At 38.1% G+C, this 288,358-nt stretch overlaps 1 protein-coding gene across 1 annotated transcript; it reads right to left on the bottom strand.

The window, feature by feature from the left end:
- Positions 1-64,609: 64,609 nt before the first annotated feature.
- TRHDE (thyrotropin releasing hormone degrading enzyme) lies at positions 64,610-267,233 on the bottom strand. The gene is made up of 19 exons (XM_054271588.1): positions 266,040-267,233; positions 260,326-260,599; positions 228,009-228,135; positions 187,384-187,538; positions 181,478-181,591; positions 170,100-170,237; positions 153,872-153,937; positions 136,351-136,416; positions 133,856-134,043; positions 114,761-114,849; positions 105,270-105,403; positions 105,116-105,171; positions 89,351-89,498; positions 87,141-87,238; positions 86,541-86,648; positions 75,205-75,372; positions 74,545-74,685; positions 68,095-68,176; positions 64,610-66,228 (listed from the first exon to the last, which is right to left on the bottom strand). Exons 1-19 carry the CDS (start codon positions 266,855-266,857, stop codon positions 66,085-66,087), a joined length of 3,114 nt encoding a protein of 1,037 aa, XP_054127563.1. The 5' UTR covers positions 266,858-267,233; the 3' UTR covers positions 64,610-66,084.
- Between the last annotated feature and the right edge of the window lie 21,125 nt (positions 267,234-288,358).

The following is a 288,358-nucleotide window of genomic DNA, read 5'->3' as shown; positions in this document are numbered from 1 at the left end:
GAAGAGAGGAAAATGTTTTAGAAAAATTCTTATTGCTTTAAACTTAATTAATTCATTTTTATCATCAGAAGCATGCTTGAATTTTAAGATGTGGCATTTCCTTTCAGTATGTTTTATTTTAGTATTTTTTGCCTCATTTCAGGATGTAGCACTGCTTTTAAAAGTCAGGTTCTGTTCTGATTTCTTTGTATTTTAGAGCTGACAGCTAACTCCAAGTAATGAGTAATCCAAAACTTGATTCTGATCACACTTAGACTGAAGACCTATGCAGAAGGAGTCAGTCAGCATTATGGCACTTTTCTGGCATTACAAGACAGATATCCAGAACCTAAGGACTTGTTTTCTGGGATGAGGATGGACCTGAGTGTTTATAGGTGAAATATTTATCAGTACAGTAAAAAACTAACTTTCTTCATGAAAGTGGAACGTGCTCTTGATCAGGATGGAGTTCATGGTTTTCATTGTACATGACAGATTCAAAAGTCAAGCAGGTTTACTGTGGCCAGTCTGAGCTTGCCAATACAGGTAGTACAGCTTATACTCTGACTATCTTTGAAGACGTGGTGTACTGCCATGAAATATTATAAATACAAGAGCACATGTCTGGCAGCTGGGGACACAGGTTAGACACCATCATCTTGAGAAGATGTGAACTAATGTCTGTAGCTGCCTGAAAAGCAGGCACTGGACCAGGATTATTTCTGGGTCAGTCATTACCAAGCCACAGATTTCTCTCTACCGTTTCCTGTTCTTTTCCCTACTTCCCAGCTGACTGTTCCTTGGACAACGCACATTCTTCAGTCTCCTGCATGCTTAACACACATTTTAAGCCATTGTGAAGCCATTTCAACCCCTGTAATTGTGTGTTCTGTTAATGTTAAACTGAACAGGAGGAAAATGGAATTTTCCTTCCCCTGGGCTCAGTCTCTAGGGAGGAGCCCTGGTGGGAGTGTCAGTTGGCACCATCATGATTGAATTTTCAGTAATCGTACCATTATGTGCATGTCCACAGTATCTGGTATTCTGCAAATTAATTAGAAACACATCAGGCTTCAACAAAAGGAGCAAAACCCTCCTCTACTTGCCTCATCATAACCTCTTTCTTAAACAGATTAAATTCCTTCTTAAATAGATCAAATCAAGATAATAACTTTCTGGGAGAGCATTGCCTAGAATAATCAGATTTCTCAGGGGAAAATATTTATAATTAAATATATCAGGGCTGGACCTCTATCTGACATTCACAGTTCTGTAGCTGAAATCCATTGGAATCAGGATAATTCAGCATGTTTCTCAGCTATAGGAATCTTGTTCTAGTAATATTTCATTTGTCTAGACCTTTGGTGGAAGGTTGGTGGGTTTTTTTTGCATTGTCTGCTTGTTTCAAAGATAAGATATACCTTGTTGACAAGAAAAAGTTGACAGCTCTAAACTAATTTCTTAATTACATATTAGACATTGCCTGGTATTTGAGAGCTGAGAAAACATGTAGTGCTGATGTGAATGAGGAAATGATAGTGCTCAGAGCCCACCTGGGACTGTCAAAAAAATATCAGTGCTGCTGCAATAAGGCTAGTCATATAATTTAACATTTGGTCCAAAAATGTTTGGAGGAGCCGCTAAGATCAGACATGAGGCTTTTCCTGGATTTTTCTCGCCTTGGAGCTGGCTACAGCTCACTTCTTGATACCTGTATCTCTAACAACAGGGTAACGCCTTATCTGGTACACATTTAAAATTGCCTTTCATACAGTTCTTAAATGTGGATTATTGATTTGAGAGACTATAATAACCACCCTCGCTGTCTTGTCAATGCATATGTATGGGCTCTGAAGAGAATTATTGATCCTTTAAACTCCAATAGATCTTGCATGCTTATGAACTAGTTCAAACATATCTATTGACCTCTACATCTGCACTTTGTATATTTGAATTATTCTTAGGAAACCTTTAAAACATTAATTCTTGACAACTAAATACATCACTGTAGGACCTCTGGAGATCTCAGCCGCTACTGTCAGAACAATTGCCGTGAATGCAGTGAGAGACTCTCTTTTAGGTCTCATGTATCAATTTTTCAGCAGAAATCTCAAGAATAGGACAACTCCTGCCTACTCAAGATTTGTGGTCTGTCAATGATTTAATGCCCTGTCACATACAAGGGTTTGGTGCAGCTCAGAGCACTAAAAATAACTCAGACATGATCACAGAGAATCACACACTAAGCGTTTAATAACAGTACAAAATTATGTGGCAGTTATCTACACATGGGGGTTAAGAGCAAGCATTTACACCTTTGGCCATGTTCACCCTGCAGGGAGGTTTTGGTAGGGCTTTTGCCCTTAGGGCCCCATGTGCACTGCATTGGTTGCTCTACAGCTGCCTCAGCTGGGACAGTAGCTGCAAAGCCATTCACTCTTCGTATTTTGGGGCAGAAGATTAAAAAAAGCAGACTTCTCTGGAAAGTGTTCTAAGAAAAGAACTGTTATTCTACAGATTGGCAACATTACTTCTTTTTGTTTCTGGTGCTTTCAAGACTTCTTTGGTCCAAATTTTCTTTGTGTGAATGTTACTGGAGTCATGCAATTTCAGCAAGAGCATGCAAAACAGTTCTTTACAACTTATTTCTTATGCATCCAAGTTCAATTCCAGTTTCAAAAAGACCCAGATTTTCATATAAAATTCTGAGCACTAAGTTCTATTTGAACTCCCATGTCAATACAGATTTTCAGTGGGTAAAAAACTGCACAATCTTTCCTGAAATTCACATTTTAAGAAAAGATCAACTCTGAAAACTTTTTATTTAAAGAAAAATCAAATTAAAACCTTTTGATAATGTCCACATTTGTTTAACATAGTGTTTTCACCTTTTGTTTAAAAATTACTTTTGGGAAATCAAGCTGGTTTTATGGAAAAGAACATTAAAAATACAAAAGTACTCCATGATTTAGTTTCTGAATGAAACTCTTTCAACATTTCTGAAGCACATTGTGTGAAACCAAAGCTTTTTGCAATCTTATTTCATGGGAAAAGTCAATTTTGTTTTGTTCAGTTTTTTGACATTTTCCCTCTCTAAAGAAACATAAATGTTAATTATTGCTAATACTTTTGTTAGCACAACAAAAATCTTTTAACCAGTATGCAAAACTGTTCATCCAATGAAGTTCAATACCAGAGGAACAGACTGTATTTTTTCTGTCTCACATTCTCAAAAGGGTGCAACCACCGTGTATATGGCTATTCCTTAAGTTTTGCACATATGATCCACAATTTAGACTCCTTCTGAATATGACCTCCTATATCCAGATTCATGAATGTGCAGAGTCACCTGAGAACTGTGTCCATGAAGATAGCAGGCTGAACAGCATTTTGAGAATGACCAAATCCCTAAAACACAAAACATTCCTCCAGTGCATTGAGGACATGTACTTTTCTCAGGTACACCCAGGGGCAACTTACAGAGCTAATACAGACTCTTCTGACCTCTTGAGACTGAAAGATAAAGCTCTTCCTTTCAAAAAAATGAAGATTGTGAAAAACACAGAGCAGAAGAAAGCAAATCTCACTTTGTGTTAAGCAGTTGACAGTGCCCCCACTCAGAATATAATAGCCTTGTGCTTCGTTGTTCACTTTACTGCCTGAAGAATTTCAAAATCTCTGAGGAGAACATCTTAAGCACTGTGCCAACCCCATTCCAGTGCTTCCTGCTCATTTGAATTCCCCAGCAGCACTTGCACCTTGTGCTGACCTCAGAGATTCACTGTTTCAGATGTGTTAAGCAGCATCCTTTGGGAAGACTTGAGCCTCAACTTTATCTAAGGATAATTTGTTTTAAACTGTGTATAATATTCTGGGCTAGGAACAGAGGTTAGGTCTCCCAGCTCCTATATAAAAGTCCCATTGCTTAGGGTACATCAGAAGCTTTGTCTTCTGGTTCAGTGTCCTTGACAACCCCTAACTCCTGAAAAGTGAACAGATTAGGAAAAAAGTGGGCATCGCTAAACAGTCAATAGCATCCAAGATACAGGTTAGTCCCTCCCGGGAGAAAGCTATGGCCCATTAGGAGAAGGACTAGCCCTATCTCTTCTCTCTTTGATGCCAAGAAACCCATTTAATATTGTAAAAATACAATTATTCTGTATAAAAAGGCCTTGTTTTGAAAGGTGCATTCCATGTAAACTCTAAATCCATGGGGTGCTTGTGGAAAGCAAACATAAACAGAGTCTTCTGTGTGATCTACACAGGAGACCTTAATGTCCTGCCAGATACAGGTAAAAGTCCATTCAAACTTTCATGTTAAAAACTAAAGCACCAAAGTGTCTTCATAAAGCAACACTCAAGGAGAAGACTTTGGATTGCAGTTTTAGAGGTATCCAAATTTTCTATATTCTTGTTCAAACAGATCTGTGTCCTTGCTCTCAGAGAAAAAATATACATTACAGACAAGTGTTATAACTTATTCAGTCCAGATTGAGTCTTTTCATTGAGAATTTGAATCACAACTTAGTTGTATTCATTCACTTGAGATTGGTAGGTCCTGCAGTTTGTGACAGTAATTTAGGTGTTCTCCCCTTCTGACTTTTAAATACATTTAACTGGAAAAAAAATCTTATCTCTTTCATCTCTTATTAAATGTGAGAAATCTGAGATGTTTTTGATCTTCCCAGTAAATATAACTTGGCTTTGGTCAAATGCCAAAACAGTATTGTTTACATGTTTGTTATGACACCTTATGCAGCCTTGGGATTCAGCACCTTCTTTTCACCAGGTGATAAAAAGACCCACTGTAAGACCCCAAACCACAAGCTTTGTTTAGGGGAAAATATTATGGAGTTTGGGTGAGAACAGTCAGAATCTGCTCCTACTATGCCAGTCCCCATCACACAGGACTTGCTCTGCCCATAGCTCCCTTCTGTCCTTTATCACTTATCATATCACTTTGTTCTGTGGCTTCAGAGCAAATTTCTGCGCAAGACAGTGTCTCAAGAGACAGAGAAGCCAGTCTGCATTAGAGGTCTTCATTTACAATTTGCAGATGGAAAAACATAGGGCCAAAGCTTTCATGGAGGGAAATTATTATTCCCATGTAAAGAAAAAAACCTCTGTGAAAGAGACATCCTAGCACCAAAGAGTGCAGCTGGTGTGGAGGTGCTGGCAATGCAGCTGTACCTGCGGCTGCACCGTGAGTCTGGGCCGGTATCAGCAATGGGCAACTTGTGGGTACATCTTGTCCAGCGCTCAGAGAACTGGCTGAGTCCTGGGGAGAAAGGCAAATGACATCTGGAAAGTTATGTGTTTGTGCAGCAAAGGGGGAAAAAAGCAGAAAATGAAGGGAGCTTGTGGTAGGCTGCTGCAGCATGTTCACAAAGCACTGGGCAGAGAGTTACATCCCTTTGCACGTGGGGACCCAAGTCACGGGTACAGCTAACTTAGATTTTAACTCTTACCTCCTTTCCTGTTGCTTTCCAGCAGACAGCAGTGTACTGTAAATCCCTAATTGTGTATGTAAGTAATAAAAATCTATCTGTAGGGTATTTCCTGAGGATTAATGGCCAGCTGGAATGAAACTGATGGCCTGAGGTGAAACCAGAGGCTATTAAAAACACTTGATCATTTAACCACTTGAACGCTGTTTAGCATAGTGTGTCCAAGTGTAGGACACATTATCAGATGCTTTGCTGTGTGCCAGACAAAAGAGAGTTGGGTCTGATACTATAAAGAAATGCTACTGCATCTCCCACAGCAGCCCTGAAACTGTGACAGAGTAGAATAAAGATCCACTGAAAATGCCCTGCGCTATAGTCATTATTGCTGTAATAAAACTCAAGCGCTGGGTAGGGGAATACCTACAGTGGGGCACAGTTACACCGCAGTAAATAGGGTATAACACTGTTAAGATAACACAGTTTCACCACTCTGAGATCAGATTCACCCATTATTGATTTGCTTGGGGATGTCATATTTTCATAATTTGCATTATCTGTGCCTAGATGTCGCAGTCACGGGTCCTGTTGTCCTGGGACATGAACATAGAACAAAAGCCTGGTTCTTGGCCCAGAGGACTTACAGTATAGTTTTAACAATCCTCTGCTGAACATCTCCAAATAATTAATTCACTATAATCTACATTAGCTATTTCAGTTTACCTGAATTATCTTACAGCACTCTGCCTAGCTGATACTCATCATTACCTTTTAGAGTAAAGTGCAACCAGCAGTAACTTTGCTTCATGGAGCTTTGAATAGCTGGAATGTTAAAGACCTTATTAAAAACAAATTGCCAACAGAAAATTATATTCCACACTATCACTTCTGTTAGAAAAAACCCACTATGAAATAGCAATGCATAAAAAAGGAAGATTTACTTTCCTAACGCCTGAGTTTAAGTGGGAAAAAAGGCCATATAATTAAAATTTCAATGCTTCTGGTGGAATATTTAGATCTGAAGTTAGCACAGGAGACAACAAGCTAAATTCTGATCCTAGCTGGTGCTATTTCAAATTCTGAGCATCACCACTGAACTCAGTGTAATCACTCTGGATTTGCACAGGTGATAATTGGGTCATAATCTGGTCCCTATATACACGAGTTGCCTACGTGACATTTCAGAAAACTTTAGAAAGCTTTTTTTAGACTAAGATTAAAGTCCCTGGGGTATCTCTATTTCACATGTCAAAGCTAAATTCTTTCTAGGCTCAGAAGTTATCTGGCATAAATTCAGCCTCAGAGCTAGTGTCTACAGCCATGTTATGAAACTTTGTAAATGATGGGGATGTTAAGGGTGGATAGTGGTTTTCCCATTACAAGAAAAGAGAAGGGAAACCACAAGGTTTGCTACAGAATGATTTTAATCATTTTTCAAAAGGACCCTGCTTTAAACTCATTACTTTGTAAATTCCACTGAATTTTGGCACCTTAATACCAAAGGCATTCTTGCAAACAGAAAATAATAGTCATGTTTAACTTTGCTATTTTGGAACATTTGTAGAATTATTATCAATTTTAGGATCAGCTCTGCCATAACAACTTAATGTCATGTTTATACAGCCATAAGTAGAGTTCCTGCTGTTTACTGTGGTGTACCTATGTGTCTTAGCTCCTTGGATTTCAGCTAATGAAGCTCATCATTGTAAGGACATCACAGTGCCTGTATGTTTGCAGCCATCTACAGCCCAGGCCTAAAGCTGTATGAAAAAGCCAAATGAAAGACAAGACATTTACAATTCCTCCATGCTTTTCCTGTGAAGGGTCCTATTGGGTCACTCTATCCACATCCACACACAGGACTTGTCCCCTAGTACATGACAAAACTGAGATCATCTCATTGCCTTCTCAAAATGAACGGTGCTCTCTGCCCCAGAGATTTTCAAGGTGCTTTCATTCCCCAAACCTCTTCAAAGTTTCTGCTTAGGTCAGGACCCTCTGTGGCCAAGCAGGCTCTCTGTGCTTTGTCCTCATTATAAGCTGTGCCTGATCTGTCACCAGCAAGCTTTCCATTTCCTCAGTGTGGGAACTGTGAATATCCCTGCAACTGTTCTTTCTTTCAGGGATTTTTACCTCTTTGGGGACACATGAAAAAGTAAGGGAAATATTCAGTTTATTTTATTTCAAGAATATCCTTATCATCTCCTCAGAATAGCATTATAATTTGAGGTGCAGCTCTCTGTAGCTGAGACCTACATTTTGGCTTTCTGACCTGATGTATATATACTGGAGAAACTGCTACACATTATATAGCTCCAGTCTCTCCTTGTGATTTTATCCTACAATACTTCACAGTTAGTGTTAAAACTTACAAAATGCATTGAATTGCACTGCAACAGAATTGAAAGACTTAGCAGACTTGAAAATGAAGGGTAGCTATCACCCAAAAACAACATAAATATTGTGAGGCTTCATTTTGCCTTTTTTTTCTGTTTGAGGGGTCTTTTTGTTTCAAATTTCCCTAATGAACCTGCACCAGCTGTCTGAATACTACAGAAACTGAAAGAAAGTAGCCATTTCGCCAGTGTATATGGTGACCTGATACTGTGTTTTAAATCTAGTCAGCATAAGAAATGGTAATTGAAACCACTATAAATTATTTGTTCTGGTTTTAGGCAATACAGTGGAAAATTGTTCTTGGACATAACAGAATAAAGAACAAGTCTCAAAAAAAGGTACAGGTATGTGTACTAAGTCATTTCTCTCTCTTTTCAGGAGAATTATTCATTACCAAGGAAATTTACATTTTTAATCAGTTCTCAGTTCTATATTGTGCTCCACCAGCCATCATAGACAAGCCACAGATATTTACACATATACTTAGTCACAGAGTAGTCTCAAATAGCTTCAGTGGGACCATTCCAGGAAAAACTTTTTCTGCAGAAAAGTACACAGGAGCTTGTCAGAGCTTGCCAGATTGGACCCTCATTTATGGTTAAAGCTTTGGATTCTCTAAAGCAGAGCAGAAATGTTCAACCTACCTCTCCTTGTCTAGAAAAGTCCTGATCACAAAAGACAGATTCTTATACAGGGAAATGATATGGTGTTTCCATTGTTGTCCTCCATAAGACACAACACCACAAACCCCTCAAAATTCTCAAGAAAAAGCTCTTGGAGAGTAAAGTTTTTAATGTTCTGACCCATCACACAAAGTTTGGGCTCTGTGCCTGCCATCTGCAGCCACATCCCCCTCTGCCCCATCCCCACCTGGAAGAAGGCTGAGGCTGTTCACCATCTTCTGCCTAGCAGATACTGAGACTCCAGTCTCACAAAACTGTCCGGTGATTTCCTTCAATAAAAACCAGGGAAAATGCAAGATAAATCCAAACATAAAAGTAAGCTACATGTGTAAATTACTTTGATTCATCAAAATAAGGCTGACAGAGAGCTGCTAAAATTGACCTTCTCAAACCAGCAATTAAAGTTTTATTTTGTGTGCAAACACACTTATTAAAGTATTATGCAAACTACACACATTTTACTGATTATCATGATAGATTACATTACAAATTGTTAGGCTAAAATATCCAACATAGACTCAAAGAGTGGATTAGTTAATCATATTGCTTAAATTTTAGAGATTAATCTCCTGCTATGGTTTTATTTGGAAGTGTAAGGCTAAATTTCCATATCAAAACTTTAGATTTCCGAAGTAAAATAATTATCTCCAAAATAAGGAGGACAATTACATCCCTTCCTTCTTCTTTACTCTTTGTGTCTGAACAAAAAAACAAACAAAAGAAGTTAAATATTTCAGTTCTCTAGGAGAAATGTGTACATTTTCATGAGAAATACATAGCATGTAGAGACAAAGAACAGGTTAAGACAAAAGCTTTAATCAGATGAGATTTGAAATAGTACATTCCAGGTCAATGGGAAATGTTTTACATATGTATGGCTGAATGAATTTTAATAATAGAGAAAAGGGAATAATTTAAATAAGTGAAAATAAAATCATTATTTTACCCATTTACCCATTACTTGACATTATAAAATAATCCTACTGTCTCCTATCCAGGGTGGATGGACCCAGACTCATTTTTGATGCTGGCTTCCTTTTCTGGGATGGTACAGATTGGTCCTCCAGATGAGGAGGATCATGGAGGAGCCTGGAATTATCACTGATTTCCTGTCACTCTCACAAACTATCCCCAAAACTTGATGTGTATTGGTGCTACATGGATGTGCATCTGCTACTTGGGCAGGACATTTAAAGAACATTCTTGCTTTAGGGCATCCTCAGCTGTTTTTCCAGTGTTGCACCATTTGGGATGCACAGGAGGAAGCAGGTCCAGGTGAGCAGCTCTTACTCAAGGCAGCCAGAGGGACACACGCCTTTCTTGGGGCTCTCTCCATGCAAGATGAGACCTCAAATTTGTAAAGGCTAAATTAAAATTGACCTCGTATTCAATTTCATGATCTCGAAACAAAAGTAGGGAGGATCTGAATAGATCACACATTTGCATTTGGCTGGGTAGCATCCACAGGGGTCCTGGATCTGGCAGAGAACAGTGAATGGTATTTTCCTGGCTTGCGGCAATCGCTCTGCCTAATGTTTTGTGATATTTCCTCTGAAATGCTAACAATTAATACCCAGTATCTTTTTATTTTTCCTAGCACTCCTGAATCTGTGAAATAAATGAAACATGAGCCATGAATGCAGTGAAAAGAGAGACACATGCTGTTTGTGGGTTTTGCCAGCACTCTCATCACTTACTACAATTTAACACAGCTGATGGTCTCAGGTTTTGTTTCTTAAGACAGCAACTATTACACTGCAGACTGCACCTTCCTTCTTTCCTTAAAACAGACACCTCAAATGCAATGCGGAAGGCTTTTTGTGTCCATTCCTTCAGTCGAAACTGTCTCCTTTATTAAATATCCCCTTTCCTTTTTCTTTCCTTTTACAACCACTATGTTCAAGAATAGTAGTGTTTTTAAAACCTGAGGAGTTTGTTTGTGATTTTTTAAGCTAATTCTATTAGATCATATTTGCTTTTCTGCATTGAAATTAAAGGTAAGGAGATTGAGAGACATAATTCTGCAGCTCGGTGGTAGAAATCAGTAATTAAAGCACATTAGTTTTAAAACAGGGTAAATTATATGAGAAGCAAGTGCACAAAATGCAGGAGAAGACTTTTTTTCTTAGAAAGAGTCACCAAATAGAGCAGTAGACTTGAAGAAAACATGCTTGATCAAGCTTTCTTCTGAGGACAAAAATATGGTACAGATTTTTAGAGCTGCTTTTAGAATTTTTTCTGCTAATGCCATTGTATTTCATTTCCTGCTAATTAAAAATTGTATCATATATTGAATTTATACTAGTGGCACATGGAACAATAATAAAATGTAACTCAATTCCATCAAGGAAATAAATGAGAACTTGTAGTCTGGATCATATCACGACCTCCAAATTTGCTTTGTATAGATTAAGGGAGTCATTGTTGTTGGCTTGGGTTTTAGAACAGGTGGAATGTTTTGACTTTTTTCTTTTCTGAAAGGCTGATTTTGCATTTGAATGGAAACCAAGCATTTCAGTGCAACCAAACTACCAAGCACTTCAGTACAAACTGCATTGCCTTCTGAAAAGCATTTTATGCCTTATATTTTGAAATACTCTATTTGAGAGGGCTACTCCCAGCTACTGCTCCTAAAGCCAGAAAGCAACTGAGGTGGACACAAAAGGGATGGTTTCCTGAGAGGAAGCCCATTCATAGCCTGGCTGCCTGTTTAATTTGCTCACCTGCAGCTAAACTTGTTCTAAACTCACCCTAACCAGGGTGAGTTTAAGTCAGGTCTATCCTAAATGCCAAACACCCACTTTAGCAGAGTTCTCTGCTCAAACTAATGTGCTCTGTCATGGATTTATGGCCTCAGCAGAAAATGACAGCAAGGTCTGTGGGCTTCTTGTGGTAGATGAATGATGCTACTGAAATTCAGTAATCTATTAGAAAAATGATATAGCAATAGTTCATATTGGTATTCAACCCTCAGCCCTTCATCAATTTGGTATTTTAGTTTTAAAAAAGTCTAATGAAGGAAAAGATTAGGGAAACAGTGAATCATTACCCCTGCTCAGCTGGGTAGGGCCTTAGAAAAAGAAAGTATCCTTGGCTGTACCTTCCTAAAGCAAGGGCAAAACAACTTCCAATCTTTCCAAAGCTATTTAAAATACATTTGGGTTTGTACTTATATGATATTTATTATTTAGATTTAGCACTGCAGTAGCACATGATGATATTAAAGTTCAGAATACCAAAGTGCTCTGCATTGTAACAAATACACCATAGGAGACAGTCCTTTTCTCGAATGGCAGTCCAGGTAGTGTCACAAAAAAAAAAAAAAAAAGAAAAAACAAGGAAAAAAAAAAAGAAAAACATAAGAGGTAAACAGATAAACAGATGTTGGAGAGACTTATCCATGCCCACAGAAGTCAGAAAGTCTGTGGCAGAACCAAAAGACTCTTCAGCTCAGCTGTTGATCCTGTACCTTTTTGAAATTCTTGAAACATTTTTTTGTGCGTTCTTTTTAAGGTTCTACATTTCTTGAGAGTTTAAAGAAAAGGCCTTGCCTGTAGGAGGGTTAAAGACAACAGTCGTACTGTACACACGGCTCCTACTGTTTCCATGGACACACTAGTTAACATTTGACATTTTTTGACAGTGTCTTATTACAAGGTTATTTCAAAGAAAACTGGAAGGGTGACAGGAGAGGAAAGTTGGTACTAGAGAAATACAGGTTCTGTGAAACCCAGAGGAGGTTACTGATTTATATGGGGTATTTACACACCCAAGGAAAAGATAAAATTGCTTTTATATGTTCTAAATATTTTCAGAATTTACCGTTCATCTTTATTGTATTCTGCCAAAGTATTTGATATGAGTGTTCGAGCTCTCAATTAGCTGTGTAAAATGAGATATTATCTTGTCGTCTCATTTTTGATCTCTTTTGATTCTGTAATTTGCAAAGGAAAAGGAATTAGTACCTGAAGTAAGCTCCTGGCAGTGGCTGCAGCCTTTTATGGCCCATGTTCACAGCTATACCCAGCCTCTGATTTCTTCACTGTCATCATTTGCAGCATCAAAGGAACAGTTAGCTCAATTCTGCTCTGTTCAAAAAATCCAAGCAAATTCATTAAATTATATATACGTGTACCTGACAGCGTGTTTCAGATGTCTTACTTTAAAACCCAGTGGAAAGTATCTTGCTTTGATATAAATAGCGCTTAACATGCTCCAAAAAACTAAATGGATATATTTTTATAAAATTGTTTTTTGCATCTCAGAATGAAGTGTGCTGTCATTCCCAAAATGGGCAAAAAATGAACCTTTCACATAACTTTTAAAAATAAATAAAACCTCGCTCACACCGATTTTGTTCCTATAGAGGAAGAGATGATTTATGAGACCTTCAGACACGAGCCTGCTAGGGAGAGCTCAGAGCAGCCTTTCAGTGCCTGCAGGGGACCTACAGAAGAGCTGCAGAGGGACTTTTTTGCAACGACATGTAGTGACAAGACAAGGGGGAATGGCTTTAAAATGAAATATTAGGGTTGGATATAGGAAAAAATTCTTTCCCGTGAAGGAAATGAGATACTGGAACAGGCTGCCCAGGGAAGTTGTGGGTGCCCCATCCCTGGCAGGGTTCAGGGACAGGTTGGATGAGACACTGAGCAACCTGGTCTGGTGGAAGGTATCACTGCTCAGGACAGGAGGATTGAAACTAGACGATCTTTATGGTCCCTTCCAGCCCAAACCATTCTGATTCGATGGTATGGTTCTAAGGCACATAACTCATTGCTCTAATCTGAACAGCCACTGGGAGTAAAAGAAAAGTGAAAGTAAATAAAGTGTCTCCATGGTCACAGATAAATGGAGATCATCTGCTGGAAACAGAACACCAGGAGCTGCTCCTGAGCCATTAATATGAACACACACAAAGTAAAAATCTCAGTCTTAGTGATTGCGTCAAGTCTCATGTGGCTATGGGCTTTAAAATAAAAACTTGACTTGAAATGTAAACATCAAATATGGAGATTTTTCACAAACTACCACTATGGATTTGGGAATCTCTTCTTACTCTTACATCTTAATTCTACTTAGTTCTACTTAGATACATCTACTCTGATGATGTATCTTTTCATTATATCATAGATTTTTCTGGCTGCTATAAGCATCCATATCTGATTTAAACTTTTGGGGGAAAAAGTTAGCAATTTTTCATTAAACAATATAACAGAAATATTTCAGAGCTATTGCCTCACTTCTGCAAAGAAATAGTTAATGTCTACTTCTTATACTGGCATTGTAAAACTCTATATTTGGCTACCTAGATTCAAATAAAAAATGACACATCAAAATGATTAATCTCTTAGGTAAAAATAGTTTTCTTCAAGAAAAGTTTTTACGTAGGGGTCAGTACCTAAAATAATTGTATTTATAAGATCAAAGATTGACATTTTAGGTATCTTTACAGGGCAACAATATCACAACAATGACAGATGGATAATTTTACTTTTTATAATTATTTTTGTCAAGAGTTTTTTCCTTCCTTCAGCCACCTACGCTCCGTATTCCTATTTCTTGCCTGTGATATTCTCTTTTCGTGGCTGCCTGAGGAAATCCTGTCAGCTATCCAGCCTAACCAAGGCCTGGTTTAGGAGTTTGTAGAAAAAGAGAAAACAAAACGACAGTGGTTATGATTTGAAAAAATATCTAAGAACCAGGACATTTCAAAAATATAACAAGACTATGATTTCTTTGTTGGAGTTACACCCCATTCAGGAGCAAAAGTAAAATGTAGAAACCCATTGATGTATGAAGAAAAGGCCCTAGGAAGAAACGACAAGGGCTTTTTATGTTACAAAGACAGATTGCAGGGGTGCAGGAGTACAGTTGGTACTACCTGATTGTTTGACAACTGCTTTTCTAAGTACTTGAAAATTTACATTATAGTTTGCATTATTTTCAGAAATGCTGTGATTTGTAAGACTCCAAGAGGCTTAGTGGTCTAAGCTACAGGTCTTAAGTAGTTTATTTCCAAGGCAGAATACAAAAAACTTTTCCTATTCCCTACCTCCAAACAGTAATGTGTATCTCATAGGTTTATTGCTCTGCTCCTTCATCCTTCTAATTGCTCCTCCCCCATTCTGGCCACATCAAGATCTGTTCCAGCTCAGCTGGTCAGAGCATGGTGCCAATAACACAGAGGGATTGATTCCCATATGGGCCATTTGCTCAAGAGCTGGACTTGATGATCCATGTGGGTGCCTTCCAGCTCAGAATATTCTGTGATGCTTCTGTGCTTCTAGTGAGCCAACTGGCCAGGACACAGCCCCAGTTATTGCCCTGCAAATGCCAGTATAATTTTTCTGTTAAATGCCCCTCTTGACACAGCTTCCACGAGTCTTTCCTGAAACCAGTGCTTTCCCAGACAAGAGACATTAGTAGCCCCAAACTGTTCCCAGTAAGCAGTTTGGCTGAGATGCTCCTGCTTTAGGAAAAATGAATTAGCAGCATGGTACTGGTTATGTCACTTTCACTCTGCACACAGGAGAATGTCCTGGACCAATTTTCTCAGTCACCATCTGAAAAGCCTGAGAAAAAATAGAAGCTGTTGACGTTGAACAATGAGATAAGGGAGTCCCAAACAGCTTTCACTGGCTCTACTCTTTCCCCCCAGGACACCTTCTCTCTGATCATATTTCTGCAAAAATAAGAAAGGGTGACAATATGGAAACTTCATTTCACGTGTTAAAATAATCGGTGCTTTATACTATTTATGTAAAATAGACATTTTTAAATGTCTATTTAAACAGTGAATATAATTTTTTAATACTCCAACAACATAGCAATGCACCCCTCTACTTAAAAATTCAGAAAATATAGAGCAATGGTGCAGCCCTGTACCATAGGTGACCCCATATCCAGGAATTGTTTCATGCCATCCCTTTGAATGAAAATATCAAGCAGCATTTGAAGAACTGTGAGACCATGTCCTCCTCAAGCAGCACAGAGCAGTGGGTGACACCTCACTTGTACGCTGCTGCAGCCACCTTGGCCAAATGCAGCATAAGCAGAAACCATGTCTCTTCTCCATGGCTTCCTTTGGGATAGCTCATTTTGTCACTGCTCATTTTGTCACTGCCCTGCCACCCCTCAGCTGCTTCTCCACAGGTGAAGTGAGCTGCTTGCTCCTCTCCTCGAACACTTCAGGATGGAAACTTGTTTCTCTGTTGTTTTGTGAACAGTGGTGGATTGTCACAAGCAATTTTGTCACGAACCAGGGGAACAGAGAAATGTAAAAGGTATTTCCAAGACTGTCACCCAACTGCATGTGCTGGTGTATGTTCAGAGACTTGCCCCAGGTCTCTGAATTCCTGAAATGGCACCCAAAGCACTGAGCTGTGTACCTTCTCCTCAGCCTTACCTCTGATTCCACACAGTTACAGAGCAATGAAGTTCCCAGCCATTTAGGGATATAGGAGTGATGATCTGGAGCAGTGAGCATCCCTTGCCAAGCATCCAGTGGCAAGTAACTGCAGGTCTCAGCTTTGTCAGGAATCTCAGCTATTGAGAAATGAAACACACAGAGGCAATGAAGATGAACAAAGTCACACCAGGTCAGTCAGAGCTTCAGCCCCCTCCTTCCCCACAAACACTCAAGGTTTGGACATCTGTATAGCTCTCTAGTTAAAATGACAGTGGTTTATTGGGATAGAGTTTACAGGAAACTGAAATATGCCTTAATAGGCTGGTTATGTGTGCTCTACAGACTTGGATAATTAAGAATTCCTAAGAAAGCAAGGCAGAAGGATAATTGCATGACTCTTAATGGAAGATTTGCCAAGAAGAATTGACCTTGCATTTTTTCTGGAAATTTTCAGTTCAGTTTGAAAGTGAAACCAAGTCTATGTATGTTGACTATGAATATTTGTCAACACTGATTTTGGAATGGATAAAATGCTGTGCTTCTTCTCTTACAAATCTCAAACATAGAAGATGAAAAATTAAAATCTGAAACAAGAAACAGTCTGAACAAAGTAATAGGTTTTAATTTTAGTAAATAAGATAGTTTATGGATTTCTATTCTTAACTTTTTTCTTATTGGAACCCATTAGTAGTAAGAATATTGTAACTTAACACTGTTGTTTTACAATAACACTAAAAACTGTTCTTCAAAAAAGACCTTTTTTTTCTGTTGTACCACTGCCTACAACTGAATTCATAGCTATTGCATATGATTAATATTGACCAGTTAAGCAAAAGATTTACTGCATGATAAATTAACATCCTTACCACAGTATTTTATAAAGAGTATTTTGCCTATGTCCAAGATACCTGAATTAATTCCTGTCCTTTGAGAAACAACATGTTTTAAATTTATTGTACTTGTTGCTTACAGATCAATAAACTTTTCAGGAATTTATATGATTGCTGATTGTGACAGATACAATTTTAACCACTGTGATAAATATGAAAAATAGTCACCATAAGAAAAGTGAAAATGTAATGAAAGGCAGACAGACTTGTAATAAAGGAAGAATAGTAAATACCAAAAGATATTCTTATTAGATGCAAAAATAGTGTCACATAAAACTGACTAAGTTAAATGCTTGACCATTACTGTAATTTCAATTCAGAAAATCAAATAAAATTGATAACAGCATCTACTGCTGGAAGGTATAAGATAGCTAATTAATTTAAGCTAGGTAACAGTAATCTTTGAAGTTTACCTGGGGTCCAGTCTTAGTCCCACTGAAGTGACAGCAAGATCAAGCTTTAACAAGGTTCCAAATATCAGTATCCTAATACATTTGCTCAGTTCTAAGAAAGTAAATTTTGAAAGTGATTGGAATTATAACCTTCTCCAAAGCCTGTGTTCATATCTAACCTGAACATGCAGGTACTATCTGCATTACTGCATTGCTAATTACAAGTATGTAAAAAAACATTTCCATCAAAACTATATTTATTATAAACACTATTTTTGGCTAATTGTTTTTAATAAAATGGGTTTGTTTCCTTGGAAATGCATTACTTTAAAAAAAAAAAAAAATTCTAAAAGCAGAAAAGCTCCCTCAGACATCCCTGTGTGTCCCATTTCTCCAAAAGCCACACAATATCCATCAGACTGAATGCAGTTCACCCACAAAAGACTGTGATGCTCATGGGGAGCAGAGGCCAGAGCCCAGCCTGAGGGGCTGGGCCACTGCACCAGTAATTCCCAGGAGACAGTATGGTTAGTTTCACAGACAATTTTCTAGATCTCAGGCGTTGGTGTGGTTGCCATAAAATATATTTAAAGATGAGATCTAAAACAAAAAAAGGATAGTCCTCGTAACAGGAAATGTTGTTCAAGGGCCATATACCCAGCAGACATGAGCTAGACCACATTCTCTTTTATCTCTGCCTCAGCTGCCTCACACTCACAGAAAAGAGATCCACTTCCAACCCAGTAGAAATGTGATGTCCATATTCATAGCAGAGAGGCATTCATTTTCCTGAAGGTAGTTCCACAGAAATGCATTAATCAGCATTCCTACAGAGTGTCCCATCACCAAAACCAAGCAATGATATGTATACAAATCAGGAAAAGATTTAGCAATACTTTATTCTTCTTTGCAGAAATGGTTCCTCTGTCAAAAAATTGTTTTAGTACTGAATATTAGTACTGCAGTAGATCACTGAGGATATGAAATATCTTAGGCTGGTAGTTTTTTGTGGGTTTGGGGCAAAGTATTTTGCATTTCTGAAAGTTAATTAATTCATTATAGAGAAGAAGTTTGGAAGCAAAAGTTTAAGTGAGTGTTTAGCTAGTTACAGAAATTTTCATAAAGGAAGAAGGAAGCTTCTTTTGAAATTTCTCCCAAAAAACATAGGTCAGTGTTATTTCCAAAACCTTGAGGTCTCATTGATTTGTGATAGTTCCACTTTGGTCATACTTTAAAAGGGCAGATAAACATTTAAGAAAAAATGCTTCAGATGCACTTCACACAGTGCTGCTTCTTGAGCAAAATTTTAAAAAAATAAAATTATTTTAAAAAATATGTCACAACAACCAAAACTCAAGGAGTTCACCACCCTCCCTGGCATCTTTGGAGAGACAGAAGAACCACAATGAATGCTGCAAAGACTTTTGCCCATGCTAGAATTAAGTACAGGAATGCACTTTGGGCACCTGAGCTTCCATCCTTTCCCCTTTAAGACCACAAACAGTTACTTTGAATGCTTTTATTGCTCAAGCTGTCAAGTCAGAAGTCAAGTCCTAGGCCATTTAGTACTTCACTAGTCAAAAACACTGTGATCAGGAGAATGTCCAGCTTTGAATACTGACATTATCATAAAATGGGTTAAGGTCAAGGATATTGAATTTTTAGTGTTACTGAAAAATTACTAAGCTACATAAAGCAAATGTAAATGGAAAGTTTTATGTATGTACACATACAGTGCAATAAGCCAGTGATGACACTGATTTCACAATTTTCACATTATATACCTCGTAAACTTCTGTTAATTCTCTTCAAATCTTGCCACATCTTTACATGCCACTGAATTTAAAATAACTATCAGAAGATTTTGCAATAAATCTTAAAGGATTATGAAAATAATGCACTTGATAACCAGGAAATAAGTGTTTCACTATGGTAGAAATTATCAACTTCCTACAAGCTGCAGAAGATTTGTTAGAGTATTTTACTGAAGTATACCTCAATAAAGAGACACACTTGCAATAGAAATTCTAATCAAGAGTGCCCATTAAACAGAACTGAGCATATCCAAAATGCTGAGAACCAAAAATAATGTCTGATTTTATAAATTCACGTATCACCAATTCTGATCAAGCATCTCCCAGGGAAGTAGCCAGTCATTCCAAAAGCTGTATAAAATCGCAGTAGTCAGAAGAAAAAAATGAACAAGCTTATGAAATGACAAGCAGGGTGTCACTAGCCAGAATTTTCTAGTTCACAGCATGTACATCACAAGAGTACAGCACTCGTGTAAAAGCACAGAAGGACCTATATTTCAAACTAATTTACAAATTTATATTAACAATTTACCAAATGTAGTCTACACAAATCTTTTTTACAAAGCAGTGCTACCTGGATTTTTTGACAAGGTTTCTATCTTCATCAATATTTGGAAGTGGTTAACTTCCCTTTAAAAACTGGAAGTTGTTCTCACCTTCCACCAGGAAGTAAATCAGACTGATTCCTCAAACCAGGATAGAAATACTTCATAAAATTGTCCCTCTTGAAGTCTTGGCAGTGGATGCTATAGCACTGAGAGAGCTAATAAGGGAGTTCCCACCAGAAGCCCTTTACTTATTTTTGGAAACCTCTCACAAATTATTGTGCTAATCCTGTGACTGGAACTTGCATTCCCCGAATCAGATTTAAAGTTCTCAACTGGACTTTTTAAAAGCAAAACAACTGTAGATAAATATAAGTAAGTCATGCTGCCCACTGCAGAAAAACCTGGTTAACACAGAAAATACTTTTTGTGTACATATCGAGATTGTGCATGGACACATTTTACTTCTTGATAAAATATTAAAATAATATTCAGGTGAAAAAACTATGTTGTAATTCATATAACATCCACATTTTTGGGCAAGACTCTCATGTCATCTGAGATTCAACTTCTCAAATACACCATTTCCTTCCTTCTCCATATAAAGCAGAGATGCATGAAATGAGGCTCTGACTTAGATTTATTTTTTTTCTTTGCTTGTTTATTATGTCCAGACAGAAGTATTTCACTGGGTCACATGACTTCTACAAACTATTTTGCAGTTTGTTTGGGTTTCTTTTTGGCAGCAGAAATGCAGGAAACAGTTCCAAAAATCACGAACAGAAAAGACTAGATAAAGCACTGATTTCTTCTGTTGCTGATGGACTGTTTCAAATATGAAAGAAACTATTATACAAAAATCAAATGAGAAGGAAATGAGAAAAGATAAAGAGTGAAGTTTGATGAAAATACAGATACTGTAGTAAAAGGGTTGAAAGAAAGTATGATTTTGCAATTACATGCGATTACCTGTGCCTATATACATTAAATTAAAAAGTTACTATTTTCTTACTGTTATAAATCAGACAGGACTTATTTATTAGGAATTTCAATTATGCCTTTACACACCTTTAGTCACACATAGATTGTATATTTCTGCTGTACGGCTTTTTGTAATAGACTTTCCATATGAAATAGTCTATTGGTCATGAACTTAATGGAAAATAAAATATCAATGCCTTGTGAATGTATTCATTCTGCCTTGTAATTGGTATTTACAAGCTAGTGATCATTCTCTTACAGACAAAAAAAATATAATGGCAAACATTAGATGTGTCACAGTTTCTATGCACCTCTCTTTACCACTGTATTCTTCTCTAGTTCAGAATTCAGCAGTCTGAGTAGGGCACTAGATGTTTCAAGTTGTTTTGCATTATATTTTTTTCATGGCCTTTTATTCTTCAGTCACAAATGACTTTTTAAACTTTTTTGCCATGCTTAAGCAAATATTAACTTGTCAGCTTGTACCTGAATTTCACCAAGATTTTGCTACTGCGCTTGATTGTAAAGCACTTTCATGATTAAAACGTGTGTCCCCTGGAAATGAATATTACAAGTACAGAGTAATGTATTCTGACAGTGAATAATGAATAGCTAATAAATGCTATTAAACCAGAAGGATGTCAAAAAGACAGTTTAGCTGTCATTAAAAGATCACACTCTCTTTCCTTCCTCTGCTATGTACAGCATCCTGTAGCCAACAGCACGATTTGGTAACATCATCTTTAAATGTAAAAAGATGCTTCTATTAGATTCATCTCTTTGAGAAAATATTGAAATCCTAGTGAATGCTAAATGTTTCTTTGTGTGGTACAGTAATAATCAAGTGCATTTGTGACAAAAATTATTATTCTCTGCATGGAGAAAGTACATTACTCTGATTATTAAATGACCATTTATTTTCTATCCACATATTTCTATATTCTGGGTACCTAAAAATGTTTAAGACTGTGAAACTAAGAAATGGTCCCTAGAAACTCAGGCCTGAGAGGCTGTAACTACATAGCCTTCACCTGTCTGGGATGAACACCATTTCTGAAAAAAAAGTCAGAATCTTTGGATCTCTTCTATTGGGGTGGTTCTGCCCACTGATATTTGCCCACAGAATTACAACATTTGGCACAGTAAAAATTTCTGATTTCTGTGCTTTACAGAAGAGTACCTTTAATAACACAGGGAAGGGCACAAATCAAAAAGCAGTTTTAGGCTACACAAAGGGTTTTTCACCTTTTTAGAAACTGCATTGTATTCACTTCATGATTCTAGCACTATGTATTCATCTCTACCAATATATCTTAAAAGATATCTTTCAAGTTACTGATAATCAAAATAATTTTTATAAAGAAATCAGCAATTAACAGATGGTATACTGATGTTTACTGGCAGCAAGAAAGAGCATTTAGATCATCCACTGCAATACAGGGGAATCTGGGCTGAGGTCCCTTCATAGCCTGATGGGAGATAAATCTATACCCTCAAAAGATTTCATAATTGGTAGAATATCAGTTATTCTGGGTGAGGTACCCCCAGAGATGATCCTTTCAATATGGTGAACAAAAAGATTTATTCAGTCAGAGGCACACAGGAAGAGAATTTAGAGATGTCCCAAAAACTTCATCCATTTTACCACACTGGGCCGGATCACTCTCAGGAAGAGATGGCTGAGAGGAGACCTCATCAATGTCTATCAGTATCTGAAGGCAGGGTGTCAAGAGGAGGTTTCCAGGCCCTTCTCAGTGGTGCCCAGCCATGGGAGAAGAGGCAATGGGCAGAAACTGATGCACAGGAAGTTCCATCTGAATATGAGGAAGAACATCTTTGCTGTGTGAGTGACTGAGCACTGGAAGAGATTGCCCAGAGAGATTGTGGATTCTCCCTCACTGGAAAGATTCAAGAATAGTCTGGACTCATTCCTGTCCAATGTCATCCAGGTTGACCCTGCTTAAGTAGAGAGGTCGGACCATGTGTCCCACTATGGTCCCTTTGAACCTCATCCATATTGTGATTCTGTGATTCCTGTGGGTTGTTTTTAGACCTCTTTCCCTGCCCTTTTCTAGGCATTTTCCTAGAAACTGCTTGGCAAACTTTGTTTTGAAAGACTCAGCAGCACCTGCTGCTCTCTCCTGCTCTCATGTCTCTCCATGAGACATCCTTTCCCCAGACATCCATTCTGGGGAAAGGATGTCTCAGGGACCATGTCTGTGTGCCTTTTCACAGGCACATCCCTCTCACATCCTGGACTAATCTGCCCCAAATCTGTTCTGGGTGGAACTGCCCTACCCTGGGACAAGCTCTATCTGGAAAGGTCCCGCTCATCCTGGTACAATGACATAGCTCAGGACTTTATCACTTGATATTTTAAATCAAACATATCACCAGAAATATTACTGAAAGTAACAATTACATCTATCAACTTGTCTTGTATTTTCAGGTATTATCTTCCAAAAAATCTTATTAATAATTAATACCACTGACAAAATAACAGAAATAATATTTATACATATTTATAGTTAATAGCTTTGAATCATTTCAGATACACATATTATCATAGCAAAGCTGTGGAATGCTAAAAAAATCTAGTTAAAATGGAAGAGAAAGAATAGTCTATAGAAGTTCAGACTGAGGTTATATTTTTTCATCTCATCTCTCCACAGATGTCACCAGTAACCAGAGTGCATTTCAGTAGGTGTACCAAAATGAATTGGGTTTGGACAAAGCATCTGTTTGTGAAGCACTGTAATTTAGCAACGCTGCTCAAAACAGGCAGCTGAAAGATGATGTTACCTCCATCTCCAGCCGCAGTGCAAAAGACTGATACAAAATAGTTTTGCTAATTAAAGACCACTTATATAACAGCAACACTGCACTCTCCAGACAGCAGTGAAGGTCAACTTCACTGCTGAAGATCAAATCCTGGTAGAAATCTAGAGGCAATAGTTTGGTAGGTGAACAGAAACTAAAACCTGAGGAACATACAGTGAAAGTACAGAGGCAATGATCCAATTGCCACGGTGTTCCATGATGATCCATGGTGATCTCCATCCTGCGAGGGAAAGACAGGTTTAATCTAATAACAATGTCACCAGGGTAGAAGACCTTTAAACAGTGGTCTGAGCATAGGTCTGAGCACAAGTCTGTGTGTGAAGTTGGAGCAGATCTCTGCTATGGTTGTATTTCAGTTTCTTTCCCCTGAGCATAGCAGTATGCACATCTCCCTTTATATTTCCCGAAATAATTGACTTAAACTGGGCCATGTGAAGAAGATGCAAAACCTGGGAAACTTCTCTCTATGAAGCTAATATATTTTAAAAAATCATCTAGGAATTCTACTTTTGTATGAGTGGAAACCTTGAAAACTATCTCAGAGACAAATGCCACTGCAGCCTGTTGCGTGCCATGTAATCTCAAACACTAGAAAAATCCCACTATTGCTACATCCCCTGACATCTGACAGCCTGTCCATTTAGTCTCAGACAGCTTTTCTGTGGTTTCTTACACTCACTTCTGACCCATCCGGATTTCTGAAGGATCAAGTAAAAACTCCTGACCAATTCTGACAGTGTTTTCAGACCTCAAGGAAGCATTTCTCTGTCTGAAGTCTCCTTCAAGTCACTGTAGAGTTTCCTCAGTCCACCATTCTTTCTCACTTGCCAATTCTCAAAAGGCCATAACCTAGGGAAGAAAACAGGAAACTTCTGAAGTTCATCAGCAATTGCCATACAAAAATAGAAATTGTCCAGACTAATAAGTTCCAAAAACTTTTCATTGATCTTGCAAGGTTTGAGCATGTATGAAGACTTTGGTGTTTGAAACTTGAAAGTTTTCAGAGTGATATGTCTCAAGAAATATTAGTTGGGTATATGAATAATTTAAGTCTGAACTTCAAAGCTTCTGTATCTGCAGAAACTACTTCAGGAGAGAAGTACTTATGAGACATTTAAATTATTCCTATAGTACAAATGGACAAAATGAAAACAAGAGAAAAATGTAAAGTAGAGGAAAAAGAGAACAGGATGGATAATAGAAGAAATTAATTATAACATTATTATGGAAGGGACATTATTATTTCTGATTATTATATAACTTCTTATATATAAATATAAATATATAAATATCTGTATTGCTACATTAACATACCACTGTGATAACCTCACCTCCTGAATATACTTATGTACCATGTTTTACTCTGACCTTGTTGCCATTACGTAATTCCCCAAAACACCACTCTAGATGCCTGTGGTAACTTGACATGATTCTGGTCTTCACCAAGTCTGAAGGAAGGATTGCACCCATTCCCTTAGTGTGTTAGACCTATAAAGAGCATCACTAGTGCAAAGTACAACAAAAAATGTGCAGGAACTTCCATTTGATTAAATAGAGTAGAGATGTGCTTATATGGTTCTGTGCAATATGGAGTTGCAAATACTCAGTTTCTTCGGATAGAATCTGATCTGTTTCACAAAGGTGGCTAACAAAGTAAAAAGAAGAGCTGCAAGTTAACAGCATGCAAAAAAAAAGGTTAAAATAGTGGGGTTTTCTACTCTCTGACTAGAATTGTAGCAAGGAGCAGAAACTAGAGCTGAGCATACAGTGTAGAAAATACATGGGGTTTTTTCATCTTGTTTCAACCTAGCTCACACTAAACATTTTGGATAAGACAAAATCTCTTCTGTCAAAAAAGATCATAAAAAGAACAAAAAACAGAGTGGTATGAAAGTCACATAATGACGGGAGATGGTGTAAAAGGAAACACATTTTCCCTCCTAGGACCACTGTAACATAGACATCTGGTAACCAATAATTACCTGGGAAGAACTGATGGGTTGAATATGTGTCCTGAATATGCAAGATAGTGAATCAGTCAGTTAGAAAGAATAAAGAATAATATAAAAAGAATACTGGGGTTTTTTTTTTCCAAAGGTGATGTAGGCTGCTCAGACCTGTGATTAAAACTATATTTTCTCTATGTTTCACTTACAACAATTTCTTCAGGCAATAGCCTTTTTTTTTTTTTTTGCACAGTATCACGGATTCCTTTTTCTCTTCTAGATTTCATTGCATGACACTATTTCACAGAATCACAGAATAAGCTGAGTTGGTAGGATCCCACAAATCCAACTCCAGGCCCTGCATAGCACCATTCCCCAGAATCACAGCACGTGCCCAAGAACATTGTCCTAGCACTTCATCTCTGTCAGGCTGGTGCTGTGAGCACTGCCCCGGGGAGCCTGGTCCAGTGCCCAGCCACTCTCTGGGTGAAGAACCTTTTCCTGATGTCCAGCCTAAACCTCCCCTGACACAACTTCAGGCCATTCCCTGAGTCCCTGTCACTGGTCACCACAGAGAAGAGATCAGTGCCTGCCTCTCCTTTTCCCCTCAAAAGGAAGTTGCCAATGGCAGCAAGGTCTCCCCTCAGTCTCCTCTTCTCCAGGCTGAACAGACCAGATGACCTCAGCCTCTCCTCACATGGCTTCCCCTGAAGACCCTTCACCATCTTTGTTGCCCTCCTTTGGATGCTCTCTAATAGTTTGTCTTTCTTATATTGCAGTGACCAAAACTGCACACAATCAATTTCTTTAGTCCAAAGAGAAAAGATTTCAAGAACCTTTCTTCATCTTTTGCTGCACCATGGGACATAAGCATTCCCAAGCCCAGCTCTGTAGGAGTTGCACGACCATGAGAGATAAGAGAGATCTCTGCCTCACAGCTTTACTCTCAAAGGCTATTGGAGATAGTGAAATGCTCCCCTGTTCATTTTCACACCATTTATGTAGAGAGAAGCATGCAGAAGAAATATTAGCAATCAGTAGAATTGATTGGAAAGTGTACCTTCCCAGAGCAGAGATCTTTTTATTATTTCGGTAGTTTTAAGCTTTACATCATAATTTACGTGTCCATTGCCACAAAACAATGAGATTTATGACCCTCAGAACACCTGAAACAGCATATTCATTTAGGGTGGGAAAAAGTCTAAGCTGAGACACTGAGTTATACTGTCCAGAATAGGAATATAAACCTTGCTTTCATGCATCACAGTTGATAGCTGTTGCCATCAGCCCATGCAAAAAAAAACCGGGGGGCTGCTTAGCATGAAAGTCTCAGCCACAGAAAAGAATTTTTTTCTGACTAAAGTGTCAGTCCATGCTGCTGGGAGCTTAGGTTTCTATGGGCACTGTATTTGATCCTCAGTCAGCTCTAGTGCACCTATATCCATTCTGTTCTGGTACAATAACTTGCAGAGGATTATTAAAGCACTGAGCCAGTCCTTTATACAGTTGTGTTTGAAAGGAAAAAAAAAGTTATTGCCAGTATAGTTTATTTTATCGGGGAAAAATATATAAATTACAGCACAACACCTCCCTTTCCTGGCACAGGCTGTCTACACAGAAAAAGCATTTGCCACTAGAACTGCATCAGCTTAGCGACATCAACAAACCTGTTGTAATATATAAAATGCCTGAGACAGACATAATCACTCTGAAAGCCATTTCTGGTGCAAAGGTGGCCTTCATGTCCTCAACCTCAAAAATATCCCTAATTTAATTACAATTCAGTAGCTATGAAGTAATATATGGCACCACCACAACAGGCAAAATATGTTGAAAAAAAAATCAGTAGTGGTTACCAAAAAACCTAGCATATAAAGTCAAGAACAGGTGAACAAAATGAACAGTCAAGAAGAAATGCATCATTTTTTTTACTGTCTATACCTGTTATTGCATTGCTGGCCTTTGCACATGATTTGGCCTTCGGAGTCTTTCAGTAAGAAAGCAGGTGGAAATAAAAGAAAAAAACAAAAACTAGGAAAAGTAGCTGTGAATGGAACTGAGAAGACAACTGTAGTGTTTTGTACTCTACAGTGTGAGAAAGTGTCTCTCCAAGTTCTGTGTCTGAGCCGTTCAAAGTAAGGAAACTATAAATAAAATTAATGCTTAGTAATTATGTATGAATAAATAAATTATATGTTGGAAAATAAATCTTTTCGATAGTAATTTAGTAGCGCTTTTTTTAATTACATGAGTTCTAGCCAAGAATCAAATTTAAGAATTGTTAATGAAAGTGCTGCATTAAATCTGAACCATAAAAATCAATGTCAGTAGAAATAATTGTGAGGAGAGACATGACACTACACAAAAGTCCAGCTCTGGTATCAGAGTTTTTACAGTAATTAGAGTGCATCATTTCCCTCCATAAAAAGTCATGATTCACAGCTACATGAGCATGCTTTTCAGAGAAAAGGAAGAGTGGTCTCCTCAGTTTGTCAGTCTGTCTGAGTATAAATCAAAAGCAACAAGAACAGCTGCTGCTGCAGCCACAAGAACAACACAAATCTAAATTGATTGGTAATGAAATATTTATTTTGTTTTGTAAAGAAAAAACAGAGTAACCAAATGTTGATATTTTCAGTGTTTTAAAGACGTAGCTTCTTATGCAAGAAATAAACAATTTCTTTTTAAAAGGTTTTTTTTCTCCCTACTTTGAATGAAAGTCAGAGCTTGTCTTCAAGAAGGCTGAGAATGTTGGTCTTCATAATTTTTCCCTCCACCTTAAGTTTACTTGAAAGCCTCAACAGAGAAAACCACGAGCTTACACTGATGTATCTTTGTGCACTGCATTTTTAGAATAGGGAGATTCCTTCCTTCTTTTACCTCATGAAACTACATCTGGTCTTTCTACAGAAGGTCACATAAATACCAAAATGACAACTGAGATCTGAAATCAAAAAAGAAGTAACCTTCTGCTACCCCTTGTTTTTCTGTCAGAAATTTAACAGTTGACAGAAAAACTTATAAAACATTTTCTAATAAATTGTTTTCCAGGGTGTTCCAGGGTGTTGGTTTTGTTTTCATCTAAAAATAATCACAGATTTGAATTTACATTGGGAGGTCAGCTGGTGTTGACAGTTGCTCAAAGGGCCAGCTTTGATTAGGCCAACATCCCATAGCAGTCAATCGACAAGAGGAAAAAAGACAAAATAAGTTTGAAATATGATATGTTACAATTAAAAAACCCCTACAAGAACTAATGAGGAAAACTGCAGAGTTAGTCTCCAGAAGAAAATAAAGAGATTATAAACAGCTATAAAATACATATATTAACAAGATATGAACTATATTTGAATGAGGAAGTTCTACTGAAGCATAATGAAAGACATGTCCAAAGATGCGGTGCAGTATTTCTAAGACTTAAAAGGGTCTTTGTGCAGAAAAACGTAGTATACAACAGGGTCATCCTTCAGCAGCTGGTGGGCAGGCACTGGCACACCACAGTCACATAATAAGCTTGCAACATGTTGTTGCACCTCTAAAGCTCGGGTTTGTAATCTCATTTAAGATAATAGGCGGGTTGGGTTGTTGTCTTGTAAAGGAGGGAGCAGAGCACTTATTACATTCTTCTAAATACAATCTTTTTTTTTTACTGTCCATTAAGTTATTACATTTTGTTCATTTTAAACAATCCACAACAAACAGTGCTCTATGAGGCATCAGGCAATTGAAACCTCCAGTGGCTGGTAAAACCAGCAATTGTAACAAATGTATCAGAGCTATGGCTATGCTAGAAATTTTAAAAATCTTGCAAAATCTACTAAATATTCAGATCCCTTTTTCTTTTTTTTTTTTCCTAAGAGGTTTCATTCATGATCAAAGCAGAATATAAACTTGCAAAACAAGGGAAGGCTGATATTAGAATAGCGTATATGTGTCTGGTAAGTGCTTTTGGTGGAAGATACTAAAAGATGTGGAAAAAGATGTGAAAAAATGCTTAGAACTACGAGGTTGATCTCAGGTCTGGAATGAAAAAAAACCTTGCACTGACAGATTTAGACCATACAATTTGTTGAGTCTGTCAAAAGAAACAGGATCTGGAATTTGATTATAGCATGGAACTGCTTTGAGAGGAAGAAAATAAGTACAAATACCTTTATAATCTGCAGAAAAAGTACATCAAGAAACAGAATTTGGGACTGAAGCTAAACAAATAAACATCTAAATATCCAACATGTATTTTTTCATTTGCCTTCCAAAAGAAAGGAATTGTATTGTGTCTGTCTTGTCTCGCTCTCTCTCTACCTCTTTGTGCTTGAGTCTCTTGATAAATTGCCACCACATTTGGAACATAAGAAGATTCATTATATCAGAAGAACTGCCTTAAAAATTACTACGTCTCTGCAAGATGCAGGAAAATAGGCAACAAGAAGAGGAAGACTGTGTGGATTGTCTCCAAGATGAGAAAGACATGCACTCAGTTCCCTTCAGACTTTAATGAATCTCCACTGGAAGAGCTGCTATCCATGCCCTAAATTTAAGGAAAATTTTCCATTACAGCTAATATGCTACTAACACCCTAAAATCTCAATTAGAGACATAAATCCACAGGAACACAAGATTATTCTACTACTTGCAGAGCTAAACCAGCCAAAAATTAGGAGGGTTAAACTCTAGAGAAAAATAAGAAGGGAAGAAATGCACCCCTTTAATTTATTGCTATTTCCTGTAGGATGTTTATGCACACATGGTAAGAGCTTTTCTCCTGGGCAGTCTCACATCCACACTGACTGGAATATCAAGGGATAGAGGAATGGGGGGGAAAAAGGCATCACAACTGTAGAGTCTATACCATTAGGAAAGGCAGTAGCTGTGCTTCTCTGAAAGGGGTTGGGAAAAACCCAGGACAATGACTATTGCCCAAATCAGTGAGATGTTCTGTGATGCACACCCCAAGACTGTGGCTGAGCTATGGCTCAGGTACTGCCCTCAGTTCTTCAGCATCATCCTAGTCCTAGATTTTATAGATGTCCCTTATGTGTTGTTTTTAGAATGAACTGTGGGGTGAAGTGATCTTAAATATCAAAAGTAGCCAACAGACTTCGTTACAAACACTCACGTGCAGCAATAGCAATGAGGTTTCATTCCTGCTGACCTGGAAGCCCAATATTTTCTTTACAGCACACTTTATCTTTCAATGTGTTTCGCTTACAGTTTCATGGGTCACACGCTGTCAAATAACAAGGAAACATTACTTTTGGAGAACTGTACAATATTAGTAGTAAAAAATCTGAACTGCTATGGGGAAAAAAAATGGACTTTTTAAAGCCTAAAGTGTTTCCTGATTTGAAGTATTGGCTGTCCAGCATTAGTGTGTGGTCATTTGTCTTTGCCAAAGTCCTATGTCAACCAGCTTCTCTCACAAAACCAGTAGAGTACCAAATACTAGTTCTAAGTTTTCCGCACACCCTGATATATATGAAGTAAAGAGAACAAACAGAATATTCATTTGATGCATCATAGAGCTTGAAAGGGAGCACTGCAGAGAAAAACCAAAGAAACACGAAGGCTACAGATGTGAATTCCTGTACATTGCTGGTCCAGGACACTAATAGTGCCATCAAACTAAATGGATTCCATCCAATGGCAGAGTTGCTGGAACACATGGTGTAGAGTTCTCAGTCAGCTGGTTAAGCAGTTTTAGCAATGGTGATTGTTGAATGATAGAGATTGCCATTACAATTGTAAATTGTAAAACTATACAGAGAAGAAAGAAAATTAAAAGTTCTAGTTAGCCACTTCTTTTTTTCCCCAAGTGTCACCTTTTCCCAGATGTTAGCCCAAATTAACCCACTTGGTCCACTGCAATGAACTTTTCAAAAGGCTTACCTGATTTCAAAATGTCAACACAGAGAGGACTCTGCTCCTAAGGATGTCCAACAAAAACTACTGCTGGGATTTCCAGTCACTAAAAACAGCCAGAAGATACTTGGCAAAGCTTTAAATTATTGACTGAAAAGAGATCAGAAACCATTGTGCAGGACTCAGACGGGGCTGGTTAGAAGTATCTGATGAGAATTAGTAAGGGTTAGATCAGGTCCAGTTTGCCTTCGTAGTGTAATCAAAGTCCTACATCAAAGTCTTGTCACAGCTCTTATATGAATGACAGCAACAATCTATTTCCACACAGATTTCTGGCAACGTTGCAGCTGAAATACCAGAGTATTTGGGGCTTGCTTCCTTCTCTGATTGGGAGGCAGCAGTTTTCTTCACAGACTGCTGATTTCTCTGCAACAGTAGCTCCATTAATACCTGTCTCTGGTTAAAAGCTTGCACCCACCCCAGCCAAGAATAAAATCAAACAGAAAAGGGAATAACACTGACGATCCTTCCATATGAATATTCGTCTATGTATTTTTTTTCCTTTACATTAACAATGAAAGAGAACAGCCGAAGCAATTTTTTACTTGCTATCAGTTTGCCCTAATACAAACCAAGTGGTAATGGAAGAAATATAGTATTAGCTATCCAAGCATGCAATCACCTAGTATGGTCACTTGTGTCCTGAAAAATCACAGTGCACAAATGCTCAAATAGCTGCTTGAGAGCTGACAGTATCTCATGTGCACAGATGGGGTGTAACGTGAAGAAAAGCATGCTCAGAAATTCATTCAATATTCTTCTTGTCCCCATTCTCTTGAACACTGGGTTCACAGATGTTTATGAACCTCTCAAAGCAATGCACACAAATACTCACAGCAGAAGCTTTGGTTGCAAGATTTTCAAAGAAATGAGAGTCCTAATATATGGCAGTGTGAATCAGGCCTTACAGCTTTCTGAGGCTTACAGCTTTCTGAGGTTTAAATGTAAGGCACAGTTACAGAAAATGAAAAAGAGAAAGAAAACATTCAGGTAGGGAAGTTAAGATACTCTGAGTCTTATTTTTCTGAATAGAAATACATTCTCTAAATTCACTTTCTTAATTTTTTTCATTGTATAGTATCTCCAGTAACAAAAATTAAGTAAGACTAAATTTATGCCAGAAGGCACATGGCTTTAAGATTGAATTAGAAGGCAATGGAGAATTTTTTTTTATATGTTTTCATGGGAGCATTTTCTCAGGAGGCACTTATGAATTGATATTGAAATCTATTGGTGGATTTGGGAATCACTCAGTGAGGTGACAGAAAGAGCTCTCTGCTATTTCCTATTCTTGGTGTACAGTAATAAGGTAAAACTATTATTGACAAAAGATGCTTAATGTCTGTGATCCCTTCAAAGCATCTTCTCTCTTTCACACAGAAATTGCCAGCTGTCTTTTTGGCTGTTCCTCTCCAGAGTTCTTCAAAATGCAGAGCCAAAGTAGTTAGAGAAAGGACAGGTCTGAACCCTACAAAGCTGCTACCACCTGGTTTCCATGGAACTTTTCCAGGGGTGGAATTTATTGTGCTGTCCATTCCAGATATGACTAAAAGCAAAGACCTTGGAGACCTTGATTCTGCAAGTGGCCTGAAAGTTCTTGGAGACCAGGCTGGTCACACAGAACAGCCCCAGACTGATCCCCTCTTCTTGTGGGATTATGTAAACAGCAATAAAAATGCTTGGCTGACACTATGTGAAAATCCCATAATTTCATTATAGAAATTTACACTGTCTTTACAGGAAATGGAAAAGTGTCCAAGACAATGAAGAATCAGGGTTATTACATTTGGTAATGTTGATTTAGACATTACCAAGATTTATGATGTATAGGGCTTGGTTTGTGCTAGGTTTCTGCTTTTCTTTTTCAGTGTGATGACATTCATCATCACCATTGACGTATAATTTTACTAGAGTTTTATAAATTTTTCAAAATAACATTTCTTTTACTGCTACTTATTTTTAAAGTTTTCACAGAAAGAGATGGGGTTTTGCAAAAATCTTTTCCATTATCCCTATATGTGAAAACATTTTCAGACATTATCCTTTTAATAATTTTCTATTAACCTATGTAGTCACATTAGAATGCTTTTGGTTAGTTATATTGCAGCAAACTGTCTTACCTATGTGATTAAAAAATAAATATTAAGCCGTCTTAGTCCCAAGATATCTTACTATATTATTAATGGTTCTTGTTTGCCTGACCTTATAAAAGATACTTGATTTTGTTGTTCCAAATAAGTATAAATAATTAAAGAAGGTGCTTTTATAAGCAGGTTATTACCTATAAGGATGTAGCTTTTAAGACAGCCTTTAGTATAAAATATGTATAACTGCCACATATATTATTAACAGGTACCCAAAACTGTTAGCACACTACCTTATTACCAGAAAAACAAATAAGAATTCTGGTATGAAATACTGCATCAGAGGAGATGGGTGAAAGTAGACAGGTTTTTTTCTTAAATGCATCTGCTTCCCATTCATGGGAAATGAAACAAACATCACTGTGAGGGCTTCGCGCTGTTTTGTCTCATTGTTATAAGTTTAGAGATAGTAGGAGAAAATAAGAACTTGTCTCACAGAAAAAGGAACACAAAATCATGTCTCAGTGGCAGGGAAAATAAGCATACTTGCCATCGAGAGGACAATCTGCTATTTGACTCCTTCGATGCAGTTCATATTACGATGGTCACAACGTCAGGATTAATTAGACCAGAGAGTGGTGTAAATGCCAAGAGAAGAAGTTGCCGTACATCTGTTCTAATTTATCTCATGGGTGTTCCTTCAGTGAGTAAGGGAGGAGTGTGGCTTGGGCCATCTGTGACCCAGTTAGGGAGAGCAGGATGGCCTGTTGCCTTGCGGGTGCCAGGACAGGAGTTGTGACAGAAAGGTCAAAGACCGGTCTGAGGAGTGCTGGGGAATTTCCACTCCTACACGAGCCTGTGACTGCAGAGAGGCAAGAGAGACTCTCAGATGACCCAAGTGACCTTGAATGGGAAAATAAATGCTGGACCTTCCCAGGCAATCATCTCTAGGTTAATCTTCAGCCTGCTAGCAAAGGAATAGACATAACAGTCCATTTATTGATGCAGAAACAGTGCCAGGAAGAAAGCCAGTCAGGAACCCCATGGGAAGAGACAGAAGTACCCTCTTGCAACATCTTTAACCAGGACTTAGGACACCAAATAGTAAAGAAGCAAAGATGGCAAATGACTATTTAAGTATTCAATAGAAGTTTTATATTAACCTGTACTTTCAGTATAAATTTATAAAAATGAGATGGAGATGCTTCACAACATGATAAAACAAACAATGAGCAAAAACTCTGTGTGTTTGATTGGCTGCCTGTGAATTTGAAAGAAAAGAGCAGAAAATGATTCAGCCAAGATTCCACATTTTGATTTCTACTGTTGGGTCATAGAGAAACAGGGGAATGATGTTAATTTTTTTTTAATCTGGTAAAGACTAATAAAAATCCTGAGAGTCAACACAGAAGAGGACTGGAAAAGAATGAGTTAAAAAATCCCAGACTATGTGAGAGCTGAAAAATTGCTATGTAAACATACAACTGGAGATGAGTTTGTAATAAGCAATAAAGGCCATCAAAAATTCAGTGCAATTTTCTGTTGAATAAGCTAAAGGATCACATCCTGGGGCTTTAGTTTTTCTCCAGGGGCTAGAAGAGAATTTAGAGAGGTGTAATTAAAAATCATGCTTCTACAGGGATTAGCTGAAGAGAAAAAAAGGGTACAAGGATGGAAACGAATTAACTAATAATGCTGTAATTCCAATAGGAGAAAACAAGGTACTCTGGTTTTTGTTTTTTTTTTTTTTAATTTAAAAAGGAAAAGGAAAGAGAAGGGGACAGTTTTTAATGAGGTATCTACATGAAAGAGTATAACTCCAAAGGAACAAGTTTTTAAAAACTCAGGGATGTGAATAAAAATTGAGAAGAGCGGAAGTTATATGAAGCAGCAGGAAATTTAGGGATGAGCATTGTGAGAAAGTGTCCCCCAACTGGAGCCCGTGAAAGTGAAAAACAGCCTCTTCAGGAGCTGCTGAACCGTATGTCTGTAAAAGGCTCCAAAGAAAGCATTAAAAAGACAGTCTGATAGAGCTAACAAGCTTTCATTACAGGTAGCTAAGCTAAATAATACATAACTAGAGGTCATTTCCACCACTACACTCTACTAATTTTCTATAGCACTTCACTTAATTGAACTAATGAAAAGTTGGAACTTTCATTCAAAAGCACATCGAAACAGATAGACTTAAAATTGTTCCAGGAAGTTTCTGCTTAGCTATTAATTTGCTTTGCTGGTTTTACTGAGCAAAAGGATTACCAAAAAAACCTACTCAAGGAGAAAAATGGGAATAATCTCTTGGATCTTGTCACAGACTCCGAGGTAGAAAATAGTCCCAACCTTTTTTCATTAAGGTCTGCAATTCCCTTGAACCCCAGCAGCTCTGAATAACTATGTCTGCTATGCATCAATAGCTATAATGAAGAGCAATTGATAGAAAGCAGAGATTTAGTAACAACTCAGCAATTAAATTGCACAGCTAGTCTTTCTTCTACTGTTCCCTGGTGCATACAGTTCTGTCCATTAATCTGCATGTTGATTATAGCCCCTCTGTGATATTGATCTGTGTTTCTCGGTCCTGTGTTTGCAAGAACATGTACCTGTGATGGGCAGCTGCAGCACTGCATACACATTGCAATATTGCTGAAACATTTAAAGCCAGAAAAAGAAATAAAAACTAGTTGCCCTTGAACTGATTCAAGCTCCTGTACATTTGCTATGACAATTTTCTTCTTCCCTCCAGTTGCTGTTACGAGAAAGAGAAATTAAACAAATTTGCACAAAAGAAGACAACGCAAATCAATCCCTTGAAAATCATTTGACTTGAGGGATCTCCAAAACAGTAGTCTGAAATTTTTCGACCAATTTTATGCCTTTACAACTTATTCCTCTAGATATGTTTGTGTGGACAAGCAAGAAGGCTAATATTTGCCATTTTATTCACTAGTGAAGGCATTTCTCTTCCTTTTGCATCCCAGTTCCACGTTCTGAATCTTCTGTATTTTTATTTGGATTTGCTCTAATGTAACAATATTTTAGTTTATTTTTTGTTTATTTAAAGAATACACACTCATAAAAAATAGTACATCTGTGGATTCATCCATGCTTGAACTGGGCAGTTCAAGCTACCAGATGCCTTCTCTAGACATCTACATCACCAGATACAGGACTAGAGGGGATAGCTCCTGGCTGGAGGAGGCCCTCACATGACACATGGAAGATGATCCAGAGAGTGATATCGAGGGACAAAGTGAAGGACAGGCACTTTAAAGTGATTAAAAATGTGATATAGAAGATTAGCAGGAAAGGGAAAGCCAAATCTTAACACCAAGGCTGCCTGGAGAAAAAAAAAAAAAAAAAAGCTGTACTGTAACAGCATATAATAGCAAAAGAAAAGCAGAACTGATAGTCAGTGTGTGCATCTCAGAAGCCCAATTCGGTCCCTTTGAGAGATGGCTCACTGTGTCAGTAAGTCTCCTCTGGTGAGGCAAAGGAAATACTCCTCGACCATTTTTCTTCCAGATTTCTCTAGTGATGAAAAGGGAATCATTGCAAAGAAGAAAGAAATGTTGCTGAAAGGAGAACAGAAGGAAGAAAAATGAGTGAAAAGAAGAAAACAACTGATGGGGGAAATAAGGAAAATGTGAAATAAATAGAAGCAAAGGACAAAAAACAAAGGAGGCAAAGTAACAACCAGAAGGAAAGGTTTTCTGCAATATGTGTCTGTAAGGATGAAGAGCAAACCAGATGCACTACGTAACCAGTTTGATTATCAATAGGATGTCTATCTAGAGTATGATACTAGCCCAGTCCTGAAACAGTCATGCATGCATTTATGCCAGGGGATTTTTCTGTCCCTTTAAACATTTTTTTTCCAGCCACGAATCAGAAAGAAACTAAGAAATCTTCTTTTATGTTAATTATTTTTTTCAAATTGCTAATAATACCGGTACAGTCAATAACTGCAGTTACAATGCAGGTGTGACAATTTAGCATTTGTCTTCTTGGTTTTAGTGACTTTGTGCAGAGATTTGTACAAGGCTGTTATATATTTATGTGAGTGCCCTATGAATATAGTTCACTTACTATGAGATATTTACACGAATCTCTTTCAGCAGAACTATTTGCAAAGATTATTCAATATCTTCTGTTGGTGCTATTCCATTCTTTATGGATTTAAATTATTTAAAGTATGCACTAGGTCAAGGACTATGTGAAAGCTCTCTCTCACTCGCAATGAAGCTAATAGCTGAGGCGGTTTAAGACCATCTTAATCACTGCTTAACTCGACATTTCACTGGAGATTACAAATCAGGCTTGATTAAACTGAACCCATACCTTGGCCACTGGAGTTCATAGCTTGATGTCTTAATACCAGCAGCCTTTCACAGAGAGACAGAACAGGCAGCTGTGGACAGCAGCTTCCTAAACTGCCAGAGCTGGATCCACCAGAAATTTTCTGACTGAGTATTAATTTTTGACCCAATAGTAATGGTACCCACCTGAGAAGGTCAATCTCAAATTGTATCACCTCCAGAGTTAAGCAGAACAGATATTTATCCCTTGTCTTGCTCAGAGAAGTGTCCTGTGTTTGACAATTTCCAGTTCTGGTTTTCACTAGAACTTCTTGGGGATTATTGAAAATTTTCCCAAAAAAACCCAGTTTGTTGAAATAGATCAAAATCCATGGTGTGTTTACACTTTGGTGAAGCAATGTGTCTTGTTTTCTGCTTTCTGCCCAGCTCCTGAAACACAGAGACACCTCGAGCACAACAACAGACAGCTCTAAATGAGCTGGAGATTCTCTCTGACAATATTTTTGTTATCAAATGTCTGGCTGTACTTATTTTTCATTCACTGACTGCTTGATTCATTGCCAGTGGTTCTCTGCCAGTGGAAACATCCACTCCAGTGGATTGCTAACAGCACTTTGGCTTTAAACTCCAGCCAGATTCCGCAGAGCTTAGCCAGCAGGAGCTGCCTGGATAACACACAGGGTCTAAGGCCAGCACATCCCCTGGGTTCAGCAAGGGTCGTGGCTGGTAGCGCCATAGAGCAGGACCATGCAGGGGTTAGCTGTTCCCAGGAGCTGCCAGGGCATCCCCTCATCAATAATGAGCTTTTTTAATTCAAACCTAGTTTTAGCTGCCACCTACTAATTGCATTTTTCTATTTTTCAAGGTATGATAAGGTATTTCCATGCCTGAGTTTTCTGATTCTATTCTGCCTTTGGTTTAGCCAGTTCCTTCCCTCCTGCTAATTTTCCTATGTCTTCACATCTTCAGGGCATTTTCTTCAGAGGTCATTTCTCTCTGATGTTTTCTATTCAGTCATTCTCATTTGTTGGCCTAATATTTGTTTTATGAGTCTCCATTTGATTTATGGTTTCTTTTCTATTGCCTCCATTTTTTTACTGTTATTGCCTTTTCCATCAGCCTGACCTTACTCTTTGTGCTGCTGCTCAGCCTCTAGAACAACACTTCCTCTTGACTTTCATCCTAAATTATCTCTTTCATGTGAAGCTCATTCAAATGCCGTTTGGAATTCAGATTTCCTGAGCTTGATATGGCAAGCCTTGGAGTAGTTTTTGAGAAAAGAAAGGCCACCTGAGTTTGATTAAAGCCAAAGGGGTTGGACAAGCATGCTACACGTTGTCTGTTCCTGCATGGATGGGCCTGGCTCCCCCAGCTTGGCAGAAGTGCCATGCCATTTTAGTGCTGCTGGGCAGCCTCTGATCCCACTTCCAGAGGCAAACCGCAGGGTAAGGCACTGCCAGTGCCAGGATGGCTGGCAGAGCTGGGCATGCTGTGCTCGGGAACATGCCATCTTCCACCTCGGCTGTCTCCTTGCTCCTGACAGATGCAGCTTCCACTTCCCCACACTTAATCTTAGCTGTGCTCTGTGGTCTGTACTTGCTCATACAGCCTCTCTACGAGGATGCACATCCTTTTATTTATTATTTTAAATCTTTTTCAAAAAGCCCAGCCAGCCTTAGGCCCGGAAGGTTGATTCACCATCTGTTCGAAGTGAAAAACATCAGGGTAAATAAAATTTGGATAAGGAGGCTCACAGTAAACAGACCAAATCTTTTTAAAATGTTGGAGGTAAGAATGCATCTTAGTCATCCAGTTTTCTTGTATCGAGCACAGCCATTTGCTTTGAAGTTTTTCACAGTCCTTAATTTTTGAACCCTTTCTTCCCTTTCAGCTTAGACTACAGCAGACATTAGTTAGACTGGGAGACATGAGGAGGGAGAAAGGAGAGTTAACAAGTTGAAGGAATGAGCTTTACATAAAAGCTAGTGTTACATATTTTTCCACATCAAAACACAAAGAATGGGCACTGAAATAACCTAAATATTTTTTTTACAAATAGGTGCCTTAGGGCTAGTGGATTTTAATCTTGGATGAGTGCTGCATATGGGTTGCCTTGTCTCAGAAAATCTGATGCTCTTAATGCTTGCACATCTGAAGGGCTAATTTTTATACATTTTTCTCGGGTACAGAACTGCCTGGAGTTTGGAAACTAGACCTTAATTTGCAGACTAAAAAAACCAAACCTCAATTTACCCAGAATAGCCTTTCACTTGTTTCCATTTTAAAGGGTTTCAGCCCAGAATTTAGAGGATTAAGTTCATCCCTTAATTATTGCAAGTGACCAGACATTTATCTTCCAGCCTCTAACATATTGAAAATTATGCAATTTACTTGAGAATTTTAAAAAAGAAATCAATGTGTTCCCAAGGTAAACATAGTGTCTCCTTTCTCAAACTGGGGAAGCCAGTCAAGGGAAGTTAATTGCCTAGACCCGTCAGTGCAGAGAACAGCATTAATAAAGGGGGTGTACTGGCTTGTATAAAGGACAGATGTGAGTTTTCTGCTCCACTGTACGATGAATTAATTCTCTCTCTTTTCTACTTTTTCTCAATTTATATATTGCAGTGACCACTGAAGAGCTGTGTTTACAGGCGTTTTGCCAAAGTGTTGCCAGACCTAAATCCTGGACACATCTTGCTTGTGCTGCCTCGCCCCATCCTTATTCTTCAGACCTCATTCCCAGGTCAGATCAGTCTCAAAAAATGCTCAAGCATGAGTTATAAGTGCCATTCAATCTGAAGATGGGAATAGCTGAGCTGTCTGTAATGTATAGACATATTCTCTGTCTCCCCTCTGTATTATTACTTCTTATCCCTGGGGACTAAAATTTCCAAATTATGTTGCCACCCCTATCAAAAATCTTGCTGCAGAGGAAAAGGTAGGATGCAGAAAACATCCAAATGAGGTTTGGCAAGTCAGCTGGTGCTTCAGGCAAGAGCAACTTGGCAAAGGGACTGCAGCACCGTCAGCTGTGCTCTCATCAAACACAGAGCCACTCAGGACTCCTGCCTTTCCACTTGGCTGAGGAAGGGCAAAACAGCACTCATGGCTCTCTGGCTCCCTGGCTTCTGCCCACCAGAGCTTGTGCAGCCACTTATGCAGTTGAAAGAGTCGGGCAATTGAGGTAGCCCAGGGGGAGGAGGGTGCAGGCATGCCTAACAGACTTCCAAGGCTACCACGGCTGGAAGAACAAGAGCTGGAACAGCAAGGCAAGGGATAGCCCCAGCTTCCTAACCCCCTTCAGACAGCTCTCATCCTTGTAGATACACTGCAGACCAATAAAGCTGCACAGAAATGGGAACAGGAAAGGTGTTAACTCAGAGCACTGGTTACTGGTGAAAATTTCCTACCTGGATTTTGTTAGCCAAAGGGGAATACAGAAGAGAGCAAACATCATCGATTGGACAGGGGAGCTTCTGAGCACCTACTGAAGAAGATGCTGTACCATGGCTCTACTGTGCAGTGCTTCTAGGCCCAAAGCCAAAGTGATTATCAGATCCATTACCATATTTTTTTTTTAGGGCCCAAACTTCTTCTTTTAGTAGTCTTTCATAATTTTAAGAGGCATGACTATGAAATATTACTCTCTCCGTGCTTGGGTCACTGATCTGTGCTTCATAGCTTCCACATCAAAGCAGTCAGACACTATTTCAAAATATGTTGTTATAGTAAAATATACTTTTATCAGAAAAAAAGAATTTGTCTAAAGTTATAGGGACCTTTCAATCTGATATGCAGAGGTTTTGTGGAGGCATGGGAGTTATGTAAGTACAAATCACATATCATTAGAGTCATACATATATATATATGCACAGAGTCCATAGTATTTTTAAAAACCCACTCTTTAAATATGTCCTTTTAAAGTTTCTGCTCACTCAGGACAACGTGTACTGTTCAGCTGATAATTTCACTTTGATTTATTTGTTATTCTGCTCCAATCCACTGCTCCTCAATTGCCATGGTATGCCTGTGTGATCCTGCTGTATATCTGCAGGTTAGATAAGTTGTACAGTATATATCTTAAGGCATTCATACCACAGCACTCCTCTAAGATCATACAGCATCTAATCTAAAGTCCAGCAAAATCAGTGGGACTTTTGGCAATTAATTCAGTGAGGTCTGGAACAGGGAATAAATACAAAGGCTCTTTGAAAGATATATTTACAAAGAAATTGCTGAAGACATCCATCATACTGTTTGAAGCCTAGGCAGTGAAAAGATGCAAAACCTGTATGTTTGATGACACAATTAAGAAAAAAAATTGCAAATAATAGAAAGAAACAGGGTATCTAGATTCCTTTAGATTCCTTTTAAGATGAAAACTTTTATTCAAGAGTGCAACTCTATCTAAAGCTATACTGAATCCATAAAATAGAAAACTGTAGTATGCATAATATTTTCATTAAAAATTAACATCTATGTCAAAGGCATTTGGAAAGCATTTAAAAATTACATTGGACTTTCCCGTCATGTCTGCCTTGTATAATGCAACATGTGTCATTTCATTAAAATTAAGCACATAGCCTTCCTCTCCCTGCTTTATCTCCTCCTCTTTGCTCCTACCAGTGTAGCACCACTCATGCTAAGATTTTCTGATCTAAGAGGACTCAAATTCAAACCTCCTTAGGGTATCAAATTAAAGAGCTGTGGTTGTAATTTCTCATTCTACAGGGGAAATAGGATCACTTCGCAAAGAGCATCCTTCTTAGCCTCTCATTAACACGCAAAGAAATACTTACTCACGCTAATACAATTACAAACACTGGCTAATCTGTATTATTGTCTTTCCCTTTCACATCTCCTTTGGGAAAGTCACTGTCTTATTCTATATATTTTTATATCCTGAGGGGTTTTTTTCTATTTAAGAGGAGATTGAGTTCATCTTCTGCACAAACACTTTATTTACAGTGTTTGCTCTCTTAGGAAATTATATTAAATTTAGGCCCTGTAGCTGATTATACACTGTAGAGTGTTGCTTGACGTACGCACATGCACACACTTATACACAAGGAGATCTTGGCTTTGCTACATATTGGTAGAAAAGAAGTAAATATTGACATTCTAGTAATTTCCCAAAGTGTCCAGTGAGGACTGGAAAACTGTTGTGGCTTTCACAGTACAGAAAATAAAATTTAATTGCATCATACAGAAGAAAAATAATAGAGTTATCCCCCATCCTTCGGCATCATATGTGCTGTAACTAAGCAAATACATCACTGGGCTTTTTCATGTTTAATGGTGGAATTGCATCCCATACTCCTAGAAAGCATACAATTATAATATTTTATTTAAAAATCCAAGACATAACAAACAAATGAACAAATAAACCCAACCCCCACAAATAACCAAAAAATTCAAACAAAAACAACAACAACAAAAAAAAACCCCAAACCAAAAGCACCCAAAAACTAGAAAGAACCTCTTTCCAAAACCTGCAGCATTTTTTCTGTATTATGTCAGCCTTTTCCAGTATAAATGCATGGAGTCTTCATAACATGATTTTGCATAATTATATTGCTGTATAAAAGACCATATCTTCTTGCTATGCCCTCCTGCTTTAAATCAAAGCAGAAATTCATCCCATGTACCTCACTTTGATGATATAATTTGTCATAACAGCTGTAACACTGTTGTCCTTCTAAGCATCCACTTCAATTGTTCTCATAATTATCAGCCTTTTTTGTGCATTTTTCTCCTTGCCAAAAGTTATAGAGCTGTCAGATAATTTACCTCCCCAGCTCCCACCCAGGCCCCCAGATCTTGCACAAACTGTATCTCTGTGCCTTAGGTCACTCTTTCCTCCAAGTGAAGTGACTCGGGAGCAGGAGCCAGGTTCATCAGCCTGCAGTTCATCAGCACGATCAGCCAGCTTTGGCTACCTCAGCCCTCAAATGAGGCTACCTGAGCTTTAGCTATCTCAGCTCAAAATGCCTTGCACCCCCTCAAACTCCTCCTGCATCTCCCTGCCATGCCCCAGGGCCCAAAATACACTAATGGGAGCCCGACAGAAAAGAAAATGAGAGTGGCCTGGCAGGCTGGAACAGAATACTCGCATTATTCCAGATGTTTTCCTTGAACAGAACCAAATGAACAAAGCAAGCAAGCAGTTATTTCCTGCAGCCGTAAGCATGCTACCCAGAGTCCAAAGGAGACATGAACCCAGTCTACAGAAAAATGAGAATGACTATAAAAGTAGGTGGGATCTGGCCTGGAAACTAGGCAGCATTCCCTGGTGCAAATGCTTTCACCAGTGTGGACACAGTGTAGACATAGAAGGTGGCTATACTCCATCATCCAAGATGTGAAGTTTTCTTGGAAATCAGGTTGAACTGCTGACTGAGTTATCTCCCACAAGGGCATTTTGAAACAACCTCAGAAGATGGCACATATGAAGAACTGTATGGATTTTCTGCAAGGCCCTCAAACACCAGCAGCTTCAGAAACCCTCAGAGGTAAAATCTTTGGAAAAATTAAGAGCAGTCATGGAAAAGTCACTATTGGCCTTGACATCATTTATTTCTTCCTGAATCCTTTATGAGAAAGCTCCAAAAGGGCTCAGGATCTCATCTCCTCTATGGCCTCCTCCAGGGAGGTATCAGTCATGGAGATTGTTCCTGGTGGTGAATTGAGAGCACCTTCTGACCCAGAGTGAATTGTGGAGGTAATTCCTGAGTGTGTGTGTATATTACGAGAAGATTCAGAACAATCTTATTCCTAATCATATAAAAATAAAGACAAACACTACTTTTGTTATTATTTGAGAGGACCAGCAGCTAAAAAAATAGTTGTTTACATTTTTGCACCTCTCCTTTCAAGTGCCTAACTGAGGGAAAATGGATCTTGGGGTTTATTTTGAAAACTGTGAATAATTAAACAATATTGCAGTAGTTTGAACATAAATGAAATTTTTCTGCCCTCTATAATATTTCCATACTGGTTTAATAACACCCAATGTCAAAAGATGTTGCATAAATAAATGGTGACATAGACGTAGAAATCAAAGGGCCCATTACATTTACACCAAGCAGTGCCTATGTAAAACATATTTATATTCATCAAGGTAAGATCCAATAATATTCTGAACACTTAGGATATTGTAATTGATATTCATCTCCCCTCATATATCTGTATTCATCTGTTCTGTACCTTCCTAATTATCTAGTCTTTTCACACAGGCAAAACATATAAACATATATGAGCACCTGACCTAATTTAGATATCCACATTACAATCAGATGAAAAACACTGAATTTTTCTCATTTAACAATGGAAAGGTTGGATGATTAATTCAATTTTTTTAATTGTCCTGTTTGCATAGTATTAAACTCTAAGTGTGCTAAGCAACTTCACAACACACAGTCACAACAAAAAATCAAAGTTTGATATTAAACTTTCTCTCTATATAAAATCAAAATAAGTTCTAAGACCTTTTTTATTATAAGTTTTAAGGGAGTTTATGTGATTACTTATCCTGTGTAGATTTAGATCCTTAAATTTAAAAATAACTTTTAATTTGTGTTGTTCTTGTTTTGGTAACTATGAAAGTGACAGAATTGTTTTGTGCTCTAATTATCTTGCTAATATGTTGTGCCTTTTATGGTTTTAATTTTTCAAAGCAGTTGCATATGCAAGCAGCCTATGATGAGAGCCCTTTCAAGAGAATTCCCCATCATTTGTCTAAACTTTATTGCTCTTTGATTCATATGAGGGATTCATGTGGGAAAGCTTTCCCTGAATTCCTTCTGGAGAAAACTGAACCAGAAGATGCACTTCAGCAGCTAACAGGTACTTATCCCATGGGAGCAGACCTGAGCTACTCAGAAACAAACTTCCTGCTGCATAGGTCCAATCTCTGTATAGAGCTGCTACTCCTGACACACACCCACACCCCCACACAACTTGTCAGCCTTAGCCAGTGACTCACCATGCCACATTTTAACACTCTATACCTCATGTGATGCAATTCTGGGCCAAATCATTGTTGTTCCTTGTATATGTCCCTGTGATGAACAACTCTTTGGCATTTTAACCTGACAAGAAAGAACTTCAGTTTTGCTTTACCATAAGTAATTTTCTACAATGTAGAATGGAAAAAATAAAAGGATAGCAATCCTTTTATGAGCCCAGAAGCCAGAAGTCAACCTTCATTTTTCTTTGGTTTTTTTTTTTACTCATTTTGTAACATGATGATAAATATTTGCAATGCATTCACACTTCTACCTAAACTTCTGAAACATTTTGCTTCTTCTTGCCCTGTTATCCTCCCAGTAGTGGAACATATTGCCACTGCTGCTGACTGCATTTTTATTCTCTCCTGTCAGGACTCAGATCACTCAAAATGTGGCACACTGCAGCACAAATTGTGTCTCCTTAAAGAAGTTGATCCCTGAAATCTAATTCTGCAAGCTGACACCCTTTTTTCCTATGTTATGCATTTTTAACATGATGGAAAAAATGTGCAGTGCTGTATTTTGACAATATGGAGGTACGTTTATCCCACAGGTGCCTTCCTTTGGCACTTCAGGTTGTAATTTATCTCATTTGATTTCTTCTGCTCCATGTGATGGAGAATGTGAAATTTGATTCTTGAGGTTTAGCATTTTTGTTGCAGACAAGCTTGACAAAGACTGTGTTATTACTTTTAGCTTAGACTACTAAAAGGATTCATGTACAGTACTTCAATCACTTACTATTTTGCCTCACTCTTTTCTTTGATTGATTAAATGTCTAGTATTCAAAAATGTTACATTTTAGGCCTACCACTTATTTTGACTACAATTCATTGTTTGGACTGATCATTTCATAAATATTGATTGAGCAAGATGCTCAGAATTCACAAGTTAGATGGTAGTAGTTTTGTATAACTCTTCTTCCAGAGAAAAAAGAGACATTTATAATTAATTTCATTGGGAAAGAAGTACAACAAGCTTCACAACTTCTTTTGAATATCATGATGGTTTTGGCCAACAAAAGGCAAATAAAGCACTCCCTTGGAAAACTGCTCTCTTAGAGTACCATTATATGGACAAAGAAGGAAGAGAGAATACATTGAGAATCCTGTGGAAAAAACTCTGCAGGATCTGCTCCTGGAGTCCCTGCAATTTATAATAAAAAATGTGTCCATAGGTTCTTGTTTAATTACACCAATAATAGGAAGTAAGATTATAATGCTAAGTGCTGCAAGGCTCAAGATTTCTTTTCATAAAAGTCCTTCTCCAGGGAAGAAGAATATAATTAAAACCTTAGTTTTTACAGAAAGTATGGAGATCTGAAAAACCATGGGAGTTGGAAGGAAAGTCATTATTCTTGATCAAAGTTATTTGATAGAAAATTACAGTCTTCCTTTGCTAAATATGCCTGCTTACGATGTGAGAAAAATGACTATATTAACTTTTACTACGCCATCTTGGCTTAAAAGACAATTGCTTTCTGTGTTGCTTATGATTAAATATTCTAAAATATTACTCCTGGAGGCAGATAATATTCTTTCGGTGAATTGGTTCTGTCTGGTAATGCCAATCACTGGGAACATTTTAATAACTGCAGACATAATATCATCCTCACCTGCAGAGGCAATAAGTCATCAGCTACAATGACATCTACTGACTTTGGGGAGTTTGGATTGCAACACACGGCCTTCACCAGGTGTTTGTTGATGTAGGCTATAAATATCCAATCGGCTCTCTTGGTTCTTTCAAAAAGAAAATGTGGCCTTGGGCTTTTCTGTACTTCACAAAAGGTGAATGAACTTCCTTGAAGACTAGCCCAAAAAACATACCTTTGAATTTACCCTGAAGCAGAAGTGGCATTAATTGAAATGACAATATTTGCATCTGAGTCCTCAAGGACAGTAATTTCTAGCCATGAGTCTTTCCCAGAGACTGGAAAAAAAAGGATTCAATTAAGAACTTGAAAACTACTATAGTATGAAGCTAGAATAGATTATTCTAGAAATATGAGCTAAAGATTGCAAACATCATGTGAGAATTGCCTGTGAGCAGTCTGAAGATCCTTGGTCCCGAGGCAGCAGGCAGAAAAGTATCCACTTATTTGTTCTGCTATGAAAGTGACATAGTTAGCTTAAAGCTATCTATAATAACACTTGTGTAGCTACAGTGTAAGCATACACTTTGATAGGAAGCCAGAAAGAGTTTTTAAATGAGGGAATTATCATAATTTTGATAGTGCTTTGAAGTGTTTCTCTGATCAGGCGGCACTGCTCTTCCCATGAGATCACTAACCACAGAAATTACTGCTGCTTTTTCAAGACACTCTGGCTTGAAAAAGAGAACCTCAACTCTGGAAGAGATGTTCTGCCATTGGATTTCTTTGTGTCTGTCTTTCCCAAGGAAAAATGTACACAGATTTTATAAGTATCTCCCAAAATTGTACTGGTTTCTCTTCTGCTGTAGGGACCAATTAACTCCAGGGAATCACCTGTGCCAAAAACTGCTGAGTAACAGATGAAAGTGTCAAAAAATTACTATTAGCTAAGGTGAACCAGAAAAAAATGTTAACTGCTGTTTCCACTGCAGAAATATACCTCTGCCACCTTTTTTATTGAATTATTTGGCAAATTGCAGAGGTGTCCAGCCCTAAGGCTGGGAAGCCAGTGTGCAGACAGAGAGCCACTAGCTAGCCCAACTCCCCACAGCACCCTGTGTCAATGAAAGACACCAGCTTGTCTGTGTGCACACGCTGCCAAAGGCTCACCTGTCACCAGCAGCAACTGATGGTGGGTACTGCTGGCAGGAGAGAGGAAGAGGAGCCTTGAGAAGGACGGTACCAAAGCAGCTGCTTTTTAATTCCATCTTCTCTCACGGCCTGGTTGGTGCCCTGTGCCTCTCTGAGGATACTGAGCATGAGCTCCCCCCCATCTGCAGCTAAAACTTCTTTTTTCAGGCCTCTTCCAGCAGATGGAAACTGCAGTGGCAGCACTTTTTCCCAGCTTTGACTCTTCCAGAGACATTGCTCAGTGTCCTTCCCATCTTCCTTGTAAGGCACAATGAAAATCCCTCACATTAGAAGGTATCTGGGAAGGTCAACCATCCAAGTCAATTAAACTGTGCCGCAGTCAGCACAGCCACACATAGATCTTGTATGTTCTTCTTTCTGCTAGAGTTACATTCTCCAAGGCTAATGCCTCTGCCAGTGATCAAGCATGTGAATTATTTTCATTTTCTTCAGTGATTTTTATTGCACGTTCTCAAAAAATATATTACCTTTGGTTCAAGCTCTGGATAGAGTGTCAAAGATCACAGACCTTTTACAACAATATTTTGAAACATTAATGCTAAATACTGAATTATTACAAAAAATAAATATGGAGAATATAATTACAAACACAGTCAGGATGTTATTGAGTTCACTCACCACACATCTGTCAACCCCAACTCCATCATGAGTGAGAAATCTCCAGGGCAGCAGCTATTCATCTATCCATCCATTTTCACACTTTCTTTTAGCTTTTGAGCTAGAAACAGCAGCATTAGCATCAGCTGATCAAGACATCATGATGGTGACGGATGGAGTTGCAGAAACTTACACTGGGAATTTGACTGATCTCAGACATTTACATAAATTAAATAAAGAGGCTGTATTCAGCCTGGTGGAGCCAATGTCTTGATTTCCCTTACCAAAAGACTCTCGCTGAACTATGCAGCCATTTATCAGATGATATGGTAATTGAAGTAGTGTCAGCAAGGCATCTTGGCAGTCTTCAATGAGTAGAGTTTGTAAATTTTTGCAGAAATCCTGTTACTGCAGCCAGGAATGCCCACAAAAAGGCTGTACAAACTGGTAGGCAAAAATATAATTTTTATTCAACCTACTGATGGATTTGGAGAAAGTGCCTAAGATTTCTGGCACAAAATCCCTTCTTTAGTTTTGAAAAAGAACAATTAGAGGTAAGTTTAAATTGCTGCTTAACTTAACTGTGCCAATCAGTGAGACTGGGGCAATAGAGCAGTTTGTACCTGTGGGGGAGAAAACAGTACCAGCCACTCAGTCCCTTTGAACAGTGCAGTCCTTAAGCTAACAAACCCATTATAGAGGAGTGGTAAAAAAACAAAACAGGCAGTCAGGCTGTGAGCTGGACTGGAGGGACCACAGTAGTGCACTGTGTCAACAAATGTGCCTCGGAGATCTGGGGATCCCACGAAATCCTTCAAGGACCAGTCATGTCCTGTTGCACTGAGTGCATCCTTTTGGAGAACATTTTGCATGGATATAAAGAGGTTGGGGAGGTGTCAACCTTCTGTTTCAAGGTATCAGTGACAGCTGGATAACAACTGCATCAGTGTCAGCCTTGCCAAGACACAAGGAAATCTCAGCAGAAATGAGCAGGAAATGGCTATTAAGAGTGGTACATAGCAAATCATCCTGCCCATCGCAGCATGTTAAAACAAGAAAATTTTGAATTTGCAAACCAACTTTTAACAAAGACTCTCTGAACTCTTTCCCACCTTTCAACACTCAGATCTCCCAATATCCCTTGGGGGTAAAGTATTATTATGCAAAGACTAAATGACTTGAATTCTGCTAGGGATTAATGATTTGCCTAAAGACAAAGAGCAAATCAGTGGCTTTGATTTATAGCTATGCTCTGCCCTGACTGCAAGGGAAGACTTTTCTGGATTTGCATAGTCTCACTGAAGACTCCAGCCCCAATGGAAAAGAACCAATGCAGGATCAGAATCCAGCAGAGTGTCAATACTCAATTTAGGAGGCAGTGGTCACCTTTTTTCTTGCCCAAAGTTCTGTTTGTGGAGTAAAGCCTGCAATGTATTTGCATTACGCATTTGACAGGAAAATTAAAAGAATATAATGAGAATACTAAGATGTGATAATGTATGTTTATATGCATTGCCACTCTTCTTAAAATTGTGTTTGAGCAATCTAGCTCTAATATTTCTTTTTTTCTATAGAACTCTTTGCTAGCTAATTTTGCAAGTGTGTCTGATCAGGCTCATTTAATTAATCATTTTTGTTTGACTCATTAATCTCTGCCTCTCCTCTGAAAGATAATCTGCATTTAATGACTATGTTATGTAATAGGCAGCAAGCCAGGAATATCTTGCACACTTTCAGAAGGCAATATTGTAGTGTGTCACCAGATTTATCTATGCATCTCGATCTCATTTTTAAGATGCTCAAAGTGCTAGCTACAATCCATTTCCAGTGGCAGATGTCAATCTACACTGCTTTTAGCTAGCAAGCGAATGTGGTTGATGTTTTTCAAACATCTTTTAGAGACACAAACTGACAGCAGATGGGGAAATTTAAAGCTGTGACTGGGCAATAAATCTGACCCACTATTGATTTTGATTTACCTTTTATAATGTTCTTTAGACTGGAGAGGCAATAGCAGGTAGACCACTCACCTGGGTCTGGTATTCGTTTTTTTACCTTTGTCCCATTATTCTTCCTGGAGGATTTGGCCCATCTATTATATTAAATTTTGGACAACTAAGCTATGGGCGCCTCTCCCTTGCCCTTCTTATTGCCCCTAAAGGCCCATGTTATCATAGCAGATGTAAGGATACAAATAGCAAACACACAAATGATCAATGTACTTCAAGATAACGCTGCAAATATTCTTCCTATAGGTATTAGGATTCTTCTTGTCTTCAGATACAGTCATAGAAACTTCCTCCACTTTACTGTACTCATATGCTGTTTTAGTGATTGGTCTTTCATTTAAAATTTTCTAAATTTTCCTATACCTACAGATAAATACATACACATTTTATTTTCATGATCTCTTTGCCAAAGACTGAATTTCATTAAGAAGTTGAGATATGTAATTGGAGGAATCAATTGCCATCCCTTTAAATCTTGTTTTATTTCTCATCCTGAATTCATTCCTATTTCTTAAATTCTTTCTGAGAATGAAAAATTATATCCGATTGTAGTCAAACTAAAATTAGTAGACAAAGATTCCTTGCTCAGTGAAATTATGCTTTACAGTGTGATCTCATAAGGTACTTGCTCATTTTGCTACTACAACTCATTGTACTTGCACTTTCTTTGCTCTGACAGTTCCTCTAGACTGTGTTGCTCTGATACTATTTAGGTTTCTCCATTCTACAGAATAACTAAGTAACTGAGCTTGTAAATGGCTTTTTCCAGGAGAATTAGCCCAAAATTACAGCTGAATCTTATTTCCTGTCCATTATAAAATTCATTACTTAGGGTCCCATAAATTTTCCCCATTCTCACAGTTGTCAACAAGTCCCTCACACTGCACATTTCATTAAAAGACTGGTTTTTTCCTTCCTTTCTGGAAAATCATTAACAAGATATTAAAATTTGAGCAAATCCTCTCCAAAATTTTGAGCATATCCTCTAGATATCACTCCCAAGTCTTACAGATTGACACTCCTCCTTTTCTTTTGTTAACAGTTTTTCAGACAATTTCACTCTGTGTGAACAAGTTCGTTTCCTGGTCAAATTGAATTAATTTGGAAAGCTGCTGTCTAATGCTCTATGAAAATCTAAATACCTGATAGCTATTGGTCTGAATTCATCCAATAATCTCGCATTTTATCCAAAAAAGAACAATCATTCAGTTTATCATGCAAGATCTGTACTTGGTAAATTCACTTAGTAAAAGCTACTTAATGTTCTTGCTTTCATTATCCACCCCAACTCCAGAAATGCCTTTTTCCCCAACACTTTTGATTTAACAACCTAATCATCAATATTAGAGTTATTAAAGGGCAACACTCTGGCTACCTAAGTATACATAATTGTTGTGTATTTCCCCCCACAATTTTCTGAAGCCCAGCAGTAGGTAATAATTGTTTCATTTCTATTCTTTCACTTGTCTACCTTGTTTCAATGGTTTGAAATATGTGTAGAGGCTGTGCAGCCTAAAGCTGCTTTTTCCTTGGACAAAGGCAATAATTTATCTCTATACATAATTTCCAGATTATTGACACTGTATTGTTCCACTTCCATACTTCTGTCTCAGTATCTTTCTTCACTAAGTAGTCAGCTGTCTGGTGCCCTTTTCCTGTATCAGATTACAGTTGCATGCTAATCCATTTAAGTCCAATGCCTTTATTCATCATGATGAGTATTTCTTTTATTTGTTTTATATTCCTACAATATTTTCTTTCTTTTTCTTTCTTTTTTCTTCTTTCTTTTTTGTCTACAGCTACCTTATTCATAACTTATTGCCAGGTGGCCGCACTACAACGAAATCATTGTTTGTGACCACAGAGTGCTTAAATACTACCTAGCTCTCTTTTTATAACACAAGACATTACGAACTGAAAAGACAACACAATATAAAGGATTTTCTGTATCAAATAACATCTTCCCTAGCATGACATCAAAGACGAATGAAAAAATTATATTATTCATGAATAAAGCAAACCAGAGCCTTGCTCAGTGACTGCATCTGCTCTCTGCCCTTGTAGCACTCCTGGAGTTACACTAGTCTGTTCTTGATATACATCATCAGTAAACAGGCAAATCCTAAATACACACTAATCAAGTGAAAAAAAGCAAGTATCTCACATAATAAAAAAGGTTTTAAAAAAATCTGGGTTTAAATCAGATTAAAAGAAAGAATCAATTTTTCTACTCTGCAGCAATTATCCACTCCAGAGGATTGTCATCTGTCAGAACAGACAGTGTCTGTCTTCAAACATATTTTGATTGGGATTTATTGCTTCCTATCTAACGAAGTGACAGAGCTCTATGAAAAAAATCCAAAACTCCTGCTGAGGCTCCCTTAGCTTGATGGTTCGCTTTTTTCATTGAGGTTCTGTCCAACCCCCTGAGCTGGGCTTCAATTATTAATTTAATTAACAGTAAATGCTGTGAAGTTTTTCCCGCAAGCTCATCTTTCACTTCAGGTTATGCCTTAACATTTCCTACGTGCATTATCCTACTACCAAAATTTATTATAGTCAGCATTTCTATCCACCTTACTGCACTAGTTGCATATTTTATGATGAGATTGGTTGGTTTTTTTACAATGTTGGCTAAGGGATCCTCAACAACCAGCTCAGATGCAGGCTGATCTATCTAGTAGACAACTAAGCAAGTCTGACGCACACTGCAGGAACCAGGCTCTTTGGAAGGAGTAGATTGCACTGCATTGTCTCAGCTGTTCAAATCTCTCCAGCTCTGCCAGCATAGGATTAGACAGTACATTAATTGAATCATTACTTTGAGGACACATGGTAGTCCCAGCTGTGCTGTGCTTTCAGACCACTGGATGCAAGTCTTCTGCCACCAACTCTGACACAAATCAGAAGTTACTAGCACAATGCAGAGGAAGTGAATGTACCGACTATTAGGAAGACAAACTCAATCTTGCCCAACTGAAAATGAGTGAGCTCTGTTTATTTGAGCTTATTGCCTTGTCTGTATATACCTGCACTTAGTTTGTTCAAGTTTGTAGAGCAAATTAACGCGATGCACTTCCTTTAATCCCTTTGTTTTAGCCAATCTCTTTGTTTACACCAATTTCTGAAATGTAGCTTCTATATCAGAAGATGCAAGTTCAACATATGTAGAGGGGAAGTAGTAGAATTCTGTCCTTTTGTAAGCCTAGACAAATTATTTAGACCCTTAAAATATTTAGCACCATTTTATACCCAATTACAAAGTACAATTGCTGAATGTAAGTGAAATGCTTTTAAAGTTGCAATTGCATTTGCACACGTAATTTTAAAAATATGACTTTCATTTTCCCACTTATTATGTGTGTAATTTTGATTACTTAGCCTCCATAGAAATTCCATGCAGCTATATCAACTAAATATTTACCCATGTTAATTTATTGTGCACACAAAAATAGTAAAATGCAACCCCCACCCATGCCTTTGAAGTTTTTATAGTAGACAAGGTCACAGAAGAATGAATTATGTACAGAGAGATGCAGAAAGAGCTTTTATGAACCATGATCCTGATATTTTGTCATTAGTTTTTTATTCATCTGACTATTTTTCCCAGGTTGAACTAGGAGTTACTGAAAAATGTGCTCTACAATAAGGAGATTGAAAAAGAACAAAAAAATTCCTGAGTCAACCGTTTATCTCCTACTGAATTGTGTGAACTAAACTTAGTTCAAGCAAGAGCTCTCCCTAAGCAGTTCATATATTTTAATATGGTACAAGCACTCTGGATACATGGCGCAGTTTATGGCTTAATTTGGTTTAAAACTAAAGGGAAAAATCCGCAGCTGTGGTGAAATCCGAACCAAGGCTTCTGGCTCACCAGCCTAAACCAGGCACAATAAGGCACTATGGAAGCCTTCACCTTTTACTGCTTCTCAAACCCTTCACATTTAGCTGTGACAGTCAACCAGCATTTCTCTTAAGCAGAAATAACATCTTACAGCTGATGGTAACTGCAGGAGGAATACTTTTGAAGTGCATGTTTCATTAATCTTGTCCAGTGAAAATCTTGTCCTCTCTCCTGTCATGGTGGAGATTATCATTAATTGGACCTGTTGATGTGAAATAACCCTCTGTAGATAACTTTTAGTCTTTCCATTCAGAATTTAGTTTTAAGTGCCTTCTCTGTAAGCTTTTCCCAGAGCCACAGTCCCCATTCTTGCTTTTTTTGTCTTGGCTTTTTGTTTCTCCTGACTTGTTTTTTTTTTGTCCTCATTTTTGATCGAGATCTTCCTCTGCTTGCCCTTTATAGCTACATAGGTCTTCAGAAATCAAGGAAGAACCCCTACTCAAACTGCCTGTGTTCTCCACGCTGACATGGTCTCCTTTGGAGGAATGCATCCAAAGGAGATGGGGTTGTCTTTGGGGTTACTTACCTGCTGGGTTTAATCTACTTTTGATATCAACCATCTAAAACCCTATAGGCATTTTAAATGGACATAACTGCTCTGATTTCCACTGACATACATATATGAAAATATATGCTGATTTTGTGGTAAGAATTACATAATTCTGTGATCTCCATGAAAATGTATTTGAAACATATCAATTAGCCAAGCAGATGAGTGGGATGAGAAAAAGAAAATCATAACATTTCTTAAAATCATTATTTCATCTTTTTAAGGGCCAGATTCACATTTGTGCTTATGCCTATTGCAACCTTTTGACAGTTTTATTGTTGAAAGACTCAAGGTACATCTCATAATTGTAGCAGGAACATGCATTTATCATTGGCAACAGCTCTGTGCCACATGAAATGAATTACTGTAATAGACATGTCATGTAATAGCATCTTATTATCCTCTCCCTCTTTCTCCTCACCTTCTGCAATGAGCAGGTCAAAAATGACTGTAAGTGGAATAGACAAAATGACTCCTGAAAAAGTTCAGTAAGCAAAATTATGCATGCTAAAAATAATGCTCCAGCAGTACAATGAGTAATTAATTCTAGGTCCAATACACTACATAATGAAAGCCCTAATGCTGCTGCTCAGCCCTAGCAGAGCAGCAGGGAGTGAGGCACTTTGGTGGATCAGGGAATGAAGGCCAGCACCATGGAAGACCAAGGCCCCTTAGATCCTTCTGCCCTGGCTTCCTCACTGCAGCCCTCTTATTACTGCTAAAAGGCAAGGTGATGCAAAGGCAAAACATTACAAAACTCACCTGGGCTCTCTCTGCTGTTCCTACAAGTTGCTGTGGCCTGAGAAGCAGAGCAACAGGACCATGCCAGACAGGCCAGGAGGTGACACATGGAACCTGTGCCACGAGGATCCATTGTCACCATGACCCTGCTGATGCAGTTCTCACTGAGCCTGGCACCATTAGTCTAGGTTCTAATGGGTTAACTTTGGACAAATCGACACAGAGAGGAGTATGGGCTAATTTGCTGCTTCAAACAATAGAGAGGAGTTTCTATAGTTTGGCATCAGCCCCATGAAGCAAACAGCCACTGGTAGGGTGCAGCATGTCTCCTTTTAACCTTTCAGGAAATTTTATTTTAATTCAATTTTGGCCACAGTAAATGGGGATGCTAACTCAAAGACTACATTTCAGCACAGTGAAGCTTTAATTTCCCAAGCATACCCTCATTACTTCACATAACTTACCTTTAATACAGTTTTCTTACAAATATCTTTGTGCTCATTTTCCCATCCCATCTGTTAGACAGCCTCAGTCATGTCACTCTCAATATTGTACCCCTACCATGAGGTTTATGTGCTCAATTCTCAGAAAAGATGGGACTGTCATCAGCTCACTGAATTTCTTCTTTCCATTTTCCTAGCAATATGCAGCAGAGTGCCTCTGATAGCACTGCAACTCTGAGTGGTGGCTTCCACGCTGAAGCTGCTGCTTAAAGGAACTAGATATATTTTTGCTACAAATAGGAGGAAGTAGCAAATCAGCCAGCAAAAGCTGATTTTCTGTTATTAAGATAGCAAATACTCCTAAGTCAATTTACAAGCCAAAGGCTCTAGGCTTCTTTTCCTCCTACACCCTGCAGCTCAGCTGAGGAGCTTTCAAAGAAAATGGGTCCCTTTAAAGTTCTGCTTTTACTGAAGACACTGAGCTGAGAGCAAATAAACAGCTCTTCATTTGGTCATGTATGAAAATGTTCAACTTGAAAGCAGCTCAGCCAGACTGAAGTGCTGCTGATTGCAGTGGCCACACTGGGGAAGAAACAAGCATGTTCTCTCTGATGTTTGATTAGATGTGCTGCCAGTGGGATTTCAGAGGGAAGTGCCATTTCTCTCTCCTCACATCCTTCCAGGGATGCCTCCAAGGTGGTCATGCCTTTTTTCTCAGCTTATTCAACAGTCACAGAGAGAGACATGTAGCAGAAAAGGGAGGGGCAAGGACCTTTCTTCAGGCAGTACATCCTAGCCTCTCATATTTCATCTTACATTCCACTATCTCCTCTCTGCTGGCCCCAAGCCAACTCCTTAGGCCCACTGAACTCCTGATCAAGACCTTAACACAGGGAAAAAAAAAGGGCATGAAAGTTACATTTACATACTCTGCTGAAATACTGGATGTTTGAAATTCTAGCCCCAGCATAATACAGTGAAGTGTTTAAAGGTAGGATACTATAAACACATTAATTTAGGCCAAAGCTCTGCTTACCTCAGTTCCAAGCAACAAAGCTGCCTATTGCGCTTTCTGAAATCAGTACCTTAAAAATTCCCTTCAGCTTTTCAGCAGACTGAGATGTGCAATACAGAAAAAAAACATCTTTATTGCTAAAGAAAAAAGGCATTCTTGCATTGAAAGCTGTATTTTGAAAAATACAGGGCTGGCTTTTACTCCCAGTGATGTCAATGTCAAAGCTCCAATTGACTCCAGTGGGAACATGATTGTATCCAATGGGTAAATAATTGCACATATTTCACATCTCATTGTTACTGAAAACTGTTCTTCAAGAAAGGAAAATAATAGCCTGGATTCAAGGACTCTATTAAAAAGTCATTTGAACTGCATTCTAGTTGAAATCACTTTTACCAATGAAAAGATCTTTTTGTTTATTCAAAATTTACATAATTAGAAAAGCACAAGAGACTTTTCTTTTTTCCCCAGTCAGTCCTGTCAGTCTTGAAGTGCTTAAGAGTATCTCCAAGCCCAGATTTTGCATCTTTCTTTGGTTCTCTGATTTCTACTAGTCCCAGAATTTTAATATGTTTTGAGAAATTCCTCATGTCAAGAAATACCTTCTCTTGCATGGTTTTCATTGTAAAACATCAGCATATCTACTCAGTCATTAAACTGTTACCTGAATGAAATGGGAACACAATCAAAAGGTTGGGCATTATTTATCACAGCTATGTCTCCACGTCAGAAAATTAAGACAGTGATGAATTACACATTACTATACAAAATTTTATTATCAGAGACAAAATTCAAATTTGTTTTGCTTAAAATACAGAAGGATCAAGTTTCTCTTAAAAAGAAATTCCATTTAGTCAGTCCTTAGAGAGGAATAAAAATTCTATGTTGAACACACAGCAGTCCCATATTTATGTAATCATTGTTAAAGGCATGTAACAAAAAACACTGTTCTCATAAATTCATATATTTTATTTGGCTAATGGTTTCCATTTCTGATCACTTCTATATTCACTAATTAGCATTGTAAGAATAATTCTGCTTTTATTCAAAATGCCTAAAAGGCTCCAAAAAAAATGAAAAACTTTGTTCAGTGTGGCATTTTAGATATACTGAAAATCAGTAAACATCTCTCTTCTATATGCAAAATATATCCTTTTCCGTGAAAAAAGAAAAAAGAGAGAGAGTAGTTGGCTCTATATAAAGCTGTGATTCTAAATTCAGCAAAAACATATCACCATATACTGCACCTGAAACCTGTGCAGAAACAGGTTTTAACCTCACATTCCAGAAACACTAGTTCAGTCATATGCAGGAGCGTATGTGAATATACATTAATTTGAAGTGCATGATTAATCCCACAGACATCAGTAGGACTGCCTACAGATTTATATATATATATATATATGGTGGAATCTTGGTCAACACAGACTCACATCATGCCTTACATCCAACTGTTTTGCTGAGTTGAAAATGTTTGGGTAAGATCCATAAATACAAATAACCAATGAATAATCTTTCAGAGCAAAATGTCCAGAACTAAAAGCTATACATGCATGTATACACATGGTATATAGAAAGAGAAATGTGATATTATGCAATCATCTGTATTTTCTCTATATGAAAATGGCATTCGGATCTGGCAAACAGACATTTATGTGAAAACACTGGTGAACTGTATCTAAACAAAGTCAGTTTACATGACACCTCTTACATAACAAAAACCTGAACTCCAAAGAGTACAGACTTGAGAACTGATGGAAAAATATGTTTTTCTAATTACACTATTCAGAATTAATCTAAGATTGAGAGAGAATTAACAGAGGGAGTCATCCATTATAACCAGCATTAACAGCTGCAGGATGACTTCTTTCTTCTGAAGGTGTCAAAAGATCTTACATGTGGAGTCTTTTGGAAAAATAATGAAATTTATCATCAGTCCTTGCTTTTCAATAATAGGATTCATTTATGTCATTGCGTGTGTAGTTAGTTTTTCAGATAACTAGTTTATATTTATCTTCTGCAAAAATACAGCAACACCTTTCAGTAAAACATCAGACAGGGAGATACAATCTGTTTTTATAAGGCTGTATGTTTCACCCACACCAAAGCCTACCGTCTCCCAAACATAACAATAACAGCAAAATTACATTTACACATATAATAAAGCTGTCTTTATACAGGATAGTTATACAGTAATTACAATGATTTTTCCATTAGGAATGGTCGGTTTGTTTTTGCTTCACTGAGTGTCTAAGTCCAGGAAAGTCCATCTCAGCTGAAATCTACTGTTCGCAGGAAAAGGAGGGTAGCAGCCACAGTCTTCCCAGTACAGTATTCTACAGTTCTCCAAAAATATTATAAAGCTTTATCATGTTGGAACTAATCACAAAGTATTATTCTAATGAAAAGACAAAGGAAAATGTAAAACATTTGTCATTCAATATGTGCTACTGAAACCTAGATACAAATACGTAGAATATCCTGTACAGCAGCCGAGGCGCCACCTCCGGGGCTGTCTTGGGGCAGTGGGGAAGATCCTCAGCTGGAATTCACATCAGTCACTTCAACAGATCTACCTCACTGTGCACCAAGAGAGGCTCTGTGGCCACACACGCTCCACCAGTCTGGCTGCAGAGTATTTTGAAATTACAGAAACCAACATATTAAGTGGAGTGAAACATATCACAAAGAACTGAGACTGCATCTTGGTTCCTGGCCTGGTCCATTGTACCATGGCTATCCTGATCAAGCAAATCCAAGTGACACTGTCCAGAAAACACTGGGACACTCTGGCAAGAGCCTCCTGGCACATGACTGCTTGCTGCAGTACAGCCCCTCTGCCCTCACAAAGCTGCTCACCTGTATTCTCTACCAGCTCTGCTGCAATGCTCTTAGGAAATGGTACACATGAAATAAGCAAAGCATTCTGAAATTCTGTTTGGCAAAGTCACACTTACTTCACTAGTTAAAAATCAGTCAAATATAAATGCCTTTTCTTCTGAGAAATTACATTTGGTCTGACTCACAGCACTTCTCATGTGGGTGATTCTCCTTAAACACATCTCAATGAAACTGGCTCCATATGTCTTTTAAATTCCAGCCTCAACTGTGTTACCATATTCCGAGATCAAGCTCAGAATCCCTCTCCACTGTCAGCATGGACACAAGACAGAGCTAAGTTTAACCAGATTCTTCAAAATATACTTGATTTTAAAATTCTGCCCAATGAGGGTATGTGGCCTTACTTAGGCGAAAAATCCTTACTTCTCTTCCTGCCCACTGAAAACAAAATTACTCATGTTAGCATGGACTATTTGCTCAAGTCAGAGTGGTTTCACTGAGTTTCAGAGCTGGTATTAAGACTGGCAGAACCTTGCAGAATTGTATGAGAAACAAAGTGACCAATTTTTTACATTTCGCTATGCAAAAGGGGTGCTGCACCATCAGTGGTGCCATACAGGTTTATGTAGGCATCTGATTGGTGGGGTTTTGGGTTTTTTGGGGGTTTTTTTTGTTTGTTTTTAGGGTTTTTAATGGTATGAGTACAGTTACTATAATAACGGGAACTATTACCACAAATAATTTGTAGTACATCCTTCCAGCCCACCTGTTAGAAAAAAACCCAAGAAATTCTTGTTACACTTTCAAATATTAACAAAAATATCATAAAGAAACAGAGTGTCTGTGTTCCTATTCATACTTGAAAACTAAATATTTGACTGTTTGAAAATACTTCTGAAGAAGGGACACTATAATATTCTAGACCTTTACAAACATTTTGGTCAGTGTTTTTCGGCTGGAGTGGCCAGAGCTCAGGGCTTATGTTTTTTCTGAGCAGTGCAGGTTCATTTAGCACAAGGCAATGGCATTCATCTCTGAAGATCACCCACAACCCATACTCAGACAAAGGACCTTCTGTCTGTTCCATACAGCTGAAAAAAAAGTTGGATGGAGCCCTTCTGCATTTCAGCAGTTCCCAGCTGCTTTCCTAACCCAAGTGGTCTGGCAGCAGTGGCAGGTGATACAGCCAGCAGTGGTCTGACTGCTCCATCCATAGCTGTGCAAACAGACTCTCTTCAGGCTGCTCCACAGCTGGATGGTCCTTTTACTCCTTCATATACAAACTGACACTGTGGCTATATATCCTGCTTAAGGCAGGCAGCCTGATATGGTGAGTACTCATAGCAAGAGGGAGTAAAAGCTGATTATATACATTAGCAGTTTTCAAACCAACATCCATTTTCCTCTAAGAGGAAGCTGCACATTTTCCTAAAAGTCTATTTTCACTATCACTTATGATCATGTGGAAAACCAAAACCTTATTATCCAAGTATCTAAATAAAGGCACCCTCTCCTGCAAATATTAGCTTTGCTTTAGTCTATCCGAATTAGATTTTTATGGGAAAAGTATCTCTATGGAGGATTTTACATACACACACAGAGACACACACACCCCCACACACACCACACACACACTTTTCATTTTTTATTACTTACTACTAAAGACTTAATTGTATGCCTCAGGATCTGTGCTGTGGAAGCGCCCTTTTGCATCAGGGCATGTTTCCTTTGGCACCCTAAAGATCAGTGGAATATCTACAACAGACCAAAATGACACAAAATTCACCTTCAGTTTCCAGTGTAATATCAGAATTTGTGCTATATTCACTGAAAAGATAATCGAAGGTCACAAATTTAGATGCACTTGAGAACACATGCAGTTTTTTTTTAACATAATTAATGTCCAAGTACTCCCAGTAATAGCAGAAATGACATGTCATTTCAGAAGAATGCTTTCACAGTGTTCTGCCCTTGTCACAATTAGTAGCTAGTACCATTTTAACAGCTATTAGCAGTGGATACATGAATAATTCTACCAGCTACAAAGTAATAGGCCAGATACTTGTAGTGGACAATTTTATAAAAAATAATAGCTGTTTCGTTATGCTGGCATAGAATCATGTCTATTCATATGTCTTCCTATATGATTTAGGAAACCAGATCAATTAATAACTACAAAGGATCCTGAGTCATACAAAGGCTGATTACAGATTCTACACTCATCAAATCTCTATAAAATGACACCCATGTCCATGCCCACACAGCATTCACATTTTGCACATTCTCCTCTTGCTAGAAAGGACAAAGTTAAACACTGGATTAGAAAATGCTGAAAAGTATGGAGTACTTGGCTTCCTAATCACAATCCAAATCATAAAAATGAGGACCATCTTTAGACATGGACAAGTAAAGAAAAGGACTGATAAAAGAGAAAGAAAATCAATATGATAAATAGATTTTTCTACTCAGGTTGTATTAGAACATTCCATAAGGAATCAACTATTCTTTAACACACAGCTGTGTGAAACTTCTTTAAAAAAGGTTTCTAAAGACATGTAATAAAACGCAGGATGTTTGAATATTGCAGAAAACAGTTATGGGATTTTTTAGATTTAATCCATTTAAATTTAATCCTGATTCCGTGTGAAACAGCAAAATACAAAACATAAAAAATAAAATAATAGAGAATTATAATGGAAAGGCCAGTTCAACCTTAGAGCAATAATACTAACATTATAAGAATACAACCATTATATAAGCAACACATCAACAGGTATGTATAATGTATACACTAAGGACTTGATATCTGTGGTAGACCAGTTGCTCAAGGCCACTAAAATATCAATTTACATCCAAAACCAGCTAAATGTGCAAGAACTTCAATCCAAATGAGCAAGAGCGGGAATTTCTGTGCACTGTGCAGAACACACAGGCCGTAATGAACTTTTGACTTTGGAATATACTGTTATCAGTGGGAAGACCAGAAACTTTTATGTGCAACTTGCAAGGTATGTGGTTCCATCTGTGGTTCTGGAAAAGAAAAGTCATCAAAGACAATACTGACTAAAATTGTAAAGGTAGAGACCATTTCACACGCTTCTGTTCTCTGAAATCTTCCAAGCAATTCATATTTGAGGGCTTGGCTTTCCGCACACTCTTTGGATATCACAATTTTGGCCTTCATTATAGGGTAGAGGTTATATTAAATAGTATTTGGCTTGCCTTTTTATTATTAAAAAAAAGTCTGCATGTGATTTTTCTCAGTAGAAATTAAAAATGTGACGCTACATACTGGCATTAAGGTTGAGTTTGGTCAACCACATAAAATAACACTTTTCACTTTTAAATGCCTTTCATAAGAAGATATTCAAGTGCTTTGCTAACATTAGTCAAGCCTCACAACAGCCCTGTGAGGTAGGTAAAATACAAAGGAGGAGGAGGATTTCATTCAGCTTTAACACGATAATGTCTCTGGGCAGCAGGTTCACTAGCACTGCAACATAGCACAAAGGTTTAGGGCTTACTGCTATAAGGCAAAGAGTTAACAGTACAAGAGCACAGGATTCCCTCCTCTTTTGGTTATACATGAGTCAAGCTAATGGGCTACACAGCACTGAACAGCTGAACAAATGCCCACACAAAGATTCCATGCACCTAATCCACAAACAACAGCCTCCAAAAGTAAAGGGTACACAATGACAGGTGGAAGATCGGTACAACAGCTCTGTTTTGGGATGGGTCTGCTAGTTTTTGAGGAGCAGAATACCTTGGGAATGAGAGCCCAGAAAACAATACTGTCTCCACATAACTCTGAAAACATCTGAAGATGGTTAGATTTGGTTCTTTTCACACTAACGTTTCAATTCACAACTTACTGGGGATAAGCAACTGCAAGTGTAAAGTATGTTAGTTAATTTCTATGCCTTGTGAGGGCAACAACAAGATAGAATGGCTGCTCTCTGCTTTGGTGGGCCATGTGTTCCCAATGTACACAGCCATGATGTGGTCAGATGGTTGGGATAGCTTGGGACAGGACAAAAAAGCACTGCCCCCATCTACATTATACCTCTGAAGCTGCTGCAATCTGACTCCTGAAAACTATTCTTGTGGCTTTTTCCTCCACAGTGTAGACATGAGAGAGTATTTGGCCCCCACCAGTTTTATGCTCAGCATTTAGCTTCAGAGTGCAGATAGTCATTGTACAATTCCACTGTGTCACTGATCTTTCTGATTAAGGATTGAGAAGAAGCAAGCTTGATTAAGAAAAATGTCATTCGTGAACAATAGTCTACGTGAAGTACAAGGGAACAGAAAGAAAACCATGTTCTTAGTATTAGTCAGTACAAATAAACACATGTACACCCCCCTCACTTTCTCCATATTTCACTTTTCAATGATGGCATAAATAGTACATTCTATATTTGCAAAAGTATTGCCCATATAGAGAATCTGACCTGTCTATCATAATAAATCACTACAAAGACTGGTCTACCACATGAAACACAGCCCTCTTAGGTAATTTTAAGTCTTTGCATGCAAGATATCTCCCTTTTTCCTAATTTTCATTTGAATCTTATGTTTATTTATAACACTTGTGCACTATGAGCTAAAAAACTTACTACTGCACAGGCTGGGTGACCTGGGTGATCCATTGTGAGTTTCAGTGCCTTGTAAAGTAGCTGAGAAGAGGTGGTTCATGGATTCTGTGATATCACTGCAAAGCTCCTGCCCCAGCAGGCGTTCACAGTTGAAACTACACTGTTTCATTGATCAGCAATGAACAAATGCAAATTATTATAAAAAATGTAATGATGATGTCCTTCTCATTTTCTCTCTCTAACCCTGCTCCTGGCCCTTTTCTATTTCTCCTCCCTCGCTATTCTTCTACGCTTATTTAAATAAAGGAATATGGAGACTGCAGATACAGCTGGTAACTTGAAAAATGAACTGGCATCTTTGTAATCATTAAGAGACAATCTGAGTGGTAGACAAACTGGCAGCAAGTGGGAAAGTTGATTTTACATCTCATACTACTGTCCCAAGCTGGAAGCCTTCTGCATTTCTTGTTCCTGGCTTTCCTTTTGTCCATTGAAACAGTGATTGTCGTAGAGTCTTTGTGCTTTGTATAATGCCCAACTTTGATGTAACCAGAACTCACATACAAAATGTGGCTGTTATACATAAGCATGCTAAAATACAGGCAGAGACAGTACAAGCATGCACAAAATAGTCTTTGAAGGATTTTTGTTTGGTTTTTTCCCAACATTTACATGCACCATTTAATATCATGTTTGGTTGTGTACATTGAGGACTGGGTTTCACAAGCATTCATGATCTTCTCTTCTGAAAATCTTCTTGACAATTTAACAAGATTTCAGTGTAAAAAACAAAATCCACAATGAAAAAAACAATAAACCAAAAAATCTTATCCCTGCAATCTGATCTTGTCTTCATGATTTTCATGTTTTAAAATGTCTCCTCTTCCTCTTGCAGTGAGTCATGTTAAATGATTGGCTAAAAAGACAGATTACTGTGTCAAGGATTTTCTTAGCCACTGGAACAGTTCTTCCTTATAAAGCCTTTGCCACCGCACATTGGCTTCCACTGTTTCGACAGCACGAGAGAAAGAGACAGCAGCTCCCCCTTCATAACTCTTTATAAAGTTCTTTAGCTGGAAATACAAGTTAACAGGTTAAATTTGCAGCAACTAAAGAAAGCAAGAATTTCCAGTGCATACAAATAAGTCAGCCATTTAGGACAAACTTCCACAATCAATGTAGAAGCAAATGCAGTATCAGGTAGGAAGATTTAATAGGAAATATATTAAGACAGCAAACTGTCAATTAGATGTGATGCAATTGCTTCACATTGCACTGGAAGATATTGATATGTCAGTGCTGGATCACATTAATATAATTACCTCCTTCCCTCTTGCAGCTCAACTGCTGCACTGCGTAGATGGCTGCTCTAAACTTTTATTTGTACCTAAGAAACCAAACTGGGAACACTGGAATTGCTTCTAATTAAGGTTTATATGCAAATATCAGTAGAAGGCAGTACTGATGCCCTCTGGTTTTATCAAGCTTCAAAACACATTAATTTTATTTTGATGTGCAGATCCCTTTTGGTTATATAATACAGGTCAGTTGCTAAAAAAAGGAAGGGATTTTCCTTTTTTGTGAGAAGAGAATGGCAAAATAGCAAGTAGACATGCGTTTGATAATCTTTGAATGCCTGAAACATACTCTTTTCCTTATATGAAAACTTTGACCTTTTTTTCTGCAGACTGAAAAGGCTCTTTTACTCTTCTCGTGTATACTCAAAGTACAGCACCGGCACTTGGATTATTATAACCAATGGTGCTGGCAGGTTTTCAATTACTGTTGTTCTTTTCAAGTGAAAATTGAAAGGCTGTTTTGCACAATAGTTTGCAGGTTATGTTGACTCATACAAAATTAGATGGCTTTAGCAACACTTACGAATAACTAGTTTATTTTTTTCTCCTGGTGACACCAAACTCATCTTGGTTCCTAAACTCTGACTTCCAGCAACATCTCTGTGCCTCGGCTCAAAACTGAAAAGGTTGATCCTGCAACTGTGTCATTCCCATCACAGTTAAAAGCATGAAAGGGACCTGGAAACTATCAAAATCAGACTTTACTTGATCTCTGTACATTTCATACCAAAATGTTTACAATACCAGTTTCTTTTAGGGAAGTATAACCAGGCAGCTTACCAATCCTGTCATGAAGGTGGAAACTAAGAGTACAGAACACTTCCTTGTGCAGGGCAGTAACTCAAATCTGACAAACAGTGTCATTCCCACCTGAAGGGAGGAAATCATCTGTGGCCGCTCCCTAAGCTACTGAGGCCACTAGACTTGAGTGCAGACAAATGGTTGGATGCAAAACATCAGAGCACAATCAGAGTTCACATATTAGTGGTTGGGCTGCTTAAGAATCACTGTATCCATTTGGAGCAGCATTGTGCTAAACAGGGTGCAGCACAACTGTACAACTACCTCAGCCAGAACCAGTGTTAAGTTAAAATGAGAAATCTTTCCCATCTAAATAAGAAGTACAAATTATTGTGGTGTCATTTGGCCAACATATTCAGTTGGCAGATTTTCTCACATGGAAAATACTCAGAGAAAAACAGAGAACACATGGGCAGCTTCTACTTTCAACACTGATGTTCTCGAGGACTGCCCTCTGCAGCATAAGCTAATGAAGATAGAAACATCTCATCTTCAGTTTCTCAACCAATAGTGAAGAGAAAAAGACAAACCTTCAAATCCAGCCAAGCACAAAAAACTGCCTGCACAGTACACCTCCTGTGACACCAACTCTACACACTTGTGCTTTTGTGATCTGCTCCTCATCCTTGTGCTGCCCAACAGGTTGGTGCTGCACAGGCAATTGAGCCTTCAACTGCAGCAGAGAGAACAGAGTTTCTGGACAACTGTATTATTGTTCCTGCCCTGCTCCCTGCTTGCAATGAACACAGCCTCACATGACAGAAGTAGTTTAAAAATTACCTCTCTTAGTTCTCCTTCAGTATTGAGGAATTCCGTGACCCCACTGACAAGCTTTGAATTCATAAATAATGCTTCTCCATACCTGCAAGGGCAAAAAGAAGATGCACAGAGAGTTACTGCAAGAGCCAGGTCAACTGAAAACTAGGAAGTAATCTTCTGTAATCAAGAGAGAAGGCATAGGACTGATTTTGGGGGATCAAGGGAATAGCACTGGAACAGGGTACTGGTATTTCAGGCTGAAAACCTAAACTGAGACCTTCTTCTAGGCTGACATGTTTGTAATTATTAAGTCAGATGCTATTAAGCAGAATGGCTATAACTACAGGCACAGATGAGTGCTCCAGAGGAGGAGAGGACCAAACCACCTCCTACAAAATGGAACAGAGGGAGGAATTCATGGCAGTCTACAACTTCCCTATGAGGGGAAGAGGAGCGACAGGCACTGATCTCTTCTCTGTGGTGTCCAGTGACAGGACCTGAGGGAATGGCCTGAAGTTGTGTCAGGGGAGGTTTAGGTTGGATATCAGGAAAAAGTTCTTCATCCAGAGAGTGGTTGGGCATCAGAACAGGCTCCCCAGGCAAGTGCTCAAAGCACCAAACCTGTCTGAGTTGAAGCAGTGCTTGGACAATGCTCTTGAGCACACATTGGGAATGGCCCAGTGCAGGACACGGGTTGGACTCAATGATCCTTGTGGATCCCTTCCAACTCAGCTTATTCTGTGATTCTGTTAAATAAAGCTCAAAATACAGGTGCCAATGAAGGGGCAGAGCAGCAACTATGGAGAATTATTCTGAGGAACCCTTCAAGCTGTACCATTAAATCAGACTTTTTGATGTGCTGCAGCCTTCTGTGTATTTTGTATTCATCCATCTCATCTACATTACAAATAGCCTCTCAAAAACTGAACTGCATCAAATTTTCTTGTTCCACTACCTGATAATTAAAATAAATAATGCTGATAGGAATAATACTACTAAAATAATCCCCTGGGCCACAACGCAGCATTTCAAAGAACCAGCCTGGAATGAAAATCTGAAAGCCTGGGCAAGGAATATTTAAAGGATATGCAGAAGCAATCAGGAATGACATTTGGCAGGCAGTTGCTTTGAAACTGGCTGTTCAAATCCTCCTATTCACTTGTTTTTCCACAAGTTTTTCAAACCTCCAAATGAAGCACTATAGCACCACTGACCTAGTGATCACTCCTTAAGTTTTACATTTTATGTTGGAAATAGTTTAGTTTGTGGAGTTTGTTGTTTTGGGGCTTGGGGTATAATTCCACTGGAAACCAGAAGTAAGTCAAGTTAGATGTCATTCAGCATAGTAAGAGGCACTTGACAAATAGTTACCCTTATCTTTATCTGCACGTATGTCCAAAGCAGTATCTAGCTAATCTAAACATGACTGGTTTTAAGATAGCAAATCCAGATCTCCTGTCAGACACGTGCAAGTATTACCAATAGACTTTACTGAAATTATGTTCATCTGGGGGAACAATTCAATTCATCGTCCACTTTTACAGACTGATTTATAGACAGAGTTCAAAATTCAAAGTGAAACGAACCAGCACAGTCACAGCTTTCTGTTCTGCTTCTGTTAATCCCAAATTGATTACCCTCAAATGCTTAGGTACTCTAAGCCACAGTTCTTTCAAAGGGGAGAAAGAAAGAGAAGGAAAATCAAAGCAATAGGTACAGAAAAATCAAGAGGGATCTCTCTGAGAAGATTCTGTTTTAGGGAATGCTCACACTATATTGCTTGTTATCTTGAGCTCTTGTGAGGAGAAACACTGTTAGAGGTATCAAAAATCCTACTCCCTGACCACTAATAAATGAATTAATAATGGCTACTTCAGCAAGTACATATCTTTTCCCAAAATTTCAGTCACACTGGCATATACAGACATCCAGAGGAAAACTATGGGAAGTAGGGATTTCACGGTACTTTAAGTACATTTAGGCTTTCTAACAAAGCCCTTTATTATTACAGTCTCAGACATAACTGACTGTTTGGAAAACAGGAAGCTCCTCTTGATGGGGTATTTTGACAAGGTTACCAATCCACTTTAGACAAGCAACTTCATAAAAACAGCTGCAGGAATTTTATTTTTCTTACAGTCTACTGTAGCCACCACAGTGCAAAAAAGAAGTAACAGAATTCCTTCCACTAAAAATGATACCTTCATGCACCCCTGTGCCGATTACTGCCCATTATGTATACTTGGTAAGAAGTCAGCCATTTACAGCAATTTCTACAGAAGCTCTGCTGATGAAAAAGCTAGAAAATTCACATTCCAAAACAGTATTTTGCAGGTGTGAAACATAAGAATAAATAGGAAAAGTGTTTGGTCTTACAAGCGTCAGTCTTCTCACCCTTCATAGGATAGACAACAGCACAAGAGAACCAGGGCCTCACATGCCTGAACTTCAGGGAAACATTCTGCAGACACAGACTCTCCAGTGCACCTTTCCTTCTGCAGATGTAAACCTTCCAGTGCCCCACGTTTGTACAGGCTTTGCACTTGTGCAATCTCTAGAGGCAGCACAGTCCATTTACTTTGGACAGATATAAATGCCTTCCCAAATACTGTCAAGTTCCCAAATGCTGACAAATGATTCAGCACTTGAGAATGAAGGAATTCTTATAGGCATCTGATGTATTAAATTTTCACACACTGACACGTGCTCACAGGATGAAAATGTTTTAGGAGACAAGGTAGTGCATGCTCAGGTAACATGAAGTCAAGCATAGTATTTTCAATTCTCTTTTTCAGAGTTGTAGCACAGATTAGTCCCACAGATTTCTTACTAAAAACTTGTTTAGCCACCTCAATTTTTAGGTCACCTGTGTAAATTATACGAGTGAATTTGAAGACATTATACATCATCAATATGCTCTGGAAAATGTGAATACAAGCATACTGGAAAATATGAAGGATTAAAAATATTTTGTGGCAATTCTAACTCCCTGACATGCTATGTTTAAAAGAGGAAATAGAGTTGTAATTTAATCCCCCTCAGCTATTTCACTTTACTATCTGAAACATCAACACTTTTTACACTAAATTAAATGGAAAATACCACTGAGATATCACCTTATTAAATTAATGTTTTATACAAAGTATTTTAAATGTGAATCAAATTAAATAATAAATTATAATCATAGAGAAAAGGATGTCTTGGGACAAAGTCTTCTTGAATCATAGAATCCTAGAATGGTTGGGGTTGCAAATAAAATCCAGCTCCAATCCCCTTGCTATGGGCAGGGACACCTTTCACTAGACCAGGTTGCCCAAAGTCCTATCCAACAAGACCTCACCACTCTCACAGTAAAAGAACTCTTCCTACTATCTGATTTAAACCTGCCCTCCTTCAGTTTGTAGCTTTTTCCCCTTGCCTTTTACATGCCCTTGTAAAAATCCCTCTTCAGCTTTCCTGTAAGGACCGTTTAGGTATTGGAAGGTGCTATAAGGTCTCTCCAGAGCCTTCTCTTCCTCAGTCTGTACATTCCCAACTCTCTCTCTCTTCATAGGTCAGATACATCAGGCATCATATCACCTTTGTGACTGTCCTTGGCCCTTGCTCCAAGAAGTGCATGTTCTTCTTGAACCATAATTCCACAATAAAGCTTGTATTTTTAAAATGCAAATGAGCTGTGGTGAGCTCATGTCAGAAACCTAATCACAGAATCACAGAACATTAAGGGATTAGAATGAACCCTAAAGATCATCCAGTTCCAACCCCCACCCTTCCATGTGCAGGGACACCTCCTGCTAGACCAGGCTCCTCAAGGCCTTATCCAATCTGGCTTTGAACCTTGCCAAGGGATGGTTGTCCAACCTCCCCGGACAACCAGTTCCAGTGTCTCATCACCCTCACAGTAAAAATTTCTCCCTAATATCTAACTTATTTCTTCTATTTGTACCCATTCCTCCCTGTCCTATCACTACAGTTCCTGATGAAGACTCCCCCTCTGGCTCCATGGTAGGCTCCCTTCAAATACTGGAAAGCTGCTATTAGGTCTCCAGACAGCCTTCTCTTCTCTGGACTGAACAACTCCAAGTTCCTCAGCCTGTCTTTGTAGGAGAGGTGCTCCAGTCCTCTTACCAACTTTATGGCCTTCTCTGAACTTGCTGCAACAGCTCCATCATACTCTGGAGAGGTGCTGCAGTCCTTCATACTCTGGGGACACTTGAACAGTACACAGCTCTCCAGGCAGGGTCTCATCAGAGCAGAGTAGAGGGGCAGAATCCCCTGCCTTGCCCTGCTTTGGGTGCAGCCCAGGGTTGGCTTTCTGGGCTGTGAATGGACATGGCCAGGTCATGTTGAGGTTTTTCCTCAACATCACCCTCAAGTCCTTCTCTTCAGGGCTGCTCTCAAATCACTTCTCTGCCCACCCAGGGTGTGGGTGTTCCTGGGATTGCCATGACCTTGCATGCTATCGTGTCACTGTTTCCCTGAACAGTTAAGGGGCAAGGTATTAACTAGACTCTACTCTCTCAAAGTCTCATCTAAAATGTTCTAATCTATGATTACAAACAACATTACTTTTAATATATAACATGTATGTACAGCTTGCATTAACTGTTTCATTTCACTGCACTGAATCTTTTGGTCATCAAAAGAAATTCAAGTGGATGTCATATTTAGAAAAAGCAACAGCTACAATCTTTTTGGTGGCTCTGACTTGTGTTTGGAAATCAAACTGAATGAAGGTAACACAAAGAGAGTGTCGAGCAATAAGACAAACTCTGTTATTTTCATTTAAAAAAGGACAGTAACAGGTCTTTTATTAGGTCTTACTGATTGTTATGAATCCAGATTACACAATGATGCATCCCAAACAAGCAAAATAAGTACAATTCAAATTCTAGGTGAAGTTAAGCTATTTTAAATTATAACCCAAAAGATTTGGCATGTGGCAGTTTGTTAAATATTTTCTATTTGTGTACATTGCTTAACATTGTCCATATCTAAAAACACAGGTGTTAGCCAGGTTGTCAGATAAATATACTTACTAAAGCAGGACACAACTACAGCATATGTGTTTGTAGCAATACAAATTGTGATGGCTTTATGCCTAAACTCTGGATAAATCCCTGGAGGAACCTGAAAAATTATTTGCTATCTGAACTGGCTTGTGTAATAGTAATACATCTGCCATCCAGTTTCTATCTAAAAGTACAGTTCCTGGAATAATCACACCAAAAGCAGAGAATTCTTAATTTTTAAACTCTTCAGCACTCTTAGAGCTTTTTTGGAAATGGCTTTCAAGAAGTATGCTTCTGCAATATGAATTTCCAAAACCAATTCCAGCTCAAACCTATTTTCCAAGATGAACTTCTAAAATCTCACTATACTACTAAGTATTATCCAAAACGGCATGAACAATATTCTGAATTTTTAGGAAAACTAAACTCAGTGTCTGAGTTTCTTTGACACTTACTTTGATGCTGGAAAACCTGTAGGAAGTTTGCACCTGTATTCATCAGGCACTGGGATTTAGTTGCTTAAATACACCACTTTAAATATACCATTTCAAATATTCTGTGGTACAATAGTTGGCTCCTCACAAGTCCAGAATGGAAAAGATCTGCAATGCCTTTCCTGCCAACACCAAAGGTGTGACCTGGCATGGGAGGCCTTAAAATCTTGGACACCTGCCTTTCAGAATCTGAATCTCATCCAAGCTGTGATCCTTTTTAACCTGTCAGTATCAGATGAGCTGCTGTGCAATCATTCAGGCCCTCAGGCTGTCCCTACAGAACTACAGAATTTTGTGATTCATTGAATTAATATCAAAATCTTCATCAAAAAGGATTTTAAAATGTTGACTGGGCTTCAGAGTAGGCGCATGTAGCACTTGTTCAAAGAGAAAGAGAAACAGGTGTAAGGAGCAATCTTGTCTCCTTTCTGTTCATCTATTTTTAATTCAAAATGTTGCTCCTTTATTACATGAAACTCACCTAAAACACAGAGTGGAAAGAAAGGGGAGGACACTATATTAACATCCTTTTGAAAATGGAAATGTTTCAAAATGTGTATTTTTTCCACAACTGAAATAATATTTTTGAAAAGAGTATTTTTTCTATCCGACTTTAAATCAGAAAAATTTCTTGGGAACTGCTGTTTTTTCTCCGTATAGAAATAGGACTGCAGCACTTGACATATAGATAAAATTCATTATCATAAGCACAGACACAATACACTAGTATACATACAGATGATTGCCAAGAGACAAATGTCTCTATGCATGTGTGTGATAATCCATGAATAAATGCATTTATGACTCATATGTAGCTATTTCATATTTAGAGACATCTCTATTCATGGATTAAAAGAGAATGGACTAGATCCAGGAACTTACAGAAATACACACCTACACACAATACTTACACATATTATATAAAGATAAGAAAATAAAAATAAATTAAGAATTTTTATCTATACCTAGCATTCAGTATTTTCCATTTCTCTCTGAAAAACTTCCAAGCAAGATCCCTTCCATGTGGATTTCGAGCTACATGGATTATCACATCAATTGCATCCTGATCCAGGACAACTTCGGAGTTGAGAGACAAATTCAAAAGTCTAGTGGGAGAAACAAGAACATTTAATTTCACAAACACATTGTCCAACGTCAGTGCATCAGAAAACTTTTGGAAAAAGAAGATCTCTGCTGAATTGTTTAAGTCTCCAAGTGAGTTCAGTGGATAATTTCTATGATTCCAAAGACTGGACACATTTAGGAATCAGAAAAATCTTGATGTAAAAAGATTTCAGGAAAAGCTGAGTGCAACTTTACATGTGCATTTTTACTGATCTGTAAGATCAGATTGGTCAAGACATGGTAAATAAAGGACACAGTAACAAAAAAATACCCACAATTATTACAGGATTTAAAACATTTCCAATGAAGAAAGGAAAATCTGGAACTGAAATATGTGTCAGTTTTCATATGCATTAATGCAAAAGTGTAAGATGGTTTAAACAGACAGTAAGCCTGTACTTGAAAAGCAAATTTCTGTCCTTTAGATGAAAGGTCAAATGATGATCTATAACTGTTGAAATTATTATTAGTAACAGATCCAAATATTGAATATTTTTTACCTGTTAAGCAAGTTTCTGTCATCACTGCAAGTTAAGGCTTCTAATAGTATTTTCTTCTCAGACACTGCTGTGGTAGAATGAAATTTCATCCAAATGAATTCCCATACATCTTCATCCATCAGTGAAACTCCTGTACAGTAGACAATGTCTCTCACATTGAGAGGGATTCTACAAGAGAAATCAGTATTAGCATTTTGGTAAACAAGCAGCCTCCTGATATTGGATACAAAGGAGGACCATTTCGGAGATTTCAAATTTACTGTCCAATAGTAATGGGCTTTTTAGAAAATTACATTTGCTTCTCTTTACTGCTGCCAACACTTTCCAGGCCATCCTAATGGGCTTTCTAAAGGGTAGCATTTTCTTCATAACACCATCACATTGTCAGAAGACTATAAAACATGGTCATGGAGTTCATCAACTTATAATGTGCCACATAACCTACAGGTAACATAAGCTCTCCAAATTAGTACGGAGATTATCACTGCTGCTGGGCTCTGTGCCAAATCTGCTCTTCCTGTCTTTTCGACTGTTTTACAACAGGACCTGAGCAGCCAGAAACTCCTTCTTGCTTGGGCTGGAAAGGGCTTCATCTTCATATAGTAACATACAAGTAAGAAAGGATGTGCTGTGACAATGATACTAAAACATGATATTGTCAGGAAGAAAGATTTGGGTGTTTTTTTTAGCATATAATACCAGTACAGAACAAACTGTGCCATAGAGAACTGTAATTACTGCTAAATTAGTGTCAACTTAAACTACAGTTAAATTACCAAATTCAGACCTAGTGTATATACAGTATGTGCATATGTACAGTGTTCTTCTAAAAAGGTCTCATCTGGGCTTTCAATTTCCTACCTTGCTTATGTTTCCTATACAAGCATAGAAGCTGAAACATTTGTACCATTGACCCATTAATTCAGGTAGGAACGGTGGGCTGGAAGGACTGTCACTCTGTGTTTGGCTAGTACAGACACAGCAGCAGATGTACCAGAAGTGGATGTCTAACCCCAGAATAGATAGCACTCCTCACTTTCAAAATTTACAGCAAAATGTATCAATTCAATGGGCTTTCCTAGCTAGCCATTTTTTACATTCTAAGGGTCAACACCAGCAATTTTAGCAGCGGTGTAGTCAGTAAGCACAGGATCATTGGCATCTCTGGAAAGGAACGAGACCTTAAGACAAGGGATGGAGCTGATCCCATGATCATAGCCTAGATGTCACCACTTTCCTTGCTAAGAAAACTCTATTGCCACCAAATCAGTAATATTATACTTGCAGTGCTGCAGCAGATCTAATCAAAATCATCCAACCAACTGCTCCAGGGAAAGTTTTAGGTCTGTACCTATAAGCTAAGTAATTAGAAAGATGTGAAAAAACTTAGCCCTTACAAACCAAGACATCGAACACAAATACTGCTTTTAAAAGGCTTACTTTCAGAAACTACAAAATGTACTGCTATGAAACACTACCAACTTCTCCTGTGAGAGGCTTGCAATCAGCACTGTAGACAGGGGGGTTCCTTTTGTGGAAATGAAAATTGCTTATGAAAGTGAAAATGTCCCCAAAGTAATTTCTCTTTAACTATTGCTCCTACAGAGAGTCCTCTAATTGAATTTTGTCCATTTGTGGGGATTTTTGCTTTCTCACTCGTCCAGTCATTTTGGGCATGCATTCTATCATTATCTACATATCTGAAATCTCTTCAGTCTACAGGTTTTTTAGTATTATAGATTCCTGGAAAATTGCAGTTCCAAGGCACTAGATCAGCATGTGGATGTTTGTCCCTTGTATTAACCGAATCAAGCGGATAAAATTACCATTATTTTGGTACTGCTTGGGTCGTAACACTGCAGAACACATCCTGTTGTTAGTGAAACCTCATCTGTGCATTCAAGGCTGCTCTTTTTTTTTAAAGAGCTAATATGATTGATGGATACTTCAGAAGAATAAAAATAAACGTTTAAGAGCATCACTTTAAATGGCTTTAATTGGAATACTGATCTAATTTATTAAACTTTCTTTTTCTTGCATTAGAGATATGATGGTGAGAATGAAATGTGTAGTTAGTCAAGCTCATTTAAAAATTAAACACTTTAGGAGAAAAAGTTAAAAATTAAACAGTTAGGAAAAAATGAACTAAAATCGTGCTATGCCTTTACAGGAATTTCTTTCTTTCAAGAATGAATTATAAAGCTCTACAATGAGCTAAGAATAATGTTCTAAGTCATAATTAGCTGGTACATATTTGCTCCTATTTAAAGTATGTTCTAACAATTGAAGATACACTTATAAATTTGGACCATAATTATTTATCTTCTGGGGAAATTGTGTTCTAATTTTTTAAATGTAAATGCACGCAGATTAGACAGTTCTTTGATTAAGTAACAAGTTTCAACATCATTTAGGGTTCTATTTGACAAAGAAAATTAATCAGGACCATTATTCTTATTTTTGCAACAATTTAACATTTAACTTAAGCCTATTTTTCTTGATGACTATATTTATAATCTTGTTTAATAGGTTACAAGGCTCAGATAAGAAACAAGAATGAAGTGTTAATACTTTGTTGGCAGATCTGTAATACAGATTCTATTATAAAAAAGAGCACCATACAGCTTATTTTTAAAAACTTCAATCCCAAATCTTGTACTCCCATTCTCTATTACAAACTCCAGGAGTCATGCTGCTGGCACCATTGTGCAGAAGGAGGAGGAGATGATCCTCTGCCATAGCACATACCCAGTCTATAGAGAGAGGGCAGAACTTTCCCTTGAAAACTGCGGTACAGAGCTGTGATGGGCTCGACAATCAGGCGCCTGTCCCACCTAGAATTCAGGGGACATTAACTGAGGATGTGGCTGCTCAAGGTGTCTGGGGCAAAGCTATGCACAGTCCCTGTCCTGCGCTCCCAAGTTTCAGGTATCACATGGGTCTGACAGAGGCAGGCAGAGAATACATCATCCCTCAAGGGATGGTTACTGCTACTGCTCCTTCCCATTCCTACTGCAGATCCCCCACAAGTGAACATGCAACCAGCATAGTCAAGCTCTTCAACACTGACTTTAATAACTGAGTGATGAGTTAAGTACTTCTTTCTGGCACCAGTCCCTAAGTAGATATGTCTTTGTCCATTCTGGACAGTTTTTGCAACAAAAATATGGTCGTTTCTGATCATAAAAAAAATAATGGTCATTTTCCAAAGTTGTGGAGACATCATCCCTGAATGAGAAAACTGGAAGCTAATCTATCGAAATTTTAAAGATTTCAAATTAATTACTGCTAATCCATAATCACTACATATAGGGTCATTTTACTGTGGTGACACACAGAAGTCAGAAGACAAAAAATACTGCCTGAATCAGCTGCCCCATAATGCCCTGCTTCACCTTTTACAAGGTGAAGTCCTCTTTCTATTTAGACCCAGATGGTCTTCCAGAGTGCTAAGCCCTTGATTAACTCATGCACTCAACAGTGGGTTTTTCCTCCTTAAGTTTTATTGACTTGAGTGCAAGATTCTACTCAAATGTTGTAACAACCTATTAATTACTAAATCACTTCAGCAACATTGGCTCACATTAGCTGGCAAAGCTCCAGAAACATTTCAAAATGCATGAATAGCTATGCCTGATTTTTTTTCAGTAATTAAAGCTTCTAGGGGTTGCAAACACAGAAGAAGGGATTCACTTCATTTTTTTACATTTATCAGACACTCATGTGTGAAAAACATTAAAATAACTCTCATTTTTTCATGTTTGCTGCTAACAACTTCCAAAAATAGCTGCTAGGCATCAATCCCTTGAAAGAACCCAGTGCCTCTTCCAAGAAAATAACAAAAGTAATTAACCTGTTGGCCATGTTCTCACAAATACTTATGTAGGCGGTTAAACTCAAGTATATTTCTAAGTTGTTGCAAGACAGTAGCACTACTATGTCCATGTGAAACACAGAAATAAAATTATCTATCACAAGTAATTACATAGAGAAATAAAGGAGAAAGAAAAGGAAAGAAAAAAACGGTTGTTTGGAAAAACTTTTGATTTTCTATCACCTAAGCCAGACTTCATTGAAATTACTTCAATTAATGACTGGTAATTTACTACTCCCTCAGATCTATGGGGAGTTTTGTTTATAGATATGCAACACACTCCTATACATGCCTGCAATTGCTTTTCTGGTGGCATTTCCACTGAGTTGTTAGAGGTGAAGGCAATTAAGCACACTGCCAGCTCAGGCAGGTGGATTGATATGAATCCATTATTCCTTGTAGAGGAAACACAAAATTTCCATGAACAAGTGTGGAGGTTCACAATGCCCAAATTTGGCTTACTGGTTATCACTGTCCTTCAAATTATGTGATGGAAGACATTTACTTCACTATTTACACCTTTCTTAAGATGATAAAGAATTAACCATCACAGCAGCATGACAGAAGTGAAATGGTGAACAGTAGGCACTGAAAAAGTCCATATCTACATTATTACACTTTAAAAGAAGAGATGAGGTTGTTTAGTATTAGTGTGCAGAGATGTAAGATCCTGTCTTCATTACTTAGTAACCAAAAGTGGTTCATTTGTAATTCAAACAACACACAGATGTGTTCTGACTTGAAACCCACAGACAGAACAGGAAAGTTCATCTCTTCTTCTCTTTTCAGGGATCTCTGGCCTGTAGCAGGGCACCTTGCCCCCCCACAAGAGCTTATCTGTTGCTTGTTAACCAGTCAGGTAACTGAAACAGGAATAGTTGTCTTGTAGTGAGTCCTTTTGGATCACAGGGTTAACACGGGTCCAGCAACTCACAACTGACACCTTAATGTTGATGTGAGATCCAGAAGATAAGTTAGATTTTCACTGACAGACACCTCACTTTACAAACTATATAAACTACACCAAACTCACAAGGCAGAAATCCTCTGCACATTTCATGGAAATGTATGGGGTTTTTCCCATGAGAAGGGATGCATGCTTCCCTATTACTCCCACTGAGACTGAGTGAAGGAATCTGTGTACATTATCATTATTTCAGTGGTAAGTTACATTTGACTCCTAATCAATACTGTATCTTTTGCTAGCTTTATTATAGGTACCTTGATGTCATGCACTGGCTTATATCATGCTGTAATCTACTAGTAGTTCCTTTTAGTTTTATACTGTGTAGTAACTCTGATTAAGATCATTTGTCTTTTATCTCCTGTCTGTTCAATAAATAATTAATTTTATTAAAATAGATCTGATCTGCCATCCTTAGTACTTGCGGGCCAGAATAATTTCTAAATTGAAACTGTTGCCAAAACCTGAGGCTAAAACAGGACCTGTCTGAAGCTCCCACTGGTCCTGTGACATGGCCCCCCCTCAGCACTCCAAGATTTCTCAGAACAGTCTGGATGATTAGACCAGAACAGTTTTAAAAGGTCTGCATTTGCATTCAGAATGGTCCATCAGTCTCTGCTTCTTCCTCATTCACAAAGACAGACAAATGCAAACTTCATTAACCCATGTGTTACTGAATGGATGCTGGCTTAGCCTAATTCAGTGCAACAGCTTGCACTCCTCACTGCAAACATCATCAGAACTGATCAGAGTGATTGTGACAGAAGATTAATTGTACAAATAGTGAAAAATGCATTAAAGCTAAAATTACCCCAAAATCATATGACATCAGCATCAGTGAAATGCACTTACCCTAAGTTTTCTAGGGGTATTAAGGCAATTAATTAAGGTACTTTGTTTCCATATAAATGACAGCAATAAATAGCAATGGTTATGTTTCTAAAGAAGTTAAAAATCAGAGCAAAGCAAAATGGCTATGACTAGCTGGGGCTTTCCAATAGGTCTGGTATCATCTCACAGAACATGTGCACATAACTGTGTCCCATGCAATACTATCATCTCCCACTGTTCAGTGCTGCATGTCAGCACAAGAACAGTGTCACCACAGCCCTACTAACAGAACCAGCACTCCTTTTTCTGCTGAAGGCAAAATCAGCTGTCTCAAATTGAAGCAGCGCTCTCATATATTCATGTTTACATCATCCTGTTTAACTTTGCCCCAAGCAAGCATACATCCACAGGCAAATTTGCCAGCAAAAATGTATATGTGGCAACCTGTAGCTGATGTATGGTAAGAGTAGCTGGGAGGTAACTGTGCCTGCACCCACAGAGATGTTTGTAAAAACAGCCTCATGTCTATGGGTAAGTTATGCTTCAAGCCATCGTGGTGTGTATTTGAGTATTAACCCCTGTTATCACCTGTCAGGACTTTATATATTGCAGCTCTCCATGCATTCTTTCCTGAACTTCAAAAATACATGTTTACTCAACCTATCCAAAGGAAGTAGTCTGAAAATGCTAATCCTCTTAGAAACATGTTTTTCTTTCAGAATAGATGCAGTGAAGGTTAAAGGGGTTAACAAGGCTGATTATTAAGCTCAGGCAGGCATTGAATGGTAATTTTGTTAATTTTTTAGGCTGAACCACAATGCTGCTATATCTAAGGAGTGTGAATAATGTATTTCTTCACACATGAAAGCTCCACAGGGATGAGCTCAGTTAAATGAAGGTAGAAGCAAACATCTTTATTTTCAGCCAACAGTAGCTTCTCTTGTACAACATTCTGCTCTTGACTGGATCTCAGTAACTTTACATTCTCAAACTACAAGGGAAATTTCAACATGGTTATATGGTTTCTACTCTGTATTCTTCTGAACATCAGCATGGAAGTTTCAAGGGTTTCCATTGTTCCAGTACAGGAGCAGCATATATCCCAATTTAAGAGAGTGAAAATGATTGTTTTAAGATCACCATCAAGTCAGAAGTAAATACACCCCTTCAAGCAATTTAATTTTAAAAAAAGAGTAAAACTACTTAAATTCATTGATTACAACACTGCAAGACCTACTTTGAGGTCTAACCCCAGATCTTCAGTAGAAAGAAATAATGACTATTTTTTAACAACTGCAAGGATTAAAACATACCAACTCCTAAACCAGCAAAACAAGATGTGTCCTTACAATCTCTTCTGCTTCTGATGCTATGTGTTTGCCTTGCTCCTTGTACAAACAAACTTCTTTCTCAGACTTCTTTTTTTTTCCATTGCATTTTGCCCTGAAAAAGTGACCATAAGCAATACCACCTAAAGTCCCTTGCACACTAAGTATTTCTGGTATTTCAGGTACTGAAGCTCCTTGTCCTTCAGATGAATGCTCTCTCATCTTTAGACTGGAGAGCTGTATCATTTCTCTTGCTAATGAAATAAATTCCAGAGGCTGAGCTGAAGCCACAAGAGGAAAGTGTGTTGCAGTATCTTAACACTGTCCCAAACACCTCGCAGAAAGGTCGTCAGGCTTGCTTTCTGCATTGGCAGGTGCAGGGCTGAGGTATAAACCAAAGCACAGCAAACTGCTGGAATCTCAGCACTACTGCTTGAAATGGTGTTGAAGAGCAGTTGTGCTGGAAAAGAAAAGGAGCAGTCCTTTTCCTGCTCTAGTGACAACATTGAAAGGCATCTTTTGCAAGGACCCCACACTCTACGATTGCCATTTATGTATTCATTTGATATAGGTATCCTTCCTACTACCTGTAGTGCTGGACCCTAAGAGGGCCCACTCACACTTCAGAATCTCATGTTAAGAGGCTCTTCACAGCACAGTGGCTGCTGCCAGCTGCACTTCAGAGGCCCCTAAATCCCCCTGTAGGAAGCATAACTCTGAGCATCTGATTCTGCTCTATGAGCCAAGCATCCAAAAATGAATACCTAAGTCACTTTAAAAATTCCAGTCTTCACAGCCTCTCAGCTGACTTCCACCTTCATTCATAGAGGCTAATGTTGTAGATCACACATAAATTGGGATTTTTCACTATTTCCAGAAGAAAATCTGCAGCACTATACTTGGAAATCTAAGTACTATTTTTCAAACAGTACTGAAAATACAAGAAGACCTCTGCTCTTGCACCAAGAATGACCATTATTTTATTTGGTGAACAGTGGCAAATTATTTGCACAGTAAAGAATATATAATTACAAAATGCTAACAGTATCTGACATCACGATTACTTCACTTTCTTATTGTGAAGAGTAGATGGTAATTCATTTCTGGACCTACCAGATTGAATGTAATTACTAAAAATCACAGCAATTGTAAGCATATGCCAGTAAAACACACATGTTACTGTACTACCTGACACTTCATCCAAAACCAAATATTACAAGTAAAACATTTCAAAAGGACATCTAAAAAGTCATAGATTATTAATGTGGCTAAAAAAGTTATGAATGTTAGGATTTCTTCAGTATTATTAATAGCACATTCTCTGTTATAGTTATTTCAGCTTTAATTGCAGTAACTGCCAGGGAATCAAAAACCTCCCTTATATGATTTACTGATTGTGCATTTATGTGGTATTTAATATCATATTTTAATTTGATACTCACTTAATTTTCACTTGATTAAAATCTTGAGACACAAACCTAATTTCACTGTCTCTACTGCTTTGAAAAATTTCTGTCATCTTCCAGAATAAAGTTTCTGGGCGGGAGGACGGGTGGTAATGTTGCAAATTAAGCTTTATTTTTACTGTCACAGTGACACTCAAATTGTTTCTATATATAAAATATCTCTGAGCTCTCTGGAACTCTGTTTTTGCACTCTGGCTATTCAAACCCACCAAAACCAGGCTTTCTGTAACCATCAATTACATGGTCTTGTTTTAGAAAAGGGAATGGCAAACCCAACATTATCTGCTGACAAGGAATCAAATAGGCAAGGATACACAGAGTTTCTGTATCTGTCACCAACTTTTCTCACCAGTTGTCAGAAAAGTCTGGAGAAAGAGGACAGTGAGTTTCCCCTTCTTTGTAAGGAAGCAAGGTCTGAGGGAATCTTACAGGTTCTGAGGAGGCTGTTTGCAACAAATTCACAAGCAGCTGTTAAGGGCATCAAACTGAGCAAAACACTTGACTGATGACAAAGAATACAAACTAGTACCTCTTAGATATGCTCTATGCATATATTTTGGACTTATCTTGCCCTTTGCACTTGAGCTAGTTATTGCCTCTAAAGTGCTAAAAGAGGCAGAAGCATGACTCAAACACCATGCTAATTAAATTCTGATTGTGGAATCATTGGTTTCTTAGTAAAAAAGCAGAAAAAAGAGCCCTTGCTTTACTTTCAGGTTTCAGTCTGAGTTAGCTTAAACTGAGTAAAGGTGCTGTGGGATAGTTCTGATTCAACAGGATCTGAACATTCCTGAGAACACTGACATACCCTTTGAATGTTGTTCATTGTGTGAAACACAAGTTGATTTTATGTTTACTGAGCTGCTATTACTAGTGGTGTTTGTAATGTTGTTTCAATGTAAGTAGATAGGAAATAATTTTTGTTCATATATTAGTTGCATTCAGGATGTGAGACTGTTCTGAGAAAACTGGGAAATTCTGGAGCGCATGACAGAACAAATCCTACAATTTAAAAAAAATAAATAAAAGCGTGTCTCTATCTTTGCCAGTTGTGCCCCTATTTATGAGCTGACTGTCAATCTCTATTCTGTAATTACATTATTTGCTGCAGCCATTTTTCAAAACTGTGCAGTTCCTTTGAGAAACACATTGCTTTAACTTAGTAGCTATTCTCCTCTGCCCTGCTGTGGTGCTTTTATCATAATACTCATCATATGCTGGCAACCACAATCTTCTGCTACCAAAAATGGCCCCATTGAAAGGCTAAGATGAATCTTCAGACAGCTCCTTAAATTTATTCCCTTTCTCTCTTGCTACTGTTAGTAAAGCAGTAAGCTTGTGTTTTGTTATGTTTTTCTTTTCTGATGCCTCCTTTCTTAATCCTATTAGAAAGACACAGGCAGGTACCTTTGCAGGGTGACAGCTTTTTAAACAGCGAATAATCTACTGCTGTGCATGCTAATAGGTAATGCTAGGTTTGATTAACTAATTTTGCAAATGAATATCTAAGTAAATTACTTTTGCAGACTGTTTCCAATGATTCTTTCTCTATAATTGCCTCTTTAAATAGCTTCATACTGATTGTTGCTGCTTATGATAAGAATTCATATAAAACCCTGGGGTATATATTTCATAGTAAATATATCTGGTGTCACCTTACACAAGAAAACCCTCCACCTCACACACATCTTACTTAAAGGTATCCAGTAACAGTTTCAAGCTACTATTTTTCCAGAAGTTTCAAAGTCATGTAGGAAAGTAATTTCCTTTCCTGGCTGGTTTTGAAAGACACTTGGACACTTATGTTACTGAGTATGCCCATACAGGATTTTTAAAGACTACAAAGACAGACAGAGATAAGTTAATTGCAAACAAACACTAATAAGTCCAAGAAATCTCTGAAAAATCCTGCTTACTGGTATGGCTAGAGAGATCTGATTCTTTTGCCAAGCTAATACAAGACTGTGACTAAAAATGAGAGACTTTTTCTCTTATCTTTTTCTTTTCTATTTGAAAGTATAATATTCTTTTTAAAACCAAAATATTATGTCACTTATAAATGCATACAGTGTAAATATTTCACATCATCAGAAAATCCACTATTCTTTCTAAAGAAGTCGTGATCTTAACCTATACTCTGCACCGATCTCATTGTCCATAGACCACTACTTACTTAAATATTTGAAATTTCAGTTATGTCATATTTCTTAGATGCTTGCCTTTAAAAGATAAACTTCATACACAATCCATGGCCCATGCTCCTTTGCCTCAGCTGAATAAACCTGTGTCTTGGCAGCCTAACTTACACATTTGTTGTCAAACCACTACAGTGCTGCTTATGCTAAAGGCATCAGCTGTAATATTATCTGCCCTCTGAAACCTTCCACAAGCTTTTCCATGTATTCCTCAATAACATTAGTTTTCAAGTCTTCACCCTTAAATATCTTCTAACATTTCCCTCCAAAACATCTCCTTCCTTACTTCTCAGTCCTTCTGTCTCTAACTCCCATCACTTCTTTAAATGTTTAGCACCTTCTGCTCTCTTACCTCAACACAGGTTTCATGTTTGTCTGACAACAAGGTGTTCACTCATCTTTCTTCCTTTAAATCACCCTTAAAACTTGCCTTCTCATCTTCTAGCACAGAATTATCCAACAGTAATTTACCAGGAGTGGGCAGAATCCCATATATGCAAAGTCAAATAATTCGTTCTGAAACCCCACAGACATTTTTAAATGACAGCCAGCAACCTCTGCTTCCTCCAGTAATAAACTTTGCAAAAGAGGGCACAGCAGAGAAGGCAGGCAGGAAAGGAAGAGCTGCACTGCCTTTCAGTAGGAGAGTTGTGAGATACACATGTCAGCTCCACTTACCGGTTCCTATTGCTGGAAATCCAGTCTGAGATTAACGTTGCAGCCTGCTGGTGACAGTGTTTGTTCCCGAAGCTGCAGGCCAACATGATGACTTCCCGACGCAGCTCTCTGGCCAAATTAAAGAAAGCAATAAGGTTACTTTAACAAATGTGTTTGAGTGTTTGCAAAAAATACTTCTTATAACAAGTGACAGCAAGCAGTAGTTGGGCAACATATCAAAGACAATCTGGCTTTAGAAATCTCAGTGTCAGTTTAATGCCTGCAACAAATAAAGAAAGGTCACGGATCAAAACCAGCCCCCATTTACACTTAGGCACTCTTCCCGACCTCTGTGGACACATAAGTACAAGTTCTTAGAAATCCACAGCAATCAGATATTAAGCTGGGGCTTAGGAAATCATGTTCTCCCAACTTAAGAAAGAAGAATTCATCTTACAGCATGTTTCTACTTTCCCTGCAACCCAGAATAGAAAAAAACAGAGGGGTGACAGAGCTAAGGAATTACGATTGATTTATGCTACACATTACTAATTTTTAGGAGGGTGCATTTCTATAACTATATTTCTCAATTAATCAATAAAAAATTAAATATAACAGTACTCATGTTGGTATGATGCTTGAACAAGTGATTTGTTTAAATTGTTTGTGGGCCATCCAAGCTTCAGATACATTGATGCCACTTGTCTTAAAATATACTCCTGAGGAGAAAAAGAAAAGTATATTTAACATTAAAAATAATTCATTTTACTTGAAACTGAAATATTGCTAACTAGTGAGGTTTGGTCTCTGTTTGTACCCTCACATAATGTCCAACTCCAAAGACTTAGCAAAGCTACCTGTCCACTTACAATCTTCCTTCACTGCTATAGTAAGAAGCAGTCTCTAGATGAGCTACTTGATTAGATGCCTATTATAAGACAATTTATTGTTATAAAATCCATGAATTTCAAAAGTTTATCACATGCTACTTTGAACTCATAATGCACAGCTGAAAAATTACAAGGGTGTCAATAGCTTAATTTCTACTTTGTGGCCAATCTTGACTACACCTAGCATGTTCACTATTAAAAGAACACTGTTTTAATATCCATAACCGTGGTCAAAACATTATGTGAGTACAGTCAATTGACTTCAGAATATGCAACAATGTGGCTGCAAATAAGCTCTGTAAACTTAATGACACTATGCTTTAAGTTTAGGCTCCTGGTGTGCTTAAGGAACAAAACAAGCACAAGATATATTTTAGCAACTTCTACTTTTTACACAGACGACATATTTACATATTCTGACCAGTTTTGAAGAAAACCATTGTCTGTGTATTCAGTGTAATCTTTTTCCAGTGGAATTCACCAATTTGAAAAAGAGAACCAAGATATACAGAACTGCATAGGAGAGCATCTATTTTATTATTACAGATGCATAGGCATGTATATATGTCAACACAAAAGAAGATTCATACTGCAGCTTTCTCTAGCAGATATGTTATTCTGTGACTAAAAAGACTTTTTATTTTCTCTGCTATCAGCTCAGCTTTCGAAACTCCCATCAGTAGTGATAAAACATAACCCAGCTGTGAATTTTACTGGTTTTATTTATTAAAATTGTGTTTTCTTTATACAACCATGTTTAAAAGTGAAATAGCAATGGCAGACTCCCAAGAATTTTTCTTTACAGTTAACAGCAGACTAAATATGCAAATTATTTCAACTGCATTTTACATTAAGGCTCTGGTTTATATGTAGGCCTTAGCATATGTTTCACAGAAATAATCTTCCCTGTCATCAGGTAACTCTGTGTATATGTATGGGGTGTGTGCATGTCTGTTTATCTACATATCTATATATCTACATTTGTATTAACATCTACATATATACATACAGTCACTTGTAATTTTCTTCTCTCTAAGCATGGTGTCTATGGTCACATACATACAAACAAATATGCATTTAAGAAGCAAAAAGCATCCTTAGGCATTTCAGGCTTTAAAAAGCTCCTTCATTTGAAGGCTTTACAACATTACATAAAGCTACCGTATGCTGGCTGTTGAAAATATGTAGACTACATAAAATTCATAGTGAATAAAAACCCCAAGAGTTCATAATTGTCACTGGCTGTAGTCAAATCTGTGTACTTCATAAACCATGCTTCAGTGTAGCTACAGCTAAATGTTAAAATATTTGCCATGTCTATCTTAATTATCTACTATGAGCTGCTACTGCTGTCCCTTTGGACACAATTATGAATGGGCTTTTGACTCCACGGTGATCTAATTCTTGTTAATTAAGGTAACTGCATTGAATTCACCATGGATTTTGGGATGAAATAATGACTACAAATCTTTGCTTCAGTTGCGTGTATTCTGCTCAGTTGTGCCTATATTTGCTGTTCTTGCTGATCTTGGGCATCCACCTAAATATCACCATGGGGCTCCTCAAAAGAAAAAATCTGGCAATAGAATACTTTGACTCTTGTAAGTGAAATACTTTATTTGTCATAACATTTTACACGAGGGATAATTACCTTTCCTTCTTCTAGTCATATATGCCTCAAACAACAGTTATCACTGTTCAATTGCAAATGAACCAAAGCTTGATAATCGCTATGTTTAAATAAAGAGTAATTAAGATGAAAGTTAATATCCCTAGGTCATTAACAGTATCTGCCTGGGGAACAGTTCAAATCTTGGCAATAATATGAGAGAATAAGAGGCAAAAGGAAGAAAGCCAGGAAGGACAGACAGACAGAGAGAGTAAGTGGAAGAAAGACAGGAAGAACTGGAGGAAGAAAGAAAGGAAGACTGTATCTCTTACATTGAAGATATTGTAGTTTTCTGTACGGTCCAACAATTTATCTAGAGGATAAAGAGCTCGGCTGGCAGCATGCCAAGGCAGAAAATCCTTTTCCTCTGAAAGGTACCTCATAATCTCCAAAGGAATATTCTGAGGCAAATAACCAGCTCTGCACAATAAAAGAAGTTAGTATTAAATTGGTTTTCAGAAGATGGAGCATAAACAATTTTTTTCTGAAATGAAATTAAAATGAAGAAAAACATAATAAACTCATTACATTTTAATGACATAAAAATCAACTTTATAAAATACCAGCAACTTGCAGTCTCTCCCAACACAGAGAAGCATACTGACTTGATGAAGTAAGGTATGAACATACATGAAAGAAAACCAGACAAGCTATCCCTACTTTGAACCAATTCCTGTGGCTATGAAAGACATGAATGAAAAGTAATTGCCTTTAAGGAAAAGAAATCAAAAAATATCCAAAACAAAAGGAAGGTGCTACATTGTTGATTTGTAAGACAGAAAACTGTCTGCATAAAATCAACAACCAAAGGCATTTTGCTTGAGAAAACATTTCTACTGACCATCAGCAATTGAAAATAACTGGGGCTGAAGAAGAAGCTTTAGTGTTATTCTCCTCACTCTTTTCTCTCTCCTTTAGAACCTCCTTGTCTTTTGTCCACCTTAAGTCACTTTGGAAGGACTTATCCAGTGACATCACTTTGGTTCAGGATGTTCCAGCACTTTGCATACAAATTACGGATTTTTTTTTAGGTGTTTATAAATAAAACAGCTAAAATTTTGTCTCACTTTTGCAATCATAAAAGACCTCCCCCTGCATGGGAAAGAGTGTACAGGGGAGATACAGGAAGGGTTCTGAAGTAATAAGTAATAGCATTACATGTAAAATGCAATACAGACACAAGAATTTGAAAGGTACTTTAAAAAGCAAATACAGAAAATGCCTAGCTTTAGCTTTTGCTCTCACTTTTTTTTTTCAGAACAGCACTTTTTTCTTAATTATCCAGACTGCAGAAACAAAGTGCAACCCTGTGGGTGTGAACCTTCCAGAAACAAGTTGTCTATTCTTCTCCTAATGCAGGTGTTTAAATCCAAAAGGAGTTAACCATCTGCCTAGAGAGGAGATATTGATTCTCTTTTCATTAAATAGTTAAAATCAGCAAGGTAGATTCCACAAAGTTCAATTTATTAGGCTACAGTATGATATAGCTTCATAGACTAGGTTTTCTCCTTCACTGCACATGTTCCCTTAATTTCCATCAATGTGGAAAATATGCAAGCATATAGCAAACAAATAATATTACACACATTAATACAGAAATTAACCATTTCATACATGTTAATATAATTTTTTATCTCTGCTGTAATAACATGTAAAAACTGCCTCACTGCTTGAAATAGTTTGTTTCCTTGCAATGTGCACCACATCTTGCAGACCTTCATTTTTTACACTCTCTGTTGGAAGAATTACACTCTGTTCCCTTCATGTTCTCTCTCAGGAAAAAAGTGAGTTCATGTAACAGATTTCAAAAGTATCTATCCCACCCTCCAGTCTGCTTTATGTCATTTTTGTCCACATTTTATCAGCTCTGTTTTCAACTCTGGTTCCAGCACATACTCAAGCATGAAAAACAAGATCACTTGAGGCGCCCACTGTGCCAAGTGAGAAACTGAGCAGATATGAAATTAAAATGGTAAAGCATCTAGAGTAGAGAGTGGACAAAGTCCAATGCATCTGAAGACAGAAGGCTACTCCATTTTATAGGTCTTGTTTCTGAATCAGCAGAGCATCATTAAGAGGAGTTCTATGTCTTCATACTTTGTAAAGATTTCTAAACGTAATTAATGGAGCCAGAAGCGTATTGGACTGACTGCATTTAAAAATCTTCTAGGTAATGTTAGCAAAGAGGTACACTAGCCTAAAGTTGCATATACATCATTAGTTTCTAACAGAATTTCTGATTATTTTTACTGATGATGTAGTTTACATTAAAAAGTGTGGAGCAAGGAACAAGAGAAATAGCTCTAGAAAACATGCTGCTTAAGGAATAAATAGATTAATGTTTATCATAGCTGCACTAATGGACATTTAAATTCATGTTTTGAAACTAAATTTATCTACACTAAGTACAGAAAGGAAATCAACATTGCAAAACAAACAGATTATTTCTTTTTAAGCTTAACTTCTCCATAAAGACATGAGTGAAGTCGGAGATTGATCTCTTATTCCTGAGCTCCGAGTTTCCTGGTGAGTTTCAAAATCATGATTCTTGGATGACGATAGTCACCCATCCACTTCACAACACCTGTTACTCTCATCTCTCACTCACTTCTTCTAACTTCCAAATTTATCAGACTATTCAATTATGTCTGTCTCACCCCATGACACTCACTTTTCCTATTGTTTCCATGAGAGTATTGTGCAACTTACTTGAACAGACTGTGGCAAAGTTAGGTTTTTTCCCTGTTTATTCCTGACCCTCCTTTCCTTTCTGGGTATGACCCTAGAAGAGCTTATGCCCAGCGTCATCAGGATCACCCTCTCAACCACACATCAACCAATTGGTCCTAAGAGAAGGGATGGGGATGAAGGGAGATGAAGGATTCTTGGGGATGAAGGAAGATTCTTGTCATTATTAAATAAATGACAACAAATTCATCGCTTCAGATAATGGTTTAGAGGAAAAGTGGTGATGGCTGCTCAACTGATGTTAAACTCTTCAGTCAGCACATGCTGGGCAGTCCAGATGCTAAGATGAACCTTTGAGAGAACTTTAGCAGAGACATTCCTCAAATCCTTTTACGGTGGCAGTTAAGACAGCAACTTTCCTGAAGAAAACATAAGTGCTTCAGGAACATTGCCTTGGCAGAATGTTCTTTGTATTTTCCACTATTTTATTTCATGGATGCCCACGGAAAACCATGATAGCCCTATTCTTTTACCCTAGTCACTAAGCCACGTTTATGAACTTTTTACTCCAAATACACTGCACTCCTAGACTATTTGGCATTAAATAGCTTCTGTCAAGGGGTAGTACGTACATTTATTGTTTCACCTTTTTCATAAAAAGTGGTATATAATGTGTATGTTATAAATTATTAACGATATACTACAGTTTTCATAACTTGAGGAGTATTTTCATTCAAAAAAAAATCTAAAAAACCAAAAAGGAAAGATTTTAGTAAGGGTAAGGCCAAAACACTAAGGCTGCTAATTTTTACATTCATAGTTGAGAAAATAGGATATAAAGAGAAACTCTCACCCTAAACCATAAAAGATATAAACCATGTATAAGAAGTCCAAAAATTCAGATCACAGATCTAGGACCTGTGGAAAGCATCCCGGGAGGTAACATGACTACCATGACAACCAGGTCAGCAGAAGACAGAACCTCAATAAAGCAGTGTGACTGTGTTGTCACGGAATATTAGAGCTATGCTCTAATATTCTGCATCTTCACAAAGCATAACAACTGGTTTCTTAAATTCTGTATTTTAGTACAGTCACACTCTCAGTTTACACTAAAAGCTTGTCCAGTCCTAAGAGAAACTTCAAGACTCCTCTTTCCCAGGGAATACTGCATTCAGCAAGATGCACTGGGCTCACTTGAACTGTGGCAAACCAGACAAACGATGCTGGCATGATTCTAGGATTCCCCTTCACTAGCCTCGAAAAGCTAGGTTCAAAGATGGTTATATAGGATCTGGTCAGCAAAAGCATTTCTGGAGTAGGACAATAACCAAAATGAGGGAAAAAGGCAGAACAGAAAATGAGCCTGTTCTACGTCTCTCTGTGAAATCTGTTTGAAAAACACTGATCTGTGGAAATGTTAAACAGAAATGTTTCACAATGATTTTAGCAATAATAAAAAAACTAAAAATAGCAACCTTCCCATCAAAAGCAAAACTGTAAAATAATTTCCCTGACACATAATTGCCTAGAAATATTCACTCAAAAGTACTACAGAGTGTAAGTTTAGTACATACTGTACACATGCAGCTTGACTTATTACTCTCTCTTTCAAGAAAGTTGCTGGAAGGTCAATGATAGAAATCCTTATTTTTCTTGTGTCTTTTTAGCCATCAATCATATTGCTATCTTTAAGTCCAGCAAAATTACTATCAGATATTGCCTGTCAAAGTCCAAATGCATAAGAGACAGGGCTAAGAGAGAAGGTTCTTTTCTAGCCTAGCCATCTCGGAGAAAAATTGAAATATTGTCTGTCATTAGGGGAAGAACTGATTATGAGCTATACTGAAACGAGGTGACAAGCATAAATGTCACAGAAATGCTGTGATGTCCAATCTTATGTCTAGTCTGAAACAGGCTCAGTTTTTTGTAGGTATGTCTACAGTAGCCAACTGGGAATCTTAGCAAGCATGTATCTCTTCCTTAAAAAAATTACATAGAGGAAGAACCTGGGATAATTTTGGCAAGCATTTTAACAGATAAATTAGTTAATCAAACATTGTTGATACATAAAGAGTGGCTGAAAGCATACTGATGTTCAGGTAAAACACTTCTCAAGGGCAAGGTTAAAAGGTTTACAAAATTTCATCTATAGTGCCTGGAATTAAAAGAGCCTTAAGAACTCATCTAGTGTCTCCCTACCCAAAGCAGATTCATACCAGTGCCATTCCTGACAGATTTTTATTTTTTTATATAGACCTCTAGCAATGGATATCTTAGGAACACTACTATTTCAGTACTGTTCTGTCATGAGGAGATAAGAATATCATAGCTCTGCTCTTTTGCCCTGTAAATATTCATAGAAGAGTACCAACAGATCTATTTCATGTTATATATAAAATGATTTGTGGTTTACATATCTTCAGTATAAACTATGAAAAGCAGACATCCCTCTTAACAGTATTTCAAATTAGAGAGTTTTGATCTGACATCATGGGTCATGCAGAAAGCAGCCTAGACTTAAAACAGCCTCTACAAGCCCTCTCTAATCCAACTTTCCCCATACTGAGTCATTTGAAACACATGACTACAAAAGCAAAATTTAACCAAAAAGATCACATTTTGATATGCTTCATTGCTTTATCAATTTCTACGTAACTGTCCTAACTCCATCAGTTCACCACCACGTGAATCATTCTGTAGCCACCACAACACACGAGAACATGTGTTAGAAACATGGCACCACATGAGTTTTGTCTTGCTATCTAAGTTCCTGATTTCACAGTTGCCTGCCAAACCGAACAGGAGAACAGGAACGTGGACTGGCAAAAAGATTTGGTTTAGTTATTAGACAGATTACCTCTATATAAACATCCTGGTTTAGCAGGTTTTTCATGCCAAAGGAGACTGCTGATGAACTGTATTGAAAATGTGGTCTATCATTTTTATGGAAGGACAGAGGTGGAAAAAGATTTTCCAGAACTTATATTTAAGTATTATGTGGTTTATGAGATCATATCATATATTATCATAAGCACCAGTGCTTAGCAAGGTGCTATCCTGCTTACACTGAAGAAGTTGCTACAGTGGCCATTGCTAAAGAGAAAAGTGGCAATGAAGAGAAAAAGAAAGTACTGAACATGGTAGTGGAATATCCCTCACAAATAATTCCCAATAAAAATTTCATGGCAATCAAAAATAGTCTTTAAATTACATGAGGTTTTAATGAGTCAGATAAAACTAGAAGATCTAGATTATATTATGAAACATCAGTGTGTACTCAACTGCATTCTGACCTTGATTTGTTCTTTACACTGAGCCACTGAACTTATGGACAGATCCCAGCACATTCATTTTCCCCTTAGGGACAAAGTACCAAATGGTAGTGTAATTGCCAAGGGAAAATTATTACTCTGTTCTGAATTATTTCTATCATAAATCCAGCAGCAGTCAAACAGACTCCGTCACAAAAACGACAGGGTTGCCGTACAGTGATGACAGTCCCACATACAAGGGCACCATAAATCCTTTAGTCCCACCACCCAACAAAGACATTATAAGTCATGTGTTTAAATCAAAATTAGAAAATCCAAGCTGGCAGCAAACTGGTCTGCATTACAGAAACAATGGAAATGAGGTGATTTACTTGCTGCTGGTTTAAAACTCACCCTGCCTTGTCTGTTTCTCAGAAATGTGTAAAACATGACTAGCTTTTTGTCTGGGTAATTTTGAAGGGGTAAAATGCAGCTCTTCAGAACACAGATGTGCAACTCAGATTAACATCAGTTCTGTTTCTGTGCATGTGCAATATATGAATAATTAGAATATGAACTCATTAACTCCTAGAGACAGTTTAAAGCAAGTTAGGATTCTTAACAGTTGATTCATTCTTTTATCTTAACAGTCAAGCGTGTGGAATAGAATAACTCAGAGAAACTTGGCACCAATGAACATCCACATATAACTTTATCTGCCTTTTTCATTTTTTCAGGACCTATCAAGGACTAGTGTCTCTACCAATGTATTCAGGATATTCTTTTCCACAGCACCAATTCCTTGATAGCTGAGTAAGAACATGTACGTTGAACCTTGACATGTCAAAAAAGCTTTGGGCAAGGCAACTCATAGAGCTGGGAAATTAACTCTTGTAGTCACAGACATCCCCTTCAACTCCAGCAGGGCTAGAAGTCAACGATTTAAAAAACTTAAGATGACTGGCACCATGTTCAAACACAGAAGCTGCAGAAAGAATGTTTTATCATAGAAATGGACAATCTGTAAAAAAGGCCCTGTGATCTCCAGTATCAAAGAATAATCTGCCTCATACTTCCCTCCCAGGATTGAGCTGACTTTACATCAGGACCATGTAAGGACTTTATTTTTCTAAGATGCCAAAGTGACTTGATGGAGACATTATGATCTGTACCAGCTATGGACCTCCACATAAACAGGAGAGGAATGCATATCTGCTCTTTGATGAACACAACAGCAATTTTTGGCTTACAAGATCATTTTAAGAACTACTTTTAATTAGCATTCAATGTCTCCAACATTAAAAGATTCAGAGAGTCACACAGTTTGAAGTGAAGCCTGCTTCTTATTATGTTTTCTCACATGCTAAATATTTAAGGACTCTTCAAGTGACATTCAACTCCACACAAGTGCATTTGAAGCATCCTACAAAGAATAGTTCAAATTCAATGCAATTATCAGAGTATTATGTGGCTTAAATTATCTTGCACAGTTTTAGAGTTGCCACATAAGCAAAGACTAATATTAATTTGAATTACTCACCTCTGTTGAAAACAGAAGAAAACCTCAAATTTAAACCCCTCTATGCTTGTAAAAAATTCCTTCTAATTGTAGTTCACAATCTCTCCTTTCCTCTTCTTCCCCATATGAAAGAAAAATGAATTTAAAAGGAGTAATAAAGGAAGAAAAGGAATAATCTAGCTGCTAAAAATTAAGGCTATGCAATAAGGTATGTCATGTTTTTCATCATCATGAAACCATGATTTTTGAGAAGTATGTAATTCACAGGGTTACATTAAGTAAAGAAAATTGAATCTATTTCAGGGGCTAATAGACATCAATTTCAGATGACTCAATTATTATAAATGTTATTTATTTTCTTTCTCGGTGATTTTTGTTGGGAAGGGTAGAATGAAACAGCTCTTCTATTCATTAAGTTGTCAACAGGTGATGATATCTATGAGAGCATGTTTGAGTAGAATCAAAATTGAATTAGTTTATTACTATGCAGAATACTTTTTCATCACTCCCTGTTTGCCTGGTCTAATGTTTATAATTTGCATATCAGTCACCCAAGTGAAATATGTGTTTAAAAGCTAGAAACTTCATATGGACAGCACAGAATTCCGATCCTGAAAACACACACATACAATCCATATTTTGTTTGCCACAATATCTGCAGAATTGGATATTCCTTTTCTAAAAGCAATTCCCAATAAACATATTTATAATAAAAGATTCTCTGAAATTCTCTTAAATCCTCACCTATTCTCTTATCTCCACTTTGCAGAGAGGAAGAAGACACAAACAATTTAAGTTATTTTACTAAGATCACCTAGGAAGACTACAGCAGAAACAGCATCCCAGGTTACTTCAGTCCCTGTGCCTTAGGCATAACACAGTCCTTCCTGTCATTTATTGCTTGATTTCTGGATAGAGGAAAACACACTTCCAGCCAGACAGGAAGGAGCTAATCTATTACAACATTGCAGGAGACAGAGCATACATGAAGACCAGACCTCCTCTAGACAACAATCTTGGTCAACAGCTATCAGATAAGCTCAAAGAGCAGGATAATTTCTGAGAGGCAATGGTGCAGTCAGATCAAAACAGGAGGCAAAGCAGTGACTAGCCTGTGACAGCATACGACTTTATGCCAGTGGGGCATCAGTCTTGTCTTTTATAACTACAAAAGTTGGCTTATGCCTTCATTCATATACCCGTTGCTGATGCCAGGAAAGTCAAGGTATTTAGATCAGCACCTCCAGCTTCTCAGAGTGCCTTGATTTTGCTACCTTGACCAATGTAGCAGAAGGATCTTTTGCTCTCCACATTAGGGAGAAATTTCCACTGTAGGTCTGTCAGACTCATAGAAAGGAAAGTAATCAGGTTCTGGGGTAAGGGGTCAAAAAAGCTCCTTGTGTTGAGAGGATAGCTGAAGGAGGTAGAGACTAGGGCTGATCAGACAGCTGTGGGGAAGAAAAAGGGCTATGTAAATGATATGAAGTCCCAGGGAATGGATGTGTGCTTGCTATGAGAAGATTGGGTTCCCAAAGAATACCACAGGTTTTGAGGCTGTACAAAAACTTCCCCCTACCCCACCCACACATATTCCTCAAGCCAAGCCATATTTGCAGTTCTTAGCTCTGTTTCCAGTACTTGAAGTTGCAAAGAAGCCTTCAGCAAGCTCCACTCATTAATTCCTCTTCTTCTTTAACCTCAGACTCCAGTGTTTTTTGAAGCATAATTCAGCATAATTCAGCATAATTCTGGTTCAATTAATACTCACAAAACAAATTTCAGATACTGATCCCTTGCACTCTCACTACACAGCAGCCCCTGGCAGCTGCACTGCAAAAGGATACATCCATACCAAGCTGACTCCAGAGACCAGCTTGAACTCTGAGACTAAGACTATGTGGTAAAAAGAGAATGAGTTAACACCATTAGCTAAAAATAACTCTGTCACTCCCTTGAAACCAGAGTCAAGTCTTCCTGACAGTTCATTCTGGGTTTGGCTAAGAATAGAGTTAATGTAGCTTACAGGACAAAACAATTACTGCTATAATTAATCAGAAGTACCAGAAATGATTTTGGCAAATTTTGCTGGCATATGACTAGACCAAGACCTTCCCTCTGCACTAAACACTTTGCAGTGAGATCTACGGGATTGGTTTTTAGTACATGCTGAAGAGTCTTCAACTTCTTCCCTGACTCTCAGCAGGTATTTGTATCTTTCAAGACACTCTCACACCAACAGCACCAACGCTTTCCTGGAATGTGCTGTACAATTTGCTTTACTGCCTTTAGCTATGTAACAGGATCAGATGCACAAATTACACACATACTACAAAAGCAGAATTGGCTTTTAGTGGGCTTAGTTGCAGGAATTGCTTTGGTTCCTCTTGTTACAAACACATGCAAATGTTAGCTGAAATATGTATGTCCACATAAAGCAGATACCAATGCTGTGATATGTCACAAAATATACGGACTGACATGCAGCATATGGAATGAATTATGGCTACCTTAAAATAATTGAAACTTTCTATTTTCTCTAAAAAAGGCACATCTACTTTGGCCCATTGAGAGAGTATTTATGTCAAAAGAAACCAAACAACTTCTGTTGGAAACCATATGTAAATCAATTGCTAGTGAACCATCACCAAAATTTGCCTGACAGTGAATGAGAGTTACTATGGCATCTGCTGAAATAATTCAGATGAGGCCTCATTTATTAAAACAGTAAATCTATACCTCTATTAATCAAGCGTGATACAAAGTATTGATCTATAACTCCCTTAGCTGATACTCAGAGGCACTAATTAAGGGAGCTGCATAACACATCTTGTTTTCCTCAGAGTTGAACTATTAGAAAATGCAATCAGGAGTAAAGACAAAGGCTAGAGTAGAACTGCAGTAGAACTGACTAATTTAAATGGATCCTATATGACTGTTTCTGAATAGCCCAACAAAACAAAGTCAACAACCCTGAATGCGGCTGTTGAAATTTTGAAGCATTTTGAAGCACATTAATTGCAATGAGAATTTCTATCTTTGTCACCTACTTATTATCCAGACCCAGAATTTCACATGGACCCTCAAATGCCTTGACTTCTCCCGGCATTACACTGAACAGAACTTGAAGTAGCACAAACAAGCGTAACATGGAACCAATTAGCCCACGTATTTTGGAAGACTTAAAATGCTACAAGAAATGAAATCTTAATCTCTATGAAGGGAAACAGCAAGGAAGATCATTTCAATTCCATAATTTAATTTTGCAATACATGTATTTCCACCAGACATTTCAAGAATAATTCTGGATTTTTTATGGAAGTATATGAACTGCAGTCCCAGTGATGAGTTAACTATCATTTTCCAGAAATAAGAACAGCTAATCATTATGTGGGTTGGTGCTGCCTCAGGTAGCTGAATGGATAATTTTTTTTCCTCAGTGTCAAGACTCCACAGCCAGAAATCAATTTTTTAAGAAACAATAAAATAGGGGGTACTAAAGACATGATTTTCCAGATCCAAAAACTATACTTGATTAAGCAAGACTTACTTTTTAAATTAATTTCTCTCTAAAAGCTGGTGAGAAAGTGATCTGGAGTCACCATTAGCTTACTTCAGTATTTTACTTCTGGAATCAATCTTGGAGTCAAATGCACCAGCTGTTAAAGATACATTTATGTGAAGGGAGATAACCTTGATTTATATTTTGAAAACTAGGTTGGCACTGCCTTTTCTCTTGCCTGCAGACACGGGTTTTATAGAGTCAGCAGAACTCACAGCTTGGAAAGAAACAAGCCACAAAGAATTGTTTAACAACAGGAAAACAATCATCATAATTCACCATTTATCTATTTGCACCAGGATCCTGGTTTTGGTCTGATGTAGGAAATTCTGACAGAACACTTATGAAGGCCATCTACAGCATGGAAGTCACTTAGTTCACAGAAAATTCTGAAGGTACATTTTTTTCTTGTTGCTCATTTCTGATACAGCTCTCCATATTTGTGAAGCCTACAGGGGCTCTTTCATTGAAGAGAGTATAGCTCAATCTGCCCTCAATCTGTGCATGGCAATGGACAGCACTCCAACACAGTCATCCATCCTTGGAGCCTAAGAACAATTACCAACAACACCACTTTGTGCTTTCTCATTCAGTGCTTACAGAACTGGAAACAACAACAGTGGTTTTAGATGACAGTAAAAGAGATATTCACAGCCACATCTGATTCAACACTGATTAACATTAAACATTAGCCAGGCCTATTTCTTTCACATAATACTAGACCAAGGCAACCAGTTTATTGAGAGAAATCTTTTATGAAGATTTAGAGCCCATCAAGGAAGAACCAGGGGTGACACAACACTCGTAACATTAAGTGAGTACTTTATCTTATGTGGTTAAGTGGTTTTGAAAGGTCAGGTGTATGTTTCTTTCCATTAACTGTCAGTGCACTACAAGGTGAGAATGTCAAATTTACAGGTCTATTTTCGGAATGCCTAAAGTAAATTGGGAGGCATCCCACCTCACATACTCACTAACTGACCCCTTATCTTAAGGAAAGAGAAAGATATAAGAAGTTGACAAAGTTATTCACACTCTTATGAAACAGTGAAACTTTTGTTAATTATTGTGGTGCTGCTTATTGGAGCTACCAGACTTGCCCTCTGCTCTGTCTAAACTTAGATGAGAACCCCAGTTCTGTTTGTCTTCTCATGGCTTCTGGGCTTTTTCAGTCAATGTTTACTAGTATCATTTACTAGAATTAACAAATTTTTAAATTCTACTGAAACCTCATGCAAACAGAAAGATAAAGAATCTTCAAGAAGAAGGGAAGAGGGAGTGTCAAGGTGCTATTCTATGTTCTGCCAAGGATACAGCTTTTTATATTGTAAGGGTATGTGCATGCACTACAGCCAAGAATTACGCTTAAAAATCTGAAAAACAAACAAATTGTAACTTTCTTTTGTTGTTATTATTCCACTCAACTCTCCTCGAAGAATGTTATATAAACCAAAATACAGCAAGAAGGAAGATGAAGGAATGCATTTCCATATAAAATGGACCCAAAAAAATGCAATTAAAAGCTACAGAGTTTTAAATATTCCTTGGTAGTATCATTTTATTTATGTTGTTGATTTTCAAGAAATCACTATGCTGGTCAGTAGAAGGATAATAAACATTTCAGAGGAATGAAATCAAAGACACCTTTAAAAAATAAAATGTGCCATTCCAAAACAATTTATATGAGCACTTTCTTTCACTTTTCTCTAGTTTTAAATATTATTAAATTTAACTAAAGAGAAGAGTGGCACTTGTTCCACAAACAAATCAATTAGCTGTATAATGACACAGAAATAATCATATTAGGACAGACAATATTATAATAGTGGAAAAATTCAGTCAAAACCTTTTGTTATTATCTGTACCAGTAGGAAGTACTTTGGAAGTTTCTAAGAAGGACAGGGTATTTTGAAGAAATACAGTCTCCACAGGACAGTAAGAAAAACCTGCTTACATTAGAAACAATTTTTGAAAGGGCCAGTATGAATTTAAGAAATTATGTTTTAATTTTTACATTATTTAGTATTAAAAATAATAGCTAGGGATTAGAATTAAAGTATGTATTCCACAGTTCTCTTTCCTCTCTCTCAAAAAAAATATGTTTATAGTTGTAGACTACAAGGAAATGCATCACTGCAACTAGGGACCAAAACTGAGGACTGAATTACTGTTAAAAACAGCCAGTCTTCTCAGAAATCAGATCTGAACTACCAAGCCAATCATAATAACTTCAGCATCATTATAATTGTTTTTGGTTTTTTTAAATAGGAAGATGATAGATTGCCTTAGGTTGAAAGACGCAGCTGGAGGTGTGTATTCTATTTGCCATTTGTTAGAGGTGGAGCAGTTATCTTCTGTTAATTGGGCAGTTTTCTTTGTCTCTTCCACAAACCAATCCTCCCTCCAGGAAGCAGCTTCTGTTAATGGGCCACTGAGTGTCACTGCATGACTGATAAAATGATATCATCCCATTGGGAGATGCTCCACCCAGGGGGAGGAGCCAAGCATTCCTGCCTACTATATAACCTGAGATTTGGAACACCACAGGCAGCCTTTTCCCACCAGATTCCCAGAGGAGCAGTTGTCTTCCCCACTGGATTCCCAGAGGAAAACCAGGCCCATCTACACCACCGCTGGACCTTCAGAGGAAAACTCCACCCTTCTACAGCATCACTGCTTCAACAGAACCACATCTGTCACAGCAGGAGGACTGCAGCCACCATTGAATGGGACTGCTACCAACACCCTGACCAAGTGTCAGGTTGTATTCTGACTCTGTCAATGTTTTTTTTTTTTTCATTTGTATTATTGCATTTGGGGCTTTTTAGTTTTCCTAGTAAAGGACTGTTATTCCTATTCCCATATCATTGCCTGAGAGCCTCCTAATTTCAAAATTACAGTAATTTGGAGCGAGGAGGTTCACATTTTCCATTTCAAGAGAGGCTCCTGCCTTCCTTAACAGACACCTGTCTTTTCAAACCAAGACAGATTAACAATGTAATAAAGATCAACAAGAAGTATACCCTACATGGCAAGTTTAGCCAGGTCCACATATCTTATTGCTACTCTTGAACTACAGACCATAAATCTACTGTTTGCAAACAGATCCTTCCTCCAAACTGGCTTGTAAGGCACATACTCAAGGTAACACTATTGACAGGACTCTGGAAACAGGAGTCTAGCTGCATATCCCTATTGGAAGAATATTTCCTCTTAAGTGATACGCATGTATGCACATGTGTCTAGACATACATTTATAGCTCCACTACTTTTTTCCACAGTGCATGATAAGACCATCATTAACAAAACAAAGTCAAGGGTTTTTTTAACGTGAAATCTTGTGAAAGACTTCATAAGGTTCTAGTGTAGTTACCTCTGAAAAAGGTGCCAGCTCAAGTATCCCCATAAAAGTACTTCAGAAAATTAGTGGGGAAAGCATTACTCATCTAATGTTCTGAGTGATTTTTAGGTAGATGAAACTTGGTCAGACAATGCAGGTTGGGTCTTTAATCAAGACCTCATCTTAATACTCTATGAACAAGACTGAGAGCACTGGCTCAATACTGACTCAGAAGAAAAACACTCACCTACAAAAACTGGCTCAAGAAACAGCTTTTTTTAAGGATCTAGACTTTCAGGGAAGTCTAGACACATCTGACTGCATTAAGTGCATGGAAAAAGAAGGCGATGTACTGGCTCTGTGTAACTGCATACTACTTCTCTGAGGTTTCAAAATCAAATAAAATTTGAATAGATTATGAATTTACTCAACATCCGGTAGTTCTAATAGTCTAAATATTTCAGAATAATTTGCAATAGTCTTCTAGTCAGAGAGTAGACAAATCATGACCTATTGAATAGGTCAAATAATGACCTATTTGTAGTTTTTACTGTTACCAATGGGAAGATGTCACAAAGCAAGAAAGATGGGCCATGCCAAAAGCAAATGGATACACCTCTCCCCACAATACCTCCTTCCCTACTACATTTCTGGATTGTTAACTAAGGGCTAATCACTATATGTCAGCAGCAGGAACAGAGAGGCAGGGCACACAACTTTGTTTTTACTGCAGTGATGCTAGAACATCACTGAGCTGCGACACTGTGACTGAAGCCCAAACACCTCCAGTGACCATTTGTAGTTAAATGTAAAGACACTAGTATCAGCAATTCTTTTCATGCTCCGTTTGACATGACAGTGCAAGTAAAATCACATTATTTGCAATTTTACAATTAAATCTGTTATTATGCAATCAAAACCCTATACTAATGCTATGTTCCCAGTACCTCAAAATCAAAAAGCTACAAATGTTCTACTACTTTCCTCCATTTTACACTGTCACTATCAACATAATGGCTTTCAAAATAGGGACCAATACATTGCCTCCATTTGTAAAGAAGGAACTACCTAACCAGCACTGTATGTGTTAATTATTAGCTCTCATCACAATAAAAAAAAAAATGTTGCATTAATTCCAGAAATGCTCAATGGAACTGCTTTTCCATTATGTTTGAAAAGCACCACAGAGGAAAAAAGGGGTCTGTTCTAGCAGATTATAGAAAAAAAAAAGATACAGGAAAAATGATATAATAGTACAAGTTAGGGCAAAAAAATTACTGAAGCTTGAAGGTGCCTTCCATCTCAAATTAAATACAGCACAAGGATCAGTGGTAAAAGAAAGGAGAGGTGGGACATCTGGGAGAAACGGAAGAAGAAACCCTCAGTCATTAGAGAAAGAGGAAAGAGATTATTTATCTGCAAAGTGTTAAATTGAACTTGCTGCAAAATTGATCAAATCTCTTCAGACTCGGAAATACCCTACGGCAATTATTGATCAAGAGCAGTGAATGTGCTACAGAGCATTTTTATGACCTATACAAAAAAAAGACAGGCGAGGGAAACTAAAGTGTGTTTAAAACATACTTAACTTTGAAACACACTCAACTGCTAAGTTAATGGTTGCATGAGTTATCGCAGCAATGTGTATGAGGATAGATGATCTTCAGGAAAACATACCTGGCTAGATTGAATGCATCATCAATCAAGCCTGCTCGATTACTGACAGAGATAACCTGTGAGGGGCAAGCACAAAAATTGAACAATTTAAGGTGATGAAACAGTGAAGGTTCATCGATGAAAGCAGATTTTAGGGATGAGAAGAGGATCTTACCTCATGGTTCCTTGTTAGCTGGTTAATTAGCAGCTTCCAGTTCCTAATATCATAATTAACTCTGAAGTAGCCAGTCTGGTTGATGTTCCCCAGCAACCAACTTGCCTCTTCCAAAGCAGGAATTCTGTGGTGTTCTGGAAACAAAGAAGAAGAAGGGAAGGTTTCAAATTTAAAAATTCTAAAGGTGCATCTGTTACATTTTCTCCTTCTTTAAATATACGTGAAGGCAGTAAAATTAATTCAAAGACTAACAAAAATACTGTGTTAGATTAATAATTTCTTTCATCTGTTCTGATGTAGAGAGATGCCAACTGACATTCCCATGGGGACCATTTACACACACAGACCTTCAAGTGTGCTTTTTCTTTCCTGGCAAGTATTATTTTTATGAGAGGTACTCGCTTTAAGTCTGGTACCCTTATTCTGACCATGCTTAAATAGTTTTCTACAATTGTAACTCAAAAATTCAATGAATGTGCTATAGAGAGAAGAGTAAACCTGTGATTAAAAAAATTGATTCTTAAGTGTTTCTGCATGTATTTGATTAAGTTTTTACATTGGATTTTAAATTAAAGTACTTCCAGTTGAACAGCTTCCACCTACTAAGCACTGAGAGCTTCCTCTTTAGAGCTAGACCAATTAACCTTATATCCCCTAAGCTGTTCTTCATCTTTCCCCTTGTTTTAAGTAATCACTTTAGGGCTGAAAGTCTAAATTTATTACTGTTTTTCTGCAGTCAGGCACTCCACAACAATTTGCAGAAATAGAGATTTCAAAATTTCAGCAACAGAAATGCCCTGAACTCACAACATGCCCTTCTTTTTTATCAGGCACAAAGCATCAGGCTTCAACACCCCTGGAAGAAGTCTTCAATATAATAAATGATTTTGACAAAACTAACCATGAACAAGAACTCACTAAAAATTCAGAAACACTTTTTTCTACCAATAAAATTATTTTTTACACTGTTGAAGGAGTAGTCTTGACATTCATTTTAAAAAAATAAATAAATACATAAAAATTGTTATAAAATGCAATTCCATTAGAAAATTTCTTAGTGTGCTTGAACTCCCTGAAGGTAACAAATGGGAAAAAAGTTAGGAGTAAGGTCTTCACAATTCACTCATACTATCTAGTACATAGCCTTCCCAAAGAAATTTATTTGTTTTAGTCCTTCTTGTATAAAAGTAATTTCTGAGGAAATTATAGTTAACTAGGGCTACAGATAAAAGTTGTGCTTCTCCCTTGACTAACAGGAAGCCCACAAATAACTACTACTTTAAAGTGCAATAAGTACAAAGCTCAGCAAGACCCGAATCTTAAAAACACATAATTATATGTTTAAATTCATGGACCTTCATTATGCATATGGATTCAGATAAAAAACTGCAGGATTAAAATAGATAGTCCTCTTTTCCCCTAGGTAGTTCTGAAACCATTAAAATCTCTGGAAAATACACTTATTAAAAATATTAAGCCCAGAAAAATTCCATTGTTGCCTGTTCCATTCAACTGTTATTGCTCTTTTATCTGTGCTAAAGCACCAAGCAGACACATTCTTTAGGATCCAATATATCCTGCAGAAATAGAACTGAGGAAATCTGAATTGAGTCCTACAACTCTGTGGACTTCCCAGGTGTTCATACTGTCAAAGTACCTAAGATGCTTCTGCCAGACAATCTGATTTGGAACAAGGCTGTAACACTTGTGTGTCCTTTCTTCCACAAAGGGCAGTACCAATCAGTCCTAAGCAAATTCTCTTAGACTTGCTTGCTGCTCTATTTAAATCCTTTTTTCCATGGGTCCAAGTCAGATCCAACCCATTTCTCCATCCTATTAAGAGAAGACTTGAATCCTGTTCCTCAGTAACCTTGTACCACCTTAATGCAGTACAGCTTTCTGCCCATGCTCTTTGGTTGCAAACTAACCTTTAAATGCCACCAGTCCTGAAAGCAGCTGCTTGAAACTAGCTAATCTTTGCACCTCTACAATGCTACCTAAAAGCATACCAAATTGGCTATCAGCACACATTAAAAAACATTTGGGTAAATAAACACATTAAATGGAAATTTTCAAAATCTTATGCAATTAAAAAATACATGCACCTTTTCTCCTTTGGGCATTTGTATTACATTTTCACCTCCGAAGTGTGGAAATTACTTATGCTTCAACAGAGTATTGAATGATACTTCCCAGTCAAATATGACAAGTTCAGAATAAGCTATTTCACATGTAACAGCTATGCAACACCCCCAGTATGTATCACTATAAAGGAAGAGAGTATCTATCCAAATCACAATGGCATTATTGCTGTTTCAGTCAGTTTAAATGCAACCATAACCTCCTGCTATTATTTTTCAATAAGACCCACTCATGTATTGACCTTCTCCTGAAATAAAGGACAGAAATCTTTCACACTTTCCCAACTTACATAAAGAGGTGGCTATTTTATAGGACTGCCTGATACATGTTCTTCATACAGTTCTATATAATTTACTAGAATTTGATATTTGTGTCTGTCAGTTCTCATGCTTTCCTACAAAAGAAGTTATTTATTTTGGTAATTACAGGCACTAAACATTTCTATACCTGGGTAATGTTTCCACTCACAACAAACACTTTTATTAGTTTTCTGTTAAAAGTATTATAGTTAGCAAAAAGGTAGTAACTCAGTGTTAAACCCTACATTAAACCATTCATTACTTTCTAAACAACAACAAAGATTTCATTTGGAATGAAATCCATCTTTGAAGGTTTTAGTTCACCTCTCAAAAGTCAATCAAAAATATATATCCCATTATATGTGAGATTAAAGGGCATTTTTTTAAATCTTCTTCCATCAGAAAGTGTTTTTCCATGGTCATGATTTGTCTGGATGCCTCAGAAAATAACAAGGCTCTAAAACTTCTAGTTTTGCCGCATACTTCTAGGAAATATTTAGGAGGAAACGTTTCAACTTATTTGTTTTGAGGTAAAAAAATCAGTTAGGGTCTCATTTTTCTCCCCAGTTTGTCTGCTCACAAAGTGTGAGATAGTTCCTCCAGCAGGTGCACCTAGCTTGAAGTTCTGAGCTCTCCCAACAATTTCAATTCCATTAAAACCAGCATGTGGGGCAGTTGTGGGAGAAGGGCACCTTTCTGCAAGAGAGTACTGCCAAAAGTATGGGCTAAAAACACAGTTCCAGTACCATTTCAAGTCTTTTGACTCACAGTTGTTATTTTAACTCTTTACCTTATACAACCCCTAGCATACTAAGAAATTGGTTTAAACTAGTAGAATCCCTACTGGGGAAATTAACTCCATTTTGCTGCAAAAAACAACTGCACAAGTATAGCACAATTTCTTGACAACAACAGCAAGCAAAATTTTGCTGACAAAAAAGTTTTCCATGAGGACTTTCATAATAATTTATACTGGCTTTACTAAATCCTGCATATCTTCTTGCAATAACTTTTCATACAGGGAGAAGGCATCCAGAAGAAAACATTCTATCTATCTCACTTGCCATGTTGACATAGCTTCATGCTGAAAGAAAATATTTTGGTATAGAGATTAGGACAATAAATGGAGCACATCAGGAAATATGATCATGTTCCATCTCACAAAACTCTTTCTTCAAATTACCCTTCTATCCATTAATATACCTATATGATGGAACTGCTAATGACTAAGGTGATACACAATGTAAGCAGCGGTCTTCTGCTAGGATCCTCAGCTGTCAGAATAAGGGGAATGATTCTGACTCATTCTGTCAAAATTACACAAGATTCCAAGTCCTGTATCTCTGGTCCTAACTACAGCTGGCTGAGGCTCAAAACAGGACCTGTATGTTGATCTTTTTTCACAGTGCTTCCCTTCTTCCTACTTTTGAAAGATGAAGGAGTGGAGTCTGGAAGCAACACAGGTAAATCTCAGCAGCTGAGTTTCAGAAAAGAAAAGAAAGGGTATTTTTCTAAAGCTGCAGCTAATGCTCTGCTCCCCAGCAGGCAGCCAGCAAACCCCAGCTCAGAAGCATCTGACTTCAACAAAACACTTCCTGGAGGAGAATCTGACTGTTGAGTGGCTTAAAGTAGAGATTGTCTAGTAGGAGGTGGCAAAGTAAATTGGGACTTGCTGTTGGAAGGGAATTACCCTGTTGAACTTTCTTTCCCCCATCTCATGGCAATCCTGAGGAGATGATAGGAGCAATCTGAACAGCAGTCACTTAAACTGCGGTAGGGAGGTCTATCTAAGGAGTGTTTCCTTGTAACATAACAAATCAGTTAATAAACAGGAGGCGGGGATGGAAAGGGCAGGGGCTAAAGCTGTGTCAGCTAGCTCAGCAGCACTTGCGGAGTTGCGTGGAAATGTTTCCTATTTGGAGACTGAGCACCAGAAAAATGATTTCCAGGGAACAGCAAGTATGTCTTTTTCCAAAGCCCTGCTCACCTATTGGAAATGGATGCTAGCTAAACCTCCTCACTTGAGGTTAAGGTCGGTTCTAGATTTGGAGAAACATGCACAGGTAAGCCTGTGCTTCCACACCTAGTACAGCTTCATCAGAAATCACCAACACATTCCCACAAGCCCTGCTTAGCAGTCATAAGCATGGAATGGGTCCAAAGCTGGTTCCTGGCTTTCTACCCACTACTGATTTTGGACTGACCCCAAAACGCTATGGATACATGTTCACTGATCATTATAGCAGCTACAAAAGAGGCAACTTATCTAGGAGAAATAGAAACAAGCCCTGGAATATGACAGAGCAGACGTTTGTAACACCAGTGATTTCCACAATGCCAGTAAAATTTATCATTCAGCAGACCTGCAAGATTGAGGCACAAAGAGCGCTGCAGCCATCTTAGCATGATGTTTCCAACCTCAGCATGGATAGGAAGATCTAGCACAAGATTTTCCCTTTGTGACTGGTTCACAGTTACTTGAAGCAGAACAACCTCATCTATGGCCATGGGGAGAGAACAGGGAAAAGGTGGTGGTGACCTTTGTGCAGCACTCTGAGAGCAAATGAGACAGTTCCACTTCACACACCAGACAAACTGAACCCAGTAAAAGGACCATCATCTGATGGCTGGTATATGAACTGATGAGAAGAAATACAGTTACATAAATGATATGGTTCATTGGGTAAGGAGAAGAGAGACTGGCAGAAGCACTTGCCAAATGAAAAGCTTTCAAAACTATGCCTACATTGTGCCTTCCACAAACAGGTGGGAAGAGCTATATTAGATTTGAAACATCTTGGATATTATGCACTGTGGATGCGACAGCCTGGTCAGAGAACAAGAAAACTAGATAAGTTTTCCCAGAATCGGCTTGTGAAACTTTAGGCAGTTGAAGATAAATGATGATAGCTTATTATTATAAAAAACCTGCAGGTGTTGTTTTCCTACTCTCTGTTTCCCTATTTTTCTCAAAGATTGTTTATAAGAAAAGTGTTTTGTTAATTAACCAATCAAGTGAAAAGTATTAATTAATTGACCAATCTAGTCTATCTGTATCAGAACAATGTGTAAAAAAAGAGAATCCAAAGTAAAAAAACTATGCTTGGCAACAACTGGCAAACCAGCCTTCTAGTAAGTGTGTGTTATTTCTTACTCAACAGCGACAACACACCTTGTCAAACAAGTTGCCAAGGCCTGGCACTGTCCTCTCTACAGGATTTCCTGCAAAGGGCAATGAACTGCAACTCAAAAAGACACTGTGCAGCTGTAATTTCCAGTGTGTTCCTTCACTTCAGTGCTGTGAAGAATGGACAAACCTAGCATTGTTGCCAGCAACTGTGGTGAGATGCAGTTATCTGAACTGATCCTGCCCAGCATATTGAACAATCAGTGATCTGCATGCTCACTACCCCTGGCATGTAGCCAGAGACAGACAAGATGAGGAAAGAGCAGCAACTCAATCATCCTAAATTCATGTCAGTCTCACAGAGCTGGAGAGCAGCCTCATATCCTTTTGTTCATGAAAATACCAACAGGTATCCAAAAACATCTTGATGAGATCACAGACACAATGGCAGAGAGGATGCAAAAATCAACAATTCTTGCTTTTGTCTTGCTGGATGCACATGAAGGAAAAGCCTCTTACATCAGCAAATAACCATTCTTGGTGAACTAGGGCAAGGCACAGGGTTAACTCCTGATGGATACTGTTATTCGAAATATCACAAAAAAAAAAAAAAAAGAAGGAACATGTTTTGATGTATTTCTATATGTAGCTATTTCAAAACTGCTGTGGTTTCATTTCTATCAGGTAACCCACAGACAAGGTTAATTTTATTGGAAGATTTAAGTGATATGCCAAGATATCACAGTGGTAGTCATCAACTTGAATCCTTTTCCCTATGGGCAGCTGAAATTAGGTCTGTGATCAGTAATAATGACTATGTTGGGTTTGCATGGGCAGGTTTGGTAGCAGAGGGGAGGCTAGAGAAATGCCATAGAGGCGTGAGAAGCTGTCAGAAGCTTTTCCATGTCCAGCAGAGGCAATACCAGCTGGGTCCAAGACGGACATGCTGCTTGCCAAAGCTGGGCCAACCACAATTGGTAGTAATGCCTCTGTGACAACAGATTTAAGAACAAGAAGAAGGAAAAAAGAAGTTATTGCTCAGATGTAACTGTGGCTAGAGAAGAGCGGGGTGAGAACGTGTGAGAGGAACAACCCTGCAGACACCAAGGTCAGTGGAGAAGGAGGGGCAGGAGGTGCTCCAGGCACCAGAGCTGGGATTCCTCTGCAGCCCATGGTGCAGCCCATGGTGAGGCAGCTGTGCCCATGCAGCCCATGGAGATCCACAGGGATGCAGAGATCCACCTGCAGCCCATGGAGGAGACCCACACCAGAGAAGGTGGATGCCTGAGAGGAGGCTGTGACTCTGAGGGAGGGACAGTGGGAGAAACAACATGTGATGAACTGGCCATAAGCCCCATTCGCTTATCCCGGCACTGCTGGGGGAGAGGAGGCAGAGCTAGGAAACAGGGAGGGGTGGAGAGGGGGGGAAGGCATTTTAAGGTCTGGTTTTACTTCTCATTATCCTGCTCCCATTTAGAGTCTGTTTTACTGAGAAAGTACTTGGTGAGGGGTCTCTAACTCGGGCTTTATTAAAGATCCATGAACACTTTTTTATATTCTGTCTCCCGTGTCTAGCTTCAGAGGGGAGTGATAAAGTGAGTTTGGTGGGTGCCTGGTGGCCAGCCAGAGTCAACAGATCCCTGAGTCAACAGAGAGCTGTTCATTAGCTCCTGTCCACTCTTCCAGTCACACTGGAAGCTCCTTCAGCACAACAGTTTAGTCAACAAGAAGGAATTGCCTACTCTTTCCTAAAAAGGGCACAGAAAACACCCTCATGAATAGCATTTATTCCAAAGTTGATTTGCATATCTGCATTTAACTACACGCACTTGAAGAACAATGTGACCTCTTCCAATCTTCCAAATATCCTCTACAGCAGCTTGTTTCACCTCCAGCTTGCAGACTTTTTCCAAGACTACCCACTGGGACAATACTGAAACTGTCCTCTATACAACAGAAAGTCTTCAAGATTCTTCCAGTCCACAAGAATCAAACCTGGAAATTCTCATTTGAAGTCTCAGAATTCCTCCCTCATCCCCATGAAACAAACGTACTAGCTGCAGAAAAACTCCCAGGAATCATGTGTACCAGCCTCAATACATAGCAGCCTAGACCACAATAAGTAGAAGAGGAGGACATTCTTGCTGTAGTCATAAGTTTACAGTCTCATTTTCAATGAGGCACAGCAAGTGAATAAGTGAGTGAAAGTAATGAGGAAGAACAAGGATAATGACAACAGATCACAGTGTCATTGATTTGCTACACAGGAGACTGATGACTCGGAAAGGTTCCTCTTTAATTTCTATATAGTAGCCAGCCCAAAATAATTGCTCACACTGGCCATCATTAATTTGTTGATTTCTTGAAAGCAATCCAACAGAAGCAGTAGATCTTAAAAGAGTGGGTAGCAGTTTTATGGACTTGTTCCTCCACAGCACCCTGCAAGTAAAAGGCAGTGAGGAAGCATCTATGTAGATAATAGTAACATGCTGAACTTTGGAGGGAGTGAAAGGAGGGAGGCATGCATGGGCAACCTAATGAGATGGGATGATAACTAGCTCTGAAGTTAGTGGGAACCTTCCTACTAACTTCAATGAGGGTTCAATCAAGCCCTAAAGGACAAAAGTAGAACAGGTCATTAAGGCAGACTCTGAAAGTGCAAACAGGTCTTGAAGTATTCTGGAAATGCTAATGTTAAAAAGTATAGCCAAAATAGTAAGTTCTGAAAAGTAAGAGAGAACCTATATGCTTTGATGAGAGCATGTTCCCCAGGTATGAAAACTGCTCTGGCTGCAGGCACACTGCTAGATCTTTCTATCATGGGAGCAGCATAAAACATGTTACTTTCTCATAGGCTGCAAATGATCTGGGTAACAACACATACCTTGTACCACTAGAAGGTTGGGGTACTCAGATTTCGGCTGATCATTTCCAGTCCTTCTGGCTGCTAAGCTCTATGCTCTATGTGACTAACATATTTTAGTAACTTAGGAAAGAGAAAAAACATCTCACACGGGTTTGACTCTCCTCTCTCCCATTAATTTTCTATTAGAGGGAAATCTCTTTATCTTTCTAATTATACAAGAAAGGGTCAGTTCTCCCTCTACAGTCCCCATGTCAAGGGGATGCATGCATCCTTCTTTTCCTTCTATATAATAATTCCATTCAAGTTCCCACATGTCTTCCCTCACTCTCTTTAATTCTAGTCCAAAACTCTCAGACAATGTAGCATGAAGTGCTAAGAAAATAGATAAATATTTCATGAAATTTCTTTGGTGGGCTTCTTTTCTTAGGTGATAAAAAACTACTGGCATCTAGCACTCACTCTCCTCCAGACAGTAACTAATACTGTTACAATCATCCAGGAACTGAGGAGGAAGAAAATAATGTAATAAGCACAACATTAAACTTTTGAATTCCAGCATATGGTTTTCTAATAGAGAGAACAAATATATTTTATAGATCAATAAGGACAATTTTAATGACAGCAACCATTTCTTAGGCCTGGTTGAGACTATGGATCAAGTTAAAAATGCTAGAATTCTGTATGTTCCAAACCATACTCATCATATCTGCTTTATTATACAATATTACATTTAACTTTCACCCATCAATAAAGTGAATTGCATTCATCAGTGATTTGATATGTTTTGCCAAATATAAAATACTTAGCACTTTACGTTTCTTTGTAAAAGCTTTACATTATACTGTCTAAATTCTGCAATATTATAAATCTAGATTGTTGCTTATCCTTCATCCTCCTCCCTCCCTTCCCAGCTCTGCTTTTTTCACAATCCATTTTAAGCAGTTAAAACTGGGTGCAGAGCAACTAAACAATTATCTAGGATCAATTCCAAAGATACATTTGAGGAAAACACAAGTATGCTTTATGAGATTCCACTGGGAGGAAAGTTTATTTTTACCTGATTTGTTAGACACCCATATAATTGCCTCTGATGAGATGTGGCTGGTATTTCCTACTGCAATTGTTAATGGAATCTGCCACAAGTAGCTGCAAGACAAAGGAGGGGGAATCTAAGAACAAAAATACTGAACTGATTCTTCTTACAGCAATCAGGGATCATGTCAAAGAAATCAAAACACAATCTCAGTAGCAGTGTAAAGATCTGTGGATTCTAACAAGTTACTTTGATTTTGAAATGCATTCGCATTAGCAATAAAACAAAGAAATATAATTGATTTTAAAAAAAACCCCAACCTAGATTATATTTCCCATTTTTTCACAGTCTATCATCATATGAGGACTTTTTAACAAAGCTTTTCCTAGTTTAAAAGTGCTTTACAAAAGAGGAAATAATGATTAGTCATAAAAATAAAAACACTTTTTTACATTTACTTAGAAAAAACCTCCACATAAGACATGATTTGATTTATAGGGACTTCAAAGTTAAAAATACCATACTCTTCTAGCAACTTCTTAAAAAGCTACAATGGGATTTAACTGCTGCTGGTTTAAAAAAACAAAATGAATGGGACAGATCTCCACTTCTTAGCACCATTTATGACCACCTATGCATATGCAAACTGAGCAAAACACATTACATGTGGGTTTGGTGATACACTGGTATAATCAGACCCCATCTTCCCTATAGAGTACTACAAATTGTTTCTCATTAGAAGTAAATGTTATAAATAACATCTTTATCCGAATAAACAGAAATTGACTGTATGAAGTGAATATTTTTTAGGGACAGATGGAAAGGATTATTTCCTTCATGTCTTCATCATCACCTCTACTTCTTAACTCTCAAAAGTAGCATTTCACCAGTCAGTGAAAAAGTAGATGTTTCCCTCACAGGCCTGCCGTGTCATTTTGTAAATCAGTAAAATCAGTAAAGGGGAAGCACTCAGTAATGGTACAGGTGGTCCCTTTGCCTTAGGTGCCTTACAGATGGTCCCTTGGTAGGTGGTCAGTGGTATTATGTGTGCAGTTAAGCAAGGCAGCATGGCAAGAGACTGACCCCAACTCAGATATCACCATATAGCACCACTTTGATACCAAGAATATAATTTTAGACTGATTGCATTAAAATGTTGCAAAGATGAGTGCGGGCCAGTTCTCTCCTGCTAGAACACAGCATTGCAAAACTAGCCCACTGTACTGAAGAAAAAAATTAGGTTTGTTCCTTTCCACTCACCCAGAAGCCTGCGCCATTTAACTACAAACACCACCCAAATATTCCACAGCCACAGTCAACATGGGCTGGCTTCCAAGGGTTGCCTTGCTGGCATGACTTGGGAAGCTGGGGGAGGGACAGAGCCCTGCCCCGCCACCACAGCTGGCTCACAGCTCCCCACCCATTTGCAAAGAGCCCCCAGGACACACAGGACTATGCATTGCTTAGAACACAATTGTGTGCAGGGAAACACTTGTCCATACAGCAGAGATTCAGCAAAGATGGGAGGTATTTGGACAACCATACAGCTGGAAGAGCTATGAGTGACACTAGAAATAAAACGTGGCATTTACTGCCATATGAAAGAAGAAAACACTTTCCATGTCATTTTACGTTCTCTGAATGTTAGTACCATGACACGAGGAAAATAATTAGCTCTACTGCACTGAATATGAGCTCCACATAAGCACATACTCTGGCAGACACTTTGTTCTGTGTCATAATTAAGCTATGTCATTTGAAGATTCTCTTGGCTTTATCAGTCTGCCCATTTCTTGTGCTGGATATTATCACACTCCACAGCACAGCCAGCAGAAAAGGATGTCCACTGGTGCATTAGTGCAGCAGAAAAGGATGTCCATTGGTGCCAGTTCCCAGTCTGGGGATGTTACCTTCATTTTTGGCTTAACTAATATTCTGGACAGCGAACTGGATTCTTGAGATACAGTGTGTGCTGTGTCCTGCTGCTTCAGCTGTGGCAGCAGTAACTCCTGGGTTCAACAGGTGAGGGCAGTCAGGAAACGCTGTGAAGTGATGCACTGAATTGTATTCACTACTGCCCTAAATGCCTTATACCTTACTAGACACACTAAAACCCTCCAGTGTTTTAGGGTCTGTCCATAAAAACCTCCTAGTCAATACATTGCCTTTAGAAACACACCCAGGTCTAAATACTTGTCTCTCCAGAATGAAAAAGATCTTAGCAAACTATGATTGAGAAAAATAAGGCAAAATTTAGCATGGAGTTTCTACATTATGCGAAAAAAAAAATTAAAAATGTATTTGCATGGAATTTTTATGACTCCTCAACTCCTACTGAAAAAGCTAAACTGCAAAAAAAGAAAGATGCTGTGAGCTGCCTATGTAGCTGATTTAAGCACATATATACACACCCACAAATATTCATGTATGAACACATTCATGGACACCTGTTATTTTGAGAAGGAGCTTCACAGAATGGTATTCTGTACACTGTAATATCTACACAGAGAATAATTTTATACTTCCTTATAATATTTTATATTGCCTCCAATTGAGGTAAATCCTGCTGAAGTGAAGACTTATTCTTCTCTGAAAGGGGATCTAGCTGAAGAACAAGTGTCACAAAATCTACCCACCAGAAAACATGTTGGATTTAGTTGGGAATATTAGTACTGGCAAATGTAATTTTTATCTACCCAACATAAGAGACCTCCTGACATTCTTAGTGCTTTTCAGAACCTCCAAATCTCACTCTCTTGGTTAATGGTTTCCCAGAGGAACCTCAGGTGTCCTTTTAGCAGACATCCAGGAAAAAATAAACATTTTTTCCTACTTAACTGCTGCTGTTTTCTCTGTTTATTGATCGGTCTTCTCCTTCTATTCTTCTTCATTCTCAGAGAAACTTCTGCTGCTGTTGCAGAAGAAGCTGTAGCTAACTTCTGTGTATGTGAGGGCTGGGAGCATCTGGCTCACCTTCCAAAAAGGTGCCTTCCATTCATTGTCTCTGCATGATCTGTATGGACTGTGTTCTCCAGGTATGACTAAGAAGAAGCAAACTTTTCTTGTGCTTTTCTGTCAGGGGTCTTCTAATTTACAGAGCAAAGAGGAAAAAGGGGGCCCACTCTCCTGTTTTCCTCCTGCTTTGTCTGAGAGTTGTGTAGACCATTTATTTATTCCTTATATATTGAGAGCACCACCAACATGCTCTCAGTATGTATCTAACTGGGGAAAAAAGCATCCCATTCCGCCTGGCCACCTGCTGCCTGCTGTGACAAACCAGCTGCAGTGACAATAAGAATCCAGCCTTGAGGGCCCAGTGACCAGGGCAGCAAGGCTTGAAACAACCCATTTAGTCCTCTTACTGTCACGATTATGTCTGCAGGACTCAGATGCCTGTACAGATAGCCCACTCAGTCCCTGGGTGAAATTATGCTAATGAACTGTGTGCTCAGTCTGCCTGAGATGCTGCTCAGCTGCAGAGGTGTCCCTCATAATGCCTCTCCACAATCAAACCTGATCACTTTGACGGGCAGCTAAAGGCAAACCTCTTATTGGGGAAAAACTAAGGGCTATTTCAGGAATTTTAAAAAAAAAATCTCTGAAGCTGAGGAGGAGAGCCACCTAAAACTAGAACAGACATGCTAACATGAACTGTGCTAAACATAACATTGTTCGATCTTCAAGAAATGTAAGGAAAGGGGAATCTTGTTGAAAGGTAGTATAAATATACCTTTTTTTTTGCTGATCCACAAGTGAGAAACTGCTCATGTGAAATAGTTAAACTTAAGTTGACAGGATAATGCACGAGGGAATGCACTGGTGGATTTTTTTGTAGCACTATATCTATGCATAATACTGAAGCTTATTCATTCTGCTTAAAGATTAATCAGAAGGACTTGTTTCACAAAGTATCAGAATCTTGCATCAGTCAAGGTACATGCAATACTAGAAACTAGCTAATGCAATACTAGAAGTAATTATGCACTGTGTGGATTATATAGATTTTTTTTTTGTCTTAAGCATTACATAATGACTAGGCAGGCAGTATTAGTATACTTTATCTCACTTGCAAAATTATCATATTTGTGATGATTACTTACTTACGACTTGATTTTCAGCAAAAAAAGAACTGAGATCCCTTTGTGGGCGAATCCTGAGACCATAAAACACTAAACAATCCCGATGTCTCACACTATTGCCTCTGATTAATAGTAATATTGTAGTAACATTGGGTTTTCAGTGGCTTCTTTGCAAAGAGCTATGCAAAGCCAGAAAAGGGGCAGTAGTTTACTTCCTCTACTTACAAAATAAAGATCTCAGGTAATTAAAAACAAAAAGGTAAGGTTCCTAGCATTTCAGAGTTTGCACACCTTTTCAACTATTTTTTCATATTAATGAAATGTGAAATGTTTTTGCTGGGATGTAAATCCATACAATTTCAAAATTCATCTTCCCAGTAGCCATAATGTACCAGGCTTCCACACACTGCCAGCAGTGAATACCACATTCTTCCAGTGGCATTTCTCCCTTCTCCCCTAGATTCAAAACTAAACAAAGAAGTAGATTTATTCCTAGTCATTACTCACAGAACAATGAAGGTACCTGCTAAATATTCAGAGGCTTATTATCCTGCATTATAAGGAGTATACAAGCAATGTGGCTGCTTCACATAAAATGACAGAACATCTGTAACTGAAGTACCACTGTAAAGTTCAGCTAACCTACATTTGAATGGCAGAGAAAGTGAACAACCACAGTCCTCTTTTATTCTGCTTTTACAGATCTCTGGCTTAAAGACTTCTAATCTATCCTGCTGTTCTTTACAAAGAAATTGTGCCTAATCCTTCTTATTGTCCACCTCTGTATTTTTTTCTACCTATTATTTCAGGTTAGAAAACCAAGCCTTGCTTCAGTGCTTTGAAGGCATATCTACCAGGGATTAAAACTGGCATAATTCTTTTCTTTTCTACACACTTTATCCTTTTAAAAATGCTCCTTTTTTACTAATCCTTACTGTCCTATTTACTTGCTTGACCATGTCTGGACAGTGAGCTGATGTTTACACAATATTATCTACCACAGTTCCAAGATCTCCTCCTGAGAGAAAATAGTTTCTTCAGAACTCACCACTGAGTATCTGAGTTAGAACTGCTTTCCCCACATGTATCACCTCATTATCAACATTAAGCTCCATCTGCCTTTTTATTACCATGTCAACTAGCACTAAGGAATATTTCTGTCATCTTGGTAAGTAATACTTGTTTTTATTACACTCACAAAACTCCTATTACCAGAAAACTCTTGACACCTAACTCTTCCACACCCTTTATCACATAGTTTAATAAGGAAAAAATTTAAAGCAGGTTTCTCAAGAATTTAATGGGCTGTGACCTTCCACTAAGAAATTCAACCATCTAATTTTTCACTTTTTGCTTGTATTTCTAAAAAGTTCTTCTCACTTTTCCTGGTACAGATTAATTTCTTTAGGAATACCTAAGAAGGAAGCTGGACATCAAAAACCACATAAAAACCCAGTTAAATTACAAGAAGCTACATACATCTAGATTTAGAAGACATCTATTAATAGTCTTTGATTATATATTTAGCCAGGAAATCAAAGGAGGAGAACTATGGCAAGGCAGAAGAATAGAACAATGCACAGATTTAAGTAAAAAAATTACTTATTTAGTACATCTAACAACAGAAAAATGAGGGACAAAATTAAAAAGCTTTGCACAAAAGCAAATTAAGTGATTTGGCTCTTAGCAGGATATAAGGATAATTAATTTAAAGTGTAGTGGCAATCATAAACTTGAATTATAGAATGATTTAGGTGGGAAGAGACTAGAGATAAAGCCTTCTGCTCTAATGTGATCAGAGCACAGGAAAACAAGTCTCACTGTAGGTAGAACATGATATCAGAGGAGGATATACAGGCTGTACATTCAATGGCATCACACAAAATCAATCAAGTCAATTGAGGCAAATTATTTGCCATCTGCTTTTTTTCCTAATCTCTTCCACTGCAAAGCTGCTACACAATTACTTTCAGGAAATCTTAACACCAAAAGCTGTATGTATTTTCAAATACCTCAGCAGGCTGAGAAATGAAATTGTGAGTTATCTTGGGCTGGAAGAACAGCAGTCATGTACCCATCAGCTGGCACAGGTGAAATCCCAACCACCACTCTTCCATGACTCAGTTTCTCTGGGATAAATTCAGTTGTTCAAGGTGATGGCAAATGAGAGGGCAGGGTACTTGAGACCTCTGCTATGGTCTGTAAGACAATAAGGATGCTCTCGCTGGTTGGCAGCACAAGGTAAAGTAAGATACCTGATGGCACCTTGAATGGCACCAGTCACACATGCAAGCAACTACATGGGCCTTTCCATCACTCAGAGTTGACAAAGAGACATTCCATAATTAAACATGAGCTTCCCTATGAATTTTTTTCATTTCTAAGTGAAAAAGGCAAATTTTCAAAACCAAGCTGCTTGTAAGAAAAAGAAGGATTCAGCACAGATTTTTGAACACAGCATTTAAAAAAGGCACTGCTGCAACATTTTATAAGTACTGTTTTAAAGAAGAACTTTCAGTTTGCTGATTCAAAAAATTGCAGGGAGAAGTTGGAATTATTGAAACTAAAATATAAGGTAGTTAAATTACAGAATTGAAATTAATGTTCTAAATCAATTTTCCCCCAATTTTTGCTTTGAGTTTTGTCCTGATTCAGTGCAGGTAAATGTTTTGATATGTTGAAAATTTCTGTGGGATGGGAATCCATTTCTTGTTCATTGGTAACACTTACTAATCGTTGTTAAGTATTTTGAGAGCATAACAATCTGAAATCTCTTATCACTGAGGGATATGATTAAAGCTATTTAACACAGAGAGGAAGTGAGGCATAAAAATAGTTTTAAGAGTAAAAACCATAAAAAAGAAAATCCAAGATTAAAACTGACTGGTTAAGACACCTATCTCCTTATTTTAACCCACTTAATACCCAAAATGCTAACACTGTCTCTTTAGTTAAAGACAACAACGTGGTACATCCAGAGTGGCTGAAGATCAGAAACAACTCCTTGGCATTAGTTTCCTGTTCTCAGCTCTCTCCAGATGGAAATCCTGAAGTCTCATACATAAACACATATGCTCAGCTGAGCAGCCCTGAGTCTGAGAAGGGAACAGTTTCCCAGTGTGGCCCTTGCAAACACTGGTGATTCCCTGAACAGGTTAGGATGCTGACATCAGCATTTCTTATCAAGGGAATATATTGCTATGAGTCATCTGCATGAACTCATGTGCTTTGATTTCAGACATAAAAAAAGCCACAAAAGCAAAGTAATGAGAAAATCTGAGCTTTTGAAAGTAAGTAAATTTCACAGAACAAAAACTAAGATTTAAAGACTTGTATTTTTACTTCAGTTAAATACCTGGCTGATCCTGGCAGATATATTTGTATATCTGAGACATATACAAATAGTGGCAAGTAAAAGAAGCATTTAGATGGATGGCTGCAGACGTTTCTGGCTAATGACCTTAATGCTTATTACAAATTAAAAGGCACAGAAAAGTTGGTAACAAACTAAATAAAGGATTGTATGATATTTGGATATTAAATCGGTACAGAAGGCAGACAGTAGAGATCTCTCACTTTTCTTGCCAAGACAAGTACAGTTTCTATTAGCAAGATTAGCAAGGTTTGGGGTCCTACTTCGTAGTAGCTGGTATGGAGCTATTTTTTTGACTGTTACTGAAAACAGTTTTGATAAAAAAGGGATGCTTTAGCTATTTCTGAGCAGTACTTACACAGCACCAAGGCCTTTCCTGTATCTCACCCCACCCTACCAGCAAGGAGGTTTGGGGCGCACAAGAAGCTGTGAGGACGCATGGCTGGGACAACAGACCCCAAGTGACCGAAGGAATGCTCCATACCACGTGACTTCATGCTCAGTATATAAAGCTGAGGGAAGAAGAAGGAGGAGAGACATCACAGCGTTTGTCTGTCTACAGTCCCAAGTAACTGTCAAGTATGATGCAGCCTGGCTTTCCTGGGAATTGCTGAAAATCTCCCTGCCCATGGAAAGCAGTGACTAAAATCCTTGTTTTGCTTTGTTTGTGCACATAGCTTTTGCTTTCCCTTTTAAGCTGATTATTTCTCAAGCAATTTTGTCTCAAAGTTTTCTCACTTCTCCAATTCTCTCCCCCATCCCAACACAGGGAGTGAGCAAGTGGCTGTGTAGGGCTTAGATGATGGCTGAGGACGAACCACAACACAAGCCAAAAGAAAGCCTTTGTTTTCACTGTTAAGATTGTGAAAGTTCAAAGATAAATTGTTAACAAAAAACCTTAAGATGTATTCAACTAATCTATAAAATCACGAGCCTTGTTGCAGTGATACCTGGAAGCGTTTCATCCTAGGCTGAGAGCACAAGCACGTGTAAGGTGATCAGTGGAATATGAGTGAAAGCTGTTGAACAGTAGAACAGCTTCAGAGCTTCCTACTACAGAAAAAGATTGTACAAGAAGCAGAACTCAGTAGGATACAATTTTGTAAGCCACACTTTCTTGAAAGATTGTGTTGGGAAAGATAATTTAAAAGTATCATAGAGATTTTCCCAGGTTATTATATAGTATAGTATCTCATTCAGTAAGGAGTAATTCAGGTTCCAGGGAAAGCTCATGTGAGTATCACAGGAAATCACACATTTTTATTAAGTGCAATTCTACAAGAGTGTTAGTTCAGTTTAATGTATAAGGAGCTGACAATATATTCATGTTGTGAGCATCATTCTCAAAAGACCGAAGAACACTGAGATTTCATTAGATTTAATACATGCCAGTAAAGTGATTGCAGGCTGTGCCCAGAGGCATAACACAACAGAAGATGTTATTCCCTCTTTCACAATTATTACACTTCCTACACTGAGACAGTGTGTCAAGGGATTCCTTGTACCCTGCGAGCATGGAAGATGGCAGATAGGAAGGGAAGACTTCACTAACTTTGTAGCAAAGGCAAATACAAATGAAAAATGGATAAAAAAGAACAATTTGAAATAACTGAGATCCCCTGAACATAGCTTGAGGTATTCACTGGTCATCTGCATATGTCCAGTGCGACCTTAATTCCTGAGTTCAAACTGAGAACAAGGAGTTTAATACAAAGAACAGTGAGAAACACTGGTAAAGGCAACTGACTAACCCAAATTCCCCTACAAGGAGCATGAAAAAGCAGTCAACACCAGACTTTTTCATCAAGGAAAAAGTTGCAGTCAGCTAACTTGAAACCAGAAAGGACAGTATTTTAGTTATATAAACAGAAGAAGGCCTCCTGATGTCTGAAATGGACAGGACTTTCACAAATCCTGTAGATATACAATTTCTGCCTGCAACACTGTGTGCAGTGCAGAAATGAAACAGCAGGGCACAGTAATAGTGACACACACCACATTAATTGTAGGATCCACAGTTTGCTGGGTTTAAGCAAAATGAGGAAAGGAAATGCTGCTGACATCAGGATTCTGGGGTTACAGGGGTTCTGCCCTCACCCAAGACTAACAGACTGGTCAACAATAAAAAGGTCAGCTAAGGGGGGGAAAAAAAAAGAGAGAGAGAGAAATTAATAACACCGACTACATGAGCAACTGGAAAAAGACTGGAAGAAAAAGGTTGCGGAAATGCTTATTCTAAGATTATTCTACACTATGCCGGTCAGGAGTTTTGTGCTCCTTTACAAAATTTTGGTGGACTTTGATGGACTCTGAATTAAAGACAGAGCTCCAGCATTGTCTTTAAGGAGCTCTATCTGGCTGTAATACAGACTAATTTTTTCAGTCAAGAGTCCAGATACAGTGAATGTAAGGTGCAATATAATACGCTTACACTATTGTGTAAGCAGGTAACAAAATTCCAAGTGAGGCACACATTATTACTCAGAAATTATTGGTCTTCTTGTTACTATCTAAGCCAAACACAGTCAAAATCTACCTCAGTTTTTTGTATCAGTTCTTCTCTTCTTCGTCCCTAATGCCCCAACTATGGAGGTGATTAAATTTTTCAGCCAGACCAATCTACCACCCAGAACAACCCAACAGGGTCGGGTCATGATAGGTGCTGCCAGGCAGATAACGGCTCCACCACCAGGTGGCTCTGAATGGGATTCACCGCTGATGTGTCAGATTTTGAAGAGCATTTCAGGTTTTTAATAGAAGTGAACTCAGAAGATGTCTCATGGATGAACAGTAATCAATTTGTAGAGTAGTCTTGCCTCTTAACTACTAAGATTTACCTACTTTGTCTAAGGCTTTGATTGGATGGGCACTTGAATGTAGCTAATGTATACTTCAGAGGGAAGCAAAACTCTGGGATTTGGAAGGTATTTGGAATTGTGAACCTATAATAATTTTGAACACAAATTATACTTAGCTGCACACATGAAGGAAACTATGAATAATCTTTATGGTTTGGAGAAATATTTAAAATTGCATGAGAGCGACTAGAAAGATTATATTCTAATCTCAAGAGAGGCTAGCACATCTAGGATGACTTGCTTCTGATTTTAAACTTCTTTATTTGCAGGTCTGCCTCAATACAGCTGCTAATTTTATATCTTTGTCTATTACATATGCTTTCATTTAGAAACATATTAAAAAATGCAATCATATTAGTATACTCTAAAGGAAAGGTTGACAGCTGCTTCTAAGAGCAACTACTTATACAATGGATGATGGATTGTTTGGGTTTTTTTCTGTATTTGGACCTAAATACAAATATATAGAGAGAAAATATGTCCAATGTCAGTACAGGATTGCTGGAATGTATTTTAGAGGAATGAATTTTAGAAGCATTTATTTTAAAACAATAATTGACACTATAATTCATCTGTAGTCATAACAGTGATTAACATGTTTAACAGCAATGTATTAAAGATGCAGATTTTGTGGTTTTCCTTTACTCTGCCAGAGTCCTAATTCCTCCTGGATTTTGCAAGAGTCTTTGGAATAATTTTTGGCAATAAGTAAATCCTAGAGCAGGAAAAGGGAAAAAATTTACATTTTCCAGGAGTATTATGCAAAATACAATGCCCTTACCAATGTAACGACAACACAAAGTTTCAGACATAAAAAAGATTCACTGCTGTAGCAGCAGCCCTAGCTTGAAAGAGCACCTGTGTGGCTCTGCACTGTGGGTCTGCCTTAAGATGACAACCTGCATATTCTGTTAGAAAACAGCTGCATGTCTTCAGCCATCCTGTCTAAACTTCATTATCCTTTTTTTTTTAAAGGTAGACACAAGGTAATTTAAATGACTAAATTTGATTTAAATTACCAAATTTGAAGGAAAAGAAAAAAAACGTTGTCTGATAATAACATAACATAGCATAGCTAATATAATTATCTGATTACTAAACCTTCTATAAAATTTTGTTTAATATTAGCTAAATATTTCATCCAAAAATAAATTATAAATGAGACTATTATGAATATTGTGAAGCCATCTAAAACTGACTCATTTCAGTGCCAGTGCTGGCAGCGTACCTTACCAAATTTAGAAAAATGATGCAGGCAAAGAACCAATACTACAAATTCTTTGTTAGCACACACTTTTTCCTCCCTGCCTAACAGTACCTTTTACACTAAAACACAAAAGGCTTCATTTTCAGAAGTGACAAGCAGCTCTGGGTGCTGAATCATAGATGGACACAAAGAAGCTTTAGCAGTGTTAAGTGTCTGTCCCAACAGCTGCCGCTTTACCCGGGAATAAAGGCTCTCAATCTCTTCAACATCCTCTGTTCTGCCTTCAACCAGTGCAAAACACCCTTGCAGAATTGCACACAAAGTGCTGATCATGCAAACCCCATGTCTGTGCCGTCCTTCACCCACAAGCATAACCCCCTGACTAGAGCACAGATCTGAGATTTCTCTGAGCAGAGCACAAGGATGTGTTATGGACTGAGAAGGATCCACAGGAGTAAGAGACAGCACTTCAGCTATGTTTATAGTCCTCCAGTATGTTCTCAGACACTTAGTACCAAATTTTTTCAACATATTCCAGTGCTCAGTTCTGATTTTTCCTTTGAATACTGTGAATTTAAGCAAGATTAAAATATAATTCCTATGATGTTTTCTCTTTCCTCAGTAAACTTCCTAAGAGTCCCCTACCAAAGTATCTCCTCCTTAAAACCCAAGATTCTAATATTGAGTGTAAAGGCTCATGCAAAGGGATAAGAAAAGAAAGCCATTATCAGTAACTTCAAAAAGCAAGAGGAAGAAGATATAAAAAATGGAGCATGTTAGAAGTTTTATCCTCTGATCTACAATGGTGAACTCACATCTCAGATTTTTCCAAAGCCAACAAAATACGCCATTTATCCAACCTCATCCCTCCTATAAAACTTCTCTCTGCCAATGCTGTCTGAGTCTTCCCCAATCTGGTCTTTCCCTCACTAAAGCCCTCACTTTAAATCCCTTTTCCATTTCCCTATTCCATATTTGCCTATTCCAGCCACATAACTTTAATGCTCCAACTTTGGCTCACACTTGCACCCTACCATGCCACGTTACCTCTCCTACCCCCTACATGTTAAGCAGCTCCTTCCAAGCACCTCTATCCTTATTCTCCTCTTCATCTCCCGAAGACTCCACTCTATACTAAAACAGCACTGCCCTCAAGTACATGCTCCTTTCCTCAGCATGAAATTGATTTAATTAATGTGAGTCAATTAACTAGATTGGGTATCCAGCAATTCCTGAGAGTTAATGTTAGCAAATAAGAAGAGGAAAGCGGCACACTCTGCAGTGACAATAAAATACAACAGCAGCTTTTCTCTGTCAGCCTAACTTCTATCAGGATATAAGTGCGGCCACCACACAGGAAGCAATGACACAATACACTACTTTTGTCTTCTTTAGCATTCTGCAAATTCTAACACTGAAAGTTGCCTGTATACTGCACACCAGAGTGTCCTGGAAGTTTCCCAGTGAGAAGATGTTCTTGCAAATAGAAGCTGTGAAATGGTTTTGGAAATGAAGTGTTAAATTATAATTGGCATTTCTGCTGTCTTTGATAGCAGCATAATCTTGCTGGAGAAACTACCACAGATATGTACTGGAAGAGATTTTAAGAGTATTTTCTATTCTGATTTTTTTAAAAATGCAACAATCAGAAAAGCCTCTAAAAATGAAAAAGCAGGACAAAAAACCAGGATGTTCTAGTGACTTTTGCAGGAAAGAAAAAGCCCTATTGCAACAGGGAGCACACAGCATAAGAGCTGGGCTAGCAAACACAGCAATGTTCCATCACGTGCCCAAGGCAGGCAGGCTTGCTCCAGGTCACTCACCAAGGCAGCCCCTGTGCCTGTTCCTATGGAGAAGCAGCACAGAGCACAGCACTGTCCTCTCTCAGGCTGCTGGGTTTAAGGACTGTCCTTATGCACATCAAAGGACAAGATCTATTGGTGTCACAGAGCTGGCCTCTACTCCAGTGTGCATTTCAAGAGAGGGAACACCCCACGCTTTCCCACTCTTCTGCAAGAACAAGTATTTTCAAGTCCCTACTTGACTAGCTAAAAAAAAAAATGTTAAATCAATATCTGGCAGTGTTCAGACACAGTTTTGTGATCCACTGAGGACTCTTGATTTTTTTCATATCATTCCTGTTAACTCCATTTTCTCTGTGCCTAATACACTGGTACCTTTCTTTCCTGGAGCCTGTTCCCTTCATCATCTTTACAGCAGACAGAGAGACATTTAGGTCACTCCAGGTGAACTAGGGGTACCACACCCACTCCCTAGGTAACAACACAATAGTTGTTTCTCTTAGAAACACTGAGTTTATAAGAAAATATACAGGCACAATTTCAGGTATAGTAAAGATGAAAGGCATAACAAGAGAACACTCAAAGGACCCAGGAAAATGGAAGATGAGAGGATATTTCTCAGAGATAGGGAGGTAAATGAGCACTTTGCTTTCTATTTATATTTTGTTAGCCCTCTTTTCTCAGTTTATGGAACAATATTTGTCCATATTATGGTCCTTTTTTATTACATAATTAATACTACATATGCTACATTAATCTGCAATTGCTCTAAGAACATAGCAAAGATACTAATCAGCATTGTGCTCCCTTGTGCTCCTAACATTTTGGTTTGTGTTTAACCAGCTCCTTAGCTGGTAAGTGGACAGAGTAAGTTCCCCATCACTGCTCAAATAATAATGCTATACAACTATGTAAGAAGACACATGGCAATATCCAAGCACAGCAATGCTTTTACTATGAAAATCATTATCAGTAAAGGGACAAGCACAGCCCTTTTTCTGCAAAGCCTGAATAAATAAAGGAGCTTTGTCTAGGAAATTCAGAAGAGACTTGAAGGGAAATAAATTCTGCAGTTAATCATTCATCTTGGAGTGTCTGCTGAGCAGCTCTGCAGCCCACTCTAAAGCCTTTCAGCTGTGGCAATTATTACAGGGTGTTAGACCCAGGGGTCTGTACAGCTCTGGTTTTGCTGGTCATGTCCGTGGCTTGCACTGTTCAACTGAATTTTCCCCAGCACAGCTACACAGAGAAAGGCACTCAGGATTACCATGCCACAGCATGCATGCATATCCTGTCTATATCCCAATCTGTACATCTTCCTGTTTTTTCTCTTTCCACATCTAACTGTCTTCAGTGCCTAGCAAGACATTCCCCTTCAGGATATTGTCCTGAACAAGCAAAGATTAGCTATGGAAACTGCATGCATGATAAGGACACCATATAAATTAATATTATTCCAGCAACATTAACTTAATTATTTTGATAACATTGGAAAGGTTATGTCTCAACTTTTACAGAGACAAGCCCTGTATATTTTTAGAGGGCAAAACAACCAGAAATCTTTGGTCTGCTCTTCAATATAGTATATAAAAGGTTTATGGATTTCATCAAAACTGGTTAGTTTATTGTCTAGACCACAGATTATTTTTCATAAGATTTTTGTCATATCTGTGAGCTGTTTTGTAATGATGGATGAGACTACTGCCTTAAAATCATCATTTTCTGTAAGCAGGGAAACCCACTGAACCCTGTCAGATGGAATATCGCCTTCCCCCCTGGAGCCTTATAAACTAAGGGCATAATCTGTTCTCACATGGGTATACAGGAGTCCAGGACCAAACTACACTTAACTAAAGGGTTTTTATACAGGAATAGAATATGAATTATACAGCTATAATAGGAGTTTCAAAGTTTTGCTTGCATAAGCTGAAATTGTTACTGAAACATTATACCAACCACAGGCTTTGGCACTCAAATCAAAGTTGGTGATTTCAGCCCTTCTAAGGAATGCTGTTTCTAGAAACAGTGTCTGTCGTCATTAGTTTTGTTTTTTCATAAAATAGGAACAATGGATCATGTGAAGGCGTAAGTGTCAAGTAAAATCTATGCTCAGTTTACAAAGAAGCGGAATTGTGTCCTTTCTATAATTTCAGTCCAAATGTTAGAGCTTAGCAAGCCATACAGTCAATTATATGCACAGAAATAAATCACAGTTTCTACATGTATGGCTCTTGAAACACATTTTTCTTCAGGTATAATGACAAGGAGCACAAATATACAGGAGATTGGAAAACATGTAATCACTCTCTTCTGTAGAAAAATTAAAAACACTTATAGTAATGGACTAGGCATCAACCACTGCCAAAGGTATCAACAATTTTCACTTTTATCATTTATCACTTAGAAAAATCTGCTTGCTGCTTCTGTCTTACTCTACATGACTTCAGAGTTAAAAATTAAATATGCAGCTTCACATTTCATTTTTAACAGTTAATTGCTACATAAATACACAGCAAAAAGCAAAGCAAAGACACTTTATAAAACCAGAATGGTTCCAAAATATTCAGTTGCATCTTTATTTACATTTCTTATGCAGTAGATATATTTGAAAGACCTACTCTGAAGTGACTCTTTCTACAGTAAGGCAAAAAATTTAAACTCCTCATCATTTTGAAAGCAATAGAATTCACATTTATTGCTGTGCCATACCAAACTACAGCCCCACCTCTGGATAACAAAAGACTACAGGGTAGATGGACGCTTTAAGAGCCTTCCCTGGAGCCCTCCAGTGTGTACTGTGTTGTCTGTTTAGATTATAAACTCCTGAAAATGCCTGGACCTGAACATTTTTTCTGTGTTTTGTGCAGATCTACTTCTTATGGTGTTTAGAATGATCATCACGATTAATCCATAGATAAACTACCCTAAGGAAGCCAATGCTGCCTGCCCTGCAAGAGCACGGCCTCAGATGTGGCATAAATACCATTTGCTCTCCGTTATTTACAGCGCCTGTTATGGCTCTCCAGGGAGACATGAGTCCAACGCCCAAATTCATGGGTCATGCCGGGGAGGCAAGCACCAACTTTATTAGACTGTGAATTAGGCCACTGATCTGTAACACCCACAGAGCTTGCATGCTGATGAGATCTATATATATATATATATAGATCTCATCAGCAGACATCAGTAAACCCTTGCCAACTGTCCTGACCAAAGCCAGCCACAGAACAAGCCAGAACACTGCACTGCACAGCAGTGCTATCTCTCCCCTTGGTGAATCTGTAGAAAAACTGAGTCATGTCATACCAAGTTCAGCCCTTTCAATATTAAAAACCAAGATAGCGTAATGCATCTCAAATTATCTAATGACCACACACTAATGTGATTTTCCCTGTCTACTGCTTTCACAATAACTGAAGCAATAGTCACTTCAGCAATGGGAAAAAAAAAAGAAATAAAATAGCCAAACAACTAAAATATATCTAGGTCACTACCAACTAAAAGATTAACTTTATTCTTAGTATCTCAACCTTTTTTTTAGTTAATTTGATGGTATGAAATGACATTATTGACACATGGCCATCGTGCATACCCAGCCACATGTGCCTGTGGGCAGTGCATGGACGAATTGCATGGCCAGTGTTATAACACTCAGACACCAACTTACAACTAAGCCATAGGACTTTAGTGTAAGTTGATGGATGATTTTTGAAAGGTGAATGGCAGAGGTAAGTTTCCCCTTTTGCTAAATATATATGGTTCCTGTTCTTTGGTATTTATACTTCTGGAACATGACTTTCAAATAACTTCACCTGGGAAGCAGCAAATTAGCTCTGTCTGCTAACTGGCTGGAATAAACAATCCATCTGTAAAGCTTTCCTTGAGCAAGGGGTTTCTTTTCTGTTTGTGCTTAAAAGGAAATGGAAGCATAGAAAAAAAACAATCCAAAGGGGGAAGAGACCTGCCAAAGGAGATACAGATGTGTATTGTACTGACTGTTAGGGTACTAAATTCCTGGCAGGGCTCACATGGATGTCTTTCTCTGTGCTCTCTCTAGCACTAAATCTTATTTCCAATGTTTAAAAACAAGAATTGTAATATAATTTGTGAATAAAATCTCCTAAGAAACCCAGCAGAATTTTCCCTGGTGGTATTGCCCTGGCCATTCCACATATGACAACATACAGTTTGAATTAAAAATTAATGTCATGTATGAAAATAAAACTAAGTCTAATTCTCACCTGTATTGGGTTTGCATGGCAAGGTTTTGGTGTGTTACAGGGGTGGCTTCTGTGAGAAGCTAACAGGACCTTCCCCCATGTTCAGCAAAGCCAATGCCAGCCCCAGGAGAGACCCACTGCTGGCCAAGGCCAAGCCCTATCAGTCAGAGTCAACTCACCATATCACCCTGGTACCATTTACACACCCAGCAGTCTTTACTCATACATTACAGTAACAGTTACTTCAATCAGTACTGAATACCTAAGAAATCTATTTTTAAAAGTCTCTACAATACTTAGAAGGCTTAACATATCTGTTTTAGTAAATAAAAAAAAATAATAATTGCTGTTCTGAGTAGTAAAATCCACTCACATTACATTACACATATATAAACTTGCACAAAAGAAATTTTCAAGAGAGGAAGGGAGAATTTCTCTCCCGCTGCAGAGCTGTGAGTCATGAACACTTCCAATAGTCCACATTCAGTTGTTTAATCTCTTTTTCACAAAGGAACTAATTTCAGCCCAGAATTTAGACAGATGCTTAATGCCCTGTTAGGTTGTTCCAATACAGCTAGAAAAACAACTATTTACTCTGTGTCATGTTTGAGTTCCATAGTATTCATGTTCTAGAAAAAGATAATGAACTTCTAAACACTTTCCAGTAAATGTTACTATAATTTTAGGCCTTCCTCAACAGGAATATTCTACAAGCTCCAGATATGTCAACCAAAATTTTGTATTAAATTTTATTTTTCAACAATTTAAATCTACTGAACTAACACAGAATATTCCAGGTTAATAGTATGCCCTCTTTCACACTGAGCATGAACAGGTCAATACAGAAACTTCAAAGGCCATCTTGAAATTCTCTAGCATCAGCTAGTAAGAGCCATTCTTGGCCTTAAAATATGATGCCAAAACTGCTCGAAACAATAAGGATTCCTCAGGATCAATCAGGAATGTTATCTTATCTTTGGGATAAAGGAAGCATATAGACTCAGATGGAAGGAGGAACAAAACAATCTAATAAATGAAAAGGCATAGAGACAGGGACGCTGATTTCAGACAGTGTAACAGTTCCTATAGGACCAGTTCAGCTGCCTCCAAAAATGAAAGAGCTGGAACCCCCCTGCCTTCTACAGAGGTCCAGTTCAGCTCCTGACTCCTTCCCAAGTCAAGCAAGGTCTGTAGCTGATATATATTTACATCTGCCTACTCAGTGTATGAGTGTCAAGAGGTTCATTCCACAAAATTTCTTAAGAGCTATCAGACCTACCAATCACATTCCAAATTACTTCATGGAATGTGACAAAATCAAAAGAAAAGAGGAGGAAATAGATGAGTGATGCAAGACACTGCCACAGAGAATTGTCAGAATGCAACTGGGGATTTTTTTTCCAATTCTTTTAATTAGCCTCAACTTTACTACAGTTCAAATTAAAGTATCACCACAGGCTATTGATCCCAAGCAAAGCTCAGATTTCTAAAAAAAAACATTTTCATAAAACTACACATATAAAATACTTACTTAAACAACTACGGCATCTTGAAAGACAGTAATTGAGAATTACAAGTACCTGTTGTCCCCACGGGCAGGATCCTTGGGTTTAGTATCACTGTCATAAACAAAACGCTCTTGGGAGATGACTATGATGTTGTCTGTAGTTTCATTTCCCAAGATAGTGATAACAGGATAACCCATCTGTAGTGTCCACTGATCCATTACCTCTTGGATATTTACAGATTTTCCAACCCTTTTTAAAGCCTTGGAAAAAAAAGAAAAGTTTCAATACACTGAAGCAGTATCAATATGTAAAACCTTTTTTTTTTTTGTCCCAGGATCAAAACTGTTTTTGGAGGGTAAAATAACCATCACACATGTATGCAGATACACACACACACACTTACACCCAACACACAGACACTACATAATTGAACTTAAGGCTCTGTGTATCTTTAAAATAAATGTTGGGTAATCTTAACAGAGAGGAGAGTGACAGTCAGCAAGTCATGTTTTCCACATCATTCAAGTACTTCTGCTGAAACAGAAGAAATAACCTGCTTTACAGGATTTTTACAAGGGCCACAGAAATACAGGGTAGCTATTCTTAACCAGCTAAGGTAAAAAAAGACACAATGTTAGTTGATCTAGGCACTTAAAATAAGGCATATTTGAAGGGCCTTAATTTCTAAAAATATAGTGCTTCTCTGTTCTGAAAATCAAAATGACTAGTTATTTGAAAATACTGTCCCTTATATCCAAAGTGAGGCTATGTATACCAAGATATCCCCTGCTGCTTCATAAACTGCACCTGTTAGAACACATGGAGGACTAATGTGTTCATATTTGATTCCATATGTCAATAAAAATGCTGTTTTACAAGTGGATTTTTGTCTGAAACACAAAGAGATACTACAGCATCGTGGGAGATGAGTCTGCATATGAGGAGAAAGAGGCATCATTTGTTCTGCAGCGACAGACATGCTCCTAGCTGTCGAACAGTCCAAGATCACAGACTGAGCAATCTCTGATGAATACAAGCAGAAGATGTCTTCAGAACTGAAGCTGCAGTTGCACTGCCCTAGGAACAAAGGGGCTGGCAACAAATGCATTTACAACTGAGGCAAACAGAATTATTAGCTGCAACAGTAGATATAAGCATACAGTATAGCTACAGTGGTTATGGACCAGAATACAGTCTCATTTTTGTTCCACTTCATTAGCTGCAGATTCTGCTGTTCTTTCAAGACAACATTCATTCCTCTGACCTCCCATGGCCCAGAACTGTCCCCAAGGCTTTAACAGAGGCTGGAAAGAAAGATTTCTTGTGGTGACATTCAGCTACAGATTAAGACATAGATTTAAAAGCCTGACTGTATGTTACTTGTCTCAACTCTCATTAGCAGTCAGTACAGACATAGGACTTGGTTCAATTGCCCACATGTATGTGAATAATGACATTTGACCTTTACCAGCCACTTCAGAAGAGCAGAGATTTCCCCATATATCTGATGCTAAATTGGTTAGACACACATGAATGTCTTAAACATCCTACTGCACCTAATCTGGCACTAGTTGCCTATATTTGAACAATTATCTCAAGTCTCTAGACAACAGTCAGTGGTTCAGGTTTATTATAAAATAATCATGTAGTGGTTAGCCAACTGAATTACTTTCTAAGCTCTGCTGACTATATTGACTAGATTTCTGGGAGTCCAGTTGTTCCTGTTCACTAGTGTCAAATGACATGTCCTAAAACACTCAACACATTCTTTCAGAACCATTGTATCTACAACAGATGTGCTTCTCAGGTGGCAGCTGGAAGCCAGGTAGAATAAATTAAGGTAAAAGCTGTTAAAAGTCTGTGAATCAGCAACTGAAGACTCAGTGAGAAGAACAGGATCTCGGACATCTAGTTTACATGTATACACCTGCTTGTCTAGATGTCTTGACCTCCAGCTAAATCCTAGTTTTGGTGTCAACAGTTAAAACTAGATTGTCATGTTTTGTATGGCTTGAATTGGTACCTGTGCCAAAACTCTCTGACTGTACTCCACATTGTCCTCCACTCAGTCTATTTCTGGGGAAGACTCAGACTAGGGGAGAAATTCAGGGACACTTTGTTCATCTTACAAATGATGAGCCATTGTGGAGCACTAGGCCAGATTCTAGAACTCAAGCCAAGCCTGGATATATAAGTCTCTACAGCATGCCAAATATTACAGTAAATAGTTCTCTGTTTACATCATACTTTGAAGCTTTAATATTTTTGTCCTTCATAAAAATCTTAACTCCATACAAAATCACAGACACGTGTGATGGAAATGCCAAAGCTCAGCACTTTCATGTGTTTCATACATTCTAACATAACAAAGAATAGAAATGCTGCAGATCTCATCTTTTTAATATGGTTTCCTAGTTTAACTCAAATGAAATTTCTTTGCATCAGTTTTGATATTTGCTCTGTGGTTTGAAGATCTCAGTATGCACTATTCACTCCTGATCTCACCAAGAAAAACACCATAGCAAATTCCTATTTCTCCCGCAGTGCAAGAGATTAAAGCATTTTACCTTTGACAATGTGTTCCAGAGATCATTTCTGGCTGCACTGCCATACTTGTGAATGGTTAAATAGTCCTACAGAAATAAAATAAAAATAAAAATCAGTATTAAAATACATAGGCCAAACAACTAGAGCTGTGCAACACTGCTATTAGGAGTTAAATCACATCAATGTTTGCATTTGTTAGAAATCTAGAAATACACAATATGTTTATCCTAAGGGAATAAATAAACAGTTTCTTAAGCTACTTTGCAATGCAAAAATTGTTGCTAAAAATTAAATGCTCTTCCTTTTCTGTGTAAGTCATTTTATAAGCTAAATATCTTTAATATATATAATATAAAGCTAAATATCTTTAATATATATCTTTAGAATACGTGTCTAATCTGGGGAAAGGTTCCTAGGTAATTTTCAGCAATGAAAGGAGAAGCTGCTAAAAGACAGTTCCAGTTGCTATTTTAGCTGGTCATTCTGCTTTGTCTAGTATCAAAAATTTGTGCACTTGGATGACAGTTGGATTAATTACAGAAGATTTAACTGAGCAATAGTCCATCTGAACTCAAAACTCTTATCTAGGGAGATCCTGGCCCCTCAGTGTCAAAACACATAATGCTGGCGGCTAGGGCTGCAACAGGTTATCACAAAGGCTCTCCACAACAGGGAGCAGTGGAGAACATATGACAGGAATCTGACTCCATGCTTGTGCACAGGAACTTACATGTGTGTTTTCAAGCCACCTGTGACTCAGAGCCTGAGGAGGTTCTAAACTGAATGCTTTCACTTATTCCACCACAGTTTCAATAGCTGAAGGTCCATTGTTCTCCCAAGAAAGATAATTCTCAGTAAGCTTCCATCATATTACAATAACTTCCAAAATTAATAGTTTAAGCATACTACCAGCTTGGGTCTAGGTCTTTCACGCATAAAATGCTTGCTTTTTAAAATGACTTCTGGAGAGACAACACTGTTGTTTCCCACTATCCCATGTCCCTTGATAACAGTTCATTCATTTACAAAAGTGAAATTCAGCAGTGATTATTTGAATAATATACATTTCAAGCATTTGATTGGGAGAATTAAGTGAAAAACACAGATCAGAGGTTGTACATCAACTGGCTCTCCTACAATTGAATTTCTACCATCTTCACTTTACACAATGGTAGAAGACAAACCCTAATTTACTGCACAATGATAAAACTAGGACAAATTTGCTGACTGTGTTATCTGTGCTTTGTGTGAAGTAAGATACTTTGGGAATAATTAGTATTTGGAAAGCAAATTTTCTGATACACAAATTGTAGCACCTGTGACAGATTTAGCTTTTGTCAGCCAACTTATAGTGAAACAAACAACAACTCCCATTTAATCACAGACTAAGAAGGCTAAATGAGAACACTGACTCTTTAAATGCAGTGCTGAGTCTTAACAATGTCATGAGACTAACTCAGAAAAAAGACAATATTATACAGGCTGCCCCTATAGCACACTGTGTTTCCATTTTGTCTAAAAATACAGAACCATTTAAGGCACAGTGAAACATTCAATAGCTTCCAAGGCTAAAAAAGCTGAATTGCAAATTAGAAAGCTAAAATGGGAATAAACAAAAGTGGGACAAGGTAAATAAATAACAACAGATATACAATCCACATTTTAAGCAATACTAGAAAATGCTGCATATATTGGTCCTTCAGAGAGATGCTGTTAGAATCATTACAGAGCAAAAAAAAATGGGTGGAATACTTGAGGACTTCATCCAGGCAATAATCCTGCTTACCACTCTACCATTAGACATTATATTTGACTTCTACATTTTGTGTTCAGAAAGACTGCAGAGTTTAAATGCTTCTTCCTTTTCTTTAGGGTTTGGTTTTGTTTGGTTTTTTTCCTCCCAACACATGGATTGGGCAGTTCAAATGTGGCTTGTCACTCAGTTAAAAATTTATTATCCTCCAATCTAACATGTTTAGCTCACAAAGAAAAACAAAAGCAATCCTAACCTTTACCATGAAATAAGAATACACAATAAGAAACACAATGTCTTGGTATGATCCTTGTACCATACAGCCTAATCATCAATTTTGTCATTATTTCATGAAAGTTTCATCAAGAGCATAAACACAACATAAAACTAGGAGTGTATCAAACATATGCACAAAAATCAGTCCTAAGTGACAGTGTGTATCAACACAGGCTTTCATTAGTAAACCGACATTGCAATCTCAAATCTGAGTGTGCTTTCGAAAGCCACAAGAGCATAAGGCTTCTGAAACAGGTCTCATCAAATATCCTCTTATTCATAGCCTCATATATATTTTTTTCAACAATAACCCGTAGAAAACACCTGAAAATAGTATAAAACTAGAAAAGCATACAGTGGTACCTCCCACAACTGCTCTTCCATCACCCAGCACTTCACAGAACCAGAAATCCTAAGCAGATAAGTATCCTTGCATTTAATAGTTATCTTCTGTGAATTCAGCTGGTTGCTTTCTGAACAAATCAGCATTTGCAATACCTTATGAAAAAGCATTTCTCACTTCAGTGATCTGTTCTGTGATACCTGTTCCAAATACCTGCCTGTCTGCTGGTTTCATCTGCTGCTTCCTACTTCTAGCATTAGAAGACACAGTGCATTACTGTTCCCCACTTCACTCTCCCCAAGCCACTCGTGTTTTTACAGATCTTTATGGAATGTGTACAGCCTTTATATTGAGAACTCTGCCAGACCCAACCACTCCCAGCTCTGCTGCAAAGTTATAGTGCCACCCGAGCTTCTGACTCCAAAGGTAGTTTGGATAGCTTCTGACCCTGCCTGAACTTTCATTACCAGATGATGAGTCTCACTTCCTCTTCCACTGACAGGCATTCAGCTTAAAAAGGAAAAGACATATCAGCATCAAATACACATCAGGAAATAGTAAAATAGGAGCCAAAGATCTATACATACCCTGCTTGTCTATTCTAAGGATGGAACAAGCAGGAATAGAATCCATTTTTCCTCCTGGGGACACATATCTAAGGCTTAAGCAGCTTGCAGAGGGGCAGAATACACGCTCTTATTCACTGTAATTCTCCAGGGCTGGATTATTAGCCACCCCTTTGCCTGTACATTTAGTAGAAAAACCAAAGCAAACAGAACAGAGATGCAAGCCACAGAACAGAAAAGGAGGATGACACTGAAAACACAGCTGTCTGAATCTAAGCTGTGCTCAGCACAGCTCCAAAGGAGGCAAAGTGACTTAAAGCCACTTATTCATAAACACATATGCCCAAAACCATCTGGCTGCAAGGCTGCTTCCCGTCATAAACTTGCAAGTCTACCACTGACAAAAGCTGTTCCATTGACTGCAGTATGCTGGAGCATGAAGATATGCATTAGCCACCTCCCTGTCAGCTATAGCCCTACAGTGTATGCGAGCACAAAGATGGCAGGCAAATCTCTTTAACAACTCAAAGACTCAAAGACTTCTACAACTCTTCCATTCTCCTTCACTGTAATGCTGCCTCTAAAGTTTTTCATTGTCATGAAGAAAGTAGGAAGAAGTCACAGACCCTAGGGCACTGTCACATAACATGAAAATTAATCAAAAACACATAACCAAACATAATTAGTTGGGTTTACATTTTCAGCACGCTTCCTCTTGTGATAGTCTTCCTCATATTTTCACTTTAAAACATGAAGCCACTCTTTGCCAAAAAAAAAAAAGGAATGTGATCCATTCACATCTATCAATAAAAAATTAATCAGACAATGCAGTTTTCTAACATGTTTTAGCAAGTCTTAACATTAAGGAAATAAATAAATAAATAAGCAACTAAGTATCCTGACTCTGTGATACCATGAAAACAAAGTCCATTTATTGCACAACCAAAGGATAAGATCCTTCCAAAAATCCCAACAGATTTAGACTACAGTATAATGTGTTATCAAACAGTAATCCTAACCCCCCCCAAAAAGAATTAAAAAGCTCAATGCTTTTGAAATTATTTCTTGTAAACTGGAGAAGATAGATTGAACAGTAGTAGGAACAGTGAAAAATGCTAAAATATTTTGAAAGATGGTTTCAGTAATGCTGTACTGATTAAGCTTTCAGATATTGAATGTATTAGATATTTTTAAGAAAAGGAGATTATTTAAAAGGGAAAAGTCTTTCATTTCTTTGCAATATTGCCTATTAAAAAAGCCTCTTGGTTGCAAAATAAATTAACTACCCCACTATCCAAACATGATAATGCTCACAACTAACAAAAGGCAGTGACTGATAAATACAAAACAGTTAATACCAAAAAGTTAAGCAAGTATAAAGGAGGAGTAAGTCTCCAAACATGTGCCTTAGTTTCAGGGGAGATTTTACATCTATAAACAGAAACCAAAATATCAGACCTAGGACTAAATTCCTTTCTCAGTTAATCTGCATGAAGCTGACTGCTCAGCTGAAGGAACAGCTCCAGACTCACATGAGTGATGCAGAGATCTGAAATAGATTGAGAAACTTCATTTTTCTCCTAAAGAAAACTGTAAAATTCCACTATATGAGGGAGGGAAATGTAGCAAACTATTTTCATCCCCAGTTCTTGTGGCTATTTTTCTCCTTTCCCAAGGCTCAGGTAACGCAGACCTGCCTCTACCTCCTGTTTTTTGTATTTCATTCCTACTCCTCAGTACACATCCTCCTCCCTTTGGCCTACAATATGTTCTTGTTCAGTGCTTTGATACATGACTGCTGTAAATCACTGAAGATTTAACACTACAAATAAAAACATTTACTTCAGGTAGAAGTCAGTCTCTAAGGCTCCAGGTATCAAATCCAGCATGTTTGTTTTCCTAGAAATTTATATACCTAACCTTAAGCCAACAGACACCATCTGACAGATGCTGACTCTGACTATAACATGACCCTTTTTCCTCCCTTCCTTCACACTGCTAAAATCAAATCTGCTATCACACATTATCTTAACATTGTCTAACATTCAAATAAAAAAGCTTGGGCCAGGATCAGAGTAGTGCACATGGCCGCAAAGGTGAGCAACAAACAAGAGGGAGTGAGAACCAGTGGTAAAGGACTACCAGCAAGATACAAAACTCTGAACATTCCCATAAGAGAGGAAGACTACTGAATAGGAAAGTTAAAATAGCCAACTACATTTGCAGTATTTTTCAGCTTTACAAGAGACTAATCCTGAAGAAACAGCCATAAGGAAGAGAAGTGATCACCCTCTCGGCTGGGCAGTCAGCCAAGCAACAAAGGAGTAGGTAAATTCACCTTACTGGTCATGGTCAACACTGTGTAAGGCAAATTAGTTGGGGGTTAACTCTATTTGTGTCAAGAATTAATTTGTACAGTGAGTCAAGCTGCAGAGGTACCTCCAAACTGAAAGAACAGCTGTTATCAGACCAGTTGTCAAAGCACTACTGCAATGCCAGCTAAGAAAAAAACTGGAAAACAGGTTTTTCCTGGACAAGTAAGCCAAACAACTGCTTCACTTTCAACATGGTCTTACTAGAAGTGTCCAAAACTGCTTTCAGGCAGTCTAGTAAGAAACTGCCAACATACAGAATATACTAGAGTCATAGAATACATTTTCATCATAGCTTCCACCAGAGGATCAAAAATGTTGATTTTCTTCCTATCCTCTAATCTATAATGGCATTAAAATGTTCTTCCTATGAAAACTGAAGTTACTCAAAAGCCAAGAATTTAACTAACTAAAAAACATTTCAACTCAAAATAACAAAAAGGCAGCATCAAAATTATATTGAAATAGCAAGCACATAAGGAATATAAGGTAATGTCTGCAGATAGCAGGCCTGACTATGTAGATAGCCCTTACCTAGTATTAAAATTATCACATCTGTTACAATCACAGCATAAAATGCATTCCTGTATCTGCCTTGAGCATCACAGTTTGATGATACTTTAGTGGTACAGCCAGACTAAGCAGGTCTCACAATCTTTGCTGTTCCTTGGAACCATGCCCCTGTTTCTGATGCTACTTTTCAGATTAGAACTCCAAAATGGCCTATATAGGAGTGAATCTAGCATTCCCCACCAAGGACGCCTTCCTTCCTTGATCAAGTTTACCAAGGAGGACTCCAAACTCCACAGGAATAAATGAAGTGGTGTTGGGGGGCCATGAATGGAGGAGAACAAGCAGCTGGAGGCAGCATTGAGGAAAACAGAACAGTGGTTTCCTAAGCCAGTGGCCTGTCCAAGTATGTGCCAAGTATTATGAAAGAGACTGGACAGAAAGATACACAGTGGTGATTTCAGAATATAGCTAAGAGAAATATTATCAGTGCATCACATTTAAGAGGAACAAAATTTCATTTTGAAGTGTATTTCTCTAAAAGTGATGCTCAAATGTCCTTTTCAAATGTTTAAGTAACAGTTGGTAGTGTCATTTCTCATCAATAAGCTAATTTTTATAGTGAATTAGTTAACCTTCATTAGAAATCATGTGTGGACGCTGCATTCAAAACTGAAGTAGACTAAACTCAGAAACTTAATAAAAACACTACAATCAGAAATCAAAGAAATCAAAGAAAGGAAATAACATTTAACTTCAGTTTTTAAAGTGTTCACATGGGGCTACCATGAGGTTCAACTAATCCAATTATAATTCCCACCCTCTGCAGCTTTGAATGAACTTTTGTATTACCCTGTTTAAAATGTCTACTACCAGGAGCTTCTTAGCCAGCTTCTAGTTCAAACTCACAAATAGGTAAAAAGAAGCTTAAAAAAAGCCCAAAAGGTGTGCAACATACTTCAAATCCATCATACAAAAGTTCACTTCAGCTGTGTTTTGCCTTCTCTTTGGGTCACTATTTCAGGGAACACATAAAATCCTAGGGAAGAAACTCAGTGGAATCCTATCACTGTACATCAGCTGAAATTCCAGCCCTTAATTTCCAAAAGGTGCATTTAGACTTTTTTCACGTACAACCATGATATCATGCTGACAAACCAGCAGCAAGTGGAAAATATCCAGTCAACATGTAATATCTACAATTAAATCATTATGTCTAAACAGCAAGCTATAACTACTAATCAGAAAGAGTGAAACTGGAACCACACATGGAAATAAATCTTAATTCTCTCTGGAGCCAACAATGCTGAATGGGCCACATAATTATAGCATTTTATTTTGTCCTTTTTCCTTTGTAATTCATGATACTCCCATTGATGCTAACAATAATCAGATCAGCAGAACTGACATTTCTGGCATTATAAGGGCCAAAGGGAGTTTTAGCATTGATTTTGTGGGAGAAAAATTAGGGCAATGTTGAGAATATCTCATCCATTGTATTAGAAGTATAACATTCATTTAGAGGATCCAGACAGGACCTGTGCCCTGTTATATGCAGGCTGAGATACAGGAGAAGCCAATAAAAGAAAGCAGGCAAGAGCCATCGTTAAGTCAATGGGATTGCTTTCTTTGCTCTACTCACTGCTGGTTGATAAGAAACCAGTATTATAAATTAGAAATAAGCCAACTAAAATCAACATGGCCCTTCATTTTCATTCCAACACAAGAAGAAAAACTTCAAGTGACTGTAAAGAGTTCAATTTTTCAATTAATAATCTTCTGTAGTGCAACTCCATGAACCCAATGTAAATGGGGCATCTGAAACTGAATAAAAATCTGTATTCCAGCAAATTTACAGCTACTTTAAAATATATCCTGCTTTGCTGAGAATCCTTGATAATATGAGAAATATTAAATTGAGAGGTTTATTTCCCTTGTAAAATTCAACTTCACCTTTTAGCTATGAATATGAAGAGGAGGGTGGTTCCATTTTGAAACACAGCAGCAGCAGTTGCAGTGTGGTGGCAAAGCAGTTTGTAAGTGAAGTCTAAAGGGAACAGTTAGAAGGATTGCAAAGTTAGTGCATGGCAGAGTCTGATGGTATCTGCTGTGCAGGGAGAAACCTGCTAGTATATGAAGCTTGGCTTTAAAGAAAAATGTATTTGATATATTATTTGGTAGCAGTACTAAAATACTGAGCTAAGGACAAATCCTACAGAATAAAGCACTCTCTGAAATCAAACTGCATACATTTGACTGAATTTGTACATTCATTTAATTCTGTCTTGTCTGGTTGTATAATACACTTTAACCTAAAACCACACATTGCTCAAAAATTATATTCTTAGTGCACACAAAAAAAAAAGATGGAAAGTTTTCCAGAGATATTTAGATGGCACATGCTAATAGTGACAGGTTGGCTGCTCATTCCTCTGCATTAATCTGAACTATGACCAAGAATTGCTAACCAGGCAAAATCTCTGCTGTACTTTTCTGTAATAATTTTCTCTATATAAACACCAGACTTGGAAAAAATTTATTGCTCCTTATTATGAAAAGGTGTCCATAAACCAATCAAGAAGACTTACTGCAAGCATGTCACCGTGTCTAGACCATAAGGACCTGCAACACTCGCACATTAACAGTGAATAACAGATAGAGAAGCAATGAGCAAATGTTTCTCATTTTGCAAAACACCTTTACACAATTCAGTACCTAGAGCTGCACCTTTTTTTGTCCAAAATATAGACACCTTAAAAATCATTAGCCTTTACATCTGGAGACATGTGTGTCAAGCTAGCCACAGTAACTTAGCTTTAAACACATGTAGGGGAAGGAAAAGGAAGAGGAAGGAGAAGAGAAAAAAGGGAGGAGGAAGAGAAGAAAGTGATGATAAAGAAGAGGAGAAAGTTTTCACAACAGCATGTTTTGTCCAGCATAGATTCAGGATATTTTTTTCTGAATGTCCTCCACTAGACTGAAGTAGATTGATCTATTTATTTAATTTCCAATATATATAACGTGTTAACTAGGAGTTCAATCCTGCTGTATTTGTTCTGAAAATATCCCCACTGACTTCTAAAGAGCTAATGGAAATTCTGATTGCATAAGAGCAGCAAAATCACGCACAAAATTATTCCCTTCCAGTGCCCTGTAAAATCCACTGAGCTGCCTCATAACAACAGAGGTAAGGCTGGCACTGAGCTGCTATCAGGAAAACAGTGTAATTCTATTCCAAAAGAAAACATTTTTGTAAATAGCTGCTGAGCCTGCTGACATTATCTGGAAATTCCTACCTATCACTCTTTCTCTTAATAATTCCTATAATAAAAATGAAAGAGAAAACAGTCATAACTGAATTTCATATGCAACAAAAAGAAGCTCACTGAAGGCACACCAAGTGAATAGCTATGCAGTATCTGTAACATGACTGACTCTAACATTGCCATAAAGGGCAATGCTGTTCCAAGAAAACAAACTTGGTTTATACACAGTGTGTATACTAATTTTTTCTTTTTGTAAAAGCTTTATCGGCACAGCAAATTAACATTTTATCCTAGCTGAAGAACACCATGACTTCCTCCTAATGCAGGCAATACCATCCATAACCTTGCTCTGAACCCAGGCACTAGGGACACTGCTGGCTTTTGAGGTTCAGCAGCAGCCACCCTCACCACATTTTATGTTCTTTGCTGGACCTACAATGTGCGCAAAGTGTAACTGTGTGAACTGAAATCCTGTCTTCAAAGAGTACATCTTAGACAGAATTCCTCTCCAAAATTTTAGTCAACACCAGAAAGTACTGAAAAATACCACTTCTTTTTTTTTTTTTTTTAATCAGCGTGTGCTTCCATCTGCTGACCCCATGCACTGGAGCACAGCTCTAAAGGTCAGATGGAAAATGATCTTGTTTCAGGAAAATGCTTTTTCCTAGCACTGATCACTTAGATATCCCAGCAGCAACAGAGACCCTCTCTCTCCCTGCACCGACCTCTCACAGCTGCTTACACTCAGAGGGAGACTCAGGCCCTGAAGCAGAAAGCAAAGAGCCCATGTCTCCCTTCTCCTGGCAACTCCCACAACTCGGGAAGAAAACTGTCTGATCCAAATGCTCCAGGAACATAAAGCAGAGCAGAAAGATGGAAAGGAGATAATATAACCTAACAGGAATATTCTGCTAATGCACCATTTCAGGAAAAAGCTCCCTTTGCAGAGCACCAACGTTATATGGGGCAAAAATCCACCAGCACACGTGATGTGTGGCTGCTAAAATTGTGGGTGCATTATGTTCAGCCTTGCCAATGTTCTGCTTTCAAAAAGGTAACAGTTAAACTGTAGAACTGTAGATAAACCAAATACCCTCACTGCGTCTGTAGATCAGCTTGTTGCATACCAGGACAGCACTGTGGTCTCATTTGTAGCAGAGCTGGACTCTGTGACTGATCCTGATGTGACATCTGTTCTGTATATCTCAAGTGGTTTATAGTGCTAAACATTTTAACAGAATATCTTCTTGGGTTTCAAAATAGATATCCAAATTTCATGGCTCTTTTTCATTTTACTCACATTGGTCCAATTTCCCTTCAGATGTACAGGCACACCATTCTCATTAATCTCTTTAAAGAAATATTAGTTGAATGATCAACATTTTCTGGAGGCTCACCTTGGTGTCTTCACAGGCAGAGCAGCTGCCACACAGCTGACAATGATGGCAGTAGAAGCTGTGCTTTGAACACATAAATTCTTCTGACCCCTAACTGCTAAGACTTGGGAGTTTTGCATACTTCACACCTATGTAAATTTTAACTTCAATTTCTCTGTGCCTAGATCTCCACCCTAGCACCATGCCTTTCTTCCCTATGAGGTTTCTGTCCTCTACATTAACTGTTGGTGATACACCCTGACACCACACTGGATGACATTTAAGAAAATTGAATGTAGCAATTAGGAACTGGGCTACAAAGCAAATGAGAAGCATATGAAACTACTGAACAAAAGAACAATTCAGTTAGCATGGTCCACCTTGTGAACTGAATCAGATATTGTCCCATGTAGAAAACACTGGGTACTTGCATAATTTAAAAAAGCGATAAAGGTGCACACACAGGAAAAAGTAAAAAAAGAATGGAAAAATAAAATTAACTTTAGCATTTCTCAAAAACTTTACATTTAAATTATGCAACTTCAAACACAATTTTCCTTTAAGCATTAGCATTTTGCTACACACACTATACTCAAATACCCTTGGAGTCAGAGGAAGAATTTCCATTTTTGGAGTGATACCCAAGTCTGGCCCTTACTATGCTATAAGTCTTTAACATTTTGAAAGGAAAAAAATGTTGCAACACAAAAACTTATGGAAGTTTCTTATGCAAGAAACAGACCTACTGTCTTTTACTGACCTGTGTAAGTCAAAGTCTATAGGAATTCAGTTCATAACGCTGAATTCATTTAACAAATGTAAACTAAAATCCAGAGTGATGTAAATTAGACGCAAAAGACATACTGAGGGGGGAAAAAAGGTGAAAGATGCTAACAATCTCACAGGACATGCACTGTGGAAAAAGTGATGTCAGCTCCTATGAGATTTCCCATGATTTCTGAAGTCCTCCCTTTAACATGCTCAAGTTCTTCATCTGACAATTCTCAAAAGGGACTGGTAACAACTACTTCAGACAGTTAATTGCCAGAACATCTATGGTGATACTTTGATGTTCACTAAGGTCATACACTCTGCTTTTCTAAACCAGAGGAGGTGGGTGCAGAATCAGCTGAAAAGTACTTTACTCAACATCTAGTAAATGCACCAGCTATAACACCAGAGGTACTGTAGATGTTAAGAGACTCCTCCTGGGTGGCAAAAAGTTACACCCTTTGACTGAGCAAAAGATTCCAGGTAGTTCCATGTGCACTGTTGATCTGCAGGTAGCATTGCAGTTTACTGCTTCACTGACCTTGATCCTAAGATGCCTGATTTTTTGTTTGTCTTTGTAGATTTTTTATGTTTTTACAGAAAAGTCTTGAAAAGAAGTCTCTAATGATGTCTCATTAAAGATAGCAAACAACTAACTGTAATGAATTGGTAATAAAGATATAATAAATAGGTATTATTTGGGTACACTGTTTAATACACTATGTAAAAAACAGATTATCATATAATACCATGGAAATAGATGAAAATATTCCATGCATGACTATTTCGTGCACATGGTAGGTGTCTAAAAAACAGGAAAAAGCAGTGTGGATGAAAGGAAGGTTACATAGCCAGCAATGTGATACTAGGAAGTGACTGAGATCTGAACCTTGCTGTATTTAATAGCCTGAACACCACACTTCCCCACACAGTTCCTGTGAAAGGCCAACTAATTTGTTCCAATACAGTGGCCATTCTACAGCACCAAAAGAGACAGTGTCTATCCAAAGCACTGTATGAAAATCCCTCCAAATGTACAATGTGAAGCCTAAAAAGTAGTTAATTTATCACAGAAGCAGAGATTCCTACAGTAACTAATTCAAACTGCTGATGATGCACTAAATCAGAGTGAATGATGAACACATACATAGCAGCAAGTGAAGTTCAAAAGGATACAGATCTATGTGATCAATGAGCTGTCACACAGCAAATGAAATGCAGTGTTGACAAACGTACAGTAATAGAGATGAAGCTCCAAAATAATCAAACAAAATATAAGAAAATAAACCAGTGCAGAAATATATCTCATTACAGCACTGGAAGTGCCTTTTAAAAAATATCTACCAAACATTCAAATCACTGGTACTTCTCTCTCTATTTAATTTGAAAAAAATAAAAACCAAGCACTGATTACTTGAAGAGATGCATTGTCGTAACGCAGTAAAATCTTCCCAAAAATGTAATCCAGTGACACCAGACATGTAAGAAACCATTTGTTTCAGGCACAGAGTTGGAACAACAACCTACAGAAGAAAATCTCACACAGACCTAGTATCGTATTGCACGTTACCACCCTGAGTGACGACTGAATGATAAAGCCTACTTCCTCTATCAATTTTTACAGATCAGAAACATAATCAGAACAAGTGGTGCTGACCAAGCCTCTTCATATACTAACCAACTTCTTACCTGATTAATAGCTTTTTGACTGAAAAGCAACACCATTTTGTAAGAAGCGTACTGGCATTCAGTGATGTGCACTTCTTGAATTTTCCTGGGGCATAAGAAACTACACATCATGAAAGATGCCAGAGCCTTTACAAAGACATAAATCACCTGCTGTGAGAAGGAAGGATTTATTAGACATTTTCTACAAAAATAATAGCTGTAACTTTCTCATATGCAAGTGTTACCAGCTGTGGCTACTACTGTCATTATTCAATTATTCATTACAGCCAATAGAAATATATTCTCTTTTGCTTTTGCCTACAGAGTGGTACAGTGAGAATTTTCTGTCTGTAACTAAATCTCCTGTTTGAAATGCCATATAATTCAAGACATCATATCTTTGAAGGGCTTTTCAAAAATCCTGCCTTCACTAGTCTCTTGGATGCAGCTTTATTGTATAATCAAATGCCCTTTCAAGTATATTTACCATCATAGGAACAGTCCAGTTATTTTTGACAGATATGAATCTCTACAAAGACATCTACACTGTAAAAATAAGCACTTCTACCAGAATTTTACTTCCTTTCAGACTCCTTAACAGAACAGTTTGCTAAACTGTTACAGATCACATGCACATTTGTACATTTCCATCAGATTATATTTATTGGTAAAAAATATCCACCAAAGAATCTCATTCTCCTCCATCAACTTTTCTCTGCTTTTTAATGCAATTGATTGTTTTCTTCGACAAATAAGGGATTGTTCACCCCCAGCCTGTCTCCACCTGCTATTTAAAAAGTCCACATGCCAAGTGAGTAAGAAAAAACAAGCAATTAACAAATAAGGTAGCAATCCTATTTGCTTCTTGTTCTAAACCTTATTTTTTCCTCTCCCTAACCCAAAGTTAAGTTACACCTTGTCTGTTGTAGTGTCTCCTATATTAAAGCCCTAATTCTTTAGCTCTTAATAATATGATGAATCATGCCTTGATTTGGATGAAACCACAAACAAATCCAACACAAATAAAGAACTACACATTTTTGTTTATGCTACTTTATAAGACCTCAGAATTACTCTTTTTTATCATCTGTTAAACACTTAAGGACATAGCTAACACATTAAAAAGAATCGAAATAATACTGGAAATCTAATAGAGTGGAGAGGTAACAATAGAGAAGGTTCCTGGAGTGTGTGGAAGTTAACTTCCAGACCGAGCCGCTGAGCAAGACAACTAAAAAAGCAGCCCCGCAGGAGCTCTTGTTTGTGAACAAAGACTGGTGGGTGACGTGATGATTGGAAGGCATCTTGGGCTCAGCAGTTATGAAATGACAGAGTTTGAGTTTTCAATTCTTGGAGAAATTAGGAGAGGGGTCAGCAGAACTTCTACCTTGGCCTGTTTATGACACTCTTTGAGAGAGCCCCTTGGGTTTTTGCCTGAAGAGCAAAGGAGTCCAGGAATGCTGAACATATTTAAGAAATCCTAAAGGTGCTGGAGCTGGCCATCCCCACATACTGAAAGACAAGCCAGAGGGGAAGAACATCAGCCTGGCTGCACAGAGAGCTTTGTCTGGAGCTCAGATAACAAAAACAAGTTTATGACCTTTGGAAGAAGGGGCAAGCAACTCAGGAGGACTACAAGGGCATTGTGAGGTTATGCAGGCAGAAAACCTGAAGAGTCAAAGCCAAAGTAGAACTTTATCTAGACACTGCTGTAAAACACATTAAAAATACGTTTCTATAAATACATTAGCAAGAGAAGGAGGGCTAAGAATCTCCATTCTTGGCAGAATATGGGGAATAACATTGTGACAAAGAATGAGGAAAAGGCTGGGGCACTTAATGCCTTCTTCGTCTCAGTCTTTCATAGTAAGACCAATTGTTCATTGGGTACCCAGCCCCCTGAGCTGGACAACAGAGACAGAGAGCAGAATTAAAGCACCAAACATCTGAGGGAAAATGGTTGGTAGTCTTTTACACCACTTAGATACACAGAAGTCTATTGGAAAGAACAGGATCCATCCAAGGGTCCAGAGGGAGCTGGCAGCAGTGCCCCACCAAGTCACTTTCCATCATTTACCAGTAGTTCTGGCTCACTGGGTAAATCCTAGATAACCAGAGGTGGGCAATGTGACACCCATTTACAAGAAAGGCTGGAAGGATGTTCTGAGGAATGACAGGCCCATCAGCCTGACCTCAGTGCCAGGGAAGGTCATGGAGCAGATTGTCTTGAGTGCCACCAAATGGCAGATGCAAGACAACCAGGGCATCAGGCCCAGCCAGCATGCTGTAAGAAAGGCCCTGTTTGACCTCCCTGACCCCTTCCTGTGACCTGCTTTGTGGATGAGGGAAGGCCGTGGATTTTGTCTACCTAAACTTACTAAAGCTTTTGACACCTTTTCCCACAGCATTCTCCTGGAAAAACTGGCTGGGTAGGTCTTTTAGAACTCAGTTACTCAGCAAGCCATTAGAATGACACAGGAGGAATGAACCATCAAGTGCATTTTTAGAATATTTGTTATCTGAAGAGATTTACAAATAGTAGTAGTATTCAATTTTGCTATTCTACAGAAATGACATTTAGTTGAATATTAGAGTTCCATGTTAAAACAGGATTCAAGGCAACATAATTCAAAAACCCAAATGATGGTACCAAGCTAAAGAGCTAAAATGCCTAAACCAGTGCATACCCCAGAAAGGGTAAATTAATCCTCCGGTTTCCCTTGTCATTAGCAAAGATATGGCCCCCGAAATATATAGTGCAGGAACAGTATTTTGTTAGATTTGCAAAATGCAAAAAATTAAATGACTGACAGATATTTCCCACTGTATAATTTGTAGCTTATGAAAAACTTATGAACTTCATGTTTTATTTTGTTCAGCTTGAAAACATACACATGGAAAATCTCTATCTGGATTTCAAACTGGAATCTATCTAAAATCTATCAGGATTTCAAACTGATTTTAGTTAAAATTATCATCTTCCTACTGAACTGATGACAAGACTTGTACTAGTCAGACTTTCACAGTTAGATTTTTCATAGACTTTCATTCGTAAACAGAATGGTTTCTATTCAGAGCCAAACTAGTGAAAAGCAGAAATAATAAGAAACCATTCAAATCAAAAACCAAAGCTCCATTACAACTTTATGGTAATTATGATTAATCCCTGCATAGCTATTCTTTGATCTGAGCTTTTTTCTCAGTCTATTTCAAGATAACTTGCACACTGTTATTTCTCAGGCAAATGTAGAAGAAAACAGGAAAACACAGTTTAAGATGTACACACTAAAACTTTTCCTTTCTAAAACCCTGAGTGACATACTCCACTGGGAAAAAGTGCTACTGAAATCTTCTATGAACGGATCTGTCCAAACAGAAGTTTCTGGCTGGAATATGGAGTTTGCTAGACTAAGGACAGAAGTCTTACTGTGTTAAATGACATGATGGTTTTACCCTTGACATACACAAGACTTTATGAAGGAAACTTCTGATTTAAAAAGTTCTCATCTCATCTGAACTGGTGTTAAAACTAATCAAATGATCAAGGTGGTCCTATGAGTAAGTTATGCTACAAACCCTGATTGTACTGTAAATTCTCCAAAAAGCTGCATTTCCTCAGCAAGTTTCCTTTCATTGCCTTTGCACAGAAAATATCTCTCTGACATGACCAATGCATTCATTTAATTTTTGGTTTATATTTTATCTTCCAATTTATTTTGGTTAGAGGTAGAATTATTCTGTTAAAAAATGACCTGATCCTAGATGTAGTTTATTTAAATTTCAAAATGAAAAGCTTACTAAGAACAGATAAGATTGATTACTCCTTCCAACTTAGCATAATTGTATTTCAGGTGAACATCAATTTACTTTAAAGGACACTTCTAAGTAGCAGGCTGTATCATACATAATTCATCAATCACAGCTGCCTGTAACATGATTTACTCAAGCAGATTTCAATGGAATAGAGGGAATTGCATTGTTTTTTATGCTTTGGCTTGTTTGTTTTTAAATAGTTTACGAAACACTCCTTTGTCCTGAATTATTGCTGAAAGGAGTTCATCCTTGGTAATCAGCATGTTGAATTTCTTTCTCTTTCCATAGAAATGTTACCTCTTTAAATTTCTTTCAAAAGACAGAGTGAGTTTTCAAAACATCGTTAAGGCAGAGAGCACTCCATGCTTATTGAAGGTAAAAATAAAGCTCAAGAATTTTGCTACGGAGGAAAGCATGGCAAAATATTTATCTGAAAAGCATTATTCATTTTAGGGCTGTTTATTTGCCAGCTGGCTTATATTGTTATTATTCGTTAGACCAGCAGTGAAACGCAGGTGAAGAGAAGTAGTTACTTCCTCAGCTAGTCCTTCACATATTTGTCATATGGATAAAGTGGCTTTTATGTGGCACTCTACACAAAACTGTGTACCAGTTGAAGTACAATCACTTCATACATCAAGAAATACAGGTGAAACTGCATCTTCAATCAAATTCAGCTTCAGGGACATGGTGGTACTTCAGATGGTCCTAAGGTAAAGAAACATTTCCAGAAATTGATGCAAATATAGCTTCAAAAGAAAAAAGAGGGAGCAAGAGAAACTGCTAGAAATACACATCTACAGAAAGATGGAAATGCCTTTACTTACTTGTAAGCCCATTTGAAACACAGAGTGACCCATAAAGCCAGCCAACATTCGAATCAGAGCTGCACCCTATGGGAAATAATAGAGAAATAAAGTTACCAGTTTTGAATTCCAATATAACACAATAAATACACTCAGAAGCAGGCATTTCCACCCAACACTCATATGCCTGAAACCTGTAACTTATACAATCTTTATTTCTGCTAGAATGAAAGAGAGAGAGAGGGAGAGAGAGAGAGAGAGAGAGAGATAAGATAATGCAAATGCTTACTAGGAAAAGTGAGGAGGCAAAGTGATAATAAGTGTTAATAAGTGATAATAAGCATTAATATCCTGCCCCATATGTTGAATAAGGCACAGGTCAAACAACACACTCTCCCTACTGCTGGAGCATGCCTGTGTCAGTTCCACTGGTGACTGACCCCAGCCCTTCTATGCACTCAACAGAAAGGCCCAGTTTTAACTGAGAGCAAATAAATAGTGTCAACTGCAAATTCTATCTCAGTGATTATCCACAATACTTTTATCTCCATTACACTATTGTACATCAGGATTCAGTGATACTACTTCCCTTTGTAACACCTTCAAGATCTGGGGACTAAAAGCAAATAATTTCCATTAGAATTTTATAAGATGTGGATATATATTTTTGACCTATTAATAGGTTATTTTCTAGACTATCGTGCAAAGATACTTGTACAGCACTCTTTCCCTACTTTTAGCAGTTCTTAGCCTCTTCCTCTTCAGGCAAAGCATAGAGATCTAAAAGACAAGTGATTCTAAATCCCAGTACTTACTGCAAGAAGCAGACAGATACTTGCAAGAGCAGCTTTTTATAACCATCCTTGTGTCTTCTCACACACTCTCAGAAACACAGTTGCTGTGTATTTTCCCTTTGCCCAAGTGCTCTATTTCAAGCAGAAATAACTTTGCAGATGTGATCATTTGGCTATAATATCTGATGTGACCATTTAGCTATAATATCCCACTTTACAATATCATTTCAAGGCAACCAGTCTTCCAATCCCAATATATAAATGTTTTACTTAGTACTGATCACCATACAAGAGGGAGGACACTTGTGATTGCAAATCCATGAATTAAAGGCTTTAAGAAAACATGATGCTAGAACTCAACCACCTCATCTAGAGATGAAGGTCCATAAATTAGGTTAACACTCAATCAGACAATAATAAAGAGATGAAGGTCCATAAATTAGGTTAACACTCAATCAGACAATAATAAAGAAAGAGGGAAGATTACATATATTCAAAAATCTACAGATTCTAAAGCCAAAATGACTTATATAAAATTTGTTCTGCAATAATTTAGTTATTTAGGCAAAAAACCCTATGGTTTTTCTTTCTATTTTAGAAAATTCAAGATCTGAATAATGTTTCAGAGTACTATCTAATGTGTCACAACTACTGTTTACTCTCACAGTGAAACTACACACCTCTTTACTAATTGGAAGATATCTAGTTTCATTTACTTGAATTTATCTAGCTTCAGCTTTCAAAACAAAACTATGTCTTTTCCTGCTAAATTAAAGTTCAGGATAGTCTGGAAATTTAACTTTTGTCCAATTTTTAGACCATTTTACACATGTTCCACTGATTTTTTTTTAATACAGTGAGTATTTTTAAATACTGAATGGATCTGTAATAAACAACACTTGAAATAATGACATAAATCAAAAATATTTGTAAATTATTAGTAAGTTGTAAGAAAACAAAGTCCTTCATATAGGCAGCAAAACCAAACACTATATAGGTTGCAGAGTAACTGAGCTGCTTTTAGGAATTGAATAGTGAATAAACCAAAACAGGATTTTTGTACTATTAACACTAGGGTATGTTATTATGGTGGTATATAATCTTACTGGAACACAAATCATGTCTGGAACACATTGCAGAATAGGAAGTAACACCTTTCAAAACAGATTATTACCTGTGCAGACAATACCATAGGTCAGGAAACATTATTGCCCTTATATTACTAGAGAAACAGATTGAGTGAAGTTCTCAGAGACATTTAAGTAGATAAACAGTAGATAAATCTGTTTAAGCAGATAAAGATTTTTTTAATCTCATAAATAGGTAAATCCTACTTATTCTGTAAGTAACTTGGTCAGGGCAATCCAAAACATCTGTAGCAGAAACAAAAAACCCATGAAACATACCAGACAAAATCCACAACAAAATGACATTTTTCCATTCATCGCACATCTTTTTTCCTACTCACTATTTAATATTCCAGGATGCCCTGGTTTCTTCCTCACAGTTAAACTTCACATAGTAATGAAAGACATATATAAGCACTTGACTCTACTGACTTCTGTAAAAAGTAAGCAAGCTAATAGAGTCCTTTTTTCTATCCAGAGACCAAGAACTATAATGTACATGTAAAGAAATTACAGAATTCTCCTCACAGGTAACATTTAGACACATGTTGGATGGCTGGTCATATTATACAGCAGACAAAATAAAACAGCAAGTAAAAACTGAATGGAGGCACAAACACAGGACTATTCTCTCAAGATAGACCTCTTTTCACAGCTACTTTAGAAGTACTTTCTACCAATTAATTACCTTCAGGAAACTCAGAAACCCTACTTAGAGCTTACAGAACAATAGGCTTGTCACAATTCTGCCATCTTCCCCACTCAGGGAAAGCAAATGCTTTCTCGACTTGTTTCAGGAAGGGAATGGATTCAAAAAAGCAAGGGAACCTTAAGAGGGGCAAAAGTGTCTTCGAGAGATGGGAGAAGAAACAAGAGCAAATGAAGCCCTTGGTGTGGAGAGCAAAGAAATGGGAGGAAACCATTCATTTCATCTTTCCTGAACTTTTGAGAGTAGGCAGAACAGAGAACCATAATACATTCATAAGAAGCACAGAAGCTCTCCAGACTTTCACAGCTCTGGAAAGCAGAGCAGGATAAGGCAGCAAACACTGGCACTCTGACTAGGGAGGAAGCAAAACAGGTTTGCAGGCAGAAGTACAAAAAGCAAGAGGTATAGAGAGTAACTGGCATAAAGAAGAGTGGCTTACTGAAAGGAGAAGCTTGGAAGATGACCCTAAACAGAGGGAGGTGGGAGGTGCAGAAGGTATGTGCAGTAAGTTCAGTTATAGGAAAAACAGAATACATAGATGGAGTGCCACACCTTCTAAAAGCTTCTTGACCTAGACCTAAACCTACAGAAAAATCCCAACAAATCTGTCCTGCTGGAGTTGATGCTCTTTGGAACCTATCAGCATCACTCTCTGAACACCCTGACATGCAAGGAGCCTGCTCCCCACTTGAATCTCAGAGCCACTTCTGTTTCGCCAACCTTTGTCCAATAGAGGACCAAACAACACAGGATGTCTTGAGAAGCGAACTTGCCTCTCCTGCTGGGCAGGATGACTGTTTATTGATGATTTAAGTGCTTTCCTCCAGGCAGTGGATGACTCAGTACCTTGTCAAGAGGTAAAGCACACTGGTTTAAGAGGTCTAGTGGAAAGCAATTCTTTCCTATTCAAAAAACGTACCTAGTTCCTGTCAGTGTAAAATCTGACTTGCCTTAAGCCATTGTACCCTATCTTAATTTGTCTACCCAGACAAATACACTAGTTATTCATCCAATGATTAATGGCACTACCTGGGTCTGGTGAAGCACTGCTCATTAGCAGATCTCACTAAGATTAATGCCAATATTCTGCAAATTAAAAGGAAACTGTGGCACACCCTAGTGAAATCACTTGCCAAAGATCACCCAGATCCTCATATAACCTATACGCTCCTTGTATAACCTATGATACAGCTGAAGCTTTCTCAGCCTCAGCATTGATATTCCACTGCTATAGGAAAGGAAAGTAGAACATGTTGGCTACTTCAAGGAAATTAGGTACATAGAGCCCTTTTTTGCAAAGTGCTCTTGGGAAAAGTCTCACTCATGGACAGTTAGCCAACACTGCCTGAAGGGATGAAAGTTTATGCACTTTCTTCCCCTGAAGAAACTTGGATACTCACAACCTGGTAAAGACAAGCTATAACCAAACTTAGAAGAATTCCTCTGTACGCAAACTGAACATGTCTTTGAAATCTAAAAAATGCAGAGCTGAGCTAAGGTATTCAGTCCAATTTTCTCCATGTAGCCTAATTCTCTCCATGCCAACACAAAATGATGTGATTTTATCCTTGATCCCAGATTAGTTTTAACTAATTTTTAAAGACCCACTTCTACATCTTGATCCTCTTATGTCGTTACAGATCACAATTACTGTAAGTCAATTTAATTCTACAACTTATTGAATATCTCAATTTTATTATACTTGAAATTCCTTAATTAATTGTTTCACTTGCAACTTGAATCTTGTAAAAGTTTTTTAATGCAAAAGATAGTACTGAATGGAATTTTATTTAACAAGAAACAAACTAAGTCTTATGCATGAACCCACAAGAACATGACTACTACTACTACTACAATACAGTACTGTGACAGAGCCACACAGGAAGTGATACACTTGATTCAATGCAGGTATTTGTAGCACCTGTGACTATAATCACTTTAGCTGTTTAGACTTCCCTTACAGTTGATGGGCTTTACGAGTCACCTCTGGATGCACTTTAGCTAATCTTAAAGTAAACCTCAGGTGGGGGGAATTGTACTCTAAAAGCACTCACCTCTTGTAATTCACTCCAAAAGCAGGCTTGAGTGACTAGCTCATATGTACACATCTGTGCCGCAGACATCTAAAGTGCAGTGAGATTCATTCAACTGCATTGTCCAAAAAGACCATACAGAGATTGATTCCCTGTTCTGGGGGAACTCCTGAATTGTGGAGGTACAAAACCAGTGTGATCCTTTCATACATGTAGTCAAATAACAAATATCATCTCTCGCTTTATTGTACACAACATACACTTTTGCTTAAGAAGACTAGCAAGGGTAGGTATTCAACAGAAAGCCCTGGAGAGAGGGCAGAGTGCCTCCTAGCTGAAGGTAGATGCTCTATCCTGAACAGAAAGCAAAGAAGAGCACTTGAAATAAAGAACTGGTGAAGCAGTTGCAGGGAAGGGAACAATAAAAAAATCAGCAAACCAGCACATAGGGTTATGCAGAAGGCAAGAGGCAGGGACAAGAGGCCAAATGTGAAGAGATACTAAGCTAGAAACTCCTTCAGCATTATTCTTTGAAGAACCAAAAATTATGTGATTATTTTAAAAAGTTCTCATGTGAGAAAAATGTCAGCAACACAAACCAGAAACCGTGAACTACCGCTGATTTTTCTTTGTAAGGGCAAAATAATTGATTGCTCTGAAAATGCATTAGAGTGGGGGAAGGAAAAGAGCTCATAATAGGATGACCTGGAAAACACACAGCTCTTCCATCCTTCTTTCCACAAAATTTTTCATTTTTTCCTTCAATATCAACTTCTATTTCTTTTTAGTTGTGCTTTTGTGTGCTTCATTGTTTTTGTTTTAACCATAGGATTGAGATTCATCTATCTGAGTGCAAATACCTACATTGTAGCTAAGTGGTGCTTACTCAGTTGTACACAGCTGAGGCAGCTGCCTAGACCTCCTTTAAAGGCAAAGGAGAGAGAAGCAAGAACTTCAGTTCATCCTGATTCATCCAAAGACATACAGCTAAAATAGGACAGATGAATTTCACCCTGAAGGTGCCTGTTAATCTTCACTGATGATACAGGGAGATGGGGGCTACTCAGTTGCAGGTGTCTACAGGGTGACCATCTCAAGTGAGATGACATCAATCTCTCTTAAGATATTTTACCCTGTAAATCACAAAACATTAAAAATCATGAAGAAGTTAACAGTGGGAAAACACCTCCTCGAGTTTGCGAGGGCCAATACAGCATCATGCAGGCTTCCCTTTCAATTATCGCATGTAACACCAAGTATCAATCATAGTAATTACACAGACCTCAATTTATCTCTTCTTCACTGAATGCCCACCTTGCCACCCTTCTTTAGGAATTAAAGCTGTTTGATTTAGTTCATAAAAATACATTTGTGACAAAAAAACTAAAATCAGGAAGAATCCTGTTAGAAAACCATCCCCATGGCATCCAAGGTGCAAGCAGGGAGTGAGATGCTGAGGAGGGGAACATTGGACTACCAGAAAAAATTACATGACTGAGGTTCTAAACCAGAAATTTAATACATCAATTTTCCACAAAATCTCTACCCATCCATTTTGCTTCCTCTTCTCATTAAATAAACATAACCAAAAACTAAATACAGGTGATTTATTAACTTTCTTCTATTGTGCAGTAGTCAATTCAAAATCAGTCTTGATTAACATGTAATAACACCACCTGTTTTTCAAATTCAGTGGGACACAAACAGAAGACCTACAATTATTTTTCTGTGTGCTGATAAACCCGCAGTTCAGGATTAAGGTTACCTTCCCTCTAGCTAAGAGAAATAACTATAAATAACTATAACTAATTCTCTATAACTATAGAGAATGACTCTATGTTCTGCCTCAATTACACTAAATTTTATTCATACTGTTAGAGCTATTGTTATCAATAGTAAGTTCTTATAATCAGCTTCCTTTTCACTGATTAAGACTCAGACCACACACAGGCACACACAAAGGTATAATTCTTTCATAAAGACCTTCTGATTTAAGATGAGAATTAATATACAAAATTTCATGGCTAGTACTATATACCTGATATATACTAGTATTAGTGTTTTTTAATTAATCAGCCACAGTACACACACTTTAAATAGTTCTTTCCTTAAATGATTCACCCTGAGCTATAGGTGGTGTGACTTGTCAAAAACTTTTTTAAAATCCATTGTCTTCTTACTCTCCCCTCCAGAACTCCAGCTGGATAGTAAGAACAAATTCCCCTTTGCAGCAGTGATGACTAGTCAAGACCAACATATTAATCCATGTCCTCACTTATCTTACCCTTTATATGCTATAGAGTTCCCATTTCACTGGAAGACCAACTCACCAGCCTACAGCTCCCAAGCAATCCTCTGGCATGGCAACTATTTGTTAGGATGGTCTACATCCCACTGCCAGAAGTTCTGCAGCTCCATCTCTGGTTACCCTCAGAAGGTGCAAGTGGATGCCACTTAGATCTGCAGACTTTCTAACAACGAACAGTTCTTTTAGCTAGTGTTTCCCACACAGCTACCTCAAACTGGTGGTTTCTGCAACCTGTTACAAAGAATCAACGGAGCATGGGAATTAACCTGTTCTTCAGCAGGAAGATCCAGCACGAAAAATTCATTGCACTCCCCTGGTAGATCCTTAAAAATCTCAGTCTCCATTTTACACTTTGACCATCATATGGTCCCTCACTACATAAGCCAGAGCTTACAAACAGCTTTATAAACCTGCTGCATACAGTCAGTCAGGCCTACACTAGCACACCAGAATCACCTCAGAACACAGAAAAACTTCCAAATTTTGGCTAATGTGTTTACAGACGGAGACATATCTTCTCTTCATGAAATACACAAAGAAGAGTTTTCTTTTAGAACTGTGAATGTAATAGAAGCAGCATACAGGTTGTGTTTTTTTCTTTTAAATGTTGAACATATTTTTACAGTTCTCTGTCAAATAGAAGCCTAAGGATATCCACAATCAAATCAGCTTCTAAGTGAGTGAGTATCATTTCATTTCAGCTTAAATTTCTTAAATTCATACATTATTCTTTAGTTCTCAAAATCTGGGGCAATTCTGTGAGTCTAAGTTCATTTAAAATATTAGAAGAGCACATTACCAAGCACTTATACAAAGAATGCATATTTGCACTTTAATTTTGCAATGTGAACACTAGCCAACAAGTAATATCCAAGTCACATTTTTCAAAACAATCATTCTTTGTTGGTACTAAGCAACCACAGCTGGAAACCCCATGAAATTTAGCTTATTGGGAAAAAACACAGCATGAATTAAAGCAAAAGAATAATATACATCAAACACATAGCAAAAATGTGACATTTTAAAAAATACTTACTTTAAAAAAAAAAAAAAATTAAATGTGCTGCATCTTGGAGATATCTAACAGAAAAGAATTATGTTTTGACTAAGTCACACCCGTGGAATTTGCTCAAAGAAGAGCAGAGAGGTAGACAGAGGTACATGTATGTAAATGAATTATTTAAAAATTTGGTTAACTGATGTAGGTAGTGTAACGTGTCACACTACATGCAGTGCACTGAATTTACTGAATTCTCCTGTATGAACTGAACACTGGGTCCACTTTCAAACACAGGTATTGCATTTCAGCTGCATTTCCTTAAGCAAACACATTCACTGTATGCTCTCCTTTTTTTTATTTTCCCACAAAGGGAGAAGTTCAGCAATTCCTCAGCTCCCACTCAGAAGGTTATGCTGAAATGTATTTTACTTTCCTACCTTTATCACCTGAACAGTCTTTTATCTTATGTGGCCTTACTCTGACAATTATGGAACAAGAGTGTCCTATTCATGGCATCAGTTACAACATGATCCTGTTGCAGGCTCCAGAGAGATCTTTGCTAAAGCACTTGTATCAAGCTGTAACAGCAGAGATAATTGCAAAGGCTTCTCTGGAATTCTTCAGCTGTCTCTATCAAAACTATCTCATCTCTGAGAACTGCGTAAGTACCCACTGAGAAATTCTTTTCAGGGAATTAATTAGATTGTATCATGAGTCACCAACACTAAATTCCTCTTTCATTTTCAGAAACTGAGCACTGTAATACAACAGCGTAGCTATCTTCTGTATTCTCCAATGGCACCTCCAAATATTACAAGAAAAAATGAAGCTTAATGCAAGTGAATTTGATACATGCAAATGCTTCCTTATTCCATTAGGGTAACAGAACATACTTGTTTAAATGAGTAAACATGTGCTTATGATTTCCTCCCTGTGACAGAAATGTAAAATGTTTAACTTAATTCCAGAGGCTTTGTCTCTGGATAACCCACATAAAAGCCAAGGGAAGAAGTACAGAAGGAGATAGGTATATGCAGATCATGCAGCATACTGGTACCAAATGTCACAATATGAGACTATCCTGAAGGTCTTCACCCAGGCAATCATTCAGTGATGCACTGAAGTACCTTAAGCACACAAGCAACCCAAACAAATTCCACAGCCCTACACACATAAAGTTGAACATCTATGTCCTTGGCTGATTGTGGCACTCATTGGTTTCCCTGCACTCAGCAACACTTGTTAAACATTAAGGGACTATAAGGGATGAAACAAAACCATCTGTACTTGATTTTAATGATACAGACTAGAAAAAAAATCAGTCATTTAATTAATCTTCTTTACTTTTTAAAGCAACAGAATTTCCAATTGATATTTACTTATCAGGCAGTGCACACTCACAAATTAACATCTGTTTATATTCAGCAATAAAACCAGGATATGTTTTAATAAAAAAAATAAACTTAAATGGCTTTTAAAACTTCATTAATAGCATGGGTAAACCACTATTTTTCAAATCAGCAAGTATACCTGCAAACCTGTAATGTTTTTTTTAAATCCTCAAAGATGCATAAAAGCACCTTACAGAATGAATTTTACAGAATGAAAGGCCATTTATCTGATGCCAAAACATCACTGAAAAAGCAACATTATATTCAAGGAGAGCTTCTCACTTGGAAATCATAATCATTTTCTATTCTGACAAACACAGCTGTTCTAGGGCTGGATAATACCAAAATGGTCGGACAGTAATATGGCTTTGGCAAAATACTTGTCTTAGTCACAAATTTGATCACAAATTTTAGGAACATGACACAAATAAGAAAATTCAGGGGTATATGACCATAACTACTCATATTCTTCAGCTGGATATTGTCACATAATTTTCCTTGAATAATAAAATATTATCCATTGCCCAGAGAAAATGCTATCGTGACTCAACTTACAACAGGAGTTTTACTTGGCCTCAGCACCAAAATCCCTCTTACATGTTCTGACACCAGTGACAAGGACAAAGGAACATTACACTTTTTTATTAATTGCCTTTATATAAAAATCTTCAAGAAAAATTATAATTTTTAGTTCACTAAATACCACATAAGAATCTCAATCCATTTGCCTAAGACTGATTTGCAACTATCTATAACTAAACCTGCCATTCTAATTTCTCTTTTTTGATACCTTCTTTAAGCTCCATAAGTTATCCAGTCAAGATCAACATATATTTATCATATCTTTAAACATATCTTAAACATATCTTTAAAAAGAACAGCAACAACAACAAAACAGTGTTCCAGAGGTTTTTCTGAAGAGTCCCCTTTTGAATAGAAATCTTACAGGATCATATTTTGATCAAAATATTGACCATATTCTTATGTCAAGTTTTTTTTTTCCTTTTGTTCTATTTCACTAACTCAAATTTATTTTCTATTTCTAATTCTTACAATTTCTTCCAAGTTACTTTAACACATGTAACTTGCTCTTCTGTTTATTGATCTAAACCAGGACATGTATCAGCAAAATCAGCCCTTGTCTGTACATGGGCATTTTCTTTTGGACTCCTTCAGGGCAAAAAAAGAAAATACCTGTAACTTTCTGCTTTGCCCTTTGCTGAAAATGATCATTACAAAGCAGAAACAGAAAGGCAGAAAAGGGAAGCGCATGTCAAGTGCAAGTGCAACTACTTCCATGTACACCTGTCTTTATGAACACTATTTTAAGTCATGAAAACATCTGAGACACAGATGCACTATTTTGTTCCTTCTAATGGCTTTTGGGGAAGGAAGGACGGTAGGACGTGGTGTCTAGACCTACTGTCGCCATTTCTGCTTTGATAATCTCCTCCAGCCCTTAGGAGCTGCCATTTACCACAGCCTTTCCATGGGAAACAGGCAGAAGGCTTGGACCACAACAGGTTGTATCCTCCCGAAATCTCTGCCTTCATGGAGTGGTCTAGTCCAATGAGCTATTCTTTAAAATAAAATGCTTTTATTAACATTTGTGCTCCATCTTTATTATTTCCAGTCAAACCCATATGCAATTGTCCTGGCATGTGGAATACATAACATTCCTGAAGCACTGTCCATGTGTAGCTGCTTATATAGCACACACTGTAGTTTCCATGTTTCTTCTTCAGAAAATAATAACTAGAATACACTAACCAGTGTAAAGGGTTAAAGACCATTTGCTCCTGTTTGAGCCAGGATGGTAGGAAGATGAGTTAAGATAAGTATTTCAAGTATCTTGAAGCACCTGTCTGAATTTAAGCATTGGCAGCCACCAGCTAAACTGGGACAGCCTCCATACTTCAGGACAAGCACTCTCGGAGCTGCTCTGAACTTGAACCTGTTTGTTTCACTGACTGCATTTCAATGACTTTCATACAGGAAGCAGTAACAACCTACAGCCTTTTTATCTGAACAGAAAGACATTATTTTCATTACAAGATACCTCCTCTGTTACAATGCATTACGAACAAATGGCTCCTGAAAGCATCTTCTGCAATCTGGGCACTGACCTGTTGCACTCACAAGTCATGGAAGAAAAATCAGCATCACACAAATGTGCACCCTCTGGACTTAATGGCATCCACAGACAACAGTACAGCTAAAATAGGGAAAACCAAAAGCTTTTCCTTTGTACCGTGGCAAGTGAAGGGGTTCCAAAGCCATCTCTATTGTATTGTAGACTTTCAACTAGTCTGATATCACCTTATGCTACCAATTCAACTAAATAAAAAATAAAACCTATTGTACAATTTTTAGGGATTTATCTAGCATTTCTTTCATTGTTAATGAGCTACTCCCACTCTTTTGTCACATTCAGAGATGCACATCATCACAACTTCATTGCACTCATGAACTGGTTTTCTTATAAACTACTATTCCTGAACAGAATATGGGGTAGTGGTTTGGAGTTTTTGTTTTGGTTTGGTTTTATTTTGTTATTTCATTGTGATTGTGCTTCCCAGTGTCTGAGGAACAGAAGTAAAAAAATGAAGTTTTTAGAGAGCCTTTCCAGTGACTGTATTAGCCCTCCTGTTCTTCCACATTCTTGCAGAACATGCTACATTGTAAATTTTCAAAGAGAATTACACCCAAAAGGGTGAGCGAGCCACTGCTTTCAATTTCTTAAATTCTCCTTTGCCAGAATGCAGGGAAGCTGTGCATTTTTCTTTGTGTAAAGTTTTAGTTGAACTGATCTCCTAATGCAGAATGTTGCTTTTGAGGGGAAGCAGGAAGCATGGTTTCCCTTTATTACTATCAGAAATAAATCTTCCTTCTATCACCTGACACTGAAAGAAGAAAAAGGAAATTTTAAAGATGTGGAATAGAGTTAAAAAGGAAAAGGAAGTTATACATACAAGGGTTTAGGAAATAATTAATTGTTTGCATTATAAAGTCAGGGTCAGTAGCAGGTCTCACTGCTGAGGTTAATTTAGCTTACATGGAAGGAAAAAATGAATATTCTTCCCTATTCCAGTCATCCTCTTCCTTGTTTTGATTATTGTTTGTCACTTCCCAAGGCATATTCTTTTGGGGGTACTTCTATAGCTACACTCCATCATAATGGTCTTGCCTGCACTGATTGCTGCCAGAATCTCCAACCAGCACACTTCAAAGCGTGCAGCAGGCTGACTGAACTGACTTCAGATATCTGGCTCCCTAGATGTCCTTTCATCCCTTCTCTTGTCTGGCTGCAGCTGCTCATCTAGGGCTATGACTCCTTTAGTTCTGTCTGAGATGGCACTCCCTCAGGTTGCTCTGGCTCTGGCTGTTGCCTTTGAGATGCAGCTGCCTTGTTTCTCCATTTTATTAGAGTCGGTTTTTCCATGCTGACTGCTGCTCCTCGTGTTATTCTTGCTGCACTCTCTCCTCCTCTGATGCTGCAGCTCTCTCCAGGGCAATGATTCCTGCTGTCAGTTATTTCTGGTGTGGAAAGGCTGTCACGCTTTTTGCTTTGATTTAACAATTCTCAGTTCTACTCTTGTGTTCAACAGGCTATATTTTCTACTGCGCTTGGGATATAACCACTTTTCCCGTCATCGTGGGAGGACACTATCTCACTTCCAGCTGCACTGGGAAGACATATGCACTCTCTGATGCAACTTGAGAGCCTTGAATCATCTACCAGTACTGTTTATTAATGAACTATCACGACTTCTCATTTTTTCTCTACTTATTTGTGGCCCTAGTGGAGGATGACATGCTTCAATCTGAAGAATGACTAGCATGACGCTTTTCAAAGAGGCAAGCTTTACCCTCAACCATTTAAGTGGAAAAACATTGTGTGCTGCCAAGCTGTAGTGTCTGCTTCACTCTGCTTGTGGGATTACCTGAATGCCATGGGGTTTATGTCCTGGATTTCTTCACACATGCAATCACCAAGGATGAGAAAGTAGAAATGAAAAATATATTCAACTGTGAGGCAACTAAATAGCACATTTTCAATGGTCATTTCTGAAGTGTGCAGAAAAAGGCATGACTTTAGAATGACAGCTAAGTGTCTAGCAGAGATGGGTACTTTAATGGTGTCTGATTTATACCATATTGATGACAGTAAAGACAATGAAATAACAAGAATATTCTATGACTGTCATTTCACTGAACAAAACTTATATCAGAGAAATTTTCATCATTTCAATATCTTGTAGAAAATTGCGAAGAGAGAATAGAGATCACATGGGCAATCCAAGCACTCAGGGAGCACAAGATGGACATTTAAATAAAAAGTTAAAAGACAATGAAAAAAAGTCTAAAATGCAGGGAATGGATGCTGCACATAGTGGTAAACTCTTTAAAAATATTTTATTTAAGACAGTAGAAAAGTCCTCACTGATGGTCCTGACCCAAAGTTTAGTAGAGTCAAGAGAAAAAAATTTCTGACAGCCTAATGATTTACAGCAATTTAAAAATTCACTCAACCAAAGACAACCAAAAAGTCATCCCAGAAACACCATTAATAATTTTCCTCCAGCAGGGCTCGTTGTGTGTCAAGGGCTTTGTGGCACCTGAAAATATTTGAGCCCACACCTGACCAGGTGAGAGCCTTCAGTGTAATTTTACAGTTTGGATTTTACCGCCATACTATTCACCACAGCATTTACACTAGTAGACACTAGAGAGCTAGAGGAATAGGCTCTATTCTGGGTATCTAATAAATAAACTTATTTCCAAAGCTGATTTTCAGTGTAAGCAATGAATGCATGCATACAAGATTTTCTAGGAAAGAAACGATGTAAGATAAGTTAAATTTGCTCTAATTTATCCTCAGAAGGAACAGTGTAAGGTTTTTCAAGGAAGGTACTGAAAAGAACAGCTACAAAATAAGTCAGGAAAGTTTCTTCCTATTAAACAATAGGCATGTATGCTGTTAATGAAACTTTTATGCTTCCTATTATATAATTAAGCTTGTATCTTAAACCAAAAGGATAAACAGCTACAGAGAATAGCAGACAGACAAATTATCAGACAGGAAAAAAAAAGACCTCGTAGGTGAAAGAGTGGTTATTTTAATCTCCCCACCTATGAAAGTGTGTAAGTAAATACTGCTACTGCCATTTCCTAAGGTAGTTTGCTAGATTTGGTAACTGGGCTCAAAATTTACAGGATCATGCTCTGGTATGAACACATCCAATGTCACCTAAGGGGAACTGGCCACCAGAGCAGCTAAGTGGAGAGATGCTGCTGTATCCACTGGGCATGGCCACTGTTACTTAAAAAGGAACATTTACACAGGTAGATACAAGACAAATTTTGTACTGTAATCTCCACAAAAAACAGACTGATCCTATTAGCCTGCATAAAACAGCTGTCAGTATACAGATGTGTCCTATTGTCCTATTTGTCATTTCAATGTAAATGAAAATTACTCGATGGTTGCAGTGTTCATAAAATTGTCAGGTACTACAGTTAACTGTAAGATAGTGCTATTACTGTATAAATTAGCAAAAATAATTAGATTGAAATATGAAGATGCTCATGTAAGATAAGCCTCTGAACCTATCAAGGTCTAGCTATCACCAGAAAGCATATGATTGAAAGATTTAAACAATGGGAATATTCAGTATGTTAAAAGCTGCTGCCTGTTATAGCTTAATTGACCTAGAGCAATATTTTCCAACATACCTAAGGGATTTTTGAAAATGTTACTTGGGCTCTTGAGCAACTGCAGCACTTTAATATCTTGTCATAAGTAATTTGTGGTTTTATATTCCATCATAGGTACTTATTACATGGTCACATATACCCACACATACACACACACTGATTCGCCCATCCTTACAGACGTATGATCCTTTCATGGAAGAAGACCAAGGTGAAGTTATTGCAGTCTAGGAATAGTTTATGACTACAAGAGAGGATAACACCTCTTTTTCATCCCAGAATGAGCAGGTTTAGTCACCAAGTCAGTTCTATGCTGCTTTGCTACAGTCTCATGTTAGGCAGAAAATGATGCAGAAGAAAAGATAATTTGACACAAAGGTCACAGTCAAAAGACTCTTGCAACTGAATCATCATCAGAGAGCTCCTGTACAGTAAGGCTGCAGGCAGCAGCCACTGTGTCACACAGCAAACACATATGGCCATGATACACAATTTTATATGTCATAGCCTGTAGCAGAGAATAAGCAATATGGTATGGTGGGAAACACCAGCTTTCAGGCCATGTGCTAACAGCAAGCCCAGTCATGTTATGGAGGAGGGAAAACCCTCTCACTCCTGCACAGAAGCTGCTGAATCCAGAAACTGGCCAGAAGACTTCCAAATCATTGAAATGCAATTCAAAATTGATTGAATTTAATATCTGTTCTTTCACCAGACCAGAAGGCAGTTTCTCCACTCCCAGTGTTCAGCAATGACTTCAGAGTTTTCACTAGCTGACAGTAAAACTCTTATGCATAGAAAAAACTTTACATTTAGATTTAGCCCTTGGTAAATTTTCTAGAGAGTTTCAATAGGACAAAAACTACATATCCTTTTGCTTTTTAAAGCATCTAACACAATTCAGACCCTGTCAAAAAAAATACATAGTAATAAAAAGCCCTAAATCTTGTTAGTGAATTTTGACAGCCTCCCAAGTTTATTTATAGCATTTACTAACACTTGATATGTTGAATGTAATTGGCTATAATCACTTTAGAACATTCCAAATGCATTCCACACAGATTAGTTTCCCATAAATAGTTTAACAATGGTATTTCTTTTACAGGTGGAACATGATCTTCTTATAGCTCCTGACTTATCTGTATCATATAGATAAGCTTAGTTAGTCTCACCTTTTTATAGGCAATCCAGTCAAACACCCTGTCGATGTCTGAGGCTTGCTGCACTTCCTGGGATACTGGATGTGAACTGGCCAACCCATCCAGCAGCATCACTTCATGTAGGACATCTGTCAGAAATCTCTGCTTTTCCTGAAATACAGCATATGCAGTAGTATCACAGACAAATACATATTTACAGAAATTCAGAAATGATGCACAGTTGCCAGAGGCAGTTGGCTACCATTACAGTTGACTAAAATCAGACCTTCTGCTTTGAATGTAAACCACCATGACCTCCTACAGTCTTGAACAGGTATTTGGAATAGACTCAGACTTGCGATCCTTTGCTGCAGGGAAACTTGACTGAAATTAAAGAGCATTAAATGAATCAAAATGCATCCATATGTGCACACTGGAATTCTGATTATGATTATTCATACACACAAGGAGTGGGGAGAGAGGAAACTAGCAAAATCTTCAATCACAAAAATAGCTGTCCTTGAGCTCATTGCATATGCAGGGACAAAAATTTTTGACAAAGATGGGTAAATACAATTACTATTTTTTATTTAGTGAAGTTTAAGTTATTTGGCTCTTAGTGACAAGTTCACTTAGCAGATTAGTGTGGGACAGTACAATTAAGAGAGCTCACAGCAGTGTCACAGCAGATGCTTGCACTCTTTCATGACTCTAGTACAGAAATCCTTCCTCCTGAAGAGCTTGAGCCATCTACAGACTTTGTAACTTCCATCTGAAGAAAACCATTATCATGTCTCTTCACAAGTGGGAAAAGAGCTGCATGCAGTTTAAATGACATAGTCAAAGTCACAGCTACATCAGAGGCAGGTACAAACCCAAGCAACATCCAACACAAGCATTTGTTTGATTACCTTCTATAAATATGGATAGCAGAGGCATTTCAAAACGGCTGCCTATTTACTCTGGCAGCAACACTAATGAAATGTTCATGTATACTCTATGCATTGTGCTGCAGTCATTTGTACAGTACAACTAGATGGGGCTTTTTCAGCTGAGAAATTACATGCCCTCCTCATATTGCATTCACATAGATGTCTTTTATCCAAAAAACTTTGTCAGGAAAGAAGAGCTTTATTTACTTGCTTTTTCAAGTCACAAATAAATGCAAAGAATGAATTAAAAATTATATAAGGATTAAATAAGCTTTTTCACCTGAAATGGCATATCTCAAACTTTATCTAAATTATAACAATTCCTGAATCAATGTCAACCTACAGCCATGATATAAAGAAACTGGGGAATGCAGCATTTTTCAAATGCCACCTTGATGTCATTAGGTAAAATACACACACAATTGCATAATAAATTCTATGTTTAATTTCTTGGGTGGCAAGGTTTTGGTATCAATGTGTTACTTTAAATTATTTTTATAAGACAGCTGAAAAACTCTCCCAGTGTGGATCTATCTAGAAATAAACCTTTATGTTAAAATTCATTAGAGCACAAGAAATGTACCTTGAGCTGACTGCATATCCAGGCAATTAAAAACACAGGGTGCAGGAAAGCCAATTACCTACACACTCTTAGTGTTCTCATCTGGCTGCATGAGGTAAGGTTTGTAAAACAAAAACTAATGTCTTTTTCATATCATTGTTAATTTTCTTAGGCATAAGCAGTTAGTAACTGTCCTTTTTTAATGGGAAAAAAAAGTGTAGAGAAACAATTATAATGACAGTTCTACTCTGGAGGAAATTGCTGAGGTGTAAAAATTGTAGATATTTTTGTTACACTTCACTCACATTCTTTATCAGTCAGTTACAAAGCCCCAGTTTCATCAAATGTATGATATGTAACAGATACAGGTGGAACACACCTGTCTCCAAATTCAGGTTTGGATCCCAAAAGACAAACAATTGTGTGAGTAGATTGTTACTGTTTGGAATTAACTCATTAAAAGGACCTTGGATAATCACAAATTAATATCTTAAATACAGAACCAGAATCAAGAAAATCAGCACATGACAAACAAAGCGAAGATGCAAGAAAAAAACTATGCATTTGAAAAGAACAGGATACATTTTGGTTTTCTCTTTGTTTCTTTGGTTATGTCCTGAAGGACTGAAAAGGAGAACTTCAGATTCATGACCATTCATTCAAGTTACGTAGCTGAAAAAAATTCCTTGAAATTCACAGCGAACTGTCACACTGCGATACAAATGGAATAGTTAGTATGCCTCCGAAAATGCAAACCTACAGTTTACTCAGAATTAAGAAGGCTTTTGACCTATAAAGCTAAATTTCTTGAACTAAAACGATTTCCACAACATTCCCAGCCCTTCCCTTTAGAATAAAGCCCCTGAGAGCAGACTGGAGAAGCAGACTCCCAGGAGGCACAGACAGACTGCTGGTTGACAAGGGACCTACACCTTGAACAGGTAACAAGCAGCAAACGTGCAGAAAGAAACTGAAACTGCCTTAATTATGTTGACAAAACACTACTTAAGCTCTTGAAGTCCTAATATCACATTAAGGGGAAAAGGTCAATATGCGTGACCAAACTGCTTATACAGATGGAAGAAGGGCTTCTATTCCCTAGTTATTTTACCCTGTGCATACAGTGGAATTGATCTGTTCTAACTGACACCTACAGAAGTAAAGAAACACTCATGACAGAAATGGTAAAGGAAATCAATCTTGGAATGTGTTTAATGAGACCAGCAAGCCGGCAACATGATAGGTGTCAGGTTTGCAGCTACACATTGAAACAATGACAAAATGCTGTTAAAGATGACCCTTCCCTGAGGGAGTTCAACTGCCAGAAAAAAGGCGAAGACTGTGATCCAGCTGTGAGGAAAAGAGGGCTTCAGGGGAGTCCTGCAGCCTTGCTTGGGAAGTGTCAGTAGCCACATGCAAGTGCCACGCGAACATAGGGCCAGGGCTCTGAGCAGGAAGGATATCACAGCAGCACAAGGTGAGTCTGAAATAAGGACAGAGCTGCTCCCACACAAATTTGTGTCTCACTTTAAAGACAAAGAGGAAGCTCCTCCACTCCCTGTCTTCCTATTGCGCACTTGGAATCCCAACTCTCCATCTCTTCTCCTCAGAGCTTTTCTTGAACTGTGTATAGTCAAAGTCTGAGACACCAGACCTTTGTTGAAAATAAAACATATGACAATCATATCTGGTGGTTCTCTTTCTTATTCTTTAGAATGCTTCCAGGTGCAGGGACTGAAGTGCTGTTATCAGATGAACATGTCTTTAAAATATCTACATTTTCTGACTATTCCCAAACATCTGTGGTCACTAGACTCAAGTATTTGTCTATTCATAGGAATGATTTCTTTCAGTCTTCACCAGTAAGACCTTCTCTGCTTTGCACAAGATTTCCATGAAAGACTTGTCCTTTTTCTGTGCTGTCCCCTCCCTAGCCAACACTCAAATTCACCTTGTTCTGAGATAGTGGCCACTCTTCATGTATAAATGTCCTGTACCTCCAAGAAGCATTTACCTTCAAGAAAAATGTATTGTGTATAACAGGGTAACAATGATGTAATGGAGAGAGGTTGCGGCTGGTGATTTTACAATATCATATTGAGGTATAATGTAAGAGCAAAAGCATGACAATAATGTAATACTTAAAGACAGTCACGTAATTTTTAATTTCTAAAAATTAATATGAAATACTAAGGAAAAGAACTAAAATGAAAGAAAAAAAAAAAGGAATTAAAGAAGCACCATAATGAAAGCCCAAACTGATAATTAGTACGCAAAAGAGATCAAAGGCCTCAATATTAAAGGCATTGCCTTTGTTCTGGGACAGCCATTTGAACACTTTATGGACTGCGAAATCTACATGAATAAAGCTTAACATTGGTGTGCAAATCTGAAAATGACCTTGCTGACAAATTTTCTGAAAATATCATCTCCACAAGAGCTTTAGTAGCCACCAAGAATACAAAGAAGATAAGTGATCTTTCATGCCTAAGAGAACAAGCATTTGCAAGACACAAATATTTGGGTTTACGTGGAAAGTGCACCCTAGGGAAAAAGAAACAGGGGCAAATTTTTAAAGCAACCAAAGAACACCAGCATATAGACTACCAGCAGTTGAGTTCTAACAAAATGTATTACAGGATGAAGCTTAAAAAACAGAGGAATATAATCTATGAGGAAATCTAAGGTTTGGTAAAATACATTAGGGCCAGGTAAGATCCACTGAGAGCCAAAATCAAGTTCTTTCTGTCTACATGCTTACAAATCCTAAGTTGTCATAGCACAGGAAGTCTCCTGAGTACCTGCAAATGACAGCAATGTTTCCTTCTTGCTTTCCAATAGTAATCTTTTGTAAATACCTTGAGCAATTGAAAAACTGGGGTTTTTTTAAGTTTGCATCTCTGATGTGTGCCTCAATTATGTGTATAATTTACTGAAGGAGGTCTGGAACACATTCTACATTGATCACCTGTAAACATGTCACAGTTCCATATCTACCTTCATAACCTTCTTTTCTGCATTTCCTATCAAACATCTTGCAAAATTTATTGAGAAATTTTCACGCTGACTGACAAAAAGGCCTATTTCATTCTCCAAGATCATGTTTTGCCACCATATATGTAGTAGCCTTCACTGAAATAGAGTCATTAAGCAAACAGATGAACAGAGTTTTCCTCATGCATTTGTCTTTAGAGCATTTTAAAATATTAGGCAACAAAGTATGAAGCTTATCCTCTAATTCAAACACCACAGAGGAAATTTGTAAAGGAAAATCACCTCAATTCAAGAAACAGTAAATAATGCTTAAATGAAAAGTGGCTTTATGATGTAGTTGGCATACTGAGTCAACTTGCAGCAACTACTGTCAGAGGCTACCATTCATGAAAATACTTTTCAGGTATTGCACACCTAGACTGTGCTTCAATCTGAAAGTGATGAGATTCAACAAGTTAAGTCCTGAAGGAAGCAAAGATGTTATGCAGACACACCAAAAATTACTCACCAGTTTGTGCTCCAAGTAGCTGCACACTGCCACAAATTTAAAATTAAGTGGTAGCACATTCAGGATTGCTGAAAATTTGAGAATCGGTCTTTCAGTTAAGAATGCCCTCAAAAATACAACTGAACTTTTCTACTGAATTTCCCATATCAACCATACTTTCTGATGAAGTGCATATTCTTGTTTCAGCAGGGAAACCCTGTAATGAGTCCTTGCTTTGAGGCAAAAGTTGCTGCAAAGTTTCTCATCTTTACTGAAGATGAAGTGTCTACTGATTCAAAATTATGTGAAATTCAGACAGCTGAGTGAAGTTTTTTTCTGAAATGAAAGCTTCATCTAAACCCTGAACTCAGAAGGTTTGAACTCACATTACTCCAAAGCTCCCATCATAATGTCATTTAAACTGCTGTCTCAAGATGAGCAGAAAATGACACGAAGCTAGGAGAGAGACTGACATGCTCCAAACCCCTACTTAATCTCCTGAATAAATGTTTCATCTAAATGTTGATCTTCACTTATGTCTGATCTCTAACTGTTAAGAGTTAACTACTTAAAGAATTCCCTATATTAAACTACTTTGCCAGAGCATTAAAAAAATGCAAACCTGTCTTTAGGAAGTAAACATGGAAATGGAAATTCTTTTCTTAGTTATAAGCAAAATTTAGTATAAGGATTTCTTACCTGGTATGCTTAAAAAGGGCTAGTAATTAGGAATCAGATCATGCACCTTACCTTTACAATCTCTTTTTTTCCCGCCAAAGTCAATTATACATGAGATTCTAGTTAATTTTACACTGAAAGCTTCCCCCGTAGTCAAGTAAAAACAAAAAATCATACAAGGATTGACTTCACTGAGCAGTTACTGGAGGAAAAACACTCCATGTGGTATTAATTAAAGCCTTACTTTACACCAGCATGGGGAGCCTTTAACCAAAAAAAGAAAAGATGAAAGTAGTTTTAAAAAACGAGAGGCTGAATCCTTCTCCCTTAATGCTGAGCCAGCATGATATTTATGTTGGGTTAGAAGGATCAAGCAGGCTATAGCTCAGGTCTGAAATGCCAAAATAATAATGAAATAAATCAAAAAGGTCCATATCTTAAGTCTACTTCAAAACTTGTAATGATTTTCTGGGTTTTCTATGAATCCAACAATGGCTTAGAAATTTCTACTGATGGAGGCAAATGCATTAGGAGGCATGTGAGACAAAGCACTTTAAAGATATGCATGTGTCCAGTGGCTGAATTCACTCATTATTCCAACCAAGCCAATGAGAAAGACGGGCAATTAAGATCATTTATCTATTTCTTACTTATTATGATAGAGACACGTTGATACACAACCTCATTATTACTTTCAGCTGTCTCTAGTAATAGCAGGATTGTCCAGACTGTGGAACCTAGTAGTGTAAGGGAAGCACAGCTCACTTAAGGAAGGAGGAAAGATACCCTTCTATACAGGTTAAAAGTTTTCAATTTAATAAGAAAAACTAATTTAAAATTTCATTTTTAAGAAAAATTCTGGCAGATATGACCATCCTTAATTATAAAAGTAGTAAGCAAATAAGAAAGTAGAAAATCCTATCCCAAGGCAATGGGATCAAGAATGGATCAAGAAGACATAGGATCCAAAGCTATTGCTGGTATGCTACACCTTGACTCAGCCAGTGAAGTTGTCAGCAAAGCTAACTTTTATATAATAAAAAAAGGGAGAAGGCAGCTGTGAAATGCTTTCTCAGCACCAAGTCAGGCACTGACTGCTAAAGTATTTGATGCTCATTTGATGGATGCATGGTCAAATTACATGCCAGTAATTCCTGCTGTCATAGTCCTCAAAATCTAACCCAGTACCAGAGACATTCAAGGACAAACATGATGGTTCCTTCTACCAGAAAATATGGAGGGAAAAGATCAGCCAATAAATTTCTGGATCTGCAAGCCTCAGCTGAATTCCTTCCTTTACAAAGCCACATGCAAAGGACTTCAGGATATGAGAGAAACAAGCCAAGAGAAAGATGGAATATACAGCTGCAAACAGGCCTCTGAGAGGAGGAAGGAGAGCATGGTAGATGAGAAAAGACAGAGCGCTGAAGTGGAAATTACCATCATGGAGTTTTCCACTGTAATTTTCTCTGATTCTAAAACCAGCAAAGGCCCCTTCCACAGAAGTGAGATTACCTTGTATTGGTCATAAGATCTTACAGCTCAAGAACTCACATCCAGCTGTGGTTGCTTTTTGATGACACGGAGAAACAGCCATAGAGGAAGCCTCTAAAACAGAAATCTTGCCTTTTTCTAAATCATGAAATAGCAACAGCCAGGGAATTCACATGCAGATGACTATTCTGAGCACACATGATCAAGCAAAATTTCCCGATCTCAGAGGAACACTTTGCAAACACAGCTTTCTTTTTAAAATCATCCTGACAACATAGAAACAACTGTTTAAAGTTCCCAGACCTTTAAGAATGAAATCTAGCAGTAAGAATTTGAGGCATTTCAGAATTAGAATTTAAAAAAACTCCTCATTTGGGAGACAGGCAAGGCAAGAGGATGAAATGGGAAGAATGGTGAATTCCTTCCCATGGCAAATGTCTAATCACTGTATAGCAGAGAGAGCTTTCCTGCAAAATTAAACATAGCTTCATCTTCACAAGGTAAAAAGTAACATGCAGGGCCTTCTTTTTTTAGCTAAAGGAAGGAAATGAGAAACTCTAGCTTTAATCTGAAGCGACTTAGCTTTGGAAAAGGATATTAAGACACTGAGATAACGATTAAGAATCTCAGCACAGAAAGCTCATCTTCCTGTTTTAAAACCAGCAAAACTTCATTCCCTTCCTTGGGAAAGTTCTGATGTATTTTACATTAATTGCAATGGATAATGGACACTTCCATCAGAATGCCTCTTCATGCTCTTTTTCACCCAAAATTTTAATCACAGAATAATCTGAGCCGAAAGGGACCCACAAGGATCACCGAGTCCAAGTCCTGGCTCTGGAGAGGACCATCACTAAGAGTCACACCATGTGTCCAAGAGCACTGTCCAAACACTGCTTCAACTCAGTTGGACTTGGTGCTGTGACCACTTCCCTGGGGAGCCTGTTCCAGTGCCCAGCCACCCTCTGGATGAAGAACCTTTTCCTAAGAGCTAACTTCAACCTCCCCAGATATCTTCAGGCCACTCCCTCAGGTCATCAGGCATTACAGATCAGTGCCTGCCCTTCCTCTTCCCCTCATGAGGAAGTGGTAGATTGCCATGAGGTCCCCTCAGTCTGCTCTCCTCTGGGCTGAACAGACCAAGTGACCTCAGCTAGAGGATCCAGGACATAAGGACAGCAAGGGTTTAATAAGGACTGGATTTCCTTTCTCATTAAGATTATGCAAGCATGATGAAGTATGGCAGTAGATGCCTTCTGGACAACACAAGAAATTCCTGACATGCTGGAATGCTCAATAAAGTGTTACAGCTCCATGGTAGTTGGCACTGTTATCCATTCATCTTTCCTATTGTAAAATAGTCTAGAAGACAATTAAAGAAAAACTGATAAAATGAAAAATGGCAGGGGGAAGAAATATTTAAGAAAGCTAAAGAACCTGGAGAAGAAGGAAAAGCCAAGACATAGGTTTCAGACAAGAATCATAGATCCCTGTTTTGTGCAGAACTGGGTGCCTTTGGTTTGTATTGGTATGAACATGCCTAAAAGACAGCTCTTCTCAAGAGTCTCAGGTTCAGCCACACCAAGGCTGTGAATGCCTGATAAGATGGAAACTGAAAAATGCTCAGCTCTGCTAAAAGAGAAACATTTTCAGAGAAGTCATATCAAAACTTTAGTGGTTTATAAGCCTTAATGGTGAAAGCTTACATTCCTGTAGCCTATAAATATCAACAACTTAGAGAGGAAGCTGCGGATAGATACCATTTTTTCAGGTGTATCCATTGCCCAAGTTGCATTTCCAGACAAAAGTGCTTTTTCTGGAATGGACTACCAGTCTTCTGCTTCTACAATTATCCAAAAAAGAATGTGACAAAAAGTCTTTAGTAAGCTAAAAATAAGCTGATTTTGACATTTTAATCCATGGGCATCTTGAGCAAACCTTCAAGGTTAACATTTCAAAATTATGAGGGAAATAAGTTAGCTATCTAACTTTCCCAATTCTTTAGAAATAAAGAGGATTTTAGTTTATCACTGTTTTCCTGACACAAAGAGCTGTGGTAACATACATCATACATTTTTTTATTTATAATTCATAGGTGTGAATTACTACTGACAAAACACGAAACAGAATACTGGAATATTGCACTATTTGGCCATCATGACAGAAAATAAGGTTTCTAGTTCTTGTTTTTGCAACTTGTACTTCATCCTTCTCTTGTAAAAAACACTAAGTTGCTTGGAACAGTTTCTCTTTTTACACATGATTGCTTTAATTTTTTCAAGTTTACAAATGCCAGTCAATATGTTTAAACAGCAAATGCATTTTATAGCAATAACAAAATTTTCAGCAAGACAAATTTCAGTAACTGTAACTCTTGCTTCCTCTTCCTACAATCTGTGTAATCAACATGCTGAAACACAACAGTATTGATTCCTACTCTAGTAGTCTGCAAAAGAATGAAGTATGATTAAGCCATTTTGAGTTTCATCTCATTTTGTCATCATTTAAATATGTCAATATGATCATTTTTATATCAAAGGTCAAAGATATCCAAAGCCTTATGAACAATATATGTCTCTCTTTTTTTTTTAATTTAAGGAAAAACTTGATAGATTAATACTTTTTCAGGCACAGCAATATTACGTAGTTAATTCTAATTTATGCAGCACATTTCTGATTTCCCAGTTTAACTGCCATCCCCTGCTCAATCCACTCTTCTTGGTTGTATTCTGCTAAAATGCCAAGATTTCACATGATGGGCATGTTATTTGCATAACAGTGAACATTATATTCATTCCACAGAAATTTCAAGCAAATATACTATATTCCAAATGACTTCTTAAGCATAGTAATTCTGAATTTGTTAGACTGATTATGTGAAGAACAAATGACTGATGATTTGAAGATAAAATTCAGTGTATAAATGTTGTCATCTATGACACTTCACTATGCTAAAAACACAAAGGCCTGCCAGAATTCATTGCATTCATAATTAGAATCATCACATTGTAATTCAGGTTGTGTTCTTTATAAAGATGAATAGAATGAGTTTTAATATAGCCAAACCCAGGGAAACCCAACAAGCCTACCTATGCAACAAAGTTGTCAATTCAAATAAAGGTTTGTTTTCCTTTTCATAATGCAATTATAAATCATAATTGACACCTGAAAGAAAAAATTAAAATACTACAAAGAATTCAAATTTCACAAGAAGCATAACTAACTCAAGAGTAACCTGTATACAACTATTTTTTTAAAAGTTGGTTTTAACTCATAATTATAGCATCTTCATTTTATGGTGCCATAAGTTAATGGGATAAGTATACTCAAGAAAGCACATAGAAATGGAAAAAATATTCAGACATTAGTTTTTAAGAGCTTAAGCAAAACATTCAAGCCCCAAAAAATCTGTCAGACAATCATGACCTATAATAAATATTTTGCCCCATAATCAAACATATATGAGCACAAAAGGTTAGCAAACATTAGCACGCATCCAAAGGACAATAAAAATCTCTATTGAAACCTTCAACATGGTCTCATTTATGATTTCCTTGTACTGAGGTCTCATCTCTCTTATTTTTCTTACAAATATAATGTAGCTAGACTACAGCAATTCATAAAAATTCTGCCAAGAAACAATATGATATAACAGAAGGACTCCAAAATAATGTCCCATTATGGAATTCCCAGTTCCCTCAGAGAGTTCCTGTATTTGCACACTGGTTGAAAAAGCATGTCCCACTGTGTACAGCGACAAAACACACCAAAACATAACTTCTCAATTTATGCAACCTATGTTAATTTAACATTTACTTTAGATATGCAAACAATACCAGGAAGATTAAAAGAGTATATTTAGGGAGACAAGAACAGAATACTGTAAGAAAAAATATGCTCATTTTCATAGAATGTTTTAGCCAAACATTTCTTTCCAATTTATCTTGTGGATAAAATTCAATGTTCTCAATGTTTTAAAAAATAGTCCATGTTAAATCATAACTGCTTTAATCAAAAATATTTCTAAGCAGAGAGACAGTAGCTATTTTAATGCTGGGTTACGATAGACACGACATTATTTCTTTTGCAATAAATTGCAGATTACACTTTTGCAATGCTGTAAAATTACTTCACACCTAGCAATTTTGCTTCATTTGACATCTGATACTTGCATACATCATTTGGTACTTTTCAGCAGTCCCTGTCTAACAGCAGAGCAACGTTTCTGTGGAGTCTCCACACTAACAAAATAGAACTGACTTACCATGTTCCACCCTGGGTAGAGGTAGTCTGTCCCAACAAACTCAAAATAGTGAGCAAAACCTTCTTTCAACCACACATCCTCCCACCAAACTGGAGTCACAAGGTCACCAAACCACTGGAAAAACAAAAAGTTCACATGAACAACTTTAACAACCTTTAGGAAACCATGTTTGCATATATTTCACCTAGACAAACGCATTCTCCACTTGTATTAATAAAACAGTAGTTTTTACCTCACACTGAAATTCACTAACCGTATTTCTCCTGTTAATTAATACAACATTACAGGATGAACAAGTTAATGAAGTAAAACATTAGAAAAGAACAAGCAGGGCGAAAGAAGCATTGAGGACAGTATTCACAGTGTCAAGTTTAGTTCTCTGAAGTAGATGTTCACCTAGGTTTAACAGACTAACATACACATTGGACAGAAAAAGGCTTCTAACTCAAGTAATCTGATCCATTACATGGGAATTTCATGATGCATAGTGTGAATAACAAAAAACATATATATGAAAATGGGAACACATTCTCCACCCCAGACCTAAATTTTAGCATTTCTTTCTCCCTGCTCTCTGCCCACTAACATCTACCATACTACTGATGCTCCTCTCCTTGGCAGGTTTCTTAAAGAAAGCAGCTTTACACAACAATGCCAGCTTTCTGTGGGTAGGACTCAGAAGCTAAAAAGCAGGAAGTTGATGGCATTTAGAGAAGATACTAGGGTATGTGAGATACTCACAAAGGCCCAGGAAATTTCATACATGACTTAAAGAACATGAGCAGCCTTCACAAACAGCAACCAGAAGCAGAGGTATCTGAAATGGCACAGCCTACCTGTGTATATTCAAAGGAGCCCTACTTGAGCTGCCTGCCTTTCCCATTTCCTCCAGATGATTCTTCAACATCCCCACTGACTTCAATCTAATTTATCATGGACAGAAATCTCAAGGATAACTAAACTCCATAAACTCCACAAGTAAATAAAGATCATCAGCTGAAAAGAGGATAAGGGCCTGAGCTGAAGGCAAGGCAGGAACACAACCATTATGTACTCTGCTCACAGAGTACACTTCAACAGACACAAATCTCATAGTACAGGACATGTAGGTGTCAGAGGGATTTTACACAGAGCTAGGATGATCACTGGAAAACAGATGAGGACTGGAATTCACAGGAAACCAGATGTCATATATTCTATCTGCTGATGGATGATCCTGTTTAAATTATTATTTAAATGCTTGTAATATGTAACCTGAATAATGTTACACCAGTGGTAAGAACAAAAACATTGACAGTATTATGAAAACCTATTTCATACTCTCTGTAGCATCTCTTCTGCCAAAAAAATAACAAAACTTTGTTGAAGTAACATTATCTTCCAGTTTTCTCTTAATATTTATAAAAATTAGTTACAATCTAGAGAGATAATTTTGAGCTTTCATGTGTAAGCAAGCTCTAAAAATACAGAGAGGGAGCAGAAAGTATTCTAGAGGGAAAAACTCAGGTCAGAGCAGAGGAACTGATGCTGAAGTGTAATGAGAGTGAGGAAAGAGTGAAAGCAGAGATGGCCCATAAGCAGTCTGATTTCATGACAGCTGGCTTGTTTGAAGGGTTTGTCTGGGACCTGAATGAAAGATGTCACTTCTGAGCATGTCTTTGTGGACTGAGAATGACATGCACAGAAGGATCCGTAGTGACGTGAACACTGGAGCTTCAAAGGACAGACTAGCAAGCAAAGACCAGACTAGCTGGAAGATTATCAGAAATCCACATAAGGTTCAGCAAACAGAATTCAAATGAAAACAATGAAGAAAAAAATGGCAATGAATGTCTCTGAAGACCACCTTAAGAATTTAGAGAGAAAAGATGAGGTTGCTAGAAGTCCTGTTCATACACTATGTGAAGCTAAACTTAATGCACACTCAGTATGCATAATGTAGTTGAAGGCTATCAATAAATTAACTCTCTACAAAGCCACTAAACATAGATCCTGATCGTAAGAACATTTAACTGAAAAGACAAAGAAATGCTAGAAATATATTCATATAGCTTCTGCAGAATTTAAAACAATAAAATGAATATAACTTTCATTTACCAAGAAGTATGGAAGCTAAATTCATACCAGAGTAGGCTGCTTAAATGATTTCTAATGACTAAACATAACAGCATTTATTATAACAGAGTTTATTTCCTGAATTACAGGAGTACTACTGAACAAATATGAAACCAGTGGTACAACTGTCATTTTGAACTATGACTAGTCAGAGAGACTTTCAGAAAATAAAGGTTTTAAAGTCCATAATACCTCATCCTGTAATTTGAATTAATAACATTAATTTATGGTGCTACAAAAGAGAATTTCTTCTACTCCTTTTTGAGTTTTATGGGTTCATTTGTTAAGGATACAATTAAAATCATTTGTTTAATTATCCACCTAAAGAAAGAATTGTTTTAAAGGCATTAAACCAGTATGTGATATCAATATGACAATGTAGGGAATTCACTTAACTACTTTTGAACAGTATCAGAGAGAGCTATGGATGTCAGAGACAGAGCAGTACCCAGAGGCTGTAAGCAAGAAAGCCAAATTTTCCAGCAGAAAGGTGCTATTATCTTCCTAGGTGTTACATGTCTCAAAGGAAAACTGTAATTAAATTTCTTTAAGTAATTATTTATTTATTTGTGTATTTAACTATAGGCTCTATTTCCCTGGAGTGAAGACCATCACTCATTTTGAAATGTATTGATCACATAAATTTCTATTCTCCTTCAGGTATTATGTTCAACCTGATATGCAGAAAGTACTTAATTTACAGATACACTGAAAGGACACTCTTTTCTATACATTTTTTTAGAGATTATTAAAATAAAATGTTGATTTAGAAGTTTTTAATTTTCTTTCTACTTTCATGCTTCTGTAACTCAATCTGTCACACCAAGTTTTGTGCTCAGGTGGGAAAACTATCATGATGCATAAATTCAAATGACTCTTTCTTCAAAGGCTATAGGTGGAACTGATCTATGATATGCAAATAAAACTGATTACTACCTTAAAAGAATTATTTTAATAAATTATGGTAATTATTTCAGGCTATCAAATTAAGCTGGTGGAAATACATGTGTTTTGACCAACTCATCTTTTGGAGCTCAGAGGACAAGATTTTATGCCAAAACACTTATGACCAATTTTCTTTTTAATTAAACAAATAAATATTCTGAAAGAACACTCAAGCTGAAATATCAAAAAATAGCACCCTACAAAACCACTGAACCAACACTACTGAAGTAACTTTAATGCATCTCTCCCAACACGTGTACCTAAAATACCTGGTCAAATATGAGAAGTCAGCTATGAAGAAACTGGACATGAAATCCTTTCTTACACACTTTTTACTTGGCTTTTAGCAACCACTGAATTTTTCCTTTTGTAGCGCTGTCTCTCATTTTTATCTGTCTTGAGGACTGTGCTCAAGCATTAATACAGAGCAGGTTTGGTAATTACAATTTTTAAAAAGTCAAATCTAAAGGCAAGAATCCAGATTTTTAATATTAATCTGGTTTCTCTAATCTTGGAAACATTAGCAAAGAAATTGCTGTGTTACTGTAAGTAACAGGTCTCTCATACAGATCAGTTTACTACATACTCAGATATGTTCCATAAATCTTGAAGTCATGGATTTAAAGTCAGGGAACCTGGACAATGACACAATTAAAATAAAATTTAAAAAAAAATCCACACACATTTTAAAAGAATTTCATTTTCCCCTTCCCTGAAATCTAAAAAAAAAACCCAATAAATAAAAACCAAAACTGGCAATGTGGATTCCAGTTTTGCTTGCACCAGAGAGAATTTGGTTAATTTTTGTTATTCTATGTGTAAAAATGAGTGAAGGGGAAGAATATTAATGCATCACCACAGGCTAACAGGTGATATGATGCACAGCCAAAGACAATGAAAAATGCAGTGAATAAATAACAATTAAACAGCAGAGGCAAGAGATCCTGGACCTAACCTGGTCTTGGTTCAGTACATTTTCATCTAAGATTGTATCATTTAGAGTTTCTTGAGGGGCTTCTGAGTATGGTAAGATAAAGACAGAAAAAAGGGCTAAATAAAGACAATGTGATGGAGATACTAGACAGTGGTTTTTATGTTATAATTTTTTTAGTTTTCTCCCTTTAAACTTTATTTGCAGGCGAATAATCCATATTCTGTGTGACAATTCTGCATCCAAAAAGTAGAAAAAATGGTCCTTTAACTTCAATTTTTTCTGTCTTGTCTAGCTACCCAGTGAAGTAGCTGAGCAAATACCTAATCTGCATGGTACTGAAACAGAACCAGCAGCAACAGGAATAGAGGAAGTTACTTTTAATTAAGCAAACAGCGCTGGAAGTAATATCAACATGGACATCAAGTAAATCTCCTCATCTGCAATTTTACGGTCACTTAAATGCACTTTATGATCATATTTCTACCTTAAAATAAATTTGCCTATAGTTTTTGCTCACTTCATGATCCTCTAAAATTCCCACAACAATGTAAAAAGGCTTCAGTGTCTATGAGAATTAAATAAACAAACTTGGCCAGTTACTGATGTGATTATTGCCCATATCTGAAGTACAAATTGCTCTGGAAGCAGAGGAAATTATCAAAGCAGTGCAAAGAATAAATGGAAGTAATGAAACTATTTCAGAAAAACCAAGACTTAAGGTGAACACTTGGGAATAGTTACTTACTATCAGATTTAATCAAAAGCTTTTAAGGGAAGCCATATAACCCTGTAATCAGGAGCACAGAACCCGGCACTACAAACACATCACGTGGAAAAATCCAATACTCACAGGAGCTGGGACTTGATGACCTAATGTATGTTTTCCACACATGGTTCCTAAGGCACTGTAATTTTTCTAGCTGAACTGTGTACTACTCTATTGCACTGCACAGTGAAGAGCGTATAGCAAAATCAGGTGATAGTATCAAGATCAAACTAGCAGTAACTTTCAATAAAAATTTCCTGTTTTAGTTGAGGATTTCATATTCATTTACCAATGAGGATTATTTTCAGGTTCATCTCCCAAAACACCATTTCAATTACTTCCTTTCACATGGTACTTTTTATTTGCAGAAAGTGTTAAGAATTTGCATCGCCTTTAAAGAATACTGTGTAAATTCACAGATGTAAGCCATGGTGATTACACAGTAGGATTTCATTCATTTTAACCTGAAGGCTATGATTATGCCTCTTATGAGTGTAAGAAAGCGTTTCCTGCCCCTGTAGCAAATTTCTTCAATAACATTTGCATTCAATTCAATATTACTAACACTTGTAATGTGTTTAGCTTGAGATAAGAAGATGGGAAAAGTGTAAAATAAATTGTAATACGGGTTTATTATTTTAAGTTTTCTTACTGACACAATAGTTTCTGTACACATAAAGACTCACTTATCCACTGTTGGTGAACAGAGAGGGTCAATACCAAACTGGGAAAAAAAACTAAGAAAGAGAAAATGGATATATGTATATACCACAGAAGACAAAGACTACTACTAAATTGATTTCAGCCAAAATATTTTTTGACATGAACATGAAACTTAGCATGAATCTCCTATCAACAAGTTTATTCTACATACCAGTAACAAATACAGTGACACACAAACACACAGAATATACTGCTACGGAAGACAGAGAAGCTGTTTATTGCTACCAGTTTTCTCTTCTAACCCCATTTTGAGTCTTCACAGTTTCTGTGTCGGAGGGATTTGTCTTACAGACCTCCACATTCCATGGATTCCAGCTACAATAGAATTCACAACCATTCATATGTACAATACAAATTCATTTTCAGTTCTGAAAAGCACATGCTTTCTGACATTAAGCTCAAATATGTGAACACCTTAAATACCTGATGACATAGCTCATGTACAATGACCATGGTGACATCCAGTAGGTATAAAATAGAAGAAATGCTTGGATCCAGCAGTATCCTTTGCTCCACGAAAACACTCAGTCCCCAGTTTTCCATAGCAGCATATGGATGCTTAGGCACAGCCAACAGATCTAGAAATAGAAAATATATATGTTAACTCCTTCTGGGAGCTACTATGCTGAAGAGCTATTGTAAGAAGGACCACAAATCATCACTAAAAGCATTTTATATAACATACATGGGGGAAAAAAAAAAAAGCACTCTGGTAATATTTCTTAGGAAACATTAATAAAGTATTCATTTTTATCTTATGCCACTATCTGCTCACAAATGATAACCATGTTATTGATGTAATACAGTACTAAGTATTTCTAACGAAGCTTTTTATACAGAATCCAGCTTATTTACAACACCTTGTTGATTTACTTCTGAGTTTGATACTGCTTCAAATGTTTACTATACCATATCAGCACAGTAACACAGACTCCTACTACAAGCATTTTTTTATCTTTTCATTAAAGCAACTCCTTTATGAACATCTTACACATCAAACTGTATGTAATGACTGACATTTAGGGGTGCACTGAAGAAATATCGTTTCATAACATCAAGAAAAATGGCAAACTGTTCAGAATCCCCAGTTCTTACTGAACAAGGCATTTTACAATGTACACAGTTGTTAGCATGCATCCTCTGGGAGCAAGACTGCTGACAGCCACCTCTCAGCCCTGCCAGCTAGAACAATGGAACCATATGCAACTTAAGGAACTTTAGTTCTGTTTTGTATTTATTAAGTGAGAAAATATTAGGGACAATATGGGACAGTCCTTCATCGCGTAAAAAAAAGCACCAAGGAATCTGTCCCAGTGGCATGAGGCTGAAAAACTCAATACTACAATACATGTCTTATAAAAATCTTACTGCCAAGATTGAAAAGGAACTAAATTGACTACCAGTCTGGAAAGAAAACTAAAATTGCAGTAAATTTCCTTAGGTTCAATATAGGTTCATAAACGAACCAATACACAATTCTGCTTCATGGCAAAAAATTTCTGAAAGAGCCCAGAAACAACTTGCTTGTCTATTTGAAGCCCAGTACAACCCGTGTGCAAATCAGACAGCATTTTGGAAGCTGCAATGTGACATCAGCATGGTGCTCCCTCCAGTCAAACTAATTAGCCTGACTTCTTAATTAATTAGCCTGGCTGCCACACTCCTCCCTCATTTGCCTCTACTACTTCTGCTTCCAAAGCTAGTTCATTGGCAGTTATCACAAGTCTGTCTAGGTGGTCCTTCACTGGGTGACTTCCTAACATGAACAAGTGAAATTCTGACCTAATTATTCTAAATAACACTGTAAATTGTATTACAGCATTGAGACTTCTCCTAGGTTTGTCTGTTTTGGCTTGCTGATGCATGTGCTGGAATTGGCTTGGAGAACAAACAGACTGCAGAAGTCCTGCTCCAAGATTCAAAGGAAATTGCCACTGAAATACCGGGAAATGAGAATTTGGGCATATTCTGGCATTCCTAAAAAGGGCCTGCTTTAAGAAGCATAAAAATACCAGCCTCCTAGTGAATTCAAGGCAAGTCTAGTAGCTACTTCCCAATACATGCAGAAAACATCCAAATCACAGAGACACACTTCAAATGTTAAAAAACAAATATTTTATAGAAAAGCAAACACTAGAACACAAGCCTAATTAAAGAAAAAAAGGAAAAATCCAAAACATGGTGCTCAAAATAAGGGACATGAGTAAATTCGAAACTAGATGTTTTCCTTTTCTTCTTCAGTTGAAGCTTGAACTGTACTATTTTTTTAGAATAACTGCAATTTTTTATACATTACATGCAAAATGAAAAGCTCCTGTCTGCTATACAAAGAAGGAATAGGGATGGGGGTGAAAAAAAAGACACAAACATTACCACGTGGAATCACTGAAGTTAATGGTAAGTTTTCATTAACATTAAACAGGGATCTCTCCCATTCTCAACTCTGTAAAGGAAGCCATAACTTCTCTTACACCAATTAAACTTTCCCCCAAAAGGTGTCTTCAGAAGATAAATACTGTTCTTATTTACCCCAATTAAGTTTCCAGCACTTCCCTTTAAACACAGAACAGAACAAGCACAAAAGTAAAACCAAGTCCCTATTTTTCACTGGTCCTTTCAACTCTTTATTCTCCTTTTGGTGCATTTGTAGTTTTTGGTCTTTCTTTCCAGCCAAAATGGATAGATTTTGTCAGTGTCATCCAGTAATAAACTGGAATAACTCTTGCAGAACTGGGAAACAAGGGTGAGGTCTCACACTAAACACATTTATAGGCTAATTACAGACTGTCTTTCACTGTTTGTGTCATTGTTATTGCTTTTCTGGTTTGGACTGATACTTTACAGCACTGACACACCAACAAAACCTTCCAATCTGATGGACAGATAAGTGCCTTGCAGGAAGGCAGCCACAGAGGGATATTTTAAATCACTTTCATCCAACATAGCCCCATTTCTCTGCAAGCCTGAAAAGTCCTTTCACACACTGGCTACTGCTGAAAGGGCTTTTTTGAGAGAGAAAACAAAACATATTAGATAACCCTGTCAGATTTCCAGAATGGTAATCCCTGCAGGTGACATGAGCATACCAATAATGTTGAGTGAATATGAGCACACTATCATTTCCTAGTACAGAGACTGATACACTACACTTTAATGCCAAAGAGACTTTCTTAATCTCCACTGACTGACAGAATGGTCTCTGAAAATACTCATCGTCATGAAATTTTTTGCTTCTTATTGTCTACATCTCAATTCTGAATATCCAAGTCTCAATGTTAATTTTTCAGTGGCTGGTCTTTGATAGCTTCAAAAATTACTACAACCTTTAAATAAAATTCCAACCACGTCTAATTTTGTGGTAAAAGACACAGTAATCTATATCTTTCTCTGGGGAGTAATAAACGCTTCATTTCAGAGGAACAATGTGTGATGTTCAAGTCTCAACATGAGAATTTGTATTTCCCTGTTTATCACACCATTAGAGCCCTGAGCAAGGTATCCTATGATTCTGGAGGTGACATCTGTTAAGGTTTTAGTGTCATTTTTAAGGAGTAAGGTACAAAGGGAGGAGTGGTAATGCACATTTTGATGGAAATATCATTCAACATATTACTGCACAAAAGTGTTCTGCACTAACTGCAAATTGGGAACTACTGAATATCTAACAGCTTGTGTACATGCTGCATCCAGTCACTCTGCACACTATTTAATTAAATTCTTTGTAAAGCACTTGTGAATGTTTGATTATGTGGATATTGCTGGGGAAATAGAAATGCGTGTTATTGCTTGCAGAGAGTAATATCCTCATGCGTCATAAAACTGTTACTTGAGATTTCCTGATACAGCAGTGCAGAGTCCCATGCAGTGCTGGAATAATAAAGGGTTTCTACCTCCTGGCCTCCACAGAAACTAAATTCATGACCAACAAGTAAAAATTATACATCTAAAATAAAATCACAAGACAAAAATGTGTTGGAGCTTCACACTAACATGCTATACTGGTACAATTATTTGAATAGAAGGACAGCATTTGGATTAGATTAATAGATTTAATAAATTTTTAAAAATCTATTTCTGTGTGACTTTCATGAAAAAGAAATTAAGTTACAAAAATTGTACATAGCTCAACAACTTGTTTTATTTCCAAACATTTAATTAAGGCATCATAACTATGTGAGCTTACATCAAAATATAATCCTCTGATATTATCAGCAAGCTATCATCATACTGCAAAATAGAAATTAGCAATTTCACACCTAAGTTGGCCACAAAGAAAATACACATTTGATGGGGATTTTTTTATCTATGAACTCAGTATCTGTGCAATTTGTACAAATGATACTGTTTTTCAATCTTTGCCACTCAGTCACAGTATCTTCTAGGTTCTGTTAAAAACCATTATATTCCCCAAAGCACAAACTGGGAACATCACTCTTACTTTAAATGATAGCAAGGTTAGAACAGAAAAGGATTAAATGCAAAAAGATCCAGCTCTCTCATGCAGAGTGCCATGGATCTATGGGGCCTTCCCCCCTCTTTACCATCCTACTCTCTTGCAAACATCAAAGCATCTCCTTCATCACGGTGATTCTACTACATTTAACCACCTCCATCTGAAGCTGGACAAGGATATTGCACCCATGCACACATCCTCACTCTACATATAAATATGAGTGCATGAATATACACCAACAGACATGCACATTTACTAACATTATGCAATGCAATATTATTTGTTTTAGCTGTTGGTTGTAATGTAACCAAGGGCTAGATACTCCAGAACATATGACAGTATTAAATTTCTAATACTCATGACAGAAGTTAAAAAGCACTAAAGGGGAAAAAAAACTAGATGTATGAATTATTTCTGCACATTTTCTGTTAGCATACAGGACAAGTCTCCCAAATAAATAGCTGAGACCCTTGAAACAACACAAGTTGTAAATGAGAACGAAGTGAGAGACAAGAATTTTCTGTCAAGTGTCTTTACACATACATTTTCCTTAATAAACCCAGGAGGCATGCAGGGATAAACTATTCACTCCATGAACTCCATGTTTTTTCCTTATAATCCCTATTTTATTACAAAAAATGACACTACAAAAATAATTTGAATTTATCTATGTGCCTCTCACAATGTTATTTTCATTCATTTCTTCAAAAACTTTCTTCAGGATATTGGTGCAGGTATCTTGCTCTTGGGATTTCCACTTTTTTGGCAGCAAATTCAACGAGTTAAGAGGAAGCATGGACTAATATCAGTTTATTTAAGTCATGCCATAAGTATGGTTTTTGCCCTTTCCTAGTACTGCATAATGCAATCAATAGCTTTATTAAAGCTCTCTAAAGGCCTTGCGCAATTTCCTAAATGAATGCTACTGTACCAATAGGAAAAAAAAAAAAGAACTGTTTACCAGAAGAGTGTATATTTCTGCCACTCAGATTCCTTAATCAAAGTAATTTGTTTTACTAAGTAGAAGATGCTTTTCTGTAGCACAATACCATTTCATGATTTATACAGATTTTTAAGGAACAAGCCAAATACAAAAAGTGACAGATCTCATTAAAAAACATGAAGTCAAACAGTAGTTATTGTAAGAAATATTCAAATTTTCTACTGATAAAGAACTACTGATAATGGTACTTATAAGAAATATATAAATTAGCTGCTTTTTTTTTTTTTTTTCTGCACTGTTTGATTAGTATATGTCAAAGAAGTTTGTTCTGGAAATCCAAGTCACTTCATTATACAATTTCATCCCCTAAAAATATGTGAGGGAGGGAGGAGGCAGGCAGGGGAATGATACAATGGGACGACACACCAAAAAACCAAACATCCCAGGGTTGGTAAAAGCTCTCTCAAGCCCATATTTACCTTGAGACAGTTTGAAACACCCTATTTTCAGAAGATACTAAGTGCATGTTTCCTGAAAACTAAATCAATTCCGTATTTCACTTTTGGCAGTTAGGACCTAAATATCCTGAATTAGCTGTCTTTAAACTTAATAGTATTGCTCTGCCTTGTCCCAGTACACGTGAAGTATTCAAACACACAGAAGCCACAAACAACCTGGATGACACTCCCACAGGAAAGCTTCAATGAATGCTTCTGTTCAGTCAAATGCTTATTCTGGCACCCATCAGTTTTTTTTCTCCAGGACTATACCACCACCACCCTTCTGTAAGCTTGACACTTAACAACCCACATGGACACTGGCCTGCAGAGTTAATGGAAAGGTCTAAAAATGTTTGCTGTTATTCTGGTCAAATCAAATGGCTTGCTGCAGGCCCTGGGGAGAAATCACTACCACACAGCAGTTTATTGCTGGGGCTTTTATTGCTTCTTATTGCTGTACAAAGCATTACTTAACATTAACTGATATAAACAATGGATGAATACTCAGAGTATTTGATACGTATAGCAGATGTTTAATGCAATGTGAATATTAAAGGATCCAAGAGGGAAAAAATGTGGGAGAGAAAGCTGTGGAGGGAAAGGAGAAAGAATATGCAGAAACACGGAAAGAAAAACTGATATGTTTTCAAGCAACTGAGCCTTGACACTGGGTGACAGCTAGTTTATAGTTTCAGAAAGTAAAATAGAAATCTGTTGATTTTATTTGACTTGCATATCATTAAATTTCCTTCAATTTTGATACCCCAGTCCATAGATCATTGCTTTGTTATTTCAAAGTATATCAAATGATTCAATGTTAAAATGAAAAATGAATGCAATTGCCCATTGAGGATGAATTGTGCATCATCCAGGTTGTATCGATTTGCACAGGAGCAATACTTTTCTTTTAAAATAATACCTGGACAGATCATTATGAATTTCTGCTCAGTATTAAACAAGGAAAAAAAATCTTTCACAAAGTTTCTTTATAAATATAAACTTTTTTCCTCAGTTTCAGCCTTATGTGGGAATTCAAACAGGGAGCTGTATGGCTCAAACTGGAACACAGGCTGAAATGAGCTCAGGTTTCTGTCACTCCAGGTAACAGGGGTAGTACTGTATATGCATCCTCTACAGGATGTAAACAACAGACAAACAGAGAAAATACATTCCCATTCTCAACACGGAAATATCCAGAGAGAGGAAAAAACAAGAAATACTTTTGTTGCCTTCATAAATACTGTTTCTAACGTAAATACTAAGAGCACTGACATGATGGAAAATTGCCAACAGCCATTTTCCTACCACCAGAGTTAATAGAGCATGAGGATTCTATGGTTGAAAACAACACGACACTGATTACTGAGCACTATCAGTATGAATGCTGCTGCAAAGAAAATGATCAAGTGCCACTGCCATATTCCTTCTCTTTGCTGCAAAATCAAGGTGCAGGTACACAGAAAACTCCAGAACTCCATTCTACTTAAGAGTAGTAATGAGATTTATTTTTTTTCATCTGGCACACATTAAACTGATTTGCACCACAGTAATAAAGAGATGAATGTCTGCATATGTACAACACTCTATATACCAAGATTTACCTCTTTTACGTTTGCTTTAAAGTGAGATCACATTCACAGGTGATGGGCACAGTTTAATAGGGAAAGCAGAAATAGGAATTTTGCAAAGACAGGCAGTTATTTAGCATTAGCAGTATCTTACATTTCACCTGGAGATAAAATTACAATGTACCTAATCATATTCAGTAAATCTGAAGGCAATGTTTTTGTGAGGACTGTATCTATTTATTTTCTTTTCCAGAGTAAGATGAAGAAATGCAAATGGACTGTGCTGTATAGCTCCTGAGATACTGTTTTTAGATCTTGCTGTGTATCCTAAGTCCTAGAATAGAGTTTATCTTACATTCTTATGCAAATCCTTTCAATATAGTAGATCAGGACAAAACTTTACTATCTCAACACTAAAAATAGTAATCCATTCATCACTTTATTTATTAAATTATGTTAATAAAAGAATTAGTATCTTTCTATGACATATCACAATAAAAACCTATCACCTTTAATTTTAAAGAAACACAAGTAACAGAGGACTCACTTTGTCCTCATGCAAGTCCAAACTCTCTCCTTCCCACTCACAGCTAAAGATGCAACCATATAAACTGTCTTATCACAGAATCCATATTCACAAGAGGCTCAAATAACACCCTGATGAATTAGAATACAGAAGTCCAAGGTGAACTCCTTTATGCATTTAGATTTCCTAGAGAGATTTAACTAAGTGATTCACTACTTCACTCTGTTACCTATCAGCATGGGCACAGCCTGCCAACCTTGTACTGTGCAGCTACTCACGACAGGCCAAAAAGTCACAGTTAAAAATCACGTATGCAAGACTGTGACAGAAAAAAAAAATCATACCTCTGCACAGTCGCCCTGCATTTCCCACAGTAAAACGCAGCACCAAGATCTGAACCATCAAGAAGCTTCACTTTCCTGCTGCTGGAGAGCTGAGTGGTGGGCTCCACCCTGTACCCACGCTGCTATGCAGAGGCAGGCAGTAACATGTCTCCAAATAAAGAGGGTCTGTGCTTAAGCATCTGGGCCCAGACTTAACCCCACATGGTTATCTGAGGGGGAGGGGGAAATAATTAAAAGAAATCAAAGAAATTAGCAAGATGGAAAAGCAGAATAGCTTCACCACAGCTGAAAATCTCTCTGAGCATGAAAAACAATGGGAAGAGATGAAAATGGTGCTTCATTCTGCACCTGGAAGCAACTGATACTAGTGACAATAAAGGCAGCAATTAGAAAGTAGCCTTTTTTCTGACAGTTGTGGTTCCAGACACACTGCAAGTGTTTAATAGTTTCAGTTAACTCAGAGAGTAGAACCCAAACATGAAAACCTGTCACAAAAAAGGAATACTGCAAACTGTAAAAATAAAATACCCTAGGAAAGACATATTTGTTATCTGAAGTTACAAAAGAATAGTGACATACTAAAGAGTGACCAATACCAAATGAACTGTACTACTTAAGTTTGGCAAGGAGCTAACCAGAACTGACAACAAAAGAGACAGGGACAGACCTGGGACAAGTATTTCAGTCAGACTCCTGACTGCCTCAGAAAAAAAGGAAAAGCAGAGCCTGGCAAACAACAGGAACCATCTAGTCCAGAACGAAGTTTACCAAGATCAGTCAGGTCTCTGACACAGAGAGTAAGACTGATAATCCAATATCCGACCAGAAAATAAATTCAAGACAGAAAATCATCCACCAATATCCCACCAGAAAATAAATTCAAGACAGAAAATCGTCCAGAGCTCAGAGACATGTGGAGCTGCACACAGGAACAGTCTGGACCAGCAACAATCTCATCAGAGTGGGGGAAGAAATTCTGAAAAGGTGATGGATTACAGCTCTCCACTCCACCAACAGAGTGACTATACTGACAAGGGGGATGATGACAGCAACACTTACTCCTATTAGTATTTCCTTTTTACTTTCATGATACATAAATGCCCTAGGGTATTGCACTGCTATATTTTTATATTAAGCATGCCTTCTTTGTTCCCTTAAATCACATTTAAATTCAGGTAAAAAAATCAGTCAGACATTTTATCATTAACTTTCAAATCTGACAACACTGCTGAATGCTTACTAAAGTTACCACCAAACAGACAAAATCTATGTTTAATGTAGTTACACTGATCTGTACCTACATCCACATTGAGCTGGCACTGACAAGGAGGTAATCACAGCTCAGGTCCTTGTGCACACCTTATGTTTCACATTTTCCCTATCATCAAAAAATTATTCACAAGTTCTGGTCTGAGAATTCATCTGCAAATGATGAATGTCTCACTGAGTACCTTCAGGTGCACTCCTCCATTCCCTCTGAGATCTTCATACTCCTTTGTCAGTTAAATCACAACAGGCTTTGATATGTTCCTGGGATCTAAATGGATTTACATCTTTCATCCTCACTCCTTCTGTTTCCTCCATTTTTGAGACGAAGCCTGTCCATTTTTCTTAACAGTGCTTGTTCACTTCCTTAGATATGCAAATATCTGTTTATTAGACTAAAAGACATCTTCCCTGCTAAACTGGCTAGTAAGCAGCTTCTTACTTCAGTGGGGGATAACAACATTTTCCTCTCACTCTCGTAATTCATTTGCATTTTTTCAGTGTCTAATGTGGCCTCCACCAGAGTTTACATTCTGTACCAATCTCTCCTTGCATTATCCAAAGATCTAAACAAACACAATGTACACAGCTCATTGCTGACTGAGACCAATAATCCCAACACACTCGTAACAAACCACTATGGGATAACAGTGGGCTTGCAGCAACTGAATCCCACTGCAGCCTTGCTGTTCTCAAATTTACAGCAGAGTAAGACAACTGCAGAATATAACAAATAAGAAAATAAAGTAGCTACATCATCCCTTGCTTTTGAACAAGGATGAATCCACTTAAAATTGGAACTTTTTTACTGCCTACAAAAGGAAGTAATTTGAGAGGCCATTGATATCAGGTATTCCTGTGTTAGATGAATGTGCAAAATTCAGGCAGATGCCATTTGAAAAGGTTATGCATTCATCTTATGATGGCACAGACAGGGTATCAAGTTTTACAGAGTAACATTTCCTATGGGAAAAAACAGGAAGAGAGAGCAGCAAAAGGCATTCAACAACTTTGGAAAGATTGGGAAAAGGCCAAGCTAAAACTAAACACACAAAAAAAAAAGAAAAAAAAAAGCATAATGGATATACATTGGAAGTATTGTATTGGGAGTACAGAGAGCTGTTAGTGCATTGAGATGTGCAGGTAGAGTACAAAAGCATTATCATCATGTCTAGCCAACAGAAGAGATACTGAGATTCCTTGGAATAATGAATTATATAACCAAATTTCTGCCAGATGTAGGGGGTTTTTAATCAGCAATTACTGTAACCATTACTGAGAAATCCTGTTTACAGACATCATAGAAGTCTGAAAAGGCAACAAGAACTGAGATAAAGAGATCTCCCTGTAATCCCACAGCCAATTCAGAAACAGGATGACAGAAAACATAAAGCTAAATTTTTGAAGTACCTTTAGCATGGCATCAGGGCAGTCCTCTAACAGATTCACACAATGGTTGGGTCTGGAAGGAACCATCAAGGGCCATCAAGACCCAGGGTACCGAAGACTATATCCAGATGGCTTTTGAGTATTTCTAAGGACTGAGACACCACAATCTCTGTGCTCCCTGGGGTTTAGCAGATTATCTTTCCAAGTTTAGTAGTCTGTCATTCTTTAAGACTTCGTCAAACAGTTTGAATATTACCTCAAATTTAAATTAGCAGAATAGAACAAAGATCAATCAGGCCTACATAAATCCACTACAATTTACAATTTTAGTTCAAAAGAGAGTACTTTATGCTAAAGTCTGATTTAAAATATGTTTTAAATAACAGCATTTTGTACACTTTTACTAATTTATTTCCCGTAAAGTATTTTTCTGTTAGTGTCCGTGTTTTACTTAGAATACTACTCTGTGTAAACAGAGAACTCTTGTCATGGCCAAATGAAATAACTATTTTCAGTACTCAAGAGGCAGAAGAATTGCAGACAAAGAAGTATATCTACTTTTTTTTCACATATTTTGCATTTCACGAATTGCAGGGTGATGACCTTAACAATTCTATGAAACAGCTATGAAACAGCTTTACATGGTGCAGTTGAATTTGAGAGCAAACTATTTACACAAAATGCAGTGACATAGAGAATTGAATGACCACATGAGTATCAAAGATGTGGAAGGAATAACAGCAGTTAAGCTGAACAAGTAAAAGAAGCCATAAAAAGAAGTTTGAATAAAGTGAACATAAACCAGACAGATATTCAGTTCAATCAGTTGCATCTGACAGGTACAGAAGCTGAGAACCTTCCTGATCAGCCCCTGGCAACAAGAAAGATACCAAAACAGATGTAGCACGTTCTTCTCCTGAAATAGCACTATTTGTCCAAGTACAATCTTGTTTATGCCCCATGTTATACCATGGCATTACAAAGTCATGGAGATAGATGTCTTCTCCCAGTACTACTAGCCCAATGAATATATAAACTTTTCCAATTATACAGAAATCAGAATTGCTTCCCTGAGTAGAATTCCATTCTCTGCATCACAGATTTAAACATTAAAGTTATATTAAAGTTATATTAAAGAATCATAACAAAGTTAGGTTCACAAACCTCATCAAAACTTGATAACCAATGAATAATTTACATTAAGATAATACAGGTCTCATTTTAAAATGTTTCTATTATGACTTTTCTCTGTTAGAATCGTAATTTTCCCAAACCATCCTGCTTCATTATTATTTACAGAAAACACAATTTCTGATCATTCCTCTTAAAAGTAAAAATCCAATTAAAGATTTTGCTGCATCAGTGATGTTTGATGTTTGACTGAGCATACAGGCTTTTCTTTTCGGAAAATGTAAGAATAACTTGCACAAAACAAGTATTGTAATGTCTGCTAGAAGAAAGAGAATAAATTGCTAGATCTTCAGTATAATGAAAGGCACAAAAGAATGCCTAGTATGGAATGAGAATTTAAGAGTCCCTGAATTTAGGAAGTCTTTTTGTTCTGACTCCTACCTACACAGGGTACACAGCTAATTCAATGTGCACTATAGAAGCATTCCTAAAGATCTTAGTAATATTATGCAGAGGACCATTGCAGTTCTGTAGTGAACCTAGTAAGCCAGGACACCAAGTCATCAAATCACCTGCACTGGAAGTATGCGAAATTCACACGGAAGACTTTGAACCAAGTTCTCCTTCACACCAAAGGCAGGACCTTTTCCTCCTAAAAGACAGGCTATTAAACAGCCTGAATGAAACACTGTTTACAAGTGGATCATGGGCCCTTTTCAACACTGGAACAATATAAATCAGATGCTAGTTCAAATGTAAAACAGATTCTAAAGGACTAAGACTTGCTTAAAGCGAATTATTAAGTATGTGAAAGATCAAAGTCAGCGCCCTACTGGCATCTGAGAATGCAAATGAGAGATGCAGACGAGGCTGAAGAAAAACAAAGGAGAACTGAGCGATTCTTTCTTGGTGCAAGCATTAAAAATCTACTGGTTTAAATTAAACAGTAACAATTATATCAGTGGAGGAATCCTCTCCTTATCTCATCGCTTTACTTGATGGAAGGCACATTACAGGTATTTCAATAAGAGGCCAATTTGGTTTGCTTTTTCGCGCTAGTATTTTGATACTTCTCAACATCTTTTACTCCTTAGGCCAGTTTTGTTCTCTCGCTTTTAGTAAACACTGATTTACCCCCCCCCCCCCCCCCCCCGTCTGCATTTCAAATAGAGCTAAAACAAGCAAGGGTGGTTTTGCTTAACACGTTCAAAGGTGCTGAACCTCCTCTGGCTAGGTACAATAAAAATCCACAGCTGTAACCAGCTCTTTATGGATACCCCAATCCAAATATCTTCTTTAAAGCTTCAAAACTGTTTAAAGTAAGTCCAGTGCATTCTTCTTCAAAGGTAACAGGAATGGTACTGTATTTTGTATGACCATACATAATCTCAGTACATTCCTTGCTGTCTGCGCTGACTGGGAGTTCAGCTTGATGTCAGCTTGAAGGTATGGCAGAGATGGCCAAAGACAGTCATCTACAGAGACAAATTACTAGGGCCTCCAAGAATACCAGCTATCCTGCCAGCAAGAAAAAAATTAAACACATATTTATTAAAAACCACTTTTGCCTCTTGCCACAGCTATACGCTGCACAAGGAACTGCTATTTCATTTACAAGTGAAGAGTCAGTGTTGCAGTGACAATGAAAACTTCGGTGAATGGAGTACTATGCTTGACTAAGTGATGAGGTACAAGATTATTACCTGTCCTTTCAAACTTCAGCACTTGAAGTAACCAATGGAAAACTTTAGAAGCATCAGACAAAAGATAAAAAATCCCAACCATCACTTTAGGATCTAGAGGATCACATCCTTCCATTTCGTATTTAACATTCTATATACTCAGCTTTTTCCACAGACATTGCCTCATCATTTTACAGTAACTATTTTTTATAAAATACTAAACTATTTCATTTATTTTTGTAATAAAAAAATATTTTTGTAATAAAATAGCTTCAATTGAAAACAAATGTCTAAACACAATGAATTAATTGTATGCAACTGTATGCAATACAGAGAAATGCATAATTATAGAAATATATTCTAGCAACTAACAAAGAAAGACAAAGAACCCTGATGATGAAAGTTATCACAGAATTCTGCTACTTAGTCTATAGAGTATTAGTCCTTCTGACACTAGCAAAGTGTCATTCCTAGAGATTTCAGCTCTTGAAGTGTTTTTCTATAGTCAGAGAATTGACTTGCATCAGCATGCCATCTGATTTACAAAAGTACTGTTGAAATCACAGCTAAGAGAGCACATCTCCAGGCACATGAATTCCAGTAATGACTTGGCCTGGTGAAAATCCAGGCATTCTGGCCTCCACATAACTGTCACTGTCAATTCAGCATACCTCTTCTGCCTCATTATATTTGTTAACTTGTCTTGTCTCCTCTCCTAGTACTGTAATGATGTCTCCCTTCCTCTTGATCAAAACTCTTTATCTTCTTTCTGACTATATTACATTACTGCCTTTCACATCCTTAGGTACATTTGCAATTTTCTGTGTTTGGATGCTGCAAAGGAGTAAGAAAAACTCAAGAGAGAACTGAATCTCATGTGACACCCCAAGAAAGAAAAGTAATTGTGTCATGAATCCTTGAAATTCTTTGGGTGCATGTAATCAAAGACCAGAAAGAATATCTTCACCAGCCTTCCTTATGCAGAATCAGCAATTCTACCTTTTTGACACCCTGTTAGCGTCTCACATTGACATCCCAGAAACTTTCCCCTGCACCACAGTGGTACAGATCCATACTTATACTGGTCTAGTCTGTGCAGTAATACATGGTCAGCTTACCAAGCTCATACAGGAAATTTTGTTTAACGTATTTCCAAGTACCATGAAAATTTAGACCTCTTGGTCTCCTCTGTTTTCTTTCCAAATTTGAGGCTTTAACTTTTGTACTAAAAGTTTTAAGGATGCTGCAAACAGTGGTGCAGTATTTTGTGGCTCTTTCTGAACTAAATTACTATTAAGTAGGCATCTGCAATTGAAGGTGACCAGATTTTGTTTTTCAATTGTTTTCTTGCAAGTCTGGTAATTTTCTATCCCTCCCTTTCCCACCAGCACAGTATATCAGAAAACCCTATCTGTATATCTCTGTGATCAGATCTGAGGTTGAAGGTAACATACTGATGTCCATATAAAATTGTAATAACCTGGTACTTTCTAGACTTCATACTCTGTTCAGGTCCACATTGTTTTCAGCCCACTACTGACTGAATTTGCAGGAGTCTGTTACGTTGGCTGAAGCAGGACCACTGATCCTCTTGCTTGCAACAGAATGCAAGAGGAAGAACAGATCTGCTGCAATGTGTTTTTTCTTGACTATGTCAAGGTTCTGTATGGGTATATGAACAAAGATAGTGCTGGTAAAGCATAAAATGCTCAGGAAAAACACCAACTTAGAGCATACCTGAAGCAGCATTCTTCTGCACAGCTCCAGACTACATCTATCTTCCTTTGCCACTTGATGCAAAGCTGTGTCTGCCAGCCCAAATAGGAAATATGTTCGAGGTGATTGAATGGCTCACCCAAATATGCTGAAGTGGCACACACTGCCACCTCACTGTAATTTTGCACCAATAAATCAACAGTTAAAAGGCATATAATACAAGGTGACTTGAAGTGACTGTCATTAATTATGTTCTATCTTTTGCTTAGTAACCACCACAACACAGCCTTCAATAAAACTAATCCTAATTACAGTCTGACAAGTTTCCCAAATTATGCTTATGATTTATTTTAGCATGACAGTTTTGGAAACTGCAGGAGCTGTTCACTTCCTTTTTATTTCACAAGTATATCCAGCAGTTACAGTCAGAGATAAACAATTATGTAAAAAGTGACATTTCAACATCCAGGAAGCAGCAAAGTCAGTGACAGAAGATGCTAGTGTACCCTGAAAATACTAAAAATTAAACTTTTAGTAACGACAGTATCAGTTTCAGAAACTGATAAAAAGGTGGCAACTTCCATCCAATTCCTTACTGGAGCAAATTAATCAAAAATTCTCTCTTGCACTTCATTAAAGACTTAAAAAGTACTTTCTTCTATCTATTTCAAACCAATCTCCTACCACTTTTGATGAGCATGAGAGGTAGTAGTGTCCCTTGCAGGACCTGATGAACTATAGTTCTGCATGAATTCATTTACAATTTTATCCTTCTCTTTAATAAACTCTCTGTGAAAAACCCTCTTAATAACATATTTTTTACTCTCAAAGCCAAACTGTTTTGGATAAAAATAGGGGAGACTAGAAAGAAGGGAGAAAGAGAGAAATTTTTAATTTTTAATTCCACCTCTCAGAATAATTCTCATCCAAATAATTTCAACATTGTGAAATACATTTTTCTTCGTTGTTACCCTCCTTTTCTCCTGAAAACAAGGAAATAAAAAAAAATGTTACTGTTTTTGCCCACTTTACAAAGAAAATTCAGGATGAAATGCTACAACAGGGGAAAAAAAAATCAGCCTTCACTACTGAAACTTGTAGCCAAATTCAAAGAGCTGTCTTTATGTAACATGGCTTTATAAACTTTTAATAGGTATCCTATCAGCTAGCTTTCTATACCCCTATAACCAGGACAGGAACCTTCACTTCTGCCACAATGGCAGTCAGAATTAAATTTAAATTCATGTGTTACAGGAAGGATTTTATAATCACCCTTCAAATCATGAGTACGCAGCTAACAAAGGAAGTGTCATATCTCCCATACTCTCAAGTCCCTCATACCTGAACTGTTTGCAGGAAAGGCAGAATCCTTGAATTGGCCACACCTGTTCCACCTCAGCTTTGGTGAAAAATGGGTTAGTTAATAAAAAATGAAAGATCGAATATCTTCTCTGCCTTCAGTATGAAGAGTACATGCACCAGCCTTTGCTATACATTTTTCCCTTTAGCTGACATTAGTCCTAGAGTGGAATATACTAGAAAAAATTACATAGCACTGGTAGCATAACTTTAACCCTAAAACTGATTTCAGAGAGGTACCAGCCTCAAAGAACACTAATGCTCTTACTGCCTTGCTTGCAAGACCAGGCTTCTTTTTTCAGAAATCCGTTCATACCAGTGCAAAGACTCCAGGTGTTGCTCCATGCTCTGTCTGCATTGATTCTCGGCTGATAGCTGGGACACTGCACATAATGCCAATTATAGGGGTCTCGGACACTGTCAGCATTTATAGAAGAGCCTCTGCTTGATCTCACTCCCAGCACAAGGAGGCTGGCACACCTCGTGATCCAGAGTGAAGCAACAGATGGGAAGGAGGGGAGAAGAAAGAGACTCAAAGCTGTTTCATGCTTTTTGCTCAGAGGTTGCCAAAACAGGCACTGACAGCAAGTAGCCATAGGGAATCCAGGCGAGCTTAAATTCTAATTTCTCAGCAGGTGCAAAGCAAGGAGATAGCATTTTAAAACAACCCCCTAGGAAACCCTATCTTTTTCCCTCTATCCCTTCCTTTCTTCTTTCTTTTCTCCTAAACAGTTTCATCCTCTAACAAACAAAATTGCCAGTGGCTTTCAACTTACAGCAACAACCTGGAGGCAACTCATGAGTACTTTGTCAACAAAGAAAAAAGACTTCCATTTACAGTTTAAAAAAATAGAAAATAGTTGTTTACTCTGCAAAACAGGCCTAGGAAATGTAAACTGATACAATCAGGTCCCTAGGGCATTCCACAATACAAGTTCCGCCTCTCTTCCAGCACTGCAGATCTGTCTTTCTCTGTCTCGCTCTCTTACACATCCACATTTCTATTATATTACACTTACTCTTGTATTTATGTCACAGAAATCACACAGAATGACTCTGTATGCTCTGGTGTGCAGACATTCACTTAACACACATTAGCAACCACATGGCAAAGACTTTCCCTCATTATCACTAGAGGACACTTCTCCAAATCAATGAATTAAAAACTATTCAATGCCACCAAAGGGGAGAAGTAGCTTCTTTTTATGCCCTTGAATTTAGAAGCAGGATATTTAGTTAATATAGTACTCCAACATTCCATTTTTAAAGAGCATTACAAGCAACAGGAAGCATATTAAAGTGAACTAGTTATTTTTAAATCAGCTCTAAATTGAGTTAAAGTGAAGCAAACATACTCGTGTCCTAAACACAAACAGCAGCCTGCAGTTAAAAAGAAAAGTATGATAATTTGGAGAGAAGGAAGAACTTTGAACTTCAACCAGCTTTAGAAGTTTCTACCACACTGTATTATTTAATTAGTAAACCAGTAGTTTTGCCAACTAAGAACTGTTATTTTCACCATATCTCCTTCACCTACCCCTGACCAAAAAGGAGTCCAAATAACAAGACATTTTTCCTCCTATGACCCAGATCTGTAATTCTAATTCTTCACTTTTCAGTCTCTTTCACTTCCACACCTTCTGTCAGAAAAACTCTTATTTGTATGCATCAATCCAGGCTGAAAGAAATTTAGTATTTTCACCTATCTTACTGGCATATTCTGCCTTGGTAGTGCTAATGTGAGAGGTGACACCCAAACAGTGCCTGGACTGACAACAAGTGAACTTTCAACAAGTTATTGTCTACAAGGCATGAGACTCATTACACTGAAGACTATACATTCCATATTCATAGCCTGACACTGACTGAAACACATTAGTCTCTTATTTTATAGAGAGGTACACAGAGCACATGTGTGACTCACATAAAAAGCAACACAGTCTTTTTACTGAGAGCTACTATGGTGGAAACAAGTGTCTTTGGGATGATAATAATTTTGAGATGAACTGATCTCAATCCTGTCTGGAAGGGAACATAGATAGCCTAAAAAATAACTTAAAGTGACTTTGCACCCAGAATTAGAAAATACAATCTCTCATCCCCTCCAGTAACCATGTAACCTTTGCATCTTAATTAACCCAAATGCTTTAGTAAGTAGCACCACTGCGAATGAAGAGCTGTAAAAAGCCTACAGCACAACCTGATCCTTTTTCTCATTTGTTAGCCTCTCTCTCTCTTCTGCCCTTCCATCTCTGTCAATCAGCAGGTATATTATGTGCTAGAGCAAGAGGGTTTACATATCTCAAAAAGTCTCAGATAATCTACTGTAAATTAATACTTTTATTCATCTGACTCTTCCTTTTCACAAGACCTGCAAGGTTCTGGCCTTGATGAGAACTGGAAACACCAGGTTTTACAAATTAATCTGCCTCCCCAGGCACAGTGGGGATTTTCTAAGACCCGGATCTGGGAAAGAACTGTCTGAGTAAAGCCAGACATGGCCCCTTATCAATACATGAAATAGAAAGAAACTGAATGGATTTAGGAAATATATAGAAGTGACAGCTTGAAAAAGAGAAATAATAGCCATATGATAGTATCCCACAAAACAGAAACAACATAAATGATCCAGTTACTGTTACTTCTGGACCTCAGAAGCAGCATCTGACAAAAGGGCCAAACCCAGGACATCCAGATTTTCCATTCTTCATCTTTTGTGAAGTAGCTAGGGGTCCTAAGAGGAAACAGGGTATCTAAGAGGAAACAGGGTCGTGCCTAAATTGTCAGACCTTCCCTTGATTACAATGAGCCCTTTTTCTCTGACTTGTTTCTCCTCTCTGCTCCAGGCCTAAGGTATGACAAAAAGTCAAAATGCTTTCTTTCAAAGCAATGAACTACACATAAGATCTAGATTCAGTCTTTCCTACTTGCACATTTTCCTTACTGCATACTCTTTATAGACCAATGAAATCTATCAAGTCCAAGAAGGACACAGCTATTTGTTAATAGACAGTTCACTCCTTCCTTTACCAGGTCAGGACACATTTACTGTGGAAGAAACAAAAAAACTTTAATGTTCTATATGGCAGGCTTTAAAATCAATGTTTTCATTTTCTTCTGAAAAGTAGTGTAAAATGAAGCATTTGGCCACCACAACCAGAATTCAGACTTCATGATCTGCAATTCTTTCAAGAAATTCTGAATCCAGAACATTTTCTGGTATGAGTATTGGAATCAGAAGACTCTAGACATATTTAAACTGAAGTCTGATGAGTTGCTGACATAGCTGGTTGTCAAACACAGAAGTAGGACTGGGTGCAACAACTCAGGAGGTCCTTTTCCAGGCTATGTCCCCAGCTACATGATGCACTCTCTTAACTTGGCTCTAACAAACGCTGCATTTTCTCCTCTTCAGCGTGGTCCCACCACAAGACATTTTTACTACTGTGAAAATATTTATAGTAAGTGTACAAGTTATCTTTCTGGGGCTGTCGTCCAACAGCATTTTAGAAGAAAAGTCAGACTGGAGAAAGAAAAAAGCAACTAGTGGCACTCAGAGATATGTAGCTATTTCTGTTTGCCTGCGCTTCTTTCTTGGTCACTTAGTTGTAGGATGCCATTATCACTTGTGTGCCAAGCAAGAGTTAATTGAAGACATTTTTAGCCCTTTCAGAAGCCTGACACCAAAAGAACAGTTCTGTATGTTTCTTTTAAAGTACAATACAAAAAGTAACAGCTTTGATTCTGAAAAGTCTGATCCACAAAACAACCAGCATACATATACCACATGTATGCTATGAAAGAACACATGGAAAGCAGACAGAAATATGACTTAAATATGTTTCTATCACTTGACATTTCCCACAATGGAGATGGAGAAAAAATAAGTCCCTTCATCCCTGAGAGAGAGCTTGGGATGCTTATGCAAGCACCACAGAAGTGAAATATCAATAGCCAAAGTAAACTCTACTTTTGCCTTTTTTTCAATTCTTTTCTTTGCTGTCCTCCAAAAGGACACCACACTGAAGGAAATATACTCCTTGGTGTTCAGAGTGAAGTGTTAGCTAGGAGGAAGAACTTACTCACTCAGCACTTCTCCAGATCACACAACATTTGACCAACATTCCTTCTAGAAATGCTGATTCACCAATGAGTGGGATAACTGAGCAACAACAGCAGTGATGTACACATCATGGGCTTCATCTCCCACAGTTCAAGAAACACAAAAGACTACCAAGAGTCATGCTGTTGTAGTGTCATTCTTGTCCCCATTTCCTCAGATCAGCCTGTAGCCAGAACATGCAGGTGATGCCATGGAAGAAAAAGTAGTGATGCCATGAAAGAAAAAGTAGCGATGCCTATGTATCTGAAACCAAGGGAAGCCTTGCTGCCAATCTCCTACAGAAACCAGGTGTGAAGTTCAGCTCCTTGCCTTGAAACAGTGAGTAGAGTCTTGCCTGTATGCAACTCAACAACTTGACTGGGGCACATGATCAGCAAAAGATCTATGCTGCAGACAGATTTCTATGTATTTACTTTAGCCATGCAGAAACCTGCAAGCTTCTTCTCCAGTCCAGAAGGGAATACAAATTCACAGCTGCTAATCTACAAACTTAAATCTGCAGTAGATTTTTAGTGAACAGAAATTCAGTAAAATTTGAAGAAGCTTCTGCTGTGTGCCATATGATCTAGCCACGTTTCAAATTCTGTCTTTAACATTGAAAGCAAAATATCAGTTCCTCTCTCAGTAGCGACCAGGCACCTCACTTCTGCAATGCTGCAAGCCTGTCTAAAACAAAAAGGTGCAACAAACCTCCTTCACATCAACAACATCACTGGTTTAGGAAGACCATCCACCAGAGCATCCCACCAGAGTGTGTATCTACTCTCAGGAAAAGACATATATTCATTCTGCTACTGCACAGAGACACTGCTGTCTTGAGAATCTTGCCTTATGGTTTTGACACAGGAGGAAACAATCTATATAAAGAGACAGCTTCTTTCTAGAGATTTAGGTAGTGTTTCCTTGCAATAAAGATTCTTTCTAGACATAAAGGAAAGCAAGAAAGGTCAGGGAACATCCTTTGGTCCAAAGCCTAGAATTAAGGGATGGATTAGAGCTTGTGAAGAAATTCTGAGTTTATAAAATTGCTTGATAAAAGCACAATATAGCTCTTTACATCCAGAGGAGGGACAAGAAATGAGGGGCAAGAAATTGGCTTCCTGATTCTGCCAGCTCAAACCTTTGAATCGATATCTGTGGAAACCATTCCAGATTTCTCCCCTTGGCTCCTTTGGGCATGGAATTATGCTTCAAACAACCTGTATAGCTGAGGCTCCAATTATTTTGCTGTATCTGAAGATTATCCCTTGGGCTTTTCTCTGTGATTATTTTCTTCAGATGCTTTTATTCTATTTTAGAAATCATTTAACAAATAATGTAAATTGTCCACAACATGATAGAAAAGACAATTTGCTTTGTCAACCAGTAAAAAGTCAATGCAAATGATTCTGTCTCTTTTTACATAATTTACTTGGGTTATAGCATCTCAAGATGCCAGTGTACAGGGCTCCCTGTACTAGTTCTTCAAGGGAATACAGCCCTGTACTTCTCAATAACCTTTTTCACTACTGTCTTGTCAACATGAGCTTGACAAAAGATCTCAGAGAAAGAGAAAGAAACAAAAACAGAGGTAGAGCAATTCTTACCCGATTAACAACTTTTTAGCAACAGTAACAATCTGCCCCAAACCTCTCCAGCTACTTTTAACATGATCCCTGAGACACTGAAAACTGATGACTCTCTTCAGCCTCATTTGCAAAGGCAAAAAGAAATTTTTAGCTGCCCAAGAAACTTATGAAAACTACAGAAAACCCGCTGAAAGCTAATAAAATATTAGCTTGTTGGCAGAAAGCAAAATTAAACAAACCAATCACAGGAAAAATATGACTCTTATAATAGGGTCAAAAAAAGAACCACACAATGATTATACATCTGGTTTAGAGAAATGCTGACTTCTGTCCATTGCTTTTGCATTTTGAATAAGTGATTCTGGGCACTCTTTCATGAGATATTCCCTCATATTAATATACAAGATACTGGGAGGGGTAGGTATTAATTATTAGATGTAAAGTGTCTTCTCCCTTCATGTATCTTTTAAAAACTGAATGTTTATCTCCTTAAAAGATCCCAGGGTCCAGGAGAATCCTTCCTAGCAGCTTATTTTTACTTGAGTCATTTCAATAGGCTGATTGACAGCAATATTTAATAACCATTTTAATGGCCCATGAGTGGAGAAAGCGTGAACAAGTCATAACAGTCAGAGGTGCTTCATAATCCAGACTTTTCTGGCAGCTGTCAATGTATGGTATAATTACATTCCAAAATAAAATCTGAGAGGACCCAACAAGGCAAACTTCCCAGTTTTGTGGACACAAAAAGAGACCACGGATTCAAAAGCACAAGTGAAGAGTACTTCTGGAAAGAAAACTGATTTTTCTTTAATTTGAATTTACATTTGAGTAACCTAACATTTGGTCCTTAAGGCAGCAGTTTCAAGGAAACCCGAGTGGCATTGAAAAGGCTTACTGCTCTGTTACTCTTGCTACTGATATTTGCACTTCCAGGATGGGAAAATCCTAATGCAGTGCTGTATGGAGCCATACTACACTGAAGTGTTGCCCAAATGAGCCAGAGATTCCTCAGGCAGATGATGGGTGAGAAGGTGACTCCAAGCAGTTGAACCATGTGCCAGCATGAATGTTAGTACTCCTGGAAATCTAACAGTATGATATATCAATTAGAAGAACACCTTTTCATGAACTGTACATGCACTTTAATATAATTTGTAGTTTACTTGTCATGCAGGCAGTGCAGGAAATCAGCTACAAATTTGAGACGAAAGGATTACTTACAACTGAAAATCTAGGACTGAAAATCCATAGCAAAAATTCCATCAAACCTAAATGAAAGCAGACTTTGTTTGAAGCACCTTCCATTAACTGAAATATTCCAAAAAATTCTTCTTTCCTATTGAAGAAATTTGAAAAATGGTTTCTTCTGCAACCAGGTATCAGAAAAAAGGTGTTTGAAAATTTGTTCTAAATACTGGTCATATTTTTGCCATGAAAGCTTATTTTAGCCAATTGCAAACCGTTACTTACCACCTGAGGTTTTTTCCATTCTTATGAATTATAAACCTCAGCACAGTCAATGCTGAAAAGGTCAGTTTACATGTTTGTTCAAAAGTAAAGTCTCTAGCAAGTAAAAAATATGTATTGCATCTAGTTCAGCTTTTTCTTCATTTATATTTTATTATATGAATCTTAAACATTTATTCTGTAAGCACATTGATATTGACATCTGTTAACTACCAAACATTCTCACGTTTAATACCACTACAGACACAAATCACCTGTTAGCATCCCCCCGTTATGTATTGAAAAGTTCAGGGGAATGAGGTACTTAATTATGTTAGGTTTGAGTCAGCAAAAAATAATCATGTACTTAAATTCAAAAATGACTTGTTCAATAGCTCCTGGATTGAAATCTCCATTGAGAAATTATTCATTTGAATCTATAGGGCTGCACAACTCTTCTTCTTCTATTATGTTCTTACTGAAAAAAAAGCTATTTTCTATGTCCATTGAGGGCATGCCAGTTAACAGGCCTAAAACACTGGATACATTTTAAAACCACCATTCTTCCAAAAATGTTTACTGCTATTTGAAAAACAAAAATCATTAGCATTATTTTTAACCACAAAATACAATAATTTTTTAATAATTCCAATTATTATTCAGTGGGAATGTTTTTAACATGTTTGGATATCACTCTACACTCTAATGTTGCCTATTCCAGAAAATCCCTTTAGCAACACCGTTAATCTTTTTATAAATCTAATTTTCAAGCCCTTATAAAATCTGCAATCTCACAGCCATTGTACTTTATAATGCCAAATATTTCTGGTCACAAAAATATTCTTCTGTCCTTACGCATCACCATATGAAAATATATACAGCATGTAATTTATTCTGACATTTATAGTACGACACAAGGCTTTCATTTCATACTCTATGCTATATATATTCAAGAGACAACATACAGAAATTACGGGCATCTGACAATAATATTTCATTGAAGAAAAAGTAAGAATACAAATTATATCTTATCTGAACTATAGAATTTAGTGGATAATGAGTGATGACAGATTTTATAGCACTTCAATAGTGACTTAATCACTTATTATTCTGAAGTGGTTTTGGTTTAACGGGGTTTTAGTTGTGGGAGAATCATTGACACAGAAACACAATTTACACTATGGAGAAATTTCACCAAATGTAACTATCCGTATGTATACTGCACCAAATGGGAAACTATTTTAAGGCATTGACACGGTGAAGGATTTCTTTGGGTTTATTTCATCCTACTGCAAAAGAAGAATTGACTTGGTCAGAAGCAGAACATCAACTGAATTAAAAGACTGTATTCCCAACGAGACAGCCTCTATACAAACTCTGGTCATGCCTAGCCATGTTTGATTGATGATAGCTGATGGGATTACAGCCTAGCTGAGGCAGCCAACAATACACAAATGTGCTATTAGTAGTATCATACATTAATCAATAGCGATGAGTACAAAAAAATATTTAACTACTCTGATCTCAATATGTTTTACTTAGTCTTTATATGCAGTAATGGGAAACTTAAGCACAAGCCCATATGCACTGATTGTATGCTATACCTTAACTGCATATTCAAAACTCCTGTTTTAAAAAGTTTTTGTCTACATAAATACAGCCTACAAAAACTCCCCAATCTCATCTTCTAAAATTGTACTATATTTTTGCTTTGGACAGAAACAAGAAAGGAAAAGAAATCAACTTTTGTTAATTATATCAACATCAATAAGAAGCATAAAGGAAGACAAAGTCTGATCCAATTGAATAAAATGTCTTAACTAAAAACATTCTAAATCAGATTTATGATAAACTCAAGGCCTAAATGAGGTATCACCTTTTAAAAGCAAGCACACAGAACATTATATTTATGTCTGAAATCATCTTCTTAAAGTATATATTTTGGTGCCATCCCATTTAGAAAATAACTTAAGTATGCACACTGAGTAGCAAGGACAACCAGTTAGTAGCCCACAGTCAGGCAGTCAGGCAGTTCATATTGATTCTTAAATCTGCAACTCATCCCAGCTCCTGGCAGCTCTCCAACCATATACTGAATTTCTAGTCTAACTGCACCTGGGATTCCCCATCTCAGTGCTCATCGCAATGTATAAAAACATGAAAGGAAGATGTCAAGCAAAGATTGCTGTAATAGAGTTTTAAAGATGGAGAGATGGGTTCAATGTTAGAACAGCTCCAGTGGACATAAAAATAATGTCAAGAGCAGAGAAGGTAAACAAAAAGTTATTTATATGCTGTTAAGTACTACAACTGTACTGCATTCACAATCATGTTGGCAGGGATGCAGAAGTTAACACAGCAGTGTAGAGAAGCTAGTATGCACAGATTCAGCTGTCCAGTCCACCTCACAAACCAAACTTTCCAAATGAAGTCTAAGTAAATCCATAATCCCAAATGTCATAACATGTGACTTCAGGTGACATAAATAAAGAGGGAAAAATCCTTTTTCATCTCTATTTTAACTGATACAGAAAAAAATCTTCTTCAAGAACACAAATCTTACTATGCTGCTAAAATCCATCACATTTCATTACATGCAATTTTTAAACCTGAAGTAAATCTCAGAGGGTAGTTTTAAGCAATCAGGTACAGGATTCAGCTTCAGCTGCTTGCTAACTGAGTCTGGAAAACACAGTACACCACCGAGGCATGTGATGTACAAATAAGAAAACAGTTTGACTCAAAGGCCACTGCCATCAAAAATGGCACACACAGAAAGACCAGAAAAGGATAACAAAGGCAATTAGCACTATAATAATGATACTCAGCACTCAGTCTACACAGTCAATCCTCCCCAAGACAGCAAAAATGAGAAAATATTATTATTAGATTTTGAAGTAAAACTCAATGATCAGCATAAAGAAAAGTGTAAGCCAAAGGTTCTAATATTTCTTTATTATAAAATCCAATGTGTGCATCTGCTCTTCCATTTTTCACTAAGTCTGCTAAGACAAGAAAGAAAAAAAGTTGCACCAATGAAGATTCTAATATGGATTATACCAAAAATGCAACTTATTCATGCTGAAAGAAATGCAACATGGTCTATGCTTTTGAGAATGTGTCCCCTCTAAGAGATTTGTGAGAGGATGAAGATGCCTTTCCTTTACTGAGGTATTTCACACACACCTCTAGACAAGTGTCAGTCATTGGAAAAGAAGGAACTGTATATGAGATTAATGCACTCATACAATTTCTCCATCAGAGCATGAGACAGAGAGCTACTGACAAAAAAATCATAAACATGTATTGAGAGAACAACACCAACAAATGGAAATTTACTACCTTTCTACAACACATGTTTCACTAGTATGCTTAGTTTAGGAAGAACAAGTTGCTAGAATATTAGGATAAAGGAAAGATGTCTTACTGAAGAGACCCCATCTGCATGTGAATGTTTTTCTAAATCCAGTTCTATACAGATCTGCATAACAAATGAGGCTTTAGCAACTTGAAGAAAGGCATTATCCCTTGCAGGTGATGATAGATGGATAAAGACATTCAAAAAAGCTTTTAAATATACCTGAGTGGTTCTGCATTTTAATACCATGAACCAATCAGAATTTTCCATCTTCACACAAAGATGGAATAACACTGTGCCACCTCGACTTGCTCATAATCCCTAGGTCAAAATGCCTTGATCCTGGATGTGCAGGGAAGGCAAAATCCCAGCTGGGAGTTTTAAAATGAGTTTCAGTGAAGCTCACCAGTCTCACAGATCAAAGAATATGCTGTCAAAAGACTAGTTCTGCATGGAATTACCTTCCAAAATATAAAACAGCTTGCTTGTCAAGTCAAAAGTTTTGATATGAAGAAAGACATTTATATTATCTCTCGTCTTATTACCTCTCTATAGGAGCCCCATTCCTAAATGTGAATATTGAAGGGAAATTTTACAGCTTCTCTGTCTGTCAACTTTTACTTATAGACCACTTGAATAATGGAAATAAGCTGCTAGTGGTAGAGTATAAGACAGTTCTTTATCTCTAGGTGGGTTGACTCTGCCACCTTTATGTTGCTGACAGACATCAGGGGCTTTCTGATGCTGAGGTCCCTGATTTTGATAACCCACACAACATACACTAGAATGTTACAAGCTACTTTGGAATTACACTTAGCTTTATGCTGCTGTACCATCTGTGACTATAATCTTCCAGGGTTACAGATTCATGCATACTGGCAGCAGACCTGACTCAAGAAGTTCTGGATAGCCCAGCCAGCAGCAGCTTCTCAGCACTGCAGCTGAACTGTGGGACCAGCCAGAAAAACAGTTCTCTAGAAAGAGCTGGTTAAAAATAATCCCCAAAAAATCAAAGGGAAGAAAACTACTTTACACCACTGAAGTTAATGTCTTATAAAACTGCATGTAGGACAGTCTGCTTGCCTGATCCTTCTTGAGTCTGATGAAAAAGAACTGCAGTGATGATTTCTAAGTGGAGGAGGCAACTGAAAAGAGGTCAGGAGACTTCTGAAATGAGGGACAACTAGTTCACAACCAGTAAACAGGACCCAGCTTCTCCATGGAACCCACAAGACAAAAGCCTGAAAACTGCCACAATGTCAAGCCCAAGCAGCAGCCAAGCACCACAGAGTAGCTCACTCCCCCACCAGTGATATCGGGGAGAGAATCAGAAAAATAAAAGCTGGAAAACTTGTGTGTTTAGATAAAGACACTTTAATAGGGAAAACAGGCGCTGTGCACACAAGCAAAGCACAACAAGGAATGAACTCATCACTTCCCATGGGCAGGGAGGTGTCCAGCCATCTCCAGGACAGCCCCATCAGGACCTGGGATGACAAACACCCTCACTCCACACATCACTCCCTTGCTCCTGCTTTCCCCCACTTGATACACTGAGCATGATGTCAGATGATCTGGAATGCCTCTTTGCCCAGTTTGGGTGACATGTTCTGGCTGTGTCTCCTCCCAACCTCCGAGGCATCCCCAGCTCCCTCACCAGTGTGGCAGCATGAAAAGCAGCAAAGGCCTTGGCCCGGTGTAAGCCCTGCCCAGCAATCACACAAACATCTCTGTGTTCTGAACCCTGTGTTCAGCACAAATCCAAAACACAGCCCCACATCAGCCACCAAAAGAAAATTAACTCTACGCCAACAAAAACCAGCATGTCCAATCTTCTCATTATCCACATTTCCAAAGTCATTACATGCTTGTAAGACTGTCTGTTCCCAGATTCCTTATCCCATGTGCACATTCCTTGGTTCCATGATCAGACTTACACCTCTTACATATGACAGCAGAAAGGTAGGAACTATAATCTGGGAGAGTCTCCATAAAAGTCTGGCATCTGCTGACTGAAATTTTATCTACAGATGTGTTCTCACAGTCTTTATAGGCCTACCATTGTAAAGTACAGCCAGGATATATGGTTGGACAGACAGATTAATATTAAAGGAACATCCAAAGACAAGTATATGTAAAATTTCAAGAGGTTAGAACTACTTGTAGGAAGATTTGTTTTTAATGTTTAAAATTACATTTTACTCACTTGTAATGTAATTTTTTTTTTTGCACTTCACTATTGAAACATTAAATTATCCTTCAGCTGTGTACTCAGATTTGACCATTTTATACTCCACATCAAAGCTGTCACACCGCGGTTGTATTTTGATTGCAAAGAGCAAGTTTTTTTTTTGTTTTTTTTTCAAGTAACAGACTGACAAAGATAAAACAGTGAATTTTTCTGGGCTGGACTTCTATCCAGCTGCCCCCAAATACAATAAAAGTATTACAAAAAGCTGTCTGTTCACTATTACTCTGAATGACTTAGAGCAATTTCAAATATCCTTCAGTATCACTTGTCAACATTCTTTCTTTGGCAGGTTTTATTAAGAGTTACATAAGATCACTGTGTTATCAGTCATAACTCGTACAATTCAGAGACCCTTTTAATCACTTGGAAACTGCTGTAGGTTTCTACAGAAAATCCTGGAGATATGGCATGAGGCATAAAACTGCATTTCTAATGCATCCATTTGATACTGAGTAACAGCCAAATAAACAGCCAGTAAAATTAAATTCTCTATGATTACCTTAAAAGAGGAAGCAAAGCTTAAAACACTTCAAGAATATGGAGAAAAGATGCCTTGGAATCAATTTTTACATTACTAGTGAAAAGACATATAATGCATTTTTCTATGTATCTAAGTTAGGGCTGACAGTTTTGTGAAGCTTTATATATTTCCACACCTGAGAATTAGCACCCTAGGAAGAACACCTCTCAGACCAACCTTAAAGCAGGAAAGATTGTAGTCACTTGTATGTCCACCTGTCTCAATGCATATTCAAATTCTATCTCGCAGATAGAATTTATATTATTATATAAATTATATCATTAGAAAAATTATATCTCTATCTCTGAACATTTTATACACATCTGACCAGCAAAACATCATCTGCCTGCCCTCACTCTTTGGCTTTCAGCTGAGCATCTATATAGGACAACAGAACTGTGGTGTGGAAAAATCTCACATAATTTCTTATGAGGAATTCCACATAATTTCTTATGAGGAATTCAACCACTGACCTCTGTTACTGTTTGGGAGTCACATCATAAAGAGTCATGCATTAAGTTTTGTCAAATTACCTGTGCTTTTGCAACATGACTTCAAAAGGAAACCTAGTGTCATAGTGGTGGTGACAGACCAAAGCCCCTGATAAATAAAAAACCTATCAGGACCTCTTTTGACATGATCCATTCCACTGGTTTCCTCTTGATGCAGAGCTCAGGATCAATTACAAAGACACAAACTCAAGCACTATTTGGAAAAAGTTTCTAAAGATTTATCTAAGCCTCCCAGAGAGACAGCAATAGCTGCAGAAACTTCCAACAAGAGTCTCCAAAGTACACACCTAAGTTCTTGTGTGCACTTGTCCCTTCCCTCCCACTCCCACCCACTTCAGGATTGAACTGGCCAGTACTTACAAAAGCAGAACAACGTGTAGCAGTGCTAAACACTCCAAGAAGAAAAATCAACTGGATTTTTTTAGACTACAATGTTGCCCAAGTTTAATTTCGGTAAGCAGTAGCATATGACAAGGAACATATTTTTTAGTTGAACAGTGGGAGTTGTTTTAGCTTAATACACTTCCTGAAGTGTGCTATCACTATGACAAATATGCATCTTCACAAGGACAGCTTTGTTAGAAGTGTTACTGATAAGAATCAGAGAGAGCGACAGAAATCACAGTCTTCACAGAGCTGATCCTGAATCTGGAAATGTTATGGTTTAAATACATAAGCAGATGGCAAATAAATAAATTAGAATAAAAGGAGAATTCACATACAACAAGAGAGAACAGAGAAAGCAAGTTTAGCAGTACCTACCAAAGATCTCCACCAAATTTTAATTTAGTGATTCTTTCAATGTCCATATACCATTTTAAGAAGCTTGCTAGCACCCAGGAAGCAAGGTGGGGCAAGGGGAAAACGCACAATGGTAATTCACTTGTTTAATTTAAAGTTGTTCAGCCATCTTAATATTTTCATTGTTACACTGAAAATCATGGGTTTCCATAATGTAAAAATTAAGTTGCTTCAGGCATGGAACTGCAAAAGTAGCATAATTCATTGTGTTAGGATATTTTTCAGTTACAATATCCTTAGCAAAAGCAATAAAAGGTGAGCACATATATCCCTTTGAATTTCAGTAGCTTACAGAAACTAGCTAGTACAGGTGGAAGGTTTATAACTAAGCCAGCAGAATCTAGCCAGCAGCAATAGGTTTATTCAGCTCAGTAGCTATACACTTTCTTACATCTTTTGTATGAACTGAAACCTCTGCCCTACTTAAATCCCACTTTAATGTGTTACAATCTTTTCAAGACACTGTAATAATCTCTTGAAAGAAACTTTGTGTGCTCTGTGCTGATACATGAAAATGTATCTATCTTCTTTACATCTGTATCTATAGGGTTTTTTTACAGTTCATAAATAAGATGTGAAAGCTCATTTTCAAACATCTACATAAAGATTTTTAGCTGTGTCTAATACTCAGGATATTTGGAGTAAGTGGTAACTTTTTTCCAACTCTCACTGCATCAGTGATGCATACCTTTTAGATTTAGTAGGAAGAACATTAATTATATTATTTTGAGTTACTCTGTCTGTGTGTGCGTGTACTTCCCTCATCTATTTTCTTTATGGCACAAGGTTCATAGTGAAGAAGAATGCTCTTAGTAGGGAAAATTACAGAGTTTTCATGATGTTGGCATTTCATTATGTCTGAATGGATAACATTTTAGAATACATCGATTCTTATTTCAAAACAAACAAAAGAAAATAAGCAAAGCCAAATACAAATCAGTTTCAGTGAGGCAGTGGGCAAAGTGCTTCATCATCAGTTTTGCCTAGTGAAATTTCTGTTTCTCAATGTAATATATTTGCTGCCCTCAAATCAGCATCTAATGGAAAGTGAACTTTGTCACAATACCATCTGCAGAGCATAACGAACTACCCCAAAGAAGCACAATCCTAAAACTGAAAACATGGAGAGTTAACAGGAACACTTCTTCAGTGCTGCAGGGGAAAAAAAAAAGAAAACAAAAAACCAAAACCGATTGTTCTTCTTCTCGCTCACTTTTAGCAATGATACTGATATGAAAAATAAATAAATTCACACACTCCTAAGGTCTCCTAAGGTAATTCACACCTCCTAAAGGTCCTAATAGCCAGCCTGAAACTGATGGCAGGACTTTTGAAATTGCTGTGAAAAAAAATTGCTACCTATGCAAAAGGAACAACACAACACAAGTATTGTTAAAATCTTCTTTTAGTCTTTCTGCATGGAAGTTTTCATCTCAGCCATTCAGAGACTTTGAATAAGTGACAGAAGGTACAGATTAGCTCTGAAATTAAACATCCTTAATCAGTTTGCTAACTCCTCAAACAGCAGGCTTACCCCCTAAAGGAAGGCAGGCAAGGAGTTATGCAAACCCCAACAACTCTAAGTGCCTCCTGTGAGCGAGAGATGCAGGACAAATATCTTTTAAGGCTTTCTTGCCTGTCTTGACCAAGGAAATAGGATATAATACAACTTTCAGGCTAAATAAAATTGTGCTTCTGAAACACAACTCTGAACAGACTTCTGAAAAAAGACATTATCATAACATTACCTCTTCCAGGGCTGGAGATCCAATACAGTAACCACAGGGTTCAGCAAGCAAAACACTAGGGCTAAAACTGGTACAGAACACATTTTCAGACAGGAATGGAAAAACAGATTCCATTGTATTGATTTTTATTTCCTCTTAGACTCATTTGAACTTGTTTCTGAGTCCGGCCAGACACTGAGCTGTCTTCACTTTTCAAATCAAATGTGGGAGGCCAAAAACCACAATCCTGAATGAGAAGAAAATACTAGTGGAGGTTATTGCTGCTGTTGCTACTGAAGTATGTAAAACTACCTGTCTCAATCAATTCACACTAAAAATTCTTAAAAAAATAATGGAATTGACCTGTACTCAAACTGCACATGTTAAACAAAAAGTCTGAGTGAACTGTGTCAGTGTTTGATGTGGACAGTCCTATAATCTGCCTTTTTGGTTTTTTTTTCTCACCAGCGCAACACTTTGATTTTGCTGAGTTTCACTCTTCAGGACATCTTCTACTTCACATGCTAAGACAGAAAAACAGGAGTCACCATAGTATCCTTGTTCACCCTCCTTCCATTTGAAACTGCAAGGTTAAATGAAAACCAGAACCTTAATGAATTGAACTTGAAATCATTTCAAGTTTGTCATATGACTATGAATCAAAATTACACATAAGCAAGTCAGCTGTAAACTTTCATATTTACTAAAATACTCTCATTATGAACACATTAGTCCATTACATACTATTCCATTAGCTCTGTTTGTAAATATACAGTTCTCTTGAAGGTGCTGTTTAAATAATGCCCAGTATATAAGACTGCATAGGGGGACTACATGTTTCAGTAAGTCAACAACAGCCATTTCCTTTTCCACCCCAGGACAACATACTTGAGTAGATTGTGTAACACTTCCATCTTATTTAGAAATAGATGGTGTCAGGTTTCTACCTCAATTTTGAGAGAAAAGGCCATTACTTTCTCCTCGGTATTCTAATTGATGTAGATCAACAGCATTACCTACTTCATTCAAACTAAATGCTATAGGTACAATTTTCAAAAGAAAAAAAAATCATGGTTTAGCAGATTCTACTGCAATCCAATCTTCCTGAACACTGCCCAAGGATTCACACATCCCTTTTCTTGAGCACCATCTAAATCTACCACAGTATCCTCAGTGATATAATTTATCTTTTATCCAAACCCTTTTGTATTTGTTTTCCTGCCACGTAGCTCTGAGCTTTGCATGGCAACTTTCATAGTGTCACACCATGCACAGTATCCTAATGACATATAGACCCTGTCCTATAATAAAAACTACCATTCATAATGCCTATACAAACATGAAGTTCATTGTGGACCAAAGACCTAAGTTTTTCCTTTAAACTAAGCTGTACTCCTTTAAACTAAAGCTACAGTTACTGGTATAAAAGATCTCAACTACTGGTCAGTCTCTGATGAACCCTCTTGACTCTCCAACAGGTTATTAAAATTTTTCTGTAGCCTCTCTTAAAAATAAAATTAGTTCAAGAGCTGGACATGGTCAATCAGGTATGAGAGCTCTGCTCAGGCAAGTGAAAGGAACTATAATGAAAACTACTCCAGTCACAGCTATGTAAAAAGCATTTTGGATTCATGTGCTTTTTAGGCATTTAACCATCTCATACCAGGTAGAAGTTTAAACAGTTTTCTGGTGATTCCCATAATTTCTATGGGGTTTCTGTGTGTCCAAGATCTTACTCCATTTCATAAATCCTACAGAAGTATTCACTTCATCTTTTATCAATCTAAAAATCAGAGATCAAATTTAAACTATCCAGATTAGCCTCCTCTCTGTGTAGCCAAAAGAGATACCTTTACTGGTACCTTCTCAGCCAAAATTTTCCTAACTCACCATAAAATGTATCATTTTCTGAAGGCATCTGTGTTTTTCACAAGGTAGAGAACTAAGAATAGACACTGCTGAAATTCAGTGCACCCACTTCTTCACTGGTACTAACTGTTCAAATTACACATACTGAAGAGTAGCTTGGGAAAAATCTATTTACATTCAGATGAAGGATTCTCCTGGCTCAAAAACAGCCCTGACATTTCCAGGGAATCTCCCACAATCCCACATGCTATTACCCTCTCATAATAGCATCACTCTCAGGTGTTGTTTTTTTTCTTTTTTTCTCTTTTTTTTTGATTACTCATTTAAAAACCAAGCTGATTTAGCCAAGTAGCCAGTGGGGACACTGTCAGACTGAGTCACCTTCTTTTTACTCTGGGATGACTGAATTGCTACTGGCAATAATACTCCTGGACACTTTCCTTATCTGAGAGGTATGGCTTCTATTCGTGTCACAGTTAAGAGGGAAGGGAAACCACAACATAATGAAAACATTCCATTCAGGACAGGATTATTTCCACCAGGGCCCATTCATCTTTATTCTATATAAGGCTACTTTATTCCTATATGTAACTTTTCCCATCTCTTGCAAACAGTATCACACTTGCTACACTAATGCAACAGAGAGAGATCAGGTACCCCTTAACAAACTTCCAAACCTGTTCGAATGCCCATTGTGAGCCATATTAAACTCACTAATGGAAATAATTAGTTTATCATTTGAAATAGTTTAGAGCAATATAGTAAGTTGTAAGTGATGACTATTTTTTCCCTTCTTTGTTAACATTATACTATGGATTGATTTCCTACGTGGTTTGTTTCAGTTTAGTAATTCACAGTTCCTCTTCTATATCAGTGCATTGTTCTGAGAAAACACATTGCTTTTCCCTATGGCTGGAGCTGAAATTTTTCACCCTGGTGTCCTGACCAGTTTCTGTTTTGAAGTGCTCACAGCTGAGAAATTTAAAAAAGGGGGGGGGGGAATAAAAAAGCCCTCACATGCCAAAACCACACCCCAAAGGGACTAAGTGACACAGTTTCTCTGTGTAGGAATGATCTGTATTGACAAATAGTCCTCCATGTGCAGAAGCATTATGCTTTCTTCAAGTAGTTGGTCGAAGAAAATAGCAGGCTTCAACTGTGATGCCTAAACATGGGTGATAGCCCTAACTGATATTTTCAAAGCTATTAAAAGGCAATAAATCCATGTTAAACTGTCAGGTATGGGCCAGTCATGGCCCAATAGAATTTCATCTGAAAGCCAGCAGGACATTAGCTAAGAGCTTTCACGATACCCCATGGCATTTAACAGTACCAGTTAACTCTGTTTGGGCACATGAATCAAGTTTTTAGTGCCTGCTATACTAATTAATGCTTTAATTTTATAGACAGAGAAGAAAAAACAAGCTATCATACTTGGTGTTGTACAATAATTCCAGTTCAGAGCTGGTCAGGCAGCAGGAAGCCTTGCCTTGCTAGACAGAAAGCATGAGGGTATAATTGTGAAACATTTAGCATAACTTTAGCAGAGAATGCAGGTAACAACGTAGAGGTTCACCCTACAAAGAGCAGCAGAGACAGAAGGAAGGACGAACAAAGGGAAAGAAAGCAGTAGCACAAGAAGTGCTGATGAAGATGATGGAAGATCATCTTCATCATCATCAAGTAGGGCAGAAGGCAACATTGCAATGAATAGGTCAGGAGCATGTCCAAGAGTCAAGCTAATAGTACTTAAGCACTTAAATCAAAAGGAACAGTTAATCACTAGCGCTCCCAGCAAGTCAGCTGGCTAACATAACAACATCTCAACACATTTTCTCTGGCCTGCAATGACTCACACTGCATGAGGCAGCAGCAGTTCTCTCTCACCAAAATGTTCACTGTCAACCATCAGGGAATGGAACAGAGGTACATGAGTTTCTCTTTAAAATCAGAACGGAAACATTCCCCTGCTGAACTTCTTCATTCTAATGCCTGAGTTATTTTCTATCTCATAAGAAAGAGTTTAAATTCTTCAGTGACATACTTTAAAAACTGAATCCTCCCAAAATACTGCATGAGCAAATGTTAATGGTCAAATCTAGTCTTCCATTGTGCAGCATGTTCACTAAATCCCTTTGAAAATCATCTTCTGAGACCTTGCATTCACAATATCAAAGTGTTTTATGCAGCATAATGAAAAAAACCATAAAATTTTTGTATGAAGTACGTAATTAGTACCTCAACTACAACTCTAAAGGAAAAAAATCCCACTAAACAATAACCACATAAAATATATCAGATGGAACTACCAAGTTTACTATACAGCAAATCTAGAGAAAAATACTTTCAGAAGTCAGAAAATATATTTCACTTAGGGGTGTTGGTGGAGGAGAGGCTGGACAGGAGCCAATCTGGGCTGTATCAAAAGCAGTGTGACCAGTGGGGTGAGGGAGGGGGGGAAGGGGATTCTGTCTCTCTACTCCACGCTCATGTGACCCCTCATGAAGTGGAGTCTCGGTTGGAAAAATCAGTCAGCCCCTCCACCTCAAACCATTTACAACTAAAGAATCACAGCTGTCCACATAGCAAGAGGGCTTGATTATATTTTCATTCCCCATAGTGTGACTCTGACCTTTGAAACCTCTCTTTTAAGGTGGTTTTTCTGTTTGTTTGGGTTTTTTTTTTTTTCTTTTTAAATTTCTAAGCTCTGTGCACTTCAAAACATTAACTGGTCAGGGCTTCAGGGGGAAAAATTCAAGACCTCTCCAGTCTAAAGACCCTCATAAGGAAAAGCTCTATGCATACAAAGCAGTTTTTCGTGCAATGCAAACAGGATTAAAAACAACTATGTCACATAAATACAGAAATATTTTGTATTCACTAGTCATAAGAATATAATTAAAAATCCTTCTGCATATCTTTTTAGATCAAATAAAATTCCATAGTTTAGCCTGCACCACGTTAACCAATGTTTACAATGATAGTATTATAGTCTTGGGAAAATCTAGGTTTTGTTTAAAAGACACGATTTATTTTTCATAAATGAAATTCATATACAAATTATTGGTTTAAAACCTTACACAAGCACCTTCCAGTTCAGAGTATGAACTGGAGAATAGAAAAAAAAGCTACATGCTATGTAGAACTTTTAACTGCGGAAATTGTTAATTCCAGTCAGAGAAATTCCCAATTCATATTCATTACCAGAATTCATATCAATGGGAAAACAAATCTACTTCTCCAGTGCATTCAGAAGGCAGTACAGATCATATAGGATGTAAAAAACCTTAGCCACAGCCATCTGATTGCATGCAAGCACAGGAAAAAACCCTGGTCACCACCAGTGAGGTATTCAAGAGCAACAGGAGGAATTGGTTCCTGTAGAGAACACGGGCTGATGTATTACAAACTCAAGTAAGGAGCACTAGTTTCAAATGCCTTGGAAATGGACCCCAATGACTCAGAAGAGAAAAAATGAAGAGAGACCTTCCTGATACATCTAAAGAGCCTAAATGTCCTCAGATACTCCTACCATATAGAGAGCTCAAATGGATGACCACACAGATGACAAAGTGCTTTGTGGGTGGCAGGTCCCTTGTCCAGGGAGAACCACCTGTAGTTCCAACTCTAAAACACAGACAGCCCCACAGACAGCACCGACACCAAAAATGTATCACCCAATAGCCAGTACAGCACCTCCGTAGTCAACTGGTCAGTATTTCAACAAAATTATTTTGTAAATATAAACTGCACTTTCAACAAAAATAATTACATTTGGTTAAGTTTCTTCTTGTTAGAACTGAAAGTACGTGAAACATTTTTTTTAAATCTGTTTGAAACAGAACATTTTCCATAAAATTGTTGACATTAAAAAGCTTTCCAAAGTACATTCCTCATTTTTCACTCCCACTTTCACATTTAGAAGTGAAATTAAAGACTTCTGAAATGCCCTGCTGAAGAAAACATGCTCATTTTTCTTAAAACCATAATAAAGTACTCAATCCTTTGCAGTGCTGACAGCAGTAAATCAGATGAGTCCTAAGCTTTTGGAGAGCCCAGGCGCATTTTTAGTATCAACACATCTACCTGATGCACATGCTTTTTCCATTGCTGTCATTAATGCTCTTTTGTCTTTTCAGTTGGGAAATTCTTCAATACTACTGCAAAATCCCTATCATAGACAGATGACATTATTATCATTTTTAGTCCTTCTATTCACCCATCAGACTACTGTCCCTAATTTCTAAACTTTGATTTTTTTTTTACAAGTTTAAAGCAAAAATAAAAATTCAGCATTTTTTCAGGTTAAAGACACCAGTGCATTCTTAAACATAGTAATCAGTGTTTGGTTGAACTGGAACAAATATACCTGTATTAATATGCAAATAAAATTCTTAAAAATATTTACATCACTGAGTTAAGAAATTTTTCTTCCTATATTTACATTAAATAAATTCAACCTTACTATATTATAAAAAATTATTCTCTATAGTAATTATTTTCTTGTACCACTACTGAATGGCTAAAGTCTTCGCATAATATTTCCTATTAACAATTTTACTGCAAATATTTGATGAAAAAATACAACTTTACATGTGACTGTTCTTCCTGTTCTGTTCCAAAAAGATCCAAACTGGAATATATTCACTTACAATTAGATATTTTTAAAAGATATGCCACAGCACAATGACAATGGATATAGCATGTTGGTTTTGAAGACCATATGCTACGGTTCCGAAAGATACTCCGAAGCAGATACAGTTACTAGCACTGCTGCCAGCTGGCATTCTCAATAAACTACCTGAAGTAATGATGTTTGGATGTTTAGATGACCTTTAAGATCCCTTCCAACCAAAACCATTCTATGTTCATCTTTTCTATTCAACAAGTTCTTGATTATATTTTCTCCCTCTGAATTTATGCCCCCTGTAAGCCTAGTATATCCTTTACAAAGCTTTGTTAATATGTTTGAAGACATAAATGAAAGTATACACAGAAAATTTGTGTATATCTAAATAGGCCTTATGCCTGTAACCTGTTATTAAAAGACACCAAGAAATAAATGCCACAACATACTTAGAAAAATATTCATCAATACCCTCATCTAGAAACATCAATTACATTATCTATCTCCTACACCATTAGCTGTAAGTCCAATAAACCTACTCAGCAGGTAAGGGATTTAATGAAATAAACCCTGACTTCCTGGGAGGATCACCTGTGGTTCCAGCTCTAATACTTCTGATCAAATACATGCTCTCTTCCTGCTGCTGAGCAACAGGCTCTTCTGAATCTTTATCAAACATGCTCCAAAGGAGGGAGGGTGTAATACTGTGGAAAGTATTTAAACGAGTAGGAGACCAACTGATTGTGGTGAAAGGGAGGATGAGAATAAGCTATATTTTAAAAATAATATAAATTTATGGGGTTTACATTTAAAAGATCACAGTAAAACAAAATCACAGCACTTTTTTCAACAAACAACAAGACAATAAGCTTCTCTACTAATCATTATTAATGAGCCATATAAGCCATAGAATCAAAAAAGAAAAAAAACAGGCCCACAGTCTTGCACTGCTACAGGTTGCCAGTTTCCACAAATATTTTCACTTCTGTTCCCCATTTAAGGCTAAGGCACCAAGGTACAAGTATTACAGAACAAACATCTTCCAGTGGCTATCTCAGAGGAGTAAGGACCAAAACTGACAACATCAAAAAAAACAAAGAAAAACTGAGCCCACTTATCAGTGAAAGGTCTCAGGTTCTCTACCCATTGTCTAACAAATGTAAATACTGACTGCTTCCTGCTCCTTTCATTTCCAGGTTGGAGAAAGCATATTTTGGTTTCCCTTCCTCCGCAAGGAAAAATTTCTTACTTACTGATCCTCCTAAATTAACCCAAACATTTAACTTGAAATCCAATACATTACATTCCTTTAGCTGACTTAATCCCTCATTTCTGGGTTAACTTCACATTCTTTGGGAAATCTTACCCAATTTTGGCAGGGAATAGGGCACTTTAAAATAATCTTCATAAAACTCAATGAGTCTCCTTGTAATATTTAGAGCATAGTCCCCTGATCCTCTTCGGATTGCATCAGGCCTTGCATATAATCGTACCTGTTAAAAAACAAAGCAAAAGTCCAATTTCAGCATCTGCCTTTTACACCTATCCTACCAGAAGAGGTGAATTAATTACTCTATGGTTGCTATAAGGTGGCAGGATTATTCCCTTAAAGCCAAATATGATTGTCATACATTTGTCAAATCATATCATAGTTGAAAACCAGAACTACCACAATTAAAGTTACAAAGTTCAGAAGTCACAATCTCCTACTTATTTGTGTTGCCAAGTAAAAAACTTGCACTCCTTGTATCAAAATAAATATTCGAAGAAAATACATGTGTTTGTTAGAGATATGATGGAAGAGTGGATTAGTATAATGGTTCTCTGCCTACACTGAATGTAGGCAGGATGCAGTGACTCAGTAGGAGAGAAGTTCATGGTTTGTTAAAGGCACATTATATCAAGCCCTGGAAATATTAGTAGACTGTGAAGAAAAAAAATAATCGTTCTCTTTTCTCCTCTCCAGCAGTGACACTGTTACCCTCGATGAGCTATGGGAAGACTGCAAAAACGACCATTTCTAAGCTCATTCATGTACACAAACAATTAACATTCCTGAAACCTCCATGACTGCTTCAGGCTTCTGTTTCCAGAAAGCAGTAAATTAAAGCTGTTTGTATAAGCCACAGACTGCTCTGTTCAGTACAACACAGCTCACACATTTTAATACCTGGAGTGAACCAAGTGAACAGAACTCACCTTCATAATTCAGCATTCAAGTGTGACCCTGATTAGGGACATAGCAGAAATTACTGCCAGGTTATTACTTCTTCCTTGTCCTTACAGTCTGTAGCAATTCCTTCATGCAAAGATGACACAGAGCCTACAACTGCTAATCGAGATGGGGACAGAAAGGAGAACCACTTTTTCTTCTCTCTCCTCATACCCTGCCTGATGGAAGCAGCATGTCCTTTGTCTCTAGTGACTGTGACAGAAGGTCTCTCCCCGCAGCTCATAATGACCTGATGTAAATGAGACTGTCCCAAAGGTCAATCCTAATAATAATATCTGACTCGCCAGTACTTTCTGTGGTAGGATTAAATCCCAGCCAGGGCTCCCAAGGAAAGCAGTAGTGCAGAAATCAGAAAGTATCAATGCAAACATGAAGGAGAAATACCAGCTTTGGAATGTTTCTAAATGCTCTACTCTGGATTAAGAAAAGCCAATGGGATTTTTGGCTTCAGTGAAAGTATTACCAAGTATTGCTTTACTGCTCTTTTTCTGAAGCTATCCTGAACTAGCCTGGATAGCTAGTTCAGCTATCCAAGTGGAAACCAGATATCAAGCCTAAGTACAGTGTACCTGCAATTCTCTTTAAACCCACTGCCTCTTGAGTTTCAGTATGGAGACACATTATTTGCTTCATTACAATGTCCATCTTCATATTTAATCTTTGTGTTGTATTAGACTCAATGTACAATCAACCATATAGTTATCATTCATAACATAAAATAGGTAATGGTGTAACCTGATGAGATATGTAATAAAGCAGACTCCTTATAATCACTACCTGAAAGCACATAGATCATCATCTGCACTCCTCCAAATACTATTTTTATTTATTACTTCCTTTCAAAGTTAACAGTAACGTGTACATTGAAATGTTCCCTTATCTACTAAACTAAATACAGGTTTTAAAACAAAACACGTATTAACCACAGAGTTTATGGAAGGATGTTAAGAATCACAATTAGATTTGTGATGAACACTGTTTTGTATCATTAAACCTTTATACACAATTTTGCATAATTGCTTTACTGGCACAGTTGACTGTATCAGCAAATTAGGGAAAAGAAGAGTCAACCAAGTATGCAAAAAATCATTCAATTTGACAGTGGCCAAATCTGTCCATAATAAGAAAGAAGACAACAGAAGGGAAGAAAATAATAAGGAAACAGAAGAAAAATCAAGGTTCAACTTACTGCATTACAATGAATGTCTCCTGGCAAATATAGAAAAGGCATTTAATGGTGTCTGAGATGGAGCCAAGGTACAAAAGCTGCAATGCTGCAAACTCTCATTTGTCTCCTGCCTAATGCTGAATGTAGTTTTATTTTGCCCATAAAGTTTCGCTATGTGCCCCTCTGCCTGCCCAGAATAGCTCTGGACTGCCAGGCCTCCATGGCTCACACCAAGGTCACCTGTAAGCTGGAACACAGTTCAGAAACTACCCACACCTTTGTCCAGGTCTCTCAGGGGCTTTGAGGCAATAGATATTGTCAAAGCAGTCAACCATCTTCAAACACTGGGTCTTGCTTCTGCCTTTCACCCAGCAACCACCAAGCATGAAATGTATGGAGAACCTTGGACACACCACTACAGACCTACCCCGGCCTCAGAAATTCCCTCTTGGTCAGCAGAGGGCTACCACAGGGAACAGTCTGTGACACTCTGCCTACCTGGCACATTCTGGTCACATTAGGCGCCATCACAAAGTGAGGAGCTTGGTCCAGAATTCAGTCTAAAGGTTGGCACCTATAAGTTTGAAACTGAAGCCCCTAACTTTCACACACTGATGTTTCTTTAATGTGTTTGGGCTTATTTTGACCATATCTCACTTCCAAAGCCATCAAATAGGGACTATATTATTTCCTTAGTTAATAAGAAGATTTTGAGTCAAAAGTAATAAAGTTTTTTGTATTCTGCTCCAAAGAGGAACTTAAGTAAAACAGAATGACAATTAAGTAAAACAGAATGACAATTAAGACATGAGATTTGTTTACAATAATTTGTTTGCTTCCTACTTGCATTTCAAAAGACAAGTGGGTAGTGTTACTTTAAAACTGCATTGGACAGAACAACAATGCCGAATTTTTATTTATTTTCCCACAGGCTGTTTGGCCACTGTCCTAAGATCTTGATTTTACAGTAATTTACATAAGAGAAAAAACAAAGTTTTCCGCAGAGTCGGCCTAAATATATAACTACAAAAGGCAAACAGGTTTCCAGTATAAGTGCATCATTCATCACTCACCACAATGGCACCTACTGCCCTGCAAATATTATTAATGCTCTCTTCATAATCTTTGCAAGATTAGGTTAGACTATTATTTTCATGTGAGAAAGTGGAGACCAAAGAGAGACTAAGAGTAATTCTGGGTGCCTATCTTGACACCTCTCAATGTCAAGTCTATTTAACAGTTTTATTGCACTTAAAGCACTGTTCCCATTATATCTTACTGCAGTGGTGAACACTTTATCAAAGTTTTGGCCACAGGTGCTTTAGTTTGGGCATTCATGAAATCAGCAATACATGATTAATGACTAAATGAGACTCTGTCAGTTTATGTGATTTACTTGGCATCCCACAGCAACTCTGGTGGCAGAGGCAGGGAGGGAATTCAAAGCAGGCATTCATCCTTGTGACCACTTAACAACCTGCACCAAGTACCTTCCACATCTGGGAATTAATAAGGTAGGTTCTGTTTGGACAACAGGTATATGAACAGAACACTGCTGGTCTTCTGATGCAGTCATAAGCATCCATTGAAAAATATCAGAAAAATGTTATGAAGGATCATATTTGTAATGACACTGCAATAATACCTAAAAATATAACAAAGTTTACACAGTTAACTCAAATTCTGAGGGTTTTTCTTAGCTCTCTCACATCTATATTTGCAACCACTACCAATTTTTCAACAGGAGTTTTGACTACAAAGAAAAAAACCCCAGCCCTCTCATTTCTCCCTCAAATGGAACCAAACTGACTGTCTCCTTCCTATCACAAGTTTGAGCAACTAGGTTTGTGCCTGCAGCCCTGCAAACCAGATCTCCTCTTTATAAGATACTTGTAAATAACTGAAAGTTATTAGACATTCTAAATGAAATCTCGGCAACATAAATTTCCTCATTCTTTTCTAAAGTGGGCAAAAATGCGAGTTGTTTCCCCTTGTTTGCCTTCCAGAGGCCTGGAGTGGTTTCATAATAACTTTAAATAAACTCAATATCAGCCACACTCAGACAATATCTAAAAAAAAATTCATTGTGAAGTATTACTTTAAAAACATTAGTAACCTTACTCAGGTTCTTAGAATTATTTTGGCAGCATTAGCAGAAAAAGTACTAAAATATTCCTGAAACTTGTATGATAAATTCCTTGTATTTCTTATAAGTGATCAACAGCCTACTCCTCTATAGTTAGTCAAAATTATTTGCTATAAAACAGCATACTTTTACAAACAATTTGTAAATATTGCAACATTTTCTCTAGTCTGTCTCAGTATTTCAGCATCTGCTACATAAAATAAGTCGAAGAAATTTTAAAATATTGGTAATACCAGGTTGCCAGAACAGATAAATGTGGTTGTAAAATAAAAACTGTTTCCCACAGAGAGTCATGATATATGCTAAGAAATGTGCAACATACTTAAAACAAATCTCATCTAACTGAAGTCAGGTTATTACAGAGCATGAGAAAAATCTTCCTATCTACAACAGGTAAAAATTATCCATCAAAAAGAAAGCTAGCACTTGAAAAGAAAAGAGAGATTTTCTTGTCTTATTACCTCAGAGCACTTCCAAAAAATGTGAACTAGTAACTATCTACACTGGGTAAAATTCTGAGAAGTACAACTCTAGACAGCAACACACACCTTAATTTCTAGAGAATAGCAGGCTCACCAAAATTGTTTCTGGTGTACCAAAGACTAGTGATAATTTTACCATGTAAAAAAACAGAGGAACAGAATAAAAAGAAATAGAATTGTTCTATTTTGAAATTTTAAAATCACTACTTTTCTCTTGCTCTTTTTTTTTTTTTTTTGCATTAAAAGTTAAGTGAAAAGGAGCAGAGGATTAAACAGATGACAAATGGTAAGGAAAAACCTGCAGTAATTTTTTCACACTATGTGAAATACTTTGGATCAAACCAAAGGGTTTGTACAGTTCTGTAGGTAGAAAGAATATGGAATACGTTCAGCATTTTGATCACAGCAACAAAAAGGGAAAATCCATTATTTACATGTGTCTAATTGCAGAAAGACTGTGTTCCAACATTCTCCCATACATGAATTCACTGCAGATAAAGGAAGACCGGAGAGAACTGCACAATGTTCTTCCTCTGGCACTAGAGGATACCTTTGCCGCAAGCCTGCCAACCTGCTTTCCCAGGGAATTAAGGAAGTTGACAACCAGGCAGAAATCAGGATGTCACAGTAAGAAGTTTGCATGCCTGAAGCACACCATACACCCCACCCCTTACTGTAGAATTAAATATGCACATCTTTGAAACCTCTGTTTTTGCAATGGTGCTATGTTTTTAGGGGAGCATCACCTTGCTTCATATCAAGACATTTGTATTCTTTTATTTATTGTTATAGTAAAGTTTACTGATCACAATAATCCTCTATAATAGTCTGCATTCATTCTGCAAGGCATCTTTTCTTTAAATATTTAGCCATCTTTTCCATGTCTTATGACCACTCCAATTGCCATCACTGTCATCCCCTATGCCCTGGGGGGAATCACAGCTCACTGGATGAAAAATCCTGCTCCAAGGAAATAAAGTGGACCTCTATTTTAGCAAGGAAAGGCTTGTGAAAGCAGATGGCTCATTGGGCTCTGAAGAGCTAAAACAACATCTGCTGACTTCAACTGAATGACTCCTGTTAACTACAGGGGCTTTCAGACATTATGGAGACATGACTGGTCCAGCCTCTGGGCTAGGGACACTTCTACCAAGGCAAACTTCACCAACAGCATCTGCCATGTGTACATCCCTGTTTTTAGATCACCACTCAAGCAGTCCTTGTTAGTCAGTTGCACAGTAAGAAAAAAAAGGGAAAAAAAAAGTCTTTACATACAGGACTGTGCTTTGGCTGTGGCCACTGATAGTTCAGATCATGCAAAGCAGGACTGGATCTCACACTTCTATCTCATGCTATAAACAGCTCTCTGAGTCTTGAAAACAGCCTGATGCAGGATTTACACAGGGGTAACTACTGCTGTACCTCTGTCACAGAATCAGGTACAACAAGGTCAGTTTTGAGGCCGACATGGGGAGAAGAGGCATGTATAATCCTAACCCTTGGATGACACCATCAGAATTCACAGATATTGCCAACCATCTCACCACACAAAACCACTCGCAAAGGTACCCACATGGAGAGCCTTTTCCCATCCCTGAATGCTGTCACATCACATGAGCATGTGGAAGCAAAAGAGACTTGAGCCTTGCTCTCATTTAGCTTCCTGCTATTGAAGAGATACTGATCTCTCCAAGCAAACACAGCTAATGCTCCAAGGCTAGCACATCCCTGTTTTGCTAATGTCTAGGTGTCCTCTTCTCCCTTCTCCTGTCTTTGATCCATTTTGCTACATGTACTTAAGTCTGAACAGACAGAGCAAATGCGAGTATGGAAACTGAGCCTAAGTCTGGTAACAACCATAAATCTTGTTTTCTCAGGCAAGCACAGATTAGGTAACCTTGTATCACCATAGGAATCCACTTCACAATTAAGGATAGTTATCCCTCCCACCTACTTCCCACAGAATTAAAAGTAACTTTGTCAGGTGTTTTAAAGGAGCTTGGAGTGCTTTCCCATTATGAAACATGTTTCTGCTCATCAACTGGTGTCGGCAAAGCCATCCTGGGAATAATGTCTCTTCTTTAATCCCTTCCTCAAAGCCAGGAGGCTCCACACAAAGCACTGCTCTTGGGAGGCCCCTCCAGATAAACTCCAATTCTCTGTGTGACTACACCCTCAGGCTTAGTCCAGAGCTGGTACATTTGGGATATTAAAATGATTTTAAAATCTCAGTTCAGAAAGGGCTTATGTGTTAGTTTAATTTCAAATAGGTGTTTAACCTCAGACATACCTTTACGTGTTATAGATACAGAAGGCCCTAATATTACAACAGAGCAGCACTTTCAAATGTTATAAAGGCAGATTAATAGTGTGTTGCTCTTTATTTCATCTTCAGCATCTTCAGCAGTGACACTCTCAGCTAAAAAACACATGCATTGCCTCTGTACTTAAGTGCTTCAATTTACTTGATAATCTGAAATCTTTTATAGTTATTTTGCTCACTGACTATTTTAGGCACAGGTATTGTTTTTACCACTGTTACAGAGATAAAGATAGGGTCACATCACACATTCAATACAGCAGACATACGTCTGGATCCAACAGCCATGGCTGTGAACTCCCTGGATCACTTCTGCAACCAAGGCATTGCATCTCAAATGGGCTTTTAAATGTGATAAATTCAAAATAAATAACAGTTCACTACACACACAAATAAGCTACAGGCCAGGTTCCACAAAGAATGTGTATGAATTGTTTCACATGTGCATGCACATACCTCCACAAGTTTTGTGCAGTGCAAATACAATAAATTTTATAACACTGATAAGTAATGGGGAGAGAGAGAGAGGTAGCTGTATTGAAATATCAATTCTGCAGTAGTGAACATAGTTAGATGTGATAATGGGAAGAAATTACAGAAGAATGCCTTTTTTCAATCTCCTATTCATTATTCATCATGGGCAATACTGAAAAAAGACTGCACGATAATGAAAAGTGCTTACTGAATACCGAAGGAACAGCTCACCTTTAAAAGATGATTTTACTCCAAATGAGCAGTCACTCACAGCACTGCATTGAGCCTTTTTTGAATATAAATAAAACAAAACATGTTTAAGAATTTGAAGAATTGTCTTAGAGTTAGCTGAAATCAATGAGCATTTGATGACCTGATACTTAGGAAACACCTCTGCAAGAGACTGGATGGAACTCTTTTTTTATAGTAAGCAAATATCGTCTTGGAATCCTCATTCCAGATTCAGTTAACAGACCAGTTAAAATAAGAGAAGCCATTACTAAAGATAAAGTGTAAATGAAAGAAATGGTCACTGAGGGAATTACAGTGGTGGAGAGATGTCTCAGGGAACTATATGCAAGCATTAGGGGGGCCAGAACATTGTTGCAGGGCAAGGGAAAGAGGCTTTGAACAGAAATAATTGATATTCCTGGACAAAAACTTGTAGTATGACCCTGAAGGAGAAAGAAGTGAGACAAACTTCAGGAGTTCCAGGTGACGGTGAGCAAATGAGGAATATTAAGCAAAAAGACTGCCAGGTATTTTCAGAGTTGTGAAAGAGGGAGAATAGTTTTGTGCAGTCCCTTTCTAAGTAAACATGACCACATGGGACAAGCATCTAGTTGCCTCATCAATTCCTCATCTGAACCACAACAAATGCAACTGCTTCAGCCAAAGGTGCAACAGTGTATTCTACCAGGAGGCAAAACTGTCATGCAGACATGCAGCAATTTCTAACTTGAGATCATAAAACACTTTGGAAAGTTAATGAGCTGCACTCACATATAAATCCAACCAGTGCTCAGCTGGCATACAATAAAATACTGGCTATGTCACTGACCACAGTGCCATTAAGATTAATTTAGAGCACTTAGAATCTCTATCATCTTGTTGAAATGGCTCAGGGACAGAAAGTGAACATGTTAACAACTAATGTAGAACAAATGTAATTACAGACACAAATTCATAGCCATTTCAGCCAACTAAGACTGCCACAATCTCACCACCACATACTCAGTCATTTGGGCTCAACTCTTCCATCAGCACTGGACTATATCTCCTCTCACATGAGGAGATCTCTCATCTCTCAGATGAGTCAGCTAACTATGCCAGGTAGGTAGTGTCCACGTAGCTCAGCTTACTCACCTGGTCACCACAAGTTCAGTGCTAGAAAAAGCATGAGAAAGCATTTGTGGAGAGAAGAGAGGACCATGACAGACTGCTTACAGATTAATTCAAATTATTACAGAACTTCAACCTACAAACAAGGTTCAAGTTCTTCCAAAGTGCTACTGTAGGGAATTCAGTGTCTAAACTGTTGAGATTCACTGTGGTGAATCAGTGATTCACAGTGGTTAAAGCTCCTTCCAGTCCTTTGTAGTTGGTGAAAAATCAGCATAGATTCAGTTAACAAAGCACAAAGATTTACATTTTTTACATATTACACAAAGTTCCATATCACAAACCCAGTAGTAAGATGATGTGAGAATGGCTTTTTCTTCCAGAAAAACATATTTGCAGTAGACGTATCCAAAAAGTTAACACCTATTTTGATTTCCATTTGTTGGCCAGGCACTGACTGAATTGTCTTATTTCAAGTACTATTTATTCCCTCTTTTATAGTCAAAGCATTAGTATCACACATCATTCACAGATACTATTTCACCTACTCTTGGTTAAAAAAAGAAGAGCTTAAGAAGAATACAAGTTTAAAGAAAATGCTAACAGGTGGCCTACAATGTTCAGCAGCCCTATAGCCCAATTTCACCTGGCTAGAGACTGCTTTGTCACAAGCACACATATGTTACCTTAGAGTAATTCCATTTGAAATGATAATATGAAAACCGTAAGTGCTTATTTATATTTTGGCATTGCCTAGAGACTGTCAATATGACAGCACAATCCTTTAGTCAACTCAGTGCTTAGTCAACTACATAAATAGAAGAGATGTTTGTTATTGTCAGTCTCTCTGCCTAAAGAGTAACAAGCAAAACATGGGGAAAATGAACTGTTATCATCTTCATTTTATAAATGAAAGTTACAGAAAGATGAGCTTAATATCAGGAAGAAAGTCTAAAAAAGAGACAGAAATAGAACTTGAATATCACTTCCCTAAACTGATGAAACATCTTTTCATCATAAATCAACAACTTACTATTCCCAAAACACATTTTCTGAAAAATACTGCCTTTTCCACCACAAATTTAAAAAAAAAAATTAAATTCTATTTTTAGATTCCTTGGTCACAACATTTGTTTTTCAAAAACCAAACCTAAACTTCATTCCAAACTGCAGACCTGTATCCCTGAAATTGCTTAACTTAGAAGCATTCTGAACACTGGTTTCTCACACTAACTCATGTCTAAAAGTAACCATCCCACTCCCATAACACCTTTTGTCAAGTGGCTACTATGCTGAGACTTATTTAGGTTTGTTTAAAGGCAAAGGTTATTTTATTATTCACTTAAAAGTAATTACTTCAAAAGATGTCAATATAGTGGTCCCCTACAAAACGGCTACTGAGTAAAGTGATGTACCTGTCCAGAGCATAACAAAAAAAGACAGGACGAGACAGAGAGAGATTGCTCATGACAAACCAAAGATGAATGCAAGGACATGTCAATACTCTCCTGCTCCACATAAATTCTGCACAACCATAGTGGAAACCCAGGTCTGGTATATATCTACTTCACCCTACTCATCGTATGTTTGCAGTAATCCTGACCAGTATTAGGAAAAAAAATAAATAAATAAGGTGTGGTAAATAAAGAGAAACACTGACAAAATGCAACCACAAGAAAAGCAAAGGAGAAGGACAGCTCACCTGTGACCTCAAGAGCATTTACTGAATGCATCGCTTTGTAACAGCGGCAATAAGCAAGAGGAACACAGCAAAGTATCTTGTGAGCTACATGTAGACTTAATAGAAAAACTGCTTGCAAGGTAAACAGATCAAAGCTATAAGGTGCTAAATTTTAAAGTATCCTTTAGAGTTTGTTGGCATTGAGGAAACACAGTACTTTGTAGACAAGTCTGTACTGTGCGGGATTGAGCTGGAGATTTTGTGAAAAATTGCATGTAGCTCTTAGAAGGGAGAAAAATATGCACATGGGAAATTTTGTGCTCTGGCTGGTACAAAAGCCGTAACACAACCAAAAACAGGTTACACCAATAAGAGCAACAACCATATTAACAGTGAGAGCTCCTTCAGGCTAAAAGTAGCAAAGAGACAAGCAATTAGGCCAGTGAAAACAAAAGCCATAAACCATGAAATAGGGAATCAAGAAATCAAACTTTTTGTATAAAGGCACACTAAAATCCACTAAAAAGCTTCATTAGGAGCTCTGGTTCTCACTCTCAATTAATGTTTCAAATCTTTTTTTTAATCTACAAATTGACAGAACAATATAAAAATAAAATTCAAGCTAAATGCACTAATAATATTCAAACACTTTTGCTCAACTAGCCTCTGACAAAACCATGGGCAAATTAGGAGAGAGGTAGTTATCTGTCATTAACATCTCCAACTGGAAGTATTTCAGCCCCCTTCTGAGAACACCAATCTCAGTGTAAAACATGAAAACCAACAGAGGAAAAAAAATTCAAAGGCAAATTACAATTGTAAATAGAGAAAACAAAATAGAGGAGTGAATCAATTAGAACATTATTCCTGTGTCAGGACTCCCATCTGAGAAAGATGAAAGCCACAACCAGGAAAGAAAGTGCCTCACCACCTAACCACTAGCCAGGACACACAGATAAGTACCAAACTGAAGATTGGCACCTTAAGACAGAAGAAGCTGAAAAATTTAAGTACTCTGACACATACAAACTTAAGCAAGTAAAGATGACTCTGAAGTATGCTGGTTTTAGTCTACAACATACACATTAATGTAACATGAATTGTTTAAATTAAAGTAGTATAAAATGTTTTACCACAGGGTTATTAATCAAATCCCTTTGATTAAATAAATTTCATATATTTCCAATATATGAAATACTCAGATGATTACGAAAAATATTTTTGTACACTTACACTTTATCATTCAAATTACTTTCCTCACCTTAAAAATTGCACTACTCAGGACATATGTCCTGTCAGGAAGACATGAGTTAATCAACAATGTCCTCTGCATGCCTATGAAAAAGGTCAATTTGCTAATGCTTGCTCATCAGTCACAGCTCAAACACCACATCTGGTTTACATCCAAACAGCCAGCCAGTCAGCTAAGCAGCTGAGGTTAAACTAGGTCTGGGTGACTACCATAGAAGTTTCCTAAAACAAAACAATTTGCTGAGAGCTGACCTCTTCATTCATATAAATGTGCTGGCTGCCATTAGATTAAAATGAAGTGTTTAAGACAGGATCAATTATAAGAAGAAACCCTTCCTTACAAAAAAGTCAAGGCCACTCCTTTCCCAGGAAGGTAACTAGCACAAAGCAACAATATGGTTCAATGGATTATGGGAAGATGGAAAGAAGAGAAAATTTTCTGACACCTGGTATCAAGCACAGTGACATCTCAGGCAAAACTGAACTTGCACTAAAGGTTTAAGTCTTAAACAGCATGTCAATTAGGGAAATAGGAATACAAAAACATTTTTACCACCATCATTACTTCAGTTCCTAGCATAAAAAATAGACTGCACAAATATGTTTCTTTGCTGACAGTGGAGCAGATCACTGTTACTTGAACAGTCCTTCCTTCTCTTTTTTCTAGCTGATGAAGAATGCTATTCCCTTGCTTAGCTTCCAGCTGACATTCACATCAATAGAACAGCTTCATTAGTCTCTCTAACACTTTCTTATAGCCTAAGATAGCATCTCCTCTCATGAGATACCCTGACTGCACAGTGCAAGGTAAACCTTTAAAATGGCAGCCTTTATTTGCTCCTCTCGTATCTCTACCCATAGCATAAACTGTGTCTACAACTAGAGGATCTGCAGATTACAACAATTACTGCAGCAATATCAACAATGTATCATTACAAACAATTACTGCAGCAATATCAACAGTGCATGGGCAAAATCAGCATTAGTGCACTTAAGCAAGTAGACGCCAAAAAATACAAAATTTTTTGGAAGCTTCCATAGGATAAAAGCACTAGAAAGGATAAAACGGGGCCTTGCAAGGAAGGTTCCTCTTAGGTTTAACATATCAGAACAGCACATCAAATAGCCCTTTTCCCCAAAGTTTCTGGTGTTCGGGTGTTATTGGCAGGATAATGAAAGACAAGACCCGTCCCACAGTTCATGTACTCTTAACATGTGCAACAAAGTATCAGTGAGGACTGGAATCCCTGAGCTCGAAAATTTGATTTCCATAAGAAACAAACTGTCACTAACACCACACGTAAAAGACTATTAGGAACAAAAGCAGACCAAAGGAGCTAGGCTGAGAAAATTAAACTAATAAAAATTTGAGAGTCTTCAGATCAGTCTACAAAGTGAAGGAAACTGCTACCAGAAGCTGCTATGAAAAACATTAGTATAAATATCATTGACTAATATTCAGCTGCCAGTTTTGCCTAAAGCCCTCAACCAGAGGCTACTGCCTCTAAAGTATCTACTATACTTTTCCCATGAGAGTGTTTAAAGCTGCCATTTTCTATTAGGCAGAGCAAGGAGGGAGGAAAAAAAAGATGGGAAATAAGAAAGAAATCCCAGGGAGAAGTATTGCTGCTGGATTGCCTGCTCACAGTGCTGACTGACTCATTCTTAAATGGAAGGCCAAAGCTTAAAATGTTCCCTGGTTCAAAGACCAGTCAATCTCATTAACCCAACCCAAGGGATTAAGGCTATGAGACAGCCAACTTTAGCTGCTGTACTTCAGGGCCTCCCAAATGCTACCCAGCCCATGCACCTCCATGCATTACAGCTACAAATCCATACAGGTCTCCTGACTTTTACTGTATTTTACCATTGCCCAGCTTGTTCATGAAAAAAATAAAAAAGGTCAGTAGTCACAGATTATGTTAAACAGTTCTTAGAAAACTTTACCTCTGTTTTTTCCGTAATAAAATGAAAGGGTCTGATTCACTCACAAAAAAAGAGAAAGCTAAACTAACCACAAGATCACTGCAGGCCTCTAGGTGGTGAGCTCATAAAATGGTACGCTTTTGAAAGAGAAGATACACAGAGATGAGAGCAACTTCAGCAACTTCAACTGACCTTATCAGTGAGGAGAGCTCCTCTAAAGAGCAGAGCATGGCACAAAGAGCTGGCAGGCACACCAGCATCACCGGGCATGACAATCCAGCACCACTCAAAGACACGGGCATGGCAGAGGCAGAGCCGTGCCTGAGCTAATAAATCCTGACTTGCAACACAGCAAATGACCTGGGACACGATGCTCTGCTGACAACGCTATCCCACTTTCTATTCTAGATCCCATTAAGGGATCCTCATGCTTGTACTTGCACTGTACTCCACTGAGAATTACTCATCTCTCCCTAAAAAGAGCACATGAGCTTCATTCATTTTATGCCAACACAGGAATGGGGTCAAGTATGGGCCGTGAAATAGCTGTAAGTCAACTGAACAGCCATCATTCTCCACACTCTTCTCCATTGTTTTCTGTATCTGGACACTGTAACACAGCAGCCAAGGCCACTCCAATGATCTTCTCTGAACCAAGTTTCACTGATGCACATTCTGCAAAGCACACTCAAGACTGAGAAATGAGTCTTGTTCAAATGTTGATTTTCACTGCCATTTGTGCTGAAATGGCTAAAGGCCTTTCAGACTCTTGAGCAATAGGCATCCTGAAAGCTCTAGAATGTTAAAAAAAGAACAGTCTAATAGGTGGTGGCCTCTGAGTTCATAAAAATGAAAGCATCTTCATCATACTCACAGAAGTGCAGATATTTTGGAACAAACTCCAACTCCTAGGTCACTGAAGGCTTGGGAATTATGGAAACAGATCAATTTACAAGGTTGCTCGCATAAGAAAGCCAGCAAGCACAGTAAGCAAAAAATGTGGTAGCATTTCCTGCCATTTTGGTCCTGTAGCTTCAGAAGAAAACTGAGATAAGAGAGCAAATACAAATTTAAGAGTTTGTCTACATTGAACACTACAGTGTTTTAGGAGCTGATCTGCAGTGCATTCAGTCCCACATTACACAGCATCGTCACAATTATACAGTCTCTCCAATTAAATTAGTGGTATTTCTAGACCTGACCTTAGTGGGTATGTTACCCAGCCCTGCTAGTTTATATAACAGCAGCTTTCCTAGCAGTACATTGCCCTGCATTCATATGAACATATTCAGGATTTAAAACTTACAACAATCAATATCAACACAAAGATTTAGAAAGTTAAGGAATGGATGAAACAACAACACCCTGTGAACATTTCTGACTCATTTAACTCCTGTGATAAGAAAAAAATTAAATCATTCTGTGGACACAAAACTAGAGTTCTGAATAGGTTTGTATATTGTAATCTAATCTGAAAAGAAAGAGAACTCTGGTTAAAAAGTTTCCTGTACACTTGTGGATTCCAAGATTCATTTATTGAAATGAAGAAGCTGGAAAAGAACAACCTAGAAAACAAATGTATTTTCAGCTGTACAAGGTGTTTAGAGGGCATTTGCAGTAATTTTGAGTCATCATAAACAGCCAATAGCACATTATACTACTATGAAATGCTACCCAGAATGTTGAATTTTAACTGGGAGGAAAGAGATTTCATTGTTGCTATTATTATGATTATTATATTACTATACTGCAAATAGGTACTGTGGAGACACAGCATCCATGATTACAGAGCCTGTGATTCCACAGTCAGCTGTGGAATTCAAGAAGAAAATTCTAGCTTGCAAACAGTTTGCAGATGTTCAAGACTTCATTAAAAATACATTGTCAGACCCAATTGGGAACAAAATGCAAGTTTGCAGAAGTCTTTCAGAGTTGTTGCGGATTCCTTTCTGTGTTTTGATTCCAGTGTAGGCATATTCCCAAATGAATTCTGTTTCCATTGTGACTTTACCACAAACAGTACTGCACTGTGCTAATGTATAATAACTTGAAACATTTTATTTGGAAATAAAACATAAAATGCACTTTCATTATTTCTTTTGACAAAATGAAACGGTAAGTTAGCAAAAATTAATTATTTTACTACTACTACAACTACATTCAATTCCAATGTAACTTGGTCATGTAGATATCACCACTACAGCCTATAACCCTAAGTGGTAGCTCTGCTTTCACAACCCAGAGGTTCAGCTGCCTGCCCACTCAGGTCCATTTCTGGTATTGCCTAGCTCTATAACTACTGAAAAAGAGTTAAAGGAAGTCTGGAAGGAGATAAGAGTTACAGACTGTTGTCAGTACAGAAAGTTACAGACTTTAAGATTATTGAGACACCATCATTAGGTCAAGGATTCAAGAAGGAAGTACCAACACAAAGGTATAAAATCATAGAGCATGGTTAGCTGGTCCCATTGGGAATCATCAGCTCCAGTCATCACCATCGACAGTGTTGACAGAGCGAGTGGAAGACGGCAGCTCAGCAACACCGATTCTATAGAAAGGAGCCACACTGGACAATCCTGTCCAGCCAGTGCCTGCCAGGCCAGCATGGATTGTGAGCAGTGGGGAGCACAGTAAAACAGAACCTAGCAGCTCATTAACTCCTAGATATCTTGTGTATGCATTATCAAACAAATAATTCCTTTACACTTTTAAGATGAATGTATCCTATGTACAGAATCCTTTTATACCCTGCCAAAACAACGTAACAGTGGTTGAAACAGGCTTTGCCAGTAATGGAATTTTGTTGTTGCCAAGGTAAAGCCTAACTAAAAAAAACTAAAGAGGCTCTAAACATGTAAGTCATACTCATTCTTAGGATTTTACAGAATCAGGGCATCTATTTCCCCTGCAATCAACTAATAATGAAGTAATTTTTCTTTATATCAATACAAGAATAAAATACAAAAGGCATGTACTTTAAAACATGGTCTGGGGTTAGCCATACCAAGCAATTGTGCGTTGCCAGGCACTGATTTGATTTTCATTATACTGCACTGACGGCAAAGTCATTTATCTTTTCTGCTCCCAGTCTCCTTTTATCTTTTCCGTATGCTTCTGTACTTTTCCTCTATCCTGCAGGGTTGCTGAATGCTGATGAGCAGAAAATGGTACAAAGCCACAGACAGCCTCTTTCAGATTAAAAGTTCAGGTATGGAAGGTCCAACTTTTTCCATTTTGGGGTTTCCAAAGAAGCTGTATATTTGGCATTGTCAGATTTATAAAGATCAATTAAATACTTCACTGGCAGTCATTCTCTAGAACAGACAGACTTTCAAACAATGAATGATGTTTCACTCATAGTTCTAGTATCTTTGCCATTAAAAACAGAAATTGTACTCTTGTCACTGTAGCCTTGGATATTTAAACAAATAATGAAACAAATGAAAATTAAGAAAAAAAAAAAGAAAACAAAAGCAGTTTTCCACATACCAGAACGATGATTTTTTAACTTTTTTTTTCCATTCAACTTGTTATATTCTTAGATTACTAGCATTCCATAAAAGTCAGGAAATATGGCAATATAAAGAAAAGTATCTTCCTAGCCTTATGGTACTTATCCTTTACGTGTTAGGATCTCACCAGCGATGTGCATACAACTGACAACTGTCAACTCACCAGCTGAACTTGTCATTATTGGTTTGTTAGTACCGAATCAGGACTGCTGTAATCCTGTTTCTCACCAAAACAAAACCTAAGTGTATAATGTCATGAGAGACAATACATCCCTCTTGAAATAAGGTGGAATGAAAATTTGTTCAAACAGAATTACAGTCAGAACTCGATAGCTGATGCTTGACAAAGCAGACACTTCAGTTGCATTTCAGATCCCAAAGGTCTCTATGCTGTTCATGTCTGTACACAAGATGGTATCTGTACCTCTACTGTCAGGCAGTGGCAGTCTGTTCAACTGAGTTAATAGCACCTAAAGGAGGATTCAGAATACTCCTGAACAGATACACAGGCTAAAATGCACTCAGAAGAGTTGAAGATGTTGGTCAATCTCAGCACAATTTTCACTGCTAATGTTATCAGACTTCTCACATAGCAGTGACCCGAAGCATAACTACCCATGACTTCTAACAACCATCACCTTTATATTCTCTATTCACCTGATTAGGCATATATATATTATCACACTATCTGCACCTTTTTCAGCAAGACATTTTAGTCACCTTCCATACAAGTTCCCTGCCACAAAGGAGAACACGCAACTGCCATTTTCTTGTCAGTCATGAACTCTTCTGAGTGCCATGAACCCTGCCACAGCAGCAGAGATAAGCAATAAGGAATGTGTCCAGAACTGATGTGGACAAATAGAAGAAAAGCGTTCAGTCTATACAGAATTATTCAGACAGTCATATATACAAAATGCTGCAGGTGAATCTCATGGCAGCAAGTGGCTGGTTGGTAAAACAGTGGAAGAAATTTAACATCAGTAAGTGCAAAGAAATGTAAACAGAAAAACATAACCCTGACTATGCATACACATTAGCAGTCTACATTAGCTATAGCTCAGGGAAGAATTCTTGGGAATCTCTGTGGCCAGCTCTCTGAAAACATCAGCTCAGTGCTCAACAGATATTCAACAGACAAACACAAAGTTACAATTGATTAAGGAAAGGAAAAAAACCCAAAAAATTATTATGCCACAGAACAAACAAAAGCATATCAACTTTGAGCATTGTAAGCAGTTGCGACACCACCCCTCTCTCTTGTTCATTGTTTCAAACAGACACTATAGAACTTAAAATGCACAGAGAAAGGTGAAAAGAATAGAAAGAGACGGGAAGTGAATTCCGTGCAAAGAGAGATTAAGTAATTTTGAGTTCTGAAAAAGAACAGCTAAACTATCTATACACTCAGGACTGGTACATAGCAAATGGAAAACAATCAGTCTCTGATCATCTCAGAAAAAAGAGAGAGACGACAATGAAAATGTGGAATAAATGCATTTAAGTAAATGAGACGTAAGTAAAATAAGATCTTGTTGCCACCAATTGTCAGAGTGTGAAGTTCAACAGCTTCCAATCCAGATAATGCACATTCACAGAGAGCAAGTCCTTTGGCCAGCGCCCATGTACAACTCCAGGACAGGGTCACTGACAAACTAGAGTTTAGAGTAATACTCCACTGACTGTCTTCTCTAAACTGGTCTCCATATAGGGCAGAGGAAAATATTTTCCTCTGTATCGGCTTTTACATTCGTTGTGTTGTGTTTTTTAATAAATACTGGGGAAAAAAATATTGTGTAAATTACTACGACTCAAAGACCAGCTCTGGCTGTGGGTCCTTTAAACAGACCTCTTCCTTGGATAACAGGACTTTCTCCTTCAATATTATGACCAACACAGCTAGATTCCAGAAAATAAATGATAACGGGTTCTTAATAATCAGGAAGGTGAGGTACAGATAAAGGAACAGTAACATCTCACTCTTCTGAATGAGCTTGCTTGTAATGCCAAACACTGGCATTAACTTCTCCACCTGGGCAACAGCTTGGTTGTCATTGATTGTCATCCCTCATGGTTAGAGGGATGCTTCACGAAATTAGAGAGTTATGATTAGTCATATTTCTCAATGACACCTCCACGAGTCATCAAGAGTGGCAAAGTATCTTCATAGAGTTTTATATTGTTCTTTCTCCACATTTATGACAGCATATCACTAAAAAGGACAGTTGTGCACTTCCTTCTCCTCCCAAATTAGATCCACAGACAATCCACATGTTGGATGAGATGGTTCAGTCAAAAGGGGTCATTAAATTTTTTTTTAGTTTCTCATTAGACAATTTCAGGCTCACTGTCCAACCACAGATCACTAGATTTGACAGAAATTATACAGCAAAGTGTGCAGGCAAAGGACAGGAAGGAACAACACAAGTCTGTTCAGTAGTAACTTTCAGTTATGCTGCTTCACTCACAATGGTGAAATGCAATCCATGGTGTTGGAGTCCTGGATGCTGAGAATTTGAGACTTACTGTGCTGACAGACTCTGACTCCCAGGAGGGCACTGCATTTGACCTCCCCAAGCGTGGAGAAGGCTTCCAAAATTGACTGATAGCACTGGGACTACGGGTAGTTTGATTAGAAGTGTGTAATATCACAGGGTGGAAAACTTAGAGTTTAAGGTTTGAGAATATAGTAATATTTATAGAGCAAGATGGATGTTTTAGGCTGGAGGCTGGTCCTTCTTTACCTTCTTCTTCCTTCTTCATGGGTTTGGGTGGTATTTTGTAATTGGACAGAAAAGTCTGCATTGCGGACTTTGAGTGATTAGTTATTGCGTTAAAAGTGAAAATAATTTAGGTGTCATTTCTTAACTGGATAGTTTAGCCTTAAAAGACCTTGTAACAAAAGATAGCTATTTTGTACCTTGTTAGTGAACTATTGCAGAACTCACTTCCCATGAGACTGTAGCATATATAAGAAAATAAACATCTAAGCCTAAACATGAAATATTATCTCGAGAGTTTCTATCCCAACCTTGACAGAGATAGAGAAAAGAAGCTGAAAACCAGCACTGTGTTTAAGCAGCACTATTTGAACTTGGTCTGCTGAATGGAAAACACAATGCCTTGGACCTGAAAGATGGTGAGCCTGAAGTGACTAGAAACCACAAAGCAGTCAACAAAAAATCAAGAAAAGGTGGTAAGATCTGTGGTTAGAGGATGTTAGATAAAGCAGAGCTTGTTCAAGTTCAGGTGACAGAACTCTAAAAATATGAAAAACACTTCAACTTGTAATTGTAATTACAACAACAGCTCAACTTAATGAAAACATCCCAGCATCAGTAAATCATGACTGCCTTTAAGAGGAAGTATCTTTCAGAGCAGATAGATTCTGCTGGGAAATCAGTTTTGTTCTTTTCTGGACTTCCTCATGTAGGTACTGCAAGGTGTAACTGTACTGGTGAGATCAGTTACGGAACAGAATGTATAATTAAATGTATTTAAATACTTCAAATTCTGCTAAAGCACAAATGTACATACAAAACAGCACTCAGGATATTTCTTCAGAGCCATCAACCCTGAATAACAGAACTGTGAAGCCAGGCAACTCTACACTACCAGCTGCACTGTGATTCAGAGATCCTTTTTATCCTCACAATACTTCATGGTAGCATAATCATTCCTAGTCATGTGTGATTCATCAAAGTATTTTGTAGTAAAGACAAATGTTATAATACGCCCTATTGTAACCATGCAAATTACTGATGTTCATTTCCATACCTAAATTATGCTTTCGCTGAACTTTTTCTGCAGCTTAAGCAGCTCTCGTGTTCCAAGCTAGTTCAGCGTTTCAAAGTTGCTTCATAGCAAGGAGTCCCAAGTTTTCTAAGAGATGGCCTTCTTCATCCCCTTTCACTTTCCCAAGCCTCTTTATGCTTTACACATCACTGTTTTGAAGAGGTTTGCACTAGGATCTTAACTCTAAGCTATCACCCAATCTCCTCTGTATGCCTCACATGTTTCCTGTGGACAGAAGTTACGTAAGCTCACTTGGCAGACAAACTATACAGTACTTGCCTCAGCAACTGGGAATGACAGGTGTTCTGTACATCATCACAAGCCAAGCAACACAGAGACACAGGGAAAAGTTTCAACCCTCCTTTTTTTACATAATGATACATCTTCACAAAGGATTCATCTTTCGGCTCTCCTGGGGCTTATTAACTTAAATATACTCATTGCTATGCTGTCCACAAGAGATGTAATATTTTTAAGTAGGAAAGTTAATACAGTCTATTTCCTAATTCTCCGCCTATTAAAGCTTTTTTTTTTTTAAGTGATCATCAGGGTCAGCAGGTGACTGCAAAGCTATTTTAGAATGGCTCATATTAACTGCCTAAATTTCCACTTCAGACCTGATGGTCTTGGCTTAAGAATAAACATTCAACAGCCCCAGAGGAAGTCAAATAGAACACAAGTACAAACCACCACTCCATATTCTACAGTTATAACAAGAAATCACAATAAAGATCGAATACAACCTGAGCATGGCATGATAGGAGACTTCCAAAGAAAGGCAGAATGCTACTACAGTAAGTTACCTCTCCTGGTGCTTACTGCAGGAAGGTTGTACAGTAAAAATATTGTGGACTGAAACAAATCAGATATTCCCTGTGATCACTCTGTTCTTTTACTTAAGAAGTGCATATTTAACATTTTAAACATATAAAATTTCTAAGGAATAAACAGCAAAGGTTAATGATAAGAAGAAAAGCAAGGTTGAGCATCACACACAGAATCACACAGAAGGACAAGGCTGGAAGAGACCTTCAAGATCACCAAGTCCAACCCACACCTTATGCACCTTAACTAAACCATGGCACCAAGTGCCATATCCAGTCTTTTTTTGAACACATCCAGGGATGGTGACTCCACCACCTCCCCAGGCAGACCATTCCAATATTTTAGCACTCTTTCTGTGAAAAACTTCTTCCTAATATCCAACCTATATTTCCCTTGATGCAGCCTGAGACTGTGTCCTCTCATTCTGACAGTTGCTGCCCGGAGAAAGAGACCGGCCCCTACCTGACTTTTCATCCCCCAAATCCTGTTAGTACAATTTCAGTAAGAAACTGAGAGAAGATTGAGAAGAACTATTCATTTAGTTTTGTGAGAGGGAAAAAAAACCCCACTGTATGTCATCTCTGATTCAGCAGTGGCCAAAAATCTATTTATGAATGCATACACATTCATATATATGACTTTGAATAAAGCAATACATCTTATCACTCACTGACATTCCCACATGCAGATTTGGGCTTCTACCTGAAAAACAGACATCCAACTATCAGACAAAAAAACTAAAACTATCAAACTTCCTCATCAGGTATAAACCCTTTTCTCCATGGTATTTAAAGTGCAACAATGAACTTACAACAACATTATCAAATTTCAAACATATAGGAACACTTTCCAGTAAAACAAAACACAGCGTGATCTTATTTATTGTTCAACAATGGTCTGTGATTTAATTAGCCAGGGGATTGAAGAGCTACAAGAAATGCATGTCGTATGCAAATGATTCAGTAGGTGTACTTTCTTTGAAATTATTCTCTAGGAATCCATTTCCCTTCTTCCTCCTCCACCTTTTATTTCCTTTTACCTTTATTAACTGAAGTACTGCTTGCCATCCTGAGGATATGCAGGAAACTCTTAACTGAGGTTCCAAGCTGCTGTGACTACCAAACTATCACCATGCTTGGGAAAAGGGAGGTGAGAGGGGGAAAAAAAAAAGTGTGAGTAACCCCAGAGGTAAATGCTAATAATCACCTTTTGCTTCTTATCCTCTCTGCCACCCAGTAATTTCAAATAAATAAAATATTAGTCTTCTTGTTCTGTCCCACACTGCCGCACAGCGCCACTGCATGCTATGAAACAAAATGCATTGCTAAACATTTTCATGATAATCCACTGTGGGATAACTTTTTAATAAACTTTAGGTCATTTACCCTTCAAAGAGAAACATAATCTGCTTTCAAAGTATGCTGTTCCAAATACAAAGATAACATGCTCAGTTCTCATTTCTAACTGCTCTTGCTAGGTCTCAACAGCATGCAGCAGCCAGAAAGCTGCCAGGCAGGAGCAGCAGAGGATCTCCTAGGGGTACCACTCAGTGGAACCAGGCCAACAGAGCTGGTTCTCTGGCACCTGTCCCCACCTAAGTGTATGAGAGGCATGCGCCGAGCTCGAGCAGTTGGACAGTCACAGCAACCACTATGAGCTGGAGTAACTTGAGAATGAGAGCATTGCCTACAAGGCAGTCAGTCAGCCTCGCTATTTCCACTGCAGCAGTTTGCCCTGTGCAAACAGCACCCCTGGAGAATAGCAGGAAAGGACATGTCAAGCCATGGAGGCTAGACCCTGGAAAAGCACATTTACAGATTCACAGAATATTCTGAGTTGGAAAGGATCCATCAGGATCATCGAGTCCAACTCCGGGCCCTGCACAGCACCATCTCCTAGAATCACTCCATGTGCCTGAAAGCATTGTCCAAATGCTTCTTGAACTCTTGACAGGTTTGGTGCTATGACCACTTCCCTGGGGAGCCTGTTCCAGTGTTCAAGCACACTCTGGGGGAAAAACCTTTTCCTGATATCCAGCCTAAATCTCCCTGACTCAGCTTCATGCCATCTCCTTGAGTCCTGTCACTGGTCACAAGAGTGAAGAGATCCATACCTGCTTCCCCTCAAAAGAATGCTGAAGACACAATGAGATATCTCCTCAGTCTCCTCTTCTCCAGGCTGAACAGACCAAGTGACCTCAGCCACTCCTCACAAGGCTTGCCCTCAAGGCCCTTCACCATCCTCATGGCTCTTTTCTGAACACTCTCTAATAATTTAATATCTTTTTGATATTGTGGCACCCAGAACTGCCCCCAGCACTCGAGGTGGGGCTGCCCCAGTGCAGAGCAGAGCAGGACAATCCCCTCCCTTGCCCGGCTGTGATGCTGTGCCTGATGCATCCCGGGACAGGGCTGGCCTCTCCTGGCTGCCAGGACACTGCAGCCTATGAACTGACCTGTGTTCAGCCATCAACCAGGATCCCAAAGTCACTTTCTGCAGCACTGTTCTCCAGCATCTCATTCCATTCCAGCACCTGATTAAAAAAAACTTTGAAAAAAGGTACCCGAAGCGTGAAAGCACCCCACTGTAAAACAGCTCTGTAAACCCTACAATACCTTAGAAGAAAATCGAATTGACTAGGTATTCTACTAGTAAAAATGGGGGCAAATACCATAAACCTTCAGGCAGCAAAAAATACTGGGACAAAGGCAAAAAATAAGGTGGCATTTGTGCAGGTTTTCCAACACAAAAACAATAGGTCAAGGCAAGCCTAAAAAGTGAACATTACAGACATCTGACTGTCTGTCCTCAAAAAGGAGGCTTGGACCAGCAACAGGCATGAATTTCCAAAATGAGAGGTTACTTTCTCACCATTGGCTATAAAAACTGGGAACAAACAGGCTAAGTTTCTCATTCCTGTAAGAAAAACACAATTTAAATTTACCTAAACCCTGGAGGAGACACTGGTCTATAAATAAATATAAGCACACATCACTCTGCTCCATCAATGAGCACTGTATCTGTCACTCAACTAGATGTCAGCTAAGTCTGTAATCCATTTTCACTGCATAGAGCACAGTTACTACAGTAGGCACGCAGGAAAGCAGTGGCTTGACTGACAGATGTTCAGGCTGGTGCAGGAATGTGTTCACCTTTACGTTGTTCTGGCGTGAGATACCTCCTACAGATTATTTGGCACATCACTTTTGCTTTTATAGCAAGAGTATGACTCTTACAGAAAGACACTGACAGACTTGTGCTACTTCTTTGGATGTCAGAGAGCAGTATTCATGTTGATTCTAAGGACAGACGAATAAGTTAATGAAATAAAATATGACAGCACAACATAAGAAGCATAAGGAGACATGAAACAACACAGTACATAAAGCAGAGTGCAGCTTGAGTGCTCAGTCTTGGCTATGAGTTGCATTGTCACAGCACATGCTACTAAGCATATGTTCATTAGCACATGAAAGGGAAGTCTTCTCTTACATCTCCCTCCTTTCCTTGCTTGTAATGTGGGAAGTAGGAGGAACTGCACGCACTTCACTCTACTCTCCTCTGGGCAAATGGCAGGGAAGGAGTGGGAAATACTGTCTCAGACCTTTCTTTTCCTTCATTAGCCAGCAGAGACCCCAGATGAAGCGCTACAGGCTGAACTGCTCTTGAATGTACAGAATTACAATTAGGAAGCTGCTCTGACAACCATCAGGCCAGGAATCATGTGCTGCCTCTCCCTCCTCACTGTAATTGCAAGCAAGCCATAAACCTACAAAATAGCTACAAATTAATGTGCTTTTTGACAGTGTTCTTGCTACTATATATGAAGTACACCACTGCCCCCAGATACTGACAGGTGATCTTCCTAGCCTAAACCAAAATAAAACAATGCTTCCAAACTCAAGTTTTTCAATTTAATAGCATTATTTGCAGAGTGCACCTGGGCATTGACATTAGTAAAACAAATATCACATTTAAACACAGCATGTACTACAAGTGCTGACAGAGAGAAATTTTTAAAGGAGTAAGCACAATAAATGTACAGTGTTTTCCTAGTGCATTCGACTTGCAAATTCAACCAGAAATCAATAACAGTGGATTGCAAGTTTGCAATTTATGTTTTTAACAAATTCCCTGGAATATTCAGTTTAGCATGGATGCTGATCACATAGGTTTTTCTTTGTTTGTATCATGTTTTGTAGCTACAGTATTTAAAAATTAATAAACTAGAAGTTATTTTCAATATACAAATCTGAAATAGAATGGGTAAACACATACTGATGCAGTGAATCTGAAAAAGCTACAATTTCTTTGGATTCCTATTGTATTATAATACAGCTTCCCACTTAAAGTAATTCACACTAGTAAGCACTGAAGTGAGTAAAAGATACTTGCAGAATCAGCCTATTGTTACTACAGAGAAACACTCGCGAAGAAAGCACAAACACACCTATCTATATCCATGTGTGCTTTTCTAGCTCAACTTAATTGCATACTTTCCAATACACTCTTTCCAACATGCATTTTATTTTTAACTGATGAAAGCTGTTCTGAAGATGGCAAGTGTGGGACATCAGTGGGAAAAAGCAAAAACGAATGTGCATCATTGTAAGATTCATGGACATATAAGGATTAAATATTACAAGTCTGCATTGTACCAGGCTTCACAATTATGCCTGGTGTTTCCTGTGTTAGCTGTTACCTGTTTATCAGATAAACGTGTGGCCTCCCAGTGGTAAGTGATGGGCTAACAAAAGTTACTTTGCAGGGCTTCAAAAGTAGAGCACAACTCTGGAGCTGGACTTAAATTCAGGCTGCAGAGGAAGAAAATTCTAATTGAAGACAAGTTCTACTTTTGATAGCAGTAGCATTCTGCTGTAACCAATATGCTCACCCACAAAGAATTATATCACATATAATTACTTTAATACTGATGAATAAATAATAACTGATGAAGAGACTTTGCTGGCAGTTACTACCATCAACTGAAGAGAGGGCCTAAGGAAGAGCCTCAGGCCTTTAACCCAGCTAGTCATCAGCTGACAGAAATTGTCTGGTCTTGAGGTCATTCCTGTTATTAGACAAAAGTATTAATACATTTTTCAAATACAAAATAATTTTATAAAAGCTACTAACCGACTTGCATAGTAAGTGCATGGTTATTTTTAACAAGACTGATATTTTCCGTTTTTTCTAATGACTAGCAAATGACAAAATTCACTAGGAAAAAGTTATTCTGCTGATCAACATCAGGTTTTTTCTTTTTCTTATACTATTACTGAAAGTCAGCTCTTTAGTCTCCTCAGACTGATCACCACACTTCAGGTAAGGGAATGCCCAACACAGCGGTCCAGCTGGAAGCACTGCACTATATCCAGTCATCTTGTCTTAAGGACATGAATAAAACCATGGTCCCATGCTGGAACTAAATGAACATGAGCTGCTGGACATGTACTGATCCTGACCTAAATCTGCTAATGTGACTCTGTTCATTAGCTCTTCCTGGAAAAAATAACTTTTCACTTTTGCAGATCAAGCAATTATTACTACACAGATCCCATTCTTGAGATCACTAGGCCTTTCTTAGTTATATTAAGCCAAACTGAGTGAGCCCCCCAGGCACATGTCTGAGGGAATTCAATGCCAGGACTTCTATACAGGCTCTCTGCAAGGCAGAAAGCACAACAGAAATGCTAATTATCTTACTTTCCTTTAGCCAGATTATTAGAGCTCCTCCTCATTGGTCAGGGTAAGACTTAAATGTACTGTACAGCTTGTGAACATTAATTACATCTTAGATAAAGCAATATCAAAACAAAAGCAGCAAGGTTGACTTTATTCTGGTGTAATTCTAATAGTAAGAGCTTTCTTAGCCTTAAAATCTCTGTATCACAACAAAGTACTCAGCACTGATGGCACTACAATAACACTTAATACAGCTGAAACCAAGATGCACCTGGTCATAAAGGTGTCTTTAGAAAGGAACGTGCATGGGTTCAGTCAGTGGAGGTCCTACCCAGAGCAGCTGAACCAGCTATGGTCAGGCAGACACTGCCAGCCCTGCAAAATGTGCTGCCATCACTTTGGAAAAGAAGTAGGGGTAGGAAAAGTGAAACCACACAAAATTCTTCTTTGGGTACTGTCTTCCCTCAGCATTTCTCCTCCCACTCACCACCACCCAGCTAGATAGCCACTTTCTTTCACAGCTGCTCATCCCATCTGCTCTGGTACTGTCTGCACTTGTCTCTTTAACCCCTGCACCCACAATTGCTCCTGACTTCACTTCTTTCCATACACTTTCTTTTTCTGTTTTGAGCAGATACTCCCCCAGACAAAAGAAACACTTCAGTGTTGCCAGTTGGCATTTTATTTCCATACCTATCTCCACATCCCATCCACAGCAAAAAGGAAGAATAGAAGATGAATCTCCCAGAAACATCTTTGCCAGGCATACATTCATCTCCACTGATACACTGTGTGCTCCCTCCTTCCAATAATTCAAAAACAGAAAGAATTTACAGGGGGAAAAATGAATTAACTTATGAGACACTGAAAAGCCATGCAGGAAATAGCGAGTTTTCCGTGTTCACCTGACAAAGGAATGAGAAACAGAGGGTTTAGAGAACAGAAGCACTAATCCAAGCAGGGGAAAAAATAAAGCAACAATAGTTGGAAAAGGCCTGGTGGATTGAAAGCAAAAATAAAGACACCAATGAAGGAAAGAAACACAGAGATGATGTGACAGACAATACAATCCAACCAGCAATATTTTGCTTTTAAGAATAAGTTCTTTAACAAAGAAATTATGATGCATGATTAGGAAATGCAAAATAAGACAGCAAGCATGTGGAGGTAAGTGGAGTTTGCTGGATTATTGTACTGTGCAAAGATGACAGTATACAGATCCCATGATTTCCCCCAACTGCAGCTGGTACAACTGCTAGAGCCATACACTGATCAGCTAAGCCTGCTTGCAAGGGCCCCCCTCCTCCCTCAAAATAACATTACCTCAGGCATCACCCGCATAGAACTACACTGCTCCCTAGTCCATAGCAGCACAGATGACTGCACCACTGTCCTTTACACAGCAATAAAGTCCCTGCCTGAAGACAAAGGCAGTTGCTGTGATCTTCTGTAATCCCAGCTGAATCTGAACTACATATTATATACCTGTAATACATATAAAAAATCAGGTCTGCTTTTAAATTACCTAATCTGGAAGGGATATGGATCAAACCCACATGGACTTCAGAGTTATGCCTGTGATAGTGATTCACATCTACTATAGGATGTTCCTAAAAATAGCTGCTTGTCTTAATTCCCTTTTTCCAAATAATTTTAATGAAATACAAAACATCTTCATGCAAGAATTATATATGCTATAGCCACATAAGTATTTTGATTGGCTACCTAAGCTTTCCAAAAGGCAGTTTCTATTTAAAACTTGACTTGTATTGAATGTCATGCTTAAGTTTAAACTAATTTGGAGGTCAGTCACATACTTTGAGAAAAAATGAAAAGTCAAGATTTAAGCAAGTTTGACCAAAAAATCTGCTTTTCATCTCACAGCTAGTTCTATTCCTCAGAGTTTATCTTCCTTTGACCACAGTATTTTATTAATACTGCTCAGCTGGAAAAGAAGTGATATTATAATCATTAGCATGCTGTCAAAATTTGAAAGGACAGCCCACTCCCCCCAAAATGTTTTGTGAACTACAGTGAGGTTCACAGAACTGCCAAAAGAAAAGCATAAGTATATGCAAGCTGTGGTCTTTTAGGTGTCTACTAACAAATACAGTACACACTGCATTAACTAAAATGAAGATTCACCAAGACAAGAAAGAGCCTATCAAGATGCTTATGCTGAAGGTTTGGGTAATTTTCATGAAAATCCATTCATTTTTATAAGCAAATTTACTTTAATTATACATTTAACTTAACTGCCATGGATATGAGGATAACTGTATTTTAGTAAAAAATGGCTTTGAAGGAAACGAAGAAATTTGAAATTCCATGTACAAGGATTCCAATGATTTCAAATTCACTCAGTAGCGTCCACGAACTCCTGGCACTGCAATATAAAAGACTCAAAAAGATGGATTACCTCAGCAATTCATCTGAAAGAATGCAGCTCTGAACTGAAGTACTTGCCATGAGTTCATACCTTAAAACACACTCTTTCAACAAAACTGAACCATGATAAAAGATGATCAGATCCCAAATGGAACTGAAAAACAGCAAGATATATTTAACCAATAACCCAGTGCAAACTACTTCAGTATTCCTGGGCGTTATTATAGCTCTGTGATAAGGGCTTTATAAAAAAACAAGAGCTAAAACTCTAGACTAACCAAGTAATTTTACAGGGTAACACACTATCTCAATTTATGTAGGATTTTGGTCTCAAAGTTTTCACGAAGATTAGCCTACTAATTTTCATAACTGTTGGCAAAGTTCTGTCCAGTGGTACAAGCTGGTCGGATATAGATGTGTATCTCCTACATGTGCTGAACCAATAGACTTAAGCATAACTACAAGGCCCTAGTAATCAATAATTCCTAATTCCTAACAAAAGAAAGCAGTTGAAAGCAGTTTTGAAAAAAAAAAAAAACACAAGAACAGCAGAAAGCTATCTGTTGTTCTACAAGACATAAGTGTGCCTCTGTTTTCAAGGCATCAAATGTATTCAAGCAGCAAAAGTCTACAGGATATCAGCTCTAAACAATACTAAAATAAAATGAGTTATGAAGGAAGTAGGTTGCATGTTTCAAATTGATGGTCCTGAGTTCCATCCCCAACCTTTCAAATATCTGGTTATGCCAATAGTGGTGATAAGATGAGAAGTAACAGTTTCAAAACAAAAGGGGGCAGGTTCAGATTAGGTGTTATGAAGAAATTCTTTACTCTGAGGGTGGTGAGATACGGGAACAGGTTGCTCAGAAAAGCTATAGATGACCCATCCCTGGAAGTGCTCAAGGCCAGGTTGGATGTGGTTTTTGAGTAACCTGGTCTAGTGGAAGGTGTGCTTGCCTGTGGCACAGGGGTTCAGAACTAGATGGTCTTTATGGTCCTTTCCAACCCAAACTGTTCTATGATCCTATGACGATTACTTAAGTCTCAGCTGTTCCCATATCATTACAGGTTAAAGCACCTCAGGAGAACCACTTCCTAGTCATACTTCCTCCTTGTGTGGTGCCAGAGAGTACTGTCACAGTCTGCTGGTCACGGCAGAAAAGGGCTGAAGAAAGGCCTCCAGTGTCCTACTCAACTGTTCCAATAACAAAAACAAGACTTGTTTATTGATCCCTTCAGAACAGCCTAAATGAGCCTAAATGCCAGTGCTTTCTGGGTCTGCCTTCCATCAGCACAGCCTCAAATCCATGCTAGGACTCTGGTAGCAGCACAAAAAGCCAGATCAGTGAACTGTTTTGGCTGAAATTTCACCACATTTCTGGTTATTTTTCAGGTCAGTTTTCAGCCAGATCATATGGCTGTACAGAGCTGATGGCTGGCACAAGGAAGGCCAAGAACACCTTTGGCTCAGAGAAGGTGGATCAGCTCCCTCCATTACAGCACAATGCTCAGGCTGGCTCAAAGTGTTTAAGGAGATATTTCCTGATATGAACAGTCTGCAGCTCTTCCTCAAGCCCCCAGGCTACAGCACAAAATCATAGAGCATTTGCTGGAGTATAATGTGAACACTCCTTTGTCCAGGCTCACAGCTCAAACTGTTGTCTGGTCCTCTACTTCCAGAACTGGCTCTGTTTTGTTATTCACAGTAACTAAGTAGGAAGGCTTTCTCTGTATGTTCACCTGAAAATCAAGATGACAGCGCTGTAAAATATTCTATTAAGCTGACAGCATTTCTCATGTATGTTTTGGCTTGTTATACAGTTCTGAGCTTGATATTTGTACACAAAACCAAAACTGACATAAATAAATAAAGGATTTTCTCTCTTGTTTTTTTTTTTTCAAGGCATAACTCCTGGAATCATGCCATAGTTGCAAAAAACACCTTCAGAAACTTAGGACTTCCATCAGCCTCAGGAAGCAGATCGGTTGCAAAGTCCTGTTCCTGGGCAAAAGATCTAAGAGAGAAATTACTGTATCAGCCTTCTGAGCTACTATACAGCACACCAAGGGACACGTCAGTAGCAAAGGAAGGAGACTGGAAACCTTACCAGTATTGCCACTTGAATAATCTCATGAACGCTGATAATGAAAAGGCTACAGGAAAAACAAGAAAAAACTTCCCAAAAAAAACCAAAGTGTAGTTTAACAGCATATTTAAAAGTTTGAAACTTCATCAGATAACCACACCTACTAAGCTAACCATGTACAAAAGGCACAAGACAAACTAAAAATGTTAGACAAACCTCCAGGAAAGGTCCCAACAATACACATAATCATTAAATAGACAAGCAAAATTTTAAAATATTAATCAAGAATATATTTTAAATATTTGCTGGTACAATCCCTTTAGGGTTTTCAAAGCAATGAAATGTTTTTGGTACGTTAGAAATACTTACAACTACTCCACTCTTGGTGACAGTTTCCCGGTATGTAAAATTGCACACTGCCCAAGCCAGGTAATAGGTGGACATGAGAGGGGTCTGTGAAAAGTGATCTGTAACCCATCCATCTTCTTCAAAAACAGAAGTTTCAACTGGCATGTTGGACAAAGATAAGTAAGTAGCTTGATGTCTGATGCTGATTTTGAATGTGGCCTTGTAGATGGGCTCGTCAAAGCAAGGAAAGGCTTTTCTGGCATGAGTAGGAGAAAACTGTGTAACACCAAGAAACCTAGAAAAGCAGAAAACAAAAATAAAAATTGATTATTAATTGTGCCTAGCACTTGATTCACAGACATACCAAATAAGACACTGCTTGACCATTGTGGTTTAAAGGAGGAAATAATTACAACTGTAATACACAAAATATATAGTGTTTGAACACTGCTTGATCATTTTCTTACTACATCTACTGCAATGCAATAGATACAAATTAACGGTCTACAAATTTCATGTAAATTTATAGACACCACACTAACACTAAAGAAATCAACCCTCGCCTTGCATCAAACTTCAGGTTCTCAAAGTATTGCTCATCAATATGTGGGGGAAAAAGCAAGCCACTGTTGGCTACACAATGCAAAACAAGCAACTCAGTTCAAACCAGGATTTAAGAGCCTTCAGGGAATTCACTCTGCCCTGAGACACTGACAGGGCTCTTTACCTTTCTCTGGGCATGAGAACTTACGGTCACACAGCGCACTCAGGAGAGTCATTGTTTTCCACAGCTGATTACTTCTCTACCAGCTGCATGTAGGCCTGGGACACAGTACTACATATCACTGCTGTGTCTGTGCACCTCCAAAAAAACCATTCTGTGAGCTTAGCAGAATCACAAATGAAAGCAAATTATTAAACCTGCATAAAGTATTTCACCATTCTTCTACACATGTTTTTTTTTTTTCCTGGTGTACTTTATAGAGAGCGATCCATGTTCTCAGTAAATGGGCCAAATTTTGGAAAGATCTTTGAAGGAGGTAAAGGTATTTATTAAGCATGAATGGGAAGAATGGGAAGGCTTCAGCTTGACAATAAAACCTGTAACTTTTTTTTTTTTCTTTAACTAAATAAATTTTGATCCAGATACAGAATAGGAAGCCTTCTGAATGGAGACATGTATTTACACATCTGGAAAAAAAACATGATCTTTTTGTAGAAAAAATAAGCTAAACTTAAAAGGTTGAAATATGGAGTTTGGTAAGAGTATTTTCTGGAGGCATGTAGAATAAGAAAATTACCATGGGCCAACCATGTAAATATGAAGGTAGCATGCATGTAGGCTTTTTGATTCATGTCTCACCTTCCAAGGTTTCATCTGTGGAAATAACTGCGCAATTTTAGATACCAGGCAAACATTTATCAAGATTTTAGAGGCTGGCTGTTATTCAGCTGTTATTCCTCTGAGGGAAAAAGATGGGTGAATAGCTTTGATGTAATGAAAATGGTGATACCTATTATTAATCAGAATATAACTATTAATCTCCAATATGATACTCTAACATTGATAAAACAAAAACATAGGCACTCCATAGGGAAAAAAAAAGTATCATTAACTTTTTTTAAAACTTTTTGGATTTTACACATATTTTGGAGGCAATGAAGAAATAATTTTATTGAAACATTACACCTTTTTCTTGTTAGAGTGCCTGATAGAACTAGATATATGTTTTCAATCAGGATAACTTTTTTAAAACTTGAAAAAATTTTCCACCACTGAAGCAGTTACCATTGGTCTTCTTTCTAAAATAAAAAGCCTTTTTTGGCTAATAATTATTGAAGGTATTCACATTTTCCTTGCCTCATGAAAAAACATGGATTATTAAAACCAGCATTTTGGATAAGACTGCTAAATCTAAAGTAAAAAGTTAGTGCCAGATATCTCAGTGTTAATCCAAAAAACTCCCATATCAATGGATTTGTACTACTGCAACAAAGCCAAATCAGCCAATTAAATGAAGCAAAGCAACTTAATTTCTATGCAAAGTATTTCAAGTGGACCTGATTCTGCATTCTAGGCACACTCTAAACAGCTACAGACATCAACAGAGGCTTCAAGTGAGCACGGAAAACTGTACTGGCCTGTTATTAACAAAGCGAGAATGATGAACTTTCCTCTGCAATTAACGATTTTAATGAGCTCCGACACACACGTAAATGCGTACTTAGGAAATATTGGTCATACTGTGATACCCTCTAAATAAGGAAGCTTTCCCGTGCCCTCTCTCCACATCTTCACCCCACTTCTCAGAGACCTTATCAGCCATCTTTTAATACATATTAGGCCACTGAAACAATCCCTTCATCAGGCTAATAAACCCTGGTAAACTATTCATCTTCTGTGTTTTCGCAGAGAGACAGATATATCCACATAGACATAACTGGGCAAACACAGAGCAGTCAATATTTCATACTAAAAATACACCAACTACCAATAATAGTGATATCTACAACATGTGCATTACTATCAAACATCGATTTGCTTGTTGCGCCACAAAGCAAAACAAACAAAATCTTAAAACTGCTTTAAAAAAAACCCCTAACCATTTAAAGAAAACAAACAAGCTAAACCTAAAACATTATTTATCTATTTCAATCTGTGTTCAAGTAAAACAAGCAGACTTCTACAGCGTGCCAAAAGTGAAGGGCAGTTTGACTATTTCATCCTTCCCTTTACACAGCTCTCTGGGTACCAACACTCTTACCTCCTGTTGCCAAAAAACCACCACCACAAAAGGTTGTACACTTAAGGGCATGATGGGCTCACACGGTCTCCTCAGAATACCCATGGCAGTAACTTGCAGGTGTTTTAACTCTATCTTGTCTATTAAAGGAAGATGTGTTTCCTCAATAACCTATTCTGACATCTTAGTTGTTAGAAGATTAAAGAATACGTCTTTGTTTTCTCTGCATGATATAAGAATTTTTTTCCTTTTCACTTCCAAACTTTGATGTTCATTTATATTATGCCTGCATACTCCTCCTGTAGCTCTGTATTATATTGCTGTTGATTATTGTCAGTAAATTCTAGCACATAATGCAAAGTAAATTTGTAGCATATCACTTGCATTTTACATTTCAAGTACAGTAAGAAAGATTTCAGTCCAAAAATAAACACTTGAACAGCGCTTTTACCTTTCAGGCTGATTTACAACATTCACCTGTGAAGGCCAGAGAAACTAACTTTTGGGGAAAAAAATCATAAAGTGAAGGCATTAATATGTTTCTGGTGCCTCCCAGCAGTTATTTGCTCCTCATGTACAACAAAAGTGAAAAATGATGGTTTGGACCCTTTTACAGCAAGTACTACTCCAATGAGGCTGATGTACTTTAATTGAATACAAAGTTGTCAAAAAATCAAAGCCCTGCTGGAACAGCAAGGTCTCCCAGAGCATGCAAGTCTGTCTGTCTATCATAACAGAAGCTGTCTGTGTTTGAGGACTAAAAACAGTTATATGTATCATATTAAAAAATGGTTTATTAATCGGAATGCAAATTGTTACTGTAAGAGCACTCTCTGATCAAAAAAGTTCCCTGGTTTAGAATGGGTATTATTCACTGAGTCATTAAGCCTCTGACAGATGAAAAGGAAAAACACTTTTTCTATTTAACACCTTAAACTACAACCAAGCAATGACTACAGTTATAAAATTGTTTTACTGAAGGAAATATCAGTGAGCTGGTGTAAAGGAAAAACATGCCACTGATTTCAATATAGCAATGCTACCTTATGTAAGGTAAGTAATTTGCCCATGACTATACTTAAGTGTATTAAAAACAAAGTAATTTATATCTGAAAACTTACACACGGAGCACTGCGAAAAACATTTTACCATCACCTTCCACTCTGTGTCTTAAACTATCCTGATGATTGAAGCAGTGAATAGACCTTTTTTCTGTTGGTGATGGTTTCTAAATCTCAACTAGGGGATCAGTATTGAAGTGTAGTACAGTAGCTCTGGAGAAATGTCACTGCCACACCTATTTGACAGTTCAATTATTCCTACACAAAGTCAAAGTACACGAGAATAATAACTGCTTAAATAACTTCTCAGATTTGTAAAGTGAATTATACCCCCTGCTGTTAACAGTATTTTGTTTTCTCATTTGCCCATTTCAATAGAGGTTTGTAAGAACTCCCTATTACCCCAACCATTCAGTCAACTGTGACAAAAGGCATTTTATCTGCATCTTTTCTTACAACTGTGCTTTTTCAAATTTCCTTTTTACTTCACTCTGATGACAAATTGCAAAAACTTAATTTCAATCCTGCTTGAGGTTCTAATATCAGGCTTTTGAAAATTGTCAGTAATCATAGTAATGAAAATATGTTTTAATAAAAGGGCTTTTGACTTAATTGAGTTGGTGAGGATGCTTTTCATGTCTTAATATTTTTGCCCGGTTCTACCAACTATAAAATCTTTGTTTCATTTAAATTGTTTCCACAATCTAAAACACTAAGATTCAGGAAAAGAAAACCTGTCACTGCACAGATATTTCAAGAAAGGACAGCTTAAAAAGAATCCAATTCCAAAATTATAAACCATGCCAGAACTATCAAGAAGTCCATCCTTGCCTTTCTTTTCCATTACAAAGCCTCAATGTGGTGAGAAAACACCTTCTTTAAAAAGAAAGCCTCTGTAACTGAACGGAGCCCTCCACAGTAACCCTGCCCACCAGAACAAGGGCCCAGACAAGGACCCAAGGGGCTTTAACTACGTGAGTAAATACAGATCAAGTCTGAATCTTGCTCTGCCCGCAAATGAAGCAGGTTTGTCGGGTCACGGGGTATAAATCTGCCGCGACCCAGCTGTACTGTAAACGCATTCAGCGTATGTGAAAACTCATCCCATCACGTTTTTTGCTTTACCAAACAGAATAAAAGCAAAACAGAAGTCTCGCTGCCCTACACGCTGCTATTTGTAACCTGACGAGGCTCTGTCATACCAGGGCACACGGCAGCCGAACACAGTGTCTTTGTGTGAAACAGACCCGGAGCCTCTGCCTTGACAAGGACCTAGCGGACGTTCTGCCCCACTGGCGGCACCCTCGCAAGTTTGCTCCTTGCCACCGTCCGTCCCCAAGCTGCGCCGGGCCATCTCCCGCCCCGCGGCCGCTCCCCGCAGCCCTGCCCGCGCAGGCGGGGCGTGCAGGGTGCAGGCGGAGCGCTCCGCTCACCGGCGGCGGCCCCGGCTAACCCCGGCCCGGCCTCCGCACGGCCCAGCCCGCACCGCCCCGCGGCAGCTCCGCCCGCCCCCGCTCGCTCCCGCGCAGTCCCGCAGCCTCGGCCGCCCTGCAGCCGCTCTCACGGCTGGCTCACGACACCGGCCGGTGGCTTGGAGCGAGCAAGGGCTCGCGGTCCCCGAGAACGCCCGCATCTCTGCTCTGACAGCCGAGCGCTACGGAGATGACCTGACAGAGGTGGCGGGGGGATGCGAGGCCTGGCCTGCGCTCAGCAACCGGCCGGCCTTGGCGGCCGTTCCCCCGCCCGGGCAGCCGGCCGAGCCCCGCATCCTTCGGCGGGGCCGCCGGGGCCGAGCAGCGCGGAGTCAGCGGCATCACCCGCCTGGCGGCGCCGCGGCCGCCGGGTCCTAGCGCCGCCCTAGCCGAAGTTGGCGCGGGGGCCGCCAACTTCGGACAGAGTTGGGTTTGAGGCGACGCGGCCCGTCCGCTACCTTCGCTCGCCGTGGAGGACGTAGGAGCTGCGGAAAAAGCCCAGCAGCTCGTTCTCGATGAGGGCGTTGTAGATGATCTTAAGGTTGTAACTTTTCTGCACCTCCAGGCTCCGGTTGAGGACCACGACGAACACCTGGGTCTGGGGGTAGAAGAAGGTGCGGGCCACCCGCACTCCGCCGGCCAGCTTGTCCTCGGCCACGCGGACCGCCTCGATGTGCATGCGGTGGGCGTGCAGCACGATGTAGCGGCTGGCGTTACGCACCTCCAGCTGCACGTTCACCTCCCCGCTGAAGGTGAAGTTCTCCATGAAGGCGGTCAGCATCAGGTTGTAGTGCAGCGGCCGCAGGTGCCGCGGCAGCCGCGGCCGGGCCCAGGGCGGCAGCTCCCGCCGCCGCTGCCACTCCTCCTCCTCCTCCTCCTCCTCCTCTTCCTCCGCCGCTTCTCCGCCCCGCGCATCCTCCTCCGGCCGGCCGGGGGGTTGCCCCGCACCGTGCGGCTGCCGGGCTACCCCCGAGAGGCTCCCGTTGCCGCCGGCCCGCGGCGGACCGTCGGCGGCGGCGCCGCACTCCTCGAAGCGGACGCTGAGCAGCACGGCAATCATGGTCACTGCCAGCAGCGCTAGGATGGAGACAGCGAAGCCCAGCACCAGGCGCTTGTGCACGGCGATGTGCCGCTCCGTGGTGCGGGGTCTTGGCCCCGCCGCCTCGGCCCAAGGTCCCGGCGGCAGCCCCCGGCTGCCGTTCCGCAAGGCGGCCTCCTCCTCGATCATCATGGGGGTGACGGGCGGGCGCTTCTCACGCTTCTCCTCCAGGGCCATCACGGCAGCGCCGCCCCCGCCTCCCGCGGGGCCGCCGCCACCCGAGGGGGCCTCGACAGCATGGGAGACTCCGAGGCAAGGGGCCCTCGGCCCGCGTGGGACGCACGGTCTCTCACTTCCCAACGAGCCGCATCACCCTGGCCGCCGGGAGCCCCGCGTTGGAGCAGCCCTCAGGGAGGGGAACGGGACGAGGTCGGGTCGGGTCAGGCAAGAGGCGGCGGGCGCTCCCCGCCGTCCGGCCGCCGGGCCACGGCGCGCTGGCAACTTGTGCGGCTTCTGCGGGGCACTTCAGCACATGCCGCCGAGCGCACCTCGGCGCCAGGGGGGAGGGCTCTGCCGCCCCGGCCCCCTGCTAGCGCCGCCGTCCGCAGGGAGCTCTCTTTCCCCCGCGTCCCGAGCCGCCGAGGCCGGGGTCGGGCTCCTCGCCCGGCCCCGGCAGCGCCCGAGCCATGCGCGCCCCCGGGGCGCCGCCGCGCAGGTCGGCCCGTCCCAGCGGGGCTCGCCCGGCACCGGGGGCGGTGGCGCCGGACAGCGGCGCGGGCCGGGCCCGTCCTCCTCTTCCTGATAGCGGGTCAGGCTCCTGAGAGTCGCTTCTCTTATTTTCTCTTTCCTGTCTCCTGCAGGTACAGAGCAATCTCCCGGCTGGCTCGAGCAGAGGCGGCTATATATAGGCACCGGGGAGAGGCGAGGGAAGGGAAGGGAAAGGATGGGAAGGGGGGAGAGGCGGGCAAGCCCCGCCGCCCCTCGGCTTCAGCGGCTGCTCCGGCTGCCGGCGGTGACGGCGGCGCCCCGGGGGAGCGGGCGGGGGCGGGAGGCGGGGGCGACGCGGGGACGAGGGAGGCTTTTCTCCGGTGTGTCACACGCGGCGGCTCCGGGGGAGGTCGCTGAGGCGGCGGAGGGAGCCCCGGCCGGGGCGGGCGGAGGGCGAGGGCCAGGCTGCGCCGGGAGTGGGGAGGCTGCAAAGCCTCCGAGCCGCAGGACTGCCCGGGATTACACGCGAATGCGTGTGCTCTCCACATAAATATTGAATGCCCTTACTGTGCCATATTTATAGAGACTTAATAAAGAGCCGCCGACTACGTGTTTGAACGACAATAGTGCTGTCATACTAACGTGAGGATGGAGCTCAGAAAAGGATAAATACTCCTACTTAAATCGATGGGATTAATATGCCCGGGAAAAAATCGTGCCGTAAGCGTTGGCTGGTACTTTCAGAAATCCCCCTGCCGTAACTCCGCGGCCCCAGGACTTTCTCTCTTGCTCTCCTTGTTGTCAGTGCTGAACCTCCACCCCTCAGCTGGAGGGATTTAAAGATGTGTTAAATGCTGCCTGCGATAATACAGCAACACTTGGCTTGAGTACCCCTAGGAGTGAGTCCCTGTCTGGAAAGCCGAATCAGCCTACTTTTTCCAATTGCACCCAAACTTTTGTACATAGGATCTGCAAACACACAGAATTAATATATTAAACAGCAAGGATCTAGATCAATGTCTGAGAGCATCTCTGTTCCCCTTATTTTGCTTGCATACTTCAAAAACTATCTCTGTTCATTTTCTCTTTTGAAGCTCTTCAGCTGCAATCTTGTAAGCAGTCACAGATGTGTCTATCTTTGGCATTCAGTCCTGTGGAATCTATGGGAATATATGCTGTACATCAAGTTAAATGCATACATAACAATTCACAGGATAAATGCCTTACTTTCCATAGTGAAGAGAAAAGAACAAAAAATCAAGTCCTGCACTTCTTTCATAAGCAAAGTAAATCTGAAGAGTTTCATTAAATGTGATATATTAGCCATTTTACTTCAAGAGGAAATGCCTAATCTTTCTTTGTCCTGAATCTTCGACATCTTCAAGAAGCGTTACATCACTTTGCATACTGTTGCAGAATACAAATGATCATTTATTGACACTTAAACCAGATTAAGGATTACCAGTTTCAGTATAAGGAGTTTGCTAGCTTCCTTATATATTCCTATAGAAGGATTGTATTCAGGTCTACTGTCTCTGGAAAGAAATGAGCCTTTATTTTTATCTTGCAGCACAGTCTAAAAAAGGTTTTTAATCTTAACAAATTTTAATTAGAGGTATGTTGATACACTTTCTCATTGTGTTTCTATGTCCTAGGAGGCCTAAGATTTTGCTCAATAATGAGTGTTGCCCTGTATTTCCTGTGGTGATATTTGGCTGCCCACCTGTTAGAACAGGTCAAAGAACAGAAACATTTTATTATCTGAAAAGAGCCTTCATTATTTGTTGACTGAAGTGTGAAGCAGAAAGGTAGAAAACTATTGCTATGTGGTTTGGAAAAAAAAAGAAGAAACTGACATGGCAAAATAACATCCAAAGCTACAGGTTTAAAATGTCAGTTTCTATATGTTTCATTAAACCCTTTAAAAGTGGGCACAAAAGGAAGTGCCTGAGTGCTTTTAAGATTTTGTGTGCAGGCTGTCAGTATCAGGCATTAGTAAAATAGGCAGTGTTTTCCTCTGTCGCTCTCTGAACTGCACTTTCAGTTATGTTTGTTCTTGTCAGCAGTGCAGGGAGATGTTCAGGCAAAGATGTAATTCAAGAGTAGAAGTAACCTGGAATAAAGTAGTACATTATGTCCTATTTATAAACATTTCTGACTTTTAATAATTTCAATTAAGTACAGTTCAATAGTTACAAGTTTCACGGGTTAAGGTTTTTGTGAAGCCTTTTCAGAAAAGCAGTGAGTAGCAGGTAGTTGGGCTAACCAGGTCTGCCACTTTTAGAGAGGAAGATACAAGTGTGTGTGTGTATGAGAACACAGGAGCATGATTCCGGCCATCTTGATGTACAGATAACAAATACATAACTCTCCAGGCTGAAATCTTCCAAGCCCTGCCAAGGGAGTCAGTCGTGCAATTTAGCTTCAACAATAATAGGCTATAAATTGTAGGGTCAGTATGAGAGAGCGTATGTAAAAGGTTTAAGTTGCATCCTTATGAAGAGCCATGAGGCTGATTCCTTTTAAGCCAAGTTGGAATAGCACTCCAAAAACTGGCACAAGGCATGAGTGGTGGGAATTAAGGCTGTCTAGATTCACCTCCAAATTTCATCATTGCAGAAAGAAAATATTGAGAAGTTTGTGACCCCTCCTCTTTGGGCTTGTCAGTCTGGAGACTTACAATAAGAAGGTGCAGCTAGGTATTGTGTTAAATAGCTCATGAGCCTTAACTCATCCATCATTCTGAAACTTCATATTACCAGATTAACCTCTTCTTCATATTAGTAATGACAGGTTTCTAAAATATAGCTTGACCAGATACAGGTCAAAGAAGGTATTAACTTGGTAATTTGTTCTCAAATGCTGCTCTCTGCAAGTAGTTTAGTGTACAGACTGTTACATATAGCCATTTTGCTGAAGAAAATACAAAGGCATGCGGCTCCCAAAAAAACTTGTGTGTACATCTGGGAAAAATTCTTGTTTTTTCATCTGTCCACGGTTATAAACATAGACATGGATTTCATGCATTTTGCCTCTGAAGCTTGCGACTCCTTTGTTCTTTCTGCATAGGCTGTTTGAAAATATACCAGATCATGGTTCATTTTTTCCAGCAAAGTCCTGATATTGACTTCCTGTTGTTCAAAACTTCCCCTAGGCCATCAACCTCTTGTATGCAATCTCATTTTATGAGCTTATAGCCTGGGTTTTCAGGTATTCATACAAAATAAAAGAGAATGTCTCACCTTAACTCAATTTCTATGGAGATGGCCCTACCTAGACAAGTATCAGAAGAAACATGGATAAACTTCAGATAGCACAATTTCCAATTCTGTACCAGCTTATAGCATGGCTCCCAAAGAGCTGATGAGGGACCCACATAAAGCTGTAGTTTATGTTACATTAAGATTGCACACAACACCTCTCAGTATTCACACTGGTGCTTTACAGTCTTGGAAGAAAAGCACTATAAATGAGTAACTTCATTGTATATCATGCAGTTGGGTACAGTTCATCCAACCCAAAGATTGGCACATTATATTTTTCTGAGTCTGCCTAAATATGGCTGCTTTTTAATCCAAGTGATCCATCCTTCATTCATCTGTATATAGCAGAAGTTTACAGACAGACTTTATCATACTGACACTACTCACAAAAAAAAAAAAAAAAAAAAAAAAGGAGGTTCAGAAAATGTCCTTCTATGCAAAGCCCAAAATCAACAATTTATATTGGGAAAAATTACAGGGGAAAAAAGACTGCATCAGCCCCTATCAGTCAGTGCTCCGCTGACCCTTTCAGCCTCAGTCAGGCATTTCTCTGGTCATAGCTGGATTCTCCTTGCGTACTTTAAAGTCAAGGATACCCATAGGTCTTAATCCCTCCTGTTTAAGTTCTAAAATGGACTACACTTCATACCCTACTAATATACTGGCAAAAAAACATCAACAAGGTGACCCCTCAGAGTGTTATGAACTACTCACTCCCCACAGACACAGCTTCTGTCTAGCTGTTACTTACAAGACCAAGTGGGGGATGACTGTTTCCAGCCACACAGGTTTCCAGTGAAGCAAAAGAGGAAATTATCAGTCTATCATCCACTGACTTTTCAGTTATGACTAATTCCTCAAAGAATTGATACTGCTTAATGGGATAGCTGTGTGCTCTTGAGGCTTACAAGTAGGCCAAAGAGAGTGGAGTGGGACAGTGGTCCTATATTTAGTGGTTTTTTAGTTGGTTTTGTTTTGCTTTGTTTTTTCCAAAAGACATTTTCAGTAACATGTCAGGTTTAACATATGGCACTGGGGAATACACCTTCTGTTTAGTTTAAAAATTGCTGCTAAGAAAAATGCTAAGGGAAAGACTTTCTAATTAAAAGTGAAAACACTGGATTGTAAAACAAGCTGACACACGGTGATTTGTGCTGGCTTAAACATCCCAAGAAAAGGAACATGTTTTCCATTGTTTTCTGCTCCTTCACCCTCATGTCATCTGTATAAATGACCTTTCTTACTTGAGCTCATTGACAGTAAGCACTATTTATGTTTAGTTTATAGCTAGAGATGTCCAGATGTCTAGGTATGGCTTTATCATGGACAAGTTTTATGTTTCCTTTTTTTAAAGGAGTAGATGCATGAGGAAGGGGCTTGGTGCTGTGGGCAAGGTCCTATGGAGTGAGAAGATAGAAGCTTGCCACAGGACAGAGGCTCTGTAGTAATCTCGATCCTTCTCTTCCACTCCTTTTTTCTCTTATCATCACCTCTTGCTTTCCTGTCACCTCTGGAGCTGGAAGGAGCATCAGAGAGCATCAATAGAGCATTGTCTGGGCACCACCAGGCCCCAGTGACCACCTGCTGCTTTCCATTCGCCTTGTGCCTTGAAATCATACCATCGCCACCCTTTGTTGGGGAATTTACTTTCTTTATATTCCAGTCCTTTTAAACTACTCAGTCCTACCCTCCAAAGTCATAATACTTTTTCATTTTTCAAAAGTCAGCATTTTCTTTCTCAAGTTTTAGGACTAGAGTATCTACTTTCATATGAGACTTAAATATTTTAAATTTTCAATTTGTGTGAATGAAATGTATTCTTTTCCCCAGATATTCTGTTTTCATATTTATCCACATCTAATCAGATTTTTCTTTTTCTTCCTTCCATTTCTTTTTCTTAATTACAGCAGTAATTTAAGAAGGAAAATAAGTGTCCTCATTCTCCACTAGCAAATTTTAGTTAAAGTATATTCCAACTTATCTATAAGGGGTTTTTTCCTCAGTGTTTTTAAACATAGCTTCTTGAAGATACCTTTTTTCCAAGCATGAACCATTTCAATTCCACAAGTTCAATAATGCCATGGTTTTAGTAGTGGAATGTAGAGCATAGATATAATAGTGTTTGTTTCTTTCACTGAATAATTACACTTAAAACTGGCTAATTGGAATCAATTAGTAGTAAGAAGTTAGTCTCAGGGGGACAAGAAGAATTATTTGTGGAAACTCCAGATTGTGTTAAGAACCAACATTTACATGTCTAGATTGTGTCTTATCTACTGAACCTTTTTCATTAAAAATACAAGGAACATTGTAGTGGGCAAGGCAAGGGTTTACTTCCATTAAAATTTAGACTAATCCCCATTTTTAAAAACATCTGTGGATAATCTCTTCATCCTTTAAACTCTACAATAAATATTCACACTTCTGGAATTGGATTTCAAGACATTTTGTAACATTACAGTAATTATAAACATAATATGCTCTTTTGTTTCTTTCTATGTCCCATTTCCATTTTACAAGGCAAAAATAGGGATATTTCCTTGTGGGTCTCCTGATTCAGCTTATCTAGATAGTCCCACCTTATGCAAGAATACTTGTGCTTTACCATCGCCTGCCTCAGGCCCCATATTTGTGTCTAGTAGACATTATATGAGAATATGAACGTATTTTGTCAGCTCCACTATAATCTTACGTATCCTGCTATGAGCTCCCTGAGAAAGGATATGTGCACTGATGCTCACCTCAGCCTTCAATGATCACCTCCCTTGATCTTCACAATCTAAATACCTTAGAGATCTTTGATTTGCCAAATGTCCAGCATAAGCATAAAATAGGCAATATTTTCAGAAATGTGGCCAAAATTTTACAGCTGAGGAAGATCAGCCCACAATAGTCCTTCAGGAAGAATGATCTGCTAGAACAATCACCAGCATCTACAAACAGAAGCATTGTGAGATCCCTCATTCTAAATGCTGATTTATCACAAATTTTCTCTGAATAAGGACTGCAAGGAAAAAAGTCAGTGTGTTTATGGTTGCTGTGATTTTATAATTCATTCCAAGAAAGCACTTTGGTACCTTCCAGAACATGACTTTCTTTTGGTTGGCCTTTAAAATGGAGCAAGTGCAGAAGAAGAGTCATAAACAGGGGACACAAATTATGAAAGGGAAGATGAGTTCAGTGACTGGGCAAGATTGTTTGCTCTTTTTAGCCCAAATTATTCTGAGTTTGATTTTACTGGGATCCTGAGGATTAGATGATTCAATTTTCTCACAAAATGAATAATGTGAATGAATCAAACAAGGTCTTTGAATGTAGAATACCAGTTATTGATTTTTAAAAAATGAAACCAAAAACAAAATAAGTAACTACTTGTAGTGATAAAACTATTCTAAATGCAGCAGCAGCAGCACTGATAATTTAACCAACATTTTAAATACTTTAAAATATCCTACTTAGTAATAATTCTAGATTCAAGCCTTTCAAACTACATATAGGTGACTCCTGATTTCCAGGGTGGTTGTAAAGTTGCAATTTCATTAAGGATCAAAATACATTACCAATATATCTGATCATTTCATGGGCCTCAGAGCCCACTACCAGGTATTCTGTAACTCTGCTCAATTCAGAGAAAAGTACTTCATAATAGTTTAAGGATTTTCTTCTTAATGCATTAGTACTATTTTGAGTTTGTTTCTGCAAGTAAACTCCTGCCCCCTATCGCCCATAGTAGTGCTGATACCATAGGCACGCATCTCAGGAAAATTCAAAATATTATAACTAGTCTGGTTTTAAAGGTCTAAAATTGACTCAGATATAACTTTTTCATTATTTTATAAGCTTCACATCAGCATTCTACAGAGTAGTCTACAGCAGTCATGGCTCCTACTTTCTTGTTAGAAAAGTGCTAATCTAACTACTCACGTAAAACTTGGATCTCAAAAAGAGTTTTACTAATAAGATGGTTTTGGTGCAGATTCATTTTCGTCATCAAAGTGGCAAAATTTAACCCCTGTTGGTATATAATTCCTGATCACAGAACCCAATACTTCAAATAATTTGCTTATGAGGTAAGACCAGAGCACTTAACAACAAAGCCACAAAAATTAAACAATCAAAACATTCCAGAAGAAAATGCATTTACATTGCAGGCAATACACAATTCCTGATATCATACCTCTTACCAATATGACTAATGACTCAAAAGTTTTCAGGTTGTAATTCATTTGAATTCCTTATTCCCTAGAGAAGAAAATTAATTAAACTACATTTTGATCACAATCACCTTAAGATTCTGGAGCTGTGATAAGCAGACAGCCTCTGTCTTGCTCATTCTTTTAAAAACTTAACTTTTGATGTGGGATGGGGGCAATGAACCATCCTTGCTGCTGTATAGCTTTAAGGCTTTTCAGAAAATAAAATTTAACTGACAATAAAGGAACTATGCTCCTAATTAAAATAATATTGATTCAGCATATGGTATTTTGCCTTTGGTTTTCACTTTTTATTAGCCAAGTTGTCACTTTTCTCTTTAGTGCCACCTTGTGGGTCAGCCAGTTATAAAAGCACAGAAATATCTCCTGCACTAAGAATAGTCTGGATCTGGCATTCAGCACATCATAGGGAATGGGGAGGTTTGGTTTAAGAGTTTAGGTCATCTCTTTTTTTAATAAAAAAACCCAATAATTTATGGTGAAAATGTTTGCTATTCATTTATAATAGGTATGCAAGAAGACAGAACAATCTCTCTGGATTGAAAATAATGGGATCTACAGAAAAAAAATCAATGTTCATTTAAAGGATAATCATCAAACTTACCCTGGAAAATGTAAGTGGCAAACTCTGACTTGTGTGATTTTTGCCACAAGAAAAATGGTTTTGTATCTTAGTGACATTAATTTTGCAACACCTTTTCAAGAGAAGTAAAGCTAGATAATTGTAAACTCCCACTAATCCCACTTTTGGAGAAGATGAATGATCAGATACAGCATCATAGCATACTTGCCTAAATTCAGTGTGGATTTGCACACACCAGCTTTTCATTCTGCTGATAAAACACAGAAATTAAAATGCATTTATAAAAATTAAAAGTGTCAGTGGATATGTACTGCAAAGGACATTCAGATGAAAACTTAGCTGGACTGTGGTCACAATAGGCATTGTTTAATACAACACTAGTGACTTAGCTGTCCCCTCACCTTACAGAACAGCTCAAACTCTCCTCATTCATTACTTGGACAACTGTGGACAGTGAAATTATGGTCAGTCTGTCTTCTTGAAAGGAGCAGGGAGAATGTTTCTGGTGCTTCTAATTTTTAAAGAGCCCTTTTTGTTACTTTCATTTATCCTTTTTGTTACTTTTCCCAATGCTGACAGTTTTGGAAGCTACAAGAAAAATAATTTTTTGTACATTATAGGCCCTCATTTTGTTCTGCATTAAAACCACTCGAAGCTTGCAGATTCTGGTTTTTATCTAGCCAGCTCCTTTGCATTCTTTCTTACTAAAATACAGGCTTATAAAGAAAAATAATTCCTCCCTGAAAATCTCTTCAATTTAATCAAGCAATCACATATCAGGTAATCTTTCTGGTAAGGAGAGGGGTTATTTTAAATAGTAGCCTTGGGTTTTACTGACATTAGGTATCATCCTTAAAACACATGATCAGAACAAATGACAAAAAATATAACACAGAAGAAAATGTAGTTTCCCATGATCAGATATAGCTATTTCTTAGATGGAAAGAGACTAAGGATGTTCACAGAAGCATATGCCACAGCAGGCATTGAAGTTTAAGGAAACTTCCCAAGCATGAAAAGCCCAGTAAACTCCCCTACCAACAAGTAGGTGGGTGTCCAGCAGTTTCTCTGAGCCTTACATAAATTCAAACACAGTAAGTTAAGGTCAAGCAATAGAAAGGATGGTCCAACAGCTGGTTCTCTAGCCCAGACTGGAGAAAACTCAGCAGCTGACTTCTGAATACAGCCACAGCCTTTTTCTATAGCCTCTTTGCTATCTTCACCCCTCCAAACTCTGGAAAAGCTTTTGAGGAAAAGAGCTATTGATGACTGTATGGTGCCTAGATGCTGCACCCCATGGAAACACTGAAATAGCAACGTCTGGAATAGCTGATCATGTTCCAAAATTCTCTGTGAGTTGAACAGCCACCCACTGCAAAACACCAATGGGAAAATGCTTCTCTACTGAGAAGACAGGAGGAAGGAAAGGAGTTACAATGAGGTTGAGCAAAGAATGGCACACAGCAAGGGAGAGAGCTTTCACCCTGTGCTCACATTTCAGCAGTAGAAGAGGATACAGCTACAGAGAGAGCCATCTCTGCATGACTCCACCATGCACAAGTTCGTATCACTTTTTCCCCATTTTTCCTCCCCAAACCCCAGACTATGAGTACCAGGTGCTTCTACATAATTACCAGCACTAGGAGACAGACTGGCAACCTGCCTGTTGGAACATTGCACTTACTGTACTGAGAAATGGCTGCATGCTTAAAAATGAGATATGAATATATGTTTGGGGTGGGGGGGTTACAGACTTGAAATCCTGGCATTCTGAAAAAGTATCAATGATGTTTAAATGGTGGGAGTGAGAGTAATGGCACAAAACAAGTAGTCTAAAGAAAAAGTAGTGGGATACCCAGGACTGCAACATCGTAAGTCCTTCTGTAATTTTCAGGAAGTACTTAATAGAACTGAGTTCCATTTCTTATGAGGGGTTTCAGCTTCTGCTTTATCAGAAAGAACAGGCATACACCACAAGCTATGCTTCTGCCAGGTCAGTCTCCTGCCAAACACACCAAGCATGATGCCCTTCAGCCCCAGCTGGGTGCACTCTGACCTTCTCACTGGCAGCTGTGCTCACATATAGCCAGGTTCGAGTCAGACAGTGACAGAATACATACCCCAGTTTTGCAGGGATGTGGCCTTCTAGCCTGCCCCCCTCCTGAGACAATTTTCATGTAGCTCCCTTCCTAAAAAAGCTGCTCAATTTGCTTTTGAAAAGTTACGTACATAAGTAATTTCCCATGGTTTTATTTGAAGTGTAAGTTCTTCAGACCCCAGGAAATTCCAATTCTAAGATTATATGAATATGCAGACGGCAAACTTAATTTTCCAAGTCTGCAGGATAGAGAAGACTAGTAGTGTCACCCTATTTCAGCAAACCCCAGAGCCTTGCTTTTGCAATATTTTTACTCTATCTATATAGCACAGCATCACCTGGAAGAGCTGTGATCCAGCTGGGGTTAAGAGGTTTAGCTGTTTTAAACACTGTGCTGTTCAGACTGCTCCAACGTGTTTTCCAGCAAGATCACCTGTGAAAGAGCAAGCAGGACAAAGTTGTCACACAGTGCTGCTGTCAGAGGTAGCCTCAGGGTCTCTGCACAGCACTGAGCTGTATTGTACAGCTGAATCTCCACCAAGACAGCAGAAGCCTGCTGTACATGCTTGCAGCAAAGACAAGCATCCCCATTCCATGCCACCCTACCCAATCATAAGAGCACCACCCTGTGACCGTGTACAAGGGCTTGCAAACTCAGTTATGAGCCCTTGCTTTAACTTCAAACACCCTAGGCCATTCAGGTGGGACGTCCAGAGATGCTCTTTCCTGACAGCTTTAGAGCAAGCAATAGCAGATCACCCTTCCCTACCTCTCCTTCTTCTGTTGCATCTTCCTATCTCCCTGCTTGGCAGTTTTTCTCTCCACATAGCTTTTTCTACCACTCCTGTCAGCCTGTATCTCTGAAGCCTCCAGGGCAGCCTGCAGCTTCACCATTTGCTGCTCCATAATGCCCAGGCAGCTGTCTCTTACAGCAGCTGGTTCAGATCCTCAGCTTGATCTCAGCTAGAGGAGGTAATTAAACCATTAACCCTTCCTTGGGCTTTGGGCAGGCACAGTGTACCTACTCCATCTCAGAAACTGTGGGTGCAGTAGCATCTCTGGGTTAGCATCCTGCATATGAGCCAGCACTAAGGAGCCCAGGTGCCAATCAGCTTTACAGAAACATTTTCAGCAATAGCAAAAAGGTTAAATCTGTGTGAGAGTTTGGAAAGAATGTGTTCTTTTATGAATATCCTTCTGTCCTCCCCTCCTCTCCAAAACTGATGCTTTTTGCTTCAACCACTTCATTCTACTTTAACTCCCTTGTCAATCCCCAGACATCTTGCCTCGGTTTTAGTCTCCATTCCTCAGGCTCCTCATCACAGCATCAATCTCTTGGAACACCTCAGTACTGAAAATCCTGACATGACATTTATAAATACAGTTTTTATGTGAGATTGCCAATAAGGTCTCAGATTTCACCATGAGGCCTAACAGTCTTTGTACAGCTAAAATTTAGCAAAGCAAATTTTCATTCCATAGTTTTGGTTCTGAAATGCATCACAGCAGAGTACAGATTAAATATAAATAGAAAACAGTGCTCAGTTGTAAAGTCTTTCCAAATTAACTTCCTCAAGAAATATTTTTAAGGCTGACAAATCATATGCAAGGTCTTTTCCCACAAGAGAATTTTTCTTGGATTCATTTAGTAGTTGAAGGTTGTGTCATATGTCACTGGAAAGGTAATTTTTCCTAGTTTATGAAAAATGCCTTGAATTTGACTTTGCTGTCACAGGGGAATAATGATATCTCTACAGGTAATAAACTGGCACACAGAGATTGCTATTGGTATCTTTGCAAGAGGTGTACTATCTTATGGAGGATGATATAAAGTAACAGGGTAAATTAATATCAAATATGCAATTTATTTCTATAATGTCTACATGACTCAGGTTACCAGCATTTGTAATATTCTTTTAAATATTAATGTGTAAAGCATAACAAACACAAGATCATTTTAGAGGAGCTAATGCACAACTCTGTAAATTCAGTAAGCGATGGCCATTAATGTTCTCTTTTGTCTTCCAGACAGAAAATCAAAGCTATTTAAATTAAAGGATGTGTATAAAATCAATGTATGTTGATAAGGTGTGCACATTAACTATAATGTTTGCAAACATTCTTTGTAACTTGTATATATAATCTTTTTCTGGATAGGAAGCACATTAGCTAGCATAATCAGGAGCTCTTTAAATTAATTTCTTCCTTTATTTTTTTTACATTATTAATTTTAAGCCTGTATGGTTGCAGCCTAAGGGAGGCTGTAGTGGTGCAGGTGTTATGGTGACACAACTGCCTATATTCTTGGATGAGTGAGATGTTCCCATACAGCCTTTTTGCCCAGGCTGAGGCTGGAAGCCAAGGAAGCTGGTTTGTGGTGAGCTTGGATTTGGACCCAGGCAAGCCCTGCAGCTGAGGTCAGCCAACCTTGGCCCCTCTGCCAGCTCCTGCCTCCCAGCTGAGATCCCCACCAGCCCAGGGGATGATTCCCAACACAGCACCCTTCAGCAGCTGTGACCCATTGGCTTTGCTGGAGGCAGCTGGTCACTGTTCATATGACATGCAATTCCAATGGCACAAGCACAGGACATTTTGTTTCCTAAGCTGGATTGAGTCCAGAATGAGGGGAGCAAAGCGTAGGTGCTAACTGGGTGGAAAAGCAGGCAATTAAGAGTCTAACTACAGGCTGAGATTAAGATCAAATGTGCAAAATAGGCTTAGCTTTAGCTTAGGAAGTGATTATTGAAATCCTGAACACGCAGCTTTGGTACATGACAGCTACAGAGATTTAACACAATAAAAAGAACAAGAATAAAATGGTGTCTATTTTCAAATTATTATCTGTGCATTCATCACATCCACACTTGCATCCACATTTTGTAATTAAAACTAGTTAGAGAAGGTTCCATGTAATCACTACTTATTTCACGTGGTATGGTCCAGCTAAATATTGTAGCTGGTTGCATAAACCTCAGCCTTAACATTCACCGCTTAGCTGTGATCTATATAGGTATAAAATTCGCCCCACACCAACCTGCAACCATAGAGGCCAAGCTTCCAATGCAGAACATTTATGCCTAGGCCTTCTGCTAGCAAAAATGTCTTGGAAAGGATGAAAATAGAGTGAGATGGCCTTTTGTTCCTGGAAGTCACTGAATCAGAAGAGATCAAAAATGACTTGGCAAGGCAGCTCGACAGAATCAAAACAAAGGCCATACAAGGCATCGTTCCGTGAGAAAAGGAGCTCCGTTGGCTGTGGGCAATGGAACTGCAGGATGTCATTTCTGGGGTGTGCACAGAAAGGCACTGGCACTGAGATAGCTCCTCAGAGCAAGGAACATCCTAACAGGTTTTGAGGAGGGCTGCAGCCCAAATATGTAAAAGATAAAGACACCAGATATAATCATACTTCTGCATGGGCTGAAACCCTTTTACTCCAAAGCAAATGGTTTGGAGTAAAAGGGTTTCAGCCCATGCAGAAGTTTTTCCCCAAACAAAAACCATCAGAATTGATCTTCTGAAAAGCTTTTTTATATGAATAATTACACCTTAAGAAAACCATGGCAGGTCTATTTATCTATGGTCAAATTTACTGGAAATATTTGAAACACAATATATTTTTCAGTAAGAGATGCAGGAACAAAACCCCGTGTTCCAATGTCAACCTTAAAGTTTCAGAATTTTATTTCTGGAATAACCAGGAGCGCTCTGTTGCCTTCCAAACTTGAGCCCAGACACATGAGCAAAATATCAGATCTCCCTTTCAAAGGTGCCACTTTAAAAGAGACTGTTTGACAGGAAAGTTGAATCAGCCTTTCTCTCCTTGGCAAAGTGCCTAATGAGGTACAGAAAAAAAGGGTTACACCTGTTTAGAAGCCAAAAGCCTTTTTACAGAAGAGAAAGGGATGCTCAATAAGAATGAGAACCTGAATCATTACTGTCAGGAGCTTGACTGGGTGGCAGGAACAGGGGTACAATGGAAAAGTCACAGCCGCATAATCAATGCCACATCTAAGGCATACCACAGACTGTGGTTTATTTTATTGCCATCTTCTTGTACTACCTTCCCAAACTGAAGATAAATGTAATCATCATCATCAAAAGAGTATATTATCCAGTGCCAAATTTTGAAAAGAGTTCCTTACAAATGGCTTTTTGCTCAATAAAAATTAATTAAGCAAATTAGGTAAAAAATATATCCTTGGGTAGAATATGTTCAATACAATGAAAACAATCCATCCTTTAGAACAGAATCTGTTGGCAATAATCCTCAACACCACTATTCCCAGCAGATGTAAGACCTGTCACTTACACAGTAGCCGCTATAGGAAGTTGCAGATTTGTCCATCATCTGTTAATATGTAGATGTAAAGTTCAAAATCAGTTTGAGCTTTGCCAGTGCCAAAGTGAACAGTCATGCACATAACTTCATATGATTACTTTTAAAGTGTGCACAGGTACATACATCTTACATCCACTTTAAATCTTGTATTTAAAAGGAGTTGAGGAAAAATATTAAGTATTTCATATATTTTTCCAAGACTGCTGCAAGAAATTGTGGACACTTTAAAGTTAAAACAAATTATTAGATGATTTTATTCACAAACCAGGAAATTATTCACATCATGTGAATATGTCTATGGACAAAGCAATATTATTGTGATGATTATTGTATTTAGCATGCAGTTACAATTTGTGTGCTTTTTACCCTGAGTACACTGTATAAATGGATATTTTTGGGAAGGAGGGAGAAGAAGGGAGAATCAGACTGAGTCAGATTTAGTATATATAAAGGATTAGACCAAAAATGTTTCCAGTTCTGGTCAGTACTTATTTGAGCTAGTGTATGCATGTATGTAAGTTAATAATGCTAAGGAATAAGAAAGCAAACCTATAGTACCATTCATTTTCTCTTCATATATTGAAGCATTTCCTCTCCAGTTCTTTTGAATTTGGTTTTTCATACACCTGTTCTGAATATCTGAGTGGATTATCTGTGTCCATTAATTTTCTAATTTTATCTGTCAAATATGCTCTCCAATTTCCTTTGCTTTTTAATAAGACTGTGCACGAAAACATGGCTTACTGGAAATCGCTTCTGGAGAATGCTATAATAGATGCTTGTCAGGTATATTATATAGGAAAGGCTTTGTTTATTTCTCCATGTAATCTGACACAATTAGGATATAACCAATTAGAATACAATTCATATCCTGTGTTTCATGAGGTCCTTTGAAGGAGCTGAATACTATGTAACTCTTTACTTTCCCCTAAACACAGACTCTGCCATTTTTTTCTGAAAGAAGTCATTACATCTTGATTATTGAAAAATAATACAGGACAAGTATTTTTTCCTCAACAGGGTTAAACCTTATTAGCCTTTGGCAATGCTATTTTCTAAAGGGTAATTAATGTGTGACCAGCAGCTGCTCCACGGAAAACTGGACAGTGTTTTTTATGAATAATTGCAAAAAAAGAACCTTTATCTTTGTGAGCAGGTTTCTCATCAGTGTGCATTTCACTAACTCTCAGCACCCCAGACATGTCAGTGGGCCATCAATCATCCTCTAGCACAGGTTATCTGAGGCCCTTAAGATGGAAAACCTCAATAGAGCTGTTTTAAAAATCCAAAATTGTGATTATTAAAATCTTACAGATTTCAGTAATATGAGTCACAAAGTGGTAGGATCTGGGATCAACCACCCTTGAGCAGTAGAAGGGATAAGTGACAAAAATTAAGTCTTTCTGCATAGCTGCTTTGTCCAAAACTTCCTGTGTCAGAGGAGAATTATTAGAAACTGATCATTGTTTCTTTGCTCTGGGATTAATTTTGTTGGCATGGCCAGCTGTAGGAGGGCAAGCATGAGTCACGGGTTGAACTCACCAAATTACAGGGCTCAGTGCTTAGTCTGGCCAACGAGGAGTGAAGGTCAAAACTGTGCTCAGCATGGCTGACTCCCAGGTCAGGTGTTTGGGAAAAGGATGACATCTTATGGAGGGCAACCCTGCTCATTCATCTGGGCTACCAAAGCTTCATATGCCCCTGAAGACATTGACAAAGAGCCACAGGGGCTTACTCTTTGCTTTACTTTTGTTACTTCGATCCACAAAACTGGATGAAAATTGATAGTAGGTTTCTTTTACTTTCCAGATGAAAAGTCTATGTAATTATGTTGGCATCCTTGAAAAGTAATGCTTCAGTGTTATACACTATTTCAGAAATCTGAGGGTTTGAGTCAGTTGGACCTTTACAACACCCACACTCACCTACCCTGTTATCTGCTTGATAGAGTAGCTGCAAAGCAGTGTAGGAAGATAGAAACAATTGCTATTTATTCTGCTTACTCTTAATTGATTTTTTCTTCTTTATTCTCTGTGTCTTACAAATGAGTCCTTTATGATTCTGGGATATGATAATCTAGTTTTACAACTTTATGTTACCTCACGCCTTCATCCTGTTTCCCCCCCGCTTTGTAATATATGTATCACACAAATAATGTGCATTGCAGAATATTAGACAATTCTCTCTTTCCTTGCTAGGTTAAAGAATAATATACTTTTTCAATTTATTTTCAATGAAACTTAGGAAATGACAGCTATATTTGGCTTTTATTATGTAAAGTGAATGATAGTGGCTCACCAACTTATTTATTTATTTCTGTTCTTTCCACACTGTGCTACAATTGTAAAATACTAGTCTGGTTTAGCTTGGAAGAACGATACTTGACTATAATGAGTCCTTTGCTTTTGAAATTTAAAAATATATAAATGAATGTTAGTAATTCTGGGCAGAATAAACTCTCACAAGGGCCTTAAATCTACACAGAATTATCCTAATTATTCTTTACAGATCCCTGAGAGCAAGGATGCAGCGAAAGAGGTGTTTTACAGGGGTTACAAGACTACAGAGAGGTTGCTCATCTTTCTTCAAATATATAGGCATTATTAAAAGGAGCTAAACTATTCCTTTATGTTTAAGAAATGGTTTAGAATTTTCTCTGTAATTGCCTTAATGTCAATCAAAATGATGTAAAAGTCTTGAAAGGAAAAATGTATACGATCTATTAAAACAACTCCATTTATAATGTATGGGTTGACAGAAGAGGACATGAGGAGGTTGAGGAGGGACATTACAATTTCTCATCAAAAACTCTTCCTGCACACAGTTATATTTTTCTTGTCATATACCAAAAGTTCCTTCTCTTCAACACCAGAAGAGGTGTCAAAGGAGGTAAGACAAGTATACTACAGTCAAAACCATAGATTTGCTGCAGTACTGCTATATCAGCTTAGCAACTTTGCCATCTCTGTATTCATCGGACTCTGGCCTGGGTACCCACAAGGTAATTAAAGTGCAGCCTATATGCTTATACTCAAAATTTCGATGCTAAATGCTGCTCTGAAGCAGGTGTTGTCCAAAAAATGTTTAGGTCCGTATCTCCCAAAATAAATCATAACAATATAAGAATATTCTCTCCTTGCTTATGAAGACAATACCTTCAAAGGGAGGAGTGTTAGCCCTCTGTTTCACACCTTGGCTGGAGACTCTATCCTTTTTTTTTTTTTTTTTTTTTTAGTTTTTAGTGTTTAGTTTTTGGTTTTAAGAAAAATAATGATCGACAGAGCCATGTGATGTAAGACATGTGCCATTTGGACTGCCCTCTCCTGCCCAATTCCTCACTTGCTAACTCCACATTCTAACCTGTTTTCCATGAGGTCCTCTCTAGTTGCTGAGAGCTTATCCTTTTTATATTGGCCTGAGCATCTATCCAGAGCATTTGTGTAAACAGATATTTGTAAAGAGGCAATACTTCTCTGTATTAGTTTTATGGCAATTTCAAGATATGATACACAGATCATGAAATATTCCAAATTTCAAGGGACCCACACAATCATCAAGCCGAGCCCTTAGCTGAATGGCCTGTACAGGGATCAAACCCACTGCCTTAGTGCTATTAGCACCATGCTCTAAACAGCTGAGCTAATCTCAGGGTCACTTTTATCCCTAACTATTTTCTACTTATCACTGAGTGGTTGCACATACATTATTGTCAATTCCTTAGCGTTTTTGTGAATTAGAAGTTGGTGAACATTGCTGATCCCTATTTGCCAGAAAAGTTTTCATTAGTCTTCCCCTCACTCAGGTGACAATGTGGTTCCGTTTAAAAATGTAAAAAGGGCTCCATGATCAATACTGAATGCAAAGAATAATCAGAAAAACAAACTCATGCTCAGGAAATGATAGCTAAACACAATTATTCTCAGATGTGTAAATAAAGCACAGAGTTTACTGTTGTAAGTATGCCAATACTCTTTCAGTGATGATATAAACATTGTTCATGTGATGTGATAACATACAAAAATACCTTGAAACCATCTCACAGAGTTAAGTACTTCAGGAACAAGCTGCTCCAGCCTGAGTCCCTCACAGTTTCACTAGTCATGCTAGCAAACCTGCTCTGCTGTGGGCTCCTCTTTCCACAGGGTCATGGGTCCTGCCAGGACCCTGCTCCAGCGTGGGCTTCCCACTAGGTCACAGCCTCCATCAGGCCTCTGCCTGCTCCACTGTGGGGTTTTCCGTGGGCTGCAGGTGGATATCTGCTCCCCTGTGGACCTTCAGTGAGGACAGTGAGACAGCCTGTCTTGCCATGGGCTGCACCACAGGCTGCAGGGGAATCTCTGCTTCAGTGCCTGGAGCACCTCTTCCCTCCTTCTTCTCTGATTGTGGTGTCTACAGGGCTCTTGCTCTCACATTTCCTCACCCTTGTCTCTGGATGATGATGCACAGGCTTTGTTTCCCCCCTTATTAAATGTGTTACCACCCTCACTGATGTGCTGGGCCTTGGTCCATCCTGGAGCTGGCTGACATTGGCTCTGCTGGACACAGGGGAAGCTCCTGGCAGCTTCTCACAGAAGTCAGCCCTACAGACACCCACTACCAAAACCTTTCCATGCAAACCAAATACACTGTTGGTCAAGAAATATGTGCTAAAACCTGTGCTATCAAGAACGCCTTTGCACCACCACAGGTTTCATCCATGTTCCTTCAGAGATGTTGTGTGACTTGGGCTATACAAGGAAAGGGATACAGAAGGAGTGAAAATTCAGCACATATTCCTTTCAGGTCTCCCAAATACAACAAGAAAGACTTCAGAGAGTATTTAGAAGAGCTGCCAATGCTGTTCTGCCCCCATGGTCTCTGCAGCCCTTGCCCAGAGGGATGCAACCCCCATTCTGCCCCACAGACTGGTGCCTGCTCTGACTTGGCTCCTTGAGCTTAGACTTTAAGCAGTAGCTGGCTACCATTATCTTCATCAGGCTGCTGATAACTGACACAAACTCCCTGTAAGGTGAACAAATCCCACAGAAGAAAATGAAGAGACCAGAGATTCCAACTGGATAGCCAAATTCCAGTCATGTTCCCAACCCAAATTAATCACAGTGGCCACTTCACAGATGTAATAATTGAAGAATAGGCTGCATAAATATAAAGGTGTGTGATTTTTATATTTGCCATTTTAAAAACCAGTGATAGCCTCACAGCGAGGAAAATGCTGCATTTTATGAGTCATTAGCCCCCTTTATGAGATACATTTTGGACTGTATATCACTGTATTGCAAGAGAAAGTATTTCAATAAGATTAATTAGCTGATGTTTGTAAAACATTTTGAATCTGGGAAGCATCATATAAATGTGAACTATTATTATTGTTATTTATTATAAGGGAGATGCAAATCCTCTCTAACTGTTGACTAAAGCCTTGCAATTTTTATGGTCACAACTTTGTCAAAAAGATTTTTATCTTCCTAGCAGCAATGCGCTCCCAAAGATGTTGAGTCTTTAATCAACAGCTGTGATACCTCAAGCAAGTTATGAATTTTACTTGATTTACAGCAATTGGGTCTTTTAAAATTTATTTTAGGGATGGGGCGGGGAGAAGTGTGTCCTTTTCAAAACATGTAACATAAGGCCAAAAGCTCCTTGGAGGAAAACCACGTCCACCACAGCGAGGGTATTAAATCCATGTTCAGGCACTCAGTGAATGACCTGATTTTCATGGCACGAAGGAGGTAATGATTCCCTCTGAACCTGCCAGGAGCTGTTCCGGGATCATACACCCTAAACAGCATCACTTACTTTCTTGCCTAGGTCTGGCAGGATCCTCTGTTTAGACATGACTAGATTGTTTTTTGATTGTTTTTTCTGTTTGTAGCTACCTGCTTGTTTGCTTTAAATCCTGGTCCTTCATACAGAGAGAGCTGTGCAAATACCAAGGGAGCTTTTCAACAGTTGAAAAGGGAAAGGACAACTCCCCCACAACTTCCCCAGAGCCCTGATAATTATTCCACATGGTAAGAATTCCTGAGGGAATCCCTAAGGGGAGTTGTCAGCAGCATTTTTATACTCTCTTAACCTGATGCAGACAGCAACACATGTGTAAGCCAAGGACAGATAGAAACTGACTCTTCTGTCAGATTCTCCCTCAGGGTGTCATCATGGGCGAAGTTTACTTTGGACACTGAGGCCACTTGTATGAAGAAAAGCTATTCTCTACATTAGTATTATTGAAAAAACACCTGGAAGAAGCAAAGGATGAAATTTGTGGTATTCAACCAATAGGATCACTTAGAAAGGAGTTCTGGGAAACTGTGATTCTCCTAGAACTGATGGCAGTGTTTCACATTTTTCACATGCATACATGCAACCTACTCTTTCAGGTATGCACTTGGATCAGAAAAGTTTTAAAACACTGCCTTTTTGCACACCTGCAGTGTGGCATTTGCAATACTACAGGCTTGATGCAGAGTGGCTGGGGAGTTGCCTGGCAGAAAAGGACCTTGGAGCAGTGGTTCACAGCAGCTGAACATGAG

Source organism: Melozone crissalis, unplaced genomic scaffold (assembly GCF_028551555.1).
Source record: "Melozone crissalis strain CALT ecotype California unplaced genomic scaffold, PUWL_Pcris_2 ptg000004l_1, whole genome shotgun sequence".
In the NCBI taxonomy this organism is placed as follows: domain Eukaryota; kingdom Metazoa; phylum Chordata; class Aves; order Passeriformes; family Passerellidae; genus Melozone; species Melozone crissalis.
This window is presented reverse-complemented; position numbering and strand designations above follow the sequence as displayed.

Excerpts from the sequence above, each read along its gene's own strand:
- TRHDE (XM_054271588.1), bottom strand. The coding sequence starts at position 266,857 with ATGGCCCTGGAGGAGAAGCGTGAGAAGCGCCCGCCCGTCACCCCCATG. Across the intron at positions 136,417-153,871 it reads TGTTTCAAATGGGCTTACAA|GACTATTTAACCATTCACAA; the intron begins GTAAGTAAAGGC and ends TTATTTCTGTAG. Across the intron at positions 74,686-75,204 it reads GACAGAAACTTGCTTAACAG|ACTTTTGAATTTGTCTCTCA; the intron begins GTAAAAAATATT and ends TTCTCCCACTAG.